Source organism: Accipiter gentilis, chromosome 15, assembly GCF_929443795.1.
Source record: "Accipiter gentilis chromosome 15, bAccGen1.1, whole genome shotgun sequence".
Taxonomy (NCBI): Eukaryota; Metazoa; Chordata; class Aves; order Accipitriformes; family Accipitridae; genus Astur; species Astur gentilis.
Genome location: NC_064894.1, coordinates 11,596,410 through 11,884,767, shown reverse-complemented (window position 1 = coordinate 11,884,767; position 288,358 = coordinate 11,596,410). Strand labels below are relative to the sequence as shown.

The 288,358-nt window shown below is 43.0% G+C and overlaps 6 protein-coding genes and 1 long non-coding RNA gene across 18 annotated transcripts in view; 3 read left to right on the top strand and 4 right to left on the bottom strand.

Annotated features, from left to right (window-relative positions):
• Positions 1-13,703: 13,703 nt before the first annotated feature.
• SPACA1 (sperm acrosome associated 1) lies at positions 13,704-30,732 on the bottom strand. The gene is made up of 7 exons (XM_049817676.1): positions 30,618-30,732; positions 26,784-26,840; positions 22,733-22,834; positions 22,246-22,352; positions 21,604-21,739; positions 14,071-14,212; positions 13,704-13,797 (listed from the first exon to the last, which is right to left on the bottom strand). Exons 1-7 carry the CDS (start codon positions 30,730-30,732, stop codon positions 13,704-13,706), a joined length of 753 nt encoding a protein of 250 aa, XP_049673633.1.
• A 129,716-nt stretch (positions 30,733-160,448) lies between these two features.
• Positions 160,449-177,688, top strand: AKIRIN2 (akirin 2). Of its 4 annotated transcripts, none has more exons than XR_007508243.1 (6): positions 160,449-161,131; positions 172,283-172,426; positions 173,024-173,158; positions 175,885-176,078; positions 176,941-177,012; positions 177,327-177,417. XR_007508243.1 is itself a non-coding variant. In XM_049818211.1 (5 exons), the coding sequence occupies exons 1-5, from the start codon at positions 160,924-160,926 to the stop codon at positions 177,335-177,337; spliced, it is 570 nt and encodes a 189-aa protein (XP_049674168.1). In that variant the 5' UTR covers positions 160,449-160,923; the 3' UTR covers positions 177,338-177,688. The 4 variants fall into 4 exon arrangements, 2 of the variants coding, with proteins under 2 accessions (XP_049674168.1, XP_049674167.1); XR_007508242.1 differs by having other exon boundaries at positions 173,009-173,158; XM_049818211.1 differs by lacking the exon at positions 175,885-176,078 and having other exon boundaries at positions 177,327-177,688.
• Positions 177,689-182,652: 4,964 nt separating this feature from the next.
• Positions 182,653-223,381, bottom strand: ORC3 (origin recognition complex subunit 3). Of its 5 annotated transcripts, none has more exons than XM_049818197.1 (20): positions 223,137-223,381; positions 220,499-220,553; positions 216,540-216,637; positions 212,325-212,469; positions 210,906-211,010; positions 209,971-210,125; positions 208,893-209,029; positions 206,640-206,799; positions 205,245-205,358; positions 203,265-203,398; positions 202,719-202,782; positions 199,513-199,629; positions 198,543-198,622; positions 194,302-194,435; positions 191,781-191,863; positions 191,212-191,309; positions 190,172-190,313; positions 186,606-186,722; positions 185,361-185,440; positions 182,653-184,123 (listed from the first exon to the last, which is right to left on the bottom strand). In XM_049818197.1, exons 1-20 carry the CDS (start codon positions 223,158-223,160, stop codon positions 184,018-184,020), a joined length of 2,148 nt encoding a protein of 715 aa, XP_049674154.1. In that variant the 5' UTR covers positions 223,161-223,381; the 3' UTR covers positions 182,653-184,017. The 5 variants fall into 5 exon arrangements, with proteins under 5 accessions (XP_049674154.1, XP_049674156.1, XP_049674157.1 ...); XM_049818198.1 differs by having other exon boundaries at positions 182,654-184,123; positions 191,781-191,860; positions 223,137-223,380; XM_049818199.1 differs by lacking the exons at positions 191,212-191,309; positions 191,781-191,863 and having other exon boundaries at positions 190,172-190,293; positions 223,137-223,380.
• Positions 190,218-212,329, top strand: LOC126046172 (uncharacterized). Its single transcript, XR_007508244.1, has 5 exons — positions 190,218-190,306; positions 204,616-204,764; positions 205,847-205,914; positions 211,279-211,456; positions 211,913-212,329. It is a non-coding gene; the product is annotated as an uncharacterized LOC126046172 (long non-coding RNA).
• Positions 223,382-223,465: 84 nt separating the features above from the next.
• RARS2 (arginyl-tRNA synthetase 2, mitochondrial) lies at positions 223,466-264,205 on the top strand. 3 transcript variants are annotated; one of them, XM_049818205.1, is made up of 21 exons: positions 223,466-223,544; positions 224,350-224,423; positions 225,041-225,146; positions 228,982-229,065; positions 232,428-232,525; positions 233,636-233,691; positions 235,235-235,318; positions 239,024-239,100; positions 242,403-242,558; positions 244,413-244,519; positions 245,139-245,234; positions 247,610-247,670; positions 251,838-251,914; positions 253,211-253,335; positions 257,518-257,585; positions 257,685-257,794; positions 257,921-258,004; positions 258,828-258,923; positions 261,680-261,754; positions 262,639-262,702; positions 264,069-264,205. In XM_049818205.1, exons 1-21 carry the CDS (start codon positions 223,506-223,508, stop codon positions 264,153-264,155), a joined length of 1,824 nt encoding a protein of 607 aa, XP_049674162.1. In that variant the 5' UTR covers positions 223,466-223,505; the 3' UTR covers positions 264,156-264,205. The 3 variants fall into 3 exon arrangements, with proteins under 3 accessions (XP_049674162.1, XP_049674164.1, XP_049674163.1); XM_049818207.1 differs by lacking the exon at positions 242,403-242,558; XM_049818206.1 differs by lacking the exon at positions 257,921-258,004.
• A 1,484-nt stretch (positions 264,206-265,689) lies between these two features.
• SLC35A1 (solute carrier family 35 member A1) lies at positions 265,690-280,845 on the bottom strand. Of its 2 annotated transcripts, XM_049818208.1 has the most exons (9): positions 280,732-280,811; positions 278,498-278,712; positions 277,584-277,761; positions 272,007-272,166; positions 271,471-271,623; positions 270,598-270,664; positions 267,237-267,413; positions 266,698-266,832; positions 265,690-266,243 (listed from the first exon to the last, which is right to left on the bottom strand). In XM_049818208.1, the coding sequence occupies exons 3-9, from the start codon at positions 277,718-277,720 to the stop codon at positions 266,113-266,115; spliced, it is 960 nt and encodes a 319-aa protein (XP_049674165.1). In that variant the 5' UTR covers positions 277,721-277,761; positions 278,498-278,712; positions 280,732-280,811; the 3' UTR covers positions 265,690-266,112. The 2 variants fall into 2 exon arrangements, with proteins under 2 accessions (XP_049674165.1, XP_049674166.1); XM_049818209.1 differs by lacking the exon at positions 278,498-278,712 and having other exon boundaries at positions 280,732-280,845.
• A 1,536-nt stretch (positions 280,846-282,381) lies between these two features.
• The window catches only part of CFAP206 (cilia and flagella associated protein 206), a 15,823-nt gene continuing 9,846 nt past the window's right edge, over positions 282,382-288,358 (bottom strand). For both annotated transcript variants that reach the window (XM_049818203.1, XM_049818204.1), the window contains 3 exons: positions 287,101-287,294; positions 285,911-286,048; positions 282,382-282,887 (listed from right to left, as the gene is read on the bottom strand). In XM_049818203.1, the coding sequence (XP_049674160.1) occupies positions 282,657-282,887; positions 285,911-286,048; positions 287,101-287,294 (563 nt within the window). In that variant the 3' untranslated portion in view covers positions 282,382-282,656. The remainder of the gene's footprint in view (positions 282,888-285,910; positions 286,049-287,100; positions 287,295-288,358) is intronic.

Genomic DNA, 288,358 nt, shown 5'->3' with positions numbered 1-288,358 from the left:
CATATGTACATAAGTGCTAAAGATTATTGGGTGGTTCTGTCATCGCTAGAACACTAAGCATGCATTTCTGGGCTTAATTAGGTGTGTAAAAACCGCTGTACACAGCCACACTGGAAAATGTGAGTCCTGATGTATAAATAATTGTGAGGCCATGGCAAAATGGATCTCAGCAAGAGAAAGCCCATCGGATTTAACCTTGGCCAAAGCCTGCTAAAGTGCCTGTAATGGCCTCTAAACTCTTAAGACGTCCAGAGACGATTCTCAACTCACTCCTTTCCTGGTCTGCTCAATGTGAATTTGAGCAGAACAGGATGATTATTTCATTGAAAAAAAATCAAAGAAAAACCTGGACAGAAGTCATGAAAGCTTTGCTATAAGCTCAGATCTTGGGCACAGGCTTATCAGAAGTTTTGCAGAGGCTTCTGTGTAATCTGGGAGGGAAGGTAGTGGACCATGAGTTGCCTGGCCTGTGTGTGCATCAAGCCACCCCAAAGCATGTTTCATGGCTTGCCTGTCCTCTCCACTGCTCTGCTTTAGGTGGGATATGTTGCATCCAAATACATGTTAGCCACTAGCCTTTAGTTGCCCTGGAGAAATGCTCCACTGGCAGAGCCAAAATATTGACACTGGCAAAGCCCTTTATGCAAGTCACAGATTCCCAGAATGGTTTGCTTTGGAAGGGACCTTAAAGATCATCTAGTCCAACCCCCCCTGCCATGGGCAGGGGCATAAGTCAGCAAGGCACAGCAAGCTGTGATTTGCATTTATGCAATTTATTCCTGTTTGGGGGCCGGCTAATCTCCACCAGTGCAAATAGCGTCTTTGCCTGTGTGCACTTGGGGACAACACTGACAAAGCCCCATCAGCGGCTGTCACCAGTGGATATAATATGGCAAAATCCCCAAACCAAACAAGACCTTAATTTCTCATTGAGTTTTGAGTTTCCTGAAGTCTAAACTGGAAAGAGGTTTCATCTCTTGCTCCAGGGGTAAAATCCTCTGGCAAGAAAAGGAAAATAAAGGTTCACAGTGCACAGGCTTTCTGCAAATAAATGTCTGAGTATCTCACCAAAGGGATCAGCATGATGATGCAACTGCAACAGCATCTCAGCCTCATCTGTGCTGCAGGACCTTGTGAAAAGTAAGTTCAGCTTCTTCTGATGATCCTGTGTCATCACAGGAATGTTTTCAGAGTTCATTCTTCATATGTTAATAGTTTTGCACGTTATTAAACTGGATCTAATTATGCTTGGTTTGCTAGGAGCAGCAAATCATATTCACAATTGTGTTTTCCTTAAAAAAATTATTCTATACAAAGATTTCATTAAGATGTTAATTGCTACCGGAATTATATGCACATAAATAATAAACAAGAATACCTACTCATTATTAGAAAATAATTTCCACATATACGAAGCCATTTACCTTAATTTGGTTTAGATTTTAAGTGGGAAGTAAAGTGCCTGGTTAGAGTTAGCAAAAGATCCTCTTTTATGAAAATGTAGCTTGCTTTCCTTCTCTGCAGAGGGCTGCTTGCCAGGCCACATTAAAGAATAGGTGATGCCCTTTTAGTATCGATAAAAAGAATGGCTCATGTGAAAAATCTAATGATGAGAAACATTGTGCAGGTTTAAGTCACTAAAGGAGTCAGCACAAAAAAGCACAGACTGTGAGACAAATGTGTGAGGACAGCAGACACTTTTCTATATGTGGACCCTGTATTTTAACCAAGCAAGGGTAAACACCGAACCTTCAAAGAGCCCTGGATGGGGTGACCACTTCCCTTGCCAGAATCCCTCTGAATTTACTGGTCCTTCTTTGCGGAGAAACCACTGCAAGATGGGAAGTGAGCTCCCTGGCCCATGGGAGCCCCCAGATAGCAAGGGCAGCAAGGACACAACTGTGGCCAAAATCCTGACAGAGGTCTCTCCTCCACTGAGGTGGCAGCAGCTGGAAATGACACCAGTGAGTTCAGTCACATCACAGGAAACATCTGTGCTTGTGCCTATTGGTGTCAAGGTGCAATGACAAGATGGGGTTTATTTTTGGCCTCTAGAAAGAGGATTTCTTGCTCTTGAAGAGCATATTGGACATTGAGATCAAACACACCCTACGTAAGGTCCACTGACATGCCCTGTTGGACAACAGTCATATTTGGTGACATGAAGAGAAGAATGAAAAGGAAAATACAAAAGGTCTGGCAGTATCAACAAATTTTCCTTTCTGTGCCTTCCCTCTAGCACCACAGGCTGACTCCACGTGCAGGAATGGAGAGCTTTTGCTCGGGAGAAAAATGGAAAGGAACAAGAGGAATGTAAATGCAGTGTGAAACGGAAAACACACTCAGAATTATAAGAAGTCTCTACTTCAGGAGGAGCCACAATAGAAGCCTGAAAGCCTGAGCAATAGGAACTAGGAAATAGAGAAAGGAAATTGAATTTTTAAGACCCTGTATGTTTAGATGGTGTTATCTTCAAGACAACAAACAGCAAGGGGCCAGGAAATTCAAAATTAAATCCAACACTCTCCTTATTTCCTGATTTTCTCTTGTTAAGCATAAAAAGTACATCCAGGATCAAGTTAACATTATATTTCCTCCCATGTGACTCTACTGGCATCATTTTCGTTGCTATGTATATGTGGGCTGGCCCCCTCTGAAATAAAAAAAAAAAAACAAACCAACATTAATTGCCTTGACATGCAGAGAGAGGTAACCAAGAATTTCAGAGCTGTAGTTCACAAGAAATGTACCAAACCCAACTGCTGGTCCCACGAGGTTTTTTTGTAAATCCAAGGTGAATGTCTCATGGATGGAGTTCATGTCTGATAGCAGATTGTGTTGTTATTAGATGACATTTATTGATTAGTGTGAGCTATCTGACAAGTGTTTACCCTACCAGAATTTAAATCATGTAGCTCTTTGGTGCCGCTCCGACACAGCTGCCATCTTCTGTAGTGCATTAATTCCTGTGAGTTGACTATGAAAGGCAGGAGGAAAACTTCATGAACTGACCCTGCAGTCCTTTGTACCCACCAGCTCACCAGGGCTGCTGGCTACCTGAAAGCTCTCAGCATGCCCTGCTGCATGGAGAGATCATCTGAGGCACAAGACGATGATCTGAGCAACAGGACGTTTCCAACCCCGTGGGTAGTTCCTGTGCAGGGAGGTTCATCTGGGGAAACACACCCAGTGGGGCAGTGGGACATGTGGGGTGGTGAAATGAGGCCCAGCCAGCTCCCCTCCAGCCAGAAGGCATTAGTCCCCCATGGTTGCCCATGTCCAAAGCCCTAGGAGCACACCCACCCATCAGAAATAGAAAGCCAAAGCAGAAGGCGTACCTTGGACAACCGCACAAAACAAGAGTTCATCCCACATAGGTGATACCTGTCCCCAGCCCTTATTAGCAGGGTATGCAGGACAGCATGGTATCTTGCTGCAATCTCAAGAAAGGTGCTGTTTCTCTGGCAGAGACAGGTAAGTCCACGGACACTGCCAGTGATGTCCCTGGACTGGCAGCAGGAACTCCTGGGGTGAGGAGGTGACACCCATGACCCTAAATTGTGGTGCAAGGAAACTTGTGCCTTTTTCAGGCTCATCCTCAGCATGGGGTGAAGAGCCTGAGGAGGGACTATGCCTGGTCTGTCACTGTTGCCTGCAAAGCTCGGCCGTAAGAGCAGCATGTGGGGGACAACTGGGCGTGAGTTAGTGCAGATGCAGCTTATTCCCCAGGTAAAGGGGATTTTAAAGCCACCTGTGTGGATTACAGCCCTCCAGCTGGCCAGACTCTGGTTGGCACAGGCTTGGCACAGGCACCAAAATGTGTCCAGCTGGCACTGGTCCTACCCTACTCTGCTCTCTGCAGCCGGAGTCCTCCCAGCTGCTGAGGCTCAGCACAACCTTCCAGTAGCTTCCTCGTTATCAGGAAACAGTTTGGATGCAAACCTTATTAACAACAAGGTTTTGCCCCCATGAGCTCGGGCGGCTCAGCAGCCTCAAGCTTGATGGCTTGCTTTCCTCAAGTGCTTCCCCCCACATTAATGCTGACTCTGATACAAGCCCCTTTTTTTTGGTTTTTTTGAGTGAAGTCTATCGCTGGCCTGAAGGCAAACAGAAGTGAGGAGGTGTTGCAGAGCCCACGGGAGTAGCAGATGCTGCCTGGTTCCCGCTGGCTGTGTCCTGCGCCCTCCGCCAGCGCCCGCGCTCTGCCAGCAGCCAGCGGCACACAGGTCCCAAAACACAACCCAGGAGCTCAGCCACGGGTTTCAAAGCAGAGTTCGACTTTGATTATTACTTTGAGATTATTGTTAGGGAGCAGTTTTAGTCATCGTGACCTGACTTTTAACTGATACCTATGAGAGTTGACCCAAACTTCTGAGCTATTTTTTTACAATCCTGGAATCCTCAGAACTGAGGCTGAGAGGTGGCAGGACATTGTACTTTTCCCTATGGCATTTTAAATTTTTAAAACTGCTTCTTTTTACCCAAAGTCAATAGGTTTTGAAAGGAACAAGGGAGGGAGGGAAGGAGGGAGAGAGAGGAGTGCAGGAAGGGAGGAAAAGGGGAAGCAGGGAAGAAAGGAAAAGAAAGGAGGAGGGGGGAAGGGAAGGGAAGGGAAGGGAAGGGAAGGGAAGGGAAGGGAAGGGAAGGGAAGGGAAGGGAAGGGAAGGGAAGGGAAGGGAAGGGAAGGGAAGGGAAGGGAAGGGAAGGGAAGGGAAGGGAAGGGAAGGGAAGGGAAGGGAAGGGAAGGGAAGGGAAGGGAAGGGAAGGGGAGAGAGAAAGAAAGAGACAAAGAAAGGAAGATAAAAAAGTAAGGACAAGAGAAGGGGAAGGAAGGAAGGAAGGAAGGAAGGAAGGAAGGAAGGAAGGAAGGAAATAAGTTCTGTAGCCAGCAGCAAGGTTAGGTGAATTATTCTTGCATTTACAAGTGACACCTGAAAAGAAGAGTTCTACACTGTGTTCTGATTCACCCATTTTGCTTCCTATTTAATGTGTTTTCATTCCCATTGGAAAAAGTCTAGCAATACAATTCGCATTTCAAGCTACACTGTGAATCAGTCTGCCAGAGACAGATAGATATAGTTCTTTCTCTGCTAAGGTCTGACGTGTCACTGCTTGATGAACCAATCTTGCCAAACACAAGTTGAAATTGTAAGACAACATTGAAGGGTATGGTAAGTCCTTTCCAGGATTTGCAAGGAAGTTTTCTCACAAGGGTTAAAAGTTAGGGAAAAAATACAACAAGAAGAGGCAATGACAAAGCATCCAAAAGCACTTTTGAGTGCAATTTAATGGACTGTCCTCTTTATAAACTAACCTCCTGTTCTGCTCAGTTGTGCAGCGACTGAAGACCCCATCCCAGATCCATTTTCTCAGCTGAAGGAAAGGCAGACTTACGTCTCCCAGGAAAGCACTTCAGCTGCCAGGCTAGGGGTTAACATGCAGGATTTCTCCCGGCATCCCACACTCCACCCTCTCTACTCAAGTTGTACCAGTGTGTAGAAACATAAGAGATTTCTGGGGTGTGGCATGAAGGGAATCAGGGACTTGCCCTTATGCAGCCTCACTGCTAAGAGGCTATGAGTGGCGAAAAAGCAGTCTGTGCTTCTTATCATACAACTGTTTAATGTAAAGTGCAGACACAGGCATCCCCTTCAAACTGAACAGGATTCAGGGTTGTGTTCCTACCAGCACCTTTGTACATTCAGGCCAACAAATCTTGAATCCTTCTCTGAATAGTGGCTGTGCTCCAACAGCCGCTCCTGGTGAAGATGAAATGGGTGAAGGACAGGAAGATGGATGAAGCAGTAAATGAAGTTGGGAGAAGCATATGGAACAATCAGGAACATATAGGAACAAATCTTATCCCCATGTGATTTACCAGGGCCAAATGACAAGTTGGTTCAAGAACAAGGAATGTAGTTTGTAGCTACTGAATGAGGAACTGTGTTTTGTAAAGATGTGACTCTACAAAGGATTTAGAATGTAGGCATAGCAAGCAGCTGAACACAGGCATTGGTGTCATAGGGCATATATGGTTCTTCGTTGAGCAGATAATGCTGAAAAATTAGAAGCTGTCAAAAAGAGTCAGAAGAATTACCCTAACATGAGAGAGAAAAGCTTTTGAGAAGACCCTTAAGAAGCTTAGTCATAAAAGAAGACTGAAAAATGATTGATTAATGTGTGTTGGTGAAGAAAAATTTTTCCATGAAGGAAAAATATAAAGCACTAAAAGACTGCTGATTTTAGCAGAACCAAAAACCAGTGGCTGGAAGATGAAGCCAGATGTGTTCATATTTTGAATGAGGAGCAATTCTTATTTAGCGCCAAAGGCAATGAACCTCTGGAACAAATTACTAAGTGCAGTCCTGGACTTCCAGTCTCTCAGTGTCCCCAGAGTAAGGCTGGGTGCTTTTCTGGCAGGTGTTGTTTAAACACAGACTTCATTTGAGTTACCAGCCTCAGCACAAGAGTAATAGACAGACAGGGAAGAGCCTCTTACAGACACAAGATCAGACCAGATGATCCAGTGGGTCCTTCTGGATGTGTGCTCTGTGAACATATGAACTTAAAGGCCTTTAAAGCTTTCTTAGAAAATCACAAATATCTTTCCTTGAGATTAGCAAGTGCAGCACGTGGACAACCTGGATAAAATCAGTGCTTCAACAATGAAAATAAGAGATTCAATTATACATGACTTGCTGGCATTTTGACTTCCACTGGCCGAGAACCTGCTGTGAATACCACTTGGACCAGGAAGACTGATGACATTTTGAAAGAACTACACCATTCATCTGATGAACTTTTTATGAGACAAGGAATTTACCTTTATCCATTTATCTACAAAGATAAAAGTCTGCAGGCTTTAAAAGTGAAAAACAGGTAAAAAAACTGACTGCCTTTTCAGGACCATTTACAATGAAGTAAATACACACACTAATCTAACAGTTTATAAGGTTTGTCTCTCAGCATCCTGCCCCATTAAATTCCTCACTGGCCTTCTCTTTCTCCTTTCCAGTTTTTTTGGGTGAAGTCCTAGCCCCACATCAGTCTATAGCCAAACTTAACAGGGGAGAAGGGAGGAAGTCTTTCAGCCTCTCTTTTGCCTTTAAAATGCCTTCCTGCTAATCTGCTTGGGTGCCCCAGGTTTGCTTAACCAGCCCTGCCAATCCTGACAGCTTTGGTGGGTCCTTTGCTCCCCAGCTCTTCTGCTCCTTCTGTATGAGTGTATTGCAGGAACAAGCCTGCACCCCACTCTGTCTTCAAGGGCACACCAGAGACAGGGGCTGGACCAGTGCTGTACAGCCCACATACACACTGACACCTCTTAACACTCAAACTTGCAGTTCATTTAAAGTTTTCTGTGATTTCTTAAACTGTACTAACAATTCAGGTGTTCTGCCAGGTGGCACCATCCTCTTAACAACATACACCATTGACAGGGTTGGGACTTCCAGCTCCAGGACGGGGCTCTGGATACTTGAGCTAATGCAGTAACATTCACTCTTCAAATTAACTGCAAATGCAGGAGGCAAGAGACGTAGTTTGCTAATGGGTTTTATAGATGTTTGCTAGCAGCAGAGGTACAAAGAAGCTCAGAAAAACTGCTCCTAATCCAGGCTCGTGATGGAAGAATATTCAAGTGGACACAGGTACCTCCAACCAAATCCTCTGTTTTGACCTTTTCTGTCTTGTCCCTTCAAAAACTGTGCCTGCTGTAGTCCCATGTCTCCCTTCCTCATTCTTCCAGTCTCTTGCCAGTGACTTCCAGTCTCTACTCTTCAGGTTTCTCACCCCGGTTTCTGTTTTCTTATCCATTCAGTCCTAGTCTTCCCCTCTTCCCTTCTTCTTCATCAGTCCAGTCCCCCAGCCCTCCCATCCCAGCATTTAGACCCAGGTTGCTTCCCCGTTTTCAGTGTTTTCATCCTGCCTTTCTTCTCTCCATATTCATGTTCAGCATGCTTGGCTCCCTGTTTGATCTCTCTCTCTGCCTCCCAGGGTCTCACAATCCCAGTCTCCTTCCCCGTGTTCCTCATAATTCCTGTCTGGCTTTCTATCCAGCCAGTTCTTCCCCTCAGTGATGGTCCTGCTCACAGGCATCTCTCTTTTCACAGTATCTGCTCCTTCTCCCTGCTCCCGTAAGGTTTCTAAGCACAGCCTCTTTGTCCCACTAATTGCAGGATGCTGCTTAATTGCTTTTTTCTTCTCAGCTTTCCTTCCATGACCACTTCTCTAGCACTCCCAGTCTCTGCTCCCTTCCCAGTTTCCCCCCCTCCCAGCCTGCTCTCACCAGCCCCTCTCAAAATACTCACCCAGCCTGTCTTAATCTTGCTCTTTCCTACTTCTCCTCCACCATCTCCAAGTCACAGTGTCATTCCTTTCCTGTTCAGTCTTAGTCTTTCCAAACTAAGGAAGAGCTGCTGATGGGAGAGCTGGCTGGGAGGGGGGAAACTGGGATGGGAGCAGAAACTAGGAATGTGAAAGAAATGGACAGGATAGGATTAGCAGCCTATTTTTCCATTGAGTGGGTCCCCAGAAAAAATAAAACATTTGACTGCACTTTCTGCATACCCAGAAAGAAAGATAGTAGCCTGAGGATCACATATTCATTGCGGAATATTTCTGCCTTAAAGACTAAAATTTGGCAGTTATAAGTAGCAGAAAATTGGATCATTGCAAATATCAAGGGATCTTAATTAACAATTTGCCATTATTCTAGGTGTAATACAACATAATCTTATCCCAAAATAGTAACTGCTTCATCTGCATGACAACTTCATACTATTATTTAGTTCTTATGTTGTGATAACATGTGATACCCTCAATAAGGATCAGGACATCGTGTTATAAGACTTTGTAGGCACATATACAACAAAACCATCCCTTTGGGAAAGGTCTTACAGTCCAAAATGAAGATTTAATCAGCTCAGGTCTTTCCATTTTGCCTAGTAACTTTCTGATTATAAGAACATGAGGATAGAGTCCAAAGCACATGTAGGTTAAGTAATTTTAAATAATCAATTATTCATATCCAGCCATGCTGGATTTGGGGTTTAATTGCTTCAGACATGCAAGCTTCTTCTCCAGTTATCTTTTCACAGCCCACAAACACAATTTCCTATTAAAGTAGCATTGTCCTGAAAATTCACCATAATGAATTTTCCAGTCTGAGCACTCTGACCCAGTCCTAAGTCAAAAGTTTTTCTATGCAGCTAAGTACAAAACTTACTAAATCATAGGTGAACAATATTGGCCTAATATAATGAGATTCTCATAATGAAGTAGAAGCTGAATGCTCAGCTCCTGAAAAATCCATCTCTACACTTTACAAATAAACAACTGGAAACTGCACAGCTCTATTTCCAAAACCCATATAAAATGCTGTACATTTGACTTAACATTTAGCTGTAGCTTTATGATTCATAGAATCATAAATCAAATTATTTGCTTATTTGCTCCCTGTAATAGCCGCACAATTTTGCCACCAATCATGGAACACTGAATCGGTTTTCAACTAGCATTTCTTTATTTTATTTTATAGAGCATCAGGTTAAAAAACGACCCATATTACTGTAGCAATCTCTTTCCTGTATGCATAGCAGCAAAGAAAGAAAAAACAGGAGTACTTATTATTTTGTTAAGTGTGTTTGACTAAATGAAGTTATAAAAAAATAATGAAAATCTCTGCAATTCACCATAAAAAATTCATTTCCAAAAAGAGCCAGTAAAGCTGTCAAAGAAAAAAAATTCATTTCCATGGTATATACTATTAGACCATACATAAATGAAACTGCACATACATCAAGACTTAAATAACTATATAAATGCATCCTAAATTTCCTGAGACAGATGGTGGATCATATACAGACAAGATATGCATTCCGAAAAGATTTTTCTTTAAGAAGAATAAGAAAGGGAGGATGAAAGAATAGTGGGGAAATGTTTAAAATGCTATTAAATTAAAACAAAACCCACAAGATTATGCTGCAATATTAGACAATGCAAAGCAAATGAAAGCAAGGGATGACACAGTCATTTTGGCCCCGATTCAGGAAATTGCTTAAACACATGTTTGAGGACATCTTAGTTCAGGAAAGAATGTAAGTACAAGTTTAAATTTAAGCATGATGAGATTTTCACCTTCACTCTGCCTCTGTATCCTGGATTCAGCAGCTGGAGTAGTGGGAGGAGACACTAGAAATCCTCTGTACAGCAAAGGCAGGTGAAAAGGTCTCCTGGCAGATGAACTGAGCTTGATGGCCCTCCAAGATGTGGTGTAGGAGGATGTCTGAATGAGAGCAAACCTACGAGCTCCCAGAGCGCTGGGAGTTCTGTACAGATCACACTTTATAGAGCAGACTAGGGAGGCTGCCTAATCTGCATTGGCCAAAAGCTCTTGTAGGCTCCCAAGATCATGAAGATATTTTTAGGTGACCTTTGTCCCTTCTTCTAGTTCTTCTGTGCTTCTCCCCTTAAAAATGCAGCAGATTCTTACTTCAAGAGCTTAAATATCACTGGCTTAAACAGGAGTCGGGCACATGCCTAAGGTCTGAGAATAAGAATACTTTTGTACCTTGGGGTGATCAGTAATGACGTTTCCACTGCCGTCAGCAAGCAGAAGATAGAAATACTATACTTAAATCTGTGGAAAAGGAGAAACTCTTGTTGGTTCTCGTCGTTAACTCCCCACCAGAAAGTAACTGTGGAAATATTCTTTACATTTCTCAGGCACTGCAGATAAAAGTACAAGTACAGCTGTATATCCTAGAAGGTGAATACTTCTTGCCAGAACTGTTCAAGCAGATTGTAACATGTTCTTTATCTCTGTAAAAATACTTAAGTTAAAACACTTATTTCTGGATGTCCTTTATCTGTCATGGCTGTCCACCCTGTTACCAAATTAATAAGTATATTATTCAGATTATGGGATCAAAAGTCAGGGAAGGTTGTTATGGGTTGTGCTAAGATAATAATTTTGCTCTTCCTATGTGTTTTATACTGCATCCAGTACAAAGAGCAATTCATTCAAGTTTATATTTGGGGTGAGAGCATTATCATATAGTGGTTGTGTGATGGATGCTTGGTCAGAGAAATCTTAACTTCAGGAATTTCCTCACTTCTTGGGAGTTTGTGATTGCGGCTTCAACAACGGAACAGCCTGATTACCCTATCTATTGAGCAGCAAGGCACTCTTCTGTATTTTATGCTACAGGTTTTGCATCAAATTTTCTAGCAGTCTTTTCTCCTATTTTGTAGGTGGCTTTAAGGAGTTATAAGAGAACAAAAAAAAGCAGAAGATAATCATATTTCACAAAATATAAGCCAAAAAAGAACAAAACCTCCTTGATCTACCCTAAGGACCCCCACACACACCAGTAAGGATTAGTTCAGCTGTTTCTGAGTTTCATTTTCTGCACTAGTCTGCTTATGTATCTATTACTTTTTGGTGGATTTGCCAGCAGACCATGGAAATTTAAAACCCTCAAAATATCAACCCAAGTAAGACTGGAGGTTCTTTGCAAATGTTATTAAAATACAAAAAAGCTGTATAACAGTACACCTTTCCATCATTATGGAAAAGAATATTCTAGTTCCCTCTCTCTTTCAGTTCTGCTACACCCTAATCACAACATGAAAGCAAGAGTTCAAAAGTCAATCGCAGACCTGATGGCAGGGATTCATATTTACCATACTTTCAGTGGAAACATTTTCCTGAGTAATAACAACTGGTTTGGGTATATTTTTAAGACCAGCATTCCAGACCTAATCCCAGACTTACCACAATATGCTATCTTTGATTGCATAGGATCAAAACCTCACCTCAAACATGTAAGCTAGTTTTGTGAACTGCAGAATTGTTATTGTCTGCTTTTTCCTTCTCGATGCACTTTCTTCCTAATGTTGCAAGACTTTTAAGTTTGTCCACCCAATGATATAAAATGACTTAGCTAATGACAGTGTTACCAAAAATATCATTTCCTTTTAAAAAAAAAGATATTTTTATAGAATTAAGTGCACGTCATTTTTGAATATCATGTTTTATTTGCAAAAATGTAAATGATCTTTTCACTAAACAGCAAACAAAATGATGTATCTCTGAAAAATATGATAATGCTTTTTTAAGGATGTGCAGATGGTGCAGTTAGAACATCTGCAGCAACAGAGGATCTGAAGAGAACAGGAATTCTTTGAGAGGATGAGTTACTACCTCCAATCTATTTTTTTGCAATTTTTTCGCAATGTTCTTTACTGAGAAGCACTTTCTACCCTGTAGTGCTCAATATTTGGCCTCTTTTCAGAGCTTCTACTATACTCAAGAGAAAATCTTAATCATAAAATCTATTAAACATTTTAATCAGTCCACAGTCCATTTTTCAACATGTCATCAGCTCAGGTTTTTTATTTGCATCAAACACTGTTCATTTATAGAAACAGAAAGCACCTTCATAAACAAGATAGTCATGTAATGGAGGAGGGTTAGAGAAAGTCAGCAAGGATGGTCAGTGGTATGGTACGGTTTCAGGATGAAGAATCACTAAGTAATATTGCACTTTTCACTCCAGAAAGAAAATAACCAGGGAATATGTTAGAGGTCTAAAAGACAGTCCCTTTCAGGGAGAGGATAGTGTGGATTGACAGCTCACTGACTTTTCAAGAAGTGAGGTGTGACAAACAAAGCTAGTGGGAAGTGGGTTCAAGCTGGACAAAAGATGCAGTTGCGCTGTGGATCTTGCCATAGGATGTTTTATGTGACAGAAGCTTACACAGGAACAAGGGGACGCTGAACAAAGCCATAGAAAAGAAATCCATTGAAGATTGCTAACTGCTTAAAAATTGCATCTGGTTTATAAAACCTGCAAATGCCTGGAAGCTGGAGGAATACATGTGGAAAACATCATACAGCCTTGTCTTGTTTTTGTACTCTTCCCTAGACATCCTTTTTTGCCTATTGATTTGGTTACGGAGGTAAATGAATCCTTGGCCTCACCCTACGGAGCTGCTCTTCTGTTCACATATTTTGGTCCCCTTGATAGCAGAAATGGTTACGTGTGCAAATGGGCAGGTAAAAATTTAATGAATCTTATGAAGCAACTTTTAATGATCTGCCCTACCATTATGCATCCTTCCATGTGTCAAGCAGAAACTGGATTATAGTGATTACATAGTAGGTGCTGTGCTTGAGGATCATCAAGGAGATAAGGAGCACTTTACAAAAAATGGTCTCTGCCTAGACTATATGCCTAGTTTCATCTAGTCTAGATTAATATCTTCACAAAATTAAGACATATTAAGTATATAATTTTCAACATCCTCACAAAAACCTAGCTTTGGCTCTCCAGTTCAGAACAGCTCAGACTATTAAACTACTGGGTATTGATGTCCACCTTAAAATAGTATTCTTACCCATTTCACTTAAAGTCCAGTAATCCAAGACAGTGAATGAACTCTAAAAAGTACTTCTTTATTTCAAACATATTTTAATCTTCCTTATATCATATTTCTAGGTAATCCAATATGATTATTTTTTTCTAATTCTGTTCATTATGCAAGTCCTGGAAGGACTTACATACTTCATCTTCTGTGAGTGAGGGCTCTGCCACTTCTTGTATTATGGCTAACGCAGATGGTGAGAACACTGCAGCTGCAGGTGGAGACTCCCAATTCCTTGAAAGGCCAGTGTGGACCCTGAGGGGTGGGGGCACTATTTATTCCATGTTACACAGTGATCTTTTGTTCGCCAGCTTCTTGTCTAGGTTGTCTTGCCCGGATTTTGATTTCCAAATAGCTTTTACAGCAGCCCTGAAATGGACAAAAGAATTAAACAAAAACATACCTTTAAGTAGGTTTACATAAATTGCTCTGAATCATTCTCTTCCCATCCACAATCACTGCAACTGCTTTGTAACATACTTCTTTCCAATCTCCAGAAGGTTGTTCCTGTTTTCTCTGCTGTCAACGCAAATATTAAACTACAGAGAGACTTAAATAGTTCACCCCGGGTCTTGTTTGTCATCAGTAATACCATATTTTCATCAAATAAAATGTAAATCACATTGTATGCTGTCCACCTACCAGTGAAGAATCATAAAGATCATGGCAAAGATCACACTAACAGTCACAATGATTCCAGTTGCCAGGCAAAAGACCAGAATGGCATCTGTCGTTCTCCTTGATTGCCCTGTTTCTGTTCTCCTTGACTTTTTTGTTTGCATTTCTGAAGAAAAGAAATACATGGTCATTATTATGTTCAAATTTTCAAATGAATCGGGCATTTAATCTGATGGACAGGACTGAAAAGGAGCAGGGCTTGATTATTTACTATCTGACATCTTTCACAACCTTCAGGCCTTTACAGTATCAGCAGAAGTTAGAATAGTAACATTTTATATCTTCTTTGCAAAGGCATATCTAACCAAGGAAGATGCAAAGAAGTGGAGATCAAGGCATGTGGAGTGGGATACATGTCACTTAACAGCTGTGAAACACAAAGAACTGCAATTCCTAAAGACAAGGAAAAAATTAAAGAGAGGGAAAAGTATCTATTTGGTACATGTTGTTAAGAATTACTAACACAACAATATTTTTGCTTTAAGAAATGCTTTAATGTAAGTTTTCAAGACACATCCATGTAAGATACATGAGTGATAAAGACAGAAGAATTACCACAGGCTGTCTGCCACTCAAGGCAGGCTGACTTCTTTGTTCTGTGCCTGGTACCAGGTGCTCCATCACCCAGGGCTGAGGCACCAAGATACCACCATGCTACAGAAGAATTCTAACAATGGTAATTGCTGCAATAATAATGATAATAATGAAGCCAAAAGAGAGTATGCTAGCAAAAGACCAGATTCAAGGACTTAAGTGCTGCTTTTCAGTTCCCTGTCTCTATCTAGGTCTGCAAAGCCTTTATTTAAAGCAAATAACGACTGAGCATGGAAAGGAGTTGTTCTGCACAGCCCAGAAATGCATAGCAAGGAGCAGCTGCATGAAGCTGAGAAGTGAAAAATGTGGCAAGGATATCAAGTAAAAATGCATTTTGTAATCCTGCAGCCTGTTCAACCATTCACCTAAGGAAACTGAAGGCCCTGCCATTACTTAGGCTGTTTCTCTAAGACCAGATGTACCAGTTAGGAGACGACTCTAACAAACAACCCAGGAAGAGTGGAAAATACTGAAAATGGTCAACCAATTTCCTCTATCTGTTTTTTGACACTGGATAAAGAAACGCCTGGAAACTAAACCCAGTCACGTTGTTCTGAAATTTAATTGACCTTATTTGTTCAGCCACATTCAACCAAATCAGTGAACCGTCAGGCATTGTCCCAGATCCCTCCAGCTTTGACAATTTTACACAAGCCAACCCTAATTTCTCTTTCATTTTCCCTCATATAGTTTCTAAAACTATAAGGTGCTATCTCATTGCTGGCTGGTATGCAAAATTCATGTTCACGCTGGTAGGAATTCTGTATAGCAGAATGCCTGCAGGAAAACCATTTCTATTTCTATTTCATTTCTACTTCTATATAAGGTCCTGTGCCACTGTCATCACTGTAGTATCTAAGCAACTCTTTCATCGCATCATTTGAGTTTCATTCTCCTGCATCACAGAATTTTCATTCTGATATTCTTAAACCACAGCTCCTCTATAGGATTCTCCTGATCTTTCTGCAAGATACAGGACAGGTAAGAATAGTGAACTGGCTGAGAATATCATACAGAGTAAGTCTGAATATTGGGGTTTTATACAATGTAGAGCTAACTCCTTTTAGACTAATTCACTGACTGGACTGTGTCTTTTTAGAATTACATGCAGTTGTGGGGAATGGAGATTAATGAAAATTATCTTTGATTTTGCAATTTCATTAATATAATATATTTTCCCCTTGGCAAGATGTGAATTTAGAACTCTAAGAATACCTCTGTTTACAGGCTGTAACAGGAGCCTGCTGAAGAGAAAAGCAAGTTTAATGTTACCCACAGCTAACCTACTCAAGTTTTCTTCCTAGGCAAGAAATTCTTCCACTAGTCAAGAACCAGAACTGCCTAAGAGGCAACCTGATAATACAGAGGGGATGCCTTCCAGGTAAACACACATGTTTAAAATGCAAGCAGGAAGCAGACAGAAAAGCAGCTTCCCAATAAGCTGGTTCACAATGAGCAAAGACTGATTCACATCAGGTGCACTTTTAAGCCCCTGACTGCACTCGTAAAGTCCACACAACACTCTCAATTAGTGAGAATTTTGCCACAGCCAGAACAAGCCTTAAAAACATGTTCAGCTTACAGTTAAGGTTACAAAGATGTATTTACACCAACTTTTAAAAAAAAAGTCCACTTAGCTTAGTAAAAGTAGGAAGAACGACTCTTTTTTTGAAACATGCAAAGTCTAGCTCAGTCACTTTCAGCCTGAAGTCTACAGCCCACTGTGGGTCTGTGGACTACTTCACTATAAAGAATGATGAAGAAAATCACTATCAATCATATATATTCCACAATTACATTGTAAAAAAAATTCCCAGAATTGCGTGCACCTCCACTGGAAATTTTCAAGGGTTCTACAAACAAAAAAGAGATTAGTAACATACCTGATTGATAGTTTCAAGCAGATTGTCTCCAACCCTATGGAAAGCTTGGCATTCTCACTTTACCTGTTGACTATTTATATTCATCTTAACTAAAAAAGGAATGCACTTAAATGAATGCAAGGGTAGGATGCTGTAGTTAGATTGTAGGCACTGTTGGAACTAAACTATAAAGATCCATTTATTTGTGCAAATCCGAACGAGGCAGGCAGGAAGGAAAAGACGGAATGCTCAGATTTAGTATTTAGCTTCCACCAGAGCTTGCTGATTTGAGGCCAGCCCTGTGGCAGAAACCCCAGAGTGTGCTGGTCATGGCTCACCAAAGCCTTTCCAACAGCTCAAATGGTCCAAGCACTACACACTCCCTCCACCCCAGTCCCCATCTATCTGCTGTGCCAATGGGGGGCACAACAGGCTGGATTAAAGGAAACAAAAGTGTCATCTGTATGGCCACTACCAGCTGCTAAGAAGCTTGACGGCTTTTTTACCTTCTTTGTGCCATCAGAACAATAGGACCTTAGAAAGTTATGGCTTTCTTATTTGGGTCAAAAAAGATACATCACATACCTCCCTCACACCAAGCACCAAAGCAGGACAGCAGCACATGCTCTGCTGTGATGTGGCCCAGCAACTATATTTGCACTGTATACTACAGTTTAACAAAGCTGCTTTGATTTCTATGCAGTGCAGTGTATCTCTGGAGTGTCCTCTGCCTTCATGGAACCCTCTCCCCTTTAATTTGCTTAAATCCAAATACATTCAGAAGCATCTGTTGCCACTGCTAGCATTTCCCTCCAGAAAATATCAGCAATACAAAATCTGTCTCTATATTCTACTCTGTCATTTCTTCAATAAGAAACAGATTTGTAATAATGTAAATCATGTACACCAAGAGAGTGGAACACCTGCTTTTTCAGCACCTTTCTGTCCAAAGAAAACCCACTACTTCTGCCAGCAGCACTGTTCCTCTTCGCCTCGGTTTTTCACTGAGCTGGAGTTCCTCGTAGACCATAATGTTGACTGTACAGCAGTGCTCCATCTACAAGCAGATACTCGACCAATTGTTTATACGGTCCAGTAGCCAACAGGAGTTCTTTCCACCAGTTTTCAGATCCAGAAAGTATGTATCAGTTTGGCAGAGAGGAATGAGATTTTGCCTCTGCAGACCGTTTTTTTTTTTTTAACTTACTATTATGGTGATGCATAGCTTTTTTGTTTGCCTTCTAGATTATCTATAAGCTTTTTTTTTATGTATTAAAAATGGATGGATATATGCTAATGGGAGAGCAGGATTACATACACACAGAGGAGATCCAGGCTGTTAATCTCAGGTACTGGGATTCCCCATTTCATTTCTGTGCAAGCGCAAGGACAACACAGCCATGCGGTTACACATTTGTACAGTAGCCAGTTACAGAGATGTGACTTTTCTTTCTCAAGGAAGCTCTGGCACTGAAGCCATCAGCAGGAAATGAACTGAAGAGAGATAGAGGCTAGAATGGCCTCTGAGACACAGAAACGCTATTGCCTCCATCTTCTCCACAGCAGTGCCTCTAGACACTCCCCAACTCGCTCTCTCACTCATGAGAAGCATGGAGCTTGGAGCACAGCTGGGATCTCCGTAGGCTGACCCTTCACATAGCATCCTAATGAGGATCGTTCTCTGTTCTTGCATTCCTCCCTTGCAGAGTCCTCCCTCCTCACAGGACTATTGTTAGTAAATATGAATAAACCGCCTTCCAGCTCCAAAGTCTGCACAAAACACTGAACAACACAACAGGCGGGAGTGTGAAACAACACCCTTCAGTGTTTCAGGGTAGTGATTTAGTAAGAAGGACATATAGAAATGTCAATTATTATAAGAAGGAATTTTCCTTGCAGAGATCCCAATAATTTTTGATGAAGATAAAATACTCTTTTTTTTTCCCTGTTATGTTGTCCTTGCTATAAAAGACAAAGAGAATCCATAGGTCTGAACCGTTCTGAAAACAAAAGGAAGAGCCAAATTACTAAAGACGACTCACTTATACAAAAAGGTCATTAGGGCTGTTCATCAAAAGGTCACTGAGAAGTGCAGTGATCACTGGTAACGGACACATGGACGTTCTTCATGCACAGATTTAAAATTAACTCTTACGAAGTTTTGCCACATGGGAAACATACACAAATTCCTGTGAGGTTTTACGTCCCCTTTTGCAACATGTCTTCCCTTCCTCCTACCTCACACACCTCAAAATCTGAAGCAGAAAGTGTCACGCTATGTATTTTCAGGTAATGGCTTTGGGGCCAGGCGTGCAGACGGTGTTGCTGAATCTGGCCACTGCTGTTCATGTGGGTAAAACATCAGAACACTGGAAAGAGGAGGAAGGATGAGATAAAAACAAACACATTTGCCCCTTATCGGCCGCACTGATAATTTTTAGCTCTGTTGATGACTTCAAGGCTTTCTCTCTAGGTACGTGCCAAGAAGAAAGGCCAGCCATGGAGCAAAGACATTTCCACATCCCCTGCCCTGTCCTGTAGCTCTGGCGTAAAGAAATGTATCTCTGTGGAATAGTGAAAGGAGTGGTCTAGGTGACGAGAAAGACAAAATTTACAAACTTAAGCTTATTGACTTGAGTGAGGCAGAGAGATGGTCAGAATCACCTCAGCTGCATTTAAAAAAAGAGTCATTTAGGAGGCAGTAGAGAGGACCCGCTCTTTTCCTGACTAAAATGGATTTGTCCGCTCAGCTGGTTCAAATACACCTCCCAAAATCTATACGAGACGCTCTCCCCACAGGCAGTTTGGCCGGTTGAACCAGCTGCGGACGCCTGTGCCCAGGTAGTGAGGGGCTGCGGGGCGGCCTCTGTGAGGAGAGGCCGGGGCCGCCCCGTGCCGGACACGGCCGGTTCCAGCCGGATCCAACCCGCCCGCTGCGGTGGGCGCCGGCCGGCAGCCAGGGTCAGCCCACCACACCTGCCCAGCCTGCGCTGACTAGAAATCTCTGTGGCCAGCTTTGGATGCTGGGGAAAAATCCAGTTCAGTCCTGTAGATTACCTGAAAAGGGAGACTTTTGTCCTACCACTGACACTGATTTTTGTGATTCTGGCCTTCTTTACATCTCAGCTTGGAGACCCGAGAGATGAATGGCAAAGAAAAAGATGTTTGCTCAACAGAAAGACTTGGATTTTCCAGAGTAGATAGAGAAACCATCTTGCTTGACACGGGTGATAACTTGTCTCAAATTCGCCAACCCTCATTTCAAAAAGTCTTTCAATGAGGAACTGGGAAAGGCAGCATTGTACCATGAGCAGAAACATTACCCCTTGCCAGAGTCTGAACAACACAGCAAGCCACGCTCCCAGAGAACAGAGCAGCTCTGCAAAATACAAGGCAGCAGCTAAGACAACCTACATCCAAACACAGGGAGTCTTGCCGCATCCACTGATGCCGTCAGAAGGATCTTTCTCATTTCCTCCTGATCCTGTTGGAAAAGTAAATGCAGTCTTCTGATCTGGCTAGAATTCTGACCATCCACAGAGAGCAAAACTAGATCTGTATGATCAAAGTCCTGGTACGTTCTCAACCAAAACTTCAGCTGATAACTTCTTCTGTTTACCTAATTAAGAGTTAATAATTTCTAGTCCAGACAATGTCACTCCTGGGGAAGCAAAGCCCACAGACTCCTTTGGGCATCTACACACCTCTGTACAAAGCCAAAGGATGCTGATCTGGCACTAAGCACAACAACCCATTCCTTTTAAGCTATTTAATAAACACTAGAGCTTGTCTTCCTCAGATTCTAGTCATAAATATTTTCTGAATCAATAAATCTCAGTCCTTGTAAGAAGTTCTCAGTGGGTATATCTGTTGGGCAGGTTTCATCTGACCACTTTTCACCAAGACTACTCAGTCACAGTTTAAACACAAGTGTGTGAGTCGTCCTATTGATGACTCACTGACTCAAGTCAATGGGACCATTTGCATGCTTAAACCTAAAACAGATTATGTGATCTGCTAATTTAGGTCTCAGAAAGGAAGCTTCCTCTGTACAAAAAGGAATGTAGAGACTGAATAGTGGGAGAAGGGGGGGGGGGGGGGGAATAAAAGCTTTGGGTGTTTTGTGACTGCCAGATGGATTTAGAAAATGAATAAACAAATTCCATGTTACTGTACAATGGCGGAAAGGACCTCAATAGAGACACAGGAAATAGCCTATCTTACTGAAGAGAGAGGGGGAAAACCAGGATTCCCAGGCCAGACAGTTTTACCTAGGTAAACAACATGGAGGGGAGAAACACAGGGAGGGGTATCTCCAAGGATAGTTTGCCATAATTTTGCATAAGACCTGAATCTACCTTATTTCAGGAAAAACTTTAAATTTTGATGAGCAAGGCACTTTCACCCTTTCTGTGATTAGGAAAGATCGAGTTTCCATGCGGCTGTTTTCATGGTTTGAAAAAATCAGCACACTGCTACTTTTCCTGATGAAGTCAGCAAAAATCCCCTTAGCAGAGGAGGTGAGAAAAATAGTACTGGGGAACTCTTTTATGATGTATTCTTTTTAATGATAAACTTTGCTAAATCCATTGTGTATAAGTAAATTCCACATAGCCACTAAAAAAAAAAAACACAAAAGGTTGTTCTCCTGCTTCAGTTTTGGAGTGGAAAGGAGACTTAACTGCAGAACCCATGCTGCTGGTGCTGCATGGCTTAGTGAGGCAAAAAGAAGTCTATGTTACCCAACCTGGGTGCAGTAAAAAATAAGCAGGTAATAGGAAAACCTCCTTATTTTAGCTTGAATTTTTACAAAGGATAAAGAAAATATTCATTCCTACCACAAGGAACCTCTTCATTCCCATTGTGTCATTTCTTTTTATATGTCTCTTTTATTGGCCTGCATTTCATGACAGTCATTACCACAGCACACAAACTCCTGCCTATATACTAGTGGTGACATGCAATCTTACAAAGATTGAGTACTACATAAAAAACACAAGGCCATATCACTAGAAGACCGTAAGCGTCTCTATGAGCTTACCAGTTTTTGCGTAGACTGTGTATTTTACAGAGGCAATTATATTTCCATTTTCTTGAGTTTCACACTGGAAAGTAACCGAGTGGGTATCTCTGCAAACTTCCATAATAGCTGAATCATTAGGAAGAATGTGTGCCGTCTAGCCATATATAAAAGAAAAGAAAAAAAAATGGGGGGTTGTATTTTTTCAAATAGATCTGCAAAGATGAGCTGCATTGTGTCAGATGCACAGAAAAGTGCTTATTCTGCTCCCAACAGCTTTCAACCTGTCAGGGCCTCTTGGCCCCTGGGAAAAATTCTCCCATCTCTTCAGCACCTCCTACTTGAACTGGGAAGGGCAACGTGGTTGCGACTTGCTGACACGTAGGCACTCACCAGCCACTATGCCCCATTTTTCTGAAATAACAGTAAACATTACACTCTAAAATTATTGTTTCCCTCATATAAACAGCAAATTGAAGCTGCATAAAGGAGAAAAGTCATGCGAGTCCTTGTATCACCAACTCGCCAGTGAGAAATCAGGGCTTATTTGCATTATGACAGCAAAGGAAATAATCTGCCCAGAAGTCTGTACAATTCAGATGGAGCATGCGGTAAATACATGCAGTATACAATTTTTCTGCAAAGTGGGGTTCAATTACTCACCTTGTTTAGAATTAACATCTTCCAAACATATTTAAATCGGTTTTCAGGACGTATATAAATACAAGGCATCTTCACACAGGCAAGGCCCTCAGAAATTGGTGTTCCCCCTATAGGAGGAATTTTTAATAGGTACACCATCAGCTATATGAAACATCTCTGTATAAATCATAAAGTTTGTAACTCTTCAAACCGCAGAATGTTACTTGGAAATTATCCCTTCCCTTAAAATTACTTAAAATACTTTTTGCTTGGTCTAATGTCTGGAATGAAGCATATAGCAGAAAAACAGTATTTTACAGGGACTTGAAATCAAGCGCGTATCAGTACAGAAATGAGATCTGAAACATTACTGGATTGCTTAACATGGTAATTGGAGGGTGAAATGCAATCACTTAATTCCACTTCCACGACACTAACAGAGAATAAGGATGTTTCCTTTGAATCAACTTATTTGTTCTAGGTTACTGTATCGCAGTGTTCCACTTACATCCACAGTCTACCGGCCCCCGGCATTCCTCCACACGGACAATACATTTTGCTTCAGTCCCAGGGCATCCACTGGTTAACAGAACTTCTCGAATGCCAATCCCTTTGGGGGGAGAAAAATATCTTTCACTCCGCATTTCTTCATTTCCTTCATACTTTGTTTTTGCTTTCTCTTTCTTTAGCCTGGATGTTAATATGATGGATCTACCAAATACCAGGCAAAAGAGATCTTCTCAGAGTCCCTGCTAAAGCTATCCCATGTTGGTATCTAAGATTTCAAGACATCTACTTCTGTCAGACTCTGCACCCTAGGGAGCCAGATTCCTAGAATCATCATGTGTCAGAAAAAGAATTGAAAATTAATTCAAAACTTTTCTTACAGAAAAAGAATTTGAAAAGAAACTAATACATGTTCTGCAAAACAGTTAATTCACTTTAAATATCAAAGCATTCAGGCTCCTGGTCTTTAAACATGCAAATCAGAAGGCACAGAGAATACTGTACAGACTGCCAACTCAATCTGCCTCCAGCCTTGTGACTGTTGGAGTGTCTTCAACTCCCACCAAGGTCAACAGAAACTGAAGGCACTAAAAACCTCCTGGCACTGGGACTGAGGAGTCTGAAGTGACCCAACAGTGGCCTGCAGTGAGTGACACAGGAATACCACCAACAGCCTCCAAAATGAAGCCTCTCATAGCACAGAGCCTAGTGGTCAGTAACATAGGGCTTCTCATGAGAAACAGCTGAAATCAAGTGTTGACCATCAGCACTCCACCTGCAACATGGAGGGTCCTACTGAAGACAAAGAGCAGGAGATAACCTATCATAACTGTGTAAAGTTAAGGAAAATTCCTACACAATGTTCAAGGAAGAAAAAAATTGTTCACTCTCACTATCAGGATTTCAATGGGAACATCTTCATTTTAACAATTACAAATAAATTCAAAACAAGTGCTATAATTGTTTTTGCCAAACAGTGTGTACACAGTTCATTGGAATGACATAGCTTGTGGGGGAGGCAGGAATAATATGTTTAGGCCCAGTAAACACTGAAGGTTTTGCCATTTTTCCAGAACCACTTTGTTTACCAATAGGCATGGAAAAAGGAGAGTTAAACCCCCCTTGCAGTAGAATAATAAATAGGAAATTGCTTTGAATATTGTATTTATGATGTATCTGCCTTCCTTAAATGTGTATTATATAAACAATAGATTTCAGAATGTTTCAGAGATGTCATGTAGCTCATGAACAGAACTTCAAGTGACAGAGGAGACACCACCACTTACTGAAAATGACACAAAACTAGGATTGTTCTCTGCTCCAGAGAATGTCTCAATCCCATGGATGCAGAGACAGAGGTGTAAATGGCAGTGAACTGACACTTTTATTAAAGGCATTCCTCTTTCTTCAGTGCCATGTAGGTTTTTTAGCTAACAAAAAAGACACTGAAACCTATGAAAAGCCAAAAGGCTGTCTTGATAAAACCTGGGTGCTGGGCTAATTGTAGTCACATTCATCAGGAAAAATCTCACCATGTCTTATCTATGGGAATATTAAAATTTGGGAAGGACCTCATACTCAAAGGTTGATGAAAAAAAGCTCTTTTAATTAGATCTGTAAGTTCTTTTGGTACTCCTCTCCCTCTTTCTTCCTTTTGGACAGCTTTTCTTTCATTCCCATGTTTCCTTTCCCTACCTCCTCTTAGTAGCTGCCAATACTGATGAAATTAATCTACTGAGATGTTCTAACAAATTAAGTCGTAACTTCAACAAGTCATACAAGTTAACCTAACAGAAAACTGGCCACAATGCAGTAAAATAGATTACCTAAATGAAATTCACCCTAGAGAAATGTAAATTAATAGACTGGGGGAGGGGTGGTGAAGAGGGATGACCCACAAAGAACTGAATACTTAGCAGTACAAAGGGAGCCATTATGAGAGAAATCTAGAGGTAAGAGTGGCCAAAACAATTAGACTGCAAAGAGACTAAGGCAAAATTGAGGCAGGTATGACAAGAAATCATTAATATATGCTTTAACTATGCTTTAATGCCTCTGTAAACCTGGACTATGACTAGAGGAGCAATGGATCTGAGCCACAGCATTACTGGGGAAAAAATTAAGAAAATTGAGTCCGTTCAGAAAGCAAGAAATATAAAGGGCTAGATAGAATCTAGGGAATAAGAAGGACTATGAAGGAGACAAAGAGCTTAGAGCTCTACTGGAAGAACCAAGAAGCTACCTTTCAGCCTTCCAACAGACAAACATGCCACTCATTGAACAGCCCCGGCTAGAGTGAAGGCTACAAAGACAATCCCGACTCCAGACATGAGATGATGCCTTTTTCTTTTTTTGTTAGAGCTTGCCCTTCCTGATTCTTCAGTAAGATTATATGATTTTCAGAATTAAAGGTGTTAAACATTTTGTTTTGGGTCTGGCTGAGATGAAGTTAATTTTCCCCACAGCAGCCCTCACAGTGCTGTGCTTTGTATCGGTAGCTGGAATGGTGCTGATAACACACCAGTGTTTGGGCTACTGCTGAGCAGTGCTCCCGCAGCATCAAGGCTGTCTCTCTACACCCCCTCAAAGACCAGTAGGCTGGGGGTGGGCAAGAGGCTGGAAGGGGACACAAGCCAGGACAGCTGACCCAAACTGGCCAGAGGGATATTCCATACTATGTGGCATCCTGCTCAGCAATAAAAGCTGGGAGAAAGGAGGTGGGACAGGCATTTTTATTACGGTGTTTTTCTTCCGAAGCAACTGCAACCGCTATGCATACTGAGGCCCTACTCCCCAGAAAGTGGCTGGACATCATCCGCTGATGGGAAGTAGAGAATAATTTTGTTTATTTCCTTTGTTCCTGTGCACAGCCTTTGCTTTTTTTCATTAAACTGCCTTTATCTCAACCCACGACTTTTTCATCTTATTTTCTCCCCCTGTTCTGCTGAGGAGGGGAGTGATAGAGCAGCTTGGTGGGCACCTGGCATGCAGCAAAGGTTAACCCACCACAATGTTAATGCTGAGGGACCAAAGATAAAACTGACACAAAATTTAGTGAAATTCCCTGGAAATACAGAACATTTGAGACATCTGCTACAGGGATGGGATGTAAGGAGCAGTTTCTCAGTATCCAAAAGATGTGTGCATCAGAGCAAGTGAGGTTATTAAGAGTCCAGGGATACATATACAGCATTGGTATACAGAACATATAAGCAGATTTGAAATTATGAAGTAAAGAAATATTGAAGCATGTAGAAGCAAAAACAATCTCCTAAACCCATAACGTCCTAAGATGTGAAATAGGAGGGAATCAAGGCAGTTCTGTCATTGGAAATATGAAAAAGTGACTGAAAAAAAAAAGGCATACTGTAGAAAACATGAGATTGATGGGGGAAAAAACTCGCCTCTCTTTCTTTTTCTTGTGGTCTCAGAGAAGCTGAATTTGTTCAGAAAAAAATTAAGAGCATTTCTGATTCAAGACTGCTTCCTAAGCAATGTAATTACCACCTCACAGCAGTTTCCATCATCACCACAAACGCAGAGATGTCTTCTTAAGGCTCATCTCATTTTTCCTCTCTCTCTTCCTACTCCAGAATGATACCTCTCCTCTCCATTGCACAATTTATAAATTGTATAAATGTGGAATACAGAACAGGCTACTGCAGGCAAGCAATTTTTTGGCAATATTGTATGTGGGAAGACATCTGTGAGAAGCATCAGAAGATCTTTCATCTTCTGAACATCTCACAGATGTTCACAAATAGCGAAAATTGTTACTTTGGGGAAGGCAGCTCATGTGCCAATAAACGTAGGGAACTGGTTTAAAATAGGAGCTTGCAGGCTGTGAAATTAATAAAACAACAGATCTGACCTAAACTCCTAATGACAATCAGCCTGATTGTTTTTGTTAATTATAGTTATTGGCAATTGAAATCAATGAGAGGTGAACGAGGGCAAGCCAATTACAACTGCTAAATTGCTACACTTAGCACTTTTTTTTTTTTTTCCAAACCAAATGACAATATGTTTTATTCATCTGCTTTGATACTTACCACATGTAACTGTGCATACTCCAAATTCTACTTCCGTGGACACAGTGGCATTCAGACCTGAACACAAAGTCTAAAGTTACATCTCTAATACAATGACAGGGGTGGAAATGCCAAATTAACAGGAAACTCACTCCTTGATGTTTTTACTACTTGCTAGTTGAAATGTGAAATTCGCCAACATTTTGCTTTCACTAACTAGACCAGAAAAACAAGACATTTATGAAAAAATTATCATAAAATCCAGTGTAAATAGCATTCATGCTTAAACCTTAAGATGATTCTTTAAAAGCAAAAAATGCATTTTTCTTCTAAACCAACCTATGATATTTAATTAGCCTACTGAATGCTCTGGGAAGTGCAGTGTCCAGGTTCTATGCAAATTAGAGGTCTTCCCTGAAAAGAGTTAAGAAAAATTTTCATTAAACAATAATCAGTTAACTCATTTCCTTGTTTTTTTCTGGCTAATGCATGTGTTCCCACATGATTTTTACCTCATCACACTTCAAGGTCAGGTTTAGACAGCCAGCACAAAGATGAGTCAACCAGGTACATTATTTTAATTAGGTACTAGGGTTTTAATCACTGTGATTGGGTTCCTTCCATTTTTTAATTTTTTTGAGGTTACAGAATGGGTTTCACAGAATGTACAAAAGGTTCTCATCTCCATCTGGGATTCAAATCTGGATTATATATTTTATTCCTAATAGCATGCAATCTGAATGTTTGTTTATAAGGATACTGAGACACAGTAACTGTTCCATAGAGAAACTAACTTAGTGAAGCTCCTTTGCAAATTATTCATTAAATAAGCAATAGGTCTTTTCAATTCTTCCAAATGCAAAGAGAAAGTCACTATGACTGTTTTTACAAGTCTACACTGCCAGTCCCGCCTACTCAGATTATTTTTTTCTGATAACAAATACTTACCAATTTAAAGTTTGCTTTCACTGTCTCTCAGTTTTTTATAGTCAAGATTTATGTTTACAAAATGTTATTTCTGTGCAGTAATGCAAGTTTATATATCACTTCTTGCTACTAAATCTCTGAGTAACATTTACATTTTTCACACACTATCCAAAACTTTAAATTTCTCAGGTTGAAAGGAACAGATCCATTTCTCTTGCAGTCAGTGATATACAAATATAAAACCTTTATTCCTCCATTGTACAGGATTTACACTATAGCAGCACAGTGCATTCTCCACAATGATACACTGATACTGAACTCTTTCACCCAACATTAAAAATGAGCCATCAAAATCTTATACTTCTGTTATCTCTAACTGTCTCTATGGTTTTGACATTTACTTTAGCATATAAGCTGTGCTCATCAGAACAGTCTTCTAGTGTTATGCACAACAATCATTAAACAATAACTTAACTATCCAGTTGAATGATAAAAAATCCAACCTTACCCAAAACATAAGGAAAAAAATGGTAAGATTAAAAATCCTATGAAAACAGAGACAACCTTTAAAATAGCTAGTGTATCCTCAAACTCTGTCTCTAATGCGCCTTAAAAACTTCTTTAGAAGATGGTCCCCACCATGGACATACTCTCAATTTCCCTTAGCTTCTTTTAAATTAACAATGGTCTTGTCTAATGACAACTACAACAGCACAGCAGAGAGGAGGAGGAGAACTTAAGGATCCTGCCTACAGTCTAAATAGTCCTGTTTAAAAATACCTGTTTTCAACTTGGTACAATGTGAGTTGCGCTTGTTCACTTGCACAGAATAAATGTAAACATGCAAAAATGAATGGGAGGGAGGGATACGACAGCTTCAGATTATGTGAATTCTCAACTCCATAGATTTCTGACAAATCATATCAGCTTACGGTAAGCCCCAAACCTCCACCCTGAAAGTAGGCATTACAGTAATTCAATTTTGAGGTGACAAGCAGAGTGTAGTCACAGCAGGGTGTCATCATAGAATCATTTAGGTTGGAAAAGACCTTTAAGATCATTGAGTCCAGCCGTAAACCTAACACTGCCAAGTCCACTGCTAAACCACGTTCCTAAGTGCCGTGCCTACTGCCATTTCCCATCCAGATACAAATTTTTAAAAAAGGAAGAAAAAGCTTTAGAAACAAGAAAAGACACAATACTTCAGATATTAGTAATAGACGATTGAGGGACTTTGCTAACCAGTGAAAGCAAACTTCTCCTAATTACAGATGAAGATATCAACCGTGATACCCTTTCAGGGTGCTTCAGGAGCACCACAATGTGCAACATGGCTCTTTTGTCAGAAATTCATAATGATGAACTGACTATAGCTCTAAATAAAAAGATACTGTTATTTTCTACGCAGTAATACTCTATATAAACCTCTAAACACATCTAAACATTAAAAGCTGATTGGTTCTAAATTAACAAGTTAATCAGGAATCATCAATCCTGATTTCTGATTGAATGAAATTTTTTAAAAAGCCAACAAAAAGAAACTTTAAGGGAAACAGGATCAGATTCATTGATAATCCTCTGGATAACATAACACTTTTTATATGAATGTTATGAACCGTCATGCCAATATCACAGCACAAAGTTTTGTATCGCTTCCTTCACTTGCATTTCCTCCATACATTTTAAACGAACTAAAATGTTAAGAAAGCTTCTGGTAAGAAACTACGGATCTTTCTACTTATATAAGAAGGCTGGTTCCAGTGGCATCAGGTTCAGATAAAAATATAGTGTCAGCTCTATGCAAAAAGAACTATGTATATAGCTTCCATTAGCATTAATAGGAGTTATATATGTAAATCCCACACATGCTGAGATAAGAATGTGCTAAGGAACTGCATTTACATTCCTGTCAGGGGGCCGCAATTAGTACCAGCACAGCAAAGGCAGCCTGTATTCCTCTCTACATTTGGAAGCCTTGTAAAACCTATGTAGAGCAGAAATCTTTGCCATTAGACACCATTTTAATTACAAGCCACAACAGAGCATACACGCAGAATATTTTGATAAGCACTTAAAAAGCCCACAGAAGTCCTACTACAAAAGTCGACAGAGAGCACTCAAAGTCATGGTTGTGAACCCTCGGGGAACTCGCTCACTCCCGAGTTGGGCATCTCGTTCTTGCCAAGTGTCGCGGCTTTAGTACTTGTGGGGTCCTGAAGGTCAAAGTGCAGCGGGGAGGGGGAGCAGCACTGCTCCGTCCCCAAACCGACAGCACCAGGGGCAGCTGCGGGGACACAGGTTTCCCAGTACGGAAATCTTTCCACGGGCAACTGGCTTCGCACGTGACAACGCGTCAGCTGTGAACCTGTGCGGTTCCTCGCTCGACGACAGACGGAGGGGGTTTGCACGTATCCGACTCTCCGTAGCCCACACTTTCGGCTACGAGAGTGACGAGCAGATCTGGAGCTTTCCCCGTCTCCCCAGCCTCCCCCTTCAGGAGGGCCCCTGTGATGCTGCACGGCTTAATAAAGCACTGAATTCACTCTGACACCTTCCCACTGCCTGCATATGACACCCAGGAGAGCGCGTTACATCCTGGCAGTGATTAAGCCTCGCTCACAAAGCACGACTCCGGGCGGCCCCGCAAATATCTGCTCTTCCACTCGAAACCTGCTCTCCCCTCACCCCCCGCCTCCAGAGGGGGAAGCCGGCCGGGGAGCGGGGAGACTCCCCTCGGCGGGACCGGCAGTCGCCGGATCTGCGGGAGAAGCCAGAAGGGGAGACCGGCGGGCAGCCGGCCGGCCTCGGGGAACGGGGGGGGGGGGGGGAGACCAGCGCCCGCACCTCTCGGCGAGGAGCCCCGGCGCCGGAGGGCGCGGTTCGGGCCGGAGCTGGCGGGGACGCCCACACCGCCCGCGGCCTCCTCACCCGGCTCGGCCCGCCAGCCCAGGGCCTCCGCCGCCTCCGCGCTGCCGCCGTTCGCGGCTCCCGCCGCCAGCGAGGCCAGGAGCGGGAGCAGGAGCAGGGCCGGCCGCAGCGCCATGCCGCTGCCCTCCGAGCCCGCCGCCGCCCGGCAACCCCGGGCGCGTCACAACGGGCCCGGCCCCGGCGGAGCTCCCGGCCCCGGCCCCACCGCCGGGCTGCCGCGGCCCTGCGGCCTGGCTGGTCCGAGGACCGCCGAGGTCGTAGGTGGAAGCTGGCAACCGGAGCGAGAGCAGTGCGCGGCCGCTTCATTTGCTGTCAGTCGTGCTGGAGCGCGGCTTTCTAAGAACATGGGTGGCAGACCTCGTGGCACCCCCTGGATCTGACTGCCTGTTGAAGGTGGTCCTGAAGAATGACATTTGCGGTTGCATGGAAGTATCTCGCTCTTCTCCAGAGTCCAGAAAAGGCAGATTCGGATTCAAATCTTTGTGGCCGACTCCGTTTTTTTAAAATACTACCCTAGGTTTTCCACACTACCTTTCAACTCCCAATATGCCGGAGCCCTGTACGAAGGGGGTCCGTGCAAACCAAAGAAGCGCACCCGTGTTCAGGAAACTGGCAATCGCGCGTACGATGGGCACGTTGGACAACCGTTCCGATTGTGAGTGGGACGCCGGGCCAGCAGGTAGAGAATGTAAAAGCCTGCTTGCAATAAGCATCCCTGCTACACAAAACCAGTGTTTGTAAGTGATGCTCCCACATTTTACACAGAATCCGTGTTGTAGTCTCTGCTTTGATGTTCAGAAAGCCTCTGCAGATGTCCCAAGCTATCTGGGCGAGAACTTCCTCCTCAGTGAGCATGACTTCCATCAGCAACTGCATTTCCCCAGAACAAAGAAACGCAGGCAACCAGAGGGTTGCTTGTGAGTGCAGAGCTCGACCTGGGCTGTGTGAAATTTGCTTTCATGGGAGTTGAAAATGAACAGAGCTTTCCCTGCATTCGAGACCCGTATACCTTATCTGTTTGGCTTAGCCTTTCCTTAGTTTCTTCCCAGAACACCTGCTCTCACATGGGCAACAGCAAACAGGGCAGAAAATCTGTGGAACTGATCAAGCTACTTCCCTAAAGCTAGAAGAGAGGCTATTAGTTCTATAAAATACTTGGGAGTCTCTCAGATGTTGAAGGCAGAGAAAGATGGAGAAGTGGGAAAATACTATTTGTTGGGTAATAAGCCATCATTTATTTAATAAAGTTCATGAAGCTGTCAAAGTTGATGTTGTCAAAATAATAATTATCTCCTTAATAATAGCTCCTATTTCTATATCTTCAGGACCCAAAGTCATGTAGAACTAGGAAAAAAGTCAATATTGAATAAAACCAGCTGTCTCCAGGGAAGGGAAAAAGATTGACCAAATAGGTTAAGTCCAAGTGTATATTCTAGTTTTTCTTTCATTGAGACATTTTCAACACACTTTCCTATCCGTGTGTATGCACGTGTAAAATATGCCTGTACATACACACAGATGCACATACATTCTGTGCCTGCTTGTGATGGGATACAGGAGACACCCTGAAGGAAAGATGAATAATTTCCAGGAAGAGCACGGCTACATACTTCTCTAGAAGAAATAAATCTTTACCATTTCTACAGAATAAGCAGGAACTCAGCTTTTTAGGCTGGGACCTAGTAAATGGCTGGATGGCATTTTGTGTATTTTCTCAACGTTATTAGTTAGAAGCAATGTCTTTTCCATTCCTTCCTTGTACTTCACATACTTGGTGTTAGGCTTGGCCTTCTTTTTATGGTCTATCTTCTGCCCAGGCTTTCTCTCATTTTTTCTGACCTTTTTTTTTTTTTTTTTAATTAAAAAAGGGGTAACAGTACTAATGGCAAGGGGCAATATCCACTTGGCTCATGCTGTTAAGTGGCCCTGTGGAGCAGTAGTGAGCTCCCAAGTGGGCAGAGCTGTTCCACCTACTTGCATTGCTCTCACAGCTGGCTGTACTGCAGGCTGCCCAGAGAGAAGACTGGCAAACAAAACAGCTTGGAAAGAGCTCGTAGCTGCTTGTTCTTCTCCCCAGCCTCAGGACAGCCATAAAGTGTTTCTGCAGTGGGAGTGTGTATTTGGAAGCTTTCTTCCAGGCTGCTCCTTTTCTCTCCTCGCTTGGCACCATCTCCCACACAATCATTTTCCTCAGCCATTTACAGGAAGAACAGTCTGCCTGGACTTGTAGCCAGTATCACTCCCCTCCCCAGGGTTAGGAGCAGTGGGCAGAGTCACAGTGCTCCTTAAAATTACCCATATGTGAAGCCGGGGATGAGAGATGCAGCTAGGAGCAGCAGACAGAGCTTCTTCAGTGTTACAAACACCTGGAATATGATTAGCTCTCAATTCTGTCTTCAGGCTATATGGGATGTGGACTTTCAGTTTAGCCATACAATGCAAAATGATTTCTTGCTGACTTGATTAGTCTAGTTGCTAATTAATAGACCAAATAACACCATTACCACAATGCCAACAGATTTGTACTTTAGCCTGAACTCATTCTCGGTAAATTCATGGCCAGATTAGATGCTCAGTAGTTTTCTGAGTTAATAACTGTACTTGCAAAAGGTTCGAGTGGTGTGCAGCCAAATGACATAGACAACATTTAGAGTGAGCCAGCGCAGCCTTGTCTCTTTTATGCACAATGATAACCCTGGTTGTTAACAAGGTAAGGAAAATGTTTGATATTCTTAGAAAACAGGACTTCCATGCAGTGCTGTTTTCTGCAACAGGTCTCTGTTGGTCAATAGAATTTCTTTATTCTCTGTGCATGGGCCAATAAATAATTCTGTATGTTGTATCTCATTGAAAGTTCCTGCAGCAGGAGCTCATGCCAGAAGCTTAGCACATCTGTAGTGGTCAAGGGGAGGTGGGCAACAGTTCTGAAAAACGCCTCCTCTTGTTTTGTTCCTATGCACAGATAATGGCATGCTTCTTCCACTGGGTAAGAATTGTTGCCATAGTAATGTTTCCAGCACTCCTTTGGATCAATATCAGAACAGAGGGTTTTTCAGGTATTTCTGTTGTTTGTAAGCCTGCAGTCATACCCCATATATATTTCTATTCCCTTCTATAAAACAAGTTTGTTCAAAGATCTTTCAGCACTGTACAATTATGCAAAGAAAGAAACATAAACACGGTATACAAAGGTCTTGAGTCAGAATCAGACCTCTGATGGGCAAGTGCAGTTCTGTCAAGAGAGTGGAGTTGCCTTTGCTTAATCAAAGCCCTGAACTTGGCCCTTCTAGCCCTATCAACACCTCACCAAATGCAGGAATGAACTGAAGCTGCAGAACTGGTTGCATTTTTTGCTGAGGGTCCAGATGTAGTTCCATTCACGAATCAGTGGGATTTTTCAGTTGTTTTAAAGTTCATTCGCTGGTTCATGGAGACCCTGTAGGTACCTGACATACTGCCACAGCATAGGTTTAAGCTGATTAGATGCTACTAATTCTAGGATGGGAGTGAAATGGGAGCTTTCCAGAAATTGTTAAGGGCTGAATCTACAAAAGCGTGGATTTAGTCACAGCACCGACTCTTTCAGCAACCACCTTCAACATGTAGATCATCAGAATCCGCCCGTCTGCTCTACATGTGTCAAAAGACTGTGTACATGTAGAATAGAGGCCCCTACATTTCCCCTACATAACCTAGCAGTTAGGGCACATCTCAGCATTTGCAATGAGCTAATTTACATGTTTACTGGGTACAGTCCCGGTAAACAATTTGCAACAGCCATGCTGTGTAGGAGTTTTAAGAGTCAATATGAGCCGTTCATGCTAGTTGACCTCTGTGTTGGAGAATGGCTGCAAGAACAGTGAATGTATGAAGGCAGGCTTTGGTTGAAGATGAAGCATTGCCAGGTTTTTGTGAATTTCACACGAACAGCTGAGGACAAACTTTTCTGAGTTAGAAAGTGTTCTGCTTGCCATATTGATATACAAGCAATAAAGGAGAGCACGATTTGCTAGGAGTATATTTTGCATCTTTTTAGGAAAAACATCTCAAACTCTACTTAGATTTCTCCATGGTATAGTGATTCTTATACTTCAGTAGTTCATATCTAAAACTTGCTATTCACAAGCCTGTTACGCATTTTTCTACGTGTAGATTCCTTTACAAAGAGCAGTATTTACCTACAGATGTTGCACAAGGCTCCTTCAGGTATTACAGTTATTCACTTCTAATTGGAACGGAAACGTGCTATCTTCTGCAATTATGTGGTACATTTTTTAAATAGCAACTAATATTTCATTGCCTGCTGAAAACCTCTCCAAATCACAAATACAAGTGGCTTCTGCGGGAACAGCGGTAATCAGCACCATAGACACAACTTGGAGAGATTCATTAGAGTTCCCCCACAATTCCTAGGCTGGTGTCTGCATACATATATCACCACTGAGCAGAAAAAATTAGGCACTCCTTCCTCTTTTCCTCTTGTCTGACATTTCTCAGGAGATCTGGTATTTCATATCTCCTTATTCTCCCCCTTCCTTGCTTCCACCAAAACTGGAGGAGCTTTCCTTTGTCTTCTACAACTCCTTCTTCCTTGCTGGCAATGAGGCCCTCTTGCCTACATCTACACATGTGGCCTTCCAGAAAGGAGAAAGGAGTAGGGGAGGAGGAAAAGATACATGCCTGGGTTTTGTCATGAGATAGAGTCAGTATGCATCTAGGCTGCTGGACACTGGAAACGCTCTTGAGTCCTGTGGCTTGTATGTAATTCTTTGTCTTTGTGGCCTTGTGAAGAGAAAGATGGGCGAATTCAGCTGAGATTTCTGTCCATGGACAACTGCATGCTGTGATGGTATGATTTTGCCCATGTTATTTAGGAGGTACGCACGCCTTCCTGACAGCCAGCCTTTTCAAGAACAATGCTTGATAAATATTTTATGCAAGAAATATCAGAGAATTCAGATATATTCTTGAACTTTCTGAGATAGTCCCATCCATTTTCCTGTTACTCTGAACAGACTTTAGTGAGAAAGGTTAGAGGTATGGTAACTCCATGTGAGGAGAGAGAGATTGAGAACTGGGAGAATCGCTGCTGAAACAGTTCAAGCCAGAGGTCACATTTGGTCCCACTGTTACAGCCCCTTTTGGTCAGAGTCGTTCAGATGTAAATAGGGACTGAATACAAGTCAAATTAGTTAAAAGCCTGCTCGTGTGAAGGACAATGGAAGTTTTCTTAATAACATCCATCACGGGGATCAAGACCCAAGCCCTGAACATCAACAGTGCTGAGAAGGTGCAGTTTTATCTGTTTCTGGCTTGCACTCAGCACCAGTGAAAATAAAGTCTGCGCCATGAAAGAGATTCCAGGGAGATTCCAGGCTTTACAAGTAAATGGGTAAATTCATGGCCTGGCGTTTCAGGAGCAAAAATGTGGCCTTAAAATACAGCAGCTGCAGGCATGCTCATCACCTGGTCAGCCACGTCTTTCTGTTAAAAATCTAGCTGATACCTTAGATCAGTTGGAGAAGCTAATTGCTGTAGTGAGGCCTTACTTTTGAGTTCAGTTGCTGTTTGTTCCCTAAGGGAATGCCCCCGAGGCTACCCCTGGCACTTCAGCCTTTCTGTTTACCCACTCTCTCATCCAGAATCCACCCGCCTCCACATGGTGTTCCTTGGCATCCTCACTAGCACAGAGCTTGCAGTGACTCTAGCTTTGCTCGTCTCTGTACACAAGCGAGAAAAACGCCTGCGTATAAGGCAACACACGAATGCCCTGCCACCTGGCCAGAGGCAGACTGCAAGGCACTGCTAAATAGATGCCAGAGCTTCCACACTGTCCTACTAGCTTTCCCCCTCAGGCAGCTCATCGCATTCAGGAATCATGCTGTTCTCGTCTGCTGTCCCCTGCAGTTTGGCAGAAGCATCCTCTGAAGAGACCTAGCAAGAGCTAATGCTTATTAACTCCTCCTCAGATATCCATGGGTCTGGATGCACTGAGATACCATGGTAATGAGAGCAGTAAGAAAGAGCGTCTAGACAGACAGACAGACAGTAGTCCCACAGCTAGGGGAGAAATTTTGCCAGCAGATACTTTATCAGATTAACTGTTATGTATTCTGAGCAGAGGAACATGTGAATATGCAACCCATGTGTACGGTGAACCTAGTGATTGCCTGCTATGACACTTTTTATAGGCTATCACAGAGCCTCCAGAAAATACACAATTAACAAAATACTTAAAAAATTAAAATGACATCTAACATCTGACAAGCTGTGTTATTAAAAGGGCTTCTTCAATAGTACAGGGTTTTCCTGGTAGTGATGGGGAGCCAAACCAATCTTCCAGATTACAGTTCTTAAAAGGAGGGAATTAAATCACTTTAAAAGACTGTCTCTTACATAGCCTACACTTAAAAGTCACCACAACCATTTCTGATAAGGATTTCAAAGTGCAAGATCCATTTCTGTCTTAGATGTTGATCAGCTGTGCACCATTCCCTTATGTGCATTTGCCTTGATAAAAATAAATCTTGATTGACTCAGGTGCGGAAATTAGGCGTTGCCTTGAATATGTTTGTTTGTTTGTTTGTTCTCAAGCATAAATTACGTTTGAACAATAAGGGCATGGCTCTCTGAAGGGCTGAGCACCTGCAGCTCACATTCCACTCAGCTGGAGCTATAAATACCAAGCAGCTCTGAAAAGCAAGAGTTGTAACTGTTCCGTTGGATGGGATTTATCCAAATGGTATTGATCGACAACTAAATCTCAGTAAAGGGCTGCCTTTCCCTTTCCAATTTACCGTGTTTACTTAGAGGCCTAGATTCTGTGTAAAACATTCAGGATAATTTTGTTTAATTAAAAGACTGCAGTGAAAGGAAAGAAAGGCAAAGATGTGCCTTGTTCTGCAGTACAATAAAAAATAAGTAAATACAATTCCAGTTAATTATCCATCCCTCAATACAGAGACTTCTACTTAATCTAATCACTGGTTAATTAGATTGTCTCTTTTATTTGATCAAATCTACTGTAACCAAATCATCTGCATTTGCATTGTGCTTTGGTTTTTCTGATGATTTTCTATTATTAAAAAGGTCACCGTCAGGTCGGCTTAGGCCTTTATTTGTTGTTTGATACAACAGGATTTCATATTACATAAATATCTTTCTGCAGAACCCAATTTGAGGCTCAAACTTTTAGAGCTATGCAATTATTGAAGGATCTAAACACTAAGATTTTCAAAGGAATTAGGTGCCACGCTCTGATTAAAAAGCAGTATCTTTGACTATCTGGACTCCATTCAGTGAGGAATTTCCCAGAATCAACAAGGTATTTCAATAAGGAGTGAGGATCCTAAATGGAAAATACATGCAAGGGAATTTAGTCTCACCATTTCCAATTTAGAGTCCCCTCCATTTCCCCATGGTGATCCCAAGTCAGGCCAGGGTAGTGCAGTGCAGCTGTGTCTGAGTGAGTTGCTCAGCTGATGGATGGTAACATGTTAAGCGGCGGTGATTTGGTTGCATGTCTGAGTCTCTAAAGTAAGTCCTCTTTTGGCTTTCAGTGAGACTTAGAGAATTTTTAGAGATGTTTTACCTTCCTGTAAGCTAACAGGTATGCTTACCTGATGTAGCTCTCTGTCCCAGCTGCCAAAAGTGAAGTGGTGCACAGACTAAAGCTGGCCTACGAAACTGGCTGTTCCTGGGTGTTTTAGAAGAATCAGGAGGAAGATACTTTTTCTTTTAACAAATGGAAAAGATTATGGGCTACAGTTGAGGGGATTATGATGCCGTGGTCCCATATTGACATTAGCCTACTGCAGAGAGGACACCCTCAAGCTACTCAAGCTGGGATAACTGATAAGCAACCAGACCAGAACTGGGACAGTGAAGGGTTCAGAGGACCTGAAAACAAGAATAGCAACGACTCCCTAAATTTTCCCATGTAAATGTGAATACAGTGGCATTCACCGCTGCTCTCTAAAGTGCTGTTCAAGACCATGCTAAGTACATGAGGGAAATTTCCTTATCTTGAATTTGTGAGAGCTGGGGTTGGTGATAAGAGCAGGAATAGTATAATAAAGAGTGCTAATCTCATCATAGCAATCCTGCTGTGTATATTGCTCAGGGCCTGCTCTAGGTATAGGCAAAATAGGCAGTTGCCTATGGCAACAGACTGCTGGTGAAACCAGAGTGAGTTCAGGCTCCTGCAGCCGCCTTTGTCAGCGCCAGTGCCCTGGAGAGCCAGCCTGGTGGCTGTTGCTGGAAGAATCAGGACATGTGAGGCCCTGGCTTTTGATGGCAGCAGTGAAGACCTAAGGGCTTCCCTGCAACTGCTGTCATCCACCCTTTGCTCCCCTGACACCTCTGTCATAGCAGAGGTGGAAAGCGTGACTCTCCAGGACCCTCCCCTGGCTCTGCTGCTCTTCTTTTGCAGCAAAATTCAATCTTGCCGGCACTTCTGAGATGCCTGGAGCTGACTTGCATCGTGAGAGTCCTGCGGGCTTACAGTTGCTCGAGGCAGCTTGAGGTGACCTAGACACATATCTTTATTGGCTCCTCAGAGCAATGGCAACACCAGCACTGACAGAAAGAAGTCAGAAAGGTGTCATGCTGCGGCAGGAGAAACAAGCCAGGCCTTGCAGAAATGTGCGGGCGAAGATCAAACAATTTTTCACAAAATCATGCCAGAGAACTAGGGATATTTCTGTGCCAACATAACACAGACATGGTAAATGAAGAAGAATTGTTGCAGGGTCGTCCTGGGACCTGAGTCAAAGCAAAGAGCCACCAGCTAGCCGCCTCGCCTTTCTAGCCTTCCCTGTTGCATCTTCAACCCAAGCAGAGCCAGAACATCATTTGTGTTGGAAAGTCATAAGTATGTTTTCCAGTGCTTTTGCATTATAAAGCAATTTCTGAAAAGTCATGATTTCTCGCTGGCAGGTACTCCATCGCTGGGAAGCATCTGAAGAAGTGCTTTTTTGAAGAATTTTATTCCAAGGCTTATGTATTGGTCTGTGTGCATTCGTGTTTACAGAGCACTGAACTGTATTTGCTTTGTTCATTACTAGAAATATTATCTGCTTGCAAAACAATACATGTTTGGGAAGGGATTTGGTGGGAGGGTGAGGTTGCTCAAAGTTTATTTTTGCTCTTGTTGCCAATTACTGCTGGTGCCTGCTGCTTAAGTAAGTAGGCTGGTTGAAAAAGGCAGCTCCTTTTTTCCATGTCCATAAATGATCCACTATCTTTTGGCAGTGGTCTGTGAAGTCATAGCAAGGGCATAAAGTTAACAGCTGGGCACGTACTGACTCCCACCTCTTCTCCACAGGTAATCTCCTTCTGGGCTCAAACAAGGTGAGGTTCAGCTCTGCCTCAAAGACCTGCTGCTGGGTATCTGGGGATATTGCATATTCTCTGCCTCCCTTAGCAAGCTTTCCATAGCTGTGCAGTCTGAAATTCCTAGTCCTTGTCTTGCCTGGATCACACCTGCAAATAATGTCCTGATTTTTTTTCTTTTTTTTTTTCTTTTTTTCTTTTAGCTGCAGCTTTTTTTGACTTACAGAGCCATCAGAAATAAGCAACTCCAAAACTGCTGGGAATTTAAAGGAGGGTCAACAGCCAGTCAGTGAACGATTCAAAATTCATCCATGCCGCTCACCGTTCCTGGTTGCTCACTCCTAAAAATTACACATGAAGAATTTGATTCATTTATTTGTGGCACCACTTTGGAATCAGCAACAGAGTTGTCATACCTCCAGCTTAGTTAAGATGACATTATTCTAGAGACATCTCTTTCTGCCGCCCCAGGCACATGTTTTCTCCCCCCTGAGGTGGTGCCTGTTCATTGAAAGCAGAGTTGCTCCACGGCCTCACTCCTGAAGAAGTCTTCCAGCAAAACTCTCACAGTGTCCCTGCAGCAGTGGCTGTGGAGACCTTTTGACAGAGCTGCTTTTTAATTGCTGTTATCTGTATTCATAGATTCGTGGATCGAAGGCTGGGAGGGACCACTGGATCATCTCTTTTGACCTCCGTGAGCCCTTAAATGTCATCGCTTACCCCTGCATTGAACTCGTGTTTAGCTGTAGCATGTGTTCCAGCGGGGATGCAAAGTTACCGAGGGACAGAGAATTTGGCACTTCTTCTGGTGGTTCATCTCCTCTGCTGTTAGAAATATATGCTGCATTGTGGCAGTGCCTGAGGGAGCCATCTCAAGGCCTGAGGCCCCATTATGCTGGCCCCACTATACATAATTTAAAAAGACAGTTATTGCCCCAGAGAACTTGGAGACTGTAAAGTATATGTGAGGCTTAATGTCAAATAGAATGTTATGCAGTTGGTTTCAGGCTGCTTGGCCAAGTGAGGAAAAAATTAAACAATACAGTGGCCTAAAGTAGTTTGGGACCGAGGACTGAAACGCAGAAGGCAGACATGAGGTTTGCACAAATGTCACAGGTACAAGAGGAATGATTCAGAGAGGACAGTTGCGCTTAGCTTGGTGATATAATTTATAAATCGGAATAAATAAATGGGATGTGGAGAATAAATATAAAATAATAATAAACAGAGAAAAATTCAATCAGGTCCCTGAGGATTAAAGAGAAAAAATAGCCTTGAGGAAAGCTGGACTCTCTGATCTTTTTCTGAGCTCTTGGTGCCTGTGTTCTCTTTGGAAAAATGATAAATAATCGAAATAAACAGCAGGCTTAAGGATTTTCAAAATGCTGCATAAAAATCAGCTTCCACATATACAAAATATTAATGTTTCCTGGTGTATGTATTCATTAATCTGATTAGAAAGAAAGAACGGACTGAGCAAAATAACATAATTATGTCACTGAATGCATGGCTGAAGGTAATTTAGGGGTTTATTTCATTCTTTTGTCCTCTGGAATACCATCTCAGTTTTCTGAGCAATACTTTTTCCTTCTGGAGAGCTTTCAATACTGCTTGGGATTTTTACGTATCTTTCTCTTATCTCCTTTGGAATATCTATTGGTATGTTCAAGGCAGTCTTTCTCCTTCAAACTAAGAGAAAAGTTAAAACCTTAAAATTGTGGGGGCCTCATTCTTCATTTGCATTACATTTGTGCCTCTTAAGTGAACCGAGTTTGGTGGACTATCTCCTGCCTGATTCCAGTCTGAGATGAGAATGAGGCCTGTTATTTTCCTGACTAGCTCACCTGTACAAGCTGATAATTGCTGGCTCTTGGGAAGAGTCAAACATTACTGCTTAGGGTGAAGAGCATTCAGCCTCTTGTGTTTTCCCTGTGAAGCAGCATGTTTTGCTGAATTTTAAGTTGCTGTTGGCTTAGCTAATCAGGGTCCTAGAGCTATTGCAGTAAGGCTTGAGCCATTTATAATGCACTCAGATCTTCCCAGGGGCTGAGTTAAGGTAAAGTGCTGGTAAAGACAGCAGCTATCTACACCCACCCACTTGCACCCTTCATGACTACAAGTCATAACACAAAGATCCATACTGAGGAAATGCTGGATTAGCTCCTGAAAAGCATCACTGGAAAGCTAAATTTGGTGAAAGTAGCTGCAGATCAATTCACATGGTAGTAACATGGGCATATACAAAGGATTTCAGCTTCTTGGGCCGTTCCTGCTTGGATTCAGCCTTCCAGACTGAGATGTCCATTGCTTGATGCAGCTCCGCTTGCTCGGATTGCTTCCTCTAAGTTTCCAATAGCTCGGCAAAGGTTCTACGTGGTCCTGTAGCAGCCCCAGTCAGGCTGGCCCATACCCTTACTGCCTTTGAGGCAGGCAACAGCAGTACTATTGGAGGAGGATCGTGCCACGAGAGCAGGCAGGTGCAGGGAAATGGAACGTCAATGCTAAGGGTAGTGTAGGCTGAGGCAGGAGCTTCAGTAGAAAACCTCTGGCCAACTGCTGTGCAGGGGGAGAAGCTGTTCTGTAATATTTCTTGCTCAGATGTGATGGATGTTCAAATGCTTTTAAATACATCCACTTATCTTTGAAGTCAGAAACAATATTTAAGATAATCTATAAACTGGCAGACACAAAAGGCTCTGGGAGCAACTGACAGACCTTGCATTATCCAGCACAACACAGTTCAGGAGACTTACTGCTGTGGAGGGTATACATAAATGGTGCCTCCGATTAAATGCTGCCAGCTGTCTGTTAACCTAAGATCAAGATTAGCAGGTTGGCAGAGACATCCCAGCTAGGTCTGGACGGGGTCCATCTGGGCCTGTCGGTCCAGGCTCAGCTCTGCCCAGCCCTATGCACCCTCCCCAGCCCTATGCACCCTACTCAGCTCTATGCGCGCTACCCAACCCCATGCATCCTTTCCAAGGCTGTGAGCGTGGAAGAGCACGATATACTAGCTTTGTAGAAAAGCAGCTTGGCTCTGGAAGCAATAGCTGTTTGCAGTCGTGGTCTCTTCACTTCTTCCTGCTTAGCATGTCTCGGGCTCATTGCCCCGAGCAGTGGGTGGGGAAGATCTCTGCTGAGACATCTCTTTCTGTGCATGGGACAGAAGAGCGGAGCGAGGGGTTGAGGGAGGGGAATGTGGTCTCTGGAGGGTCTGCCAGACTGCCTGTGTCTGCCAAGGAGCTGCAGGGAGAATTCAGCTGATGGGAAACCAATTTCCTCCCCAAGTTTACCACTGTGTGAGAAGACACGAGGGTGTTTCGGAAGCCAGACCGAGATCATTCTGGTTGCTTTACATGCCATAAAAGCAACCGAACAAGACACTTGGAGCCCCCCTCCTCCTTCCAGATGCCTTTACCCTGGTGTAACTCTAAAGAGCTCGGTGGAGCTACAGCTTTATCAACCAGAAGAGGCAATGCGGACCCCTCGAGCAACATAATGCGGGAGGCATTAAAGAGGCAGAATTATTGGTGCCGAAGAGGAAGACAGGTCAGCGGTGGCCTCTGACAGTAATGAGAGAGTAAGAGGCTCTGATGGGAGTTTCTCTCAGCCCTTCCTCATCAGAAGGGCAGGAGCTGTATTGTGGAGCCTTCGAATACACAGAGGAATTAGAGTGAAATTGCAGGCTCTCTGTAACCTGCCACATTTTAAGAGGAACTCTTGGGCACAAAAGTAGGGAAAAAAATCCTTTTTTTTCTCCCTATAAAATTGAAATAAAGCAAGTAATGGTATATGTCAGTCCCTCCAGAAGTCTTCACATTTCCCTTCACTCTCAGAATTCAACTTAATAGGCTCCAAACATAGACTGCTTTAACAGCCAGTATTCTGACATCTCTTGGTGTTATCTAGAAAATGTCAGCAGCTCAAATGCAGAAGAGAAATGTGGCTTCAGTTTTCTTTCAAGCAATTTATTTTTTTTTTTTTGTCCTTTGACATCCAGTAGCTGCAGGGGTGATGCCTCAATTCAAGAAGTAGCTGCATTAAACAAAATGTGATAAAAAGAGACATCCAAATCCAAACAGGTTTCAGATTAAGTTTTTGAATATGTAAATTTAGAAACATAAATTTAAATTTAAACTACAGGGGAAAAAAAATGAAGAGCATTTTGGCTGCTTAGGAAATTTAATACAAGATGTTTTCTTCTTTTTAAGGGCTCACAAGTCTAAAGTTCCAGGCAGATGGAAACATTATGAATTTATATAGGCACATCTTGGTCAATTTAATTTAAAATAAAGTAAAAATTATTGAGGTGCAGAGTTTCTATACATATGATGCAAGAACAAGCTTCATGACTGGCTAGATGCAGACCAATACAATGCCTCAGCACGTTACTACATCTTCTGCCCCCTTGCTTTTCAAACTTCACTGCCATTTTGCTCTTGAAGCCCTGTCTACTTTGAGGGTTTTGTGACATAGTTCTTTACTGATTCTGAGCTTTCCTTCACCTTGCTGTGGTCCCCTTGTACTTCTGGTGGTTTACAAGAGTCCAACAAGGACCTGAGCTTCTGGCCCATCTCCTACAGTCTGAAGTCTTGCACCCCTTTAGCTACTTTGGGCTGAGAAATTTCAGGTGTGCTTTGCAAATCCAGACCTCTGATGAAAACCACAGCTTTAATTTTCTTTCTGACATTATTTATTGCATAGCTGTAATCTTAAACTTGGGATGGATAAATTGATGCTTGTTTTTCCTCTACGTGAAACTCTGCCTTCTCCCCATCTTTCTCCAGTATCACAGATGAGTTACCTTTGACTCAGTCCTCCCACATTGCCTCTAGATTTTGGCCTTTTCATCCTTATAATACTTGTCCAGGAACTCAATTTCTTTTGCCATCCACGCTTCCTTTCTCGTTGCCTTTCATTTCAGCAATTTCAGCTCCCTGGAGTTAATTTAAAATATTAACTGTTCAGGTCATCTTTCAGACTTATCTCTGGCCACAACCCACTGCTCTTCAAGTGAATTCCATGGTCTAGTAAAAATTTCTCACCTCTGCATTTAGGGCCTTTCATTTCTTAGCTTCACCATTTCTATTTAGATGAATAAATTATGACACTGGCCATGCCATTTTTTTGCAGAATGATTCCAGCCCATTCTGCCCATCAGTCTACCTTTCTATCTAAAAGAAACATCTTCTTCCCATGATGCATTTTCAATTTGGGGAAAAATCTCCATATTCACAGAGGTACTTATATTCCCCTCTGCATAATATCTTAAAAGAAACAAATCACTGCTGCTCTTAGTTGGTTCAGTGATCATTTTTCTTTCCTATGCTTTCCATTCCAGCTTACTTTCACATTCATGCCATTTCTACTCATTACCTCTTTGCCACAAGTCAATAACAGTAATATCAGCAGTAAAACCTGCCACCAAAGAAACCTCCAAATCCTGCACCAGCTACAGCGTCATCAAACAGCAGGTTGTCCTCTAAATCATATCACAGATGCCTCTGCATCTGTGTTTCTACCATACAGCCCCAAATCATATGACTGCCTCTGCATCTGTGTTTCTACCATACAGCCCCAAATCTGAAAGAAACTGCCATCACAGAGTGGTATCACCGGCTGCTACCATCATGTAGATTCATTAGTGACAAATATCAGTATTATGCTTAAACCTGACTTTAAACAAAGAGAGAACGTGTTTGAATTTTAATTTCATTTAGACCCATTAGAGAAAAAGAAACCTGAAAATCCAGAAAATTTAGCTCCAGTTTTGTACATCCACAAAATCTGAGTGTTAGGCATAATGTTAAAAAGCCTCGCTACCAAAAAATATGTAAGACTTCTCTAAAAATCCTTCCAGTGAATGCTTAAGTCTGGTTTTTTTTCTTATCCTAACAAGGTTTAAGGTCATTCAGTCTTCCTCTCCCTGTTAAAATATTGTGTGGATTACCAAAATGTAATTGGCACTTAAATACCATGCTGCTATTGCCTTGAGTCAAACAGATATGCAAAAGGGGCAGCAGGAATGTGTGATAAACCACATTTTGGAATGGAAACGAATGCTTTCTTCAGCACTAGTCTAACTCAGAGGGCATCTTGGATTCAAATTAATGGGCTGTCGGCAGCTGCTTATAAAATTAGGTTCCAAAAGGGTAGTGCAAATCTAAAACTTTAATTCCTTGCAAACAGCTGCAAGGAATCTCTTACAACTCCAGTGCTGCATGGAAGTGGAAGAAGGTCTGATTTTTGCTCTATAAATGTTTACTTGTTCTACTAGTTTTGTCAGTATATTCTATTTTGGATTAAAAGACTTTGATAGTGGAAAGTAATTGCCAAAGAGTAATAACCTGGCATTCTTCTATATCCATCGGAGATGTGGATTTGCTCAGTAATATAGAAAATTGGCTGGAGGACAGAGACTTAGCTACTAGCATCCTAATTGGAGAGATCCAGAATAGGTTTCATTATTTGTCTTCCTTTTCAGAATGATTGTCTTTGTGCACGTGTGCGTGTGCGTAGAAGTCTTGGCAATGATACAATCTTGGAAGGCTTTTAATCAGCTCAAGGAGCTTAACTTAATACAAGAAAATGTATCAGAGCAAATGTTAAAGAAGTTGGCCTGTCAGTCAGCGAGCAGCTGAGGAGCTGAAGGACAGCATGCGACACCCATTAGGCAGCAAGTGCCGGGACTAACAAATGCCAAGGTAGGGGCTGCAAAAGCCCACGGGCTAATAACTCGCGAAAGGTAACAAACAGCTGAGGATCTCTCTGTGTTATGTGTCCTGCCTACCACGTTTATGTGCTCAGAGAGCGACTAAGTTAGCTCGCAAGCCAGGATCTGACAATTAAACTGCATTCACACATGACTAAAGGGAACCTTAGCAGTAAGGATGTGACATGTGTAGCTTAAATTTATGACGGCTCATCTGCTATGTGAGTGGTATCTTGAATGGAGTCCAACAGCTCTTCCGTCAGCTGCATCCATATGCTATGCATGTGTTCCCTGCTAAGCACATCTTTTAAATTTAGTCTTTGTGGGTGCGTGTTCTACACTTTCTCCATGTTTGTGGCTCTTTCGTGTGCATTCTTTAGAAAAATACTCCTGTTCATTTCAAAGGCTGTCGCGAGCTCCCCAGCTGCCCTCCAGCCGTTCAGCCGTGACCTCGGCAAGACGCCCCAGCGCTCTCCCTCCCCGCTGCACCCCAGCCCCGTGGCGGCCGCCGCCGCCGCTCTTTGGGCAGCACGGCCAGCCCTGAGCTCCTCGGGGAACCGTTAGTGCTTCCCCGCTCCTTCGCTCGGAGGGGGTGAACGGCCTGCTGGTGCTTGCGATGATGTTTGCCCCCGTTTAAAATTTATAGACTCTTAGGCAGAGTGATGTGAATGTGGTGACAAGCCTCCCCGCACAGCATCTTTTCTGGTGGATTTTAAGCCTCACCCGTCGATTTTTTTAATCAACGTTAACCGCTGGCAAGGACTCCCTTGTCACATTTTTGCCACATGGGGTAAGGGGCGAGTGTTTGTATCTTTGAAAGTGATAGTTGCCCTCCATGGTTCTCTCCCAAGTCCAAGTGAAGTCCGCTTCTTTTCCCGAAGTGAAAGAACCTTTCCTAGAAGAAACTGTGAGCCAAGCAGGAATAGGTGTCAAACTACCCAGCAGCACAGTGGCACACACACACTAGATTATAAAAGCCTTTTCTCTGGCAGGCATTTGTTCCCAAGTCTTCTTCTGGAACAGAACATACTGCCCTACACATCAGCAAAGAACTGAAGAGTCAAGGAAAATAAGAAAATTAGAAGGGAGAGAAAATATGAAATACTCTTCGCACAACTAGCAAATGTGGAGGAGTGCTGCTCTGATATTAAAGACTAGTGCCGTTCTTCAGGCTTGAGAGTTCATATTTGTGAAAGAAATGCATAGCGGTTCCCAGAGGAGAGGGTGTGAAGCCAAAACACTGAAAACATAATGAATCTGGACACAAAATTATATGTTCACATAAAAATGTTATGAGGAAAAAACAGAACAGTGAAGTGCTAAAAAGTATTGTCTGCAAGTTCAGGAATTAAATTGTAAGCTAACATTTGAAAATTGAATAGTTGTAAAGCTTAAAAAGCAGAGGGATTAAGGAATCTGCTGTAGCTCGCATGGTAATCTGTGCCAGAAAAAAGTACAGAATTTGGATGTCTTCTGGTTTTAATGACACACACTGTTTCCTCTTCCCACAGATAACCCTACTGATGTGGTCGTCTTGCAAGGAGAGGGTGAATTAAAAAATAGCATCTATTCAAATATTTAGCACATGCCCACAGTAGAATTCATGTTACCTAACTTCAGCAGTCTGAAAGTTGGAAATGGGATTCATCTGCCCAAATTTAGATTCCTACAGTGCACACGTCAACAGCTGAGCTAGTCATCCTGACTCCTTTATAGGCAATGAAGAGAAACAGGCACTTCTGATGCGTAAGCACATCTCATCCTAAAAAATATGTCTAAAAGAGATCCAGCAAATCACATGTAGAAGTGGGTTTTTTTCTCCATCAACTATAAAGAGAGTCCAGACTGCTATCGTTATGATACAGGCTTTTAAAGTTCGGCAAGATGAATCTCTCTCTGGGTGTCTAATCTAAACTGGTCATTCTCGGTCCCTCATTGTGTTGACAGAGAGAAACAGTCACTTCCAGAGGTCTTGGTCATCTTGGTCATCTCCCTCAGCTGCAGATGCCTAAGACAGCTGGTATGAGCTTCCCTCCAGAGGTATTTGCTGCTTGGGGGGGTGGAAGCCTCTGGGATTGCTGAGGAGTGTGAGCTGAGTGGAACTGAAATTATTTGAGCCATTCCTCATTCCCACACATCTATTTTTGTGGCTTTAAAATGTTGCCTCAGGAGATTCGGAAGGCTCAGGAGGACAGTGCCAAGAGAGGAGGAGGGGGCTTCAAGGGCAAGTGAAATCTCCATGTGTCATTTTTATTTACGTATCATTTAAGCCACTGCCTTCTCTGAAGTTTTTCCCTTCCTCTGTCAGTGGCTACCGCTGTTGGTGTCAGCAAGTAAGGGCAATTTTTTCTTCAGAGATGCCATGCTGTGCACACAGAGCTTGGAGGCCTGTCCCAAAGCCAGCTTGCCTTCCTCCCCCGAAGTCAGAGCACTGCTTGCCTGCTAGCACATCCTATAGTGGGGAGAAAAATGCTTAAAAAAAAAAAGACAAGGAGGCATAGGAAGGCACAACCATGAATGGGATGTTAAGGATAATGAAACTGGAAATGGCTTCTCTTTTTTCCTCCATTTGTCCTGTATAGTGAGATAATCCCTCAATTCACAGTTATTTCATCCCTCTTTGATTCGTGCAGCGGTCCCTGGAGTATGCAAATGGTGGGCTGCAGGTTCTTCTGGTCACTGTGCTGCCTTTCACCGCTCCAGGCCAAGTGAGGCGTGAGGTCTCCTGCAGAGCTCTGGCATGGCTCTCTGATGTGGCTGCACACATGTACGCGTGTGTGCACACACACATGGAGATCACCATCTCGGGGAAGGTGCAGTGGTGTGGGTTGTGGAAGGACTCATTTTTCATCCTTCCAGGTACTGACAGAAACACTCAGCAATATGTACGCCTTTATCTTTGTTTTGCACTGTCCCTCCAGAAAGCAGTTTTCAGAATCTCACACCTCTTTTTCCTGTTTAAAAGTCCTTTAATTACCTGCTCCATGCAAAATGGATCCTCATTAAATAGAATTTATCCTAAGCCAGTCCTGATTAAGCAGTAGTAATTATTGCTCTCTGCCATTAGGCTTAGTCGGTCCCCGGGGAAGCTTCCTGAGAGCAGGAAGAAGATGGGGATCTCTGCTTTCCAGCGCGGGGACTCTGGTTTGGCTCTGTGTGTGTACAGCCCCGAGCCTGGGGACCCGGGACCATTGCACTTTGGGATCACAGATGCGCAGGGTGGTTTTGTTGTTTGTTTTTTTCTCCAGGCTCCCTGCCGTTGACACCAGCCAGGCAGCCGGCAGCACTTTCAGGCCGTCCGTCGAGCTCGTAAGCCACGGGAGAACCTCGCACCTCTGGCTCCCTGTCCTGTTACCGCACGCAAGCCGTGGCAGCGCTGCGGGGCCATGCTAGCGGTCCTCGGAGCTGGGGACAGCGAGAGCATCCGCTCCGTCTCCCAGCTCCCGCAGGCATCGCTCCTGCTGTCCGGGCAGCAGCTGAGCGGGCAGCAGCAGCTGTAAGGCTCGCTGCGGGGAGGGGATCCTTTCTTTAATTTCTCCAGGTCCTTTTGGGCGATCCCCGTCGGCAGCACACCTGCCAGGCCGTGCTCTTCCAGGGCCAAATTGTACTGCTGGATTAACCCGTGGCTTCTGCGGGAGCTGTGTTGTCTGCCAGTCGGCTCGGGAGACAAGGGTGAGGGTCTAGAGGACACCTAGGGACCACTCAGGACCAAACTTAAGTCCAAAGTCAGGACCAAGCTTGGGAGAATTGAGCTTGCTACTGCGGGGGAGGGCAGACATCAGGCAAAGGATGTCTGGAACCTTCAATTGGTCTTATTTTTCCCCGAGATCTCTTCTCGGCAGGGAAGTAACTTTTGCTCAGTCCCACCCCAAATTGTCCTGCCAGAGGCCAGTTTCTCAGCAGTGACACATGCAGACTGAGGACGGACGGGCAGCGTGGGAGGAGCTGGCCCTGGGTTAGGTCCAGCTCTGCCAACCTCTGACGTGAGCGCTGAGCATCAGAGGAGCCACTTCGAAGCACGCGGGAGCGGCAGTCCCCAAAGACCCAGCAGAATCGCTCGCCCCGCCTCGCCGTCCTCACCCGTTCTCACGCTGATGCACTCCGGGGGTGAACATCCGGGCTCATCCTGCAAAAAGTCTGTTACGAATACAGAACAGGGCACACACAGAGGGCTTCCTCCATGGGCAAAGGTTTCCAGGCTCCAGGGACCTGTGCTTCATCTGCTTCTACAGCAGGTTCATCACGTATTAAATGTGATGGCTATTAAAGACTATTCAGTGAGTTAGCGATATGCTGGGTGAAAAAACACACAGGCAAAGTGAGCATTAGATCCACTGCCTGCCTGTTTCAGGGGAAATGCCAGGTGTGACTCTTGCCCCAGGTGGAAAAGAGCCAGCTCTATGGCATCCCAAGGCATTCGTCTTTCTGCAAGGCTGCTCTCTGCAGATCCAAAAGTCAGACCACTTAAGCTGAAGCTCAAACCTTGCTGTTACCCTGCGTCTCTGCCCACTCTATATGCACGTCTTCGTCAGGGCAGCTCCTGTGTCTGCAGAAAAAGCATCTTCTTTTCCCAGTCCCTCTAATTTCTGTCCTTCCTGACTTTTCAAATTCCGTATCCATAGGTTACAAAGCTGGCTGCTTGCTTGTTCTGCTCCTCTGCTTGCAGGACACCTAATAATAGCACTTACCTGGAACATTTAGTTCTCCAGGAACTGCACAAACCCTGATCACCACACTGGGCTTGTGAAGGAGTTGAATATTCGGCGCCAGTTTATCAGAAGGACTGGGAAGGCTGACAGCTCCCCCTTCTGCTCTGCCCCCCAGCCCCTGCCTTACATTCCCACGCGGGGAGTCACACTTGTCCCCGGTTCCTTCACCCCATGCTCTTGGGACTGCACGTGTTACCCAGGAGCAGGGACTTCTCTGGCTAAAAGTCTGACGTTGTGGTCCTGCATCCAACCCTCACTGTGGTACACAGACCCATGGCACACCCAGGAGTTGTTTTTGTCATACGATCGCAGCGTGTATTCCCAATATCATCGAGCTTAGCCCCACAGCACAGCTGTGATGCTCAAAATGTTATTAAGAATAATTTTACGGAAAAGTAAAAGGGAAGCTAGGTGACTGGGTAATGGCTACGCAGGGTCAGAGGCAGGGGTAAAGCTGACCTCAGGACCTCCAGGGGATTTCCAAATGATGCATATCCTTCTGGGACAGGAGGCAGACATATCAAACAAAGCAGCAGGTGCTAGTCCTGCCTGGGACGAGGACTCACTCAGGACATCACAGTGAGGCACATCTTACGCAGAATTTCTGCACACAGGCAGATTCCTCCCCCTTCGCTCCCTAGATCATCCTGCCTCTCATGTCAGCCTTAGCAAGTGGGATTCATGCAATTTGGAAACAGATTGAGTAGTGAAAAATAAATAAAACTGTACTGCGTGTCAGCAATGTTTCCTATTATTCCCAGAAGATAGGTACCAAGCACTACATCTAGCATTAATAATTCCCACATTCTCCTCTATTCCGTCAGTGCCATGAGTCTTGCTAAGTCTCACATGAAAAGATCTGAATGTGATGGACTGTGCTGAGTTTGCCCAGAATTCTCAATATTCATCTGAAAATAAACTAGAGCCCTGATGCCAAATCTTCAGTGCTGGTGACTTTGCTTCCATCTCAAACAGAAAAAAAGACAGATTTCTCTTTTTCTGCTGGAAGTTAGTCATATAATCCTGTAATCAGTAGAGTGCTGGCCTATCATTTGCAAATCAGAATAGATGTCAGGAGAGAAAATATAAAAACTGAACATTCATTGCTCATCCACCGTAATCACCATAAATATATCCTTGCATCTGAGAGCAGAAGTGCCAGGTTAGTTTTATTTGCAGAAGTCTCTTCACATTATTTATTTTAAACCTGCTTAATGTCTCCCAGCCACTTCATCTGCTACCAGACTACTAGCCTGTGGTTAGAGCTGACTCTTCCCTCCCTCATCACGCATCCAACATTTATCCTTCTGCACTTGGTCAGATTTTGAATCTTCCTGTCCAAAGTCAGCTGAGGGACGCCTACAGCCACCTCTGGCTCTATAGCATCTCAGGCTTGCCATCCCAGGCTCCACGCCGCTCATATTCTCCAACCCCTCTGCCATATAACCTGCCATCCAAAATCCTTCTAACAAAATGCATTTCCTAGACCTTCACCTTGATCTGTGCTCTTCTCTTACCCTCCTTCTGCTGGTTTCTCTCACTCTGTTTAAGTCTTCCTGCCATTGTGCAAGCACAAAATCTTTCCAAACCCAGCACACATCACATCCCTTTTTCCAACTTTCCTCCAATTCGTACAGACTCCTCAAAGGGCCTCTTGCCCTTTTCATTTCCTTTCCTTGTACCTCTCTTGCGGCAGCATGTGGTACAGGGAAGGACTTCCCACACACACACACACTTCATCCGTCACTGGTGAGATCTTCCCCCAGACTTCATCTCCTTCCTTGCTACCTGCCACAGGTGAAGGATGAATAAATGAGAGAAATGGCAGGATAGAAGCCTTCTCTGGGTTTCCCTGTCTGCTCTGTCTTTTCTTCTTTTATCTCCTACATTATCTAAAAAGGACTATGACTATCTCCAGATCTTAGTCCGTACCCAGCATATTGGTCCTGAGTAACAAAGAATGGGGAAGACGCTGAGTCTGAGCCACCAGGTGCGCTTCGGATCCTGCCTGCGAGGTATTCCATAAATCTCAGTCTTTGCCCTGACCTTGGAGGTGTACCCGTGTCCTGCTGGTGCCAGAGGAATGGGGGAGCAGGGCCGGGCAGAGTAACAGTGCAACCACACGATAAGTGATGGTTAGCACTAGGTCCCCTCCAGTGACTACTTGTAACCAGGCAGGAGAGCCCCTCCAGACGGACAGCCCCCGAGGCAGCCGGGAAGAGAAGAGGTGGTAATGCCGATCCCTCAGACACCTACCCCCGCTGTCTTTCTTCCCTTTGCCTTCCCTTCCCCGCGAGGACTCCCTATCCGCCGTAGGCCTCTGGCTCCTCTTCGACTCACACCCCTCCCGATAATGTGAAATTAGAATGCTGGCAGGCTTGGGGTTATCGCCGAGTATTCACGCTAGCGCTGCTGTTGCATTAACAAGGGCAGCAGATTTTGCACATCTCCGAGCCATTGTTTCAGGCTGCCAGGAGCGGCAGGAAGCCTGCACAGCATCAGTTACGCTCTGTTCACATTTGGGGGTTAATTTGTAATCAAAAAGGCTGGAAACACTTTTATCTTTTTTTTTTTGTTTTTTTTTTTGTTTTTAATGACAGTTCAGATTCTGCAGAAGCAGAGGATTTGCAAGGGAGAGAAAGGTGTGCTGTTTGCTTACATCAGCCACTATGTCTCATACTGCTGAGGTAAAACCCCAGTGAAGCTGAGACAATCTGTAGCTTTCATGCCTGTTTACGTGTCAAAATTAACAGAAGGGGGAAGAAGAAAATTATATCTTGCCCTAGTGGCTTGTTTTAATTCTACAAACTCTATTGATAGCCTCAGCCATAGCTGTTACGTAGCAGGACTACAGGCTTTTTCCTTGATGAAGATAAGGCCAATTTATAAAGGCGCATAAACCATCCTGACGCAGTGAGCCAACAGGGCAGGTGTTTGGCACCTCTGTCCTGGAGAGACGGAGATTTCAGGGAACGAGCCTCTCTCGACTTCGTTTATTCAGGGGCCCTTTGGCTGTCCCAGCTCCTGGCATGTTGGACCGAGTTTCTCAGAAGCCCTACACAGAAGCCTCCAGCTGAAATGGCTGCTGGGGTTCCCCCATTCCCACAGCCAAGTCAGGAGTGGGAGCAGGAAAAAATGAGATACAGCTGTCCCATGCAGGAAAGGCACTTCTCTGCAGAGACAGATGGAGGAACAGGGTTGCATGGACCCTAGCAAGCCTATGGGAGTAGGACATGGTTGAAGAACAGCTTTGGTTTAAGACTCTAGGAGCAAAAGACAATGCCAGTTGGAGAGGTCCTGATGGATTCCCACCACTGTGGGGCGGCCGTGGCTCCTTCCAGGATGGCTGCAGGCTCCTGCGCATCCAGCATTACAGTCACTGGCACTAGACAGACACAACTGAGACCAGCAAATGAGATCCAATTCCAGACCAGAGGCCCCAAATGGATTTTAAAAAGGGCTTTGCCTAAGGGTGAAGAAATAAGCAAGGTGACATTTTTAACTTGGGCACGGGCCCATACTTGCAAGCTGTATCTCAGACAAGCAGCCTCTGGAAGGACTTAGGCAGGGGTTGGGATGGAAAGTGTGTGCAGATGTGGCATGGGCTGATTTCTGTCAAACCTGACTCAACGGTGATTGTAACCACCTAGTGCTGTTGCAAAAAAACAGTCAAAGCAATTCAGAAGCTAGGTACTTTGCACAAGAGAAAGGGAAAGATCCATGCTGGTGTAGAAGGCACCGATAAGACCTCAATCTGTCCATGCTAACCTGGTATCCCACATCCACAAAAGATAAAATCAGCTGGAACAGACCCAGGGACATGCTACAGGGAATAGGCAGCCTCACTTAGAAGAAGGAGGAGGAGCTTGCCTTGTTAAAGCTGGCAAAACAAAGGATCTGATTGCTGCCTATAAACATATTGGGGGTAGACACCAGGGAAGGAAAACAGCTGTTATGCTGAAGGACAGCACTTGCACAAGAACAAAAGGGTATGAACAGGCCGTGAATACATTTATGAATACGATTATGGGACATGGTGCCTACAATAGCAAAGGACTTGCCTCGGTGACCAGGACGCCCCATTGGTTTTAAGTTGTGTAGCGAATCCCCTGGCTGTTGTTTCTGATTAATTTTTCTGCTATTAGCTTTATGCTCCTTGCCAGCTAGTCAGTTTTAATTCCTCAGGGTGTAACATCCCGGTGTATTTGTCATAGGAAAGACATATTTAGAGCAAGAGCACGTAACCCACCCCCCCGCCCACATCCCAAGTCATGCAGGAGATGGGAAAAGCTGTTCCCGATGTTGGTGAGAGAAAGCCAGGGAGAGAAAAGAGAAGGGACTGCCTAAATCACACCTCACAGTAAAGGCTACACGAACATTAAAAACTGGGGCAGTTGGTGAAACTTGCTTACCTGCAGGGGCAGATGTACAGATGAATGAGAAACTTGAAGATGAAAACCAGAAACTCTCAGGTGAGGACACACGTGGAAAGTTTTTGCACTTAGGATAGCTGTGACCAAGGTTTCTGGTTTTTAATATTGCACTAGGCAGGCTGGGGACCGTTTCTGGCCCTGCTGGGTTAGGAGGCATCTTCCTGACTTGCTGCATCCTGGAGGCAGGGGCGGTGGAGGCAGGGAGAGTCTGTTGGCTAATACATTGGAGATGATTCTGTGATTCCCCCCCCAGCCCCGTGGATGAGGGAGGGCTGATTTTTATGCTCAGGGCTCTGGGGAGGCAATGTGCTACTTACTGTGGTTCTGGACTCATATTCTGGGCAGAGAATCCTCCGCCAGTGACAGATCATTTTTAGTTATTTTGAGAAGAAAAGAATGTGCTTTTTTATGTGGGTTTCTTTGGGCTCCAGAAACTATAAACGTCTTCATTTTTAAGTGTCAGCCTTGACACACACAGCTGATTTAGACCTCAGTGATAAATATATCTGCTCTGCTATGTATCATTTTTGGGGAGTTATAATTGAATTAAAATTGTGTACTATGTGGGCAGGCTGTGATAGGTAATTAAGTTTATTGATTATGCCACAGCTCAGTTTGTCAGATGTACCGCGCACCCTGCACTATAATTGCTATTATATATACTGGACAGAGCTCGTCTCAGATGGTACAAACTGGCATAAGGCCATTCCATCAGCAACAGCTTTCACCAGTTCGGGACTTGGTGTTACTGCTGAAACTGTGTAAGAGGTTCGTAGGCAAAACAGACGAACCTCATCTTGCTTGGAAATGTTGTAAAATTATACATTTATCTATCTGAGCAGCCAAGTGGATTGAACGGTCCATAAAGCCCCTCTCTAAGCCTGTGGTGGTTTACAGGTTCACAGAGAGGCTATACCGAATTTTCACTTTCCAGTCAGGAGCAGAAATTGCCTTTGACTGAGGACCGCACTGAGCACTGTCAGATTTTTATTGCAAGCCCTAAACTCAACACAGAATTGGTTGGGTTGCAAATCAAGAAAAGCAAAACATTTGCAGAGCATTTCTTCTTAGGCAGCACAAATAACGGATTTTACCCAAACCAGCCTCAGCTCTTCACAGAGTAAGAAAAGATGCTAAAATGAAACAGGGAAGACTGGAAATAGTGGGAAGGGGAGTGGGAGACCTGGGGGAGAGTCAATGGGCTCTGGGTGGTGATGCCTGGGGCAAAGAGGGGTCAGAGAGATTGCGGGAAAGGGAAAGGCGTGCGTTTGCAAGGCCTCGCGAGGTGTTTCAGGGGGACCGTTGTGGTGAAGAGATGCTGAAGGGAATTTGAGACACTCAGTGAGCTGGGACTGGAGGAAGGCACCGCTTTTCCCATCTCCCACAACCTTTGATGGCATCAACGCCATCTCCTCCTAGGGACTAGCAGGCCAGGCCTCTTGGCAGAGGGAGGAGGAAGGGTCAGGCTGGGGCAGGGGCTGGAGGGGAACCGGTAGAGCAGGGCTCCCTGCTCCTGCTCCAAGGGACGTGGCTGGCAGCGGGCATGGCTGCACGGGCTGCTGCGTCTTCTGCTTGACCTGCCCAGCTCTGCCTGTGGTAGCAGGAGAAGCCCGTGGGGCAGGCAGCAAGTCCGGTGCCCAGCCTGGGGCAGCCCCTTCCCGTATTTCCCAGCAGAGATGGATTAGGTTGCCCGTACTCCCCGTGCTGCACTCTCCCTCCGGCGCCAAGCCGGTCACACCACCCGGGGAACATGCGGCAGAGGCCTGGGGTGTGCCCACCGTGGTCCTGTACCCCACCAGCCCTGCAGGCTTAGACAAACTCCCCAAACCCCTGAGATCTCTTTTCATGAGAACACTATTTTTGGAGCTCCAAAGTTAATTCATTGGCGCGCATGCGCAGAGCAACCCACGGTTGGAAAAGTCTGATGAGTCTGTGTAGCACCACTGACTTTGAGAACATCTTGTTCCTCATAACAGGTCTGGCCAGATACTGATTCCCCATGTCTCCACTTGAAAAGAGAGCAATTCCTAATTTTCAGGAGCACACAGTAGCATTGAAGCCTGTAGCACATTAAGCACATGAAGGCCTTAATCCAACAAATTACACAACTCAGTGATGAAGCCTGTGGGAGTTCTGCTGAAGTCAATGGGACCACTCATATTTTTAAAGCCAGGCTTTGTTGGAGGAAGTCTTTTAAGCTGAGCCTTTGAGGGACTGAGGAGCTTTTCAGATACTGGGCATCCAGTTTTAGTTGGGAATACTGCTTTCTCTCCCATTTAACACACCTGAGCTTCAGGAACCAGAGAATGAGACAAATTAACTTGTATCTTCTGTAGCATGAGATATATGTTGCCTCCAAGACTTTACCTTGAAGTTGAGGCATATTTCCTAGCCAGAAGACTAAAAAATACTGCAAGAAATGGGTCTGAAAATATTATTTCTGAAATGTGATAATTCAGTTTCAAGGAGAAGAAAGCAGTAAACCTATTTTCAATTATACTAAAAGATTATTTTTTTCTTTTTTGGTGTCTTTCTCTCTGTCCAAATCCTTGAGGCTCTTTATTGCTTTCTCCTTATGTCTGAAATGCTCCATTGCTGAATGGCTGCTTGTGCTTGTCTCTGACTGCTGTTAAGCACTTCAGTTTTAAAATGTGAACAAAGAGAATGTGCCATTAGGGAGGGAGGTGCTGCTGGAAGGAAAGTCAAGGTTGAGGCTATGTCCTCTGAATATGAGACAAGATGCTAAAGATGTGTCTTTATTTTTACATATAATAAAATGCTAACCTCTGCTAAACTCCAAAGCTGTTTTCGTGGACTATGTTCAGAACACGTTGGGAACTTAAATGGCAATTCACAATTTCATGCTACCCCACATATTTCTGGACAAAGTCGCTGAAGTATATCACTTCTTTAAAACAGAAACTGCATGCCTAACCTCTTGCCCCTGTGTATGCAGCTGCTGCTACTATGCAACAACCTGAGCCAGCCAGTGCTTTATATGCTCTGAAGGGCTGAAGTGTCCTGAGCTGATTGTGCTTTCAGACTATCAGGGTTGACACGATATTCCCTGCCAGCTGTGCCCTTAATGGGACCTAAGTGATGCTCCTTGTAGTCCTCTATTCCTGAGCAGCTGAGACAAGAAGACTGGGAGCTGCATTTACTGGATGTTTGATTGGCAGGTTTTTGGCTGCTTTGCCCCCATAGCAAGCTCTTGATGATTTTCCAAATCTCAGAGGTAGGTATGGGAAATCCCTCCCCAGTCCCTATAGGAAAGTCCATTGGTGGTGACCGTGGAGGTAGCACCTTCCTGCGACAGTCCCATTGGGTTGCTTCTCCCGTGGTCTTCCCTCCAGAGGTGGAACTTGCTCCTGACATCCCATGTAGAGACACAGAGAAGATGTGACCAGCTCTCTTGTGCCTGGGAACAATTTTCCCCACCATGTCCAAGAGCCATAACTGGAAAGCTGAGGAGGGGCAGGTGTTCAGGGAAGACCACTGCCAGGGGACAAAAATAGAGTCCCTGCTCTCTTCATTCCCCCCAGGGCACTGGAGGTACCAGGCAACCCTTTCCACAGCCAGTGAGGATGGAGAACCGCCTCTTCACTTTGGCTCCAACCCCAGGACCTCCTCAGCCACTGTCCCTCACTCCTCACCGGCTCTGCTAAAGCCACGCTGCTGAAGTTCCTCCACCACTAGCAGGTTAAGTATGAGGTCTCAGGAGTGTGGCAGGTAGGTCCTGGTGGGGCCGCGTTGGGCCAAGGCAGCACGGGTGGATGCAGGGAATGGCAACGGACATCCTTAGCTCTGCACCAGGCTGCATGGACATGGTCCCTCCTCCCCTGAAGGCCATATGCACCTTTCAGCAGCCTCCAAATAGGGGATCCTCTCAGTCCTGTCGAACACATGCCTATGCCTGGCATCCACAGAAGCACTATGGCCTGATCTACTGAAAAAAATGTAATCGTCCTTATAAGCTTTTATGGAGTCATTTATAGTGCTAAAGTAAGTCTACCTTTATAAATAGTAAGAGGTGTACATTTAAAAAAAAAAAAAAAAAAAAGAAGGGCCAAGTCTGAGAAGCTTCACTGAGGTCAACAGAGCTCTGTTGAACTGCCATTGAGGATCTCTCCCGCTGCATATGCTTTTCATTGCAGGGTATAGGTTACTAAGGTCTTTTTTGTTGTCTTTTGGAAATGCTGGGATTTGGAAGGCTTTGGTACATCCTACCTCTGTGAGCCTGAGTTCTTCACCACCATTTTCTGCCCACAGGGAGGGCAGTTGCTGTGGGCGAACTCCTTCTTATCATGCTGAGAGTCTTCTGAGGGACCTCGCTGGGTTACCGGAGGAGTTTCTCCTGTGGTAAGCACGAGGAAATCTGCAGTTTCTATTTCCCTGACAAGTGCGGATGTTAAGAAGAAACCACTAAGCTGACACAGCTGAGCTTACGGACTGGATCTGCCTGTAATGATAAGAGGGTGGGAAAGTGATCTTTGGCAAGAAGGGGTGAATTTCTCATCAGTCTGTTTTAGCAGTGACAGAGAGGATATTCCTGGAGTGTACTCTGCTTCTGCTTAGGGTGATGAGATTTTTGAAGGAATAAGTGGAGACGTGCCAGGCAGCGAGAGCCGAGGCACAGACTAGAAGCAGTCCACTAGCAGGGAACAGGATGATGGGATCTCTTCTCTGGTGCTGTATAGATGGGTTGTCAGGTCTCTTGAGAACAGAGAGAACTCCTCCTCCATCTTCTTTTCCTCAATGACACAACCCTCCTGCCTTTTTCCTCCCTGTCAGGTTGAACATCAGGTTAAATTATAGGAGTGATGGTGGAAAGGAAAAAAAAATAACTTATATCTTCATTGCTTTGACTTGTTGCCCTTTCTCCCCTCTTTTTTAACCTGCAGACCTGATCTTTCTTTTCTTTGTTTCTTGTTGCACTAATTGGTCTTGGAGGTGCAGTCATATTTGAGATGTTTGGCAGCCATGGGATGGGAGAGGGAAGAGCTGGCTGTACAAAGAGCCGCCACTCTTCCAGGTTGCACACAGCATTGTGAAAACCCATTTCAGACATAAAAAGCAATCGTTGCTGTTTGGGACCGGACAGGCATAGGAAAATTGGAGCCTGATGAATATTCACCTAAGCAGAGGTGACGTCTTGGCAAAGCCACCGCAGGATCTATCTGTGCGGATGGCATTGAAAGATATATTAGTTGTTCAGGGAGAAAGAAATTCTGCAATGGAAATGCAGTCTTCAACCTGCTGATAAAGCTATGGCTGAGTGCTCAGGGCAGTCATACTTTTCCCTTGCAATGTCAAGGATAGATTTAAAAATTCTTGAAAGTCATCTGGCAGCAAATGGCCTCTGAGATCAGGGCAGGACTCTCTGCAGGTTGGGAAAATGACTTTGCTTTCAACTGTTCTTCAGTCTGTTAGGTACATCCCAGGCAAATCAATTGTATTTAAAAATGGGCCCCTTACTACAGAAACTGGAGTTTTCAATTATTTTATAATAGACCATGTTTCCAGAACACAGCTGCCACAAACTGATTTTTCTAGAAGAAGCATAGGCTCAGTTCCCCAATTCTTTCTGCAGGTTTTTATGCAATTCATTTAAATGAATTTCTTGGAGAAAAATAACATCTGCTACCATTTCATGCAATTCAATCTATTTCTCTCTCTTAAAGGGAGACTTCGTGCCCTTTGTATTTACAGATAATAGTGTTAATATGGAAATTAAATTAAGCTTGCATATAAAACATACATCAATTTCAGGAAGGTAAACGGGTCAGTAAATGTATTTTAAAGGTTCAGTGAGTTGGTAATCCCATTCAGCACACTTACAATAAAGAGATACAAGTTCTTTTATGCAACTTCCTAGTTTTTAATAGCACTTTAATACAGGATTGAAAGAGAAAAACGTAAACAGAGCACTGAGAGCTGACTGCTTTTTTTAAATTTTTCATAAAGTACAGTGAGCCTCATGCTGAACTATAGAAAATGTAAGCCTTAAACTAGAACAAACACCACAGCTTGTTAACATAACAAACATAACAGCTTTAATATCTTGTTACTGGAATACCCAAGCAAGTTGGAGTCAAACATCCAGGTATACCACTTTCTGCAAATAAAAAGAAAATATTGTTCCCACACATTGGCTCGCTGGCTGCACAGCAAATGCAAATAAAAGCACCCGTCGGAGGGAAATAATAACTCCCAGGGCAAGATGCTTCGCAACAGGTTTGAAACAGCCGGCCTCCATGCAGCCTTGCTCCTGGCAAGGAGCAGAGATGCTCCTCTCCCCTGACCTGCTGCCTGAAAGCGGGGTAAGCCCCCGGTGCCGTGCCCCTGAGAGCCAGCATGCATGACATGGGGCCCCCATGCTGACCCCCGGACCTGGCCATTACCCCCTGTTAACACTTATCCTACGCCCCCTCACTGTGCCGACCGACCAGCCTTTTGATGCCGATGCTGCGGGCTACCCTGCTAACTGCTGGCGTAACTCAGAAGCCTGCAGGCTTTTTTCTTGCCTAATCAATAAATTCTTCCTGGCACGGGTGGTTTTAAGCACCTCTCCGGCCACCGCTGCGCCGCCCCGTCTTTCCCACAGACTTCCTGGGGCAGGATCCGGATGATTTACTCAGGTTATTAACCGGAGAGAAATCTATTCGTATGTTCCAGCCCTTCAGAGCGTCCTCATCACCCGTTAATCCTCCATCCCACTCTTCTAGTGAGCCATGGGCTGGTCTCTCTCAACGTGCCACCAGGGATGTCCTTCAGGACGGATGGTCTTCTCCTCAGACCTGATGAATCCCTGACTGCTGCTAAAAGCCGTCACTCCTAACCTCTGCAGGCAATCCTGTACTAGGTTGTTTTTTAAAGTCTTTTCTACCTAGAGTCTCCTGAAGGATAAAAACAAAAAAAAAGCAGCATTTGCGTTTGCAAGCTACCAGTTTCCAGAAGTGGAAAGGCATCCTTGGGGCACCTTCTTCCTTTCCCTCCTCCAGGCGGGAAGGAGGAAACAAGTAATTGCCTATTCATGAGCCAGCATCGGTTTTCCAGGGAATGCAATGCTCTGAAGGAGGGTACACAGAGAATAGTGGTGATTAGGAAAATACTAGCTCTGATAATTCAGGCTCCTGAAATGCACATATGCATAAAAAGTTAAATCTCCATTTTTACAATCTACCGGTGAAATGCATCTCATTTTCTCTCTCATCGTGCTCATATCTGGCTTACAGATAAATCCAATCAGCTGAAATATATCTGGAAAATAAGACCGTCCTAGCCTTCATCTACTGAGGAGGGCATGTTTTCCTCCTAATGTGCAGTAGTGACTCCTGAGACCCTACAATAGAGCAGGAGTAAAAGTGCTCTCTGCAGTTAAGCTGTTAAAGAGTCCCACAACCGAATCTAACCGTGATGGTTCATTAACACAATTTTCCCTGAGTACTCCAGGACTGCATTTGGCCCTCTGTTTGCAGGCCAGACACAGCTCTGCACTTTACACGCTACAGCCGTGCTGCCAGCCCTCACGGGACAGAGAAGATGGAAAGTAATTACACTTTGCAGAAAAGGCTGTTGAGCATCGGGGCTACTTCGGGCCGATATGAAGCAACGTACCGTGCACAGCACCTGGGGATGCAGCGCTGCCGGAAGACTTTGGGAAATGCGGGATTTTGGTTGAGCATCTGGGCTGCAGGTCCAGAGCCCACCTGCTACCATTGCCTTTGAATATCACAGCCTGCTTTGTGCAGAACTTGCATGTGGAGTTGCTGTTGCTGCTGCTGCTGCTGACCAGAGGAAGATGGAGCCAGCCCCACTCCCAGCCCTGCTCTCTGCCCCACAGAACCCCCCCCCGGTGCAGCCTGGAGCCACAGGCTTGGCCGTGCTTGGAGGCTTTTGCTGCTCCTCACGTCTCCTCCTCCGTGTGCTCCTTTGGAGCACAAAATGTCGGAGCGCCCCTTTATCCGCTCACGGAGGTTTCCTGTCCCCATTACCGCCCCGGAGGATGAAAAACAGCTCTCCCAAGCCTGGATGTAATTTTTAGTCATTACTTCGGTAATCTTTGCCCAGAATACATTTGTCTTGGGGCAGAAACATGTGAGATGTTCTAGGCTCCCTTCCCAGTTATACTTTCTCCAGCAATATGCATAGATTTTAATGTGTTCCTGCCAGTTTACAATGCCTGAAAATGAACTGTTTGTGGATGGTCTTAAATCCTGCCTGTGCATTGCTGTTTATGTTTGTTTATCCATTAAGAGCCTAAACGGCCTTTATGGCATATATTAGGCCACGGGGATATTTTAAGAACCAGACAATAAAGGCTATTGCACAGGTAGTAAAGAAGTTTATTTCTTTCTCATTCATTCCCCAGTCAGTGTCTGCTCTACTGTGTCCACCAAATGGAAGGGGAGGGCACTTGGAGACTAGTCTGGCCACGGCGCTGCTAGCAGCTGGCTTTTAGAGGTAACTGGAAGGGGCTGCGAAAGGCAGGAATTGTGCCTTCTGGTGCTTTTTTTTATGTTTCCTGAGGACCTAAAATCTTTATTTTATTTTACTAGTTACTGTTCAATTTTAGTGTAGAAATATCAGGAATTCTGAGCCTCATCTTCTTTGTTGTGCTGGAGGCTTTTCTTCCACAGGGCGAAAGCCACACCAGGGGCTAGAGCCCCTTTAACAGCAGAGACTGCCTAGCAGCTGCATCTTCAGGCGTTAACAAAACCACAAAGTACTCTTAGACACACACACACACACACACACACCTCGAATCCAAAGAATTTGGTCAAAATTACTTCCCACTGAATCTAATGCCTCGTGTTTGGGCGTGTGTAACACCATGAGGCTCGCAGGTCTCCATGTGGCTGGGAGCTAGGGGCTGGAGGCAGTACCCTCAGGTATGGGGATGTTGCACAGATCTTTTTCTGGAGCAACATTTCATGTGTGTGGTCCTCACCTGGCCTGAGGGAAGTCCCAGCATGAGAAATCTGGTGCCCATGAAGACCAGTACCATGCAGCACAGGCTGTAGCTGGGCAGCAGCCCTCTTAATGGTTCACATCAACACAAGTGGCCCTTACACCTGGAAGGGAGACAAGCCCTGCCGGGTTTGGGCTCAGTCCCCCAGCTAGCACCGTGGGGAAATAAAGCATCTGAGGGACTTGACAGATTTCATGTTCCCAGAGAAGCACCATGTTGTCCGGATGGTGTTCTGACCTTGCACTGCGTCAGTTTTGGGGGGCGGGGGGGGAATGTGGTGAAATGAGGGTGTTGAGATGTAGCAAGGGCCAAAATAAATCTTTCTCTCTGCTAGCGACTGTAACGTGAAACCAGAAGGAAATATGTGTCCTTACGTCCCAGGCAATCTGTGATGGAAAACTTAAACTAGAAATTAGGTCATAAAATAAGTTCCACTGCACTGTTACGCCTCCGGTTCGGTGGAGGACATTGGTGCTAATAATCTGCTATGTTGTTTCCACCCATTTAGTTTTATGGGTCTCTCAAAAAAGCAGTTGCAGATCAGATCTACTATTATGCTCAGACACCAAAACAAACCCTTTCTTACCTCCTCGTTTTAAATCCCACGGCAAGGATAACCTGCTCAGCAGCCTCTGACACGAGGAAGCCAACACTTGCAAATGTAGCAGAACAGCTCTTCCAGAATAACGACACTGTTATCAAACGCTGTGTGGGCATTTTAATTCCAGAAGAGCCGCTACCCCAAGACTTCTTCCAGAATAACTATTCTGGTAAATTTCCAACTGTAGGCAAGCCCTAAGCTTTTCAGTCACGACAGGAATGAATCATTCATTGCTTTAGGAAAATGCAACAATCCTGCATATAGAGCGTCTAAATCTTTTTGGCTCAAAAAGCTACAGAGTCCAGAGTTGAAATGTGAGCAATTGCTGCAAATTATAGGTAAACTCTTCTTCACTTGAATGGCTCTCACTTTTGCAAATGGTTTCACTGAAGTTAAGGCAACTGCTCAAAGGCTTAAGTGCATCTGAAGCCTGTGAAATGGAGACCAGTGGATTAATTGCGTCAGGGAGTGGAATATCTGTGACGGAGGAGGCAGGCAGGGAGGTGAGTTATCTGCTCCTCAAGAGAGAGGCAGATAGCAAAGCTGCGGTTAGAAAACTGCACACTGGTGGATCTGCTAAGCAGCAGGCGGCAGAGATTTTGTCCTCCCCCTTCCTCCCACAGCATCACCTTGACCCGGCATGGTGCATGCTTTGGGACACGTGTCCGGGGTGACACCTGGCCCCTGCACGCTGCCCACCAGTGCAGCCCCTCTCTCTGGCCTTGGGCCTCACACAGGAGCTGTGTTTCAGCACCCCGCATCTCACCGCGTTTCTCCCCGGAGCGCCCTACGCAGTGACACAGCTCTGGCAGCTCCAGCATCACCTCCATGTGGCAGGTGGAACCCCCAGCGCGGCGTCGGTGGCCTCAGCGCCTGTGGCTGCGGTGGCAGGGTACGCAGTACACACCGCATTACCCAGCCAGTGTGGTCCACGCTGGTTGGGTCACATCGTCGGGGTCTCAGGTGCTTTGAGGAAAGAGGACGCAACCACAGCGTGCACCCTCGGGCATGTGCCACATTGCAAGAGCTGTCCCATCGTTTCTCAAACTTCAACAGAACAGACCGTGCTCCAGGTCTGCTGGGGCGTTCCTGGGGGACAAGGGTGGCTCCCATCTCTACTGTATTTGCGGAGGGAGAGCGGATCCCCACACAGATTATCCTTGCCGGGGTTTTCCTCCCTGTGGGCACTGCTTTGCTCCAGTGCAAAGCTGCTGTGCAGACTGATGATGTGCTGACTGGGAGACCAGGGACCCAGTGCAAAGTAGAAGACCCAGCTTGGTGGTATGGACATACCCAAAGGGACTCAGGATCACACCTTAAAACACAGTTTGTGGTCCACAAGCAAATCCCAGTACGAACTCGCATGTGTCTTAGAGATTGCTGGAAGTTTATAGCAGAGCAGGGAACACAACCTCCTTCTTCTAAGCCCTGTGCTGACACTAAAGCATCCCCTCACTCCATTCCTTTTTTTATACAGTGGGGTCCAGGACACAGACCTTTTTTTTTTTTTTTTTTAACTTTTTAAGAAGTAAAAATCCCTTTGCTAATATGGGTGCACAATTTGAAATGTAGGCTGAGGAAAAGAGGCACCAAACTTATTTGGGTGCTGGGAAGAAACACCCAGTGCTGGCGCTTCTCCAAAAACCAGAGAACGGGGTGTCTCCACCTTATCGCACTCCTGCAACCACTCCGATCTCAGGAGGTCACAGCCTGGCTTGTCCCTGCTGGCAGATCGTGCCCTGGGCTTATGTAGCTCATCAAAAAACGAGCTAAAAATCTACTATCCCTGTGATAATGCTGGCAGTTGCTGGTGAGGTAATCAGCTTGCGGCATTCATTCAGCGAGAAGACTTGCTGGCTGCCACGTCAGCGCTGTCCCCTGCACCTGAGCCACCTCAGAGGCGCTGGGAGAGCCAGAGCCCAGATGGGGGCTGTGCCCCGAAACACCCCATTGAAAGACAACTCAGAGCGCTCACAGCCTGACCTTCCTTCAGGCTCTAAAAGCTTTGCAATGCCTCACCCAAAGGGTTTGTGCCACAGCGTGCTTGCCCATCCAGGTTCTAACCTGCAGTGGGGCTGAGCTCTTGCAGGCAAAGGCTGCCCCGGGTACGGCTCCTCCAGGAAAGGTCCAGCGCTGTGCCCCGACCTGCAAGGGGACAAATGCTGCACCCTGGGCTGCAGCGATGCAGGACTGGGATGGATGTCATCGCATAGGTGAGGGGGCAGCTGAAAACCCCTGCACAAGGGGCTTCCTCACTGAGCTTAGCGTGTGGACCGCACGGCCCCCCAGCAAGAAAACTCTGGGATATCCACAAGGGCAATGAATTCCCAAGGTGAGCTGTGTGATGGGTGAAAGGTGTTTTTCAGCTTGGTTTTAACTTCTGCGAGTGCTCCCTCTTCCTGTATTTAGGCTTGAGGATGGCTAAGTAAGAGCTCTCCTGTGTCTCGTCTCTCTTTTCTTTTCTCTTCTCTCGTTGTTATCTCCACTCTGCACCAGGTGGTTTTGATGTTTTCTGTCTCTTTGGAAATCTGTCCACGCCCCTTCCTTTCCGCCAGCCTTCTTGAACTATCTTCTGTTTGCTGCTACGTCATTTCCAAAGTATGATGACCACATATATATGCAGCATCTAAAGGCTGATCGCACCATTTATTTACATCATCTTATCAGCATTACCCAATAACAGTTTCCATCTATGGTTTAGCATCTCTAAAGTAGTTTAGCAACTACTTTTTGGACCACCACTGACCAGCCACTTTCATTTCGCTTCCCTTGATGGTACCTATATATTCTTTCCTTGAAGTGAATACAGTCAATTATTTCTTCTATTCTGCATTGCCTCCTGGAGTTTTTACACTCCGTTTCGTTTGCTGTAATGTTGCCCAGTTATCTTGTTGTGTCAAGACCCTTCTGATGTTCCTTGCAATTCTCTCTAGTTTTGACATGCTGCGGTAATTGTATTTTAAAATACGGCATTTTCCACTATTCCCTTACACTTCATCTACACTATATCAGAACATGATCAGGCCTGGATGCAAGGGAGGACCTAAAAAGGGGAAGAAACACCTGCCTCAGAGCTGTAAGCCCCTTTGATATGAGCTCCCGGGCTTTTTATTTTTAGAAAAAACTAGGAAAAGATATTCCGAGGTCTGTGCAGTAATGCCTCATGTTATCGGTGCCGAGTTCCTTCTTCCTCAGTGGGTGTCCTTTCACATCACTTCTGATCTAATCGACAGAGGTTTTGTCTGAGAGACATTTCTGCTTTTATCTCATTGCTATAATTAAATTGCTTATCTTTAACAGAGGCCGCTGGTTTAGAGCATCCTGTTTTAGGAAAAAAACATATACTACACTAAAGGATCCTAAACAGGAGCTCACTCAGAGTAGCTTGTAGGCATCTTTTCATCTGTACAGCTTTGGTCTGTCCCAGTAATGCAGGGCAAACACAGAGGAAACCACAAGACTTGTGCAACTCATTTTCACACTTCTCTCAGTCATCCTCTAGAAAGAAGCAGACTGGTCTTAGAGGATTAAAAAAAAATGAGAGAGGGATGGAAGAAATTTGGAGGACAGACTGGGTAAAGGAAAAAGCAAAATTACAACCAAAACAGCAGAAAGGATGGGGAAACGGTGTTCTGCAATAAATTGGTGAAAACAATTACAATCCCAACGTAATGTTATTAGGATGTGGGATATCTTTTGACACAATTTTCACTGAAAAGAGCCAAAACATGTTTAGATGGATACCTAAATACGTAAAATCTTCCCATTCTTCCTTAATCTCAGATTGTCCTATTAAGAGCTCAAATTCACAAAAAAGAAAATCCTATTAAGCTACATGTACACCCAAGCAGTAATGTTTGCTTTTAAAGATATCTCTCTCTGTCTCCCCTACGCACTCCCAAATCACTTAAGAGGCTTTTATTAAATTTCAGAGTTAGATAGCTTTCGTTTGCAGACAGCCCAGGAGTAGGAAATGCTGGCTAGTTAAGAGCAAGGGAAGGGAGGCAGTATTGAATCAGGAGATAAAACAAAAAGAAAAAAAAAAAAGCAACCAAGAAAAACATGGTAGAGTTCTCCCTCCTGAACCAGCTGACAATATATTTCAAAATGATACAAGGTCCCTGTTTCATACAACCCTGTTACAGGACAGCAGCACATGAAAGAGCAGAAGACAACACCACAAAACCAAACAGCACTGTAGGAAATTAGCTGGTTTTAATCAGCCGGTGATTTATGGTGACACAGCCAAGAGGACCCAGCCGTGAGAACAGTCGTGCCACTCTGATGGTATGTATTTACTGAGAGGAGATGGGCAGGTTTTGCTGCTCTTACACTGAGGCTATAAGGACTAATACATGATCATCAGATGTTTGGTTTTGGGTTTTTTTCCTGGGCGACAAATAGATAAAGATTCTTCTTTGTTACATTGGGGTAAATCCCCAGTAACTCCACTGACATTTTTAATTCATGGGTGGGCTCAATTAATTTGTTACATTATTTTCCTCATTACCGACTTATTAAGACAGGCTACAAGAGCAAATGGCAGCATATGGATTTCTCGCGGGTGGGCATTGCCTCCCAGGCAGCGAGGTTGGAGCGGTGGCCGCTGCGCTGCCCGGGCTGCGCTCCGGGCGCACCCGGGGGCTTTGCATAGCATCCTCCTTTCCTTACTGATTCAGACGGAGTGGGGCTGGAAAACAAGTCCCGGAGGAACCCGCTCCAACGTATCTGGTGGCGTATGAGGCATTGCAGCGAGGCACATGATGTAATATCGATTGTTTCTTAGTGAGAGAGGAGGGGAATGTCAGCCAAAGAAATTATGCCTGTGAATAGCAGATGAGGAGGAAATAATGAGAGAATTGGTGGAGTAAATGAAGACATAAAAGCATGTAATACAAAGAAAGAAGCATTTGCTCTGACCCTCGTGACCTGCTGTGGTATTAGTGTACAGTTTTAGTAGTGTAATGATCATTAAGGCTCTGATGTCCATTACTAGGAGCATGGAGATTTCTCTCCCTCGTACAAGACTGCGCGTTTCAGTCTGGTATTAATAAAAATTGGTTTCACATGTCATTACAATTCCCCGGCTTAATCATCTTTGAGCGTATTGTGTGTTCAAATGTTGCCATTTCGGGCAGAGCAGTGAGACAGTCATATTAACAGGTTGTTTTTTCCAGCATCTCAGTACGATCCCTTTCAGCATACGCGAGTGCCGTTACTGTGGCCCGTTGCAGTGGACGAGAAGTGAGACACAGGGCTGGGACACAACCGTGTGACAGTTTGCATTGATGGGATTTTTTTTCCTCCCTTCTGAAAAATAATACTTTTTTTTTTTAAGTAGCAACCCTCGGAGTGACTGTGTAACACGCAAAGGTATCAAGAAAGGCTAGTGAGGAATTTTCCAGCAAAACAAACTTTTTGCCCCAAAACCAAGAGGGAGATGAAACCGAAATTGGGCTGCAGAAGCAGGTCGGTTGCGGCAGGGTTGGTTCCCCGCCGGCTCGAGGTGATGCTGCTGTGAGGAGAGTCTCTCCCAGCCCCAGCTGGGCTCAGCTCTGCCGCAGGAGGCCCAAAGCCGCGGGAGCTCCGGTGCAGGCAGCGGCTCGCTGGGATTTGAGGCTGCTCAGCTCGTGGCTGGGGGGATCCTCAGGAGACGGAGGCAGCTGTTCCTCTGTTCTGCATTGGGGGGAAAAAAAAGAATAGGAATGGCTTGATTTTTCCAAGCGACTTTTTTTCCCTTTTCTTCCCTCCCCACAGATTTTCCTTTTCAGGGGGAAAATGACTCATTTTTCTGCCGAAACAAACTTTTGCAAATGTCAGGATTTCTTGCGGAATAGAAGTCCTGTGTTTCAACCAGCTCTCGGCAGAGACATTTCAAACCAAGGCATCTGCAGCGTGTTTAGTTTCCTTAGTTACGTGCCATATGCATCCAGGTAGAAAGGGCAAGGGTCTGACACAGCTAATACAGCTTTTTAAAGTATCTGAGTCCTTCCTTGGCTTTTAGAGAAGTGAGGAGTGTATGCCTACAGCCAGGAAGACAGCAACAAGACTACATCTGACCTTGCCTGTCCTCCACCCCCCTTATCATATCAGCACGTTTCCAGTTTCTGCTTTCCATTGTTTGGAGAAAAACAGTGCTGCGAGGAAGGGGATGATTTACAGTGTACTTACTTCACTAATTCAGGCTGTACACACAAGGCTAACAGCATATATCCTTTTTCCTAGATATGAATAGGGGCTGCCTAACTTCAATTTCCTCACTCTGAACAGTCAGTCTGACCTTCAGCTTAAGCTAGAAAGTCCCCTTCCCCTTCCAGGTCAGCAAAGCCCTGGACAATAGTCCAAATGCAATGAGGAGCCTCCTTCCTGGGATATCGCCTTTTCTTGAGGTGGTTCTCTGCCTTGCAACGTTCAGGACTAGGTCACTGAAGACTGAGTTGCCTTCTCTGGAAAGTGGCTGCACATTCCCCTCAAAACTTGTGGTAGGAGTAATTTATAAACCCATGGGACAAAACCACATCAGTTCTAGCTGGGCTTGGTCAAGCCAGTCATCCTGAACATCTCTGAAGATGCTACCTTGCTCCTAGAGGCTAATTTTTCTAGATGCCTCCCATCTATCTGAGAGCAGGTAAAGCCACGAAGCATGGACCTAATGATACAAGGATGCTTGCCTCGATCTGCAGAGTCTGAAGGTTTTCAGCAACCTCCTCCTTTTCGGTGGCACGTGGAAAAAGTTTCATTTCGGTGCTGTAAGCAGGTGATGTAGCTTTTGCAATGCATTTGTCTGCAGTTGACTGTGCATGTTATGCTCTATGCTGAAAGGGGCAGCCGGGTGGCAGTGCAGAAGGCTGCCTGTTTTGTTCTGGTGGTTGTAGTTGGGATTGGGAGGGGAAAAAAATGGGCTTTTCTGAGAGCAGCTCAGCTGGGGAAGTGCCCGGATTGAAAGGTGAGGCAAAGCCTATGGCAGAGATCTGGTAGTAGTGGCTGGCAGTGACACCAGGGACCGAGTCCTGTGGAGGGTGGAGAGCATGAGTGGGCTCCAGAGGCGGTGGAGGTAGGTAGACAGAGACTTCACCTGTAGATGAGAGACACAGGAGGCTCATGGAAGTTGCTGGCCCCACGGCAGGCCTGCAGGGAAGGACCGGTTGGCCAGGAAGAGGGGGATTGATTTCCACCGCTTTTCTGCTTATTTTGTCCTCCCCAGGACTCTGAGCTTCCCTAGGTTGGGATTTGCCATATTCTTGTTCGGACTCCCACAGACCCCCGCTTCGGAGATGCGGCCCCTGCTGCTGGGGTGCTCGGTAATTGCTTCAGGGAAAGGGGAAGGAGGTGGCCCCAAATCTCCCATGCCTGTCACCCCAGCGAGATTTCTCTCCCTGCTGCCAGGTGGGATGCTGGGTGTCAGTGGGCAGGACCAGGCTGGCTGCCCAGCAGCATGTCCCAGAGCTCAGCCCACCCAGCCACGCTTTCCCCAGATCCTGGGAAAAAGATATCTATCCTCTCTCTGAGCAGAAAGCAGCCCCTCTCCCTGGAGAGGGAATCCCTGCACAAATACCTGTTTGCAAAGGCATCCTAGCCCTTTCTTGCCCTGACAGGCTGCAGCGCCTTGGCCACCTCTCTCCTTCTGCACAGGAGAGGAAGGGGCTCACAGACCCCCCTTCCCTTCCTCCACTGCCACAGCCATGTACCCCAAGGCTTCAGAAGCCATCCACTGAAATGCCACTACTTAGGAAAAAGAAACAGCAACAGGAGTGCTGAAGCTGGGACATGGAGGGTGTACTTAAAGGACTAACAGGCTTTATTTATGTCTGCAGGTACAGATGATCCGTCACTAGAAAGAGGGAGACACTGGATGGAACAAACAGTGGAGAAAAACAAAGAGAAATAATTATGTACACAGTATGCCTGTGGAGTGCATCTTAAAAAGAGTTATTTGGGACAGGCTGTACTGATGCTGGATTATAAAAAGGACTGGATAATTTTATAAGCAATATAATGCTTCTCTATCGTGTGAATGTATCTCGGGCTTCAGAAAACAAGGTACTTGGCTTATAAAAATAAAATCTCCCACTTGTATCATATGATTATACAACTTGCTGGATCAATTACAGTCCAAAATTTTTTAATTTTGCATTTCCTCAGGCCTTGGGTACCACCCCGCACTGGCGGCTGATTGTGAACTATTAATGGAGGAGTGGTAAGCACCCTAATGGAAAAGATCACATTACCAAAAAAAACCCAACCCAACAGCATTGATTTGTTGTGTGTTCATCGATTTAGCTCCTTCCCTGACAAAAGTGAGGCATGCTGTGATCCCGCTGCTTGTCCTTCCCCTGTCCATCAGTCCTTCCCCTGTCCATCAGTCCTTCCCCCGTCCATCAGTCCTTCCCCCAGCCTCCTGGCCGCCGCACACGCCTCAGACCGCAGCAGCCACGAGAGCTGCAAGGGGCCACCTCCTCCATGAGGGCTAGTGTTTGGGCTGAGGGGAAAAGCCATTAGCCGGCCACACCGGCCTCTGCTTCTCTCCTGCCAGTGACCAAGGACCTCGGGGTTGCCGGTGGCATTTGGGGCGCTGGAAAGGAGTCAGGGGTCCTGTGGCAGAAGCAAAGAAAAGACGGGGAAGGGCTGTGTGTACTGTCACAGGTTTAGGAGACATGAGCAGAAAGGGACATTTGGCTGGGGGAGGCTTGGAGGAAGCTAAAATTGGGGTATAGAAGCACAAGAGAGAAACCGCAGGAAAGAAAGGATGAACCTCTCAGGTATCCAACCACCCAAAAAACAAACAGATGTATTCTTTCATGAATTTGCCTCTTTTTGCTTGGCTGCAATGATTTCTGAGGTGTTCAGGCGACCGGATCCCATTTCTTCCCATAACCCTGTGGAAGGAGCATATTGCTGCTGCCCTGCTGAAGCTGGCAGCCCCTCTTTTAGGGGGGGCAGAACTGCAACTACCTTCCCTTCAAACCCTAAAAAGGGAAAGATGGGGAAAAATCCCAGTGAGAGAGAGAAACCTGGGGACGACATGACCAACAGGAGAGAGCCAGCGTGACAACTTGTTCAAGTCCCCTGCAAATGGGATTGCGTTGGGGGCATGGCCAAGAAGAAGCAAATGGGGCCACAACATCGCTAGCCCTGAGCACCGCTACCCTCCCAGCTCTCTCCAGATCCCTGGATCGCGATGGGGAGCTGTAAAGTCACCCAAAGTCGTCTTCTTCTTCCCCTCAGCCAAAGCCACCGTGGAGTGCTGGGAGCACGCCTGCAGAGGAGGGAAAGCTGTCCTCTGGGTCTTCAGGACTAATTTGATATAGATTTTGGTGTTTGACGCAGAGCCGCTATTGACTGAAGCTGGCATTACCGCTGGAGCGCTGGCAGCCAGGCACGTTTGTTATCAGTCGTAATCGCTGCACGAGTGTTGTCATTCGGGTGACTGCAAAGGGCTTTGGCGTGAGTGGCACCTTTTGGGTATTTCTGCAAATAAACGGTGAGGATGCTTGCAAAGCTGCTGGGGAGGGATGGGAAGGCAATGGGGGGTGAGAGAAATGCAGGGGTTTTCATCTGTGAAGTGTGACTTGTCCAGCCTGTCTCCTTCACACACCTAAAACTACTTTTTGACTAGCTCTGATTGGACTTGCAAATGTGGTCTTCCTTGGTTGTATTAAATTTCGGGATATCTTACTGTGATATCAGGCAGGACCCGGCCCCCCATGGCTACTTATTTCCCAAGGCAGGTGGTATTGAGGGCTCCCCATGAACAGTGGGTCTGCATATCACAATAGAAAAAGAAACACTGCTTGCACAAGCAGTTTTTAATCAAGGAAAGCAAAAAGCACAGCAAAGAAAAGTGTTCAGATTACAGTCAATCTTAAACACACATCAGGAGTATGGTCCGAAGCCCTGTGAAGTCAAAGAGATTTTCTGTCAAGTACAGTGAGTTTTTTGGATCAGGTTCCAAGTGCAATTTGTCTCCTTTTTTATTCCTTGGTTCTTGTTGGGTTTTTTTCTTTTTTCTTTTTTTTTTTTTTTTTTTTTAAATAATAAGTAGAGCCACATCAGCTGTAATGGATTGCTTCTCCTCTCTCTGCTTTCAGGAGCCAGGAAGAGAATCATTGAGCCGTATTCTCCTGCTCCTCTGCAGAAAGCAAATGGCTATCCTTGGATATCAATCACTGGGGTAAAAGCTAAGAAATGTTACCAAGGAAACGTTCTCAGGCCCATTGGCAATCTCCTTTGTTTAGTAAGTTTACCCATGAGCAGCATTTTATTGTTTTGAAATCAAGAAATGTTAAAATGAAATAAATACAACATCTTCGATGGACTGACCTGCTAGGCACCCTTCCTGGTGTAACCAACATCCAAAGTATATTGCTCTACTTTGATCCATCGAGCAGTTAATTCATTCATCAGCTTTGGATTCATAATCTAAGCTGGCCTTCTGAATAAATATAAAGTACATTTATCACTAGATAAAATGGATTATTTCTCCAAGCAGGTAAACATTAAAAATACTTGTAACCCAAAGCAAGAAAAATGGACTGCAATGTGTCACACGTTGATCCAGCTGTGAAGCATGAATAATAGCAAAGTGGATGCAAAAGAGACGGAGCTGACTTTGATTGGCGAGATGCTGCTTTTACATTGTGTGGGTGCATTTAGTACTCATGAAAGCAGGGGACTAATAGCATCAATTTCAGCCAGACCTCACAAAACAGGTGCTATACCACACTTCCATCATCCAGCACTTACAACGCCCTCCAGCATGGAGCAGCTCCACTTCTGCTGCCCCAGCCTGGTTTTCCCGATGCCGTGCTACCCACTGCTCAGCACCTCCCAGGAGGTGGCAAGTGCCCTCGGCTGCGAGTCACTTCAGTGCAAGCTGAGGGCACCCCGAGCCTCGTAGGAGGCATTCGTGCTTTGGCAAAAATTTGCTATTTAAATAGGAGGCTGTGCTGAGTGTTTCGTGATACACGCAAATAGAAACTCTGGTGCCACCGTCATCTCCTTCTACAGTCCTAGAGCTGTGGATCTCAGTCTTCAAAGGTGGAGGGCTAGTGCTATGTGGCCGTGTAGAAATACAGGTAAACGGCGACGCTGCCCAGCTCAGATGAGCCGTTAAGAGTGCATGCGAAGCCCCTTAGATTTTCCACCAGTTCACCTAAAATGATACCCATTCCTGGGCTCCAGGAGCTTTGGAGAGCACCTTTTCCTGAGGCCACGTTCAGCATCCCTGCATTCCTCCCAAAATGGGAGTGGGGAGGCATTCAAACATGTGGGAAAAGCAAGGCCATGTGCTCAAGGCGCAAGTGAAGAGAGGACTCCATTTTATGTGAGCACCGCAGCCAGGCCACAAACCCAGCTGCGAGCTGCTGGGAGCCAGGGGCTGGCACTGGGTGGGAATGCATCCTCTGGGGTCACTGGGGCCCTAAGCAATGTTGTGCCAAAGCATCATCTGAAAAGACATCAATAAAACCCGTTTTTCTTACCCAAGTGCTTCCAAGCATTCTAAACTTTCCCTCAGACAGAAAGGGCGCAGTCGATGCCATAATTATTGCAAAATAAAAAGATTAAAATTTACTAATGTATTCAGGCACCAGCATCAAGCCACATATCTATCTAGTTTCAGCGGCACTTTCTTGGGCAGTGCAGAGGGAGGTGAAGCAGGCGGTCCTGCTCATTAACTGTAATATTCTCTGACTTATATCATTATTTGCCTTTTCTTTTTCATTTTGTCTTTAAGGACAGAGTGTCCTGGACTGCATGATCTCGTGTGAATAACAAAACTGGGGAGGGGAGGACTCCATTATCCTGGAAGGAATAAAGAAACAAAAAAGCAAGAAGTAATGATCTTTTCTTCTGCTGACTCAAGTTCATACAGCATGATCGACCCCGCAACCACGGGCAGGCTGCGGGGAAGGAGTCAATTGGAGGCGATGCTCAGCTAAACGGTGACACCCCAACGCTGGAGCAACCCTCTGAAATCAGGCTGCCACCTGCTAGCCCAGGAGGAGTGAGCAGCTCACGATCCTACTTGAGGCTGGAGCGACTGTCACTTTTGGGATGCTGTGCCTGGGCTTTCATTAGACTTCACTCGTGTGCCTCCCGCAGTCTGCCGGAGCCAGCTGGCGTTTTGGGTGTCCTTCAGAGGAGAGAGTTTACATCCATGCTAAGTGCTGAGGAAACCTTTACAGATAAGGATGTGCATAAATGTCTGTCAGCTCAGGGGCCAGGCTTTGCTTTCTCCTTTCTTATTTTGCTGCCGTTTGCTAGTTGAAAACCATCATGATGCTTCCTGATCTCGATCCAGATGAAGAGACTTTCCCCAAAAACACAGGAGTCTTCATGAGAGCCTGCAGTGAAGAGGAGATACTGAGGACATTAACTTAAGATGCAGGCCCCTGCCTCCTTTCCGCCAAGGACTTCCTCTGCAATGGATGAAAATCACTTCAGTTTTGTTCTTTGCCTCAGCTTCCCATCTGGAGGACGGGGATGGGGAAGACAGCACCTTTGTGCCTCTGAAGGAAGGCAACTACAGTGCAGATGCCCTCCCGGCCCTTTTCCCGGGGATGAGAGATCTTCACCTCACAGCAAGAGTGTTTTTCTTCCATCAGGGCTGGCATGTTAGGTCATTGCTCTGGAAGGGCAGCCATCTCCCAGTAACCTGGCCCCTTCCCAGGCATCCCTTTGAAAAGCAGCCACAGCATTAACTTATTGCTCCATCGAGACTCCCAAAAGCCACAGAGCACCGTCCCTTCACGGAGCTTAAACCGCTCACAGGCAGTGAGGACTTCAGCTCCTTGGGGGAACGATCTCCCTCTCACAGAGGGACGCTGAGTGGCAAAGGCAAGGAAGGGAACCTTCCGCGGCCGGGCAGGACACCCTAGCCATCGTTTGGGGGGGACAAGCTGCAGAGGACTGTTCACTTCCACTTTCCTTCTTTCCTCCAGGCTGGATGAAAAGCAATTCCTTTAGCTGGCAGAGGAGAGCCAGTATGCCTCCAGGCTATCATTGCTCTGCTCCACTTACCCACTTCTTTTTTCCCCCTGCACACCCAAGTCCCCTTCTTGCCCCTGCAATGGCTGCAGGCAAGGGACAGACACTGCCTGCCAATGACTTGGTGGTGTGTGGCGAGTGATGAACGACTGGTAGCTGAGAGCAGACATACCTAATGATCATAGCTCACGCAAAGGCGGGAAGGTGGACGACTGAGCGTGGCTAATACACAAGCAAACACAGCCCCAGCTTGGCTGATAAATCCACTTTCCTGCCTTTTGCCACTTGTGAGGTGCTTGTGCTGATGCCTGGACACCGTGAAAGCCTGTTGGTGGCTCCCCTATTATAAATATGGGGGCTCTCAGAGATGCTAAAGAGCCTTCATAGAGATGCTGCTACATTCAGAACAAATGCTTATTTGAATTAGCCGAAAACAGCACCATTTATCTTAGCGCTGTCCCCTCTCTCCTGTCCCAACCCCAGCATCATTTAAATGAAACATCCTCAAAGCGAGCTTCTTGTTCATTTGTATTGACAGTTGGTAAGAGGACACAAAACATGTCTCGAGACACCCATCACAGCTACGTAGTCTCTCCTATTCTCTGTTGCTCTGGGGCCTTACCCTGCCGGGAACAAGTAACGCCTCCAAGCAGCTCTCCGTTGCAATATTCTCATGCCCAGCTGCACAATGTTGTGAGAGCTTGCTTTCCTGCAGGGGGAATTGCAGGCAATGAGCAAAACTGAGATAGAAACATTACAAATATTTTCTTAATCACACTAAACAATCAGAGGGAAAGGAGCCCATGAAATGCAGCAAGGGTTATAGATCAGGCAGGGACAAACCAGGTGGGGGAGGAAAACGTGAGGAGTCTGGAGGGTGCTGAGATAAAGTATTTCTGGCTCCCGACTCCTGCTGAAATCCCCCTCCTGGCTTTAGCCGGCTTGCGGGGCCAACTGCTGGCAAGCCAGCTGTCTTCAGCCCCCGTGGGTGAAGGCGATGGCCCGGGAGAGGCTGTTCCTGTAGGAAAGGAAAGCGCTGAGCAGTGGAGCTGAGCAGGGCTGCGCCCAGGGATCCACAGCCCTCCTGCCACATCAGCACCTGGGGGGGACCGCACAACCGAAATAACCACAGCCGTGGCACAACCAGTGCCCAGCTGAGTAAGGCGCAAACAAGAGAAACTCCTGACTGTTGCCAGCGCGGTATTGAAGCACCAGGAATGATTTCAGGCAGGTGTCTGCCGAGGGGCTTTGCAGCCGCCATCGCCCCTGTGGTCCCCTCTTTGTGCCTTGCACGGCGAAGGCGAGGCTGTGCTGTGATTTTTCATTAGTTGATTGCTTTTACAGCCTCTGAACTTTACTCCTCTACACTTGATCATCTGGACTTTTATTTGTTAAAGGAGGCATGACATATAACCACTTTCCTAATGTACGCCGGGTTGGTTTCACCTGCTCTCGCCACAGTCCAAAGAGAGCCCACGGAATTATCTACATATATTTCTGCCTTGTTTTTTTCCACGGATCCTGCTCTTTTATGTATGTAAGTGTTCATACGCCACCCAGTGGCTCCTGAGGCGTTGGGTACTGGTCTCACCAGTGACAGTCCCTCCAGGTGCCCAAATTTGCTTTCCCCTGGAGCATCTCCCCAGTAGCAAGGACACACCAGTCCGGAGCCATACTCCCTGGGGGTCACAGGCAGCAACGTCCTGTGAAGCTCTTTCCAGACCTTGATGCACATAAACCACATCGCTCGCTTGCTCACGTAACCACATGGCTCGCTCACCGTGTTCCGCAGTCTCGGGGTCCGGCATTGCGCTGTCAAGTTAGCACAAGCCGGTGGGGTGCTGCTATGGGTACACCGTTTCCAGTCGTGCGCGCCCGTCATGCACACGCGAATGCGTTCTGCCAGCTCACCTGGGCGCATGGTCACGTCCTTAGTTTTCAACCAGCCTTCAATCAAATTAAAATAATGAAAGAAATCCCCTTTGGCCAAACTCGGGAACATCCTTTCCCAACCATGTCTAGCCATGAGTCTTTTGGTCAAGCATAAAAACACTCTGTGCTATGGCCCCCGGCCCCTTATCGGCTCTCCCTGTCCACGCCGCCTCACGCTGCTGGTCCTGGGCTGAGCAGGCAGCTACAGGGGAAAGCTGAGGGGAGAAAAAGAAATACCAACAGACAGCTGTAGTCAGCTCCATCCCTTCTCCGTGTCCACCTCCCCCTTGTTCTCTATCAGGACTCCCCCTTTCCTTGTCTCCAGCCCTTGGAGCAGAGGCCTAGACCACAAAGAGATTTGGGTGGGACCTCAGCTTCGCCTGAGCTGCCATTCCTGCCTTTATGTTGTTTTTTCCTCCTTCATTATTTTCCTATAAAACAAAGTCTTACACTCATTACCGACCCCTTCAAAAGCCAACGGCAACCGCAAAGAGCTCTCTGGCAAGATTTACATACCATGCCATCCCATGCAACAATAAATTTCCTGGCTGACTCTCTGCTTCTTACATTCATCAGACCCTGCTAACTTCATGCTTTAAGAGTATGCTCTTTGATTCGACATGTAGTTATTGGACATTACACATTCATCTCATTCATTTCCTTGTTCCCCAAGGGCATGTTCTTCACCATTTGTTGCCATAAAGCTCAAGGGCAAGAAGTCATTTTTCTTATTTAGCCTCTGCTCTATTATTTTGCCCTGCCGTTTGCTGTCGAATGCCAGAGATGAGATGCCCCTTTGGGCAGAGCAGGCACACCCAACCATATTTGCAAAGCAAACTGTTTTCTTAATCACCCTGAGCGAGGCAACAGCAGTGGCTGAATAGGAAGGGGAAAACCTGACCCTTGTAAAGCAATACCCTAATGATAGGCCAGGGACTGATCCTTACATGCACAGATCCCCTCCTCCAGAGGGAAGGACCCTGGAGGTCTCAGAAAGCCCCAAACACGGAGTTTCAGTGGAGTTGGTTGCTTAAACAGTGCCCCAGCTGTATCCCACCCTATATGCAGTGCCAGGCAAGAGAGACCCTTACCTTTACAAGCGCAGCAGGATCAGGTTTTTTTCCCCAGACAGCTTTTTGCTGGTTAGCACAGCTGAGCGGGGACTCGAACGAGTGCGGGGAGGTGGGCAGCAGCTCCTCCCTCCCACTGCTCGGGATGCCTTGGCCCCATTGGGATCCTTCAGGGGAGAGGGGGAGATAACGAGATAACAGAAGAATAACTTTCTGGCCACTGGAAGAGAGCACACGAGGGCAAGCAGCTCCCATCTAGGATGTTCTCTGACAGAGACCGGACTAGCCAAGCATACTGCTTCACTTTTATTACCAAAAACCAGGCGACATCGCTGCTCCATAACACTTGACCAATGTTGACCCCAAGCAGATTAGGCACAGATGAGCAACTCGTGCTCTGGTGGGACTTGTGCCCGCTGCAACCACTTCATGCTTCCTGGGGCTGGCCTCGTCGTGGGACTTAAAACACCGATTCATGGATTTTAGCCTCGCAGCTAAGCTTCTGTAACCCCGTGCACCACACCTGAAGCGCAAGGTGGGCGAAAGGACGGCTCCCATCTAGAGAAAAGCACGTGGCAGGGCTTCATGTGAAACCTAGACCAATTTCAGCCAAAGTCCACCCTTTTGCATAGGTACCGCGTTCCCTTCCCAAGCATTTCTGAATCACCACATCCGTCTGCAAACACTAAGCATAATAAAAGGCCATTGCAGGCTCCATCCAAGCCTGACTATAATTAAATATATTGACTGATAAATTGAGTACAGTTATACCTCTCCATCTGGTCTTAGCAGAGGACCACTGACATTTTGTTCGTATACCCTCATTTTTTCATCTCTTTCAGAACGAGATTTGCATCATAGCTTTTTAATGAGCTAATAGTTAAAATAGCCCCCTATAATTACGCTAGAATAATCCAGCATTATTTCAGCTTAATTATAGGGGGCTATCTTAACTATACATCATTTGCAGTTCTCAGTCACTCTAATGCACAGATGTCTGAAGAAATGGCATGAAACACTAGCAAGTTATAAAATATCTAGAGTGGTGCTCATTGCGTCTGTGGAAAATGATCACATCTATTTTCCGTACCTCTGCTATGCAGTCTCCCTGCTCAGATTATTTCCTGCCAACCAAGAGATAATATTGAAAGCAATGGAAATAAAATATTTCACTATCTCATGTCATGCTCTGATATTGTTGACTCTTTCATTTTCATATCTCTTTGATCGTCTCATAAATCTTCACATCAACGTACTATAGTTAATTTCTCCAAACCTTTAGCAGCTCTGGAAGCAAACAATTCCTAAACCTACTGCCTTCATAGCTGTGGCCAGACTACGGGGCTGCCTTTAACTTTGCTGCGTGTTTGTTTATTTGCATTAAATGACCTGGAAGAATTGTCCCGCGAGCACACGGCTTGCTCTTCATGCTTAATCTCCATCCCCCACACCCCCCCTCAGAGACAGCCACTTCCCGACAAGGCAGCATTGTTGGAAACGTCAGCTCGCTGCTCTGGGTAGACACGTCTCTGCCGCACCACGTTGTTCTTCCCTCTGGGGTACCTCCGGCTGTGGGATGCGGGATGCCTGTGAGAAGACGGGCGAGGACCCGCTGGGAAGTGGCTGTTGTTCAGGGAGGTGTAGCCGTCACCTCTGTCCCCCCACACTCAGCAACCCACCGTGTATTGCCTCTCTCGGGCTCACCTGATGCTGTTATCAGTAGCTTGGCTGCATCCCCTCTGAACAAACCTGCGTGCAGGGATCTCGGTCCCCAGGACTCCTTACAGCCATCACTCCTCTCGCCTAACTCGGTCATCCCTTCTCATCTTACAAGTCAATTCAATGTGCTAAAAACTCTTAGGTGGCACAAGGAAAACACAGGCAGCTGCCCCCATCTTCACGGTTAGTGCTACTAATAGGCAGAGTAAATATTCCCATTCGCAGCTTGAGAGGATGGTTGGAGAGGGCGAATGTGGCAGAGCGGTCTGAAAGCAGGCAGCGATGTGGGCAGGAGCTTGCCCCGCAGTTCTTTCGCAGTCTCCGTAGTGCTTGGCCAGCCAGCACTGACCACAGGGACAGAAAAATGCAGGAGCTCCTGGGTGCCCAGCAGAGGAGAAGGGCAGCTGCCCGAGAGGTCTGTGCAGCACCGGACCCGGGCTGCGGGGCTGTCGGGGTGTGGAGGTACATCCCTGTCCCCCCCGTCAGCTCACTGCAGCCTGGCAAGCTCTGGTGGAGGTGAGCGTGTGCCCCAGGTCGGAAAGCGGGGGCATGATGAGGTGACCCTTGAGGAACTTTCGCGGTTGGATGACAACCCCAGACGCTGGTCCAGAAAGACCAATGAGGAAGAATCCACTGAAAGGTCAGGCTGGCTTTCTGCAATGAGAAGGGAAACTTTTGGCCGAAGACCACTATGGGCACTGGTAGCCCTTCCTCCGCTCCTTCTGAGTAACCACCTTACCCTCTGCTTCTCCCACTCCCAGGCCTTGGTCCAGATGCTTACAAAGAAGACAACACCTTTTCCACCCTTCCCTGAGTAGGAGTAGAATAAAGTCAGGGTGTTGAGATGCAGATAGGGGGTTTATGTGCTGCACAAATATCTTAGGGCATTTCCCAACAACATGGCATATTTGATGCACTTTCAATTAAAAAAAACCCCAAACAAAACAAAACACCTCCCCCCAAAACCCCAAATAATGGAATAAGTTAAGATTTTGGAATACTAAATATTTTTCTAGGAGGAAACATAGCATGCTCTACAATTAGCACCCTATGCAAGGAATGCAGGGAGAAACAATGTGTGTCCCCAAGTATATACTTTCACATTCACAGGTGTGCGTACTCCAGAAAAGGAAGGATTCACAGGAATATTCCCCTAGGTCCAAGGATTTCCATAAATGGAAAAAGTCAGAGATTTGCTCGGTCAACACCATTCTTCATGTTGCCTTGTAGAGCAGAATTAGAAGGAAAAGCCTTGTTCCTTGGAATAGGTGAAGTAAAAGGGACGGTGGGAAAGCTGGTGGCAGTAGCCCAGGCGGTCAGTAACAGCTGCACGCACACATACGCAGGCAAAGCTCAGCAGTAAGGAGAGGATGGACGGAGGGCTAGCAAGGATGGGCTGTAGGCTACTTGTGTGTCTCCGGCAGGGCCTGGTGAGGGCCGTCGGAGACAGGCTGCTGCCACATGGGAACCTCTGCAAGGCTGCTCTGACTTTGGAGGATGTTACTGTGAAATGGGCCCCCGTCAGGCAGTGCGGGATTGTTCGCATTATTGAGCAGACTGGCCAGATGGGCAGAACTGCTGCTTCCAGGAAGGCACTGAGCACCAGGGGAGAGCACTGCTAGCTCCAAGGGAGCTGTGGGCAGAGCTGCATTTCTGTGCAGTCTGTGAACTGAGTACTATTTTTTGCATCACTTCTCTCTTTCAACACCTGGGGATCAGCCTAACGGGCAGAGAGATAGCGTATAGTAAATGTCATAACCTCCTTGGAAAATACCTCATGGCTTTTAAACTAATCCCTTGATACTTTGAGAGGACTGCTGCGTGACACTGATTAAACCTCGGGGGCTGGTCATGCTGAGGTAACGCTTAGTGCTTGTAGGATGATGCTCCCTTGCCAGGCTGGTCTCTGCCTCTGCTCCTCCACGCAGTAGGGGCTCCAGAGCCCCTCGAGACCATGATCCTGATGTTGATCCTCTGAGCTCACACCAGAGATGTCCCTCCTCAGGGCACTAACTCATTTTCCCTTCAAAGTGGTAATGGATGTTATCCCACCAGTCTTACAACCCCATCAGCATCCCTCTTCCTCTGCAGCGGTCCTGATCTCTGGGAGGTGCCACGTCTCCTTAATTTGTTCTCCTTGTTAAATTGCTGGTATATCTGCTCACTATTGTGACTCCTTTTCAAATGCACTTGGACACTTTCTTCTGCTTGGTGGCTGACACAGTCAAGGACCTTCAGATGGGACCGTGCAGAATTATGAGGGAAGTTTGCTTTACATTTGATTTGGGGCTTTTTGATGATCTGTTTGGTATTTTTACTTTTAGATAAAAAAGGTTCTAAAAATTTACTTATTGATCTCACCAGGTAGAGAGCTGCACTTGAGTTCCGGCAACTGCTTACGAGGTAGATGACGTCTGGCCAAGATGAACCCAAAACAATAGAGGTTGTACAGGCAAACGAAAAGGTTGACCTACATTACAAGCAAAATACTGTGAGGCACCACAAAGAGGACCAACCATGAACGAGTAGTTTTAGGATAGGGAACATATCTACTCATCCCATATCTTAGCAGATCCTTTTCCAGTGTATGGCAACAGACTGAAATAAAACACCAGAGGATTCACAGCTGTCAGCAGAGGTATCCCCATTGTAGACAGTCTCCTTTAGATGTACATACTGAAGAAATGTATACTCTGGACACTTCTAGCCTTCCTATGCTTCTCTTTTGATATTGTGTAGCTATAATGCTCTATACCCCTACTTTTGTATACTAGAGAAAAGAAGTAGAGGGAATTGGAGTGCATGTTCATTATCATCGTGTAAAAATGATAGAGAGCAGTCTCATTAAAGTCCTGAGTATTAGGAATCACTTCAGTATGCATTTTTTACTTATCCAGGGTTCGGGAAACATTGCCAGGGAGCACAGCATGAAGACCTAAAGGAAATCACCTTTTATGATCTAACAAACCCATTGAAATCAATTATATTGAGCTATATCAAGCTGAAAGCTGACCCCATCAGCAACTTTCTATGACCTACTTGTGAAAATGGTAAGGATGAAATTCTCAAGAGTTACACAAGCCTCTACTACCTGGAGGTCTGTTTGCTCCGCTCACTTATTTACATATGCATGCCTTCCTGCTACAGTTCCTCATCAACCTCCTTCATCTTGTGTATGAATCAAAAGTATCTTTCTGATCTTCCTTGCTGAGGCTGAAAAGGCCTTCATTCAGGTGAACTGGAAATGTCTGTCTTTCTTACACTCCAAAAGCTCTCACGTCCTGGAGATGTCTGTAAAACCAGTTAATGCATCTTATCAGGGCAACTGTCTCCTGTTCCCAGCACCCGTCACTTGCTTAGAGCTCAGTCCCCTCCAAACTCCTCCAAGGACTGTCCTGCACAACTTCTATAGACTTCTACATCATAGAATCATAGAATCATTTAGGTTGGAAAAGGCCTTTAAGGTCATCAAGTCCAACCATCAGCCATGTCCACTAAACCATGTCCTGAAGTGCCTAGGCGCTGTTTGAATACCTCTATCCACAGTAGCCATCCTTGGCTGTGGGCAACCAGGATTTTCATTCCTTCACCCCGCCTTTAAAGTGCACTTCAAATAGTGACTATGCGGCTGATAACACTTGTTTTGGCCCAGAAACTTCTCAGCTAACTGCAGGCACAGGATGGGGGCTCCTGAGTGGGAAGGCTGGTTATCAGGGTCCTCTCCAGCAACACAGGAGAGAAGAAAAGAGCTTTCCAGCAGCAGGGAAAGGTAGGTGTCTTCTCTGCCAAGGAGGCTAGCCAGACCATGCTCCCCTAAAAGAAATATGATGAGTCTTCATGTCTGTGTTACATTGCCAAAGCTCATCTAGCTGTTAAATAGTGATAAAACAAATCGTCAGTACCCGCCTAACCCCCTGTCTAATGGCTGCGCTGGAAGAATTAACGAGTTTGAGAGCTAGATGAGCTCCGCCAGAATGTTCCCAGACACAGTCACTCACAGATTTTAATGAATTTGGCCAGCAACCTCTCTTGGTGCTTGCTTTCTTAAAGATTCATATGACAGGCTTTTATCAGCACAAAGCCTTGAAAAGGCAGCGTTTTCAGGCTGCACACGTGAGCATTCCCGGGAAGCAGAGTTTGAAAATGGGCCGTGCAGGTGTTGGAGCTCAAAGTCTGTGTGTGCCCATTCATGTCGCGAGCTCCCGCTGTCTGGTCCCCCCAGCTGGGCAGTGATGCTGGGCTGAGGAGCAGCAGGTCCTTCTCCAGAGCTCTTTGAGAGAAAGGCACCAGCTTGGGAAAAAAAACAAAACAGACCTGGAAATGGGCACGCCGAACCATTTTGGGTAGCTGGGAGTTGCTGTTGACAGCACTGGCTGAGGATGCAGGAGTTAGTTTGTTGCTATATAGTACAGCCTATCTCAGTGTGTGAAGTCAGAGTGTTTCGGGGTTATCTCTGGCACATAGGCTCACATGATGGTGAGCACAAGGTTGTAAAAGTTTGAATTATTTAATCCTTTAGAGATCTGTAAGGAAAGAGCTAAAGGCCAGGTTGTGGTACGTGGTGTGTCACACCGAGCAATGAGAGGGAGATATGGATTGTCTAATGAAGGCTCTCGGACGGACTTTCGCTGGATCTTGTGTTTGTTCATTAATGTCACTTTACTCCATGTAACTGGTCCAAATACTAACCCAACAAAGCAAATTACCTCAGCCCTGTGACTTGCCTGGTAATGCATAATTGTGCTAATTAGATCTTCACTTAATTTAAATCCTTAAGTAAATCCTTAATTTAGGGTGAGCCTTTGAAGCTGCACTGAACAAATAAAAGTACCGAGTCTATTGAAGAAGAGTCAGGCTTCCCATGTTCAATCGACCTTAGAAGCTCATAATGTCCAAAGGCCATGAGTGAGCTCCAGGGCTCCTGCAGAGTTTATGAAGCACCGTGCACTCTCTGCAGAGCAAGGTGCCGCCTGGGACTGACTGCTGTGACCCCCAGGCCCAGGTGGGACACACAAATCTGGTAGGGAAGAAGGACCAGCCAGCCTTGCGCAGGAGGGAAGGAAAGGATATTGGGTCTATTAGTTTTCTCGATGCCGACTGAGAAGTCAGATGTTGTTAAAAATGTGCGTTCAGTTTAAAACCCCGGCAAGGCCAGATGCTCACTAAGTGGATACACTTCAGCAAGTGCCTGCGCATTAAAATACAAACTAAAAGGGAAGAAGCTAGCGCAACTGAAGCATTAAGCAAACGCTGGCAGGACATGCATGAGCACACACAAATCGCCGTGTGTACAGGGCAGGACGCGCAGAGCTCCCATTTGCATCCGGAGACATCTAATTGTTCAGCCGCTGCAAACACACGGTCCCTTTCACCTGCCGTCACGGTCTGATCCTGCCTTCCCTCCCTGGGCAAAGAGCTACATAAATAGGGGCGCACAGCTACATAAATGACCAGTTCACCTGGTGGCACGTGCCCACACCTGGGAGTGCAGCAGCTCCCTGTCTGCCATAGCCGTGGGAGGTCGGGAGAATCCCAGGAGTATCCCGCTGGTTGTCTGAGCCCTCTGCCCATGCCGCGTCCTGTCTGCAGCCCCTGGACATCCCCAAGAGCTACAGCATCCCCTGAACATTGCCTACAAAATACCAGCACTGTAGCTGCCCCAGTGCCTGTGGATGCATTTCTCTGGCTGACACCTCCTGCCCTCCTGCAAACGGGGAGGATAAACCACCAGCAGTTCTTTTAAACCAAATAATTCAGCATTCCTGCTGCAGCTGTCAGACTACAAAACTGCAGCAGATGTTATAGTAGGACTCCAAGTCTGCTGATCCAAAAAGTAATGCAGTATCAGGTCAGCTTTCACTCCGACCACACGCAAAAGCAGATGCCAATGTCTGTGTCTCCCACTAGCTTATGAGGCAGAAACGCCATCGTGATTCTGAGCAAGTCAGCAAGATGGTCCGTGAGGTCCCATAATGGTTAACGCTTCCTTACTGTGGAGAATATTTTAGTAGGCTCAGTCCATACAATGTGTCATTACCCCCTCGGTTTTGATCATCGATCTGAAGAGCATATTGCCTTGGAGATTAACAAAGAAATTCTGGCTGCAAAGCTGCTGAAAAGGCCACTTTGGTTGATATTTTTTTCATGTTGCTTTGTGTTTCTGCTTCACAGAACAGAAGGGCAATAAAAATTAATTTCATGATGTAATAAAATGTTTGCCTCAGAGGTTTCTGGAAGCTGAAGCACTGGTATTTTATTTGCATGCAAAAATTCATTATGGATATAAAAGTGTGAAGATATGGTGTGGTTGTTAAACCTTAGGATATCGCAGGCTTAGAACAACGTAATCAACCAAATTAAATAGCATTTTGAACCAAACAAGGTTATGGACATTATCATTAAAAATGGTAGTAAATAAATGCACTATTTCCAATCCGTAATTGTTTTAATCTTCATGGAGTGGGAGTACAAAAGCATCATTAACTGGCCCCAAATGCCTCAGGATTTGATTCCTAATTTGGAAGGTCTGCCTTTTCTGAGGTTACCAGATGTTCAGAAATAGTGTCATGTCATTATAGGTTGTCTTTGTTTCCCAAGGTTTTGTTTCCTTTTCTCCCATATTACTTATGCCCAGTCAAAATCCTCAGCTTGTTCCCTCTCTTGCTGCCTGGCTTTATAACAAGATGGAACAGGAACTCCAGAAATAAGTAGCACAGCCAGATGACCCTCCTCTGAGGGTCAGAGCACTTAGCTGAAGGATGGAAAGGGAAAATAGAGAAAGTGATTATTTAGTGTTATTAGGTTTTTTCCTTCATTTCCCCAGATGCCACATTCCTGTGTTTAGGTCAGGTTTGGGCTGCGCAGGGCGAGGCCATGACACAAGTCACTTTGTGTTCTTAGTAAGTTAGAAAGATGCTAACAAAGTGATTTTTTCTGAAAGGTTGCTTTCACTGGCAATGGGGGATGCTAGAGTACAAAGCATTAAATTGCTGGCTGACACTATGTGCTGTTTACTAAAGAAACTGCAGAAGATAAACAGCCCACTGCAAGTGCTCTGAAGTGTGGGGAGCCATTGCCTCATAGCCTCCCTTGGAGTTTAATCAAATACACACAACTAAAGTTTACATTTGTTATCAGGAGGGCAGTAAAAATGAACTGCAAAGCAAAGATATTGTTTTGCCAGCGGCTGGGTACAGCCCCATTAAGCTGGTGGATGCAAGAGCCGCACTTTGGGTGTTTTTGCAGAGGCTGAACTGTTCCTGCATGAGCCGAAGTAGGTGAAACTGTGGGAGTCACTGCTTGAAACACCCGGCACAGCAAAACTGGGACCCAGTGGTGTGGGCAGGAGGGTCTCCGTATGGCCAAATGCAAACAACCAGCCAGGGTCTTTGCTAGAGCAAAGGGGGAAGGTCCAGGAGCCTGTTTCTGCACCAGGGCAGGGAAAGTGGATGGAGGAGGCAGGGGAAAGCTGAGCAGATGCAGAGGATGGTTTCCAGCATGGTCCCTGAGCACCGTATGTAGGCAAAGGCCATTCTGCCCATCTTCTCCAAGCAAACTCAGTCCCACTGGCCCAGAAGAGGACAGAGATACATGAGAAGGGTGGGAAATGTCACCGAAGCAGTCAGAGGAAGGCAAGGACCCAACAGAGAAGGATTTACAGAGTCACCATGACCAAGAAGATTTTGGGATGAGGAGGGGATAAAGGCTGTGAGCTGTCAGCAAAGAAACACTCTTCCCACCTTCACCCCTACCAGCAGCATTCAGAGTAACGGGGTTTTGTGCACGTTTTGTAAACAATCATCCCAGGACCAAAGCAGCGACAAAATTTTGTGTTTGACCTTCCCACCAGCCAAGCTAAAAACTTCGGGGAGCTCTCAACCCTAAGTTGAGGTCTAATTTTACCTATATTAATCTGTTGCTGCATCCTAGACCCATCTGCACAGGGAAGGCTCATCAAGTCTGAAATGCATTAGTATTTTGTAATAAAACATGCTTTTTATACCACGGCTAGTCAAGAGCATTTTTTAAGCATGACTGTAAGTAGCGATTTTATAGCAATACCACTTATTTTCCCAATGTTAGATGTCCTTATTTGCTGAAGACAGCGGCAAGGCCACAGCATGAGTACCAGAAAAGCTGTTTGCCAGCCACAGCGAGCCTGCGGTATGTTGATACCACAGGACCTCACGACCTGAAGGACCTCCAGTGACCCATTGGCATTGCTGCATGTTTTGTGAAGGATTAATCATGTTGGGCTTTTATTTCCTTTTCTAAATGCTCCCCCCCCACCACCACCAGTCAGGATGGATGCACAGACTGGTATGACCAGCAATCACCAAAAAACATCCCCGCTCTCCTGTTTCACCATGAGCACCCTGTGCAGCCCTCTGTTTTGAGCATTCAGTCCATGAACTCCCATGAACTTTTAAGCACAGTGTTTTGGAGGGCAGTGTAGTAGTCCAGCACTGCTTTTGCCATAGCATCCAACATGGCATTTTTTACAGCCAGGCCTCGGTCACACTAACAATCGTGGGTCTTTGGGGTTAAACATTCCTTTTCCAGGGAGCTGGAGGGTGTTTGGGAGACATGTATGGGAAGGCACAATTGCCTATTCTGGGACCATTTGGCACTCTACAGCACAATTGCCTGAAACTGCTAAGGAGGGATTGCACTCAGTGATCCACACAGTCCTTTCCAGTCCACGTTCTTCACTAATCAAGAGGAAGAGAGTCACAGGCAGAATGCAATTATGCAGGGAGGTTCAGTTATGCATAATAAAAACATCCCACTAGAAGGAGCAGTCTGTGAAGCAGCAGCAATACCAAGAGACCGAGCAGTGACAATCCTCAGGGGATATTAACCTACAATGAAGTTTAGAGACAAATAAAGATTAATACCATGTTGGGCTTCTTCAGCAGGGACGTTATGTTGGAAGACAGGATATTTTCTCTCTTTCACAGTAATGGACTTACTCTCTTTCATATGACCTCTCCACACAGAAAATTACCATGCGTAATTGCTCCAGCAGAGTGATGCTCTTAATGCAACCACTCTTTAGCTAAGATCATTCTTTCTCTGAAAAAAAAAGATTTTGATAAGTAGTCAGGAGTTCAAAGAAGAGCTATAAAACCAGTGAGAAATCCAATAAAACCAGGCCAATTTTATTAGTTCCCAAGATTAGGTATGGTTATGACAGCCTATGCATAGCACGTACTGACTCCTGTGGGAAGGTTAGTGAAGTTATATGGGCAGTTGCTAGATGACAAAGACTAAAGAGGAATAAAGTATGCAACAGATACTATCTAGTAAGGAAACATCATAACCGTCAACTATCCTATGCAGAGGAAGAGCAGACCACCACAGCCTATGGAGTAATTTCCCCCCCAGAGGAATGTGTTGCAAACATCATCATGAAAAACTATTGAATTAACCCTGGAGAAAATACTAATAAATAGATAGTCCTGTACCAGTAGAAAGATGGACAAAATTACATAAAAAGGTCTTTCGTTTTCATAAACCTGAGAAGCAGGAGGGATGCTATGTATTTTTGCTTTCATTTGAAAGGCTTGCCTAAGTAAGATTTTTCAAAGGAATTTCTCCTGACAGCGTGCTGAAAATGAAGACTTTTCTTTGATAGCAGCAAAGTGCATAAATGATTCACTGGAGAGAGGAAAAAAAAAAATCAGAGCCAGGGTGACAAAGACACTAAGCGAATATCAATGTGAAGAGGCATTTCAGAGAGCTGGTAAACAAGCTTCCACCTCTGGTACACGCCAGCTTGCAGATTAGGACCTCAGGGTCTGACTTTCAAGTGAGGTTTAATCAGGTCTCCATTTCTACAAGTGCTGATGGGAAACCATGCCTGCATTATTGCACCACATGTAAGTTTTGAGTGGAAATGTCGGTAGCAAAATACCTGAACTTCCAGTCTGTGGAGAGAATTGGAAAGATGATTAAGTAAAGGTACAAAATGATCATTGAGTAGCTAGAGACTTTCTCTTCTAATTAAACTGGTTCTGGATTCTGGAACAGATGGCAAAGAAACCGGTCTGATTTCAGGGTGGAGTCTGACATCACTTAAGGGATGTAGTTGCTTGTGATTGCAGATGACGGGGTTTGATGTGACTGTGAAGTCACTTGCTGTCCTGTGATTGCATGTTCCTAATTCTACTCCCTCTGAAGACAGTTATAAATGGTTATTTGACTTCCACGGGGGCATGATGGCATAAGGATGTGAAGTCTCTAGGGAAGATACGGCACCCGCCTCTGTGGTCTGTACCTCTTAGGGCACAATGGCAGCACTTGGGAAACACTAGTATTGACAGAATGGGTAAAATTCAGTGTCCACCACTGAGCAGCAGCGAGATCTGGGTGTACGATGGTGGCTCAGCTCAGTGCAGCTACACCACCACCACTCGCTGGAGCGGGTGCTCCTTCTGCCTTTCCCTGGAGTGACAGCAGCGAGAGGCTTCCCATTGCACAACTGGGAGATATATCAAGTACCTGAGTGTGAATCCTATTTTCTGGGCTTAGCAAGTGTCTTGGTTTTGGCTGGGATAGAGTTAATTTTTTTTCTAGTAGCTGGTATAGTGTTATGTTTGGGGTTCAGTATGAGAAGAATGTTGATAACACACTGATGTTTTCAGTTGTTGCTAAGTGATGTTTAGTCTAAATTCAAGGACTTTTCAGCTTCTGATGCCCAGCCAACAAGACGGCTGGAGGGGCACAAGAAGTTGGCACAGGACACAGCCAGGACAGTTGACCCAAACTGGCCAAAGGGGTATTCCATACCATGGGACGTCAGGCCTAGTATATAAACTGGGGGGAGTTGGCCAAGGGGGGCGGAACTAGCTAGGTATCGGTCAGCAAGTGGTGAGCAATTGCATTGTGCATCACATGTTTTGTATATTCCAATTATATTATTATTATTTTGTTGTTGTTGTAATTTTATTATTGTTATTATTATCATTAATATTTTCTTCCTTTCTGTCCTGTTAAACTGTTCTTGTCTCAACCCATGAGTTTTACTTTTTTTTTTTTTTTTTGCCAATTCTCTCTCCCATCCCAGTGGGGAGGGAGGAAGTGAGTGAGCAGCTGCGTGGTGCTTAGCTGCTGGCTGGGGTTAAACCACAACAGCAAGGTACTCCAGCAAAGTTTTGTCTGGGCTCTTTTCAAGATGTATGGATGTTTCAGGGCTGCAGCTGAAGAAAGATCCCAGAGGCATGCAAAAGATGAATGGCTGGCCTGGACCCAATGGATAGGAGATATCAGTCATGTCTGCACTTGGGCTTGAAAATGCTTTGATGTTCCATTATTGCCTTCAGGCTTGTGCCCATTGCTGTCTGGTCCCACTCATGTCTGGGCCCCCCCACTGATTCTAACTTGGTTGCCATCCCTGAATTAAACAAGCCCTAACTGTGCACTATGGTTGAAAGTGAAGGCCTGGCCCCCATCACTGTACACTCCCCTTAGCCCCCTACCGCTGTGCAAAATGAGTTAAAGCTGCTGACACATCAGGATGGCTGGGGGTTCTGCACAACCAGGGAATCAAGGAACCATGGCTGCAACAACCTGTAAGCATTTCAAGTTCAACCCAACCGCTCCATCCCAACTCTGTTGCATGCCCACATTTTTTCTGGAGCAGTTATTTGCAAGCCTACAGAGAAGGAGAATAGTCTTCTGCTCTTTTGTTTTGGCTTTTTTTTAGCCAGATCCATCTCTGTGCCTGTTCCAGACACAGTCCCGCAGGCAGACGAAGCAGCAGACCTCAGGAGGCAATGAGCTCTCCTGAACCTCTGGCTAGGAGTAAAGTAGGCAGGAGCTGCTAACACCAGCCTAGCCATTGGAAAACATCTATCAGCTTGTAGCTGTCCCATTTCCCATTACATTCATGCCGAAAGGCATTTCCTTTATCTTTTGAACTTTCAGAGAAGGGAAGAGGAGCTAAGCTCACAGCAATTCTCCTTTCATGGGCAGGATACAACTGGCTGGTTTTGGAGGCAGTGAATGAAGATGATTAATTATCGCTCACTGTTTCACTCCATCAGATTAACAAGGGACATGTCTGTCATGCTGACAGTCTCCCTGCTCAACCCCGTGTATACACAGCTCGAGTGGTGTGATTCAGTCTCACATGCCACCTTCTGAAGGGAAGAGACAGAGCCGTGAGTCAGTAGGACATGGCTCCAAGTGTCCTTAATGCAGTAGTGTCAGCCTTATCAAGTAGCGCTGAAACATTTATTAAACACAAACACAGAAGTGATTGTGCCTTCCTAATTTGGCAATGCTATCTGAAGAGTTAGAAGGCACAGTGCAGATGAGCTTAATTAAAATGTTTCATTTCAGAAGCTAATGATCCTCATCTGGCTACAAGGAACTCAGTGAAGAAAACAGAAAAAAATGAATGAACTATGGCATTATAATGAACTGTGGGACATACTAATAAGTGTGAATTTCCCTTTGTGATGCCCAGTTCCCCTTTGTGTACATACCAGCCAGGAACCACATATCAGCTAAAACAGATGATAGCTACGCCAAGGAAATCTGGGACCCTTAGCTAGCCTAATGGCCCAGCAGGTGTTAAAGCTCCATTAGGAGCTACCATGGAAATGAATAATGACTGCAATAAATTATGAACATTAGGCTCTTAGATAAGATGTATTATATTTCCCATATTATATGCCAGTAGTTAAGAGTATTTATAAGCTGCAGTCACAAATGACTGGCTTGTGCTAAATGTAGCTTGGAGTAGGCTGACAAAATTTTCTTGGAAGTCTCTGGGCCGAATTCAGCAGCGACGTCAGTGATACTTTCAGCAGTACCATTTGTCTCCCATCTGCAGGAGCAATATGCAATCCAGTGCTTAGAGTATTTGAAGGAATGGCTACAAATGTGGTTGTGAAGTTTTGCTCTGTGTCCCTGCTTTTTGAACACCAGGGTGCCTTGGGGCAGTCTGTAGGAAACCAGGAGGGGAATCAGGAGAGGTCTTGGGGAGGAAGACTTTCCCAAAATCTGAACGGCCACAGCTTCCGTGGGCGAGGAAGGGTCAGGCAACCGGGGCAGGAATCGGAGGGATGATGCTCTTTTCCCTTGAACAGCCTAAATGTGAAGAAGTCTTCCCACCTCCCACGCAGTGCTCCTCCTGCCTGCCCTCCCCAGGGAACGTGTGACCACCAGTGGTGTGTGGGAGAAGCCACCCTATGGAGGACTGCTGTGGGCAATGTTGGCCAGGAGTCACGGGCGTTTACTCCCCCAGGTGCTCAAGGGTTTGAGCAGACCAGCTCTGGAGTTGCACTTAAATCACTGGTCATTCGGTGGCACTTCAAGACACGTAAATTCAGAATAAACCAGAGCAACTCGTTCCTTAAACCAGCCAGTGAGTGACATTCCATCCTGCAAAGAGAGTGAGTCAGGCAGCACTGCCAGGCCTTGGAAAGCGTCTAGCTCTTCTGTTTCTACTTGTCAGAGTCCAAAATGACTTGGTGGATTTTGTTTTCCCTGCTCCCAGGGAAGGGGAGAAATATGTTACTAATACACCAGAAAGCTGGAAACATCAAAAAAAAGGGGGGCTGTGGAATTTCTGCCAGCTAGCTGCAGGGGAGTGGATTTCAACCTGGGGTTTTATTAATCACAGCCCCCTATATGATTTCCAGGAAGGTGCATAAGCCCAGAAGATAGATGTAAGCCATCTGCTAATGGTAGTTCTCTTGGTGAGTTTTAATATACCCCTAGAAGACCTCCACAGCCCCCCAGGGGTCTCTGACCATGGGCTAAAAATTACTGCTCTAGCACCGTAGCTGTAAGAAGAGAGACGACTTCAACTGAGCGTCCACTTTCACAGCCACTGAAGCCATGGGGAGCTGCCTCAGAGGCACGGTGGCGGACACAGCAATGATCTGGTTTTCATTAGTAAGGGACAACAAGGCTGTCTGGTACCCTTATGCTACGCTGCTGCAGAGCTGGATGCTCAGCTAGTACAAATCGGTGCATATTGTCAAGAGAATTTGGACCTTACAGTGGATTTATTTAGCCGTTAAAGGCTCTGCTGGTGCTTTCAGTAAGCAGAACGTTTTCACAAAAAATTGGAGGCTTTCAGCAGACAGGACTGCAGTTCCTGCAAGGACTACACCTATGAAGAAAGCCTCTTGGTAAATAAGAAGAAGGAGAAGGCCTTAGTGGCTGCAACAACATCCATTTCTAGCAAAGCCTAGATGAGGGGCTACTCCATCTCAGGCAACATTTGCTCTGTTGGCACAACCTGTTGTAAACCTGGTACAGGGAACAAAACATGAACAGAGACCTATTAAAATGTCAAGCTGCAAAACCCACAAGCAACAGGGGGTTTAATTACCTGGAGAAGAAGTGCAAGGCTTTGTTGAAAGCCAGCTTCTGTTCTTTCTACCCCTTTTTTCCTTATAGTTATGTGCACTCTATCTACCAAAACTACATGGCCGTGACGCTCAGCAGGGGAGACAAAGAAGTGGATAAATTATAGGGAAAGCTGGACAAAATATGAAGATAAACAGAAGCAAGAGCTTCTTAAATCTCAATAATTTTTTTAAATGCCAACAAAGAGGATGAAGGCAGGCAGGCATATTTCTTATGAGCAAGAAGGAGAAGAGGCAGCTGAGATGGGATATGAAAGAGTCTGAAGATGACAACGCCTAAAGGAAAAAGCATCATGACATTTCTTCAGGCTCCCAAAGTCATTCAAAAGGTTAAACTGAATTTCTTTCATCAGACATTATACTAAGTGGAATCTCTACAAGTAAAATCACATCACTGTATGACTGACCTTTCTCCTGATTGAGGATTTTAAAATATGTATTTTTAATCAGTTAGAAGGCATTATGTTTATGAAAAAAGTATCAGCTTTTGAGACAAAATTATTTACATGAGCAATATGGTTTATGGCAGGCCAGAGTTACCAGAAAGTGTATTTTCCACAACTTAAATTCAGCAAAATACACAAGCACAGCTCTTGTTTTCCAGAACAATTCTCATTTCTACAGGAAAAGACAAGCAATTAAATATAATCTATTTATCTTTGTATTCTCATTAATGTCTTTGGTTCTTTCCCTAATAAAAGAAGATATATATCAGTGGTCCATTTCTTCAAAAGAACTAATTTTCCAAGATAAAAGAGTTGTGAGTGTTTAAAAGCATCCCCCAAGAAATCCGAACCTGCCAAGCTCTAGTTTATTTTGTATTTCTCTAACTCAAAAACATCTGCAGTGAATATTATCAAATTCAGACTCTATGAGAGAACCTCTGAGCCAGGTTTCAGCTCAGAAGAAATTGTTTTTCCTGTGAGGAGAGTGAGGGAGTCAGTGAAAACAGAGCATGATAATGGCCCGTTCTTCTAAAGTTTAGGTATAATATTTCCAGTAGGCACCACCGTAATGCACTTTATTGAGGGATTCAGTGGACACGTTGGTAACCATGAGAACAAAGCTCAGGGGTTTTGTGTGGAAACTTGAGGTGTAACAACCATAACATGAAATATACATTAGTCATGAAATCAGGTCATTATACAGCATATCTCTGAAGGCTTTTCATGAAAATTCATGGCTGTTTCGGAGCAAGCCTGGATTTCAGAAGGGCAGAGCTGCCGTATGTGAGCAATCCCAGCTGGAAATTCAATGACAGAGAGACAGAACACTGGGTACCACATTTCCTCACGGACTGGCCGGGCCTCGGGGAGGACAGGGATGGAGAGTGGTCCTTCCCACTGGGGCTGCAGATGTTGGGGAGAAGCCCCGAGCAGGGCAGGTAGGTGGGCAACGCTTCTCCAGCCTCCAGCCACTGCTCGCCTGCCCTTGTCCCACAGGGCCATGGGTTGGGCATAGGACAGGAGATGATAGCGGAGAAATGTTGCTGCAACGAACCTAATCACAAGGGGCAGCCTGGGGGCTGACTGGACCTTCTGGCATGCCAATAAGCATTTTATAACCGTATGAGATGCACAGGGCCTTACCTTTGAAAATTAAACTGCAATAGAGGTCATGCACCCTCTTGTTCTCCATCTCTTGACTGCAGGATTTCTCCCCCCAGATTAATTTTTCTCAAAGTAAAGCATGGGTGAAAATCAGTTTCAAGCAAGCAGCTACTTTTTCTGGGAGTGCTCTGTACAAATTACTCTGTCAAGAAAATGTTCCAATCCAAGATTGAAACTTTCAGTATCTGGCAATGCCAAAATTGTGGCTAATGCACCAGCACCCACTGAAGATGATGCAACTTTTTAAGGGGGTGAGGAAAGCAAAGTTATTGCCGCGAATAATGTGTTTGCATTTCCCGGACCCCTTTCCTCTGTCTGCAAAAATGCAATCCCCCCAGGGTAGTATGATCAGCCTTTGGGTCTAATAAGCTGGTGAGGCACCAAAGGGTGAATAAAACACAGGCTTGAAATTCAGTCGAGTTTGGGTCCGATTTATCTCACCTGACGTCACCCATCTACAAGTCAGTCTCTCCCTCTTGGCAATGAAGAGAGGCACTTCCAGTCATCCCCTCCTAAAAGAGATGAGTGAACCAGCTCTCCGAGAGGTGCCCATCTCTGCTTGGTTGGAGAGGAGGCTTTGACATTTACTTCAGATGAAGTGCCCGGTGTTTCGGTAACTGTGCTTACACGGGAGGAAACCAGGAGATGGTGGCCTTGGAGAGCTATCAAGGCTGTGATTTTTAACCATCTCGTTCAAAACACTCAAGTAAACAGTATGGGACTTACAGGTCTTGGAAAAAATAGACTATAAACAGTCTCAGCTGGGCTCAGCCCTGTGTCATGAAGTAGCTGGGGTGGCCAAAAGCTGCAAAGACATTATGCAAGAAATCTCTGCCCTCCGAAAGCACACAGCTAAATGAGGGACTGGAGAGATGCAAGCAGCCAGCAAGTATTCTCTCTGCCTCATTTAATCAAGACAGCAAGATTTGCTCTGGGCTGAAATGAAAACAATTTTCTGATAAAAAACCATTAGAATTAAATTTCTATTAAATATTTCACCAGTGTCTGATTTCCACAGGGATTTTAATTTAGTGTTGCAAAAACTTATGAACAAGTACACTATTTTTTTCAGATGACGACTAAGGTATTTTGATTCAGAAATGCTATTACGGTGTTGTACACAGCCCTTTTTCCTCACGTACCTGTGCTTCGGTATCAGCGAAGCCACCAGCCGGAAAACCTCTCTCCTGACGTGCCACAGACAGTTGAGCCCCAGGACCCCTCCACTGAGACACGAGGATCCATCCCAGCAGACATGGTCACACCACAGAGCCGAAGTGGGAGTGCGACACATCTAAACTACCTTGCTCACTAGCTAGCACCTCAGATCTGAAGTATTTCAAGTTTTTTCTCAAAAACACAAGTGTTTTCTACTGAACAGTTTTGCTCACTTTCCCTTCACTTTCTTTGTAAAATACCATAGGAGAATACCCGTTTGCTAGTAAGATCTAATTTGTACCGAGGGCAGGTCTCAGTCTCATGACAAATGTGAAGATGGGAACCTGGCTCAGTCGTTCACTGGGCCCAATCTCCAACTTTGCACCTCCAGTTTCAATTAACATCAGTGAGAACTGGGAATGCAGCACAGCACTAACAGGGCTCAAGTCCCTCTAGGCCGACAAAGGTCTAGTTAATTGCAGTTAACTAAGGATGGAGTACTGGCAGAGACGAGGAGAGCTGGAAGCTTGTCCATCACAATGCCGGCACTCTGGAAGATCTCAATTCCAAGCAAATTCACCCACAACCACCCAAAAGCAGAGCTCTGTGCTGGGCATTTATAGGCCTATATCAGTTTCATCCTCGCTTTGCTATAGCTAAAATGCAGTTTCTGTTATGCAGTTGTTAGGGGATTATGGGGAAATCACATGGCCAGATTGTAGGTAAGGTGCTAAAAATACCATCCTGAAACGTCTTCATAGCAGCTTTAACACTGTGGCTAGCAAAAGTCTATAAATAAACTCCTGTGAGGAACTAACGTAGAAATTTTCTTTTTGACCACAGCCGGGAGAGTGAAGCACTCATGAATTTTATGTCCTTTTTAGTTTCTTCCGAGAACTTACAGTTTTTGCCCAGATAGTGAGAGCTGTTCAACATCAAAACCAGAAATAATTTTTTGAAGAAAAACAGTTTCTTCAAAAAAACTCTTGGACTAACAGTACTGTTGAGGTCTAAAACCAATTTGAAGACAGAGATAAAGACACCAAAAAAAAAAAAAAAATCTGATGTTCTCCAAAATGCATCTGTTCCTGGTTCTGGAGTGGCATCATAGAATCACAAATTCATAGAGTACCAGGTTGGAAGGGACCTCAAGGATCATGTCGTCCAACCTTTCTTGAGAAAAGTACAGTTAAGACAAGGTGGCCCAGCACCCTGTCCAGCTGAACCTTAAAAATATCTAGTGTTGGGGAATCCACCACTTCCCTGGGGAGATTATGCATCATTTACTTGCAAGCTAAATAAAAGTCGGCATGAAATTTTGAAAAGTGAAAGGAAGAAAAAAGAACAAAGAGTGCTTATGTAGTGGGAATATTATCTGTAGCCTCAGGGTAAAACTTGGAAAAATCCCCATGTCTCCATTGCAAGATCTGCGACAAGAGATGTCATCTTCTGGCCTGCATGTATCACTTTTTTTGGCATGGGGACAAGCCCTGAGAACCCTGTAGGGTAGATCAGGGCAGATGGGATGGACCTTTTCTGGTCAATGGGTGGCCTGGCAGGTCATGCAGCTCCCCAGTCCCACAGGTTTCCTGTGCCAGGGGATGACCCAGGTCATTTCATCACAGTGCTGAAAAAGCAATTCAATTCCTAAATCCTCCCAACAGCTACTGCTCACATAATTTTTTGAATCCAGAAACACTCCCAAAGCCCAAACGGAGACTTGGATACCTTGCCATGTATCAAGATACCTATCTCAAGGAGCTGGTGGTTTTCAAAGGCTCACGGTTGTTTACTGCTATTGACAATCAAATGGATTTAAGCACGTAGCTGCCATTTGCAATGATTTGCCCAACATATGAAAAGTTCAGCCCTGATCTTCTGAGCTGAACGTCCCCAGCAGTGAAAGGATCTAACTGTACATCCATCCCAGGGGTGCTGGTAAATCTACCCATAATCAAAGAGTATATGGCGGGAGGGGGGTAGGGGGGGTTGAAGAGCAGTTGCTCTCCAGGGGAAGGCACAGCTAAAATCTACAATCATGGGGTAACCAAACCATGCCTTACTTGCCAGCTCTCACGGCTGTCTCTGAACGATGCAGGTCCCAGGAGAGAGAGGTTCGGGTGAAAAGATAAGCTTTGCCAGGGCTGCTGTGTTGGAGGCGCAGTGGTGAGCCCAGTCAGGGCTGTGAGGTGGGGCTGGTTAGGGTCAAGATGCTTGGCCATGCACAGCAGGCTTGCAAACAGCAGAATGAGCACATGCATGAGTCTGCATGTATGTCCCATGTGCACAGACATAGCGCTGTTGTCACTCAGCCCACGGCATGACTAGCAGAGCCTTTAAAAAGAAACCACACACGCACAAATATTTTATGTGCATGCCTTATACATAAAGCATGGGCCAAAAGACTTGCCCACACAGTTCTGAAATGTACCCTTTTAATCCCTTTGGTGCCAAGGAAATGTTATTGACTACAAATGGTGACAAGGAGAATTGCACAATCCAGTCCATACGTATAAAAACCAGCAGGCTGAGCATAAATGTCTATTTGAAGGAATACAGATGAATCAGTAATGATATTAGAGTGATTAGCCAACTGCCTTAATTGATATGTACAAAACCATATGTGCTTATAAGCTTACAAATGCTAACTCACGCTTATCACCATCTGCACAGAAAAGCCGCAGTAAATTTCCTTTTCCTAAATGCAGGTTTGTCATTTTAAAAGAGGTGGGCTTGGGAGGGTAGTGAAAGGCTGTGCCGTGAAATGTCCATCACCATTGGCACATGGGTCTCTCTCAGACCAGATTTGTTTAGTGACTCTGGTAGAGGTTGGTTGTTGTCCAGGTCAGTGCAAAGACATGAGAGAAATTTAATAACCAGCTTTTCAAGCAGAAAAATAAAAGCAATTTTTTGTGACAAATTATGAGGAAGGCCAGTTGTACATTGGACCCCCTTTCTCTGCAGCTTTCTCCTGGCTCTTTCACAGAGTTGTATATAAACCCACAGGAGAAGGCTAAAGAAGAGCAAATCCAGAAGTACCTAATACAAGTCCACAGGCAGGTCACTGGTCACCAAAACTTCTGCTGGAAAAGCAATGGTGGCAGGAAATGGTCAAGTGTATTTTTTTCCCCAAAGTTACTGTGAGAGCTCTTGACTGTAGGTACAAGTCCGTACCACCACAGTCAGGCAGAGTGTAGGGTCCTGCTGTATTGCTGCAGCACAGTTCATGCCCATGGTCCCTCCTCAACTCCAGGCAAAATCAGCTGGCTCTGTTTAAAATCAGGTGTGACGGTAAAGTGAACTGAAAGAAGTAGCCTAGACTAACAGTCCCATTGCCAGGGCAATGATTTAGCCTGACCGGAGTGCTCTTGTGTCCATAAGCCAGCACTGCTGGCTCTGCTGTGGGACCGTCATGCCAGGAGAAGAGCAGCAAATAAGTTTAAGAAATTACCTCTTCAATCATCAGCAGTATTTGCTAGATGAGTCCAGGGCTAAGGAGAAGCAAAGGGTCATCTCACAGCGGTATAACCATCTGAGCTTGGTTCCTTCCTAGCTGCTGGAGAGCAGGCTCTTCTAAACCCTAAATCCTGTGCTTTGTTTTAGTTTTTACTTTAGGGTGAGGTGAGTCACGGTGGAGACTCCATCAGCTACATCAACCAGCTCTCATCCAACTACAGAGGGACCCCAGGGGAACTGGCTCTTGTGCATTTAGTGTGTCCCACATGGGATGCTTTCCCTACTAGAAGTGATCATGCTCTCTGAATCAGTTTAAGTGACACTAGCAAAAGAAAATAATTTCTCTGGCTTATCTTCACTGGCCATAGGAGAAATTTGCACCTATGTTTATAACTGTAAAGGGTTTATGTGTTAGCAAGGTCTATGGCCTATTTAAAAAATAGTGGGAGCTTAAAGTTGAGGTTCTATATTCATTCAGGCCAAATGTGTGTGTTTTCCCATCCTTTGGCAGTACAAATATGCTCCAGATCACTCACGGTCAAGGGCAATCAGTCATATTTCTGCTCATGTAGCCAGAGCACACAACCGCAGTGTTGCTGCCAGCTCCACGACTGGCCCTGGGGAGACAGCTGACATCCAACCCGGCATAAAGCTCTCAACATCATTTGGTCCCTCTGATTCAGCAGAGTGAGTTTTGCATCACGTATTGTTTTTGTCAAGTATCAGGTGCCCTGTAAGGTTACGGGACAAATCCATAAAGATATTTAGGAGCTTAAATTCTGCTTAAAATCAGGAGATAAAGGAAAAAAAAGGGCTTATACAGCCCCATGGCCTGAAGGCTAAGTCACTTGCTTAAGCAGCACAGCTGAAAGTCTTATCCTGGCTGTCTCCACAGAAAGATCCGTCAGGCTTTCCTGTGCTGGAACCTGCCATTTTTGACTTGGGCTTCATGGCAGAAGACTATTAAGAGAGAAAAATTGATAAGGATTCTCCTGACACTTCTGAAACACAGAGGACATGCATGTGTGACAGGGACAGGTGAGTTACTCTCGTTTTAAAAATCCTGACAGTGCTGTGCATTAATAGTGCCATAAATATTGTATCTGTGCTGCAAAGAAAGCTGAGAAGTTGTTATAATTCAGTTGTCACCATTGTGCTGGCACTGTGTTGTCTCTGGGTGACCTGCAGGCTCAGAATAATAATGAGGGCGATTCATCAGACCCCACCAGTGACAAAGTGGAGAGGGAGTATGTGATGGGTAAAGGCTTTGATCACATTAGACAATACCAGCTGAAGGAAGGATTGGATGGGAAGGTGCATGTGAAAAGTAGGATTTTTAGACGGGTCCCTGTAGTTCTTGAATGACAGGGAATCCCTGGGTGCTGGCAATAAGTGTCAGTCACTGCCAATTTAACAGGCACACCTGAAACAACTCACTCCTGAGGAGCTGGCAAACACGGCAGGGGAGCAAATAAGTAAGAAACTGATCCAGGGGCCCACAAAACGCTCCCATCCCACCTGATGCTTTGTGTTATTGCACCTCGGCTGGTCAAGCACAGCCGGTACGGGAGCAAACTCCACGCCACGGTCCAGCCTGGGTGTGAGCAAAGTATGTCATAGGAACAGAGACACCAGGTCATGTTGGTGGGCATCAGCACCTTGTGCATGGGGCCAAAGCAAAACAGCCTCGGTGCTTCCTGAGCCAGGCATTTGCAGAGCAGATGAATCCCTTGGGAACCAGCTGCTCTAGAAAGTCCAAGAAGCCATCTCAGGTCTGAAACTGTCTGGGTGTTTTCTTCAGATGGGGTATCCCACTTTCCCCATCTCCCTGTGCCCGGCTGCCTCCAGTTATGGAAATCTGTACTCAGGATTTCATAAGCCCCAGAATAACATAGCAGGAGCAAGTCAGATGCAATTGCTACTTTGAGAAAGAAGCACACTCACAGGTGCCAAAGAGACGCGTATTTGGCCTCTATCCCATGAAATCCACATATCAGGGAGTTTGCTCTGAAAATATACCAAATTAAGTCAAGTAAAAAAAAAAGACCTAATACAAAGTCATTCAGGAAGTCCTGGTTTTACTCAAGGTGTTTAGAGGTGCAGGCATACATACCTTGCTTCAGTAGAAGCTTCGGGTCAATGCTAGAGCATGACTAAAATGAAGTGTATAAATCTAAAGCGTGCTGGCAGTGCTCCAAAGCAGTGGTATCAAAACCAAAGGAACTTAATGGATTTTCACCCAACCGTGGCATTCAGTGTAGAGTCAACACATATGTAAGTCAGTGTAGGACACATTAAATGTACTGATGGATTTGAAAATCAATAGTAAATATAAAGCCAGAATCCAATGGCAATCTCTAAAGGCATTTAGCAAAGCTTGTCTGTGATTCCAAAACCGAGTTTTATAGCAAGTATAGCATAATAGATCAACAATAGAACTGTATGTCGATACTGCACTATAGCAAAAGGGGACCAGAAGGAACTCGAGAGGTCATCCAAATCACCCTCATCCCAAGGAATAGACAATGATACATTTACCAGCCCCACAAGTGCTTGTTTAACCTGTATTTAAAAACCTCCAGTAGCTGCAACTTAAGCTGTGTACTTCTTGTCCTACAGACATGGCAAAGAGGTTGTTCTCTTTCTCTTTAGAGACACTTTTAACAAATTTGAAGGCTGGTATCAGTCCTTCATTCTTCACGCTCTGCTGACTCAGTTGGTTTAGTCCTTCTGTGGAGCCTATGTTTTTGAGATCTGTCAGTGGTGCTGTTCTCCTCTGCCTTCCCTCCAGCTGATACACATCTTTGAAGTGCTGCATCTGAAACCAAGCTTAGAGCTGCAGCAGAGGCCCTTCCAGTGCTGACCAGAGCAGGATGAATATTTTATTTACATTGCAGGCTAAACAACTGTCTATCTTCCCCGCTGTAACATACACCTCTTTTGTTTTTCATCATAGAGAGTTGACTCATGTTGAACCTGCAATCCATTGAAGGATCTACTCTTTTCTGAAGATTTGCTGAAAAGCAAGTATCAGATTTTTCTGTAGATGGGTATTTCTACCCAAATGTGCTACCTTGTACTTTTCCTTCTTGAGACTGACCCTCTTTATTCTCAGACCATGCCTCCCATTTGGGAAGACTGTTTTGAATTTCCAGTCCTTTCCTCCAGCATGTCAGCAGTCCCTCACAGTTTCATATCAGCTACACAAGCATACATATTCTAGTCCATTATCCAAGTCATCAGTGGGAACACAGAACAGAGTTATAGCATCATTATAGCATCTCTTTATAGGATAGAATAGTAGTTGGTACTTTAATCTAGAAGAAAATCTGAAGCCATGACCAGTAACATTTACAGGTGGGACAAACAGTGACACACTAAATAATGACAAGCCAACTACACAAAGAGATCTAGATCATTTTGCAAACTGGATTAATCTGAGAAGCATGAATTTTAATATGCCAAAATGCAAATCACACAAGCATCTTTGGAAATGAAGAATGCAGGTCACACCTGTGGGATGAGGAAGTGTGTTTTGGAAATTGTGACACTCAGATTTAACCCACTGACAAGGGGTCTTGAAGCAAAACAGCAGCAGGGCATAACAACAACCCTTGTATAAGTAAGCAGTGAATCACGAAGCAGAAAAAAGATCCAAGGAAGGGATCTTTTAAAGAGTCAGAATGTCTCCTACATAAATATTTCCCAAGTTAAAATTGAATTGGCAATTCATTTTTTTAAGAGGCCAGCAATGCACTTCTTTCAGATACGTTTCCACCTGTAAGATATCATACGATGTCATATGTGTAGCAGTGCCTAAGACCTGCAGTGTCAGCATGATTGCTTACTCAATGAAAGGAGTGGAGATGTTTGTGCTGCTGTCAAACACGAGGGCAGAATTCAGATTTGTGTATTTGAGGCACCAGATGGATGTGTGGGACAAGGAACAAAATGCTGCAGTCCCCAGAGGAGTGTGCAATAATCCATTTTGAACTTTCAAAGTCTTAGCCTTTAGTGCAGAAACTGCACAAACCAGTGGTTTCCATTTCCAAAAGTTTTAAACAAGGAAGTCTTCTTATGTAGTCTAGCTTGCCAGTATATCTGATGACAAATAATGCTTATGAATTAAGGACTAGTATGGCTTTACAGCTGCAGAGCTGAGGTTGAGACCTCTGTTCCGCGATCATTAATATTGCACAGTTGAGTAGAGACCACTGAGATGGGGTCACTTGTTCAGAGGCAGGTGAAAACTGAAGAACTGAATTAAGTTCTTCAATGCCTGAACCAAGAAGATTCAGGGCAATCCTATTGCTGAAGCTTCAACACAGGCTTTATTTGTTCTGGTGCTGGAGCAGCAGGAAAAACCACTAATAAAACATACCTTCTAAGGGTTTGTCAAAGGGCAGAACTCTTTTTAATTCCATGCTAACAACTCTCCACAAACAAGAAGAAAGATTGCAGGGAAGAGGTGCAATGTCAGACCCCGTATGGCAGCATTCTCGACCAAAAAATGAAAGTGCAGCAGGAATCTAGTTTCTACCATAGCCTCACAGATAGGCGACATCAGACCCTCATGGGACATAAAGTGCCACCCATCTCATCCAGCCCATTAGCTCCAAGGATGGCTGTCTCAGACACTTCAGAGACTGGTGTGAGACCCTTCCTACACTGATGGCCACAATTATGCAGGGTTATGCAAGGTTGCGCTTGAAAAAAACTCTATTTTGAAGATAGCTTCACAGAGAAGGCCATCTGTCTAAAGCCTGCAAGCAGTTTCATCCAAGCAGTCTTCAGGATCCAGTGCCCTGGAGCACATTGGAGAATTTTAAAGAGCTGAGAGAAGACTTCTTTTTGCTCTTCAGTGATACTGGGAAAGAACTGCTGAGCCAGTTTTCCCTAGCTGCAGTGCAGCTCTGAAATCTCCTTTATTTCCACATTTTTAATGTCTAACTGCCTGAACTGGTCCCATACAGTACAGTACAACTCTAACTACTTTCTAATGTATTTAAATGTATGCAATAAAAGTATGGCTACAGTGCAATTAAAGTGCCATTTCTGTTCACTTTGAATGTCAGTGTAATTAAAGTTCACAGATAATCATATTCACAAATCTGTAGAATTTCCTATGGATTTTTTCAGGCTCCCCATTTAATATTTCCAGAGATTTCCGTATGTGGAAACTTCAGCTTCTATTGCCACTAGTGCTTGATTAGTTGTGGTGCTTCTCACTATCTTTGACCTCAGGCTTGCCTACGCTGAATATCTGTTGCAGGCTGATATGTGGTCTAGCATGTTAGACTTGTACTTGTTCATCATTTTTTATCAAAAATCACCTGCCATTTTACAGTTCTTTAATCTGCAAACAACTTTATTGAGACGCAGGGATACTGCATCCCCATGCACGCTGGAAACAGATTAATATCCTTGAGAAAGAGCTGCTGCACCTGCAACCGTCTCCTTCTGCTTTCACGCCGGCGTATGCCAGTGACAGGCATCATACAGCCTGATTTTCAGTGTGCCGTGCTGTTCTGGGTTTTTTTCTGGCTGCCTTGTATGCTTCCTCTTCCATGGCTAGAGCAGAGCAAGCCCTTCACCATGGCTTCTGTCTGAGAAGCTCTGGGAACTCTTGTCTTCTTGCTTGCTTCCCTGGTGAAAACCAAGAGACTCTTCCCCTCTGGAGACACCAAAATTTTTTACCTGTAGGAATTTTCAGGATTCCCCTGAATACTAGCCAGGTCTTTTGGAAAGGGAAAGCCAAAATTCACATTTGCAGGGCCAAGCCACTGAAGCAGTAAGATGTTCTGGATGAGTTGTAAGGAGATTATCACAGCTTTCTCATGGCCATCCTATGGCCTACAAGTGAACATCCCTGCCTCTGGTACTGCTGCAGCTTTGGACATACTCTTCACAAAGAAAATCAAAAGCAAGGGTTCTTATAGACTGTGCATACCATTGGAGAATAAACACCCCCCAAAAAAAGAGAAACCCACATTAACTCAGCCAACAGCATACATCAGGCAAGTATAGAGCCACTCCCTTCCCCAGCGTTGAGAGAGGTCTTGAAGAAGACAAGCAGAGCAGGCTTTCTGTGCAAGCACAAAGTTCCCTACGCCACTTTAAACAGCTTTTTTAGCTTTGCCCAGCTCTAGGTTTTTCCAATATTTTTATTTCTCACATATTTTAACTTTGTGTATTTAGTTCTACATACCAAAAAATAACTGACATTGTCCTCATAGTTCTGTTCATCAGACAGTTAAGGATGATTAATTAGACCTGCCATAATCCCCCACAAAGTATGAAGTGAGCTTCACGCTATTGCAGTTATACACTAGTTTATGGGAAGTTATGATGATTCATGCCTAACATAAAACCAGCCGAGCACCTAGCTGACATATGGCTTCTGACTAGGGACACGGTGCTCTTAGACCTGGAACTGTTTCCTAGAGACATTTTTTCCACCATATGCCTTCACCATGCTTTGGCAAAGGACCCTCACTCCTTGATTTTAGACTGTAAAACATGCAGGAAGCTGCTGTGTTAGGCTGACAACCCTCATCAGCCTCCACCCACCTTTCCTTCTTTTGGTCATTCTCCAGGTACTCAGACTATGGTGAAAGAAAGAGATCTGTATTCCCTCTCCAAATGGCCACTAAAAAGTTTCAATTAACTAGAACAGTAATAGGGTTCCTCAAAATGAACAGAGCAATGGGAAAGCGCTGAAGTCCATGAATACAGAAGTTGCATCGCCCATTTCAGAAAGTAGCTGATATCCTACTGCCTGTGATTTTTCAGTAATATTCACATTAGTTAATTCACCCCAACAATCATGCAGATCACCTTGCAGCACCATTGTGAAATACTTTTTTTTTTTTTTTTTGAGACAGTCCAAATCCTCCCAAGGGGCACAAACAGGGGGCACCCAGGTCCCCCTTAGTGAGACAGTTCAACCCAACTGCACAAACCAAAGCTTTTCACAACAGTGCATTCTGCTTTTTTTGTTGTTTTTGTTTGGTTGTTTTTGTTGGGTTTTTTTTTTGTTTAGCTTGTCCCAGCAGTGCTGGGATACTGCCGACACACATGTCAGTAAAGCAGCCGTACTGGGTCTCACATGTCAGAATCCAAAACTGGTCCCTAGATGGGCTGCTGCAGAAACAAGTCTGGGAGAAGTGTCTGCTTGTTTTAGTCTCACCCTCCTCAGGAGCGTGGCTGTGCAGTCGCTAGGTGAATATCAATGTCCTTGCAGCAGGCTGGAGAGGTTCAGCCTCAGTGTACTTCCCCACTGAAAGCACCTGGGAAACAGCTGGCGCTGACTTGCAAAAAAACAGAGGGAAATGGGATAAAATAAAGAGGATGATGCAGATTATTTAACTGGATTGCAAACCCCTTAATCCTGTTGCTTCCTAGTGCATAAAAGTCCCAGAAATCTGAAGGTTTTATTCCAAATTAGCAGCGTGGTTGACATGAAAATAGTTTCATCACCATGGCAGGATTCATTTCCACTAAGTCTGGCTGTCTAAAATTCGGGTGTCCCACAGTCTCCGGCCCCTCTGCAAAGAGCAGACAGGGAGGTACTTCAGCACGGTTGTGACGGGGTGAGAGGCTTGAGCCTGGTGGTTTGGATCCTCCTCTATAGACACCTGCCTCCCTCCACTGACGACCAGACAGCCCATTTTTGGGTGGCAAAAGTGAGCGATGTGGGGTAAACCCCACCCAGCTTGAATGCACTGCCACAGGTTTTCCATGTCACCCTGACATCTCTTCTCAGGCAGGAACACGCCAGAGCCAGAAAACCTTGAGTGGGACCTTCTCCTGTCCACGCGCCAACACTCCCAGCGCGATGCTGGCGGGTTATTGCTGTGCGAGGGTTATGCTGGGCAGGCAGGTGGCTCCGCTGCCTGCTCTGGGACGATGCCCTGCTCCATCACCTGCCATCCCCCCAGGACCCCGGTACCTGCTGCAGACCGATCACGTTGCAATAGCATCTCTCTGAGCCGCAGTGTCTGGAAAACACGGCAGAGAACGGAAAATGAATGTAGGTAGCTGGGCCAACACCACAAGGAAGGAAATGCTAGGTTTTATGGACTAAAGAGAAGTCCTTCAGGGAGACAGCCCTTTGCATCATAAATAATGAATACGCATCCTGCTACCAAAGCAGGCACCTATGGAACAGCTTATACAGCCTTATAAAACAAAATATTTTTGTTAGCCTGCTTTGCTTTATAGTAATGCCAAAGGGAAAGAAAACTTGTATACAGGCAAAATGACTTGAACACATTTTCCCTGAAGACTGTTGGATCCCAAGAGAATTTTTCTTTCTAATTTAATAAAGTCTAAATTCATAAACAGCTCCTTGAACTGAAATTTCTGCTTTGCTGAACTTGCATTCAGCCTCTCTACCTATGTCTCTGATCTTGGCTTAGGATGACAGTTAATTCAGATCTGTCCAAAAAGAGATAGCTCCATAATTGCTTATGCAAAGAAAACCTTATCTGTTTCAAGCATAAAGTCTGATGGAAGAGAAAACTTACAGTTACAGAGGGCAAAATATATTTTGTCCTTGTTTGGGCTGGTTTAAGCTTTGGGGATTGAAACACAGGGGGGCTGTTTGTTTGTTTGTTTGTCTGTTTGTTTGTTTTGCTCTGGGAATGCAGCTCAAAACAATTAGTCATCTCAGAGAAATTAAACAGAAGAAGCAAATATGACTGTGAAAAAGGTATTATTCATGCCCACATTAACCAAAACACTCTTTTTCTTCTGAAAAAAAAAAATTAAAAGGAGCTGTTATTTGATTTGAAACCTTACTTGGGCTACGATTATGTGAAAAACTCAGGGATTTTCAGTGCTAATGTGCCCTTCATGGGCAGGAAGGACAGTGCACGTGCCCAGTCGGGAAAGCTGCCCATTCCATGTGGAAGTAATGCGGTCAGAAAATGGAATATGTGCAGTAGAAAATGGCCCTGCCATAGTACTGAAACGGTGCTGCATTTCAGTATATTCATCATGAATTACAAGCAGCACACTTGCACAGCTGACAATATTAATATTCTGACCTTAACACTCACATTAATATTCTAAAGCGACCCAGCCAAAGTGAGTTTATAGCTTGGGTTAACCTTCCCTCTTAAACCCCCAGCTCTCTTACAACACAAAATCAGAGGGCTGCTAACGCTGACCAAGGCAGGGATCCCCCAGCGACCACCAGGCAGGCTGGAAGAAGGAAAGCCACTCTGGGATCTCCCCCGGGAAGAGCTGTGGCCCTTTCAGGCACACTTCTTGCCTTCTTCGGGATGGAGCCATGAGGGCACAGGCTGGCTCCACGGCAGGACCAGGAGACGCCAGAGCATGCAACGTGTGTGCAACATGGAGAGCTTCGCTGGCTCAGAGCTCCAAGAGCACCCTAAAATGTACCTGTGTCTCGTACACGGCATTTGGTGTGGATTAGTACCAGCTTAGGCTACCAGGAGGTTGGTTGGTCTACCAGGGTCGTGAGGTTGCAGAATCCATCTCTGACACCCCACTCACCCAAGCGCAAGCCTGAGGTCACCCCCCTGGGCACCTCGCGAGTCTGTTCCTCAGAAGATGAAGTTTTTCCTCAGAAAAACCCATCTGGAGATGAGGGAGAGGGAGATGCCTTTGCTGTTTCTGACACATCAGGAGCATGAAGAAGGCGCAAGAGCGGGGGTGACCAAGCACCCTCTCCCCTCCCAGTGTACGTACGGGGCCAGTGGCAGAGCCAGGGCCTGGTAGAGTCTGCCAGGGAGGACAGGTCCTCCCGTTTGTCAAGTGGGCACCCTTCAGTGCCTGTCCAACCTGGAAAGGACAGACTTTGGGGCTGTCCGAACAGCCTTTGCCTCCTGTGAAGCCAGGAGGGAAATTCCCATCAAACTCCCCACAAGGAGCACACCAGGCACTGCTGAAAGTCTCCGTGCACAGATGGAGACCACAAGAAAGGTCGCTTTTTTCTTAGATATTTGCATTTTCAGGGGTTATTTAGGGGTAGTATTGAAAAAAGCACCAGTCAGGAACAAGGAAAAGTGTGACAGAAAGGAACAAGACCCCATTGTGTTAAGGGCTGTACAAATTCAAAGAAGACACAGCCACTATGCTAACAGCGGTGATTATAAAATATTAATGGCCTATCTTTGGATTCCTCGTCAGTGATCTTTTGGTCCGTGGTGGCCCATGAATCCTCATTAAATGCTCTGTGTGTCACGCAGAGCTCATATTCAAAAGGATACCGCTAAATCACACACAGGCGCTAACCACTGCTGCAGAAAACACTGGCTGTTCCCCCTCCACATCATCTGATGCTTCAGGCATGCTTAGGGAAGCCCTGGCCTGCCTGGCAGACAGCAGCTTCTCTCCTTTCATAAGTTCAATATTACAGAACTTTCCTCTGAAAACAAATGCTTGTCTACTTTTGGTCATTTTTAACTTCAGCAATTCAGCTCTACGTTTTCCTTAAACTCACGTTAAAACCTTTACAGTTCTTGCTTTGGATGGTAAAGAGAAAATGTGTGTCTTTGAGAAAAAGGCAACAAGCTCAACCTTTTCCTGCTGCATTTGAAGAAAGGAAAATTATTGCCCCATAACAAGGGGCTCTTCAGGAGACGGCAACTCGCCTCATCTGTGGTTTTGCTTCTCCTAGCAATCCTTTGACAATACTGTTTGTCTGACATGCTCAGTACAGAAATATCCAAGATCCTGTTAAAGAAAGCAGCTGGGGACAGGTAATGCAATCCAGCTTGTTTTTATAAAAGCACTCTTCACATGCAGAGGTCCCTGGTGTCCCAACAGCAGAGCATCACATGCCAATATGAGGCTATTGGAGCACCAAACTTGAAGATGTGGAGTTGCATTTCCCTACAAGCACACTATGGAGAACGCTGCCTCCTTCCTCAACCATATGGCTGCTGGGGGTATGCAGTGAGCACGAGCTCATGCCTTGGATCACAAGGGCAGATTCCCACCAGTCGTGATCTGCCATTACTTAGACACACGTTCAACAATGGCAGTGGATAGTCTGAATGAGTAATGGTCAGTAAAAAATAACAGCTTGAAAATCCGTCCCTTGCTAATGAATGGAAATAAATGTTGTAAGATGTGTGTGTCCTGGTTTCAGCTGGGATAGAGTTAACTGTCTTCCTAGCACCTGGTACAGTGCTTTGTTTTGAGCTCAGTATGAGAAGAATGTTGATAACACACTGATGTTTTCAGTTGTTGCTCAGTAGTGTTTAGACTATAGTCAAGGATTTTTTAGCTTCTCATGCCCAGCCAGGGCACAAGAAGTTGGCACAGGACACAACCAGGGCAGCTGACCCAAACTGGCCAACAGTGTATTCCATACCATGGGACGTCCCATCTAGTTTAGGAACTGGGAAGTGGGGGGGCAGGGAATCACCGCTCGGGGACTAGCTGGGTGTCGGTCAGCAGGTGGTGAGCAATTGCCCTGCGCATCATTGGTACATTCCAATCCTTTTATTACTACTGTTGTCATTTTATTAGTGTTATCATTATCATTACTAGTTTCTTCTTTTCTGTTCTATTAAACCGTTCTTATCTCAACCCATGAGTTTTACTTCTTTTCCCAATTTTCTCCCCCATCCCACTGGATGGGGGGGAGTGAGTGAGCGGCTGCGTGGTGCTTAGTTGCTGGCTGGGGTTAAACCATGACAGTGTGTCAGAGAGCTTAACTGGTCCTGTGGCTTCTGAAAAAGTGGTGTCGTGGTCAAAAGAGTTAAAAACTGAGATGCTGTATGGGACTGGGCAGAGCTGGAGACCGGAGCCGAGCAGAGGTTGGGTCAATGTCTGGAGATCCAAGGGAACAGCAGCGACTGGAGGCACAGCAAGAAGGTGGCAGGGCTATTGATGAAAAAGAATTAATTTCTCCAGAAACTAAATATATGGCATGTCCTCTGCTACCCACTGATGTTTATGATCAAGTGCCAAGTTGAAAAGAAGAGGACCAAGATGCTGAAAAGCATGAGGCAGCTCTGAGGTGCTGCCAACAGCATGCAGGGCACTCAAGGGGAGCCCAGCCCATGGCAGACCCCAAGGACAAGCTTGGGAGGCTCTGAAGATCCGGCTCTGTCCTGCAAAAGAAGCGAACCTGCCTGGAAGTCTGCTACATGCAAAGCTCAACCTAGCAACTCCCCTGCATAACATCTGTCCCTGCTAGCAGCCCTTGTTTCACATACGGACAAACACTACCGTGGCTGGTCCTGGAGGGAAGAGTTTTTCCTGGCCCCCTGAAGATGGAAGAGTTTTTCCATCATCCCCCATCATGTGGTGATGATTTTAGAAGCAAACCCCCAAGATTTGAATGCTTTATTTTAGCAAGTGAGATGAGGAGTACGTCATGGCCTGCTCCAGCAGCCCCCTTTTCCAATCCAGCCTGATTTGGTGTCATTTCACTGGTTTGATGTCAATCTGTGCCTCCGCTGCCTTGAGGAGGGCTGTCGTTTGCGTTAGCGAGAGATTAGAGTCAGGTCTTCAGTAGTCACTGGCAAACGTCGGGACTGGAGGGATAATTTTTGTCCTTAATGAAGGCTACAGAATAGCAGGCAAGCAGTTACAAGACAGTCTCATCTGGGGTCTAAATGCACTTGAATTGCAGATGGTGTTTGTTCTGCTCTCCTTCGGCAGCCATTCGGTGTGCACGCACATCTGTGCCTGGGAACAGAAGAAGGAACCACATGCTTTATCAAAGATGACTGAATTCAGTATTCATTTTAAAACATTAAAACTTCAGATAGCTTCCCGGTGTGGCCTTTATGTGACACGATTACACTGTTACTGAATCTTCCTTTTTTATTTTTGCATTACTTTCAGTAGGGAAAATCACACTGAAAGCAACACCTATTTCACAAACATTATAGTCCTGGCTCTGACTGTTTGCCAAGACTTTCCATTAAGAGCAGGCTATGTTGAGTAAAAATACTGTGTCAAGGCCAATATACACGAGATAGAGTTTCATTAAACATCTTGGCTTTTATTGCCCTGTTTGGCCAAAACTAAATAACATCACCTCTCCTTATCAGAAGATTTATCTTGCATGCAAGCCTGATTTGATTTTTGTTGCTGGTCCTTTTAGGAATCTCTGAGTAAATTTTCAAGCTATTTGTAGGCGTAAACACCAGCAGAAGGACCAGTGAGGTGTGTGGGCTGCCTCGTACGCTGACGGCCTGAGGGAAGAAGCAGCAGAGAGAAAGCAGCTCAACTGCAGTTGAACCCAGGACATCCACATGCATGGATGGAAAGGTGTTAAGGCTTTGGGATGGTTACAGCAGTTATTTTTTTTTCTTGCTACCTTTCCTCCTAGCTGTCTTTCTTTCGAGTCTAACCTTTGTTTTTTGTTAAAACCCTTTGACGATGATCCCCTCACCTTGTGCACATCACGTCCTACAGGGACAGAAGCACTGCCCCTATGTGCCTTATCCTTAAGGCATGGGGTCCAGGTCGGACAGTAAGGAAAGGGCGTCCTGCCAGGGCTACCAGGGCATTTTTAGAGGTCACATGTGGATGTGAGAGCCCTGAGGCACTCTGCTAAACCATTTTTCCCGTTCCCATGCGGCTGAAAAATAGGCTCAAGGCAACCGTGAGGGTGAGGGAGGAGGAGAGGAGGAAGGCTTGGCTTGAGACATCCTTGTGCCTGGTCTCCTGCTATCACAGCAATGGTGCCCCCGCATCCCTTTCAGAAACGCCACCGTCTCCTGACTGGTGCTCTGCCTTACCTTGCGCACCTGCACCTGGAGGACCAGCCCTGTGTTTTGAAGTGGTAGGAAAGTTACGGGCAGGTACCACACCTGCAAATGTCAGCCAGGGAGTGCCGTAGCCTCTTTCGGGCAGCCACAAGAGGGCAATAGGACCAAACCTAGCTTCTCCTGGCCGAGATGACCCTTTCAGCAGAAAGCAGGGATGCGCAGAGCTCATCCCTGCGAGATGCTGGGTGCTGGGTGAAGGACACAGCGCCCAGAGCTGCCTGCAGGCAGGGGGGTGCAGCCCCGGACCAAGGAGCATCGGTCCGGTCCTGCAGCCCCCAGCCAGATCAGCCTCGCCCAGGAGCCCCGAGCAGGTCACAGGCAGAGAGCCTGTGCCGATCTGCTCTCCTGGCCCCGTACGGGGCCCAGCGAGGAGGGGACACCACCAGTTCTGGCACACAAGGCTCGGTGGGAACTGCTCACCCACCTTGCTCCCTAGGAAGCTATCAGCTTCACCATGGCTTTCTGGAGACGACACCTTCCAGCTCTGCAACCTACAGCCAGCAGGCGTGTGGAATGATATATGATGTCAACATATTAAAATAATTGTGTCCTTTGCCCATATTCAAAGCTGAAGTGGTATATTCTCACCATAACAAAAGCCAGCAGGAACCTGATAAATGTTCCCGTTGTGAAAGTACACGCTGTAGCGGGGTTCAGCAATTAGCTGCATCAGAATAAGGAAGAAACCTGCGATTTGCATAGAACATCACTGTATTTTACTTCTGTGCTTGCCATTTAGCAACCTTCAAACAATTTTTAAAGAGGCAAGTAGAGGCAAGGACAAGAGGGAAAGCTGTGCATTTACATGCTCAACACAGAGAGCCTTGAAAATAGCAAAAAACCCATATGACTGCTGAATCCAGGTCAGCTCTGTGTGAACAATCCTTCTAATAGGCCTCATTACCAAAGGGAAAATTAGTTCTTGCTGTTGGAATTGTTATAAACGAGGATTGTTAAAAGCTGAGTTTATTCCTGTGAAGCTGGACTGTATTTAAAAATGTTATTGAAGATTTTCCAGTTGCCTAGTAATTTTATTAGGAACCACTTAAAAGATCAGCTGCAAACTTGGTAATTTCTGCATAATACAAACAAGACTTAATTCTTCAGCATGCAAAGCTACTGTGGTTTTATATTTATTTAAGGTTTATGTAAAGCAGCCATGGAGGTTAGAGATGCTGCACGTGAGAACTGACTTACTAACAGAGCTCAGCCCCAATAAGCCAACAAGTTTTGAAAAGTCCCCCCCAAAAAGCCTGTGGAGTGAACGTTAACATCCAACAGGGTAAAGGGGACTAACAGAACACTGGGGATTGGCAATTCGGCTCCAGACAACTGGCTCAAATCCAGACCTAGTCACCAGTAAATAAAAGTCGTTAGCGGCAAGTGGCCTATCTGCCAGGGCGTGATGGTCCGAGTTTCTCACAGACACGAGCCCTTACCAGCAGTCTCAGCAGAAGCCGGAGGTTAAGAGCTCACCTTGGCTGACCTGGCTTGAGCTCCCCGTGGAGCAGATGCTGCTGATGGTCCCAGATGTCGTGTCAACAGAGGAGAGTAGCCGGCTTCCCAGCGCAGAAGTCGATGCCTGCTGGGCATATTTAATGCAGGTTTTAAAGTCAAATCGCAGGGCAAAAGGCATATTGTCACTGCAAGGTTAACTGGACTTGCCCCGGCTGAGAAACCTACCTCCTTGCAAAACCCTTTCCTCTGAGGTGGTCTGTGAAGAAGCACAGACCGGAGCTCTCACAAGAAGCGCAGACCGGAGCTCTCACTAGCACAGTATTTTGATTGTGGTGACTTGGGCGATGGGATGGAGATGATCATCACACCTTGGTTGCTCACTCCCCCAGAAAGCCCCTCCGGAGCCAGGAGGGGTGCAACACAAGTTTTCCCACTCTCCGTGATGGGGGAATTCGGGACAACCTTCTCATTGCAAAAACTGGGAGCCTCGGGATGTGCCTCGTACCATCGAGAGCCACACTGGCATGGGCACAACAGCACCAGCGTCCCTGTGTGGGGTGGACACCGGTCCCACGGACACCAGTCCGGCAGCCGGGGAGGTGCGCAGCACCGGCGGCTCGGGTAAAGCCACAGCAGCGACGTAGCCTGCTGTGAGGGATATAGTAGGGACAGCTGAGGAGGATTTTGGTCCTTCAGCTGGGTGAAGGGAGGTCAAGACAGGCCACCGACCTCGTCAGCTGATCTCAGGGGGGAGAGCCCCACGGCACAGCCCGGCAGACACCGAGCTCCCCCTTCCATCTGCCTCTGCAATTTCCTGGAGCCCGGAGTTATGCAAAAGGTTTTGCTCCATTTCCCTCCATGGCTATCATGTCAGCTTGTGGGTAAATTGCCGTGACAATTAGGGAGAATAATGGGAAGACGTGACACGTGTTTCTTTTACTTCAGCACTGTCTGCTGAAAACTGGAACTAAAAGGTACCAGGCAGCTTCTTCCCTGCCTCTGGAATTTCATAGAGGGTGACTCCGAAGCATTAAACAGGCAGAAATAATTACACTTGCACAGACTAAATTAAAAACAATGAGAGAAAGTGCATGATTTTCTTTGTAGCAACCCTTGCTTGCAGCGGTTCTGTATGTTTCAGATAAATAGAGTAGATGCTGTGAAACCTTTTGGAGGCTAATCAAAACCTCTAACACAACAATAAAATCTTCTCACAGCTGGAGCCAGAGAGCAGCATTAATATTTACTAGCCAATGAGTATATTTACATGAAAGACAGGATTCTAAGAGTATCTTCGATATGCAATTAAGGTATACACATGGGCTGGCAGGAAAATAAAATAAATCTTTTTATTATATCTGTGCTAACGTCTCCAGTAATGGGCTAATAATTACAAATGTACATGCAAGGTTCTTGCAGTAGGGAACGTTTTGCTGCAAACTTTATTCTCGTTTAAGCACATCTCGAAGTCAATTGCGGCTTCTAAATTATAAGACACAGAGGAACAAAAAACAAAGGTTTAATGCGGGATCAACTACTTCAACACACAGCTTATCAGCTAAGATTTAGTGTGAGAACTATGGATATATTTCACAAATGCCTGGGTAACAATAGCACTTGGTTGGGGTTCGAGGCTACAGAAAAATGGTTTGGAGAGCAAAACACATCCCTTTAAACTAGAAAATATGAAGTTATATTCCTTTAGGTCTACCGTTGTCTTTGGTGGGGTAGCCTTGCCCAGGCTGGGGTCTGCAGTGATGAGGACCAAGAGCTGAGAGCGTGTACATCTCACAGCCCATAAAAACAACGGGGCTTGTGAGGACCACACAGGGCACTGGGGCACACCAGTTACACCCTTGCCCTTCCCAGTGGCTTGTTTCCACTGTACTGTCTTTTACTGGCACATAATGTCAACTCTGTGTCAAACCAGAAGAATCAGAAGTCTTTAATACATTAATCAGGTGGTTTAACAAGCAGTGGACAAAAGCATTTATGAAGGAGGAGGGAGGCCCTGTACATCTCTCCATCACAGCACTGTCGTAAGGGTTTTCCCAAGGAATGCTACATGGCATCACGGTCACCTTAGGAAGCCAGGTGCATTTGTATTGCATTTTTATCATCTGGTCTAACATATGTTAATGGGCTTGTTTGTACTCACAGACCCTTCTGATTTACCTGAAGGTCCGAGGTTGCACCAAACTGGGGATATTTTGCACAAGGACACTTCTCCATAAATGTGAAAACCTAGCTTACAGATCTTGTCATTCAACCAATGACAGATCATTCCGTAAACATGTTTCCATACCAAACGGCTTAATTATAACACTGCAGTACTGCTTGTGGCTTAGGTACAGTATCTTACAGTGAAACGGTCTGGACATTCATTCCCATTTGTGCCAAGAAGCACCTAACTCTAGGGCTGTTCTGCTGAGAGTTGAGTAAGGCTTTGCTGCATTAGAACCTCAGTTTAATCCTGTCATTCTAGGCATGTTGTTTTTCATCACTATGTATTTGTTGTTCATTTGAATTTCTGCTAGAGGAATATCAATAGAAAATCCTGTATATCGCAGACCAAAACAGCTGAAAGATGGGAAAAGGAAATATTGTTGGTGTTCAAAGAATGAATGATTGCCTACATCATCTTGCCTTGAAATGTTTGAACTATAAAAAAAATTGAGCATCAATCTTAACAAAAATTATTGGTCTGGGTCTATCAGTCATTAGTGGTTCCTTCTGCATCTTTCAAGGCTCTGTTATCAAAATGTTTTCAAAAACATATTGCTAGTGATGGTCTTGGGCACTATCCCTTGGAAAGAGGTTATTAAAACGGAAATGGGAAAAAAATTTAACCATCCAATTTATTTACCTTTTTTTGATTGTTTCTCTCAGCTTGGCTAATAGAAAGTCACAAGCATCAGTTTCATGTTACTGGAATGAATTTCACTTTCAGGTTGTCAGAGCTGCCATATTATGGCTGCCAACACTGCAGGAAGATATTTATTGCCTGGAAAACAACGGTTCCCACTGGATTTAGAAAACAATATAATTGCAGTATTTTATAGGGCATAAGTTTAGTAAATGCCGGAGGTGACTGGCCTCTCTCCCCCACCCTCAGCGTCTGTTTCCTTCTCCCTCCTCCGCTCCCCCCAGGCTAGGTCTGGGACCACTCCAAGCCAGCAATGTTCTCTGCATGACAAGCGTGCTGACGCTCTGAAAGGAGAACAGCATTAATTGCTAGCTTAAACCTAAAACCGCACAGGGGAATTGCTAAGGCTCAGGGTCGGGTACAACCAGCCTTAGCCCTCCGAAGCCGAGAATGACACGAAATGTCATCAGACTACCCACAGGCAGAGCACCCTGCTGCAGGCCCCAGACTGACCTGAGCACATCAGAAGGCAGTGTCGTGTCCGTTTTCATCTCCCCAAACCAGAGATGCTGATTTTCATCCGGGGGTAAGAAACAAAAGTAAGGCCTTGGAAGAGATTCACAGGTTTGGCTGAAGGACAAATAACTGAGCATTCCCATAATGTGAAGAGTAAAGAAAGCAAGAACGAGTCCAGTTTTTATTTTGTCCTATCTTCCTTTCCAGCATTAGTAAATATTCACTGCAAGCCACATTTTCCAGAAAGAAATCACAGAGAAAAAAAAAGGTAAGAAATGGAAAAGGATAGCACCATAGAGCTAGTTAGAGATAAGGAAAGCGGCTGTCTAATTTTAGGCAGAGAGACAGAGAGAAAAGTTAAGAAAATTGACACATTTCTTGGGTGAAAAGAAGGAAGGTAAAAAGAGTTCTTTAGAGTGAACAGAAGCCAAGAATGAAATCCTGGTCCCTGGGCACAACCCAGCGCTTGGCAGAATATTTTCCATTGGATTTAGGAAGAAATTTCCTTAATTTTTCCATATAAAATTTTCCGTACAAAGAATATCCAAGCCAAAAAAGACAAGAGAAATACATAGAAGAAGTGCTTTAGCTCTGGGCCTGGTGTAGGGAAGCCATAGTTTAAAGTCACACAGAGAGTCCATAGGAAAATGCACCCCCGACACAGCTTAGCAGAGTGGTCCTTCACCCCTGCTGCCAGTCAAGCATCTCCTTCCCAGTCCTGCACCCACGTTCTTGCACATGGGAGGCACAAAATGCAGGTGCCAGGGTGGTTCAGCACCAACACATGCTGCAGATGGGGACCTCAGCAACTGCAGCATGGTAATAGCAATGAAGTCTCTTCCAAAGGGGTTGCAGAAAATACAAGCAGATACTCAAAAGCAGAGAGCATTTTTTAAAACAATGACTTATGAGGGGCATTTAGAAAAGTTGCCAGGGCAAAGTGTGCAAGCCATCCCATTCAGAGTTCATGGGATCTAATTTCAGAGGCATGAATGTTTGCAGAAAATAGATTTTCAGTCACACGAAAAAAAAATCGAGACTGTATTTTTTTAAAAGAGTGAGAGAGATTCTTAGCCCTATATGGATGCTGCACAAAGCACTCTTAAATGTACCTTAATAAACCTAGTAATGTACCTGCTAATGAAGTAGGTGCTGATTGCCTAAACAGTCCCTATCCAGAAGTCTCTCCTAGAGAAAGTTCAAGGTGCTGGTTTTGCTCCTGCTTGCGGCCAATGTTTACAGCCAAAATGGAGAGACAGTACTACTTAAGCTGATAATCAGCTTCTGCCTCTGACACGGTTTTAAAAGCTAGCTGGGCAGGTAAGAGTGTACGTGATGTTTGAACGTGCCCAGGGCTGAATTTACGCTGACGCTAGACTGGGCTGTCATGCACAGAGCAAAGGCACGAGCTTTGCAGCTGCTGCCAATGAGCCCTAGGAGCTGTTTATTTTGTCCAGTGGCTGTTTTTTATCTAAGCACGCACCAGCTAGGAGCTACTCCGGTGAAGTGAGCTTGCCCAAAGCCACACTTCACGAAGGGTTATCAGTTATTTTCAGAGGAGACCAAAGCAGGCATTAGTAGAGGGTCAGAGGAGATGTCACACCCGCTCTGACCACTGTTCAGCCAGGTCAATACCCAACCCTCTGTGGTGGTCTGGATGCCTGGTGCTGTGGGACGCTCCAACCCTGGTTTTGTCCTCACTTCTCAGGGTTTGTACCTCTGCGATCTCTGTCACCTTGCAGTGAAGTCATTCATATCCAAGCCCCTCAAGGCATGGCTCTTTGAGGTCACATCTGTAGCTAAGTTGTATCAAAAAGGGGGATGGTGGGATCCCATTCTCCAAACCGACTCATCAACACCCCAACACCTTGATGTTCCCAAGAGAGAAGAGAAAGGATTTTATTACCTGCTGCCCGCATTTGTACAACATTTGCCCAAGCTGTATTTGGTCTCAAGATCAGTCGCCTCGCAGCAAAATACAAAAACTTGCATTGCAACAGATTGACCTGGTGAGATTTGCCAACCATGACTTTCATAGCTGCTCTGAACGAGTCCAAAATCCTAAGGTCCCTCTTTGCTGGCAAAACATCTGGCTTGCAGAGTCTGTCACCGCATGCTGTAGGGGTACAACTAATTCATTTCATAGCCACTTCATCGTGCCTAATGCAGCACAAAGATAATAAAGCAGCTTCACTCTAAAACACTAGCTCCCAGGTTGGTACAATGGATTAAACTGATTAAATCTGGGCCACATCACCCCATGGGGCAATTCATAATGTCAATAGGGCATTAAACGGTAGGACTTGTCCTCTTAGCAGTCAAATCACATACCACCCACAGCCCGTTGGAGTGCCCTTCTGTAAAGGTCCGTGTCAGGCCATAGGCCCTAATATCATGCCTGTGAGTCACCATAAAGTACCACTTCATTGAACATTAGGCAACACGCACTTATCTACAGCTGCTCCCTTGGCCAGTTCACAAAGAAAGGCAGGGACATAACCCACCGGGTACACAATGCTGACAACACTAAGTATTTCACAAAATCCCCTTTCATTTTCCCAGGAAGAGCTGCTTTTGATCAGGTGCTGGTGGGCGTTTCCAGATCTTGACTGAATCAGCATTTGCTTCACTTGTGCTCCGGGCCATGTAGAGGTGGTTTCCAGGGAGGTCAGTTCCCTGCCGCTGCTGCTACCCGGGCTGGCAAGCCCAGGACATGCAGCACAGTCCCAGCCCGTACCTGGGACTCGTCTCCTGTTAAACCACAGATCTCCCTGCCTGTCCCCATCGTCTCTGAGCTGTCTCTGCCACCACTGTCATGTTAGGAAGCCTTTTTGTGCACCTCAGCACCTCTGCAGGGTTTATTGTTATTAAAATTGGCTTAAAGGAAGGTTGCGGGCAGCCTTGACATGAGCCACTACCTTGTCAAGGACATCTAGTTGTAGCACAGCAATTATAGGACTCGGCAGAGCCCGGGCCCACAGTCCCTGTATCCCAGAAGCACCTTGTATGGGCTTTTTCCTGAAGCAATTAAGTAAATTAGTAAAATGCCATTGCCCTTTTATTACGGCTTTTAAATTCTTCAGTTATTCCGATCCACACAAACAACCTTTGCTCACCAAAAAAGAAGCGAGAAGAGCTCTTCTTCCCAACTTACGGCACTGAAAGGGTCTCCTTCTCCCCCAGCCCTGACCCCACTCCCCCAGCACAGCTGCACGGGAACCATCAACGTGGGTCACCTCCGAGCTGGGAAAGACCGAGGGGCAAAGGAAAAACCATGGCTGATGGCTCCTCTCTGGAAAGATTTGACTTCTCCAACCTGTCTGCGTTAAAATCTCAAGAGCATTTAAACCACGTGGTCTAAGGAGCCCAGCTGCTGCAGTGCTTCTCCAGAAAGAAGCAGTCTCCAATATTAATGGGTATAATCCTGCTGGTTTGCAGATCTCCTCCTCTCTAACTCTTGCACAATAGGACGCGCAGCACTGTAGTGACTATTGCTGTCCCAAGGCCTCCTTTTGAGATGCTCCTCACTCAGCCTGCCAAATGTCAGGATGGACAATTACCTCTGGTGATTGACAACGGAGGAAGAGAGCTTCGGCAGTCATTAGCAGAGGCCTTCACTACAACAAAACACACTCATCTATTCTTCTCCCTTCCTGATAAGCAGCTTGTGAAGAAAGAAAGAAAGAGAAAGAAAAAGAAAAAGAAAAAGGGGGGGGGGGGGGGGGGGGGGGGGAGAGAGAGGAAAAGGAAGGAAGGAAGGGAGGAAGGAAGAAAGGAAGGAAGGAAGGAAAAGACAGCAAGCAAGCAAGCTTTTTTCCCCTTCTGTAAAGTAAAAGCTCTGGTTTTGATTTTTATGGTTTTTAGCCTGAAGAACTGTACAATTCTTTTTTAAAGAAATATATAAACTGCCATTTGATAAAAAGAAGAAGTTTGCTCTCTAGTGGCTGAATTTAAATAGCTCAAAAAAACACAGGCTGCTGAAGAAAGGGAGAGTTTCATCCAAAAATGTGCTCAGTTCCTAATCTTTGTGCCACTAAATATTTGTTCTTTGCCAATATTTACTATTGAACAACTACCTATGACCAGTGGGATTGTGCTAAGGAAAACCAAAGTACATGGTATTAAGATCTAATCCTGTGGAGTTTCTACTTGGAAAAGGAATATACTTCTGTCTTTACATGCTTCCTGATGTGGGAAGGGGCTACGAAGGGGCCTGAAGGGTCAACTGGTGTGGGAGAGCATGCTGAACGACCCAGATGTCACCGGCCATAGAAAGCGTACGGGGAGACCGCTGCGGTAGTGGGTGACTCCTGATGGTGGCATGTGGCCTTTGACCACCTCGGGCCAACCCTGCACCACGGCACTTCCACCCGTCACGGTATTTTTGGGCTGGGACTGGTTTGTGCCACCAGCCAGGATGTCACGGGACGGGAGAGCAGCTACCGGGGGTAGCCGGGGTCGGGAGGGGGAAGCGGCTTTCCCCAGGCCAGGAGGAGGACCGCAGACAGTGCCCGGGCTCCAGCACCCCACTCCCACCCCAGGGCACCTTGCAAAGCTGCGCAGTCCATGTCAGCATACAGAACAGACTTCCACATTTCTGCACGTTTGCATTTCTGTCCCTAGTCTTTAGCCTCAGGGACTTCAGAGCAAGAAGACCCAGTCTGCTCCCTGCCCCCCTGCTTCCCATTGCGGAGACCACCATCACAACCCCTCAGACCAGATGTTGGCCCCAGTGTCTGGGACTGGGAATGTGCTTCTGAGAAGTGCTTTTCCCAGGGTAGTCCCACTGCCTTTTGGAGAAGAAGGTCAGCGGCAGGTTGTCTGTGTGCCACCACTATCTCAGTTCTCTGGCACGAGGAGCCGGGTGCCACTGTGCGATGGGGTTAGCCCAGCGACGGTAATGAATCAGACGTTTCCTATTAACAACTAAGAGGGAAAGGGAACAAACAAAGAAACAAACCAACCCCACCCACTATCTTAATTTTTTTAGTGCTATTATTTTATGGAAAAGCCTGTGAGACCTTATGCTTCAGCAGTCCGATGGAGAAGGGGACGAGGCAGATGAAAGAGACAGCCAGGTCTCCAAGGCCCATCTGCTTGCGAGGCCCATTCCCAGGCAGAGTAATTGCCAATCAGAAGCAAACTACTTTATAATTAAAGCATTGTATGAGCAAGGGGATGTCTGGGGCTTTTGCTTAATTGCTAGACATGGCAGGGAAGCACGGAAGCATGGAGAGAGGGGCTCAGGCAACACTTGCTGAAATCAGGGAGGGTTTTGCCATGGAGCTAATCCAGAGAAGAGCAGAGCTAGGACAGGCGTGGAGGCACTAGCAATCCTCCAGCCAAACCCTGCTCTATCTTAGCCCAGGAGAGCATCTACACCACCTCCTCCTTCTACACACCCAGGGCAGGCAGGGGCACGGCCAGGCCCTTAGGGATCTCATTCCCAAAAGAGGAGCCCCATGCGTTTTTTTCACCACCACGGATCATGCAAATTTGGGCCATGCCCCATCGCTTCTGCCTCTCTTGCTCCTGGCCTGCTGCCCAGCTCGCACACTGCATTGAGAGCCCTTTGCAGAGCATGGGCCCTGCAAAGTCCTCCACTGGGGAGTCCTTCTCTTTTCTTCCCATCGTTCCTTCCCAGAAGATGGGTCTAGGTGTTTAGCCATGATGCTGGACTACCTCTTTTAGCTGCCCTGCTCTTTGTGCTCAGGAAATCCTCTTTTGCAGCTTAAACCCAGAAGGAGAGTGCTGGGGTTATCCAGTCTGGTCTCCATAACCTGGTTCATTGGGCCTCCCAGGACTGAGCCCTTCTTGAACAAAGGTATATCTCTGAGAAATGGCTTTTGTGTGAGAAGAATTGCGGGGTGATGAGGAAAGCCCATCCCTGAGACTGAGTGCTGTGCGTGGGAGAATGTCACCCCACAGAGCAGAAATTCTATTATTGGATACAATTGTTGGAATTTTGATCTTGAAACAAATAATGCATACTCATTTACAGAACAAAACCATCCATACCTCAGTCATATTTCATCATTACAGCATTGCAGCATTTTGGAAAAATTTTTTTAAGTTTGAGGTTAGTAATACTGTAGATGGAAAATGCAGAACCAGCTTTAGAAACCATTTCTGAGTCTAATCAGGCCCCTGGAGATGAGGAAGTGACCACATTAGTTTCTAGGGCTGTCTTTGGCTACAGCATCATTTCCTATTATGAGCTAGTCCAGAGTGGCACAACATCAGTGGGAATCAGACAGGGGGTTTGGGGGTCTTTGCAAATCCCTAACCTTCCCAGTAACCACCATCCTCTTCCAAGTTCCTCCAGCACCAGCTGCCATGCTGTGCTCTCTGCGCACTATCAGCTGGACCATACAGAGCTACATCAGAGAAAGATGCTATTAATCATCCCAGAAAGGACCATCAACCCATTCCTCTGACAGAAGGCAACAATAATATTACTGAGTTAGGTCGATGTCAATACCAAGCAAACCAGAGCTATGCCAGTGGGACTGGTAAAACAAACAGTTTTACCTTCTTCAAACAGGCCTGAGGAAAAAGCAAATGTGTATCAGCTCTCTCCTGCAAATATCAGAGGCCTTCCAGGATGTGGAAGCACTATATATTCCCCTTTCTTCCCATCAGTACTTCCAAGAGGCTAAACGTACTAGCTTGGCCATGATATTGGACTGCCTTCTTCAGCTGCTCTGCTCCTCACGTGATAGAGTCTAACACCAGAAGGGCACCACTGTGACTGTCTTTTCTGATCTCCGACATAACCTGGTTCAGTGGACCTCCTGGAATTGATCAAAGGTCCACCTTTAAGAAAAACACCATGAACGTTAAGTTTCCTGTGAGGGAGAAACCACTTCAACCTTGGTTGAAGTCATTGAAGTCCAATGACTATTACGCTCACAATAAGAAAATGCACCTTATTTTTGTCTGAGTTTGCTTACTTTCGGCTTCCATCCACTGCTTTTTCTGTTCATCTGCTAGAACAAAGAGCGTTCTGCCACCGAATACGTGTCCTTATCCAGGCAATGCTAAGCAGTGACCAGCCCTCTTCTCAGCCTTCTTTCCAATGGGACAGACAGAGGGAGGCCCTGCAGACTTTCTAATGTGCTGCCACTTCTGTTCCCAGATCTGTGACTTCACGTTAGACACGTGCTGAAGCACATGTTGTTCGTTTGCACCCAGCTGAACAACTGATCCTCCTATGACCTGACCTTAAACATTCTCTGTTATCATCTTCAGATGTCACCAGCAATGGGTCTTCCTTCCTCAGCATCAATAACGTGTTCAGTAGAAACACCATTTTGGATAACGATTTGTACCTGTGCTTATGGATTGATCCCCAGCAGTCACTGAAGACAAATCTAACGCTGTTTAGGCAGATCAGAACCAAGAAAGTAGGTCTTACATACAGGACAGAGGATCTAGTCTGGGAAGCAGTGGTCCCAGAAAAGACAGGAGACAAGGAAGCAGGTTGAACACCAGGTCCTTGGGATGCTGTGACCTTTGCTGGCAAATCTGATCCCTCTTTAATGAGGAGCTCTTGCCTGCCCTGTAGGTAGAAATCTGGCAGGGGTAAGCCTGAAACCCCGCTTCCCAACTGGCTTCCCCTCAGGATCAGTCCCTCCTGCCTACAGACTGTAGACCAACCTGGGTGAGGAGGACATGCCCAGTGAGGTCTCCCCTGGCTTCTGAGGCGGGACATGTTGTTTCAGATGGAAGGTAAAGTCATCCAAGTTGCTGAAATGTCTCTCCTGCACCTTACAGCGTGTGGGGAAGCTGGCAGGAACAGCAAGCAGATTGGGAGGGAGTGGGGGATATGTTAGTGCAACGTGATGCGAGTAGAAATTACATCGCACCAAGCTTTGATGTCTCCCCTAATAACCTCTCAGAGACGGTTTTTCTGATTTCCTTTCTGGTACTGTCACACAAATAGATTAGATTTTGCTTACAGATAATCTGACCCAGGCTTCACCAAAACCTAAGGCCCTCTGAACAGGGCACACTGGAAGTTTGTTAGTATAAGTTACACTTCAGCAAAGCTGAATGTTGCATAAAGCGGCTTTTTTTTGACCAGCGTTGAATCTGAATGAACTCCTCTTTTGACTCAGCTTTCATTCCCTGGAATCTAAGACCTTACGTCCCTGGTTTTTAAAGGGACTTAGTTCCCGTCTCACTGAAAGTGAAATCAGGGCTGATTAATTCTGTTGACTTGGGTGCTGTGCTGTGAACAGGAGATGTCTTTTAATGTAGCTCAAACTTCTTTTAAAAGTGTATCTAAGGAATAAAAGTGAATGATGAGGTTGTTCTTATGTATTCTTAGTGTTGCCAGGGAAACCATTTCCTGCCTGTATTTATCCCAATTCATCGCTGTTTTTTCAGGGAGGGGAGGTAAACCTTCCAAAATAAACAGACAATACTCTGAAATGAAGGTACTTATTAATGAGACGGGGTACCCCCAAGATACACAGCATGGGCTCTGGTACTTTTCCAGTTGAGGTTACTAGTTGAAATACATCCCAAATTAATAGCTTCTGAAAAAAAAAAAATTTGATATAATGAATGGCTGGCTGTATTGCTGGTGGTCTGTGTCTAGTCCATCTTGGACAGGGCTGTATCTGGGGGGAAAAAAAAGGCATTAATCAGTATTGTTGTGTGCAGCTGGCCCTTGAAGTCTATTCCTACCTAGAGCTGGTTCTTCCAGACCAGACTTAACACACATCTGGAAAGCATTGCAGGGACTTGACAATCCTGTAAGAGGCACTTGTGGTGAACCCACAGAAGCACTTGTGGTGCTCACCAAGCACCTTGTAGAGGATCTGAACCCCATACAGGACTCACAACACAACTGCCTGCCACGGACTGACATAATGTGGCCAGGATCCTTGTTCCTCAGGAGTGAACTGAATATATCCTCAGAAGAACAACAGAGATGGAAAGAAACATGTGCAGCTGCCATTGGCTTGGTGGGATTGGCTGCACTTGAGAAAGGGTGCCCATCTCCTTCCCTCTTCCCAAGAAGGAGTCCAATACTGAAGGGGAATGGTTAGACCCATGTTTATGCCATTAACCTAGAGCTCAGTTTCTCACTTTTCACATGCTCTATGACCTCACCCCACGAGAAGTGGGTAATAGCGCTTCTCTATCTCACAGAGGAGTAAATACATAAAAGACTGAGACATGGAAATATCATCTTCTTGAGGACTAAAAACTTACTTTCAGTGGCATATTGGCCTGTGTTATCAAAAATGACAGCACTGTAATTATCCTCCTGCATTCTGTCCCCAACAGACAACACATCACTCCCCTTGCAGCTCGTAAGTCCCTGGCAGCAAGCAGCTCTCTCAGATGGGATCCCCCTTTCTGAAGATCTGGAGACCCACCTTGTCCTGGAGAAACAAAAAAGCCCTGGGACCCTCAGCCAGCGATTTGCAGGCAAGCTCTGTGGAGACCCGATGGGCTGGTGTCCGACGTGCGGCACACCACGATGTACGAGAAAGCACAAGCGTGAGGACCAGGATGCTGCCACGCACTTGCCACAGGTGTTCCCTTTGGGGCCACCGGGGAGTAACTCTGGAGGCCAAAACCCATGGTGATGGGGCCAGCAGGAGGGAAAGCAGGGTGGAGAAAAAGGTAACCACGCTTGCTCTCATCACCTCTGTTCAGGTGTTCATATCTCCCTACCGTGTTTTCCATTTTGCTGTCTCAAACATTCCTCGTCATGTCAGAGCAAGAGTTTAGTGGGAAAACCCTCATCGAGAAGATTATATGCAAATACATTAAAATCTGAGCATATTGCTAGAGACGTATGTTGTGGATCCCGTGGGTGTGTTTGGCCCGTAGCTTTTCAACTGGAGAGCACTGATTGGGCTGAAACCCTAACCCCGTGAAAGTCAAGGGCGTTCTTCCAGTGACTCCAGTGGGTTGGGGATGTGGCTCCTCACGTTCGGTGCCTGAGCGTTTCCGCTGACATGTGAAGGAGGTGGCTGGCCTGGCAGGCACTGTGCCTGTCCGTCAGGCTTTGCAGGACCGTGGGACGGGAAACGACGAGGGGGGTGATGAAAGTTTAGGGAGGAACTGGGCCCTCACGAGTACCCAGAACATCCTGCCATTTCTTCTCCTTTCCTGAAAGCATGACCCAGTGCGCAACCAGCTCCCTCCTGGGGAGACAACTGAAGTGGTGTTTTGAAACACAGGCTCCCAAAACAGTGCAAACTTCTGCAGGGGCCTTTTCTGTTTCTGAGAGGGTTTAATTTGTTTGTCTCAATTGCCAGCAAACTTAGACTGTCTCATTAAGCCAAAAGAAGAGTGGTAACAAAGGATTTAAATGATCAGCTTTTAAACCAACCTAAATGAAAAAGATAAAACAGCTTTATGGAGATAGGCCATCCGTCTGCAGATGTCACAGGATGGGTTAAATTAGGCAGTCTCACCACACCCCTGCATATGAGATAGCTCTGAGAGATAGCTAAGCACATATTTAAACCCAAAACAAAAGCAAACACACGAAACTGCTCTAAATTCTGGGCAGAGAAGAGGGTGGAGTTGCCTATGCATTTTCTGGGAGGGTGAGACTCCCTTCCCATGCCCTGGGCTGGTGATGGTCTCCCCTGGGGCATCAGCCCCGGGGGCTCGGCACAGGGAACGAGCTGCCAGGGGCACGGCTGGTGGGGGAATTTCTGGTCCTGGCTTCCAGGGAACACGCAAGGCACGGCACCCTGCGCATCACCTTGAGCGCAGGGCGTGCGTAAGGGGAAGGAGCAGGGGGGCAACACATGGAAGCAGACCTGTTGGATTCAGGTCAGAAAATGTAACTGCCTGTATAGCTGCGCTGCTCAGGGTGAGAAAAAACATCTTGCTTCCCAGCCCACGGAGCCGTCCCAGGCAAACTGGGGTGTGCACACAGCAACTCCACCAGCAGAGACCTTTTGTCAGCTTACTTTCAGGGAGATCATAGTCAATAGCTGCAACACAGACATGGCTTTTGGAGCCCTCGGCTGCACTGCCATCACGCCAGCCTTGCTCAATGCCGGTACTCGAGGGCAGACCTTGAGTACTCAGCGCCTGGGATGTGGGTTATATCTCGGTCTTACATCCCGAGATGTAAGAGCTCTGCCAGACCTGTGCTGGCCCTGCACAGAGCCAGCCTGGGCTGCCTCAGCACCGCCTCGCTGGAGCCCAGGGGAGCACCTCCACGGACGCCCACGGGCTTAGGGACAGGCTGGGGTCCTGAGCCTGGCCCGGCATCAAGCCAGTGTCAGGACACACACAGGGAGAGAGCAGCAGGGCTCCTGGGGTTGAGCGAAGGGCAGCAAAAAGGAGGCGGGAGGATGGCTGGGGACAGGGCAAGGAGCTGCACCCAGGCACGTACAGAGCATTGCCAGGCAGAAAAAAAGCTGAGAATTGCCATGTGGGCAATCTCTGGAGAGGAAGCCCGACACATCCTGAACCCTCACTGTGTCTTAGGTAAACCCAAGTATGTTCTTGTAAGTAAACACGACTGACCTAACTTTATCATACTTTGCACCTCCTACCTACAACAACCTGCATGATGCTCAAGGCTCGTAGCTATCTGGATCCACAAAAATGTTTGGAAAGCTACGTTTGACCTAGATATAGCACTGATTTTGGTCCCAACTGTTTACACTAAGGAATTATTAAACATACAGCATAAGTATTTTGAGTATATAATATTGAACTATTAAAAAGGCTTTTGTTTAATGGTATTTAGAGTAGTTCTTAAATCAAGACCTAGTCTGTTTTTTGACAGTATTATCCCTGCAATTTCTGCTGTTCAGTCGATGGAAGGATGAAGTATCATTACGGCTTCTTGCCAACATGCACTATGATGCAGTTAATTAAAGAAACATAAAGTTCATGTGCGATGCTAAAGATCACCTCCGCGCCTCTGAATGCACGTTGGCATTAAATCAACTGGGTAATGATGGGATAATTTTGTTCGCCATTTTAAGCTGAGGTTTATACAGTCCATTATAGGAAGGAAATGTCATCTTATGATTTAGCTGAAGGTGATGTCAGACTGCATGGTCTATAATTTAGGCCAGATTTCCAATAATATTTTGATTTGATGACTCCGAAGTATGAACTTGAATGGTCAGATTTCTGAGCACCCTTAAGCATAGGGTGCTTAAATAGCCGGAGATGCCAGCAGAGAGGCTCACAGCCTTGCTGCCCCTTTGCTGCACCATGCACCTCCTCTAGCTGGCAAAACAGCTCTGCGGGGCGGCATTTGCTGTATTTGCACGGGTAATGGCTGAGTGCACAGGACGGCACCCTTGGCAGACACATGCCTGAAGAGAGACAGGCAAGTATATCCAGAGCATCAGAGGTTTAGTGCAAAATGTTGTAAGAAACAAACAAAAAAATGCTTGCATTGCTTCAGCACCACAAATTTAAAGCTTTCTTTGAATAAAAAAAGCCAACAAAACTCTTTAGGTTTCACATTTTACGGGTTGTCCATACTATTAGCACACAGCAGAGGCAGTAATTATTTTTTAAAGAATAAAGATACATAAACTATGTGCCAGCCGCAAAATCTCAGGGGATGATATATCACTTGCCCTCAGTCTCCACAGCGTCTGCTTGGAAGCCCATTTTACCAGTGTCTAGAACGTAACTGGCCTCTGCTGCGAGTCAGGAAGAGGGTTTCTAGGCGCATACTCCAGCCCCACCATCCTTGGGGAAAACACGCCCTGGGACTCTGCTGGGTCAAAAGCTCAGCTCTCATCAGGGTTAACCATTTCAGGCTTCAGTTCCCATTTGCTGTTCCCATTTACCTGCCCCGCCAGCCTTGTACATCCCAACTCTCCAGTCTCTCGGGCTGTGAAGTCCAAAGTGTGAGCAAAACTCTGCAGCGATGAGGAGCTTGCACAAGGTCGAGGGAACAGGAAAGATGAAAGCCCAGGCAAGCTGGGCCATGACTGGCTGCCGGATGCTGCGTCGGAGCAAGAATCGCTGAACGGTTGGACTCGGTGATCTTAAAGGTCCTTTCCAGCTTAAATAATGATTCTATGATTCTAAAATGGGAGTGTTTCCAGAAAGGGCACCGGCTGCATCATTCATTCCTGACAGAGTTATGCAGCTGTTACTTAAGCCAGTCCTTGTCATGCCACAGTTCCCTGATAGTATCAGGAACCACACGGACATTTGTCAAAACAGGATGACATCTAAAGATAGCATTGAACCTAAGGGAAAGGAATTTAAAAGAAAACAAATCACCATGGTTACAGTTTAGGGTCAGGAAAGTGTTCCCTTTGTGGGGAAACCTGACTTGGGTGACCTTTGCTGATAGGACTCCCGAGGCAGCACTAAGCTGCACAGAGCCAGCAAAAGGAAAACAAGGGAGGCTGAGCAACAAGCGAAGGTATTTTAATGTTCAAGGTTGCACAGCACAGCTGCTGCAAGTCAGACACCCCTGCGGAGCCCAAGGGCTCAGCCTGAGGGGCTCGGTGATTTGTAGCCGCGGCAGCTGGAGCCCACACGCTGCTGCAGCACTGGCAGTGAAGGCGAAAACGCCAAAACCTCCACCGCACAGCCAAGCACCTCTACCAACCCACCCAAACACCCCGGCCAAGCCACAGCTCAGAGCTGTGATCCGGCAATGCGCTGAAGCCAGCGTTAGGGTGCCTAGTGCCAAGCCAAATGCCACACAATGCAAAGCTTTTACAAATTAGCTCTGGCTACTCACGCTTGTTTAAAATCGTTGGGGGGTTAACCTTGCACGAGCGTGTCGGGTGCTGGATGAGGTGCCGCTCTGCCTCTCTGCTGCATCGCGTCCTCCCACGAGCGGCGTGAAGGCAGCATAAGGTCAGCGGCTAATCTGATAGCGGTCGTGTGCCCGCTCTTGCCCAGCGCCTGCGGAATTGCAGCATGGGTTTATAAAAGCGCGCAGGGCTTCCCGTGGCTTGGTGTGAGAAGCCGGCAAAGGTCAGGGCTTGCTTACCTGTGCACCTGGCACTCGGGGTAAATGGCCATCCCTGCGTGCCCCTTGAAGCAGCGGCTGGGCAACCATCTCAACTCTTGTCAAACCCTACGCGTTGGCTGGTCTCTATGCACAAGTGCCAAGCCTTTTGCTACAGCTCCGCGGCACCTTCTCACTCAGCCCCTGCCCCTGGCCGGGAGAGGGGGCAACAGCAGGAGCGGATCGCACCTTTCGCAGTCGCTCCGTTTCCTCCTGCTGCCCCCAGCGCCGCAGCATTCCTCTGGTTTGTGGCTTCCCTGGCTTTTCAGTGATCTCAGGTCTGACCTGGAGGAGGGTTCCCGCTGTATTGCTCAGCCTGAGAAGAGACGTTGCATCTCACTACGACCCTTTAACCACCATCACAGCTACCACTAGGCAAACAGCCCACGCGTAAGGCTTCCGGCACAGATGCAAGCTGGCTATGCTATCAGAGTAGTAAAAACATAACAGAAACATTTGTCTACCCAGGCAAATCCAAAGGGAGCTCTTGGTCTTCTCTTCCCTCCCTCCTGCATGCCCCTATTTCAAATCTCGCAAGCACTCAGGTACCTGGGTATCCATCTTTCACCACCATGTGAAATGATGGGACGCAAAACAGAAGGATGCTGGTGTGGGAACTACTGGTACCATATGTCCCTGAAACTCGCCTGAGCAACATGGCTGAGAAAGTCCTGCTTTGATGATTTCAAAGAGAATGTCCACACAAATCCTCTAGCTCTTGAATTTGTCATTTGATATTTTTGGGTGGCGTGTCCTTCTCTCCCAAGGTACCTTGTGGCAAACTATGGCTGGATGGAGCTTCTGACACTCTTTGCAATACTCCGGAGGAGATAAATATACATAAAAGCATCACTTCCTCGCTGAGCACAAAATAGTGTCATATAACCAAACTGTGATGAACTGATGAAAGTTTGTTCTGATGATGTAATCCCAACCACGTTAGGTAACACTGAAGGGTGGCATTGCCATGGACACACAGATTTTGCAATCCTCCCTTTTCTAGCTTACTCACGCACTTTAGGTTAAATGCAGCTGAACTTGTCCTTCTATTTTCAGTAAAGTCCATCCTTGTGTTTCTGACTGGTCTCTGTCCTCTTACTACGAAGCAACAGTATAGTCTTAAAGTTTTGCTTTTACTGTACACAGGTAACAGACACAAGCAACAGGCTCAACATACAGAAGCAGTGATAAAATTACTACACAGAATAGTAAGTTTAGAATTGCACCTTACACTCCAGCCAGTGGTGGGTTTCTCTGTAGTGTGAAGGAAGATAGTAAAGGTGCTTTAGGTCTCTAAAATGTACCTCTGTTAACACCATCCAGTGCTGTGACTGCTCTGGTGTCCCATATCCTTTTTCCCAAATGCTAAATCAGCATTTCAGCTATGTAAACATTAACTAATTTTTTTTTTTTTTTTAGATCAACAGTTCAAAGCATCTGACTAAAATTCCCTTCAGCTTTCACTTCCCACTCTTCTGACATCATCCTTTCAGTATCTCTCCAGCCATCACAGAGTCAAGCCAGAGGGGAAGACTGAACAAATGCAGAAACAGACAATGAACTTTCCCAGAATTTCTTCATCTGTTGCAAGTAAGTCAGCCAGTAAAATGCAACGGAAAAGGACAAACTCTTTGCTATGGTTTTAATTTGCTACACACCTTCAAAACATGAGTTAACACTACAAATGGTTATACTGTGTATAGCAGAACCAAATGCATGACTGAGGTTACAAACAGATTTTATTGTTTACATGTGGCCACTGTGTAACATAAAGCACCCGACCATTTCTTTCCCCAAACCAGTTATATCAATACATCAGAAGGTACTGGGTATTTTGCAGTTGGTTTTCATTTTTTTTTCAGAACTATGTTGCAATACAGTTTTTAGCATGGAAATTTATCAAAAGTGTTTACAGTTGGTTGAAAGTTCAAAGGGGCAAGATAGGAATTCAGATGAACAGGAAATCTAAACAAATGTAAAGGAAAATGAGGATCAGATTCCAAAAACTTTCTAGTCTACATCGCAAGCCTAACAAATGTTCTTGATTTGTGTTGGTTGTTAAAGAAGTGTAAATTCCATGATAAATTGATGTAGCTCCTGGGATGAATAAAATCAATAATGTAATAACATTGAGTTAATACCAAGCTGACGTTGATTGAGAATGAGTGCATAGAATTTGAGGTCTCCTTCCATGCACAAGGAGATATTAGTAAATCAGAGCCAGATTGCCAATTAAACCTTGTTATTTCAGGGCAGACTAGAATAAAATAATGTGCGATGAAGAGAGTAGGCTGAGAGTAAAGCTATTCAGGTGGAAACTGAGTGTTCAGGGAGTCTATGATTCCTGAATGGGAGCATGTGAAGAAGTCAGTAATGCCCTCAGAAGGCTTGCAGAACCTGATTCGTTTGTGATGTCTTTTCCCATAGTTATTTCTACACAGGCAAAGCCAGTGGAGATAGATTAGAAGCAAAAGACCTTTACTCCAAGGAATGGGGCCCCAGTTCACAAATTAGTCTTTGCAATTTGTCTCTGATTTAGATGTATATTATTGCATTCCCTTAGCATATGGTGAAACTGGTTGATGAATGGTCTTGCTCCAGCTCATAGCCGACATTTTCCCTAGGCATGTTCAGTGTCCTTGCTGCTTAGATTTTACCCCTGTCAGGGGTGGAGCGTCAACACTGAGTGATCTCTAGTCCTCTCTTGATACTTTGCTCAGAGCAACTCAGAGCTAATGGAAGGAATTTTTCATTACACTAACTTAGACTTCAAATCCTCAGTAAGGTTTAGATAGCTAGGAGTTACAAGGAAATTAAAAGAAAACGCAAAATAAAATGAGTGTGGGCAACAGAATGAGCAAATGAAGCCTGGTTTCTTCTGTCTTTCTCTCTCTGTCCCTCCTTCCCCTCCCCTATTGGGGACCCTCTGATATCTGGTAAGACTTCTGTCTCAGCAGAGGTGACATTTGAATCATTTGCTCCCCCAATTTTCTGGAAATTTAATGTAACTTTGATATCACTGAGGCCTCTACATTTCTGCCATACTTAGCTGGAGTTGGGCATTAGGGTCAGAAGTCACTGGGAGGGATGAAGAGGCAGACACACATACACAGGACATGAACTGTGAGCTGGGTTTAAAAAAAAAATAATGTTCCCTTTATCATGATAAATGAAGTGGATTTGTTTTGAAGCAGGGAAGGGAGAATGACTGCACAAGCTCAGGGTGCTGCTGGGTCTCAGCAGTTGCCTTTTGGAGCAGATGTGGGGAGACTGCAGGAGCAGCCTGAGGACGGGAGTGACTTGCCCGCAGGTATGCAGAAGGCCATCACAGAGCCAGACCTTGGGTTTGTCACTTCCAGCCCTCCGCCTTGAGAAAACACAAACAAAAGTCTCTCGTTTCCTACGGCTGTGACACACATCAGCTGGATGACTCCTCTGATAAAATATTTAGATATCTGTTCAGACAGATCCCCATCTAAAGAAAATCTCTCCCCGGGGAAAGACCCCATCACTGCCTCAAGGAGTGATTCCTTCATGCCCGGAGTTCGCGGCAGCCTCAGACTCTCTGTGATGGCTGTGTTGGGATCTGTGCTGCACGCACCACTGGTGCTGAATAATTCCTTGGCCAGTCACCAAACTCTTCAGACTGACCCCTACGCATATACGCTCCGAGATGCATTGGACCAGAGGATTTCGCAGGATGACCACCTGACCTTGCTTCCACTTGATCCCTGGCAATTTTGGTCACTGGCCTCAGCAGAAGGGGGAGATGAACCCTCCGTGCTCCCCAGCGTTTTCTGTCTGATACGGTGTCTTCTAATTGCAATTCACTGCTGTGTATAACTATAGAGGCTGATAAGTAATGAGGGAGGGAAGATGTCAGACACAAATGCCCTTGAAATAAACTATTCTAATGATACCACATCGGGATCAAGAGAAACACATTATCCTCAAGTTTGTGTGAATGAACTGGGGTTATTTGGCAGCTCTGTAACTCATTCAGCTTTTTTTCCTCTGAGTAGAACACCAAACTCATTCATTATAGTTGGCTTCAGGGCTCTTGGGAGCCACCCTGAAAGCTCTCCATCTTCAGCATGGACAGCTAATCTGGACAAATAATTTCAAACAGTTTAAAGAACAGTTTGACCCCCTAGGTAAAATAACCGAAGGTTAAAGGGACATCTTGGTGTGTATCTGCAGAGAATATAAATTAAGCTGTTTATTCCTTCTCTCTGGAGCCTGTGCAAAGTTCAAATTCAGTTTATAAGCTTATCACCAAAATTCACTTTATAGAGTACCTTAAACATAAACTCCCACTCAGTCCGATCAAAGCTTTTCCATCATGAAGCAGCTGAGCTACAATCAGTTCCCTTGTTCAGTCAGCCAAGTCAATGTTCTTAATCAGTATAAAAACATTAGAAGTCAAATGGTGGTTTTTAATAAAACTAGTTTGATCAGCTTCCAAGGACGTGGCAGAGGTCTATGGAAAGAAACACTCCTGCCTGCTTCTAGAAAATGTATGTGAGCCCTGTAAAGTGCCAGGCTCCGAGAGGACCCTGTGGCTCGCTGATGACGGACCTCGTTATCCTGGGACGAGGGCGCACCCCCTCACCCTTCACTCAATTCACCTCCAGCCTGAACTCTTTGAGTTCCCTACTCCTGAAAACTCATTTATCTCAGCTCCTTCCACTGGATAATAATCAAGCCCCTGGGCTTTGCCAGAGATCAAAGTATGACTGCTCCAGTTGTCTCCGTTTCAAAATCTATTGCTTCTTTAGATGCTGTTGTTGCTTATTCAGACAAAGCCACCTTATCCGGAAAGGAAAGTCCACAGCAGCTGCGGATTAGACAGGGCAATGTTTAGGAAGTCATGTATGCGGCGCAGCACCCATCTGTCTTTCTGGGCACTCGCTCAGTTGCTTAAGAGAGAGCAGACATACACCCAAGAGCATTGCATGGACACAAGCGGCTGTCCCCGACCGCTGCTTGTTGGTAGCGCTGCTACAACTCTCTTCCAAACACAGGCCCACGGGTGACAGCCTCTGCTCAGTGGTCATGCCACATACACCCAGACGTGCCCCACAGACCAGCACATCTGGCTGAAAGCTAATGTCTTCCTTTGAACTTATTGAGCATACAGTCGATACTTCCAGCGGGACAGGAGCTCCCTGAAACCCCCACCCCCACAAAGCACAGACAGGGAGAAGAGCCACGTCCTGGGCTGTCTGGTCCAGGACATTGATCGGCCTGAGCACACCAGGGAATCACTTATATTGCCCAAGGCTTCAGTGTGATTTGGGCTTGTCACACAGGTGGATCTCCCTGCATTACAAAATGGAAGAATCAGGACAACACTGCCTTGTAATCAGGTCCCTGATGGGCTCCCAACCTTCCTCATTCTTCTGCGCTAAAAATTATCTTATTCCAGCTCTTCAAGCACTGACTTCCAGAAACCATTTTACTACCCAAAGAATAGCTCAGATATGTGCCTCTACATGGCTGAAATAGAGATGATCAAGAAACATTTATGGCACAAAGTACCAGTGGGGAAAATGAGACTGTTAGGAAATAAAATTACTCTCTGGATTAGCTCTGGACTGCAAATGTTTAGAGCCAGAAAATTAAGTGAATTAAATTCTGATCCATACAATTAAGTTACAGTAAGAAGGCAGCAGGGCCATTTTAGATTCATGTGCTGGGAAAAAGAAAAAGAAGTAACTACTGAAGATGCACTTCTGCATTCATGACATCCTCTCCTCCCTCCAAAAGGCTGTTAACAGAAGAGGGTAATAAGACCAATGTAACTGAGACTGAGGAATATTGACAAGACCTATTCACACATGCAAACCATCAACAAACATTTCAACCAGGAAAACTAGCCAAATTTGGCAGGAGGAGCCTTTTTTGCCCTTGGAACTATGCTTGAAATGAAGCATTACTTGCAGTCATCAGCTTTGTTGGACACATCACTATCCCAATGAGTTTCACCACTGAAGCCATAATCTCTCTTCAGGATAATTTGGGCAGATTCTTCTCTCCCCAAGGAGCCATTAGGAGGCAGGAGGGATGTGTCCACGCACCAGTTGGTGCCGGGAGCTGACTGATAGGAAAGAACCTCCAACCACAAGGTTGGAGTGGGGAAGAAGGAGGCATTTAACAGAAAATTTTCTTTTCCATTTATTTGTATTTTGATGGTTTATGCATTTGCAGATGTTTGATCATTTTAAAGAACTTCAAATAAAAGACAGGAAAAGGAGCTGCCCCATCCTACCGGTTCGTTATGCATAGTACCAATTCAGGCAAGTAGAACTACTCCCACAAAGCCTGAACAACTGAGCCCTAATCCATTCACAAAATAAAATCAGGAGGAAGAAAGCTGCTGAAGTTGTCAGTGATTCCACACTTTTGAAAATAGGAGCAGTTCCTTGGGTTCCTAAAGACAGACTTGTGATGAAATTTCTACACCCACTTGTTAAAATCTTTATCTGATGCCCTAGCAATATCCTGTGAGTAATCTCTAGCTTCAGGAACTATGTGGCTCATGTATTTTTGTCCTGATGTCACTATCACTTTCATAAATAGAGCACAGTCCTGGTTTTTTCCAAATCTCCAGCTGAGCAGGTGGAGTTGAGAAGATGCACATGGAAGCACACAAACCTCAAGAACCTCTCCCCAGGCTGCTGGCTACCTGTTGATAATCCACCCTCTCTCCAACCATGTCACACAATGTCTGTAAATCTACAGAAGTCTATAGACTATATGTCTAAGCGCTGCAGCCAGTGCTTTCTTATACAGAGTATTCAATGCAAAGGAAAAGGTAAGAGAATTACTAGTTAAAGAAACAGAAATGAAGCACTGTTGTATCTCATTTTTGCCTTGTTAAGTGCCCATCAGGCTTATCAGCTTTGCCTTGTTAAATGCCCTTCAAGCTTATCATCCTCCTTGTGCATCCTCCTTTCTTATCACCACACAGTGACAGGCAACTCGGCAACTCGGATTTTCCCTCTGCAAGCCTGATCACCTTACCCATATCACTGATCTCAGGGCCCTGACCAGGTGTGACCACCCACCTTGGCACCCACACGGCCCATTGCCGTCTTGGTGCTCCTGCCCAGCTTCTTCCTGTCTGCTAACAGAAGAATGTTTGTGCTCAATTATAACTGCCATGCTATTGAATCGCTGACAGATACAGGACAGGAGTTGAGTCAGGAGATTTCTAGGAATAGTACATCTTTCTTATGCTGCTGAACTATCTCGCTCTGAAATGCTTGTGAATTAGGGATTTGAAGAATCCATTTGTTATTGTATCCTCTGAGCAAGATGCATCCTGATTCTGAGTAATGAGATCTCCTCATTCAAATTCCTAAAAATGAAAAATAAATGCCCTGTTGTTGCAGTTCTTTGTAACATAAGCAGTTGTCATTGAAGAAGGCAGTTGACAACCCGGTTCGGTTCATGTAAAGCCTGCCAACAAGACTTAGAGATGATAATTTTTGATGCACTGTTAACTCTTAGTCATGATATTTATTGCACTCTGGGTGAGATAATGACAGGCTTGATCCTGCACCTTTGAGAACAATACAGGGTTTGTCATATATTTCAGAAGAAACAGAATGGGGGGGTATCATTCTTTCTTCATTTTTGTTTCAGCCAAGTAAGAGGAATCGTGTAGGACATCAACTGGAATAGTTCAGCGTAAAGCTTTCATCCTTCCCATCTCATGCTGGTCGCTAGTTGTTGACACAGTTAACTAGTGACCTATATCCATAGGACAGTGACACATGTCCATGTTGAGTGATTTTATCTTTGTTTTCCTACAGCATTTCTTGCACCTCCTGAAGCAGGATACCAGACTTAATATCAGTTTGGCCTAGCATAGCAACCTCCATCTTCCTATAAATAACGAGGGTGCGTTTCTTCTTCTGCCTACCAGACTGGATGCAGTGTCTGTGCGAACACTCACCAGACTGCTCCCTCCTTGCAGCCTCCACAAAACTAAGTCCGTGCTTCCCAGCCTTGCAGCACAGTGCCACAGTCTGTCTCCTGCTCCGTGACCCCGGGCTTCTGGCAGAGCTGACCGGGCAGTCTTCAGCTGGCAAAGCGAGTGGATCTGGGAAGGCAGAGTGGCAGAAAGGCACTAAGGAGTCAAGGAGGTGTAGGGGTTGTCTCACCCGCCACAGGCACAGTTGCAGGATTGCCGCCTACCCATGCTCTGTCATCCCCGGGGCTGAGTGCAGTGTCCCTCCCATCCTGCACGAAGAATGAGTTCTCCAATGCATCGCAGCCAAAGAAACTTTGGGTGCCTGCATTTAACAGGAACAAAGAGTGACAGTGTCACTTCTGATTGCAGGCTGAGGAATTTGAACACAGCAGCTTTCACGAAAGCCCGAATAATTATGAGAGGACTGAGAGTCACAAGACCTCTGATGAAAAAAGGAAAAGGAGGCATAGTCTGAGAATATAAGGCTCAGATCCTAAGAGGAGGATCAGGTTGTGTTTATGTAGCTAGGTAGGTAGTGTGAAACATGATTCAGATGTTTTTATGAGCCAGATCCATATAACTACAAACTGAATAAAGCTGCCAGATTTCCGTGCGGTTCTGTTGTGCTTTAGGGAATCGTCACACCCCTGATGCTGTGCTGGAGAGGAAGAAGGTGACTGCCCCCCCCCTTCTCCCCAGGGAAGCCTAAATTGTCATGCAACAGCACCCATATTTTCCCAACTAAAGGCTGCAGCAGCCACTTTGCCAGGAATGGGACAGCCACACCCCATCTGCAGAAAATAGAGGGGATTGCAACAAACATCGCTTAAAAAAAATGCCCAGCTCATAATGGCTGCAGGCCACAGCAGGCCATTTTCTATCCTTCAATTAGCGATCTTCCAAATGACTCACCAGTGAGCATTGCATCAAGGGGTGCAATCTGCAAGGGCCATATCTAAGTATTCATTGACAGGACTGGTAGCACCACTTTTTTGAAGATTGCCCAACTTCTCTTTATAAGGTCCCATTTTCAGTTTGCTTACAGCTCTGCCAACCCTTTATCAGTTCCAGCTCACATGTTTCAAGCTTAGTGCCTGTGTACAGCTCACTGCCTGTTTGTTGGGTTTGGCGGTTTGGTTTGGTTGAGTTTGGGGAAGATATCTTACTTTCTGTTTAACCAGTTCAGCTGTTTCCAAGAGAGATTTGTCAAAAAAAACCCCAACCAAACCCCACCCCACCCCCCCAAAAGCTGTGACTTTCTTCCTATAATTGCTCCCTGTGGCAGAGAACTGAAATTTGTCAGACTGATAGTCCTAAGGTCATGAATCTGCCATGAAAGTCCATGCCAAATGGACTCTTGGTGGTAATCAGATTGCAAAGGAGCAACTCTTCGTGTTTCAGCCCACACAGTAGTTGAAGCTGGTCCTTCCTTAGAGCAGTTACCCCCAGCTGCAGTGATAGCACTCTCATCTGCCTACAACTCAGAAAGCCCAGCAACTAGGCTGGCCACAAAGAGCCTAATGAGAGAAAGCTGAGGAATCTGAGCCAACCACTGGAGCAGAAGAGAAGGGCTCAGTCGCTTGGGGTTTCACACAGTGACAGAGCAGGCTGGGGACCAACAGGGACTGGTCAGTCTCAGGGCCTCTAAATTGATCCCTGTTACCACATGGCACCTACTGCCTATTTGTGCAGCACTACGACATCATCATCGTGAACAGTGTTTGACCATCTCAGGAAGGGAGCGCTAAACTGAACAAGGCACGGGCATCAGGCGTGGGGAAGCAGGCTTGCAGGCAAGAACCTACCATCAGGGTGCAGTTTGTGGTCACCAAGGCATCCACTCATTCCCTGTGAGGGTGAAATCTACTTGGACCAAACCCAAGAAAACGACCTGCCAGCCTGTCATTGCTATTTGCCTCTGTCATCAGTTTTCTTTTAGTCCGGAGAAATGAGCCCTGCCAATTCGTACAAACTAATTTAGAAGAGGCTCTAACTAATTTCTGGAGGTTAATACGTTCCGTATGCTCTGGATAGATATGTGAGAATGATAGGCATGTGGCTGCTTCTCGGACTTGGGAGATTGTTACGGACTTGGGAGATCGTTACGCCAGAAAGCCACCATCAATCAATCAATTAGCATTGATTAATCAGAGGGGAGATGAAGGACAGCGAAGATACTGTAATCCTGTTTTCTGAACAATGGATCTGAGCATGTGTAAGCTCCAAGCATTCCTGAGCCATGGGCCCCGCAATATAAGGTGTCTGGAGTGGGATCAGAGACCGTGGAGGGATCCTAGGGGAAGAGGAGCTGTATCTTGGAAGAGGAAGAAAGGCTTTCTGCAGTGAGACCGGGCAACTATGTGAAGGTAACAGTAAAAAAAGAGTATGGATGATAGAAGTTAGGGGGCTAAAGCTGGAGAAGGGGAGGGAGTAAAGCAAGGGAGATATGCTTGGAGGGGGGACCAGCGAGAGCCTGTCCGCTTCCCACTCTCCCCCTTTAAGGACTGAAACAGGACTAGAGAAGCTAGGACTAGCTCTTCCTACCTCCCAGGCCAGTCCCACCTGCTCCACGGCATATCAGAGGGCCCTTGCCACAGCCAGGGTGCAACAGGGAAAAAGCAGATACCAGTTCGTGAGTTCCCTGTTGGGGTACAGGCTGGTTCCCACAACTGCATAGGGGTATGATGGGATGTAGCCCGGGCAGGTATTTGCAGCACCAGAGGGCACCAGACAGCAGGGAGCAGGCGTTAACTGGATCCTTGGGGCTACAGAGCAAAGGGGGTAGGAACAGGGGGCTGAGCTGGAAAAGTAGACAGGAAAGGCTGTATGTCCTCTGCTACTTCTACCGCCTCTGAACTGGGGATGCCCATTCCACGCACACCCCAAACGTGGCTTTGCAGAAAACATAAAACACTTTGAAGAAAAGGGAACCACCGGAGCTCCTTCACTCTGCAAGTGTGATGAAACTTGTGCTGTTGGGCTGTATGGTCAGCACTCGTTGACAACACTAGAAGCAATGAGACACTGGGTAAACCTTTCACCCCTTGCACTGCCTCTTGCAGCCCCCCCCCCAGCCTAATGCCAAAGATACCATCTCTACTCCCCCGGTGTCTGTCACTGAAGCCATTGGCCTCAGTTGTTTTCCTGCCCTCTGTTAACAACCGCAGTGGAAAGAAAGCCCAGAGGTGCTCCCCATGACACAAATCTCTGCGCTGATACGATCATTTGAACGCTGGAAAAATCAGGCTTCCTTTTTTCCTCTGTGTCCTTGTGCTCTGAAATTAGATTTCCTTAGATGTAGGGTAATTAATATGAGTCCTCTCCTCAAAAAAGGCACATCAGTCAGGCTACAGACCTAACTCTTCAGCTGCGTAACAGAAAAGTATTACATCCTTCCTACACAGCCTGCTGAAAACCCAGTCTCGGGGCTCTAATGGCCTGTTGAAGAGAAGCAGCTGTGGCCAAAGCAGACTCCCAGTCTGGGAAATACTTGGGGGAAGAGAAAATACCCCACCTGGCATGATGATTTATGGATGCGTTCAGAGCAAGACTTTCAACTGCTCCCCAGCTACAGAGCCATCTTCCTCTTCCTACCCTACAAATTAGATCCTCTAAGTCTCCCATTTAGCTTCTTTCCCACTAAACTTTTTAGTGAGGTTGCTTCATTTTTAGCCTTGGGTTTTGTCACAGTAACTGCTCAGAGCAACAGAGGCCTCCTTTGCAGGGCCTTTCAGCTAAATTAGCTGCTTTAGCTCTGACAGCCTCTCATTTAAACTCACCTTCTTACTGCTCTGCTTGGGTTTCACAGCAAGCTGTGCCACCAAGAGTGAAAGGATGTGGTCTACCAATCACACCGGAGATTAGAAACACCTTGTTTTGGAATGAAAACTAAGAAAAATATGAGGTTGCGGCTGAATAGGAATAAGTATTCAGAAAACCTTGATGTGTCATCTTAATCATCTTCCTATTCATGAACACACTTGAAACCTCTTACAAGGTTATGATAAGGAGTCACTCATCAGTGTTACAAGAAAACAAAGCGTTCTGGTTTTTTCCGAGCAGCAAGTTACAACATGCAAGTGAACGCTGTGTGCAGAACACTTTTCACCTCCATGTTCCCATCCAGAACTGTATTTACCCTTGATAAATGATGAACTATGTCCTACAGCTGTGCTACATATTTCAGACTAACAAGGGCAGGAGTAAGGTCATACCGATTCTAGAGCGCTGTCTATCGAGAGAAAGGGACTCATGCTGTGTTATGTGCTCTGTATTTCATGCAGACCAGCCCTAGACCATTTCCCAAAGTCCTTGTTTTCCTGGGGACATGGCAACAGTTTATGTACACTGCTCTGAAGTTAAGACCTGACCAGCTTATGTGTTTTTCCCTTCTTCTACCAAACATTATCTTGTTCCTTTAAACCCTGCTTAACCTTACTTTGGTTCCTGTTTCTCTGCAGGGCCCATACACCAACAAGAGAAGTGAAAGCAGCTATTTCTGTTTCTTTCCACTGCTCTGAACTGTGTCTGAATGCCTGAAAGTGCGTAAGGGCCAGAGACATGTCCAAGAGGCTGACTGAACCTCCAGTTCCAGCTCAAAACAAAAGGGATCCTTGAACTAACCCTCTGGTGCAAAATTTCTAGTCCTCAAATAGTAATTGCAGTTTTCTCTGCTGCCAGCAATGCATGGTCAGGCTGCACAGGAGCTGAACACTAAGGTTGGGATTCATCTCACAGAATGTTAGCGGTCTAAAAAATTCAGATGGTCACCTAGGCCTCCTCAGCACACAACGCAGACACACAGAAAAAGAAGGGTTCATCGCACCCATTTCATACCTATTTTGGGCTGGAACAAAGCATTCCTGGAAGGTGCTTCTTTGTCTCCATAGGGAGTAAAGACTGGTGTGGGCTAGATGCTGAGCTATCAGATGGCTAGGGTTGGGTGAGAGGCATTGAAACCATCTTGAACAACTGTGTTTATCTGGGTCTTTTGCCAGTCTGTGCATTTGTATCCAGGCTATCCCAATGCTGTTACTTCCAAGGCGTCCGGAGGGCTGTTAGGTGGTTCCTCCAGCGGCCCCATGTCTCTGTTGCTTTCTGGCTGGTTTTGTTCTCAGGAAGTTACTTCCCTTCAACCAGGAACGTGATTCTAGAAGTCCAAAGATGATGGGCTACATGGAGGAAAAAAAAGGAGGGGTTACATCTCCCCCGCTTTTAATGGTGTCCGAAAAATGCCCAAAAGCTGCCCTTAAATGAGTAGTTCTGTGAGCAGGGTAACTGGTGACTCCTGATTTCCTATGGATTTCTGTTTACAGTCAAATTCTCTATGCTTAATAACATACAAATGCCAATTACGGCTTCTCCTGTGCTTGGGGACGTCATAATGATCCACTCCCACGTAAAGTGTCTGATGTCAGCCATGAGTTCTGCCTGGGCCTTTCCTCCAGTAAAGGCATATATAGGGTATATCTCTTCTAGAGACCTGGCTACTTTCCTGATTGGAATTGGCCTACAAGTTCAAAGATCTGGGTGGGATGGCAGAAATACACAGTTAGTCTTCCAGCAAATACAGCACGCCTCTTAAAAACACAAAAAGAACCCATTGGTACGGTGAAGAAGTAAACTAAGAATGGCAATACTTCTTCCTCTGCAAAACTTTCAGTGAAACGTTTTCTTCACCTCTGCCTTTCTTTCCCCGTTACATCACACCTTTGAAGGCACAGGCCTGGCAGATGGTAGGAAGAAAGCAGTTGGTTTTGTTATTATTTAGATATAGAGCACCTTAAAGTATGCTAGTAACTGCTGAGTCGTGTGGAGAAGGCTTCCTGATGGAAAATTGTGCCTCCCTTTCCAAAGGAAAAAAAAAAAAAAGGAGGTACTTGGAAAGATAAAGGGCAATTCAGTCCTTTGGATGCTCATATCATAAAACTGAATATGAAATAATTACCATAAATGAGGCAACTAGTTCCTACACCCTCTGCAACCTGGATGATATCCTTCTGTGTCATCAAAATAAAAATTACTTGCAGAAAACACATTACTTACTACCTTATCACAGTCACCTGAGCTCACACATACAAAAGGAGAAGACCAAAGTCTTCTAAATCATCTCTCTCCGCAAAGAAATGAACTACAAAGATTTTAACTCTATTTCCTTCTCCAAAACTCCTGGCACTAGGACAGGCATGTGATTTTATCCCTAAACAGGGTGTTCCTTAGGCTCTTTGCCAATTTAATTGGCTTATTCATATCCTTCCCTTCCAGATTACCTCAGGGTGATTTACATGTTGGAGGCCTATAAACACTGATGATTCAGTGCATGAAAACCAAAAACATTGTTCAATGTCTGACAGGGTCCTCACTGGCTTTTGCCCCCAAATTAATTGTTCTTATTGGAACAACCTAACATGTAATCAACCTCTGACATCATCCTAATGTTATACAGACAAAAGAGCTTCTAAAATACAATGGACTAATGTAACTTGGTTTTCACCAGTGTTGCCAGGTACTCTGCAGGAGCAAGAAACAGGCAAAGTTTTCAAATGGGAAGATACAAATGCTCCCAGCCCAGCTTCTTCAGTCTACTGGCCATTTTGAAGACTGTCTTCTGATTTTCCATGAATAAACCACTCAGACTGAGCTCTAAAGAAATGCAAAGACAATTTCATTTTCTCTCTCTGCAAAACATAACTTTTATTATGCACCTTTCAACAGCTACTTAATATGGTGTTACATAGAACGAGCAGGTGGACTTGCGGTAAATTCAGAACAAATTTCCTTCACATGTTAAACCTGAACTCTCTAGCAAGGAAATATTTTGCAGGCCAAATAAGGACAACTTTACCTCCACCAAATACAGGAACGAGCAACGATTTGTATTCATGAATAAAGAAAAGGCTGTAAGAGGTTCATTTTGCCTTTTTATTGATAAAAGTCTTGGACTTGCATGTATCTCTGTGACATGAACAATTTTCATAAAATGCAGCAGAAAACTTGACAGAATATACTTCTCTGTACCTTTGGTAACAATTTAATATATTCTTGTCTCAGTACTCTCACAAAAAGCAGTCACTCAGTCTTCCTTCAGGGGAAGATTACTACACCCCATATTCAAACAGATTTCATTTTCTCCTTGTATTATATGCCACTGCAGCGCCTTTCCTAAGCAAGCTTCTTGCTTCTAGACCAAACCTATTACTGGCTACACAGCCACTCATGCAAATCCAGCACCCTTCTGGTAAGTTCCCATTTTGCTTTCCAAAAAAATTCTCCATGTTTAACACCCACCTCCCTAAGACCATCAACCAGCACTTTCTAATCCATTTCACAGTAAGATTTCCATATTGCCTTTAAGAGCCACAGGTTGCTTTGTAAGGCAGTCCTTGCCATTCTGGTACTTGTTTTCACAAGGACTTTGGCGTATCAGCTGCTAATAAACTCTGTATTCTTTAATAACAGAGTTTATGCACTTAAATACCTGCCGGAGGATGAACACATCTCCACCATTACAGCTGAAGTATTTCAAAGTCCAGCACTTTTAAATCAGCACAAATGCCTTAAAACTAGTTTCCCTGTTTGCCCTGACAATTGTGGTTACAGGTGTTACGCGCTTATAAGCTCTGCTTAGATATTAAAACTTGCACAGAAATTCACTCATATTTGCATTCACTGACTGTGTTTATCTACGAAAAATCTGCAATACATTTGTCATGCCCACATTGACTCTATATAACATGTTCATACAGAAGTTCCAAGCAACATCACAGAATTATTACAGTCCACATATGCAAATGCAAGTGAGCCACTGCATGAAGTTTTTAATATATAATACAGGAGAGCAAACATGTAATGAAATGGTGGGAAGAATGAGGGGTGAACACCCTAGAATTAAAGCATATATGTACATAATTTTTATAAATGGCAAGAATGTTTCACTCCTACTGAATACTTTAAAAACCTTTATACCACACACAAACCAGTAAATAAGACTCAGATCTCACAAGAAGTCCATTATTGGACCTGATCATCTAGAGTATTAGAGAGGCATTGCTTAACCAAGAAAAATAAACCCAGCCCACACTCCAGACTCACTGCAGGAAAGTAGAGAGCTGGCAGCCCCGAGAATTCCTCCTCTTTGATCCACAATGAAAAAGGATAATAAGGGTGTACATACTCACTCTTGTCTAGTTTTCACTTTCTTCAGGGAAAAGAGTTATGCTGATTCAGAGCTCCGGTCGGGGCCCGGGAGCATATTGTTCTTATACTCCCCACACATCAAATCTCTACTCAAAAAGTTCTCAAGATTTTCTCTCCCTTTCCTTAATTCAATCAATTCTAGTAACAGACGCTTCTTTGTTGCTTGTCACCAAAGTATTTTAAGCACTTCGAATCCTGTCTTGTTTTATACTTGTTTCTAAAGGAGTCAGTTCTGGCCTTCAGCTCTTTGTTTTCTTTCAAAACCTTATTGAACGAGTTGTGCTCCTCTGCGTTCGCTTCAAGGACACCACGTTTTCTTTTGTCACGATAACTCTCACTCTGAAATGTCTCAAGCATACAATCAAGTGCAAAAATAAAACTATCTTTCCATTTATGCTTAATAGCATCCTGCACATTTCGGACAACCACCCGAAAGGACATGCTGGGGGTAACAATGCAGAAAATGATGCTGAATCCTTGCTTAGGCAAGGATTAGTAGCTTAGGCAAGACAAGACGTTCGTGTATTTTACTCCGGGATGTCCAGGTTACGGCTCTATATTTACAGCTTATGTTGCAACAGGGATTGACAGCTGCAGTAGGTCTGGCCCTCTCATCCGCACCGGGCCCACGTTAGCAGTGCCTTTTCTAAAACATTCAAGGTAAGCATGCGTCGAGCGAGCGCGGGTATTGTTTAGAAAACCTGCTCCGGCTTCCACCCAAGTCAACAGGAAAACAAAACAGTCTAGGAGTCAGGGCTTTCCTTTCTTTACTCTTATTTAAATGTCAACCAGTGTTTTATGTGGTTGTTTATTAAATAATGATAATACAATAATGCCCAGAGGCTCCAATTAGGACTGGGAAGTCACTGCAGTGGGATTGTGCAAAGGCGGAGGAAGGGACGGCGGGCTGGGAATTGGACGGCTCCCCAGCAGCGAGGAGCATGGGCTGGAAGCCGGCTCCTCTCGGCAGGCGGGAAGGGCTGCTCCCAGCACTCCCCGCCACCGGCAGCAGCTAAGCCTTTTGTTTGCGTGGGAGTTTGATGTTACTTTAGTTTGGGGGTTTTATGCGTTTGGGGTTTTTTAATGTCGAGATATAGAATAACCAGGAAGACATACAAAGAGGTTTTCTTCAAAGTAGCCGAGCCCGCAAAGGGGAAAAAAAAAAAAAAAAGAGTGTATGTAGATGTATATGCTAATTCTTATTAATTAAAACCAGAGCGCTGTGCTGGAGCTGTGCACAGGCTTTATAAGCTAATATTAAAACAAAGGGCTCATTCGTCTTCCACAGAAATTTCACCTTGGCAAAGCTCTGTTTGCTGCAGCGGAGTTACTCCTCGCTTCACCCCAATGTGAGCACAGGATCAGGCCAGGAGCCCTCAGGAAGGACTTGAAAGCCAGTAATAAAACAAAAGGACAAACAGGAGGCACATGGGGAGGACAATCCTAAGGAGCGGGATAAGAACAAGCATGTTGCTCTTGGCAGAAAGCGACTGGCAAAAATTAATTGCGTAGTCAGTCTCTCGCTCAGTTCTTTTTGTTTTGTTATGAAACTGGATTTGTTTTTATTATGGAGCAATGGGATATATTTCAGCAGAGGAATCTGAGCTGGGTAGGCTTTATGGCAGAAGTATGTTTTATGGAGAGATCTGAATGAAGGCAGCGTGGATTTGGTTCACAAGATGGGCGCAGTTGTTCCTGAAACAAAAAAGGGCAGCATGAATGAAAGCCCTCGGAGGAAAGCAGGAGGAGGGAAGGAAGGAAGCGATTAGAGGAAAGCTGGGCTGGACCAGAACGTGTGGGAGCAACGACACAAATCCTGAATTAATGCAGCAGCAGAACAATGCCAGGCCCTGAACGTGAGGCCTGAAACCGAAGGGATGAAAAACCCAAGAAGGGGCGAGATGCTGCTGCTCGGTGAGGAAAAGGGGGGAGGGCAGTGAAAACTATCCCCTGGAAGGGGGAACAGTGAGACCCTGAACTGAGCGGAAAGGAGAAGCCAAAGGTTCCCCGGGAGAAACTTCTAGAAAGCTGGCAATTTATAAGCATCTTCAGGCTAGAGGTGACCCAAGTCTGGGGAAGAATTTTGGAAACAAGGTCTGAGGTGGGGAAACAGGTCGCTGGAAATACTTCACAGAAGAATGAGCACGGCCTAAAACCGGCTTTCATATGGGAGACAAAAGGGAGCAAATGAGCTCAGAGGGTGACAGAATTACCCGTGGTGGCAGAGAAAGGACGAGGAAGGGATCTGCCAGCAGAAGATGGCCATCTTCTTCTGTTTTATGAACGGAAAGGGTATGCTAAGCGAAAGGTACTGCACGGGATTGGCAGAGGGGGACAGAGATGGGGAATCGGAGGGGTGGATCGATCAGAGGTGGAGCAGCGGGTTAAGCAGTAGGTGTGTATAGACGGTACAGTGCGGATACGTATCGCCCGCCCGCGAAACCGGGGAGCATCCCAGAGGTCAGCTGCAGAGGGAGGGAGGAGGTTTTTGAGAACAAAATGTAGCCAGATGCTACCTGAAAAAAAGAGAGGGATGGAAAAAGACAGGTAAGATAGTGACAGAAAAGTTGAACCCTTAGTAAACGATCTGGGAAAATAAGAGTTTTAATTCAAGTCCTCAGTTCTCCATTGTTCTTTGTAGAAAACTGAGTTTAATAAAAGAAAAAAAATCAGCTGGCTTCCACTGAGTTTCCATGCAAAACTTCTAAAGCAGCAACAGGTCTGCAATGACAAGTACATGCCCATTTCTTCAATGTGCACACCAAACTACAGAGCTACGTGTTGCGAGTGAACAGAATGGATGGTGTCTCAAACTTCCTCCTAGACCTGAGGAAATTAGCAGGAAATAGTTTGTTCGCCAACATACTGGCACAGAAGAAAAGCCTGATCTTCACCACATCTCAGCCTGACACAGTCATGTAAGCTCACAGGGGATCTGGGCTCCAGCCCACCGCAACAGCGGAGAGTCATTCACAGCTTTAAGCGTGTTTGACTTAAATGGCTCTTCATTCACATGTTCTGTATTACTCACATGATTAATATTTGGCCTGTAATTTTTTTCACCATTCCAGTTCAATATATTTTTAGTTGACTCGATTCTACTCTCCATTTAATATGTAATACAATGCTACTCCTTTACCCTTATAATCACTTATGAAAAATTAATCGTTCTACAAAGATATAAGGGAACATTTTGGAAAAATAATCTTTGTATAAGAAGTGTACTTCTCCATTCTGCTCCAGCACTGTGGCAGTTTTTTAAGATCGAGAGCAAAGCAGAGTTTAGTTTGGTGCAAATTTTCTCCAAAATTCAGGCAGGGAATGTTATACGTGAAGTTTAAAAATGTGAATTCATTACAATAGAAAAAGGAAGGAAGATAACAGACAGGCATAATATAATTGTGTATTAAAATGTTTGACAGTGGAGGGCAAGGGTGTGCAGGACATGGGGATGTAAGGCATTCTTTCTTTAGGCTGCAGTAACATTTCCAGTACCTCACGACACTGCCCTCCCTATACCCCATTACTTTTTTTGGTGAACCTACACAAGGTTGTGATTGACAACCGATGGAAAAGTGCACTGATCCACACTTTGCGAGTGCCGACACTTTCCCAAAATTGTCGAGGTAATTGCAGTAGTCAGAGCTGCAAAATTTTACTCGCTGCTTCCAAATTATTCTATACCCAGGTCTGTTAGCACAATTCATGCGTATACACCAGTGAGTTTAGTAATTTTCCTTTTATAGCCTCAATGTATTATTCTGAATATAGGTGAACTGACTCAAATGGGTTATTACTGCTTCACCTCCTTGTAAGTAAAAAGTTTAGTTCCACTGTGACTTCACTGTTGCTGCCTTTTATCACAGAATGACTGCAAGGACATCCTGGGTCATTCACATTAGTCTCATGCCACTGAAAGCAACCATACTATACAATCCCTTTTCTTAAAATACTAAGCCTTATCTAAAGGCCACCTAAGCCTCACCTAAAGATCTGGGCTTGATTTTGTTTATTTTCACCCATACTACTGCTACGGGAAGAGTGCTCTGGAAACTCATTCCTCTGGCAGTTATAAATCTTCCTCTTATTTCCAGTTTGGGTGAGGTAACTGACAGTTCCTGTATCAACACAGTCTGCATCACTAAAATAGATCTGAAAAATCTCCTGAACTTATCTCCTTCTTGTGCTTTTATAGAAAAATTCATAGACTTCAACAGTTATTTGGGTGGGCCAATAACCTTGAACTAACAATCCTTTAACTTCTTGCAATAAGTAAATTTTCCATTTCTATTTTCCTAATCGGCTCAGTCACCTTTTTCTGGACAAGTTCTGGTTTTAATTAACCTTTTCTGAATATGTATGAGTGGAAGTATATACAGTATTTTAGAGGAAATAGGTGTTTTGGATGTCTCTCATATTGGCAAATACACCTCCGTATTTCTGCTGGTAATACCTTAGTACCAAAAAATGTATTTGTCCTATTGAAGGTCACTGCATGTTGCAGGTTCAGATCATAATTTTTGGTACAGTTTACCAGCATAAGTCAGCACCTAAAGAAGCAGAGCTGACCTTCACTGACCTCTAGCTTTCATTCCTGTTCCTGTGTCTCCTTTCCTTTTTGCCAGCACTATCTGTCTGACTGCATAGCAAAGCAGATTAAGAAATTTATTCCATTTTTCTTTTGGCTGTTTTTCCCACTTGGCATACAATTCCTGCAGTAATCCCCATTTTTTCAACGTAACTAGTTCTTTTTCACTCGGCACCACACAAACATTTCACTGAAGTCCTGACAGATAACCTCGACTGCATTTTGTCTACAAAATCTGCAACCACAATGTGCGCCTGACACATCAGTAAGAAACCTTCAGTATGCTTGGCCAAATTCAAGTGGAACAACTCTGCTTAAAGTGACTTCTGCTCACTCAGGGTGAGATGGAACAAGCCCTAGAAAACAGCTCAGCTAACCAGTGGTCCCGTGTTTGCGAGCATGACGGGTTAATGAGAAATGAGCCACTGTGTGAAGTGGGAGGAATATGGTTAGACGGCATAAAAGAAAATACAAGGACTGTGATGTGGACCCTGCATCAAATGAATAGGATGTCTCAAGGAAAAGGAAGAGGAAGCAGAGTCAAGATGGTATATAAAGAGAATGAGAGGAAGACAGCAAAAAAAAAAAAAAAGAAAATGAAAAAACAATGTGGGAATGGAACAACAGCAGAGGAAGAAAAGAGAATGCATAAAGACTAACATTTGGTCAACTACGACACCTCCGATCCGGTCCCAAAGCACTACACTGAAAGGGTTACCTTCCCACCCCATTCAGAGCTGTACAAAGGTCAAAACGTTGTCCTGTGTCTGGACTTGTCTTTTTAACAGGTGTCATGCTTGAAGTGCAGATCCAATAAAATCTAGCACAACACCAGTTATAAGCAAGCTCTCCCATTCCCAGTATTAATAAGATTTGTGGGTACTATTTATTTTAAAAATATGCTTATAATATACAATTTTAAAGGCACCCCATGTAGCACATAATAGGACACTGCAAATCGGTTATATAATAAGTAAGTAGAAGAAAGAACAATATAAACAAGTGGTTTGCAGCCTTGACCCTATGGTGTTTCCTGCCACAATGAAAGTAAAAACACATGTTCCCTGACAACCATCAAGCACTTTGTCACTGCTGTTGGACATTTTGCTGCCTTAGGGCTTATCTACACGCAAAGCTACATTGGTTTAGCTGGGTTTAATTTGCTGCAAAGGGCTGTGTGAATTCTTACTTTGACTTAAATCAGACTGACTTCAGTTTAGCGTAACAAATTAAGGGTCAGATAAAGCCTGAGTAACTCTGTTGATTAGGACAATCATGGTTCTAATCAATTGTTTACAATTATAGTGCTGCCTGCACTGGCAAAAGCTTGCTTTCTAGCAGCTTATCTTGATGAAGTTTTGCCTGATTCCTCAGACTGTTTTAATTGACTTCAATTCTGCCTGAATGGCCCTTAGGATCTGGTGTTACATGAGTTAAAGTAACCAACTCTTTTCTGCAGCTGAAGGCAGAATATATATATATATTATGTAAATATTAAGTTCAGTGGGCAAGTGCTGGTTATTCTAAATCTTTTTTTTTTCAATACTGCACTCAAACACAGGCACTTCTCAGCATACAGATTAACGCAGAAGCGGCTGTCTGAGTTCTGTGCGGGCACAGGGCATTCCAAACTAAACAAGTGCATCATACACATGCTGAGAGACACCCAGAGTTTCCTTCATTCAAAGCCTGCAAGAACAACTTTGCCTCAGTCTCCTGGGTGAAGTGCTCGGTAAAAATACTTAAGACTGTTGCACAAACACAGGGGAAACTTATCTGCTTAGGGAAATGGAATGGAAATGAAGAATTAAATGAATGGAAAACCACCCATCATTATTCCAAAGAAGAGTGTCCACAGAAGGAGTTATACCGGTATAGTAATAGCAGGACAATTATAACACTGTAATAACATCAGTACTTTTCCCGAGCCTTGTTATGGAGAACCAGAACCGGTCTCAGCTTTAGAAAGGCTTGTCAGCATCCTCCTTACCAAGGAAATACTCCAAGTACTTCCTCTACAGAGGAAAAGGTAACAGCAGAGGAATCATTTTGCTATTTTCCATAATTAGTTTTAGGCCAAGGCAAGTCAGGCAAACATAGGGTGAATTCCACCTAATTGTTCCAACATCATCATGAGCTATCTGTCACAGAAAGAAGATTATTAATTACTATTTCTATTTTTGTTGGGCAGAAGGGCTCTGCTAGGTCACCCCGCCACCCAAAAACCTCAGTTACGCTAAGAGCAGCACAACCATATTGCCAGCACAGGCATCAGATTTGTGTTTAGGCTGACTGGATGCTGTTATGGCTTAATTAACAATATACACCACACAGGGAACATGCAAAGCAAAAAACTTGCTTCCAAATGACAGTAAGGTTTGGTTTGGGTTTTGGGGCTTTTTTAAAGGCTAGTTTATATTTTGCAAGACAATCACAAAAGCACCAAAGTGTTGAAGTTTTTGAGGGCATATTCCTCGTTTTACCTTCCAAAGACGACCTGTCTTTACGTTCACGGTTAAATTAACAGGATTAGGCACAGAAAAGCCCAAGGTTACATATATTTTGGGGCCCATCAACCCCTGTCGGCTTTTCCCCTGGGCTGAACTGCGACACCGTTTCTTTCAATCAAGAAGCCGACCAGGGAAGAGCTCCGCGCTTCCCACCGGCGGCTCTAGCTTGTTGAACCTCCTCCCTCACCGCCCCCCTTAAGCGAGAAAGCCCTTCACACAACGGCAAGGAAATCGGCCGGTTACCCCGAGACGCAGCTCCCGGCGCCGTGAGGCCTTTCCTGCCCTGCCCTCAGCCGTCACCTCCACCCGCTTCCTACCCCCCGACTCCCGCACGCCCCCTGCTCTGCCCTCGCTCATCAGGGAGGGCCGCTAAAGCTGCTTTGCCCTTATTTCACACACAGCCGCCGTCGGACCCTCTCAGCGCCTGTGGTAAAGGCAGGCGGCCCTCTCCCTCCCTCCCCTCCCCGGCCGCAGCCGGCCAGCCCGCGGGGGCCTAGGGCGGGCGGCAGGGCTCTCTTCCCCCTTTGTGCCTCCGAGACCTTGACGGGAGACCCGTCCCCCTTTCCCCGGGGCCGCGTCGCTCCCTCAGGGCACCCGGCAAGCCGCCCCCGCGGCCGAGCCCTGAGGACCGCCACCCCGCCGCAGCCTCGTCCTTTAACCCGCACCGCAGCCTCCGAGGGGGGATTTAAATCAGAACCCGGAAGCCGGGGCGGGCGGCGCGGGGCACGGCGGGATTTGTAGTCCGGCCGCCCCGGAGGGCTTCCCGCCGCCGAGCCGCGGGGCCGGGGCGGGGAAACCACCAGTCCCCTGAGCCTCTGCGGCCGCCACCGCCCCAGGAACGCAGGCGCAGTGCGGGGGGCTGGTTTTTGAATCCGCGGCGTTGTTATTGACGCCATATTGCTGGTGTGGGAGTCACAGAGGGAAGCGCCGCCGCCGCCACCGCCCGGGCCCCGCCGCCATCGCTCGTCATCGGCGGCCCCGGACCGGGTAGCCGGGCCCGGCCCCGCGCCCCTCGGCCCAGCTGCCGCCCCGCCACCGGCCGCGGGCGGAATTTGGCCCGGCCAGGGCAGGGCGGCCGGTGGAGAGCGGGGGGGGGGGGGGGGATCCAGCCGGCCGAGCCGGAGAGCCCGCCGGGGGGGGGGGCCGGGGCCGCTCCCCAGAGAGAGGCCGACAGGGTAGGCGGCGGAGGCCCTGACGCAGCTGCCCCCTCCTTTCCCTGCCGCCCTCCCTTCCCTCCCCCCCAGCCCGCCCCAGACAGCGGGGAAGGCGCCTCTGGGCAGGGCCGGCTGCCGCCGCCGTCTCCCCTGCCCCTCGCTCCGAGCCCCCTTCCTCCGCCCCGCCGCCGCCGCCGCCCCGCGCCATGGCTTGCGGCGCCACTTTGAAAAGGACTCTGGATTTCGACCCGCTGCTGAGCCCGGCGTCCCCGAAGCGGAGGCGATGTGCGCCATTGTCAGCCCCGGCCTCGGCCGCCGCCTCCTCCTCCTCCTCCTTCGCCGCCGCCTCCCCGCAGAAATACCTGCGCATGGAGCCCTCGCCCTTCGGAGAGGTGTCGTCCCGGCTCACCACAGGTGAGGGGAGGCGGCAGCGCCGTGCCCGGCAGTCCCCCGGGGCCGGGGAATGGGGGGGGGGGGGGGGTGTCGGGGCGGCGGCGGGGGGGAACCTCGGCGGGGAGGGGGGGGGTGGTGGGTGCGGAGGGCAGGGGGCCGGGAAGGCGACCGGGGCGGGGGGGGAGGAGGAGGAGGAGGAGGAAGAAGAAGAAGAAGAAGAGACGAGGGTTGGGTGGGTCTCGCGTCCCCCTTCCAGCCATTTTCTGTCGGGCTGTGCGGCTGGCAGCGGCGGGGGCCGGGGCGATCCCTGCTCGGCTTGGCACCGCCGCGGCGGAGACACAATAGAAATGGCCGTTTGCAGCAGGAGAGGGGGAGGAGGGACGGGGAGGAAGGGGGGGGGGGGGGGCGGTTGAGCCGATGCGGGCGGGTGGCCATAGGAAAGGGGGTCGGGGGCGGAGGGGGGGGGACACACGACACGACGACTGGAGAAAGGGACCCGAGCGGGGGAAGGCGGGGGGGGGAGGCTTGATCCGGTGCCGAGGAAAGGGGGAGGCCGGCTTTGCTCGCGTCGGGGACGGGCACGGAGGATTTTTTTTTTAAAATTTTTTTTTTTTCCTCCTCTTTTCCACGGGTGCCTAGATGTGGCAAGGAGAGCCGCAGGGGCGAGTCAAGCTGCGGAAACGCCTGGGGGAGGGTGGTGGTGGGGGTGTCCGTCGCGTCTGCGGGGGCGGGGATGGGGCTGGGGCTCGCTGCCGGCCGGCGGCCGCAGCCCCTCTCGGTGGGGCCCCCATCGATCCCTCGCAGCCATTATCGGTGGGTCGAGCTTTGCCCGAGCCGAGGCGGCGGCACCTCCTCCCGCTGCTCAGACATCGGGGAAGGGGGGGGCCGGGGAGGGAGGGCGGGGAGCGCGGCCTGTCATCAATCACCCGCAAAACGCCAGTGGGAAAAGGCAAAAGCAGATAAAACAAAGGGGGTAATTCCGCTTCCAGTCCCTTCATGCGTGCCACCGTCCCGGGTGACCCGTTCTGTGGCATCCTTAAAGTTTCGTAGGAAAACCGAGCGATGAAAGCGATTGTGTGCGAGGGTGAGAGTTGCCTTTAGGGCAGATAAAATGGAACCGGGCCGTCTCCTCCTCTCGGAGGCGTCGGGCGAGAACGAAACCCTTTTATATCCTCGCCGTGTGAGAGATGGGTCAACCGGTGGCCCTAAAAGCTTCAGGTCTGCTTGTGTACTTGTTGTCAATTAAAAATCAACCGGGATCCTTCCACCGGCGAGTAGGGAGAGAAGAAAGGAATGAATCTTGGCTGGGGACGCAGGGTTGATTGGCCCTCGCTACGGTTAGTCTAGTGGGTAGCTTCCAGTAATGCACTTAAGAACGGTTAAGCTCGCAGCCATGAGCGGCTGTAGCGCTGAGGTATGGATCTGTGTCCTTTGTGTGCAGGGAAAAAGCCCTCTGCAGTTGTTGCAGCCGAATTCCTTCTGCTCTTGCGTTTGGTACTCCCTTTTATACAAAAGTGGGCCCCGGGTTACTTGCTGGTATTGCCGAGCAGTAAGTTTGAATGTGTTTTCAAATTGCCATCTCCTCCATGTAGGACAGTGCCTTGTTTTGGTATTCTTGGTTCCAAAAACTGTACAGCGGAATACGTTTTTTTTTTACAGGTTTTAGTCAAATAATAAAAAACTGCTATGGAGAAAATATATAGAGGGCATACAAAGTACTTAAACTTGGCATCAGTGCCTTGGTATTTTTTTTTTGAACCTCTAGGAAAGATCTTGAATGAGTCAGCGGTCTGGGATGAGAGAGTAGTGATGGATGGCACTCCCTGGTACAGTGAGGCATTACATATGCTTTGAGAGAGATGTTTAAAATCGGAATTCATTTGATTCTTTTTAGGAGATAAGTGTTGCTTCATTGCAAGGGTTTCTTTTGGCTTGTTTCTTTGGGATTTGGAGAGCTTAGGTTATGAATATTTAATATAAATATTGTCTGGCCAGTAAATGTGTATTGCTGAAAGGAGAGAAATCAACAACATTTTCAGCAGAGATAACCTACAGCAGTATTTGAGGTAATACCTAAACTATCTTAATGATTCTGAAGGTCTTAAAAACTGAAATGTTACTGGAACTGAGGAAATACAGGCATCATCTTCCCTTGAGAAAATCAGAGGTGCAGGTGGTAACCCATGTGAAAAGGTGATTCTGTATTGACAAAGGTGTGTTTTACGTAAGCTGTTTGTATAGCACAAAAAGTGAAAAGTGCAGGACACTACATCTGAATGTCTCTTACAGCACTTGAATGCTCCTGAGCAAAACTTGAAGCATTTATAAATTGTGCACGTTTACACGAGTTTTGCTTAAAAGCTCCCTCTGTGGTTTCTTTTACAAGGAAAAAATCTTTATACAGTGCTAGTGCAAACGCGACTGTTAAGCAGCTTGCTTAGTTTTTACTTTCAGTTGAATTTAGGGGTATTAGGACATTGTGTATATTTCATTTTGACCATCAGCAAGCAAAATAGAGCTTATCATTTTAAAGGGGCCACTTGAAAGATTGTATGGGATTCATCTCATCTAATTTTGTAGATGTACATCTGACCTAATAATTTGTGGGTTTCTTGATAGTCAGTTGGAAGAAACAGATGGTTTATTCTAGAGCTCTGACTTAGGATGAGGCAAAGTGTGCTGTAGAAATATGGATTGCTTTCCATTGACTGTAAAATGAATTTACATGACTATTTCTGATGTAGATGTTTGCATTTGGGTCAGATAAATCTTGCTCTGTGTGCGAAAAGAATTCCAGTCTGATTTTAAAAGTGTTCCCAACTGAGTCACTATTTTGTTCCGTTTTTATATTGAGAAACTTAGTAACAATAGCCAGAATTTCAGTTGACTTCACTTATGGTTTTCTCAGCATGTTTCTGTAATGCTTAGGTTTCTGGTACTTAAAAACTTTCTGTCTGAATTTTGTTTAATGAAAATTAATGGTCATATGAAATCAGAGCTCTGGATATAAAACCTGATGCTGATACTTTATTTTTCTTCTGATACTCCATCCTGGTAGTGCTTAACTTCACCCAGTGGAGACTATATCAGCACCAGAACTTCTTAGTGGTTAATCATTTCAAAAATTAATTATCTGGAAGCAGAATACGGATTGATTGAGGCGGGTGCTGAGAACTAAGAATACAGTGTGGTAATCAGATGAGAAAACAGCTGTCTTTGTAGAGTGGTCATATACAAATAAATGATATGTCTGTCTGAGAGAGGGTAGGCTTATTCAAGTTGAAATTTATCTCTCACAAGAGTGTTTTAATATTTTGTGGTTATTTGAACAGCTGTTCGGTCACTTCCAGTTTCTCAGTGAATTTGGCAGCCAAACTGTAGTTGTGGCTTTACCATCTATATTTTCTGTGGAATTGTGCTTACTGGCTTGAGCATGCTCTGAGTATGTTTGCTAATTTTTGTACAACACTGTTTGCATCTAGAATTATGTTTTCAAAACTGTGTCCACAATAAACCTTGCAGAACATATCTGCCTGGCATAAGACGGGTTCAATTTTGAGAGAGTGGCTCCTCTCAGATTAGTTTTCTACTGCTTGAATACTATAGATGAGTTTTACTTTCATGTAAGTTATAGCTATAAATGAGACTGTTCTGTATGATAAGAATAACTGCACTTGGGTCTGGATGCCTGTGCATAATGCGTTGTACGTGTTCAGTTTCCTCTGAAGCCCTAAGGGTGCTGTCCTGTTCCGAAGCTGTTAAGTGAATTCTGGAGGGTGAAAGGAGGAAGCAGCGGAAATATTTTTTCTGTTCTCTGCTGGATGTCTTAGAACTGTTATTTGCAGTTTTACCCTGATGAAATATTATATTCTGGGCAAAACTATGAATAAACTAGTTGTTTGTTAAATTCAAAGGCAGATCAGTGTTAGAAAGCCTGCATGTCTGGATATTTCTACAGTGGGAAATACAGTCCAAAGAAATGGAGGAGGGGTGGAGGAGGAGGGAGAGAAAGCATTGACCCTAGGGATTGAAATCTCCTAATTCATGGTACATAGTAACTGAGAAGACAAACTTCCATACTCCTCATCCAAAATCAGAAGTTAACTTGCACCTAGAACTTTGTAGAATCAAAAAGAATGTTGTATTTTAGAAGTTTGTGAAAGTGCTTAAAAATCCACAAACTTTTGCATCTGCACATGCCGTTTTTCCTCCATCTGAAACATCCATCTGCCTCAACACTACCCCAGCAACTAACAAATGTTTGCAAACCAAAAGTTGTAGTGGGTGGGGTTACTGAGAAAGTCCTTCAACTCAGGTCACTGGTTGCCACCCAAGCAGAGATAATGTCAAAAGTTTGATGGAATATGGAAACTCTTGAATTTATGCAGTATTTAATGATGAGTATGCATAACTGGTATTTGCTGCTCTAATGGCAAGTGTATGGCAAACATCTCTAGTTAAAGATGGCAACTAGAGTTGGTTGTGAGAGTCCCTCTCTCATGAAGGACTATTTACAAACAAAAGGTAGACAAATTTGTCTTTAATGTATACCTTTTTCTGTCACAGAATAATCTAGGAATAAAAATTGGTTCTAATTAACACAGATTTTCAAAATTAATGCAAGAAAATGACTTTGACCTTGTTGAATAGGAAGAACTGTTAGTCTTCCCTATAGGCTGTCCTCCTGTGACCTTTCAGTTGCCCTCTTGAGCAAGCTTAACTACTTCTGTCTGATAACGTGGTCAGACAGTGGCCAGTACAGGTTTGGCTTTTAAATGAACAGATCTACTGGCTTTGGAATGTGACATATTAGTAGTGCTGCATCTCTTTCTGCTTAATTTCTGTTTTGTTAACATTTATCCGCATGTGTATTTATGGCTAAATTATCTTGGCAAGATGCCAAGTTTCTCATTGTGCTCCAGTATTGCAGAAATCATTAGGATTTTAAAAAACAAAACATTCCCACCCCTTTAAAAAAAAAAAAAAAAACCAAAAAAACCCACAAAAAACCCCAGCACATAATGGCTGCATCTGGACTTGATAATTTAATTTATATGAGAAATTTCTATATAGATGCCTGTGGTGACTGTAAATGTTAAATACCCTTGGTTGTAGATGTCATAAAATGTTGAAGCAGTTTTTTGTTTCAGTGGCAAGTCTGATAAATGCAATGTGACATTTTTTTATGTGTAGAGAAAAATCTAATTGCTGTGTCTAATACATTTTGCACTGCTTGATTTATTTTTCATTCCTCAACCCCTTGATCAGGAGAACTGGGATTTCCTGAAATAACACATTTGCAGAATGAGCTAATGCATATGTGAGCATCCAGCTTGTTGTGGGAGAACCAGAACCTTCATCAGCCTGAGACCTTGACTAATTGGATCTCGTGAGGTGGCCAGTTCTGTGCCACAGAGTCCATTATGAGCTGCTTCTGTCCGTTCTGTAGCTATAGACACTGGTTGTGATGTGTGAGCATGTACCCGTTACCGGTGTTCTCTCTGGCTTAGAGCATGCTCCTTTGAGGTGAGCGTGATTTCCAGAAGTGTACGTTCTATTGCTGAAGTCTAACAGACCATGCCTAATTAAGAAACGTAACTACTGACTGATGTCTGTGACCAAAGCGAGAGAGTAAGAGGAATATCTGGATTATTTTAATTTCTGACTGTGCCTGTGGATTCCCTGGTTGAATAGATACAGAAAGCAAAGAATACTGTTACCCATTGCTCTGCTGCAGCGCTGCCCTTAGGGGAAGCGAGCTTCTTAAAATTAGTCTGGTGGGGACATCAAAACTAGGAATGTGGTAGCATCAACTAGATGTTGAATAAGGGTGATGGCCTAATGGAAATGTTATAAATTTGAACTAGGACAATGAAGCAGTTTTGCTTTAACAGGAGCTGAAATCCCTGAAGATGCATGCAGTTGACATCAGGATAGCATTTGATTGATTCACTTAGAATAAATCTCAGGCATGGTTCAGGTTTGAATACATATGATTAATGGTGACATTGCAAACTGAAACCTGAGCTTTAGGTTCCATTTCGGGCCAGGAAAACTGCTACTCTGATTTCAGTCTATTGAGTCACCTTCCTACATGTTTTGCCAAAGTTCCCTTCAGCTAAATGAGAGAAGCTAGGAACTGAGATGAGAGATTGCTAGTTAAAAAATCAGGCAAAAAAAAAAAAGGGGGGGGGGAAATCCTTCTGGGGAAGCAATCGGCACCTTCATAGTTGATAAGCAGTTATTAAAATGGAGAAAATAATTGTTTGCCTTGTTACCTTTTCAAGTTGAAGTGCTGTTTCCCTTGTACATAATTTCTAGGTAATTACAGGTCAGGATGAAGTAATTAGATGACAGAACTTTGAAAAAGAATAACTTGCCTTTTTATCATGACTTAAAGGAAGTAAGAAGAAGACATCACTCCTTGGAAATGAGTATTTGGCTTTGTAATCCATTAGTGTGACAGATCATGTTTCAGATGTCAAACTTGAATTCTGATTTGTCCCCTTGGCATTTCATCCTCTTTTCATTGGGTGTGAAAGCAGCTGAACCGTGAAATCTTGGTTCCCTGAATCATATCTCAGGTTCTGAAATAAGACTGGTGTGAATGCTGTCCTTCATCTTAATGCAGTATTTCATGAACCTATGTACTCAACTTCATGCTCTAAGTACACAGAGCTCCAGATAAAAAGAGAGTATCTGTGCATTTCATTATATTCAGGTGTATTTGACTGAATCCCTTATGCCTTCAGTGGTCATGGTGAGACCGTAGCAGTCTCTGTGATTCTTCATCTTGGCCTTGAAACTGCAGGAGAGGGGGGCATTTAATACAGTCTTGTGTAACTGGCTGGCATTCAGAGTCATCTTTTGAAGTGTCATTTATGAAGTACTAATTCATTTCATTGTGTTAGGAGTGTGGCTTTTTCTTGCTACCACCCTAGAGGCAGCAAGCCTAATTCTCATGTTCAGTGCCTCTGCCTGGTGTTTCCTGTTAGCTAGCTCTGTGCCTTCAGAGGTACCAATAACCAGTAGGAAACACTGAGCGCAGGGGATAAAGTGAAATTAAAAAGAAACTGAGGATAGGCCACAGTGGTGTATGTTTGATCATATTAAATATATTCCTATTGTCATCTCATAAATGAAATTGCTGCCTGACGTGCAATGTCTGATTTGAACTTACGCATCTATAAGGTGGATGGAGGTCTTTATTTAAAATATCTAATGAGTTCTAATACATATGAAGCAAGTTCTCACTTTAGTTTTATAGACAAGCTCACTTAGATTAGATTTTCTTTAAGAAGTGTACTTTCAGATTGTAGATTTTTATATATATAAAATAATTTGTTAATTAAATGCATGTCATTGCTGAAAAAGTCAATTTGGGCCTCCACATTGCGGAACACAAAAAACCCTGTCCTGTGTTTGACACTAGTTAAATGCACATTTTAATTCAGTTGTCAACTGCAGAGAGAATAGTCAGAGCTAATTGGAAGTAAGGGAGGTTAAGAAACTGAACTTGAAAAGGCAGGAAGGTTTTCTGGAAGCAAAACTAGGTTGGAGAATGAGATCTGCTAACTCTAAGCTTTGTTTAACTAGGCCAGAGTTTTAAAGGGCTTTACAGTTAGATGTCTGCCATATAGGTGTTGTGCAAAAGTTGTCTGGTTTGCAGTGCTTTAATATTTCATGGCTTCTTTCAAGTGCTGAGATGCTATAAAAACTATTCTGAACAGGATCTGTTTGTTCATCAAACATACTTTTGTGGATTTATTAAGCAAAACTGTAAATGCCAGAAGTAACTCAGTGTTTTTAAACAACTTTTCTTACTCTCCTAGGTTGCTTAAAAAAACCCAAACCAAAACAAAATAATTCAATTTGCTATTCAGATTTTCATTTAAAATCAGTCATAATTATTTGTAAGCTTACATTTCACTTCACGGTGAAGTAGTTTTGTTTAAAGGCAAGGTTTTTATGCCACTGTATGTTAATAAAAATGTCTACTCAGTCTTTGCTGCTGCAAAAACGTGCCTGCTTAATTTGAAGCATTACTAGTCTGATCATTCATGTGAGAAGTCATTGAACAGTTCAGTGCTACATTAAACTTGTGTTTCTTGACTATTAATCTCCATTTTAGAAATGGTGGAAATGGGGATGTATGAAACTTTCTCACAGTCATCTTTCTTGCCTACTAGCAGCACACTACTGAGTAGAGCTTGTAGTCCAGTTCTCTGTGCTGAGCAATAATGCCTTAAATCTCGTAAGTTAGACTAAATAGAGGAATACCATTTATCAAACCAGTTTAGGTACACGCTCAACAAGTGTTCAGTAAGGACTTCAGATTTCAGGCTTTTTTCTCCTGGTAGCTGTTTGCAATGTAGACAGTGTATTGTCATGTTTAAATAGTCCCCTCCTCCACCGGCTTTGCTTAGTTTTATACCTTTACCTGAAGTTATAGTAATGCAAATGGTCAGAAGTGGTTTTGTCAGGCCAGGGATCTCCCAATGTATCTGTTCGTGGTATTTCTTGAGATTTTTGATTTTCAGAGCAAGATTTGAAGACGGAAAGTTAAAAAGTATTGCCAGATTAGAAGTAGATGAAATAACTGTAATACCATTGAGACTTCTGTGTCTGCAATTCAATATAATTTGGAATAGACTTATTTATCCTTGGTGCACAGATCTTAATTTTCTATCCCAGTTGTTACTGTTTTCCCAAAGTCAGTACCTGATTTCTCCGCATCCCCTCCCTGTTCCCCCCTGTTGCTTTTCCTCCTTCTGTTCTGGCTGGTATTTTAACATTTTCTCTGAATCATTCCTATGTAATTTGCAGGGGTTGGTAGGGAGGAAACCTCGTCGATAATTGTTGTTTCAACTCTTGGAGTTTTATCCATTGACCAGAGTCTGTTGAGGTCTTTTTTTTTTTTTTCTTCTTAATGATTTTGGTGGTTAATGTGGTTTGAGAATGTTTCTGCAAAAACATAATATAAAGAAGAGCTGTAGAGAAGATTTTTATCAAAGTTGTTACTCCTGAAATTTGGCTGATGTTTTTGCAGTTCATATGGAATTTGGAAAGTATGCCCAAGACCAAGCAGTCATAGTGAAGGATGCACATGGTCTATTACATTCTTCAGTTAATGTAAATGCAGTGTGAATGTTTGCAGTCATGTTTCTCACAGCATAGACATGCTTTAGGACAGATGTTATCTTAAGGGCTAATTTGGTTCCCACTCAGGATTATGCAGTATTGCTTTAGCTAGAACAGCACTTGATTCTGAGGGAAAGTATTATTTTACTACCATAATGCTGTTGAGTAAAAATGTTGCAGGGCCATTCTCTGACTGATGCAGTGTGTGTGTATGCACGTGACAAATTCTACATGGGATTCTGTTTAATTTTGGAAGCCTGACTGCATCTTGGTTTAACCTGGTTTATGTAATTCTGTACCACGCTGGAGTGTAGTATGTATCTTGCCCTATAAAAAGTATGAATCTTCTAGCCGCCCTTGAGTACTTCTTTCCCCACTTTCTCATAGTTTCCTTCTATTCATTTCCCTGCTGTGCTTCTTTATTACGTCCTCTGCATTTGCTGCTTCTTTGAACCAAGTTATTGATCTCCCTTTATGGAGTTGAAAATTGTACAAGCACTGTAGGCATGGGACTGAAAAGATATAAACTGCAAGGCCTTCATCAGTGGTCAAAATCGAAACAAGATGCTTCTTTGCGGAAAATACTGGTATTCCTGTTGACTGGAAACGGTTTCCTCTCTTTTTATAAATTGGAAGCCCCCAGACTGACTTATGGAATTGAAGAACTGCCATAATAGTTAAACCTCTGAACTAGGAATTGGCAAATGCTTGCTTCTGCTTGGTCTAGCATAGGCTTCAGCCACTGAGTGAATAAGCTGGTAGTGAAGTTACTTGATTTGCATGGTTGTTCAAATATGGAACCTCAATAGCATACTGTTCACAAACCTGAAAATTAGTCAAGAAGTTTTCATGGTATTGTATTGGCAAAATGCCAAACAGAATCGGGAAGGTACTGAGTGGAGTCCTTTGCAACTCTGACATGATCACATGGATTTGTATGTCTCTGAGTTTTGGAAAGCTGTCTTTGCCAAAAGTCTAGAAGTCTCAGTGGAAGCTGATCCTGTAGGGAAACTTTAAAAAATGCATTCGAGCATTTCAAGAATTCTCATAAAGAGAGAGTCTTCAGAAGTATCTTTCTGTGAAGGTCTCCTGTGAAAAATAGAAAATGGCTTTTTGTTTGTTGTTTTTTTCTTTAATATTTTACATTGCCAGAGGCTATGCAGTTAGGGCACTGATGCACCTGAGAGCCTTTTGGTACATGGAATTTCAGAGAGAAGGCACGCAGGATTGGTTGATAGTTTTATTGCAAGGATTACTTTTTTACCTGTAATTCTACAACAGAGATTAAATGATTAAAAGCACTTGCTGCATTTTATTCAGTGCAATCAAATGATGAACTATGTATTGCCATACTCATTTAAAAGAGAATCCATCCATTGTGTTTATTTGGATAGATCTGAGGCTGTCAAAAATGTTGTGGAAGGCTTTTGTATTTTGCCCGTCAGTTTCCAATTCTTTGAGATTTTAAGCAGTAGCTGCTTTATGCATGTTCTGTCAAAATTGTGTTTTCTGTTCACTTTGCTGACTGTATGCCAGTAACTGTACAGAGAGGAATGATGTTTCATGTACCTGTTTTATACTGGAGTCTTTTGTTACCCTTAACTGTATGAATGATAAAACACTGTCTGGGGGAGAAAGATGACTGCAAATTCAATGTATGAGGGGAAGATGATGAATACCAGTAGAAGTTCAATAGCCTGATTTTCATCTGGGTATATTGTATAATTGATAGTTCCTAAATTTTAACCTTATGCTGTTTATTTTTGTTAACAAGTACTCTGGCACCAATACCTGACCTTAACTAACAACATTTTTGCTAGTGTTTTCCTGGTGAGAACAGTCTGGAGTTACCTTTCTTTTAGTTAGTTTCATTGTTTGTGTCTTCGGTAAAATGTGGGGTTTGCAGGCCATGTTTTAGGAGTCTAGCTTTTATTATCTGTTAATTATCTACAGTGTTTGATGTTTGAGTGGAAAAAGTTAAGTGAAATTCTGAAATGTAATTATTTTAGGCTTAATTTTTTTTTCTTTTAGAACAAATTCTGTACAACATAAAACAGGAGTACAAACGCATGCAGAAGAGGAGACACTTAGAAAATAGCTTCCAGCAGACAGATCCTTGTTGTTCTACTGATGCACAGCCACATGCATTTCTTCTTACTGGACCAGCTTTGCCAGGTACCCAGAAAATTCTGTGTAATTCTGCTATGTATTTTTAGACTCTTGTTTGTGTAAATAATTCTCCCTAGTTATCTGGTGGTTTATGGCACCTTCTCATGAGTTACTCTTGGGTTTTTTTGGCAATACTAGCATTAATCTGGAAGATAGCTTCTCATTTTAAAAATCAGTAGGACACAAAGCTTGCGTTGTTCTCAAGAGACCATCCTGCATACTCTGCCACTGATATTGTAATAGGCTTTTGCAAAGCAGCTGTCTTTGCACAAATAACACTATACTGTAATTTTTTTACATAAAATAGAAGCTTAAATTTGTGAATGACAACTGCCATCTAAGTGGCGTTCACAGTGTTTGTGTAACACTCTTGGTGTTTTGATACCCGTGCGTATTATTCATTGTTACCTGTCTTCCTTTTGAGTGTCCAATTTTACTTTAGTAATTAGAAGTGTTCAAATGGCAGAGAAAGACTTCTCCAAATGTTTTGTAAAGTTCTTTAATGTAAAAGATGTGAAGAAAACTGATAAAAAATGGTTCCGAACTACTTGTAAATATAAATTGGTATGCCCAAATATTTAATCTTAGGTACTTCATCTGCAGCATCATCACCATTGAAAAAAGAACAGCCTCTGTTTACTCTCAGACAAGTTGGAATGATCTGTGAACGTTTGCTGAAAGAACGCGAAGAGAAAATCCGTGAAGAGTATGAAGAAATTTTGACCACAAAACTTGCAGGTATATTATAGTTCAAAATAATGCATTGAATTGGAAAGCTTAAAACTTTTCCTGATTTTTGTTACGCTGTATTTTTTTCTGACCTAATCTGATTAAGGAATGACTTTGCATACAGGACAGAAAAAAAAAATGATGTGTAGTCTCTTTGATAGGTTTTTTCTTCTATGCTGCCTTGGACAGAAACTATGACTCCTGGGTATTACTAATCAATGGAAACAGTGGTTTTATTTCAGATAGAACTTTCTCTTGCTATAATGTCTGAATTGATCATTTCCTCATTTTTTTTTGCCAGAAAGACTTTCTATTCTACTGGCTTAAGAGCTCTTTGTGAAGGACTTTTTTTTCTTCCTGCTTGGGAACTGACTTCCTTTTTTCTGGAATTTGGCAAGATGACAGTACCTAAGGTTTCCTTTTTTCTTCCCAGTACTGACCATTACACTGCTGCCAGCGGTGTTTGGTATCTGCCTGAGCGTCAGTAGTTCAGCTGCATTTCTGATGCTCTGTGTGTAATTGTTGTATTTTGCACCATTCAGCTGATATTTTTGGTGCCTGATGCCAACTTACCTTTCCACAAGTATCATGTTAATGTCAGCATTGTAAATATGACCTTTCTTTAGTTGTGGAAGTCCTCTACTTCATCTTGCTAGCATTTGAGCATCTAAATTCTGGTGCATTTAGAGGTAGGTGCCTTCACAGTATGATTTGGCATCTAATTTAATATTTAGTGTGATGATAATGAACATCTGACTGCATTCTTTGGTGGCAAACCTGCTTTTGAATACCCATGGCTGTTCTGCTTCCCACCTGAAAACACATCAGAATTAAAGTTTGCAGATCTCTTCAGGTGTGGGAATAAGACCTTCTGCAGGCATGCCCATGCAGAAAGTTGCCACACTTGTGTCAGGCTTGTGGGTGGCCTGTGACAGCACTGTCTCTGCACCTGAGCCTCTGTTCATGTTCTATGCTTGCTGATCTGCCATTGCTATGTAAGAAGTTGCTATAGTTCTAAGTCCTTCTTAAATCTACATCTGTTTACAACTGTAACTAGAGCTCTAAACACTTCTATTGCTTTGGGCCTAGTGTTCTATTTCTATGTTTTTCTTTTTAACCTGTTTCAGACTGATGAATTAGGACTCCATAGAGCTTTTTTCTTCTAATTTATTTATGTTAGGAATTGGGTCATTTCTTGCATTCTCTTAAATGCATTTCAGTTAGCAGTGATCATAATAACCGTTTGAAGACCAGATATATTCACATTTGTTCCAGACGCTTTCTGAGTGCAAACTTGTAGTTCTTTACAAGCAGGAGCCCCTCTGGCAAGTTCCTTACATGAGCTCCATCTGTCAGTCCCAAAGGGAACATTTTCTTTTTTGATTTTTGGGAAAGGAAGGGGGATGGTTTCTGTTTGGGGGGTTGTGGTTTATAGTGAGATAAGTTAGGTTTACTTGTTCTTGTGATGGTCATCACCAAAAGAGCTATTAGAAAGATTGCGTTACTGCATCCCATATATCAAGCCAATAAATCTTTTTCAGCATTATGGGAATTTAGAAAGAGAGATTGCCAAAAGAATTTAGAAATGCCTTACATAGAAGGCCAGTTATATTTTTCTGCTGACAGAATGATTATATCCCTTTCTAAACTTTGTACAATAAGGTGGTACTCATTCTTACAAACTAGTGAAGTCAATGGAAATGTAACTGGAAATTCTGTCATAAATCTCAATTGAATAGCTGCTTTCAAGTGACTTAACTGAATGTTTCGATCTCAGATATTTTCCTTGTTCATTTCTGAATCATGATTTTCTTATAGGTAGTTAGCCAGATACTGCCTTTTTTTTTTTTTTTCTTCTCCCATGTTCTTTGTGAGCAGAGTTGCATTTCATGCAGAGTGAGTGTTTGATAAGTGGAGAACTCAGACCACCGTAATGCCCCGATTTTCCCTCCTTTGTCTGTTACCTGAAACTGCTGTGTTAGCATAAACTTGGGTTTGCAAGACCCTTTGCAGATTTTAAAACCAGAGGAGTATAAGGGTTAAGTTAGACTTCAGTTTGAAAGGTTTTCTAGAACCTGTTTGTAAAAAACAGCTTTTTATACTAAAGGTCAGATTGTAGAGTATGGTAATCATATTTGTATTTGTGTCATTTAGCCTCCTTTCGACTTAAAATAGTTACAACATGATAAGAGATGCCAGTGATGTAAATATCTTTACAAGCGTTCACTTAAATTTTCAAGCAATTCACTGTAGGTTGCTATTACCTTTTGGATTGCTTAACTTTCTGAATCCGAACGCCACAAGAGGGGATTTTTAGTAACCATGGATTCTTTAAATTTCCAAAGCCCTAGTTTTCACAAGGATGATGCAGTGGTGTATGTTGGCTTAAACCTTTAAAGAAGAAAGCTTGCATGTTGGTTTCTGGCCTTTAATACATACGTATAGGAAAAGTTCTAGTTGCTGTTATTTTTGGAAATGGTTTCTGGGGAAGAGATCCTTCAATCTGGTCTTTGTGATATTCTGTTGTTTGGCTAAGATCCTCACGTGGCTGCTGAAAAGCCATCAGTCAGAACTACAGTGAACAGAGGTCCTGCTTGTGGGCAGAGGGGAACTGGCCGCTGTGACCCTGGGCCCCTTCCGTCAGGGATAAATGTCCTTAGATCCTTGGGTCAGGTCCGTACTTTGGGCTGCTGCTGCTCTACTTGCTGATTACTGATACCCTGTTTACTTCAAAGGTGAAGCTCATCCCTGCAAGAGGATGGGGACTTTAATGGGGCAAACCTGTGGGACTAGGAACCACTACAAATCTAACTGCATTTTTGGTTGAAGATTGCCTTCTTTGACCTTGCCCTTTTCTCAGAACACCCCACATTGCTGCACATGTATTTTTCCACAAGGGAGGAAGGGGAATGGAGAGGAGCGGCATCTGGTAGATATTACTCTCCTTGTTCAATTTCCTAATTCTGAAAGGTGATATCCTGCTGATGAGTGCAATATTAAAACTGAATAAAATACTGCGAATGTATTTGTATGTATGCGTGTATAGAAAGAATAATCTTTCTGGGAAATAACTGCTTAGTTCAAAGCCAAATTAGTATGTTTGATATCTAAATTTCAGATTACACAGTAACTGTTTTCATGAAGTCCACAGTCAACTATATGTCTCCTAGTGTGGCTACTTTTATGATTGGAGTTAGTCAAGTGTTAGTCACTTAGAATTTCATCCTTTTAGTTTGTTGTTTGCTTTTGATTTTCTGGTGGTCACCAAAAAGAATTTCTAACTCCGTAGCAAGTCCCTTTCCTGTACATCTGTGTTTCCATTTCATCAAATTAATATTCTTATATCTGGTAGTGATAGGAGCAGAGATGAGTTACATTTCCAACCCTAGCACTGACCTTAATGCTGTGTTTGCTTAACTACTCTGCCCCCATTATGGAACTCTGAAATGGGCACACCTGATTACTTCAAAGTACAGTGTCTGATGCTTAGCGGGTGTTAGGTATATTGAGGTCTTTGTGTATGTGCAGCATAATTCTTTTTGAACGTATTACTGTCTTTCCCATTACAGAAGTTTGTAAGGGAAAGTCTTTTAATTAAGGGGACGTGTGCTGCATTGTTCTTGGGGTTGAAAAGGAAATAGCAGCTATGAACTGTGTAAAGTCACTTAAAACTATTGTTAGTGGATGTGTGTTTAACTTACATGATTTCTATGTACAAAAAAGTAGCCTTGAATGTTTTCAGCTTGAGTTAAACTTGGTATACTCACACTTCTAATGCTTCATGTTTGCAGAACAATATGACGCATTTGTGAAGTTCACGCATGATCAAATCATGCGACGATATGGAGAACAGCCTGCCAGTTGTGAGTATCTATTTCTTCTGGTTCCTATAGCAGTGTTAAATTACCAAATGTTCAATAATTTAAACGGCCATTGTTTGTTGTTAAGCTTCAGCTAGGCCCCAGGTTACTATACTTTAAATTGGTAATATGGAAGACCAAGGTTGAAAGGAATACGTGAGATAAAATGCAGCTTTTGTGTAAAACATCTAGAACTGTCTCCCATAACATGCTGGTTTTGTTTTTGAAAGCAGGTTTTGATATTGCCATAGCAGGTTTGTGATAGAGCTGGCATTTGTTAACTCCATCATTAACTGTTGTTTTTTGTCTCTTTCCAGACGTTTCATGAATCACACTTTCTGCATATGTGGGCTGCCCTATACACCCTGTTTTATTGTTGCAAGCTGTCCCAGTAAAGACTTGCAGCAATGCCATATTTTTTCCCCCTGTGAACACAGGTTATTTCAAGCTTTTGTCAGTGGCAACCACTCTTATGCAGCAACTGGTTTTGGAGTGCTCCCTGATGTCAGTACCACCTGGATGTGGACCTTTGCTACCTGTAATAATACCAGTGGCCTCATTTGCTGTATCATTACAATTTGGCTTCTTATGTTAATAAGTTTGAAAAAGTAAAGGATTAAAGCTGGTGTTCTAGAAGTTGCCCTTCACTGGTTGTGTAAATAAAAAATGTAGAATGACACTTCTGACTGAAGTTAGTGTGGTTTTCATAACTGTGCACTACAACAAAGCTGTAATCACAGTTAAGTTAGAATGTAATCCCAGGACAATTTTAAGCAAATAGCCCACAGTACTGCCTGTGAAATAGTGAAGGAGGGCATTTCTGTATTCCATGACTTTTTTGGGGGTTAAGAATGGGTTTATATGATTTCTCATTTTTGTAGTTTTTATTTATTCTATCAGTCTTTAACAAATGTTTATTGCTGCAATTTTTCAGTGTATCATTGTTTTACTGCCCTTGTAGTACTGGAATTTAGTTGGAAGAATAAAACATTTACTTCTAATCTGTTTGTTTTTAATATGCAGGTGGAACTTTTGCTGTGTATGAATAAACTTAAATCTGAGTGTTTAAATGAAAACTTTATTTACTAGCAATAGTGGGTGGGTCAGAATTTTCAATCAGGAGAACGAGGTGGATGAAAATCTCAGGTTATTCTTCAGAGGCAAAGAAATTTTCCTTAAATTGGCTATATTGTTTCCTGTTGTGGAAGCAGTTTGGTACAGAACTGGCAAGGAACTGTTGATTTAACTTGCTGCAGCTGACTCAAACAGCTGTGCTTGTCTTGTCTTCCTTCAGATTTAAGTGACACATCAGAGGAAATCTGTTCATAAGATAGAGCAGGCGCTTGCACCACAAGCTGGAACTACGTAGGTATTGGAAGAGCTAAAGGTGTGTGATCTTTGTGTTCAGGGTCGAGGAGTTTGTTGTTGGATGCATTCAGCTGTTGCCAGACTGCTGTATCAGTGCTGGCTGCTGCTGTCTGTGTGATTCTGAGTCTCGGTGTGAATTACTGAAAAGTTACTACATGGCAAGTCCAGATCTGTGTGCTGTGGGGTAGAAGTATTGCTTACCAAATTACTTGGGTTATCTGCTTCGGGGACCTCAAAGCAGTTTCAAAGTACTCCTTTGATTATAAACTGTTGTCTTCTCTAACTTACTATCAACTTCTGGTTAAGTGGAAGTCTGTTGTGTAATAGATCTTTGTACCATTTCAAATTAACGGATGAGTTTTGGTTGAAATGTAATTGAAACTTCAGCTGGTAGATACACACATTAATTGGCTTGTGCTGATGCTTATGATACCAGAGAAGCTGTGTGATGAGCTCTAGTTGTTAGTGAACTTTTATTCATTTAGTATTGAGATTAGAGGTTCAGAATTAGGCACATTGCCACAGTATCAGAGTGTTTGCTGCCCACTTTCCTGAAACCTATCTTACCTTAATGCTTGGATTGTCTTTACTATATTTTCAGTCTCACAAATGGGAAGTCTTTTGCTAGACTCCCCTCTTGGGTCTTCTGTTAGTGAAGATAAAACTATCAAGGGCTGTAACTTCTGTTGTCTGCCTCGGGGTTCTCGGTCCCTCTCCTTCCTGCTCCTCATTTTTTGACTTCCTTTTATTGTTAACTTGCCCGGTGTAGGAAAACCACTGCTTTTAGACAGACCACTACCCAAATTCCAGCATCCTGATACGTCTCCTGTATCTGCTGTGTTCTAGAAGATCCTTGTTCTGACTTGATAGAAATGTATGTATACATACCTAACTGATAATTTGAGATAGGAGAGTAGAATTAAGATAGCAGCTATTGTGATCGACTCTGCATCTCAGCTTATCTTTTCCTTTGGGATATTAAGAGTTATTATAAATAGGAAGTGATGTCATGTTAGCACCCAGCCACTCCTGTGTTGCTCCAAATTAATGCATAATAAGCAGTCTTCTGGCAGATTAAATATAATGCCACCACGGGTGCTTAGGCATCACAGCTGTGGTATGCTTAATTTGTGCTCATTTTGAAAAGGAGGTTGCATTCTTTGAAATTCTTCATTTTTTAACCTGCTGCTTGTTCTGTCTTGGGCTTTAAACTGGCTCCCTTTTCTAATCTCAGTGCCAGTATCTGATGTGATGAATTTCACTTGAAAGGCTTGTTCTAACTTATTCTTTAGTAGGGAAATGGCTGGCTGCTTGATTGCTGATGAAGAAATTGGGAAGATTGGGGTGCTGTGAAGAGCAGGCTGGTGCTTAAAACCAAACCTGCTTTGGAGAGCCTTTTGAAAGGCTTTTGAGTCAAGTAGAAATGGGCAAGATTCAATAACTACTCAGTTCTTGGCACATTTTGTGGTGGCCACATTTAGAGTATTTTTGCAGTTTTTGTGTAACTGCAGTCTGTCCAAAAGCAAAGTAAGCTTAACAGAGCGAAACCAAGTATCTTGGATAACCTGTTTTTAAGGTAGTGATGTGTCAGTTCTTTTCAAGCAGACTGTCTACTTAAAAAGCAGTAGGTATGTCCTGACTGTGTGTTGATTTTTGTGTCTAGATGTGAAAGCATATAACCATAAGGTTATTAAGCATTTTTCAAGGCTGAAAAGGAAGGAGATTCAAGCAATCTTGTGTGCTGATGCTTGACATCTGCCTGTGTACTCTTGAACAGCAAGACCATTAGCAGATTCTGGTTAGAAACTGTTTTGTGAAAGCTCTCTCCATTCCTGAGTTGGGAATTGGGAAGGATTTGGTTCTATGATTCCACAGTGGGGAGGAAAAACCCAAAGCTGTAAAGTATTGAGAGTTTATGCTCTTGTTGTGAACCAGTGTTCATGACCTTTGTATGGGAAGCCATTCTCTGAGATGGAACATGTGAGGTGAATGTTTGGCTTTTACAGGTACCTGGCTTATTCTTGTATTTTACTGGTGTTGCAGGCTCCAAGATAAAAGAAAAATTACTAAGTTTGTGTTTGAAACCAGTAGTGCAGTAGTGTAAAGAGGCATCAAAGAACAGCATCTGTAACAGTAGGGGAAAATGGTAAACTATTCGAATGAGTTAATTTACTTTCAGGTCTGATTTTTGGCAGTAGTTTTCTTGAAAGATGTGGCTACTGAAGAATACAATACAGTTATTAGTTCAGAGATGAGAGTTTACATTGTTCCAGTTTCAGAGCTAGCACCACAATACAAACATAGGGGTTTTTTTGGGGGGGGGAAGGGGGGGAGTCATGTTTGCTTTTGATGAACATTGCAGACAGAGAAGGCTTCCTGGAGTATCTGCAGAACATGGTATTACTGTGCAGACAGTTGTAGAAACTAAGATTTTAAAATATATATATATGTATAGGCAGTTGAAATCTCCTGTACGTGTATTTCAGCTAAGGTATATGAATATGAGGGTGAGTTTGGTATATTTACAACAAAAAGTAGTAAAATAAGTTAGAGGAACCAAATGTAAAATTCATACTATATAGCCAGATTATCTGCAAACAGAAAGCCTGGTGTTACTAGACTCCTAGCACCAGAATTCCATTGAAGGAGGAAAAGCACAAGCTGCTTTTTCATAGCTGTAGTGTCTCTGCTGTTACTGATGTTGGTTCAGACTTTAGTGATGTTAGGCTCTTTCCAGGCAGCTAGGACTCTGACTACACAGTCCAGCCTCTGAAGAAAGGGAAACTAAATGAAATTTATGACTAGTTCTGTTTAGGTTTTTAACTGTCCAACCTTCCTACCCTCCTTGCTGAAGAAAATTACACAGTACTTCCTGCATAATTTTAATCAATTATTTCCCCTTTATACATTTTACAGTCTGAAGTGCCAAGTACCGAATTAAAAATCTGATCCTGAGAAACTGTATATAGCATAGCAGTCATGTGACTTTAGGCTTCAAAATTTGTTACTAGTTGAAGAATGGCCATTACCTGTTGATTTTGCAGTTCCAAGGTTATGTTGCCTGCATATTTGGGGATTAAAAGCCACATGCTGTTGAGGCTTGCTTCCCTTTATTTCCAAGTGTTCTACCCTCCGAAGGTGTGAAAGTCAGATGGTGTGTGTTTATCTTGCATTGGGCAGTTAGGGTTGGGGAGGCTGCAGGCAGGTGGCAGAGGACAGCTGCGCGGTGCACTTGGCTCTGTGTTCTCCTGCAGATCAGTGAGACATTCGGCTGTTTTGCTGCTCCCTTTCATTTGTCAAGTGTAGTGGCAAGATAAATAGGTGAGGTTCAGGGCAGAGGAGGGCTATTCAACATTCTGCTCCTACTGAAATTTCTCCCTTCCCTTGCTGCTGCTTGGAAGCCTTACATACAACGACCACTACGATGCAAGTCCCCTAGCCTGGTCTCTGGAGTGAAAGACAGTGGAACTTGTTTGCCCTGTGTCTTGATGGAAAAGAGGAATTTTGCAACTGCTCCACTGAGATCCTAAAAATTCTTGCTCTGAGTTTTCATCATTATGTTTCCTAAGTTGTATGTTTAGCCAGTGTAAAGGCTGATAAACTACTCGTCCTCCTCAGCCTCTTAATTTTGTCTGGCAACATTTAGAACTGGGCCCTCCCTTTAATACAGCAGGAAGTGTTGGTGTGTCTGTGCAATTAGAGCAGTGGGGAAATCCATGACTCCTACCTTCTCTGAGGGTACTTAAAACAAGCCTAACCTATCTTCCATACATTCCTGGCTAAGCAGCCTGGTAAGTCACAGGTTCTTGTCATAGGACCTCTCCCCACCTCCCCCAGTACAGATCTGGTTTGTGCAAGTGATTCAGTCTTTCATGCTCCAGGCTATCATTTTCAGCTGTTTTGAGTAGGCTGAAGTGCCAGTGCAACCAAGTGGGAGCACCTGGATTCTAGTGACAGCTGAACACATGCACTAAGAGCAGCACTTAAATGCGTCAAGTAGAAGGAAAGTGAAGTCTGTCATCCTTTCTCAGTCAGCTGAGGAAGTCTGGGTGTTTTTTGGAGGTAAACACAGTCTTTTACAATAAACTCAGTAATCACCATTCAGCTTTTAAGTAGGTGGGGAGAGACTAAGTCCAAACACTTTTCTCTTAACTGCAGCCCTTTCCTAGGTGATAGCACTGACCCGAAGTCTCCACCCATACCACTGAGGTGCATGTGTCACAGCCCTCAGGACAGCTCATCAGTGTATGGCAGGCATACATGCTGTTCTGGAGGGAAACACAGCTTTTACCCTTTGGTTTCTAAGGCTTTTTTCCATGTTTGGAAAATGCTGGATGCTGACATCAGCATAAACACACTTGCTCCCCAACCCTGGTCTGAGGGAAGTTGAAGCTTAATGCAGTAAGATCTGCAGTGTAGCTTTTGAGTGAGTGTGAAAAAAAAAAAATGGGGCTGGTTAGGACATACCCATGTTACTCTGGTATCTGGAATCAGGTATGGGTTTTTCTTAACAACTTCAGCTTTCTTGGGGACCAGAACACTGGCAATGACCATGATTTTCCAACACTTCGGCACAGCACTTTATTTGTGGCTGTTGTTACAATATAAAGCAGCAGCTGTGAGCCATTCCAGTCCAGTTCGTACAAAGGGGACAGCACTGGTAACCCTTACTGAGGTGTAGGCACTGCTCCATCCTGGCAGAAGCTCGCAGTGCATCCTGGGCTTGCTTAGTGCAGAGGGCCAAGTGTTCACTGAGAAGGTTCTTTGACTGAAGAGCTGTCAGCTGAGAAGTGCTTTTAACATTCTTGGCCAGCAGTTGTTATTTTCACACAGCTGTTTCCTTTGTTTGCTTCCTTTCCTCAGCAAAGAGAAAAATCACAGTGTGTACTTCAGGTGTGGATTTTACTACCTTTGTCCAATGTGCGCGAGTTCCATGTTCTCATTTAGTCTATGCTGACACAAGTTCCCCTGCCAGCAAACATCAGCTAGTATTAGTCAACTTTGCTAGAAAAAGGGAATTAGTTGAACAGTTTGCTTTTGCTTTTCTCAAAGAGCAAAAAATCTGTATCTTCAAAATTATTCTGTCCCTTTCTCTTCCTCATGAAGGAGTTTTCAGGGAGTTATGACCAGTTTTGGTTTGAAAAACATGCAGCAGAGGCTGAACATGGAAGCTTATTGTCTTTTTTAGCATGCTGGCTTTATTTATTTTTAAATCTGTAGTTAAAGGATCTGGAAGGCATTTCATAATGATGACTCAAATCCTGTCAGCTTATAAGCAAGTTAATAATACTGCTTCATCACTTCTGTAGCTTACACAGCCAGTGTTGTCCTTTTGGCTTGCTAGCCTGAATTGTATCAGTATCGTGTTAAATATCACACATGAAAGAAGATTAAAACTGGCACAACAATACCATATTTGGAACATGAGCATTAATAGAGCAGTACATTACACAGGGAGGCTGAGTATTAAAACAACAACATTGCTATTCAGGCCTATCCAGGCACTTGGAATGTATCTCACAACATTCAGTCATCGTTGACTTTGACTCAGTATGCAAAGTTAGCGAGGACTAGTTTAGTGGGAATACAGCCATTGCACAATGTTAGAAAGAACAGGTTTATTAAGATCTCGGTGGCACATTAACAGCCTCCCCACGTCAACCTTGCCACGTGGTCAGTTTTCTGCTTGCTAGGCTTTATGAAGCCTAAGAGTTCTAGCTCGGAAACGGCTCGAATAAAACGAGCACTGGACATTTCAGTAAAGGAAAGGGAGTACACTTTTTTATGACATATATTGATAGAGACACTGTTCTCTCTAGGAGGTGAAGATTTCTAAGTCATGGTAAGCACAGATTACACAAAATGTTTTGCACACTAAAATTGCTGGAAATAAGGGCAGAGCATCATCTGCCTACAGAAGCACAAATCTTCAATCTAATCAGTATTTCTTTTGCTACATGCATACAATTTGGCAACAAAGGAAGACTTCCTTTCCCCACTGCTAAGAGAAGCTTAAAGCCTAAAAGATATTATTTTTGTAGTGTCTAAGAAGAAAGAATTTATACTTCCACGGCCCTTGACAAAAAAAGGGAAGATAAATAATTGTAGAGGATTTTTTTGAGGTTTCATAAAACAGCACCACCTTTTCGTTACTTGATATTCACTATACCTTTCTTGCTGCCTTCCTGACACACAGCTATATATCCTTGAGTTAAATAGAGAATTTAGTTTTGTATTAATTACCAGTGGAGCTTGTAAAAACAGAAGGGCGTTATAATAAAGGAAAGCTAGGTGTAGTATTAGACCACATAAATATTCTTCCTGTAGTTAAGCCTCCTTTTATACAACTATTCATCTTTTTTCTGTGGCAGCACTACTGTTGTAGCCATGAGTTGGTTCCAATGCTCATCCTTTAAATATTTTGCAGACCTCAGTTAAGAATCAGGACAAAGTGAGAAGCAGAATGGGTGTTTTGTGGGAACTAAAATTCTCAACTCTAAGGTACTAGAACTCATGACTTCTACAGAGACACTACTTTTGTAATCATTTCCTCTGCTAATGCTTCTATCTTCCTCATAATAACCTGTCTCTATTTCTCCATCTGCTCTCTAGGTCACGGCTATCCTATCATCTGTTCCCCAATAATGCTCTCCCCCTATACAGCAGCTGTACCCAACTCTCAGATGATTTAACCAGATGATTAACTAGAATAGTTCAACTGGTTTTAAGGACTGTTGGTTCTGTTTCAGATCCAAACACCTCCTATGGACAAAAGCTGCTCTCTTACCTCACTGCCCCCAGCCCAACTATTTCAGCTGATCTATTTCTGTGACATTTTCAGTACATTAAGGCTTTTAAGACAACTAGTTTTAATTTTTCTGGAATTAGTTATCTGTGCACATTAAGCTGTATTTTAAAAATCCTGGTTCATTAATCCTGTAAGCATTTGAATGTCAAACTTGAGAGAAATGAAGAAAGGATACTGGATAATGTCATCCACCTGGTCTGAGGAAGGTGCATCTGCATTTGGTCCCTCAGCTGCCATCACCACAGTTGAGAAAGCCTAGAAGGGGAAAAGCAGCACAGATTTAACACATTTCATAGAGAGAGCTGCATATATTTAAAAAAAAAAAAAAAAAAAAAAAAAGAGCTGATGACTATCACTCCGGAGGAATGAGATCTTGGAACGGTAACTCCATGAGAATGTCAGTTCAGCAGCAATCAAGAGCAAGCAAAGCTACATATTACCATGGCAGGAATATAGAATGAAAAGACATCACTCCATGAACTTGTGTGCCTGCATTTTAAATCCCAATATAGTTCTGGTCCCTGACTCATAAAAAATACAGAACTGAAAAGTGTTCTCAAAGCACAACTGCTTAAACATTCTGGAAAAATGAAGGAGCTAAGTTGGCTGTGAAGAAATTATGAAGTTGAGGGACAGCAAGAGGCTGGTTAGGAATCTTCTGTCCACTTTTATTTCCAATACACAAACAAGGCAGCAGCAAATAGAACAAGTAAAAGGCATGTCCTCTGCACTGCATGTAGTTATGCTATGGAATATCTTACCAGAGGATGCTGTGGCTGCTAAAAAGTTATATTGGTAATGTAATCCAGGTAGGCTTACAAAATACAGAGAAACCATTCCAGTTAAAGAAACTCTAGAGCTAAAACATGATTGTTAGCTAGGGAGTATTTGGAGAATGTATCATATTAATGTAGGTTCTCTTGTTATACTCTCTCTGCTTTTGGTCACAGTATGAGATAGGATATCAGGCTAGAAGGACCTTTGTTCTGCCCTAGCACAAGCATTCTCTCGAAGAGCCCCACACTTGGCAAGCAGCAGCACTTTCCCATTTCCATAAAAGTGTCACAGAAAACTTAAAGGTAGCTTTGTGAAGAATAAAATCTGATCTGTGCCGAGCATAAAATAGAAGCAGAAGCAAAAGATTTTAATCATGGAGTAATAATGCTGAAAATAAATGATTCACAGTAGTCAGAGGAAGACTCTGTGGGCTGGTCATTAGAGTTACTGTGTGTTCTTGCACAGGAGCAACTAAGGAATGCCATGATTTAAGCTGTGAAAAGGGGCACTAAAGAAAAGCAGACATGCAGCATAAAAATAAATCAGAATACTGAGAGCAGGTAAAGGCACTGCAGACATGCAGCATAAAGATAAATCAGAATACTGAAAGCAGGTAAAGGCACTGGTTGCATTGTCAACATACCTCTAACCAATCAACGAGATTAATCAATCTGCCACACTCCAAATGAAGTTTATACACTATGCATATGTCAGGAGCTTTATTAGAAATGCTTCCTCCACCACTTTTCAAAGCTTGATTCTGATGAAAAAAAATGAAAGCAGTAACTTCGATCAGTGTTTAATCTTGAACAATCTCTAGGGCTACATATAACATTATTTCACATAGCAGGTATTTTAACCAAATGTTTACTGGATGTGTGTTTAATAGCAAGTAGTGGTACAAAGGAAAAAACCCCAGGAAATAAGAAAACATACCATTAAAAAAAACACAACACAAAACACACATAACGAAAAAACACCTAGGTAATTCACTCCTGGTGTTCCTTCTACAATTCTGTATGCTTAGGCAGTGTCTAATGAGTGATTATGTGATTAGGCTTTTCCCCAATTCTTTTGCTAGTTCTATTTACATATCAGAGAGAGAGACTGTGTTTTGTGGATTCAGGAAAAGAAACTAGTCATGATTTGCCTCACACTGTAGTGTGTAGAAAACAGAAAAGTATCCCTCCCCCCCCACACACCCGCAAAAGGAAAGAGGAAGTCTTAGTATAGATCTAACAGATGTAGTAAAAAGCAGAATTGCTTCTCTAATCTCAGAGTTTTATCTTTGAAATGTAACAATTGTTTCTCTCTGGCTTGAAACTCAGCACCTATAAAGGCAAAAGTCTGATTTCTCACAAACTATTCTATATCAGGTCATCAGCACTGAACCATTTACTTGAGAAGTAAAAAAGCCACTTGAGCCAGAAGCAAAAGTCTCTGTAGAGCTACAGAAATTTACAACATTTCATAACAGTTCATAATTTTTTTTTCAGTTCCATGCACTCAAAGAAGCCAGCTCTCTTAACATGAAAACAACCACTGATTGTTCGTTTCAGTGCATAGAAATTTTTGCTAAAATAACTTTACATGCTACTAAAATGTGCCAGTTACTTTTGGGAAGTCTGTAAAGCCCTAGAAAGAATACCTTCATAAATAAATGCTTTTCAAGATAGGAAAGAAGGTTGGGCAAAGAATGTAACTTTGCTCGAGAATCTCTAGCTTACCTTTCATAGATCTCAATCCCTGCAATTTCTGAGGCTCAGATTCAGTTTGGACTCTAGCACTTATGAGACATTTCACAATTTCCAGAAAGCCTAACAATTTTCAAGTTTATTTATTCTGTACATGGAACACAAAAGCTGTAGCCCTTATGTTAATGTCTGTCAGTTCAGTTCAGATGGTCTCCAGATAAATTCAGAGTAACATGGCTAAACCCTCAAAATGTTACACTCTAGACTATAATTCAGGAACATACCGTAATAGTTTCAAATGCTACTGTGTTACTAACTGGCACAGGTGAAGTTACACCTTCTGGCTGATGTAGTGGCTCTAATGCCCACAGGGATAAGCCTACACATTTTTCTTTTCCCCTCTGCTACTTCTCCTAACTCTGTGGCTTCCTACACTTCGCTTTGATTTTCTAATCTTAAGGTCAGAACAGTTAGCACAGCCAAGAGGATGCAACTTCTAGAGCAAAAGCACTCTCCTGGAACAGGTTCATCTGTAGAAATTAATATCTAGCTGGATCACAGGCAAATGCCAAGAATGATCCAGGGAAGGTGTTACTGATTGGCAGTGCAGAGTTTCTGCCAGTACCTAAAGAATTCAGCCTCGCTTGTGATAACTAGGCCACGTCTTTACAGCATAGCGGGAGGGAGCTGCAGCTGCGTGCAGGGAAACCTCAGCTTCCTGAGGCAGCAGCGCACACGTTGTCCCCGAGAGGAAATAACCAGACTGACAAGCAGGAAGCTGCCCTAGAACGAGCAGCCAGTTGTGAAACCAGCTGCACAACACAGAGGTGCTCTTTCAGAAAGAGTATGGGAGTGGGAACAACCCAGAACGCTGATGATGTTTCTCTTGCTTGACCTGCCCCCAGAGGCTAGACTGAGGACAGACTTGTACCTTGCCCTGGAATCAATGTTACTGCCTTTCCCAAGGACCAAATACTAGTATCCCCTTCCCCCAATATGGGAGCTTAATTGAAACTCAAGGATTTTCATTCATAGCAATCAAAGTATCCTCATGGGTAATAGGGCTCATTTCTTGAGATCAATGGGGAAAAAAAAAAAAAAATCGCCCTTCTTACCCAAGGTCAAGAACAAAACTTGCATGACCATCTAAACCCCAGGAAGACTGAAGATCAGATTTCCTTGTGCTGACACAATACTAAGCAGTGCCTTGCTAGTATTCCAAGTTAAAACTTGTTCAATTTTCAAGGGATCAGTGAAAACAGAATTACACCTTTTTTGGTGGGTATTTTTTTCAGGGTAAATATGATTCTTGGTTCGCATTTTGCTAAATAAATAACTGGACTGGATTCCTGTAAGAAATGCATCACACATTAATAATTTGCTGGTACTCCACTGAAGCAGATCCTTTTCTGTCCTAGCCTTCTGGAAGGAACAGCTCTAGAGAACTTTGCTCTGGTCATGGCCCAGGAAAGTACAAGCCATGCAGAAGTCATGGATACAATTAAGAAAAAAATACTTATTTGACTCACATGGATTAAAATTCTAAGCAAGGTACTCAGCCAATACTGCTGCTCTTAGAAACCATGCCAAACCTTCACAATCTACTCAGAAAAGATCAGAAATATGTTAAAGTATGTCAAAGAACAAAGTGCAGGATGACAGAGAGCTTTAAATCCTGTCAACTCATCAAATTAAACACATCAGTGGGTAGATTTTGCTAGCTCTCCTAATCTATATTTTTACAGGTTCTCTAAAAATATAAATTAATGGGGTTCGTATTAGGTCTCTTTAATGGTAGCCCACTTGCTAACTACTGTTTTCAAAAATAAGCTCTTCAAGCGGTTTTAGAAGTAACTTCTGCACACAGCAAAACTGACAACCCTCATTCAAATAGAGGCACAGTGCCAACAAACCCAATATGAATCAGGTTGTAGGTTAACTAAAAGAATCAATGACAATCCTTTTCTTGGACTCGGAAAAGATAGGATGTCAATACACAACACACATTAAAATAAATGTAAAAAGAAAAACAAAGGACTCCTTTAAATATCCTGTATTTAAGCTGTTGTTAATGTCATCACTCTGCCTGAACACAGCCTTCACCTTACAGCAAGTCTACACACTGAGGACTAAGCACAAGCCCTGTAAAGAAAGTCTCTGGAAAGAGCCACACTGTATTTTTCCCCATAGACAGTTATCCCTTTTGTAATGTAGGACAAAATGACTTTTCTTAGCGTACATCTACAGGAGAAAGAAAAGAGCATGACTAGGCTCTGGAAATGGATTCCCCATATAGAACTCTTTCCATAATTAGCTGCTTTATTTCAGCCAGACAGATTCCCTAGCTCTTTGCAAAGTCCCCAGTTGCTTATCAACGCAAACTTGCTGGTTCTCTGCAAAACAGCTGAATGTGTGCCAAGCTTCATGAAACAGCAAAACTAAGCCTTACACATCATCCTCATGTGTAGCCTTCAGAACCTACTCCAGCACCACAAACAACTTACTTGTTTCTTACCTTCAGGTAGCAGTATGGGTTATTTAAAGCTGTATGAAGTGCAATCCTCGGGGCAGCATTCAAGTGCTCACGGAGAACACTGGCTGTGTTGAAATACACTATCTCATGCAGAGTCTTGTGGTCTGCAGGAACAAGGTAATTTCTGAAAAAGCAACACGAGGTATGGGGGAAGGAAGGGAGATACAAGCTTTATCTTAAGGGAAACAACAGAAGTCTACTGCAGTCTCCAGTAGACAAGAATGTATGTTTCCCAACCAATACTGACAAATCTTTGAAAAAACAAGAGGAACAGTGCTGAAATCAACTTTTAAGCAGGGAAGTCAGTTACTATCAACTCTACATCTAATGGATTTAGCGTAGAACTCTAGCTGGGCCACTGACAATTTCAAAAATAAGGGCAGCAGGTGAAATGCTAACACGAGTGATGTAGTCCACAGATCTTGCTTATCCATCTTGAGGCCTCCTGATGAGTCTCTGCTCATCTTTGTCTTCATATTTGAAGCTTTTTTCTTGGCACAGTCATACCTCTGTGGTATGACTCTCTGCCTCCCCCTGCCAAGGCTCTATAATTAACAAGTGCCTTCATCTCTTCCCCCACCCCAAGCCTTTCACATTTTCTGCTACAGAGCTGCCTCCAAAACCCTAATCTTCTATGCTTTGCTCACCAAAACAGTTCCCAAAATGGATAGGATATCACACTTGACATCTATACAGTTTGCTAAGTAGAACAGATCAGCAAAGATTAGGGTAAAAACTCTTGACTTTATTTTGTCACATATACCCAGTCCTCCCTTCACTTTTTTCTGTAGCCAAAGTTGGTCAATTCATGTGCCAATTACTTCTACTAATCTATGGAAAAGAGGGTTTTTTTCTAATTATTATTTTTAGATCCCCCATCAAAGAAAGAATAGGAAGGGAAAAAAAAGTATGCTTCATACTGCAGGGACCAAGACACAATTTTGACAAGATTAACATTAGCAAAATTTCTCTTGCAACTTATGGTGCAAACTAATGCAGGAATATAAAACAGGAAAGCTCACCTTACAAGACTGTCTATATAGTCAACAACTTCAAAACGAAGCATTTCAAACTTCGTCAGTTTCTTAGACCGCCTTGATTCCTTCAACTCCAACAAAGTCTTTAAAAAAAAGTGGTGCATAAAACTACATGGGAGGTAGTTATTCTCTGGAGAACACAATCTATATGTTCAACATGTATAATTAATTTTTGCTGGCATGTCTTCACTGATGATGTTTGAAAGTGTGATCGTGCAGTTATTTTTATTTAGGCCACTGTATTCAGTTCTCAAACTGGTAGAAGTTTGGGAATTTCAAAGAAATACGTGTTAGGCAGAATGTGTAATTTACAAGTTAAGTAAGAAGAAACCCCCTAATTTGCATTTTAAAATCCTAGTTTATGACAGATATTTTCTATGCATCAGCTGGGCCTGATATAAATAGTTGATACTTATTCATTCATTTTTAAGAAGAGTTACTTATACACAACCTTTACTCAGAGCTCCAGCAAGCTGCGAAGAACTAACCATGGACAATTACATCTTAAAAGATTCAGTTAAGGAACTAGTCAGTAAAGCCTACGTAGGCCTAACCTTCTGAAGATGATAAAGGTCTGTCTTCTTCTGGAGCTCCTTTTGTGACGATACGGACACATCTTGTTCTTGGAAAGCTTCTGCTTTAGAACAAAACTAATGTTTGATATGTGGGGTAAACTTTTCCTGACTACCTATATAAACCCCCTAACCCAAGCAATCCAAGAAGTGTTCAGTTACTTGTTCACATAGACCCAAACACAGGTAGCTTTTGAGTCTTGCACCTTGTAAAAGATTGTTAAAAAAGGAGTCTGCAGTGCAGCTTAACCAACAGTAATTAAGTAACCAAAGCAATTCAGCCCTGAGCAAAGATCCAGCACAAGCCTTGCACATCACTTGAATTCCACTTACATCATACTCTAAACATTTCTAAGCTGGACAGATTAGCACTAGATACTCCTGATGCTTTTAAGAGTGTTCAAAAAGCCATACACTGCATTTTTTTTTCCTTCTCCTGCAAAACAATAACTACAAAAGAAATGAGTTCTCTGTACTTAACCAAGAAACTGCAACCAGAGCAGTAAACCAAAAGTGTGCTAAGGTATTTCATTGCCCGGTTTTATTCTCATCTTAATTTATAACAGAAGTTTGTTTTCATAGCCATGTAGCTTGATGATCAATTGCACCAATAATTAGTAATTTTTAGGTAAAAACAAAGAAGCAAAAACTCCCAAAGCACAATCAATGCCAGTATGAGTGATAATCAAATCAAAACAAAAGGTAACTAGATTTCTTGCCTTACTTATGAAGATGGTAAAAAGATGGAGATTCCACCTATGGATCACATGTAAATATCCAATCAGCAGTGACAATCATGATATATAAAAGCTTTTTGGTGACCTACATAGAATGAGTTGGTATTTTCCAGTGCCCTGTGGACATTTGTATTTGTGTTGAACAAAACAGAGAACTTCCTCTCTCTACTACTACACTGATAATATTTTGAGATATTTTTTTATGAAATCCTTCAGCTCAAAATACACTGAACATAAGGATATTTTGTTTCTTTAAGCTTCATGTTTTTATTTTTTCCAGTTCATAAGGCAGTTGGGAAGACAGAATTTGTTGTTTTAAAAAAAAGAAATAAATTTTGGACTATCCTTTCACTGGAGGGGCTCTGTGGGAGATTTGGGTACATAACATTTTTGGCAGACTTCTGAAAACTCCCGCTAACAATGCAATCACAGAAACATACAGGAAGAAGTCACCTAACTCAGCTACCTATTTGTGTAAAGTTTATCTTAACTTCCCCTTCTCACTTTTTCATTATAGCTCAAATCCGCTTTGAAAACACACTAAGATTATTCATGGATTCATTAGACGTTCTCTGCTTTAAAAACATCTTCAAATACTAAATGAAAATAAATACTGCCTTTTTTGTTTTATAGTTCTGTATGTCCCTCAATTCCCAAAGTTCTTTTTTTATTTATTCCCTCAAGGTAAAAATCCAACTACTTAAAAGCCTTTTGCTTCAATTCTTTTTTTCCAAGCTAGATGAACCTTTAGGTTTTCCATCGTAGTTCAGATTCTTCAGTGCTGGTATCTTCACTGACATATACAGCTTTTTCAAGGTGATCACCTATTTCCTGTACCACAGCCCTGCTATTACTACATCTATTAAAAAATGCATGGTACAGGCAAGACCCAATTCTTCTAAACAAGCCTCAGTTAACACTAGAGCATTACATGACTACTTCAATTAATATTAGATTGCATTTGGTGGCTTATTGCCTACTTGTCCAAATGCTGGGTGGCAAGCACACTGATAATGAACTTAATTTAATATGCATAAAACAGACCAGATGATAACCACTTCATCTTCAAAAGGGAATCATCGGGGAGCACTTCTCCGTAGTTCAGGGGAAGCAACAGAATTCCTATTCCAGAAGAATACTGGAGTATGCCATATTCCTATTACAGAAGGAATACAGCAGTTTCTGTTAACCTGCCTCTGAAAGACGGAAGGCTGCTACTCATTTACCTTACTAAACTTTCAGATATGTCCTCTACCATGAACAATCAAATATACGGGCCTGACAAGTTACAGCATGTCAGCAGAGCCCTGACAACTGGCACTTGGTATCCTAGCTCTTACATGAATTTAACTGAAGGTACAGGTGAACGAACTTTATATACATTGGGATTAAATACCATGCCATAAGGAAGTCTGCTCCTATTTATCATTCAATATCTGTTTTTATTTGTTAAAGGTTTTCAATGATTGCAACATCTGGTAAAAGGCTCAAAATATACGTATGACAGATTTAGTGAGTAATGTTTGCTGATCTGTCCAATTTCTTATCTTACATCACTCTTCCGTATTATTAAAACCACGAACCACGTACCAACAAAGAATATAAACATCTCCTGATTTTATGCATGTATTTAAAAAAACAATCCGGAAAAATCTGACGGTTTGATACACTGACAGGATATTACCAGGGAAAATTATCCCCATTGGTCAGATTATAAAACAGCTTTTGTATAATCTGCAATGGAATGTATGATGGTACACACCCACCTTCTAGTTTCTGAAACTGGGTCAAGAAATCCTTCAACTTCTCTACTGTCTTATCAAACTCCTTTCCAGAAGATGACACAAAAATTTCCACACATTGTTGAAGCATGGTTACCAAATCAGACTTATTCAACGTCCTAAAAGACACAATTGTTGGCTGAAGTTGAACCGCAGAATGATGAAACAGCTTTCAACGTTCTTAGTTGAAAAGAAGTTAAAAAAAATTTTGAAAAACTCCTTTTAAAAGAGCAAACCTCCAAGATTTCAAGCATTCAGTCTTGCAGTAAACTAAGTTTTTTTCCTTGCTGTCATTAACAGAAATGAATAAATCAACTTGAATAGATGTCCTTCACATTTTCCTGCAGGAGTGACAATGATAGCTTTTCTGATACTCTACCTAAAAACACTTGCTGGATACAGAGTTATAATTTTTGAAACTGAGAGTCAGATTTAAAAAAAAAAAAAAAAAAAGTATGTTAGGGTTCATAACTCATTCCCAAGAACGATAAATGAAATGGTAAAAAAAAAAATATATCAGATTAGTATGTATTCACACATCCACAAAATCCATTACTCTTTGTGATTCAGAATGATTCTCAAACAAAATCCAAATTGCTGTTTTCTGTATAAAAACCTATAAACCTATAACCTATGCTATAAACCTAACCACCACTAGAATCCCAGAATCATTTAGGTTGGAAAGGACCTCTTGAGATCATCTAGCCCAACCGCCAGCCTAGCATTTACTTACTTTTAATTATGTATTAGCGCATTTTATAAATGTCACCAAGCACTGCTCAGTCTCAGAACCTTCATTTAAAAGATATCAAAGCAAGTCCTTGCAAATATCCACAAATGAAATACAGAATTACAGTCATTGCATCAAGCCAGTACCATTACACATGCATGTAACTTCCTTCATGCAGTGGGAGAAGTTCCCATTGCTAAACACTCTGGTTCTGAACAATCATAGCCACTGCTACCAGGAGCCCTTCCCAGCCTATTCTTGTGCTTTTGCTTTGTCTTATACAAAACAAAGGTGCTAATACCAGAATACAAAACAAAGGTGCTAATAGTTTAAGGATTTTAGAAGACATAAGAAACACAGCTATGCAAAAAAGGGAGCATGACAAAAGAATGAAATGATTGTAACCAATCAATCAGTATGTCAGGCAGTGAGTCTCTATATTAGCTACCTAAAAATTGACTCGGAGTTTTAAAAAAGAATTTAGAAGAGGCTGGGGAAGCTTTATGGATGTCTGGAGGGGCAACTGAAATTTGAGCTCTAGATTCTAACTAGCAGTTGATGCTAAATGCTTGTAAAGGCTAGAATTTGAAACTTCGGTTTATCCGATTCAGGGTTGTGGATTTTTGCAAGTCAGGTGTTGCCTTCAGATACACTTGTTTTTTAAAGAAAAGCATCAGGAGTTAACAACAGGAAGGGTGACCCTTGACCACACAAAACACTAGAAAACATTTTGAACTGTCATATAAAATATAATGGGTAAACAAGATAGCCTTCTTCCAGGCCAGACAAAACACTGCAATAATTAAACACCTAAGATAGAGAGAAGATAACCAGATTTGGAGATCTGTGAATGGGAAAGAACAAATTTATTTTAGTAATGTTATTCAAAAAGAAGCTGCAAGTTCTAGAAAAAGTTATTTATGACAACAATGGGATTACAGGGCCCAAAGAACAGGCAAGAGGATGGTATCACACACCAGGAAACAGTAAAGGATCCTTTTCAACCTTTTGGGTTTGAGATTACTACAAGGTATGCCAGGTATCAGAGAGCGGGATTAAGATTTTAATTCAGTTAAGAGACAGTCTTAAAGCAGAAAGGAAGATCTCAGTTCATCTGAAGACAGTAAGTAAATCTGTGTCTCATTATTCAGAGACAAGTTATGAAAGAGAAAAAAGGAAGCTAGGATGAGGTCCATAGAAACTCCTTCTGAATGCTGAAGTGGGGAATCGTCTGAAGAAGTGATAACAGAGATTGGTCAACAACAAAATTACAACAGTCACAGAAGGGCAGGACTGTAATAAACAGCATGTGACGAATGGCATCAGTGATTAGCAGACAAAACCAGAGTCCAGTATCTAGACAGAAGACAATAGGTCAGACAGTCCTCAAAGTTTTGCCACCTAAAATCTTGAGCAAATGTCCCAGCCAGTTAGCTCCCAATAACCAATCAAGTGAGACACTCTCCAACATCTCTTAATCTTATCTCTCTTCTGATTGGGTTAATGCAACACGAACTAGATATTTCTAGATAACTACATTAAAGTTGAATAACTATTGGCTAGATTGCTAAAGTTAGATCACCTGAAACACCATCTTCGGGGAGAGCACTTTTTAGCAGAAGGGATAAAAGCCAGTCCAAGGAAAGGCTGCAATAGGGAAACAACCAACCAACCACAAAAGAAACTCAATGCAACAACTGAAACCCCCACATTCAAACATAATTCATGAAGGGCAAAAGAGAGACTTTGTTAGAAGTCGAGAAATAAGCTCATCAAAAGCTTCTCTATTTTTTACTTTCTAAATACAAGGAAAAAATTTGGATTCCAGAAAAACATTGAAAAGAAGAATAAGGAATGGGAAAGGGTGAACATAATAAGCATATCAACAGGTGATGTGGCCCCTGGGAAATCAGAGATATTAAGGAACACTGAATAACTTCCTTACCTGAGCAAAGGGGAAAAAAAGAAGATTGTGAGTAGAAGGGGAAAGACAACGTTTTATAATTTTCTTTTAAAAGATAGCAGCAAGAGTCTATGCAGAAAAAGCAGAGACAAGAGGAAGTATGTGTAAAATGGAAAACAGAGTTAAAATTAAAAGCTGAAAAAAATAATCAGCACAGCTAGAATCCCAACTATTTGAAGGAATTGTGTTGAAGGAGTTTTGTTAGAAAAATGACATAATTCCTGAATAAATAAGAAAAAAAAAGAATAATTATCTAATGAAAGGAATGACTGTGATCACTGTATCAGAAGCTCCCACAGTGGGAGCCAGGACCAGAAGAAAAACAGGAGGGAGATAAACAGATACGAAATACAGGGGGAGCAAGCCAGATTCTCATGGCAGCATCGACTTTCATACAGGAAAAGAGGCAGATGAATTCAGCATGGAAGAAAGCAAATTAAACATAGGAGGAGAAAAAGGAGAGGAAAAAAGGGCCAAGAGTTATTAGAGATTATCGAACAGACAGTACAGGAAAGCAAAATGACACATTTGTGGGCAAGAGTGGGTAAGTGTTGTCAGGATTCAGGAGAGTCAGAGAAGGATTAAGAAGAAAAGACTATAGAAATGACAAATCAAGCATGTAATCCTTTCAAAGTGATGAGGGTGAAGAACATAGCACAGTGGTAATGCACAAGAACCACTCAGTATGGCAAAGGTACAGTTTGAAGAGTCTGTTTCCGTGTGTATATGAACCCAGAAACTTATCCTCCACCCACCACTGACATGGTTTTTCTATGCAATTTTACTGTCAGACATATCAAACCTCACAAGCTCAGAGGCTCTTGAAGAGGCAGTAACAGTGTTGCACCAGCTCCTTGTGCGACAGAACCAATGTATTATTTGAATGAATGCAGCTATCATCAGGAAACAGCCAGCTGCCATGATAAAGCACGTTTAAAAGTTTGTAGCTGCAACATCGCAATTGAAGGGTTTTCTATTAAGAAAATTGGCTTAGATGACTTTTCCATTTTAAATGCTGACAGACAACACAAGTGTAGGCTCTCCTACAGTCCTAAGCTCACAATAACACAAAAAATTAACTCAGTCCCTGTACAAACTATTAGACAAAGGAGGCAGGGGGAAAGCAATTAAAAACAACAACAAAAAAAAGGCCTCAGCTACTAATTTGGAACAGATTCCAATTTTCACAACAGATTAAAATTTAGGCCAACTAAAACTAATTTTGTTGATAATATCTAACACAATCATATGTTAAAAGACAAAACCCAACTGATGTTCTCATTCACACATAGTAATCTCAGTGGTTTTAGCATAATTACTCAGGGCATAAGAGATATTAGAACCTGGTTGAGTTTCATGAAAAATGGTAGAAAAACAAGGTGAAAACAGCAGTCAATTATACTTGCAAATAATCTTACAACTAGTTGCAAACAGGTAATATCCTCAGCTTTAAGTTCCAGGATAACTGATGACTGATATCCTCCATGTGTACAGTGGTATTAAAACAAAATGGAAAAAGAAAAAAAAAATCACCTTGCTAGCTGAAGAGATGACTCATACTCCTCTGTCTCCCACACTCGGTTTTCCAAACATGCACAGTGCAGCTCCCTGATCTGTTATGCAGAAGGTGAAGAAAGGATAAAGTGTTTTACAAACAAAGTAACGTGGAATTCTTGCAACAAGGTTTTCAAAGCAATATATAATTTCTTTGGAACTTGTTTTCCAGAGATGCAGAATGATTGCAAAAGAAATGAGAGCATTTAGTATCTTACAGAACGAAGCTCCTATTGTTGCTGGAGTTTGTGTTGCTTTTCACCAGGTTTCACACAACTAACATTCAGATTAAAATAACTGCAGAGAACAGAGAGGAACTCCAATCAAATGCCCCAGCTCAAACATCTTTTTATTCTCAAATACTGGGACAACGATGCTGATTTTGTAGTTAGAGACAGATTCTAGTAACAGTGTGGAATACATTGAGAACCAACATACAAGTGTGCATGCACAGAATATGCATGCTCTTCTAGTGGAAGAAGAAATCACTTAGTATGAGAAGGTGGATTTAATGACATTAGAGCAATATGGCTATTAAGAGCAATTATCACTGTTCCCTTACTATCATTTTATTCTGTACAGAAGTTGCTAAAACTCAGTCTCTTAATCTGAAATTGACTACCAAGCTAATAGGTGGTAGAAGAGTTTACATTTGTCTGCAATGCATACAGATAATCCCAGATGTGGGAAAGTCAATGTGTGGATTCTTTTGCTGATCTGTGCATCTGTCTCCTCCTGGAAACTCCTTCCTGTTGACTGACACGGCATCATCCACACCACTAAAGAAACCAACCTCTGCCCATAGCAAGAAAGCATCTGTCGCCATTTTAAGAAGCAGGGGGCAAAGCAGCAGAATAGTAAACAAAGAGAAAGGACAAATACTTTTTCAGATGTCATACTTTGAAACAAAAAACCCATGTTTCACTAAAATGGAATAACAGTACATCACCTGCTTGCCCAAAGGGTACTTTGGAAGAGAAGATGTGAAAACATGAAGACATCTCAGAACTGAAACATAATTTTCATGGTAAACATTCAAGTCCTCCAGCAACTTCAGTGTTACTTCCTACAGTGACAGAATAATTGTTTTACAAGTCATTCTGACATCCATTTATTTAAAACTCTCAGATAGTACTTAAAATGACTCTGAAGTTTTGCCATTGTGGTATGCTATGATTTAAATCACCATTGTGATTGGAAATCACCGCTACGAAAAAAAGCTATATTTCACAGTGTACTGCAATCACATTGCATATCATTAACTTTACTTCCTTCCTCCATGTCTCTGGAGATTTGATCCTTATTATCTGCATTTTTATATTACAAATGCATTTAAAAATTTATTTCTTATATTGTGGGTGGCTGCTGTTTTTATTAATTAGGTAGACATAAAAAGACCAGTTCCCAGAAAATAAAGAAATATGCAGTTCCTGCTCCTATGTGCTCTTGACTTCTGTTTATTCATAGATTGAGAACTGCAGAGGAAAAAAAAAGAAGTCACATATTAGGAAAAATAAATTATTAACTGTGGCTACTGAATTTACTGGATGGCATCGCATTATCGCCAGCCTCCCATGGAAGTGTATGTAACACTTCTGGAAAACTGCACTCAAAGTTTCTGGTAGCTGTATTAAAGTACTTTGGGCTCCTTGTATTTAAGTTTGTGAATCAGAAGATCTCTCACCCGTCTTCAGTCAAAGAGAAAGAGGAAAAAAAACCCACAAGATTTTCTACATATTTTACTGCCATTTTGCTCAAGCCTGAGCACACTATTCCAAATGGAAAGAGAAAAATAAAACAAGCCACTTAAGTTCTCTGAAGTTAAATTGAAACAAAGGGTAACAACGATTAAACAAAAAAAAAAAAAAAGCAAAACCTTATCTGCAGGCAATATAAGGAAGTACTGACATGTGGAAAGATTAAGTATCATACTGCAAAGACTGAAAGTAAAAGTGCTGCAAAGAGCTTTCTGATGTTAAAGAAGTTTGAGGTGATTAAAAACATTAAAGTAATTTCTCCCCATAGACTTTTTATCTATTAAAATTTAAGGGTCATTGATATAACAATTGTTTAAGTGACTTACAAGACTTTAGGGTAGACACTCGCAAGTTTGTATTTTAATTCTAAGCAGGATCATTAAAAAAAAAATTATCCCCACCACAAAAAAAGCTGAGATAAGAAAACAAGTTCTCTTTAATGCTTCTACATTAATTTTATTCCCCCAAACTCAGAGCATTATAGCATCTATATTTCCCTCATCTTGTTTCCCAGCTCAAGACTGGTGTAGTTAATATCCACAAATAGCAATGCAGTAGGACTATGCATTTTGCCAAATAACGGAGTGAAAAGGCATATTCTGTTTCAGAAGAGTTTGAAAACATTATTAGAAGACTATGCAATGTTATTTCCATAAATATAGATCACCACATTTACATAATTTCAAATGAAATTTGCTATGAAAACTTTCAGAGAGTTCTAAGTAATTAGGATGTAAAATTGCTTTTAAAACTTATTATTCTAAATAGGTGGAACTCTTCCCATAGTTATTAAAAAAAAGTAGTGACAACATGGAATATAAATTGCAGCTGACAAAGGGTATTGCAGGTTTAGGTGCTAAGCTTGAACAGCAAGTTTACCTGGTTCTGAACATGAACAGTAAATTTATATGAAGTAGTACCACAGTGACTTTGAAAGTGCTTCCAAAGTTCAGAATGATATTGTAGATTAGCACAACATAGAGAATAAACAGCACCTCATTAATGCAGCAGTAGGGCCTTTTCTTCTCAAGTAGACTACATGGCCAGTTTGCCAATGCAATAAGAGTCCTACCCCATTGTAGAGATTAGAACAAGTATCTTCAGTTAAAGTTTGTCAGAAGCATCATATGCACATAAGCACAAGAATTCCAGCTTCTTTCCCAAACTTACAGGGTTAAGTTGATGAGTATTCAACTTTCAAAGTAGCAGCTCATTACATGGTCTTTAAACAAAGAAATAAAGAGTCTCAGCTGCTCATTCCCACTCCTTCCCTCCTGTTGTTTCAACAGAAGCATTTATGCACCTGCAGAGTGAACTGCATTGGGGAAATTCTGCAGAAACAACACAGCAAAAAAATTCCCACATCTTATCTTTTTTTTGGTCAGGTTACTTTAATTGGAACTGCTTCTCTGATTATATTCATTGCACAGCCACAAAAGCACTTGTGCTGGCATATCTGCCGAGGTGTGTATAAACAGCAAGAGAACAGCAGTAGCTTAAGCTATTTTTGCCACTGAAGACTATGGATCATAAAATCACATATAAATCATGTCTCGCCTTGATTACTATAATTGCACTGCACTTGCAAACTTGCCTGCTACCAACCTCTCTTCCAGCCATTACCATTGCTCTTCAGGCTTGAAAGGTCCTTACGGACCAGGAAGGTCTGCTAGGATAAATTAATTGCTTTATCTCTAGTGGTACCATTTGCCTGACAGGTTACCTATACTTGAGATGAAGAATTAGGAGAAACCCTTTGCCCTGAGCAATGCTTCTACTGGGAGTAGTTCAGCTGGTGAAAAGAACCAACAGATCTTTTTTGGTGAATTCCTAAGGGGCTCACAATAGTAGTAGCCTGATTTTAATCACTTGACAAACCTTCAGATAAACATGCAATGTAAATTAAAGTTTTAATCCTGTATGACATCTGGTGTGAATGTGTGCCTTGGGACCCAGACTGCTGTACTGAGTTCAATCAGAAACTACACAGAGGGTATGGAGGATTAAGAGCTTATGAAATAACCCCCAAGATTACTTACTCATTCTTCAAACACTTTACTGACTTTCCAAGAAAGTCAGTCTGAGTAAGCATTAAAAGACCAGGTCATAAATAAACCTTCTAACCTTCTTTTTAAGCAGTTATATTTCTAGACATAACTAAAAGTTGATGTACGAAAAGTTGTGCAGCTTTGTGTAAAGGTATACCTGGCAACCCTAGAGATTTGGAATTTTGACCTGTTGATCCTAATTATCCATTACTGGACATGAAACACAGCATGTACTGTATGAAAGATGTTATACAGAACTATACATCTTAGTCTTGTATTTTATTATGCTCCACAAACTAATATATTGGGAAAGTTATTTTTGCTCTCCAAAGACATTCTTAAAACTTTACCTTTATGCAACTGTCTTCTGTCAGCAGTGCAATCTGTTTTTCTGATACCTGACCTTCTACATACCTGATGGCAAAAAAAACAAGAACAGAAAAATTATAATGTAAAGTATGATTAAAGATTACAGGGTTAAAAAATTAAAAGTTTATGCTGCTATAAGGATTTATTTGGAAAGATTCAAAAAGGGACAGTCAAATCCAGCAAGCTGAAAGGCCACTCCAAACTCCTAGAGATTATGCTCCAAGTCAGCTTAACAAGTTCAAGAGTGATTTATGGTTATTTGTCATAATAGCTTGTTTCTGGATTAAGAACAAGAGGAAAAAAAAGTTCAAGTGATTACACATCACAGAAGCTGTACTCTCTAGACCAGAAGATTAAGGCTTCCTGAAATAATTTAGAACTGTCCTCCTTTTGATTGATTTACCTTTGCTATAGAAACATATGCACAAGTGAACTACAGTTTTCATGGAACTATATTTACAGATTCCTTTTATCTTTTTTAAAGCTGACTAAATACTAGACTGCCCAAAAATTTATTCCCCTTTTACCTTCTAAAAGAGGGCAGTCTTCGAATGTTTTCACACTGATCATGTGATAAATAATTTATTCTCTTCTTGGCATCTACCAGTTGGCAACACAGTACACTAAGAGGCTGGGAATAGAAGTGCTCAATGATACAGAGCTGAAAACAAAGCAAGAACCAGTGATGTTAATAAAATTCATCCTGTGATATCTACCTTTTAATGCTTTCTTATTACTACAGTACATATACTATAATGGTAGTAATAGTATTCCTTAAAAAAAATTCATTACCATTCATAAATATTCCATAAGTCACTGCAGGACACTGATTATTCAGTTTTAAATACAGTTACATAGTTACCTTTTTTGCTGTATGCGCTATTCATTTTCAGTACCTCATCCTTCCCCTCATCTTACATAACTGTAACTGTAGCTTGTCAAGTATTTTCTATTCACTTTCATGAATTACTGCATTTTTTAGGTTACATATTCAGCTCCAATGCTCACAAATAACAAATAGTATATATTTAAAGATGTGAAGAGCAACTACTGTACACAAGCAAACTTATCACATGTTGTAATTTCAATTTGTTTCATGTACACAAAAACACACTGCTAAGCTCTTACTATGTATACATACAAACATGCTTTATCACTCATTTTAGCTGCACTAAATGTTTATAGCACCAGGGCCTTGCAGAATAGTAGCATATACTCATCACATCTATTCTTAAAAAAAACAAAACAAACACCACAGACAGACTATCTCACTAAAAATTTTCAAAACATAAAAACTGTGAAAGAGGAAAGACGCTTCCTGTCAGAAAAGTTAACACTGCTCTAGACATAATGAGATGATGGTGATCCCCTGTATCTATCACTTAGGAAATCTGACCTGAAATTGCTTCATCCTTGAATACTTTTAACACACAAGGACACAGCCTTATGCTGTCAGAGCTAGGACTTGTATTTTCATATCAGGCCAATGGGGAACCATTAAATCCTGGTGACTCTTTCAAATAAGAGGAGTTGAAACCTATGAAAGCCCACACAGGTCTGTCTGCAGAAGAGGTACTACAGCCAGGATATTTCTCCTAGCCTGTGTAATCATTGAATCTTAGATATGAAAGAATCTGAGACACCCTAAAGGTATATGATACTAAAAGTGCAAGTTTTACTAAGAAGTACACACATGGAACCAGGCAAGAAAGAAACTATTTCACAATCCCGCATTAGAACAGATTACAGGGACTACAGATTCTTTGGAGAACTCGTCTGCAACCCACAAAAGCTACAAGGAGACTCGGACAAGGAAATACATCTAGATATAAAGTTCTATATAAACCAATAAAAATACAATTATCATGCTTTGCATAGACTATTTTTGGAAACCTTGAAGTCTTCCACTTTGTCTCCTGAGAGGCTAAATATAACACCCGCATTGCTGCACAGCTGCTTGGAGCACAAGCACCACCTACTCTGAGCCGCGAAGTAAGTGACACTACAGCTCCTGTTTCCCTGAAAAGGTAAGAAGTGTGCATCCAGAAACTGTGCCAGAGGAGTTCAAGCAGGGAAGAGACACTGCTGCAGCCTACTCACACCATGACAATCCAGAGTACAAGGACCCAGTACAGAGTATCACAGCTGGAGAGTTCTGCCAGGGGTGTTAGGAGCTACAAGTTAATCTATAGCAAAATACAATCTTTCTACCCACTAAGGCAGGTTACCCTTTTAAATGTAAGCTTTAAATACTTTTTTTTTCTTGTGGCAGAATAAGCTTTTACATGCTTCATCATACCTGTCCTACAAGTTTTCCCTTAAAACCTTAGCAGTTAAAGTTCTAACTTTAAAACACCTGCCTGTTCACAGATCCAAACTGTTTCAAAAGGACATTTTTTTCATCCAATTCAGTGACAGCAAGATTAGGGCCTAAGAAGTCTTTCAGTGCCTAGTAATTACGTTTTATTTTCACAACCATAATTTCAGTTCTTGTTACCATTGCCTACCTGAAATCCTTTGATAAAATTCTGGACAGAAAAATCGTGGTACAAGAATATGTTGATGAGAACCTGCAGAACTTTCTCACCCAGTTTAAAGGGAAACTGGGTTGTCAGAAGCAGCTAAGGGAGACAAAAAGGAAAAGCAAACATAGCAGAAATTCTTTCCTGTATTCAGCTCAGCAAAATTTATATATACAATTTGATACAACTGTCACTATGTGTTAGCGTTCAACTAAATTGAGTAGTAAATACAGATGATAATTTTCTGGAGATTGTTTTCATAATGATGAGTAATAATGAACCATTAATTACTTTTTAAATAAGTTAGGGGTTTTTTTATTATGTTTTGCTTTATAGTCACGCAACATTTAGGGTATGTAAAACTGTACCTTTAAAAACATAGGGGCAGCAGCAGTTTTTGATAGAGATGGCTATCTCATTTCTGTGTACTTCAAGGTGTTTCTGTGAGAATGGAGTAAGAGTTTTCTAGTAAAATTGCTTATGAATCGATGAGTTCGCTTGGCTGATAATGACCAGCCTTTGGACAAAGCAGACTTTTTTTTTTTATGTTAATGCTTTTTTTTTTTTTTCTTCTTCTTTATTTTTAGTGGGCCTGTTCCAGTTTTGGTCATGAGTCTTCTTTTTATTGCTTTTGTGTTTATGCTACACATCTGGGGTAAATACACTCGTTCATAGACTCAGCTTGAGATACTAAATGCACTGCCAACTTCTAAACACAATACTTCTACTAAAATGTCCAAAAATATCCATGCAAAGATTGTTTTTCAGTTTATTATTTTACCATATTTTTTTAAGTACCTTTAACTAATATGCATTTGAAGTCAGTTTGACTTAACACTATTTTTGTATTTATTTTTAAAACTACAACAGAACAGAAATTGCTGTAACAACCAGGGATACCACTACTTTCAGCATATGTAAGAGCGACTTTGGAAATCCTGCACAAAGAATCGCACAGGCACAGCGTCTATATGGCTTGATAATTTGGATAACTCTGCTAATTTTTGACAGGTGGCAAAATTCAGACTGAACTGTATTTTTCTATGCTTAAAGCTATCTTTTTCTGGAACAAAATAAAACTCGAATCGAAGCACTACTTTAATGAAGAGGTGGGAATGTCAAAATGTAATTGCCCAAGTATGTATGCACAGATGTCAATGCCAATGTAAGATGAAAGCAGGTGCATGAGCGTGTCTCAATGTGAGAAGGAAGCTCTCAGTATTAAGCTATGCTGCAGCTATGAGTAGAAATATCCAAAATCCACAGCTCTCAGGAACAGATTCCATTCCCAAAGCTTCAGACAAACCTGCTTTTAAAAGGCCACACATGTACAACTGTGCTTGAGTACACACACATACTCCTATTTAGAAAGGGAATTACCTTGTCAATTACAGTAGACAGGTGCTCCTTACAGGAAAGGGACTGGAAAAGCTCTATGCACAGCAGAGAGGAAACAGAGTGAGGAAGTAAGTTGTGGATAATCATTGGAGATGTAGCGATTCCAAAAATCAGTACTAGAGGTAATTCACGGATATGCTGACTAGATCATAGGGGAGGGGAAAAAAAACATAATAGTTACGTTACAGATAATCATGAAAAAAATGCATGATGTTCCTACTACAGCACTGAGCTTAGATGAAGAAAGGGGTAAATTAAAAGATTTATTGCCAGTAAACCAAAAGAGTTTTGATGTGGAGTAAAATGTAAAAGAAAGGAAGCTATTTAAAGCCCTAAATTAGACAAGCAAATTAAATTATATTTTAGGATTAAAATTTCAGGAAGTGGCATAAAAAGCATCTTTTCAATTAGAGTATTGTACTGGTCTTATCTTCCCCAAAAGTTATATTCAGAGAACTGGATCTTATAATATGAACTTTTTTTTTTTTCCAAAGAAATAGAGAAAAAAATAAGAAGAGACATTAAACAGCTAACAGTCTCAAGAAAATTTACAAATTTTACACCATTTAATAAATTTAAAATAAATATGAAACCCCTCTAACATTCTATGTTCCCATTATACTTTAAAAAAAAAAGAATTCCAACTTCTCCAGATTCAATCATCTTCTTCAGATAATTTTTTAGTATATGCTTTGAGAACTGATAACCAGGACAATGCTCTATTGCTCGTGAACAGCATACAAATTACATAAAATATAGTGTTTTCAGTATTATTTCATCATTATTTTCCATTTTTTTATTAGTTTCAAGGAGATACAAGTTCTGCTATCTTAAATATCTTCTAGGTTAAAATTTACAATCTATTCCTTTCCTCTGTTTTCACTATGGCAACTTTTTGACCTTGGTGTTTTAACTGTTATCCATAATTATTTCATTTTTCTAACTCCTCAAAAGTCATTGCTAGAGACTTGAACATAAACCCAATAAACTTCATATATTACTGTCCACCACTGATAACCTAAAAGAATATCGGAGAGAAAATGAATGTTGTGATTAAGAAATCATAACAACCTCTCACATTTATCCACTTCACCCTTATTATTAAACGTGTTTAAGACTGGAGAGAATAAACCAACTCTCTACAATCATCCCAAAGATCTTTTTCAAAGTATTATGCAACTCTGCTAAGCTTCTCTTTTACCCATCTTCTACTTTAGTCAAGACAATATTTAGTTATAAGATAATTTGAATCCTCTAAACCTTTTTTCTGAAGAGATGCAGTCTATTAAAAAAGTGTATTTGCAAATAGTAGACTGAGAGACCTGAACTACACTTCATCTACATTCCATATGCTCATAATTAGGTGTTTATCCTTGCCACAAAGAGCAAAATAAAACACAACACTTAAAAACCAATTAAAACCTCATTTTCCCCTGCCTTACACCCTAATTATTTCCACATAATTGTGCATTTCTGATTTTACTTCTTGAAATGTTCCCTGGAGAACCCATCTGCCAGATCTGAAGTAGAAAAATATTTTTATTGTTGGTGTCTCAGCAAGTGAAATTGCCTAGCCTTATTTAGAGGTAGTGTCAGGTGTGAACGCTGCAGCTCAATGACTTGTACAACTACAGCCCCCAATTCTGCTCCAACTGTAGTTTCAACCTGGGGACGAAGTATAAGATGCTCTTTTTGGAGAACAGAAGGGCGTTTTGATTAGAATGCATGAGATGACATTAAGGAAGACAGGTTAAGGAAGGACAGAAGCACAGGAGCACCCGAAGTAGTCTACTCACTACAGATCCTGGCCAACACTTAGAAATTCTCTGGGTAAGTTTTATATACTCCTATTAGTAAGCTAGTGACCTTTAAGCAGCATTACATCAGTAGTCATACACTCTGAAAACAATTTTAAAAGTCTACAGAAGAAAGATAGATCTAGGCATCTTAACAATCAGTTTCACAATCATGAATTCTGTAACAACTAGTACCAATAAATCCTCTTATGTGAAGAATTAAATCAGCCCGTAGGCACTCTGGTTCAGAGTCCCAAGTTAGGTTTAGGGTAATTTATCCTCAAAACCTAGCAAATAGGTTTTTGCTCAATCACTGCTATAAAGAAGCAGCATCAATATTTGATTCCAACTCTCCACTGGCCTCATTGTTACACTTCAAAACAGCTGCAAATAGAAAATAGGTAAAGGAGTGAAAGAACTAAACTTCAGGTCATGTTACCTGCTGATGACTATGAAGTCTTGAAGTACTTTTGTGGTGAAACTTTCCATGTCTTTGAATATAACTACAACTGGAGGAGATTGCCAGTGTCTCGAAGAGGAAGTTCTTTTTTTGCTCAGAGTTTCAGAATCTGTTTTCTTTCAAGCCATTAGTTACACATTAATAAACAGAAGACAGTAAAATAAAAAGATTGAATCACATCTAATCTACTATAATGCTCCAGAGTGACTTGACTGACTTTTTGCTACAGTTGTATTTATTATTAGCATCCAGAATTGCAATTTTTCTTCCTTCTGATTGGCACAGCATGAAGTACAATGGATAAATGAATGTTAAAAACCCATAGTACAACAAAGAAATTAATAGCTCTGTGAGACAGAACTGGTGAAGTTCTGTTGGGATTAAGGGAGAAGATCTGAGTTGTGTAAACGGACGTTGCCCATTTCCTATATCTTTACCCAGTATTAAAAAGAGCAAGTACCCATTAAACTTTCATTTAACACAGTGCTCTGATGAAGTTGTCAAACTCAGTTCTAACTTTTATTCATGACAGAAACAAATCTTAAAACTTCATTAGCTTTATTAAATACAAAGATAGAAAAACATTTTGAAAGTTATTTTCTCACTGCTTGTCAATGTAGTGTAGGCTGCAGATGACATAATGGCACATTAGCACCAATATGGTGCCTTTTGCTTGGATGGCTGTTCTTTCTTAAAGATTTGTTTTAATAAACAAGCCTTCTCATCACTCCTGGGAAAAAAGCATCTGGCATGAAGTTGATACTGCATTTTAAGCTTCTAGTTCCCAATTAAACAGATGACAAAATTATACTTTTTGCTTGTTTTTCAGAATTTTGACATTCATATCTCATCAGAAACTAACTCCACATTTATATATGTTACAGATTTATATTCAAATGACCTCAATCTCAGTTATTTCTTAGTATTAAATTAAAAGCTAACCTTTGACATTTCTTTCACTACAGCACAGAAATTTGAGTTATTCTGTTTCTTTTTTAAAAGCATCTAAAGGTCAGGCATTTTTATAAACTGGTGATACAAAAAAAGAAAATCATACCTTTGTTACACTCTCATACCAGTTGATAAGAGAAGTCATTGAACAACGTATTCTATTCTGGGAAACCTGCACATAGTCCTCATCTTCCAATGAGTCCACATCTATGTAGCAGTTCATCAGCTGCTCCATCAGCTTCTGCATCAGATTTTTTATGCCTTCACAAAACATTTTTAGACACACAGTAAAGACATTTGGTTATTCAGTAACACTTCTCCAACTCATACTCTAAAAAATTACCCCAAGTTATCACTTACTATTTTTCACTTTTCTAATTATTCTCCTTTTCTCTCCAGAATGCACATCTCATGCTCCAGAAAGCTTGAAAGTGTTCATGATATGCATGTTGTTAATGCAATAAAAATTATCCTAATAATTTGCCTAGATAGCAACAATTCAGGTTAAGATGTTGGCCCTGCACCTTTCCTGAACTCCAGCCACATGCTATTAAGAGTGACCTAAAAATAAATAAAGCAGCCAATCCACAGATCTGGAGATGCTGCCATAAGTGATTTTAATCTTTTTACTTAAAGAAATAAGAAAGGAGCAAGGAGAGTGGGACAAAACTTTATTCTTCCCATTCCCTCATTGTAATTACATGACTGTAAGCATTTAAAAAGTAGAATACATGCACACACTGTCCTATTAAACAAGGGGAAAGCCAACCTACAATATCAATATGCAATACGCTAAGCAGCATGCTCTTGACATTTACCCTACAACTAAGTAGTATTTCAATCTTCATTGTTTTAAACAGAACTGGATAGCTCTTAAAATACAGTAGACATTACTGCTACATTAACATGGGATTGAGCAAATCTTCAGAAATTTTCAAGATCCCTCCATCCCATTATTTTTACATTTGGCAGAAAAAGTTAGAATTTCTAATTAATTGATAGATTACTTGAAAGAAGCATCAAAGCTATTGCAGTATTTACCTGGGCAATCTTTGGCTTCCAGCAAGGCTATATAAGGAGTAATGTTATTCTGAAGGACTTCTGAGAGACTTCTAAAAGTTAAGTCATGATCTGTAACATTTACACCTAGAAAAAAGACAGGTTTTTAAGGGCATTTTTCATGCAATTTGTGATCACAATGACTGAATAATAAACTGAACAGCAGACAAAAAACAGAAGATACCTCGAATATTCAAGGAAGGCATGAAAAGCATCACATCATCTATGAGGAAAGATGAAAAACTAGCACAAGATTAGACATACATGTTAATACTAGCTGATTAAAAGGAACAGGGAATCACTGCAAAGACCTCTAATATAGTTTGTGTTTTGGTTTTTGCTTTTTTTTTTAAAGAAAGATTTGTCAAGGGTGCAAACCTGCAAGGAGTGTGATTGGTTTTCTAACTTCCCTGCTACTTAAGACCCTCAGAAGCCAAACCCAGTCATCTAAGGCCTGCAGACAAGAAGATGAAATTCACCTTCTCTAGAAGAGCAGCGCCTGTAACTGAGACCTGGATCCTCACATGGCTTATGTAAGCAGGAAAATTACTACAGGTTAGTATGACCTATAGTCTGAATTGACTGTGAACTACCCAATATTAACAGCCTTTGTTAACATCCTTTAGTTTAAAAAAGAAAGAAAAAATAAAAAGAAAAAAAAAAAAGAACAAGACCCTCCAGAAGGAAATTCACAGCTTCTTCCACAGAAAAATATTCAGAGCAGGAACTTCTCACTTTCTACTACCTACAAAAGTAGACTACCTTCCAGGCTTAGCACTCACACGGTAAATTTGAAGCACAGGCCTGATTCTAGGTTCCCTAAAATGATCCACTGAAAATGCAATCAGGTTGCCTTGAACCAGGTTTAGGATTACAGTTACAACCCTTTGAAAGAAAGGAGTGGGGACAAAAAAAAGAAAGACTTCAGAACTTCACTATCTTCAGTAAAAAGATCTTCAGCTATTTTCTTCACCCTCTCCTTTTCCAAGGTAATGACACTGCTTTCCTGCACGTAAAGATGGACTGCAAGAACATATATCTGAAATACAGAAGCTGTGTAATTCCATGGTTAGTCATAGAAACCACGAAGCATGTTGGTGGCAGAAACAGGGACAGAATCATAATATCTCCAGTGCCTCAGGAAAAAAACCACAACAACAAATCACTACCAGCTGCCTGAGACAGACCTTTAGGGAAGGTGTTAACTTGCTGGACTATTATGCATACAAAGGGGAAGAAGGTGTTATCCTGCTTCCTTCTCCCAGACCAATCTCTTCTGTTAACTTTTCTGAAGCTGATACTGCTCACAGTAAATTGCTGGAAGTCAGCAATATATTTTTCTTTGATCTCTGTGTCAGTTTTAAGCAGATGTACGTAACAAAATATATCTTAAAAAATTACCTAAGACAAGAGCTGCAGTAGGGATTTCTCTGGACTTCATCCGACAAGTCCATTCTGATGTCTTCTCTTGGAACTCAGAATGAGAATGCCTCAAAAAACTTACTAGATTATCAAATAACTGCTTATTCAAGTCTTCCTGTATTTGCTGTAAACAAACACAGAGAGATTTTATTTATAAAAATGCGGTAACATCAGAATATCTTCCTTTTCCTACTCTTTCCTGCATAAATTTTAATCCTTAAAACTCCAGGGTAAAATTTTAAGTAACACTAAGTTTTCCTGTGAACTATAAATACGCTCAGTTATTCACTGTATGGCAAACACAGACATTTCCCATCTTGGAACTTCTGGTGAAACGCCTCAACAATAACTTGGAAAGCAAATGAGCTTAACTGTGCTGTCACACCACAGGCATTAAAGACGGAGAAAAAACCCACATACTGACAAAGTGTAAGTGACATAGGAGGAATAAAACAATATAATTATTTTCTGGAAGAATGTTCATGAAAATTCCTATTATTCCCTCTTGGCTTACGAAACACCTGCAAACATTTTTGAGAGATCTAAATGACATCAAACATTCAGCTCCTCCAAATCTAATTCAGGATGAAAGAAAAAAAAAATTAAAAGAAAAGCACTAAGTATGTTTTATAGGAAAAAATACTAAGCCACATGACTGCCACATTTGCTACACTGTCTTTTGCCCTTCAGGACGATTTTCATACAAGAATATGTATATGCAAGAATATATGGAAAGGTGAGAGAAAACAGGGGAAGATAAAACTTTTAAAGGCAGATATATAGTGGTAGCATTTTATATTTCTTTTTTGATGTATGTGCCTTTGAAAAATATGTCTCTACTCCAAGATATGCCTTCTGCTAGAACAGACAAAAAACCCCTGTACTCTGAAGTTCAGGATATCAATATATACTCTATAACATAGATGGTAGAAATAAGATTAAACCTCTGCCCCCAATAAAATCATCATCAAGATTTATTAGCAACAAGAAGTGACATATACAGCAGTGAACTTGATTTTATAGAAAGTTGCAAAGGCTGTCCCTAGCAGCATTGATGAGGCAGCTATCAAAGGAGTTAAGGTCACATCTCCAGGAGATTGTATGAGATGCCTGCTCAAACACCTGAGCTCCATTTCCATGACACAGAAGAGTTCCTGTTGCTCTCCTGAACAACTGATAAAACTGTACACAAAATAATCTTACTCTTTTCACCCTCTACTTACTAAAAAATATTCTTCTGGCCTTTCTGATGTTGACTGTGCACCTCTGAGCTCCTATCTCATAAACGCTATGGCAATTCAGAAGAAACTGTAACATGGCATTTAAAAAAAAAGAATTTACGCCATCAGCTGTGTAACAGCGTTGTAACAACTCCTGTATTACCATATGTCCCATAACAATTCTCTGAGCTTCTGCTTCAGAATCCATCAGACCTTAAGTTTCTTCTGATTGTTATTGTACATGTTTTCACTAAGCTGTCCTAACAAGAACCTGAATCCTTACTTTGCATAGTTACAGTATATATTATTTCTTCCAAAGAGCACTTGTGAAGTGCTACACATTTACTTAGCCTTCTTAAAATCCATCAGTCTTTTCTGGTCAAAACAACTTTGTTACTGGTACTGTTTTGGTAGTGTTCCAGAAAGTACACTAAGCTGCTCTGCATTTCAAGTGACCAACTCATTTAATTGCATGACACTGCTTACTCTGGAAAAGTCATATGAACTCGAAGTTCAGTCCCTGCTATGACACTAGGTTTGGTCATGACTATCTGTTGTGTGGTCTGAAAACCATTATCTGCACATTAGAACTAAAGTTACCATACTACAGCCCTGCACTTAGGCTTTTTGTTTCTAATCTGGATCCTGATAGTGCAACTGGAATTTCTCACCTTACAGGAAGTGAATGTTTCTGAAAGCCCTTGATGACATGTATCGTAATAAGAACATTTGCAAGGTCACTGCTGACAGCAGGGGTCAAAACTGGGGCACCTTGCAATATTGAAACAAATAAGGACCAAAATTCACCTTCCAAAAATGAAGGACAGTTCCTGCAGTACTTTTGCCAGCTTTTCATATTGTGAGAAGGCTGAAAGGATGTCATCACCACACGACAGATGGTGCTGCCACAATTGCAGCACAGTTTATAATGGACATACAAGGACCAAGAATGCTCCGCAACAAAGCACCTGGAAGCTAAATCCTCTTCACTCTCCAACACCTCAAGGGGATACCAGAGAACTGGGAAAACACCAGCACATGCACATGGCCTGCCAATGAATCATCAGGTAACAGTACCCTGGAAAAAACTTTGGAGAATATCCTGCTAGGTTCCCTTAGCACAGTACTAGAACTTCAAGAATAAAAGTCCAAACCAGCAAGCCATGCAATTCCCAGGTATTCTGTCACGGATCAGGTTTACTACACCAGGGTTTGAAAGTATATAAGAAATAAAATCCTGACTGGATAAAGCCCTCACGTACGTGGTCTGACCTCACAGATGATGCCGCTTTGACCAGGAGTTCAGACTAGAGACTTTCTAACGTCCCTTCCAACCTGAATTATCACACAATTTTATATGTAAGAACAATGATCACCTCCAAGTTTGCCAACAGTGGGATAAAAGGATGGTAATTTGAAACTCAGTAGAAAAAGACATCAGATACCCCAGAAGATGGATAAAGAAAATTCTATGTATAGCAGCAAAAGTAACTGCAGGTAATCTGCCCTTGGGCAAATCAAACTCTAAGGCAAAGTCCGTATCAATTTGTCAATATAGGATGAACTGTCTTCCATCAAGAAGAACAGAAGAAAGAATTTGGCAAACTCCTAGCAGCCTCAAAAAAAACAAGGGTAGGAGATTTAGAACAGGAAAGAATGATGGTTTTCCAGATTGCAACAGTTCTGTGCTTCTGAGTGGTTAAGGCTTTTGCTATGATGGGCTGTGCCTGCTGCTCTGGGAGAAATCCCACAGAGCACTAGGAAAAACACCACCGCTTCTTCAACCTGAAAACCCTGTAGCTACCGTTGGCAATGTAACCATTGTCTCAAAAGCCTTGACAACACTATGCCAAAGAAAAAAGATCCAAGAAAAGGTCTTGAAGTAGCTACAGAATGTCATCTTCCCTATAGTCCACTGTGTAGCTGACAAGACAGCTTCTGGTGCAGCTGCCAACATTACAGCCGATGCTGGTAGCTAACCCGCCAAGCTGAAGCAGTTGGCAGGAAGATACCAAATATACATCCACAAACTTCTGTGTGTTCTCTATAACCAGCACCACGATGCAGTGCACTGCTTTGCACGGCCTGGCTACCTATGGTTTGAAAAGGGTGCTGACTAGTCAAAGTGAGCTGGATCATAGAATAGTAGGAACAGAATTAGAGGAATTTATGAGTTTAGCCCAAGGGTCCAGATTGTAAGCTACATCCAGCTGGCTTCTACTGTACATCCCAAAACAAACTTTGGAAAAAAATTCTCATAATGTCTAGAGCCCAATAGCAGGCAGAGGAATATGGAATACTTGCCCAGAATTCTTGACACTGAATAGAGGAGGAAATCCCTGCTGTACGGAAGCAATTATTCACACCATTATGCAAGCCACCTGGCTATAGGGACACAACAACAGCATGCCATCTAACACACAACAATTAGGAGGCCACAGTTCAGTATGAAATTAACTCTGATCCCCACCAGAAAACCCCATTGACACTGTCCATGCTAATTCAATAGACTATGCTTGCAGCTGTGTCATTCAGTATTTGACATCCATGCAGTTGTATTCACATAAATCCACTGCGAATCCTGGGCTGCTATGAATTCTGTAATACTGAGGTAAAGAGCAGCCTAAAATCCTCAGAGGGCTGGCAAGCATGTAACCGAATTGAAGGTAGAAAACAACAGTATGCCAGGAATTAATAAAAAAGACAATTAGTAAGAAGAGAAGCTTAGAAGCAGCAGCTTGAAGCACCAAAAGCATGTAGTTCTGTGGTTAGAAGTAATGGGTAATTGATGGATTTATTATTACTATTTTATATTCTGGACAGGGATTTCAGTCTCACTCAATATTTCTGGCCCTTTTATTGCTTTAACTAATTGCCCTTTTAAGCGTGTGGAAAAAAGGTCTCCAGAAACAAAGAAGCAAGCAGCGTTGTTATATATGCAAAGCACCGCTTTAGTGTGAGGTGCAAGACTCACCTCTGTTTCCGATTTGATCTGATTCCATAAAGACTGACAAGTAATAAACCGCAACTCAGAATCCTCTGAATCATCGTTTTTTATTCTGAAATCATTAGCTAGAAGACAGAAAGCAAAGGCAAGCACAAATAAGATTATTAAAAAAACACATTTTTTGTTGAGAAGAAAACAAAGCACCCGACTGAAACAAGAACATCTTAATATATACATACCTAAGGAGATGACTTTTCTCTTAACCAGTTAATTAACTGCTGGTATCTGGTAGAATAAGCAAGGAAAAAGCAGAATCTATTACCCAGGTAAGCAGGCAAAAGGTAAAGAACTGGCTTCCATCTCAAGTCCCAGATGAGCTAAAGGCTAAATCAGAGCAAACAGCCTTTATTATTAAAATAAAATATTTTTTTTAAAAAAATCTTTCCTTTGTTTCAGAAAGTTTTGTGGGTCTCTTTCACCTAATAAATATTCAATCCTCCTTCACCATTACAGTCAGATATGAACCATAAAGGCCTGCAAGAATAGATACATGAAAATCCTTTCTGTTCCCCAGGGAAGACGCAGCTAACACCAATTTCCTGAAAATATTATGGTATAGTGAGAAAGGACTATCACGTTACATGAAATACAGATTTATTTATTCTTTTAAAATACATTTAACCGACACAACTATGCCAGCAAAACTTTTTAAGCGCAAACCAGGCCTACATTTCTGGCTCACCTCTAAACTACCTCTCACTTCTATACATGCTCTTTATGAAAAAGAAAAGGAGAATCAGATCCTTTTTGGTAAGACAGTGTCTTGGCACATTTTCCAAATACATCTGGCTTCCCAGGTGCTGCTCTGCCTCACAGATATGAGTACAGAAACTCTTCACCAGCTTCCAACTAAGAAGGTAAGACAAAGCTAGGAGTAAAATCGGAGACTGAATAAAAACTAGTATAACTGAGTGAGATTTTTCTCAATTGTTTTTCCTCCCACATTCACACAATCTACATTTCCCTTAAAAGAAAAAAAAAAAAAAAAAAAGGCATAGGCTTGGAACCATCCTACTGCCAGCATATATTAAGGAGGCCTGGTATAGCTTTAAGGCTTCACTAACAACACCTGGAAGAACACAAAGACTGAAAGTTAAGTAAACAGCCTGTTAACTGTTGCTACAAGGCAACACTAAACACAGCAATTTTTTTTTTCTAAACGTATGCAAATTAAAAGCTTAATTTGCTAGCCATTAACATCCATTTGGTGGCCATTCAATGGAGCATTAGCAGTGGTCCACCTCTAGAAAAGAGCCAGTTGATGAGCACATTCAGTCTCCCAAAGCATTAAGAACACCCAAAACAGCTCTGTAAATGACAGAGGCCTCATCCTCCATTTCATGGTCTCCCCTAAACTAACACCTCATTTGTATCCCTATAAAAAATCACTTAAAATACATAACCCACTCTGATTACACAGGTCTTAGGCTTTTAGTTAAAGCAAATCCAGCCACCACATTATTGGTAATATACCAAAGAATAATACTCTTTTTATACTACCAAAACTCAAACTATAGGTGCAAATGCACACAGAAGGCCTTTTGTGGCATGCAACAGTATTATCAAGTATTGATGCTGTGAAGTTTCACACACTTGACAGGTTTGGGCTTCCAAACTGGATGGATGCATATCAAAGTACTCTTTAATTAGAACACCATCCTAACCAACTGCTGTGAAAAACCAAACTAGCTCACCTCTGCCTCTCTTTTTTCAGTCAAATTAATTTTTATTTCTCAAAGCACGTGCTAACTAACAACATGTTTAGTAGGATTTATCCAAGCTTAGATTACTAATCTAGCAAAAACAAAAACATAATATCCAGTAAAGGTAAAATTTCAATGTTGTTTAAGTGCGTAGGTCTTGGTTGTTCATTTATTTATCTTGCAATGACTTGAATGACAGACTGGATTCTATTTCCCTGCCTCTCATTCCCTAAACTACAGATGTGCCAACTCTCATGGAAAAAATAACTTGGGATTCATTTTAAAGTGGGTGTTACAGTAAGTCCCTCCGGTAAAGAGGGACCACCTGCTTTAAATGAATGAGCCTGTGGTCATTTCCACAAGAATCTGGCCTTATTACTTTCCCCTCCACTTCTGTTATACAAATTGTCACTCCTTTTGACGGCTCTGGTGATGCCAAAAAAAAAAGTTTAACCTGGTGTGGCAGGTTGATCCTGGCTGAACACCAGGTGCCCACCAGAGCCATTCTATCACTCCCCCCTCCTCAGCAGGACAGGGGAGAGAAAATATAACAAAGGGCCTGTAGGTCGAGATAAGGACAGGAGAGATCACTCACCGATTACTGGCATGGGCAAAACAGACTCAGCTTGGGAAAAATTAACTCAATTTATTAATAATAAATCAGAGTAGGGTAATGAGAAATAAAAAAATATCTCAGAACACCTTCCCTCCACCCCTCCCTTCTTCCCAGGCACAACTTCACTCCCGGATTCTCTAGCAACATCCCCCCCCCAGTGGCACAGGGGGACAGGGAATGGGGTTTACGGTCAGTTCATCACATGTTATTTCTGCCACTCCATCCTCCTCAGGAGCAGGACTCATCACCTTCTTCCCCTGCTCCAGCATGGGGTCCCTCCCACGGGAGACAGTCGTCCACAAACTTCTCCAACATGGGTCCTTCCCACAGGCTGCAGTTCTTCACAAACTGCTCCAGCATGAGTCCCCCTTCCACGTCACGCAGTCCTTCAGGAGCACACTGCTCCAGCGTGGGTCCCCCACGGGGTCACAAGTCCTGCCAGAAAACCTGCTCTGTGGGCTCCTCTCTCCAAGATCTGCAGGTCCTGCCAGGAACCTGCTCCAGCGTGGGCTTCCCACAGGGTCACAGCCTCCTTCAGGCACCCACCTGCTCCGGCGTGGGGTCCTCCACAGGCTGCAGGTGGAGATCTGCTCCACCGTGGATCTCCATGGACAGCAGGCGGACAACCTGCCTCGCCATGGTCTTCCCCATGGGCTGCAGGGGAATCTCTGCTCTGGCACCTGAGCACCTCCTCCCTCTCCTTCTTCACTGACCTTGGTGTCTGCAGGGTTGTTTCTCTCACATGTTCTCACTCCTCTCTCTGGCTGCCATTTTCTGTCTGTCCCAGCAACTTTTTTTCCTTCTTAAATATGTTATCACAGAGGCACTACCACTATCACTGACTGGCTCAGCCTTGGCCAGCAGTGGGTCTGTCTTAGAGCTGGCTGGTATTGGCTCTGTTGGACACAGGGGAAGATTCTAGCAGCTTCTCACAGAAGCCACCCCTGTAACCGCCCCCCACTACCAAAACCTTGCCACACAAAACCAATACACCTGGGAATAAGAACAGTAAGTTTCCTGAGTCTCAAACAACAACTATTTAAGCAGCATTATTTGTGGCTCCAGTTAAGAGTCAGTCCTGTTCAGTCTTTCTCAAATGACAAGAGACCTGTATACAGAGCACAAAGGCTGGAGAAAATAGATAGATAGATATAACAAATACTAGTGGACAAAAGCCATGGGATCTTCACAAATGGCTTTTCTTTCTTCTTTTCCGCAAGAAACTTAGGCAAACTACCCAGAATATGATGAGACTTAGGAATGGGATATCATTTCTGACTCCCATAGCTTAAAAGTGGCTCACTCGGACTCTTCAGGTAGTTTGTCAGTCAGTAAACAATTTATGGTAGCATGGAAAGGAGTTCTCTTGTAAAAAAATATGCAGAGACAAAGATAGCTATACAGTCTTGATTGCTGGAGATGAAAAAAACCATTTATACTAGTCAACAATTTGCTGGGGTTCCTGCAAAGAAATGAGTTTTCAGCAATATCGACATCAAGGAGCAACAAAAATACTCATGCAGCTATGACAAAACTCAATTAGATGTGGTAAACCTTCCAGGATTAACCCTTTTCAAGCATAGAAATATATATCAAAATGCACTAACCTGTTTCCTGAGACACCCTTCTCTTCTTGGGACTTGGTTTAAAAACAAAGCAGCCCTAAAGAATAGCAAAAAAATAGAAACTTCAATATAGACATCAATCTGACTGGCTCCTGAGGCCACTTTATTCTCCTTCAGTTTCAGTGCTCCATTAAACCAATAATTTGAACTGAATTACCAGCATCTTAAGGATATCAATTTGCATGTTGTCCCTTTATATCCCTGTTTCAAGCTGGAAAAACTAGTGGAAGCAGTATCCCAGCATATTTGGGAGGAACTTTTCCATCTTTCCACTATGTTCTTCAACTCAACCATCAACTAGAACAGCAGCAGATTCTTTAGATGTCTCATAACCTCCAACAGGTTTAGAATTAAGAGGAAAAGATTCCCTGGGAACACATCATTAAAGTTTTCTCAGTACAGTTTCAGTTAAAAACAAAACAAAACAAAAAGGAAGAGGCTGGGATGCATAGAAAAGGTGATCCAGAATAATGCAGTGAGTATTATTAAGTCACTTACAAAAGCCAATGACATGCCCCAGCTACAGAAGACAAGTACATCCCAACTTGAAAAAGTAAAGGTGGTTAGAAGCAGAATGGTTTGGAAAAGATTCAGATAAATAAAAACCCTGGCTCCAAGGAAGTCCTCCAGGTAGAAGTCATCTCCCACTTAGATCTGATCCTTCACAAAGGAGAATGAAATAAAACACAAGTATTAAGCTTTGAATTCTGGAAGACTTTTTTCATTTTCATCTAGAAAATCTGAAATTTCTTCCCCCATCCTCTCAAATAAAAAATAATTTCTTTTGAAGAGTTATAATGATTTCCTATATATAAGAAATCATATGAATTCCCCAACTCTCACTGTGAGGTTCTTGTGCCACAGCAAGGGGGAAGGAAACACACAAGTGTTCAAAATAGATAAACAAGACTGATTCAATCCTATATTTCTCATACAAGCAAAGAATTCAACCTAGGACAGTTCAGCCACTAGCATAAGAATGATCTAGTGAAAATAAAACTCCAGAGGTATGTTCAATTTCGATTACAGGCACTAGTCTGTTAGGTGACTTCGACATGTTATTTCCTTTCTTATACAAATAAGAAATTGCAGTAAACCACTGATAACAATATTGGCCTCCTCTGAAAAACAGCCTTATGAATTCCAGATGCCTTAGATACCTTCCATTTTACGATGCATATTAACAACCATCTAAAAACGGCTGGACAAAAGTTGTAGTTATTCTACAGACCCTAAACACCCTGGAACAATTCCACTACAAAAAGCTATGCTACAGTCTTATTTATGCCGCAGTATGCACAACGTGTCAGAACAGTAATTCATGAGAGCACAGCTGGAATCGGCCAAAATAACTATAAATCATATATATAAGAGAAGAAACAATGCATACCTAATCAAATCAAACACAAGTATTATTTAGTGCTTTATAAGCATTGGATTTCCCTACATCGCTATATGTAGCAGAGACCAGAACATAAAATGGCAAAAGTATTACATACATGACACGGCAGGCAAGGTGGGTAGTGAAACATGCCCCCATAACTACTTAAAGGCAACAGCCATTTCTGAAAAGGAGATCCACTTGTTTTGGATTAAATTTTAACTTTGTTTCAAAGTACTTCCCTTTATTCCTGAAAGTAGTAACCTGCACAGTGACTTCCACACCAAAGGATCACAATTCAGTGAAAAACTATGTAAGGGATGAAAGTCTTCCAATGGCAAAACACATCCCTTCCTGCTGTGGACCACTGCTATTTTTGAGTACGCGATCAAGCAAGACAGGAAATAAGTTTAAGCTTAAAATGCAGCATTTTAAGTCTCGCTACATACTAACACTCTGATAAATGCGCTGTCCCTGCCGCCAACCCTGACTAAAGGCCAGATTAAAGCTTTTGGCTCAGAAATATCAAGGCGATAATAGCTATTAACATTACGCGTGAGTGACACCACTTTTATTTTTATTTCTCCACTAAATTAGTTTTGGGGGAAGACGCAGCGAGTGTTTTAAAGTGGCAGCAAGCGATGCCAACAGACTTTAGCTGGAAGTGACAAAACCAACAGCCACACCACTACTGCTCAGTTCTAGGCGAGGTTTACGTCAAGTACGAGCGCTTTTTGCGTGCTAACAGGACAGGGGAGTAAGACGGGAGGGCTGACGGTTGAGAAAAGTCCCTTGGGTAAAGCGGGACGGAGTGGGCGTCGGGGCAGGGATGAAGAGCCACCAAGGCTTGACGCGGGAAGGGAAGGACGAGACGGGAGAATAGGGCGACTGGGAACCTGGGCGCAGGGCATGAGGGAGACAGCAGCGGATGAAGCGAGGAAGAGGAGCAGAGGCGGGACGCGACAGGGAGGCGGGGCCGTTCTGCGGCTCAGTTCCTTCAGCAACCGCGCTGTTCTCCTCAGGGGGGGGCCCGGTAGCGACCGCTCAGTTCGAAGCCCCCTCCCCCGTCCCGCCGAGGCTTGCAAGGGGAGCAGCCAGCGCTTTGGGCACGCCGGCCACGGTACGAGGCCTCGGGCCACCCCCGCCGCCTCGGCAAGGCGGGAGGGAAACCCGGCGGCCCACCCGACCCGACCCGTCCCGTCCGGAGCGGCGGTTGGAGAGCGCCCCCTCCCCCCTCACCTTGGAGACGGAGCACGTGCTCATGTCGCCTCTCTCGCGCCCCAGGCCCCAGCGGTACCGGACGAACCGCCCCCGCCGCCCGAGCCGGCTCTCGCGCACCCCGGGAACACCGCTCCGGCCCCCTGCTTGTCGGTGAAACGCTCCAGCACGACGCGCTCGCTTCGCCGCTCTTCCCCCCCCCCCCTCCCCTGCACGGTGGGACAGCCGTCTGCCTCTGCGCACCTCCTCTGCGCAGACGGGAGGGTGAATAGGCTCTCCCACCCCCGTCCTGAGAATGGTACTACCCCTCCCGCCCAGGGGGCGGGCAGAAAGGAAAAGGGGGGGGGGCGGGGAAGGGGCGGACGTGACCTTCCGCCTGGCGGCGCAGCCATGGCAGCCTGTTCCTTTCGGAGGAGCATCGCTTCCCAGGTACAGCGCTCCCTCCCACAGCTTGCGTGGAGGAGGGGCGCGCCATAACCGAGACGTCCCCTTCGCTCCCTCACCCAGACACAGCCCCCCCCCCCCCCCCCCGCGGGTATCTTACAGTGGGCCCGACCCGTTGCCACGGGGCTCGGCGCGGGCTTCCCTGCCCCGCCCCTCTCTGGCGGCAGGACGGGAGCGCGCTCGAGCGTCTCCCGCTGCCCCCCACCCCGCGCGCGGGGGCGGCCGGTGAGGGAGGGGTGCCCCTCCCCCGCCGGCCCTTGGCGGGAGGTCTGACAGGACGGCGGGCCCCGCACCGTCCCTCACACCGCCGGCCCCGCAGCAGGCGTGCAGGTCTCCCCCTCCCCCCCCCCCCCCCCCCGCAGGCTTTAAGCCCATGAGCGGTTACATCGGGAGACTCTTCATGTTGGCAAGAAGCCAGCCCTTCGCAGCTTATTAGAGAGGCCCTCGCGTGGTGTGGGACTTCTCGGGATAAGCTAAAAGGGAGGTGTAGCGACTAGGTCAGTCGATAGAGGCATGCCAGGGTTTGACGGCATCCTTCCGGGGAGGGGAAAGACGCTATACGTGGTGTTTTGTCTTGCTAAGGCTCCTTTAACATTTCTAGGGTTTGTATTGCATATTTTTTTATTGCTTTTAATAGTTAATAAGTATTTGCTTTTTTACTTGGGTTGAAATTTGCTTTCAGACATAAATGATGTATATTCCCCCCCCCCCCCCGAGTATTTAAACAAGGAGCAGTATTTTTCCTGGCTCTTTTTTGCTTAAGACAATTTGTTCTTTATTTCAAATATAGCTTTCAAAGGTTTTGGATCTGCCACCAGAAAATTTAATAAAGTCCATATCTGCAGTTCCTGTCTCCAAAAAACGGTAGTGTTTACCTTTTATCTTACAATGTTATGTCATTTTATTATTTTTTGTTGTGCTTATTATTGCAAGAGCTTAACGGGACTTTAGGGGAAAAGAAATGCAGGAAAACCAAACCTAAGCTAATATACCAATCCGATTATAATAAGATACCTAAATCTAATTAAATCGCTGTATTTTTTCAAGCAAGCTCAAAATAAATATAATTGCTTAAGAAGCTGTACAAATTATAGGCAGTGCTTGAGTGGCAAGTGTTTCTGCATTAATGATCTGAATGTGAAACTGCTTAGAACCAATATTAAGTTATCATGGATTTTTTTTCAGTGTCCTGCTCGAGAGTAGTAATGATGTTAACAAGTAAATTGCATTTATTCATGAGCACAATTTTTGTTTATTCTGAAATGGTGTTCTCGTCATATCTACTTTATGATTGTATTAGAGCAATGGTAATATTTGGCCTTCTGTTGCAGCTTTCTAAACTTAGTGAACTTTCAGGTATCTGTGACTGGGTTACGCTTGGCAATTAGACTTGTCATGTGCAGAATCAGCTTGGATCTGCCAAATCCACCCGTCGTTTCAACACGGGTTTTTTCCTGATTTTTGTGTGTTCTTTTTTTCAGGCATGTTGCTGATTTCCAGCTCTCCATTGCTTCTGTAACAGAAGACAGTTCTACTGATTGCTTAGCACAAGACCTTCATCTTCAAGCTCAGAAGCTAGCTGAAAGGGTATGCTAATGCATTAATTGTATGTTTATGCAATAACAAACTTACAGATTAGAGGTGTAACAGGCATCATAAGGTAAATAGTATCCCTTCTCCAAGCATCTGCTTGGGTCAGAGCAGTAGTGACTATACACAGAATCTTCACAGGGGATTGGAGAAGCGGTTTTAGTTAAGGTTCTTGTGAAATTATTGTTTTCAAATAGTTTGAGAGTAAATAATATTTGTGAAGTTAGGAGGGTATCTGAAGGTTATGCCATGGTCTGTACTGTTGCCCAACACTTGAGGAAGAAATTGAGTATGCGGTGGCTTGGAAAACCAAAGACTGCAAAATCCAGCACTAGAATGGCAATGGATAAACTTACCCTGCGGGACTAACAGGCCAGACTTTAAAATTCCTAACTACTCGAAATTGAAGTTTCTTAGAACAGCAATTTTTTCAGGTGTGCTAGTCTGGGAAATGGCAGTAGCTGAGGTGTTAAGACTAACTACAGTATAAAAACGAAGCAGCATGCAAAACAATGTCTACAGAAGTGACACAAATCTTGAAGGAAGGGAAGGAAAGGAAATAAAAATTTGGAGAAGTTGGCATGCATAGAGTTGAACAAAAGTGGGATCAGAAAGGTGACGCTGAGGTTTGAGGGATCATTTGAGCTGAAAAAAATAATTTACAATCTAAAAATGTGTTGCTGATGCCAATGCAGAGGAGTATAAACTAGGAAATTGTGGCAAAGTTAGTTGCAAAGAGGAGATCGAATAATGAAAGCGGAAACAATTCTTGATCTGCATCAGAAGGAGCAAGCTTGAGAAGGAATCAGTTGGGTTGCTATTATGATCAGGCATTAAAAAGGACAAATAAAAAGTTGTAATACTATTGAGAAGCTAAACTATTTCTCCATGTCATTCTTCATGGCTGAGATCTTGAAGAGATCCATATCTTGGACCCATTCTTGTAACAGATGAATATTCTGACTTAGGTAAAAGAATAACTGATAGTGCACAGATGTACAACCAAAAGTTCTGAAACAACTTAAAGATGATCTAGAACCATAAAATAATTAAGGTTGGAAAGGACCTCAGGAAATCATCTGTTCCCATCTCCTCCTCAGTGCAGGTTGTTGAGGGCTTTTGGATGAGGTTGCTGAGGTCATTTGAAATCCTATCAGGTGTTGAAAGCCTCCAAGGAGGTTTTCAGACTGCCCTCCCTGGGCAGTCTGTTTCAATGACTGTAAAGTCACGGTAACAGTTCTTTTCCTTGTGTCTAGTCTGTCACTTTAAAAACAGCTGCTGTTCCTAGGGTTTAGAAAGCTGCAAATTGTCTCTCTCCTTTATTGTTTGTGGCTCATTAAATACACCTGGGACACTTAGCCCTACATCTTTATGTAGAAGAGCAATTGTAACAGTAAAGAAGAACAGACCATCAACATAAGCCCCAAAACTGAATGGACCATGCTAGTTAGACAAAGGAAAAAAAAATCCATTAATCTCTTAGGAATGGGTTTTGTTGGCTAGTGAATAAAGGAGATGCATTTAGTATAATTTGTTTAGACTGGTCATGTCATCCACAAAGAAGGTAAGCAGTGTAGAAATTAGCAAAATATGACCACATATCAAAAACTAGCAGAGACACAGAAAAATGTAGGCAGTTATCAGTTTTTGTCATGGTACACTGTTGATGGAGTGCTTCAAGGTTCAACAGCATGTTCTTAGTCACTTCTGAGGAAATAGGTCACAGTAGTTGAAATACAGATATTTAGGTTAGGCAGAAGAGATGGAAATTTTTCTCATTGACTAAAATAGCCTAAATAATAAGGCAATGTGATACTAAATGAAACATAATGTGCTCTGATGTGCTGAGAATTGTCTGTCAGAAAGGTCAGAACTGTCTTGTTTCCACGGGCTTTTGATTTCATGTGGCTGGCTGATGCTTGTTTCATCTTTGGACTGTTAGTTCTTTGCAGAGGGGGCATTGTGTTATGGGGGTTTTATGCCTCTGTACAGCATAATGGCATTCTGGCCCAAGCCTTAGGCATGGGGAGATCTGGTTACTAAAGAGGTTGTTAAAGCTATGGAGAGGCCAGATGAGCACTCATATTAAAGAGAGATAAAAACCCCTGAGATGGCAAATGACAGATTATGTAGAACATCTTTAGCAGAACAAATGGTATGGAGAAAGTCTGGTGGGAATTTCTGTTTTGTCTCTGCCCCATAAGTAAAAGGAACCTTTCATAAAATGGTAAGGTGGGAAATTCAGAGTCAATACAAGAAATATTTTTTCATGTAGCTTGTGAATAAACGTTGGAATTTGTTGTCACCAGAGCTTGTGAAGTTTAAAGAACTTCAAGGTTAACCATGATTTCATCTCCTGGTTAAGTTAGTGTCTAAGCTGGAGGCCTAGTATGCGGATAGAATTTCTTCTTCATGCTGATGATCTTCAGTAGAAATGTGTAGCTTGCCTCTCTCAAAGATATTAACCAAGTGATAAAGTGATTGTGTCATCTTTTATACGCTTCCCATCCATCTTTTTTTTTTTTTTTTTAAAGACAATTTCTTGGCTATGAAAGACAGCTAGTTTAATAAGAAACTCTCAAACCTGACAGGTCGAGATCCAAAACTCTAAGCCTGTGAAGAGACCAAATTTGTGTAAAGAGGACGTTGACATTAGGGGTTGGGTGCCTAAATATTCTTTGTGGGTTCAGAATTTTCAAAACATATGCCTTATGGAAGTTGTAAATGAAATTTTTAAATAAATTGGCCTTTAACGTCTTTATTTTGTATCACTGGTTACTGCAGAACATTGTCATTCAAGTAAGAAACTTTAAGAAATGGCAGTCCAAAACTTCTGTCTCAGGTTTTCTTTAAGATATTGATCTTGATTTTTTTTTTATTTTATTTTTTTTTATTTAAGTGCCAGGTACTGTGTAAGTTGTCAAATGTGTCTCAGCTTTTGTGTATACAAAGAGATCAACTACTGCTCCCAGTCAAAATAAAACACAGACATGCAGGGGCTGAAATAAAGCATATGTGTGACATTTCAGGCTGAGTTACATTCAGAGCTATTAAGCATGGATTGGAAATAATAAAATCATCCATTTTCCAACAGGATTGATTAAATGATTGTCCTGGTTTCAGCTGGGGTAGAGTTAACTGTCTTCCTAGTAGCTGGTACAGTGCTATGTTTTGAGTTCAGTATGAGAAGAATGTTGATAACACACTGATGTTTTCAGTTGTTGCCAAGTAATGTTTAGTCTAAAGTCAAGGGTTTTTCAGCTTCTCATGCCCAGCCAGTGAGAGAGCTGGAGGGGCACAAGAAGTTGGCACAGGACAGAGCCAGGGCACCTGACCGAAACTGGCTAACGGGGTATTCCATACCATGTGATGCCACATCCCGTATATAAACTGGGGGGGAGTGGGGGCGGGTGATTGCTCCTCAGGGACTAGCTGGGTGTCAATTGACAGGCGGTGAGCAATTGCACTGCGCATTATTTGTACATTCCAATCCTTTCATTATTGGTGTTGTCATTTTATTAGTGTTATCGTTATCATTATTAGTTTCTTCTTTTCTGTTCTATTAAACCGTTCTTATCTCAACCCACGAGTTTTACTTCTTTTCCCAATTTTCTCCCCCATTCCATTGGGTGGGGGGAGTGAGTGAGCAGCTGCGTGGTGCTTAGTTGCTGGCTGGGGTTAAACCACGACAATGATCCATTTGTGATTGCTTCAAACCCATAAATAGTATTTAATGTTTATAGTGGATTAAATTAATATTTAAAGTGGATTGAATTAGAGTTTTCCAGTTTACCTGTTTTCATGTAGTTTCTCTTCTGTTTTGTTTTTTTAGCTGAAGTGTGATGCTGTAGTGAGAGAAATCAGCGCTGGTCCAGGAACAGTGAACTTTACGATAAACAGGGAATTATTAGCAAAGGTGAGCATTATGTTTCAGGTGCATTAAGGTAAAAAAAAAATTCCTCAATAAAGCCATAGAATACTTACTGTTGGCTTAGAAAGGTGTTTTCTACGTAAAACTGTCTTTTATTCTCCTTGAGGATCCCTGTTGCTGATTTGTTACGTAGGCCTAGATTTTGGGATGAGGCTCACAAATTTTTATCCTTATGAGGAAACAATGTATCTACCATTCACTGATAATCATAACTCCTCTTTTTCCTTTCTGCTTTAAAAGGCAGCTTTGGCATCTGCTTTGAGCTTCTACAGTATAAAACTCAAAAGTTTTGATCTTGCGTTTTAAGACCCTTGTTTAAAATGGAAAACGATGGTGCAAAGATACCTGAAATAAGAGTATTTGATAGCAGATATATCATTACATACTTTGCTAAAAAAAAAAAAGAAAAAAAAAAAGGAAAATGTATTCTTCAAAGTCCAATGCCTGACTGAAATTGAAAGCTTCATTTGTTAAACCAGTAACTTAATGAGAGGGAGATACTGCTCAGTCTATAAGAGTCGTGTCTCAGTTGTACTCTGGATTATTTGCAAGAGCTTCATAAAGATAAGTGGATGGCTGGTACTGTTAGACTGGGGACCGAATGAAAGCTTTGCTAAGCAAGTTCAACTAACTTGTAGAGCGAGCTACATTGTGTTGTTGTTCGTGGCCTTAATCTATAGGCTTAGCAGCTCTTGTGGAAAATGATATTGTGGTCTTAGAAAATAAACTACATGTGAATAGGGGCAAGAAATCAGGTCTTACCTAATACTGGTGAAGCCCTCTTCCCATCAGGACTTCCACTGAGTCACTTAGGCTTGTAATCCTCTTTTGCTGAATGGTTAGACCCTTTCTTCTTGTGAACTGCTAATGCTTAGGCATGCCTATCAATCAGTTGTTTTATCCCTTTCATTTTTCATTAGCTATTTATAATCAATCTATGTTGATAAGAACATAGCAGCTGACTATTCACTGAAAGAGTAGTTTCAGTGGTAAGTTTTATTTATGGACAGGATTTCACAAGATGCTTTATTTGTAGGGATTCTAGTGAGTTTAATGATTCAAGCAAAACTATGTGTTTGGCCTAGTAGAGTTTTGCTGGAAAAATGTGGAATTAGGACATGTAATTTTGCATTATGTCACTGAGGAGAGCGGAGGAGAGAAAACCTAGCTGTAACTTTCACTGATAAGGAGACTAGGTTTATGGGTAAATTTGACAATTTGTGTGTATGTCTAGCTTCCCTTCTTAGGTGCCGTAATAAGAACAGAATTAATGTTTTTTCTACAGGTGCCATACCTTTTTTTTTTTTTTTTTTTTTTAATTTATTGAATATCTATTGCAGAAGAATTTTAAAGTGATTTTTGGAGGGGAAAAAAAGAAAAGTTTCCATTGAATTAAGCGAGATGTCCACTTTCATTCACATTGTTAAAGGCCTCTTATCTTCAGGAAGCTTGTTCAATACATACAGCTTAATATATGAAGTTTTGTAGTGTATTGGCATCTGAGTGACAAATGGAAGTATGTAGGGTATGTACAGGGACTTAGCTTGCCATATGAATGCATTACTGATAATATAGTCAGCATAGGATTCTTCTTCCCACAAACTGTGTTCAAGCTGTTGAGTAAATATTTTAAAGTGTTTCACACAGTCTCCATATGTTCAAACTAGACACACTTTTGTAGGGACCATTCACAGTGTCCTTACAGAGTTGCAGGTGGGGAAAAGAAGAAGAGAAGGGGTGTTTGGACACACGAGGATTGAATAGTTGGGTTTCTTTGGCACTAAAGGAGTACAAAGCAGGCTGACTTTTGGTGCCTAGAAAAACCTAGCAGTTTTAGTAGAACATGAATGTATTAGTTGTTCCTCTTTCTGTTACAGACTTAAGTTGAAGTGACTCGGTAGTTCTGAGGAGGCTTACATTCTTGCAAAAATCTCCTGTTTTTCTGCTTCCCCATTGTATATACATGCTGTCTTCCAACAGCAAAGGAAAAGAACATTAGGCAGATACTATTCCTAAAAAGGATTAATGAAGAAATACAGCAGACAGTGATGTAAAGTAACTGGAAGAAGGTGGAAACATTAATCTGCCTCATGTTCTAGGGTTAACAATGGAAGCAGTTTAAATTTATACAACCAAAATTAGAAATAGCTAAGCCTCTTTTCTCTCTGTCACTTAAACCAGTGGCTGATGTTTAAATATGCTGTTAGAGTTATGAGTGACCAAACCTTCCATGAGCTGTTGTTGCAGTCTACCTGCAGAGGATTCTGTAGTAATAGTTTTGTCTCTTAAATTGGCTTTAGTTATAATCATGAAGACTAGAACTCCTGTACTTTTGTTTGAGATTTCCTGAAGCGAACGAAATGGGTTCATGTGCTATTCAGGTAACCTGCATATATGTGGTAATGCTCATGCAGTTGGAGCTCATTGGATTTTTTGTAGGCTCTCACTCACAAGCAGTGTGTGGGAGGGAGGTCTGCTGTGTCCCAAAGGGTTGGACCTACGTGATCTGGCTGTGCCGTGCACAGTGGGTGTCCCCTGTGTCTTATACCTTTGCAAAACTCTTGGATATAGGACAGGACTCCTAGGAATTTCAGAGAAATGGCCAAGCACCTCAAAGTGTGCCTAGATAAGATGTATTCATGGGAAGAGGATGCTTTTGAGGAAGCTCAGAGGTATGCTGTGTAGCTTTTTTTTTATTAATTATAAATAATAAAAAACCTGCTGAGAACATTTAACTGCACAATGAGGTAAATTCTCTAGTGAAGTCTACTGCTCATAAGCTCTCCCACTTTTTCATCCCAATCTATGGTCTAGTTCTACAAGGTACTTTTTATTTTAAAATGTTACCTGAATTAGGATGGATGAGGGTCCTGGTTAGCGTAAGGTAACACCCCTATTTACTTAAGAACTCCCTCATTTTACATGAGGTCACTGTTCTACCCATGTGCTTAGACTGAGTTTCCTTTCCTGTCTACCAGTTACCTCCAGCTTACTCTCTTGCTCTTTCATTTTATGTAACTAAACAATGATTTTAGTGAAAAACTAGGCTTTCCACTTCCTTTTAAGTTGTCACCAAATTCAGCCTTGATTTTCACAAAAAAATCTGCCTATAATTTCTCTAACTTTTTAAATTGATCAGATACAGCTTTCAAAAGTTAACGGCATTTTTGTCTGTATGTGAAATCTTGTTTGCTTGGCAGACCAGCCATCTAATTGCTGATGTGAATAAAGGCTATGGGATCAGTCTCTTGTGTGATTGGTAAACAGTTTTGCTGATCATGCTTTCTGTTTTTGAAACATATTTTCCTTTTTTTTAAATTTTATTTTTTGTCTTCCTTGTGGTTTAGACTGTGTTGCAGCAGGTGTTGAAAGATGGCTCACAATATGGAGTAAAAAGTGAACTTTTCTCTGCAGTGCCTAGACAAAAGGCAGTGATTGAGTTCAGGTAAGCACATGTGATGAGTCCTTTGAGAAAATAGCCTTGTCTGCTGATTGATATTTTGCTGATTGATATTCATTGCTGCAATGTATGATGCCTGTGAAGTTAAACCTATATTTATGGTATTATATTCAGCTGTATTTGATACTTCGATATATTTGCCGAGTAGAATATAAGTTCTATTTAGGGAATTGAGGCTTTTTCCCAGAATATATTCTTGGTATTTAAAGAGTTCATGCCTCATACTGCCCTCCACTAAGAATATTCTTGTTTAGTGCATAATAGCATTCAGTTTTGAAGTAAGCTTCTTTTATTTTGTTATCAAGAAACATGATCTGAATTTCAGCCACTAACCCATTTCTTTTTTCACCTTAATACCTTCCTCCCTGACTTGCTAAAGCAGCCAGGCATTTGTGTTGCTAAATCTTCTCAATTGCTGGCCCTAAAATTTCTGTCCAGTGCAATTTGTGGTTGTGGTCACCTGCTCATGGAATGAAAGGTGGCTGACTGAGATCTCTTCGTGTATAAATATTTTTGTTCACTTATACTCCCTCTGCAGGCTTCCATAGTCATGGAAAGTAAGCATTTGGCTTTAATTTGGAGGATGAATTTTCATAGCTGAACTTCCATTTTATTATCAGAGGCAAAAAATTGTGGGTATGGGGGGGTTTTGGGGGCGGGGGGAGCATGGTTGGTAGAATAAGATGTGATTTTAGTTACTGATTCTTGTACACAAGGTCCCCTGTCCTGGTATCAGATTTATCTCTATTAAAGGTATGAGGAGAATGATCCATATGTCCAAAACATGTAAAAAGTGAGAAGGTAGTTTAAGTCCTTTGTCACTCATGTAGTTGGGTTTTGGGGGATTCTTTGTTGTGGCGTTGTTTGTGGCTTCTTTTTCTCTGTAACACTGGCTGTTAACTGATACTGGAAGAAAAGCTGGTTGGATAGAAAAATTTGCTGACTAGAACAGAAGCTAATCAGGGAATTTTAAGGAAAAATTGAAAGTGGTGGTTTTATTTCAGTTCTGCTATATGCATGAGTTGAATTCTTTTGACTTGGTGATCTGGCAGTTTTGTACGTTGAACAAACATTATTTGTGAAATTTTGTTACAGCTCCCCTAATATTGCCAAAAAGTTTCACGTAGGACATTTGCGTTCTACAATAGTAGGTAAGTATGCATTTAACTGCTTCCTAAAAGGACTTCTTTGTTTTCCTGTTTCTCTTGACAGGGGAACACTGCTAACCTTTCACTCTTCTAGTGGAGTGGCCGTGTCAGGCTCGACTTGCTAATTAAAAACCTTTTGCTCATTATGCAGTGAAGAAAAGAGCATGGTGTGTTGCTGGCAGATTTATTAAGTCACACGTAATATAGTTTTATGACTGTGAACATTAAATGAAGTAGTTTAAAATTGTTCTACAGAGACACCCAGGGCCGTTTCATTGAGGTGTTATGAGAGTCCTTTGAATTTTAAATTTCCAATTTGCACTGGACTGCACAGCACTCAGATAATTATGTCTTGGTGGCTGTCTTGCAAAAAGCTTGCTTTTATATGTTAATTACTTTATGCCAGTATTACTAACACAGTTGCTGTAATTTGTAATGGAATAATTAATAAGTTTATTGTGCAGTACTCTAATGGCATATGGAAAACATTATTTCTCCCTCCTTTCCCTCTCTCACAATAAAAACTAGTAGGTTAATACCAGAAGATCCTACAGCATCTGTGCAGCTAATAATGTATTAGGTTTTAATTATATTTAATATGTCATCTATAATTATTAATTACATAAAGTTAAAAATTCTGCCTCTTCATGGACTGATGGATGAATGAAATTATGTATTTTGGGGTCTTTATGTTCCATTTCTGGACCGTTTGCTATAGAAAAAAAAACACTTTTAAAAATAGTTCTGTAGATCAATGTTTTCCAATAGCAAGAGAATGACTTGACTGCGGAGAATGGAATTGGAAGTAATTGCAAGCTATAATATGGTGTTGTAGTAACAGAAGAAGAGGACGCTTTCTGCATCCTTTTACATCAGTTTTGTAGTCAAAAGGTACCCTTGAAGCACAGGAAAATAGAGAAAGGGATGCAGGTATTCCTTCTTTGTAATTCTCTGGTTGTAGCTAAGCTCAGGAGAAAGATGAAAGGTTCTTTCTGTAATAACAGTTAGAACCAAGACATGCTTATATGATATGGTAAATTTGGAGCATATGAGACACAGTGTGTTAAGTGCAGAGCTCAGTACTGCTCCAGCAGTATATAGAGATTCAGGACTTGATGTTCGCAATTTAACATCACAGTAACAGCCATGAATTTTGAGTACTTGCATAACCTCCTGATGTGAGGTTGCCTGACTGTGACAAGAATTATGTATACCGCCACATATTTGTGAGAATACAAGAAGACTTTAAAAAGTGTTTTTCATGTTCCAATACTTTACAGTATGTGCATGCACATACACGTGTGTGTTTTTATCACTGTTGTATGAGACACTTTAGGGCACCTGTCAAATGCATGGCCTTTCTTTTCCTGCTCAGAATACTACTGCTTTTAGTTGTGAAGTATTTTAGCAAATTCTATGGAGTAGTTAATCTGATTGCTTTTCCTCTTCATTATGAATACAGATCATACAAAAACAGAAAACTGTTTTGTTGGGATGAGAGACTACCTACAACTGAAAAATAATACCAATTTTGTTTCCTTTCCAGGGAATTTTATAGCAAATCTCAAAGTTGCACTGGGACATGAAGTAATAAGAATAAACTACCTTGGTGACTGGGGCATGCAGTTTGGTATGTTTTAATATGTGTTTCTCTTGTTCCCTTTTCTACTGTATAATATGGTCTAGGTTTCTAGCTTCAGTTTTTGCAGGTCCATTGGATTCACTCTGGGCTCATAAAGAGTAATATTGTGTTTCCATGCATGTAATGTGTAGTTAATCTCCTTAAAATATGAAGAAAACAATCCAGACTGATTCATCAGGAGTTTGACATATACTGCTGTAAAAGAAACAACAGTCCCTCTGTCCCTCAGTAGCTCCTCTCTCAGATTACATATGTGTAATCTGGGGTTTATTTTTAAAGGGCAGTATCAATATTTTCTGAGTGTGCTGGTTACACATTTGGAGCTCTCATAGCTCAACAAACTTCTGTTGCTGTCTGCAGACAAAATGCGTACATATTTCCATAGCTGTTGCATTTCTGCTGTGGTACTGTCTTCCTTATTCCGATTTTGCTCGTGTAACAGTTGTGGGAGAGTAAGCTTGCTAACTTACCTATGCCACACCTGTATGCACAACAATAGAATAATTGTAACAAAATGTATATTTTATATTTGGTTGTCTTTGTGTGTGTTTGTATGTTTTCTTTATCTGTGTGTTTGTTCCCTGTGGAAGCTAGTTCATTATTCATAGAGCATAAATAACTTCCACAGCAACTGTGTTTTGGCAGGGTGAAGCCCAGAGAGTTTGTATCTTCAAAGATATCCCAATGCTTCCCCAAAAATACTCAGTTTCCCTTTAAAATGTAGCAAAAGAAAGTTGTATAGGTGGAGAATGTGCAAATGAATAGGCCCTAGGAGACTTACCAATATTGCATGCATGTGTGTTTGCATGCACACACATACACACTCCTACCTCTTCTGAAATGTCCATCAGATAAGTCAGGACTGACAAATCCTCTCGTGTGCAGCCTAGCATTGCTTGGTATTTATTCCTTGATCCCAGAGATCATTTATGTCCAATTGCTGGATCTGTAAATATCCCTCTTATATGTCAGTTGACCCATCCATCGGATTCACAACTTCGTTAATTTCTGTTGTTAAACTTGCATTTGAAATTGATCCATATTCTCCTCTCCTTTTTTAATTTCCCCCAAAAAGCTGTTTTTCACATATTTTTAGGCATTTAAAAAAATGCAATCAGGCCCACTTCCTCGTTCTTGAAAGCTGGTACACCTGTAAAAACTATAAAACTCCCCCACATCTTTTGCAGTAGGTTCTAAAAACAGTGTCTGTATATTTATTTGTAAATGGCAAACACAAAGTGCAATGTCTATTAAGCAGTCACTTTTGCTCATTCCAGCCCTTATGCTGCCCCCTTCTTTATGCTGCCCCCCCCTTTATTCCCATAAACAGCACTGGTACTGCTGTTTATGGGAATATCAATGAATCAATTTTACGAACAGAGCTGGATTAAAAACTTAGCATAAATACCCTACTTCTACTCCATTTATGTATTCAGATACAGCAGTGTAGATAACACAACTAAAATATATTCAGTTCTACCCCTTCTCCTTATAGAGTAAATTCCTGGGGCTTAGGCAGTTGAATAAACTATTCTTATGACTGTGAGAGCAGTAATAGAATATTTTTTTCCTTTCTTAAATTATTTCCTTTGCAGCTTATCTTTCCTGACCCTGTTTCTGATGAAACAGTTTATAGCAGAGCTTTGCTTCACTTAGGATTTGTTTCATAGGAATTGAATATCGATTGAGTTCACCTAAAATTCAGTAAATTTCATCATTGCATATTTAATTCATTTTTGCCGCTTAGACGTAATTTTGCTGCTATGCTATTGTATAATGAATGTGGCAATGACAATTAAGCAACGAAATGCAATGTGGTTAAAGGGCTTCTCAGCTGACCTCATTCACTCTGTCTTTGAAGATACTAAATTGTACTCCTAAGTCTGAATATCAGGAATTTTATGTGTTTTAATACAAAGTTTCCTGAAAGTATGAGGATCACCATGCCTGTTACTTACATGTGTACCTGTTGTCCAACACACAACTGTTAGAATCATGCTTTTGACCTAGCAATTCTAACTGTTTCTTTCAAAATGGGTGCTCACCTCTTTATTTGGGCTGGCTCAGCTCAAGTATATGGCAGGTTTTATAACAAATAATACAATCAAGCTTCATAAAATTATAGCATAGGGATATTACTATAATGGTCCTTTTCCAGAACCAGTGCTATAATTGACAATCTGTCAGCATTTCTGTTATAACTGCTATTGTCAGAGGCTTTAAAATGTAATAATTGAAAACATACTTTGCTGAAACATGGCAGAGAAGTCCTCAACCTCTAGGCAGTTTTGGGGCAGGTTTCTTAAGGTAACAAAGCTTATGCAGTCACACTGTCCATCTGTCTTCCTGTCACTCTGCTCCTAATAAATTTTGAACCTATTGGCCAACTTCAGCCAGATCTGACAAAGAAAAATGCCTCCAAGAGAACAAATTTCTTTTGGTATTGTGACAGTTGGCAGCCGAGAGTAGGGATAGAAATACAATGTAGTGCCCTCAGGGAGAGAAAGTTTACTTCTGTGTTTAGCCTGCTGGCTAACCAGTCAGCGCATCTAAGTTGGAATCAGTCCCAACACATGCTCCATCTTGCCAGTAATTGGTAAGTGTAACAAGGGCTGGGGATAGCTTGGGGAAGACGGAAACATGTGAAAGGATATGTTCAGGTTGAATAAAAACTGGCAGTCTTGCTGGGGGTGCCAGCATTGAAAAGTGGAATGTGTAGGTACACTAATATCTAAGAGAGATCATTAGGAAATCAAGCTCTGATTGCTCATAGAACAAGCTTCCTTAAAGCATCTCACTTTCAATAGACTTCGACTCATTTTACTTCCTAAGCTCTAACTTGTTTTTCTTACCAAAATCTGCCATGGCTTCTACCGCAGTCAGTGTTTCCAAGAGGGAAGTTATTGAGACAGTGCTATTTGTTTAGTTGCAGAGGGCTTTTCAAAGGGATACCTGCATACGTATTCTTCAGATGCTGTCTTCACATCAGTCCTGGTCCTCGTCAGCTCAGAAGAATGAGATGGCTTTAAAAGCAGCCTCAGGAAATCTAAGAGGCTGCAGGGTTAATACTGCTAGATTGCTGAATGAGTTAATGGGCTCTTTTGATTTAGACAAAAGTATTGGGATTTGGATCTTGCCCTTTCAGATGGCCTTTGGAAAGTGCTGAAGCCACTGAATATGTGAAAAAAGCTGCACATTCTCAGCATGCAACAAAAAATTCCCTTGAAAATATTACATGAGTGCTATGTGGAATACTGTATTGTGTCCCAGATTCTATTGTCCTTGAAATAATAATACTGTTAAAGGAAGAAGCAAAACAAGGAGTTTTGAGCATGTTCTTTTACTGGGCAGTTTCCACTCTGTGGCTTCTCATTTACAGCTGGTTGCTGTGTAAAAGGTAATTTTCTCTACAAGTCCAGAAACACGAATTCCGTTTATGAGGAATTGAAAAATCAACATACTATTTCTTACTAGTTTCTAGCTATTATAGTTTTGGTAATTTTCATGCAGTGAAATAACAGGTTATACTTTTGATTTGTTTTTGTATCATACACCATTATATTGTTTAAAAATGTAAGGCATTTCTTTTATTACATACATTGTTAAGACTAGACTCACTTATGAAAACAACTTAATCAACAAAACAATATACTCTGGGCTGTTGTCTAACTCTGTATTTAATTGTTATTCAAGGCTTGTTGGGTGTTGGTTTCCAACATTTTGGCAACAAAGAAAAGCTAAAATCCAGTCCTTTACAACACCTTTTTGAGGTAAGTTCATAGAAGACCAACTGCAGACTTCAGAGGACAGTCCATTTAACTTAGCTGTCAGTTTTGTACAGAATGGTATGTCTGTAGGGTCATGATGAGACTCATTTTGGATTTAAATGACCTTGCCTGAAGGACCAGTGCTAGCCTGGGCCATGGCAGTGGAGACAGTTCTCATGAAGCAACGGCAGCAGAAACAGGTTTCATTAGGCTGAAAAATACATCCCATAAGGGAGGTAATCATATGGATTCTTAGGTTGCATTGATTGCTGCTACCACCACAGCCAATAGCAACTGTCTTAACTGGGCATAGGTGACCACTGAGCTCACTGTGGTAACTGCAGTGGAAATGGTGTCTTGCATCTAATGCTGTAGCGCATTGGTTACCAAAGTTGTGAAAAAGAAGTGGCATGTATAGTGTAAAAATCCTTTTGTTGCTAGTATTTTTACAGTAAGTGATATTTAATTTACATTGCTCAACACACAGATCACTGTGGTTGGTGAAAAGGATCTTTAAAGTGTTTTGTATCTAATATGGAGGCTTAGCATATATAGGTAAGGAGGAGTGACCGTCACTTTCCAGAAGACTGTTCTGACTGCAGAATGCTCTTCTTTCTTCCAAGAGTGTGAAAGAGCCAGGAGCATTAGAAGGTGCAGTTTCTGCTGACGGGCATTCAGGAAATGCCTTTCAACAGTAGGGGAGGCTGTTTTGTTGCAGGAGGTTACCCTCTCGGGTGCCCACCAGCATGGTGGAAGTGCTATAGATTGCATTTCTGTGTGTCAGGGGCAAAATTGACTCAGTGGACTGTCCAGGTTAGCCATAACAATTGAGATAGTTGAACACGTCTTGTGTTTCTAGGACTGATTGATTGTTGGTTTGCTCCATCCAAATATGCCTAATATCATCCGAGTTATTATTTATTTCTTCCTCTTTAGCAATTCCTCTGTCACTTCTTGTTTCATACTGTGCAATGAGCAAAAAAGGTTTCTGTCTATCTTTTGATACTTGTAAATGATCTTTGGTTGACAACCGTGCTGTACATAATAAGAGAACGTGAGTTACGTGCTTACCTGTGCAAATCCAACAGCCTTGAGGATAAGTGGACAAAATTTTCTGAATGGCTAATGTTTAAGTCTTTATCCTTTGGAAGAAAGATCTTATGTGTTAATGGGGCTTTGTCAGGGTTCTTGTATAGCACTGTCAAGTGTTCTCTTATTACAAAGCTGAGCTGTGCTTCATCCTGAGCTGGGTATGGGAACTATTGCTAATGCTGGTGTCCGGACAATATGTCACAGGGTAACTTTTGCATAAATCTGTTTATTGGCAAAGGAACAAACTGTGTTTGAATACTTAGATACTCTACAGCTGAATACATATTAGGCAAATTGTTATGTGGCAGAGTAGCTCCTTCTGATTTTGCCAGCTTCTTTGACATAGATAAATTTTGTTCACTTGTTCCCTCATCCCCGAGGCCTGCTCAATAAAATTGACAGATTCTTATCATAAAGGTGTCTTAGAGCTGTAGGACTCATTTAAAGAGACGACAAGAAGTAGTCATATTCTTGTGGTTGTGTATTGCTGCATATTATTTAATTTTTAGTTACAATTTCAGTCCATTCTTAGGATTTAAATCTTGAATACTTTAATTTTGCACTACAGCTTTAAAATATCATCTATTACAGTAGCACGTAGACTTTATGACCTTAAAAAAAATTACCTTCAATTGTAGAGAACAGTATTCAGTCAAGCTGCAAAAAGTTCTAAACCAGTAGTTGCTGGAGACCAAATTAGTTTCTCAAATATTCCCAGTTTTTAACTGTTTGTTCAGCTGTATTCCTGGTTTATATCAAAAACAGAGATGTGTTTCAAAGTTTCACAACAGTACTTCTACTGTTGTGTTTCACAACAGTAGAAGTACTGTTGTGAAACTAGTCTTTCCTATAGTTCATTTAAAAAGAAAACTTCCATAGCAGTTTCTATATAAATAAATGTATAGACAAATGTACGTTTCTAAACATCTTTGCACCTTCCATTTTGGTCAAGAGTCAGATGCAAATATGCCTTTTGCATTACTTTTGCTTTATAACATCAAAGATTGGGGGTGGGGGTTAGAATGGGTGAAGCTACTGATAGGGGAGAGAGAGCATTGTTCTTGGAAAGGGTTGAATTTTCCCACTACTTTAAATTTCTTTTTTGTGGCAGAACTAAGCAAACAATCTTGGAGGCTTGTCAGCAGTACTGCCTGTTAAAATCTCTAAAAATTTTGGGACATAAAAGGAAGGGGAATAGTTCAAGAGTTTTGCTGTGGAAGCTTTTTTCGTTTTAATAGGAGGAACCCATTCGAGCAAGGTATTGTTGGGAAACGCATTGTCTGAACATTGCAGGAGTGAAGTTTTTATTTTTTTTATTTTTTTTTATCAAGATCACAATGATTTGGGGAAAAAGTTAAGCAGCTTTGAACTATTTGGGTCTAAATACATAATTTAACCACTAGTTAATTTAAATATTTTACATAGTACTTCAACTTTTTAAAAACCATCTTCCATGGGCTTTCAAGATACTACATGTGGAAAGCAAGGAATCATTGTCTGGGTGAATATTTGTCCTTTAGATTTAAAGGAATATGTTAATGAACAGGAGAGCCAAATTTGCTGTACATAGGTAAAGTTGGCTAATACAAGAGTTTGTAATGCTTTTAGCAAACTGACAGTGCATATGTGTGTGTCTAGTCAGATGTTGACATTCTTATGCTTGACTTCAGCCACAGAGAGACAGCATGTGTTAAGTATGGGTGCAGAGTACTATAAGTAAGGTGGTTTGGATTAGAACTGGTTTGGGGTTGGGGTTTTTTTGAGCTTGTAAAACATCGAGGCTATGTAGGGTTTTGCTGCTTCAACTGTCATCTCATTTTTAGGCAGTGCAATTGTTATAAGTATCAACTTTGTGGTCCTCTGAAGAAAAGTCTCTAGTTTAAAAGTCTGTGATGGTTTCCCTTTCGTGCATAAATTAGTTTTTCCATATTCTGCTGCTGCAGTTGTTTCAAGGTTATAAAGAGGACGATAGTGACAGCAGTAAGGAATTGCAGCATTAGTCTTGTTTCAAGATAAGCTGTACATTTTCCTATTGGAATTTGAACTACTCATTCATCCTTTAAATAGGAAATGTGTTCCTTTAACACGTCTTTAAAATTTTGATGTTACAAATGCCATCTTTAAATGTATTTGTATTGTTCTTGTAGAACTTTGCTTATTTTTATTGGACGAGAGGATTATACTTCAATATTTTCAGTGCCGTTATATTTTAGGTGTATGTGCAGATTAACAAAGCAGCAGAAGATGAAAACACAAAAAAGCTGGCTAAGGATTTCTTTAGAAAACTGGAGGAACATGATGAGCAGACATTGTCGCTTTGGAAACAATTTAGAGACTTCAGTATTGAGGAATACAGCCAAATTTATAAGGTACAACTTACGCACTGCTTTTTCTGTGTTGTTGGAAAAATGGTACAGACATTGCTGTAGCATTGTCAATTCATTGCCTTTCCACTAAACTTTACAGTGTTGTGGGGAAGATGTTTCTCAATATGCCAGGTTATGCCCCATTCTGCTTAGAAAAGGCACAGTAGTTGATTTAACATCCACGCAGACTGCCACTTAAGTTGCTGAGAACCTAGATATATTTTATTTAATGGAGTCCATGTAGCTGGCCCTTAGACTAATTCTCCCTTCTCAGAAGCCCTGAAGCTAGGAGTATGGTGCTAAGCAACAAAGCAAATCGGTGTTAGATAAATATTGTTCAGTTTTGCTCTATCTTTGAAGTCAGCAACAACCTGCTAAATTTAACAGTTTCCATGTAATAAATTTTATCAGGAGATAACTCTGTTTTCACATTTCTGATCTAATGTTATAATGCAGAGCTGTGTATGTTGCATATTAAATTGAGTGTGAGTAATTATAGCAGCAGGAGTTTACAATAGTAATCAGTACATAAATCACCTGCAGGTTGAGTTGAGCTAATATACAGCCATCTGTTGCATAGTGTAATCTCAAGAATGGAGCTGGGTGTCCGCTGTTTCATGGGAGGTGTTTGTGCCATTGACCACGAGATGAATCTTATGAATTTGGAAAACAGGAGTGAGATACACCTTCTGTCACTGAATCCAGTCTCTTGGTATCAATAGTATGTAATCTTACTCAAGAATCAACTGAGTCCATCTGAAAACAAGCTAGTGTTTTTCTTTCCCACATTCCTTGCAATGAAATTCTGGAATGGGTGCCCAGTTTTGATGGGCTTAGACATTTTTTTCTAACTCACAGCTCCAAAGAACCTGTGACTCATTTCATACTACTTCCTTCTTCTAGTATTATTCTTTACTTAAACTTGCACTCACTTTTCCACCTCCTTCCTCTTGATGTATTCGTAGAAATTGGTCATGTCGTCTTTCATTGTTGATTGCAAAGTTCAAAGGGAAGTGGCCTGCCCCTTCCTCAATAATCCAGACAGCCTGGCTGTGCTTTAATTTCTTCCCTGAAACGCATCACTGGATTCATGCCAAGTACTCTAAGTTAAGATCTCCTAAGTGAGACACAACCTAGATAATTCTCGTGGAAGGCTGGCCTGTTAGGGTAAGTGGGTATTGGGCTGTGTATGCAGCTGCATCGTGATGGTCATTCATCATTGATCACATGATGACTGGTACAGCTAGATCTTTCTCTCCCAATTCCATTCAAACTAACAAGTATCAAGCTGATGGGCTGACAGCTTTGTTGCCCTCAGTTAAAAACCTTGTCTTTTGTGCTATTACATTTTACCCAGTTCTGACAGTTAAGGTCATCCTATCTCTCCTAGGTATACCCTCAGCCTTCCTAGTAATGGTGATTTCTGTATGCTCAGCAACGTCTGTGACTAGCTCCTGCTTTTTAAAATTTCTTTTAGCATCCTTTTAAAATAGGATTGGTTTCATGTCCAAGTAACTTCTCTGCAGTCCACTGGTTTTGCCTCCAGCACAGCACGTTAGAGACCTACCTCAGAGTTTTTGTACTAATTGCTCTATCCAGTTAATGCCTAATTTCTCATGAAGGTTGTATCCAACACTGTATTCCACTCGGGGAGATTAATTCAAATGCAAAGATCAATTAAATCAAAATTCAAACATCCTTTCCTTTTAACAGTGAAGTGACATTTCCTGGAATAAAATTAATGTTTGCACTCTACCTGACCTGTGACACAGACCTATCATCTGACTTAATTTGAAGAAATGATTAGCCTCAATCTTAACAACGTTACCCTTCTTTGATATTCTTGGAACTTTTCAGCGTCTAGGAGTGCACTTTGATGAATATTCTGGAGAATCATTTTACCATGAAAAGTCCCAGGAAATTCTAAAGACGTTGGAGGATAAAGGACTCCTTCAGAAAACAATGTATGAACTCATTATTCAACCTATTGGTGTAGTTTATTTAACATTTCAGTTGCATTTCAAATGAGATATGATGAGTGAGGTTTGTATGTAATCTAAGAGGAAGAGTTTTCTTTAGATGTTTTTGGTAGCTGTTATGATAGAAGACCAAGAGGATTTGTGCAGCCGCAGCTAAAAATTAAGTTTGCCCTTTCTGTGCCTAGCACAGAAGCCTGGCCGTGACAAATTACATACAATGACAGCGTTCAACTCCTAACGGCCTTTTAGGCTGTTAATTAGTTTGGTAGCTGCATGTGCCATTTAACAAGCAGAGTTAGATGAGATCCTAGCCTTGATGAAGGAGCTGCCTGGCTGAACTGGAATGGAAGCTGTAGTCGTGGAATGCACCAGAATGTGGGCAGGTGCCTCCTGGCATCAGCAGTGGTGACAACAAGCTTAGAGGAACATTATTCAAAAAGACTTAAAGGATACAGGCATTCAAAGAAAAGAATGACATTGTCTAGAGCGAGGTGGGTTCCATGGCAAGAGGCCTTTGTTTTGGTTCTGACCTGTATGTTATCTGAACTTACCTGTATATTGGCTCTGCCTTGCAGTTACTTCAGTGTTTTCTCTCAACTTTTAGAAAAGGGACAGGAATTGTGGATCTTTCGGAAAAGAAAGACCTCTCATCATTTTCCACTGTCATGCGTAGTGATGGGACATCTCTTTATATAACAAGGCAAGTAAGCCCATCTGTGTTTATTGCTATTTATTTTGCCAGTAAACTTTCGTACATGAGTACATTTGTAACCAATAGTACAGATTTTGAAGCTTTTTCTTTCTGGGATGGAATACCTTCACTAATGAGTAATCATAACTGGAACTAGCAATGTAACTATGATGGGATGAAAATGGCTCAAGAAAAACAACTACTTTTAAATATTTTTCTTCCCCTTAAGCAGTCTGTCAGTAAATCTCCTCTTTCCATAAATCATAATACTTTCTCCAGCTACTGACTTTGACAACAAAGCTGGGATCTCTTCATCTAATAAACACTTGCCAAATAACAAAGGTTTGATAAAGACATTTGCTTAAAATGTTTCTTGACAGTGTGATGCATAAAAAAATTACTTGTTCAGCCATGTCTTCATTGACTCAGTGGACCACCAGCACTGTAACATCAATTTTATCTTTTCCTGCCTTCTCATCAGTATCCTAAAATTCTTCTTAGGGATTTTAGTATGGAAACCTTAACAGTTTCTTTGTGCCAGTAATGTAAATAAATCAGATGTCTAGCCCTCAGGGTAAACTATGTACAGCTTTTCAGGACAAGGGTACTAGAGAGATGCTGCAGTCAATCCTGCACATTAGGGAGCTGCTGAGTCCTGTAGCTAGATAGAGGCAAGCTGCCACAGCTCCATGCCCACAGGTCCAAACAGTACTAAGGCTGAGCACCTGTTCCCAGTAGGCACACCAACACACACACACACACACACACACACACACACATATATATATATACACACAGCCAACCAAACAGGGCAACCAACACAAACAAAAGCACTCAGCACAAATGGCCTCATTTTGTTCCCCCCTGGCTGATTAGGATGAAGATCTATTAGTGTGAAGAAATATACATGTATGTATGTATATACACACGAATGTATGTGATATATATTGTCTACATAAGTAATATACAGATGTATTGTATGTACAGAGTATGTATGTGCAATTTGTATCCCTCCAGTAGCTGAGCTTCAACACTCAGTCTGCCCATTAGCTGGCTCCTGGATCCCCTGGTCTCCCCAGTTGCTGGCACCTGGGCATGTGAGCCCTCACAGCTTGTAGCTTCACTCCAATTGCTGGTACACAGTGGATCCCTCCAGTAACTGAGCTTAGACATGTGGTCCATCCAGCAGCTGGCCCTGGATCTTCACTCTCCCCTGTTGCCTCCTACACAGAGACACACATATACACAGGCAGGTCTCAGTCAACCCACAGGCCCCATGGTCTCTCTGGCAGTTGGCCTGGATCCCCTGATGCCAACAGTACAGACTCCTCTGGGTGCCTCATCTTTGAAGGCACACTCTTACCTGGCTTCCAGGGCATTTAACCTACTTGCTGGCTAGTTCAGCTTGATATTTGCTGTCAGTCACATGTTGATGTGTGTTCTATCACTCCAGTTGTTGGCAGCAGAGACACCTTGGCCCTAGTGACCCATGGTCAGACTCCAGTTGCTATCACTTAATTTCACTTCACTCCAGTCCCTTCGATTGTGGGCACCACAGGTGCATGGCCTATATGAGCTGTAGTCCCCAACTCCAGTTACAGATACTTAGACCTCCAAACACATGTGCACACAGAAGAGAGACCCCCTCACCCAGGAAAAGTTTGAAATGGAGTTTAATGAGAAGACAGGACAGACTGTGCTGATCAGGTGCAGGACACAATCAGGCAAACATACTAACCAGCAATCATTTACAAGCCACCTGTCCCTTTTATCATCTTCTCCCTCTCTTCCCATCTTTGATTCCTCCCCTAAGCATCCCATAATAAGTCTTGCGCAATTGCAAAATGCTTTTCCTTTGCATCCCATGTGTCCCATATCCCGTAGGCAATAACCTCCCTCAGTCAGAAGGTGGTCTGGAGAGCTGCTCCTGGTGCCCCCTGAGGTGGGTTTCACACTGATGATGGCTCTCCTGTGACAGCCCTGGGAGGGTCTCGAGCAAGTTGTTTCTCGGTACTACTTTGTGTGTGTGGAGATGAGCTTTTTATCGTATAACCTAACACTGAGAGCACTGGGTTAGTTTTCCAGGAGAGGGGTGTTTCTCTCAAGTCCCAGTTGATTGGTTGCTCCAGTAGGCAGACAGGGACCACTTACTCTGTGCATAAGACTGGTTTCCTCAGTAATTTTCATAGCTAGTGGTTTAAAAAAAAACATTTAAAACACATTGTAAACAGAGTATACATGTCCTCTTTTTTGTGTAAGGCATACATGGATCCCTCTAATCAGGCAGTCCTCTCCCCTCCATAAGACTAGATTATTTTCCTGAGAGGCAAATAATGAGGTATGTTTGAATGAAAGTTCAAATAGTTTCTCATTGTGTCTTTCAGAGATCTTGCTGCTGCTATAGACCGAATGAATAAGCATAGCTGTGATACTATGATTTATGTGGTAAGTAATTCTAGATTCACCACTTTTGAGCCTGACTCTCCCCAATAATCCAGGGGGCCTCTTGCTCGCAATATGACTTTGATACATGGTATTTTTGTCAGTAAAATAGATGTCCTTACTGCCCAGCAGCTGTGCCTCAGTGTGGCAGTGTTTCTTGGTTCTGTTTCAGTTCATGACCCACAAAATGGTTGAAAAATCAGCTCTGGAGTTGTTCTCTGTTATAAAAATCCATTACAATTTGTTTTCAAGGAACTTTTACTCAATTGACATTGTATTTTCTATATAAATGTTGTAATTAATATTTAAACAAGTCAGAAAAAGCTGTTAGTCTTATAAGGGTTGTAAAATGTTAATTTAGAAATTAATGGCCTAAAATGAATCTAAATCTACTCTAAAGTCCTGATATCTTATCTGAAATGTAAATTTTTATGGCTTTGAACAGTGCCTTGGTTTCATTATGTAGAAATTGCACATAAAGTACTGCTTAATCAATCTGAACAAAGCAGTTGTAGACAAGGAATCTTTTTATATTTCTTGGTTTGATTATTTGGCTTTTTAACAATTCCAACACTATCAGTAATGAATAGCAGGATTATCTCCTCACTTGTGTGAAACTCTTTTTTGCTTTAATATTACCAATGACATATCAAATGATGCTTTTAGATCTTCTTTTTCCCAGATTTAGAAAAAAATAATTTTGAAAACCATTTTCTTTTATGTGAAGTCAATTAATAGCATATGGAAAAAATCTGCATTTCGTTTGTGATGCGTTTGGTAAAGCCCGTATATCTTCTCTGGTACAGCTTTTTCAAAAGTCAATATAATATTACAAATAGCATGATTCAGGGGAGGGGGAGAGATCAGTAAGCATAAAACTAAACACACAGATAGTTTAAAGTGCGACTTTTAGTTAAGTCATGTTCCTCCTTTTATTTTCAGTCTTCAGGAAATTTCCAGTAGCTTGCCATTCCGACATGTGGTCATAGAACAGGGATTTTTTTGGTTGTGTTTTTGGCGGGGGGGAACTGCTTGGTTTTGGTGGGAGTTTTTGTGCCTGTACTGTCTGGAACATAGGTTCGCTGGCATCGAAGAGCAGTGTGGCTGTGAAAGTGTAATTCATTAGGAGTTAAGGAAGTTTCTTGTCTAGTTCGCATGGGTAAGCAATTATTTGTATTTGTTATACCTTGAGGTAGTAGGGACCAAGGGAGAAGGAACAGTTAGAAAGAAAGAAAATAGTTGGGTGGGTATTTTGCACAGATTAGGATATGGGCTGAATGTTAACCTCATGGAGTGAGCAAGCGTTGAAGCAATAGTCTTGAGTTGACTGGCTGCTCATAGCCGAACTCTAGTAACTACTTCCTTGCCTGGGCCTCTTTGATCTACTCCTAGTCCAAACAGATATACAGCAAAACCGGACTGTGATGTGATCAGTGTGTCCATTATAATCAATGTCTCGTTCAAGTTGGAAATTACAGATTAACCTGTCTAGTCTGGTTCTCTCAACCTTGTTAAGGTTGCATAGTTTCTGGATGACATGGTTAGTATTTTTATCACTTCTGACTTTCTGAGAGCTGAGAAAGTGGGTCATTAAATGAGAGGGCAATAACATAAACTATTGGGAGAGTTTGTGGGACAGACGGCCTGATGAAGGAACTGCCAGCCTTGCTGAGCTTTGGTGCTGTTTTGTGGTAGTACTTTTTAGTGGGTTAGGACTTTACTCATTGTTACCAGAGGCAGGAGGACTTCATGGGTTTAAGTGAGAACACCGAAGATTTTAGTCTTTAATTATTAAATACAAATGTATTTCAGAATTCTGGTCTTGTTACAAGAGAATTATTTAGAGGCTCTTGATTCTTATTTCATATGATCATCTTATTTTCATCAGATCAACTTGTTTAAAAAAACCATTAAATTGGTTTATTAGTTGTAATGCTGTAAATCACTGTATTCACCAATTTATATTTTTAAAAAATCCTAATTATTTCATAAAAATGCAGTGATATGAGCCAAATATTAAAAAAAATTTAAAATGTGTGACATGTATTATTAAAGAGGTATTAAGATTCCGTTGAATGTTGCACTCAAAACAGGAGATGAAAACACTTTTATATATGAAGAATTAAATGTAATCCACACTGTCAGACTGCAGACTTCTCCCTTAAAGCTAACCACTTAGACTACATTTGGACATGTATAATTTTGGGGCCTGTAAGAAAAAAATTGCCATTCTTCATAATACGAATCTTCTTTTGGGGCATTTGTGTTATTTTTGCCATGCTATGAAGCTATGAAAAAAAAGTAGCTTTATGAAATGGTAGTGTCTGCAGGTTCATCTTTTTTAGCCTACTTACATATCCATGTTTTGAATACTACTTTTAGGCAGAGATTAAGTTCTGTGGTATTCCTAGTATTTATTTCCATCCTTCTTAACAAATTTGGTTTTCATGCAATTTTAATTATGTGGATTGTTCAAGCATAATAAACTCATTGTTATGCTTCTTGCAGTATCACACAGCATCCCAAAAACACAGAAGTTGATGCTTAGTTTTCAGGTGACCAGCTGAAACCTGAAATTCAGCTTGTACTGCCAGATAGGTATTCTTATTTTGGCCTCACTTTTCATGTTATTATTTCCATGGGAGTTTAAAGGATTATTAAAAAAAAAGCTATTAGATTATTATTAGATTATTTCCTATTAATGATTTTAAATATTCTTCTGTACGCTATTTCTATATACATTGGTCAAGACAAGTAGTTGGAAACTTAAGTTGGTTTTTAGTTTAGTTTTAGCTGAAAATTCTGCTCTGTGAACAGTCACAAAGAAGCAATTAAGTAAGAAGGATTGGAGTCTTTGTCAGTGAGTATTGTCATGATTTGTCACAATATCTACTCACAAAAGACTGCAGTCCTTCAAAGAGGTGATTGTAGTCCAGGTGGTGAGGGATATGCTGCTGTGCATACAAAACCAAATCAGTTTCTGTCATGGAATGTATAATCTCTTGTAAAGCAGGAGAATGGAGATAAATTTAGACTTGGAGAGAAGCAGAAGAAACAGCGAGGCAGCACTGGCCAGTACAGTGAGCTGGCCTTTATCTAAACTTTGTAAAGTTTATTGTGAGGTCTTTAAGCGAGGGAGATCTGGCTTTGTTACAGGTACAGAGAGCTTCTCCCATGTGCAAGTTGCCTAGAAAAGAGCTTGGAAGGCCTTGTTTGAAATGCCGACCACTGCTATCCATTTATCAGCCGTGGTTGTGAATCAGCACTGAGAGAGGTGGCACATAGAAGTGGAGCAGGTTATGAGGAATTGTGAAGGAGGAGGCAGGTGCTGGAGGCTTGATACAATGGTAGAGTTGAGAAAAAATGGAATAAGCACTTCACTCACGGCTCACTCCCTGTCTTGGAATACCAAACAAATAAGGAAACAGTGGTTATTTGGTTATCACTGCAGTGTTTTTTAAGGAGGGATAAAGGAGTCTTTAAGCAGTGTAGTCAAAGCAACTAGGTAGGAAAGTGAACTTCTTAGCAACAGCTGTAGCTAGAAACACAAAGATCGTTGTTAGACATAAACTGCCACTGGAAACTGCTTTAAGTCATAGGAGAGTGTAATTGGAAGAAAGCACAAGGTGCATCATTAATATGAAAATGTGATAATTTATACTTTTTTTTTTAAATTATGCATCTGACTTGTGATGTAAAACTCCACAAATCATGCTGGAGACAATATAAACTAGTGGATTTGGAGAGAGACAGCTTAAAGAGGTGTTCTGTTTCTAAGCCAAAGGAACCTTAAAGTTTGGTGATGTAAAACATGGGAATATAACAAGAGCAGCAAGGTTCTGAAGTGAAAATGGAGGCATTCTGTTTGATGGGCACCTCACAGATTATGTGAAACTAAAGAACATCAAGGTTTCATTTCACTTCATGGCTTTGCCTTCATGACCTAGGAATAATAATTTTTGAAAAGGTGGATTGCTTTTTCTAACAAGATGCAAAGTCCCATTGCCATAGATTCCAGCTGTTACATTTTTAGTGTCTGTCTTCATAGGTCTTAATTCTGCTTGCAGTGGCTTACTGGCACAGTACTGTGGTGTGGTGTGTTTGTGTGTTAAAAGCTAATCCTTATCAAACTTGGAGTGTTTTCTGATATGCACCAATTCTATTCCTTAGACAGATAAAAGTCAAAGTAATCACTTTCAACATTTGTTCCAAATACTGAAGCTCATGGGTTATGACTGGGCAGAAAGGTATGTATTTATGAATCTTAATTATATACTTTTTTTTTTTTTTTTAAGAATGGGGTAACATTGGAATTTCAGCGGAGTGCTCTTTTGAAGAAAGTCTTCTGATTGTGTCCACTTTCCACCATGCTGTAGCACACCTCGTGTAGGCATTTTGGATCAAACTAAGCTACAAGATGAGCTGCTGGCATGCAACTAATCAACTCCAGAGTGCAAGCAGACATTTGACCTGTAGGACCCAACTAATGCTAGTCCAATAAGGAGGGAAAAATAAGAAAACAAACCCTCAGAATTGTGTGCAATGTGGGCCTCAGGGCCTTGGCACCAACCTTTTCATTCTATATGTCCGCTCCTACTGGTCCGCTTTATTTGTGAAGGGCGACATCGCCATGTGTTCAGGATGTGAAAAACAGTCCTGTCTCTCATTTAACAGACTTTTGTAACTGCTTGATGTGAAAAAGGGAAATAATCTTTCAGAGACTTTATGGCATAGCTTCTGGGATATTGTGTGATCACATGTTAAATGATTACTTGTTGAAGTATGATGTTTTAGCAGAGATCTGCGTCTGAGTTTGAATCATGCTTCAGGCTTGAAGTATCTATTGTAGGGAAATGTATCCCTGCTGTTTTTCATTGTAATTACCAATCTTGTTAGCAATCTGAGCAAAGGTCAATAAGGGATCTGCAGACTAAATCATATTCCTCTCTGACAGACTGCATGGTTTTTGTGGTTAAATATAGGATTTTAGCCTTCAGGAATGTTAGTCTGTCTCCTTTCACAGTGCTTAAAGTTGCACTAAAATTACCTTAGGTTATGGATCCAGAATAATGCTTGGGATTATTGTGAGCAGAAGCAATGAATGTTTTATTATTAGCAATGATTAATTACACTTTTAGTTTAATGTGGCCACAATAGAATTATTATGACTCCCTTTCTAATCTTATTAACAGATCTGTGTTGCCACAGTAATTTGATCTGTCTACATCCTGCCTCTCCTCAATTTATTGCAATTTATTGCATTGAGTCCCCTGTACCAAAGCTAGTAGCAAGAGCGGTTCCCACGAGCACGCAAATGACCAGGTTATCATAATTCTGATCATAATTTTCCCATTATATAATAAGTATGGAGCTTTGGTTGCTGAAATGAGAGTTACTGATTATATCACCAAGCTTCCCACGTTGGAGCGCTATTTATTCAGCTGTTACTGCTGTTTCCTGGTAAGAATCCAGCTCTGAACAAACACTGCAAACATTTCTCTTGATTAAAATGTAATTTTAGGTCCTGCTGTTTTTCAACACAGGTGCCAGCATGTGTCTTTTGGTCTAGTTCAAGGGATGAAGACTCGGAGAGGAGAAGTAATTTTCCTGGAAGACGTTTTAAATGAAGTTCGGTCAAGGATGTTGCAAAACATGGCTTCTGCAAAAAGTTAGCTATTTCAGGTCTTATTAATTTCTTTTGATATTCTGTGTGGATCAAAAACGTGTCATCTTTTGTACCTTTCACTTTTCCCTGCATCAGACTTATCAATCACAGTGATATGCCCTGATCTCTGCACTTTTTATATCTCCCATAATATAAACAATGTTAAAATAATCCTTTGCAACTCTGTGAACTTCCCTAAATTACAGATTTGCAAATTTTAACATTCAGTGAAATTTCATCATGCTTTTGCACTGGGAAGGAAGTACCTGCCTTTGGGGGACAACAGTAGCTTTTTTCTGGAGGGACAAACTAGTCAATAGTGGGGTTGGGGTTGGAGTTCAAGGAACAGTCAGATTTCATCCAAAGGATTTGTAGGTCTGACAGTTTTCTCTGGCAAGATTGACTGTAGCTTTTCTGCAACAACTGCCTTGTCATCCTCCCAGCCTCATGACTGTTTCCGGAGTCCCCGGGAGGTCACTGCTCTGCAGCAGAATCTGCTGAAGGGGATGTTTGCCTGCACCTCGGACTGTGGCTCTAGAGCCTTTTCCTCTTGATGCAGAAAACATTCAAGTAGTTCCCAGTGAAATGCTGCCCCCTCTTGTGCTTTCTGGCATCAGCTGCTGAATTGAATCAATGAACTGATGAGGTTAGGTAGCGTCCATCTTCCTTGCTCTGCCTTCTCAGCTTTTTTAATCCAGATAATTTTGCTTGTAGAGTGGACAAGGAGAAGGGGGGGCAGGCAGGATGATAGAAGGGTGACCCTGGATTCAAACCAGTTTTACTGCAGAGAGGAATGGAGCTTAGAGCTTCAGTTTAAAGGTTAGTATCATAGCTGAGTGCAAAGCAAACTTATTTTTATGCTGGACTGAACTGACACGGCAGAAGTACAGACCCCATGTTCCATTGCACAACTAGCAAGCCAAAGAACAGCTAAAAGAATTAATATGTTCAGAAGGCACTGCAGCATAACCCAGAGCTTATCCATTAGATCCTAAATGCTACCTGTGCTTGTAGAAATTTTCCTCCTTACATTTGAATTTCTGCCTAACTTCCCCTTTCCTAAGTAAGAAATTGTAAATCCCTGACTCATAGCAATGTCTTCAGTGTTTGAAAAGTGTTTGGATACACAGTGAAAGATACTGCAAACTCTTGTGTGGCATCAAAATGCCTCACTGTCATGGAAAAGATTTTGAGAGCTGGGCATTTAACAGCCAACGCTAGCTTTAAAAATCATACTTGTGTGGAGTTGGTTAGTTAAATACCTTTGTATAAACTCCTTGCTATTAGCTGTACGCAGTTCTGTTCTTTAAGTTTCCATTATTGGCATCCTTTTTCTTTCTACTAATCTCAATGAATCTCCTGTCCATGTAAATCCTCTCTACAATGCCAATTTCCTTTGCCGCTTTACCTTCTCTTAGATAGCTTTGTCTGTGTCTTATCAAGCACCTAAACAAAAGCCTGAATTCTGAGACAGTTTTTCTGTTTTGAAACAAATCTCGGTTATGAAATATAATAACGTAATCTAAATGTATTTGTCTTTGTGAATGAATAGCCAGTCTGAGACTTCTTAGGGCTATGAACTATCCCCACATTTTTCAAGCTTAGTCCTTTCTGAATTTTGTATATAGCAAAGGTATGATTAATACGAACTACTCAAAGTTGTCTCAGTTGGTTTTGCTGACCTGGCACAAAGAAATAGCAAAGCAAAAGACAGAAATCTAACTATACTAAAATTGTACTGCAAAACTGTTTCAGCTTAAGTAGTGCTGTAAGAGAACAGTGCAATTCTCCATATTCTGCTGTTAGTGGGAAATCAGCTGGGACAGCAAATCGTAAGCTGAACTCTGCAAATTTAATAGGTTACATATACCACAATAAAAAAAAGGCACTTGGCCTTTGCTAAAATGGAAAAGATTTGCCTTGAAAAGACTGTGATTAGAATCCTGCTTTCTCTCCAGTAGAGACAAAACAGGAAGAGTAGACCCTGCTGTGATCTGAGTTTAAAAATAGAAAGCATTATATATGTCAAAAGCATCACCTTTTCACTAGGCAAGGTTGTGGGTCCAAACAGAAGTAACTGATTTCCCAGAAGATCCAGCTTCTAAAGCACTGTTATCTAGGCAATCTTACTGTACTTCTGATGAACTGGAGCACCAGCTTGGCCCTGTGAACTTCCCCGTGAGATGGGGAATGAGACAGGCCCTTCAGTGAATTTCTGTATGCAACAGCATGCTGCTTATCTGCTAAAGAATATCACTCGAGTTGTAAAAAGCTGGAAATAGCTTTGCAGACATGCCTCTGCAGCTGTTGCAAGGACATTCTCTCTTAGACTCTCCTAGATTAATTAGGTTTTCTAATAATAGATTGAAGTTCTTTTGTAATGACTTAAGACTTTTGTAATGATAAGAGTTAAGTTAGTCAGAAGTGCTTTGGAGAGGCTCTTTTCGTGTCTACCCAGGAAGAAGGGCAAAACATGCCTAACTTATCTAGTGGCCTTCTATGATGGAGTGACTGCAGTAGTGGACAAGGGAAGAGCTATGGATGTCATCTACCTGGACTTCTGTAAGGCTTTTGATACAGTCCCCCACAACATTCTTATCTCTAGGTTGGAGAGATACAGGTTTGGTGGATGGACTGTTAGATGGATAAGGAATTGCCTGAACGATCGTGTCCAAAGAGTTATGTGAGTCAGTGGCTCAATGTCCAAGTGGAAATCAGTAAGAAGTGGTGTCCCTCAAGGGTCTGTACTGGGACCAATACTGCTTAATATCTTCATCAATGACATAGACAGTGGGATTAAATCTACCCTCAGCAAGTTTGCAGGTGACATCACGCTGAGAGGTGCAGTTGATTTGCTTGAAGGAAGGGATGCCATCCAAAGGGATGCTTGAGGAGTGGGCCCATGCAAACCTTGTGAGGTTCAACAAGGCCAAATGCAAGGTCCTGCACCTGGGTTGAGGCAATCACCAGTATCAGTACAGACTGGGGGATGAATGGATTGAGAGCAGCCCTGCCGAGAAGGACTTGGGAGTACTGGTGGATGAAAAATTGGACATGAGTTGGCAATGTGTGCTTGCAGCCCTGAAAGCTAATTGTATCCTGGGCTGCATAAAAAGAAGCATGGCCAGCAGGTCAAGGGAGGTGATTCTCCCCCTCTACTCTGCTGTCTTGAGACCCCACATGGAGTACTGTGTCCAGCTCTGGGGTCCCTGGTACAAGAAAGACATGGGCCTGTTCAAGTGGGTCCAGAGGAGTGTAATGAAAATGGTCAGGGCTGGAACACCTCTCCTATGAAGAGTTGGGGTTGTTTAGCCTGGAGAAGAGAAGGCTCTGGGGAGATGTTATTGTAGCCTTTCATTATATAAAGGGAGCTTATAAGAAAGATGGAGAAAGACTTTTTTACCAGGGCTTGTAGTGACAGGACAAGGGACAACAGTTTTAAACTGAAAGAGAGTAGGTTTAGATTGGAAGGAAGAAATTTTTTACAATGAGAGTGGTGAGACACTGGAACAGGTTGTCTAGAGAAGTTGCGGGTGCCCCATCCCTGGAAATGTTGAAGGTCAGGTTGCATGAGGATAGTAACCTGATCTAGTGAAAGATGTCCCTGCCCATGGCCAGGGGGGTTGGACTAGTTGATCTTTAAAGGTCTATGCCAACCCAAACCATTCTATGATTCTCACATCTCGGGTTCTCTGAATACAGTCAGTTTAGATATCTACAGTGGATGGTGTGAATACTCCCTAAATGTACATCCAAGTTCTCCATTAGTCATTGGAACAATTTTTCTTTGGCTATTTATGCCTCCCTATCGCTTGGAGTTTTTAAACAAAATCTGAATTGCCCTGTCACTCTCTTCCTGATCTTTGAGATTGGCTGTCTGAATTGTGAAGAGGAATTCAGTGTAGTCTATCCAGTCTGTTGTAATGAATGCTTTTGACCTTAAAATCTGCATTACACATACTAGGGGAAGTGGGGGAAAAGCACATCTGAAACAGCTGTATCTCAACTTTTAAGAAAGATTTTTATCCTGGACTTGATTTTTATCCTGGAATTGCATCCTGACAATTTCCATATTGCTTGTTCACAGTTATGGAAGATCTGCTGTTTTATTGGCATTTCCAAGTCTGACCAAGGGTGTCATTATGCTACTAAAGAGTTACAATTTCTTTTTCTCTTTCTTGTCAGCAACCAAAGAGGTAGAAGACCCTATGGAGACAGCAGAGAAAGTTGGTCTTGCAGCACTAATAATTCAGGTGAGTCTGAGCTGCCTCCAGAGGTGTTTGCATCTTCTGTGAAAAGTTAAAAATTGAGATGGAGAGCTGTATCTAGGTGACATTAATTTATTGTTCCAGGACTTCCGGGGCCTTCTGTCATCTGATTATCAGTTTAGCTGGGATCGAGCTCTTCAAAGTCGTGGAGATACAGGTGTGTTCTTGCAGTACACCCATGCCAGACTCCATAGGTAAGAGGACCGTTTGTATGCAGAAGTACAGTTTGACATGTATTTTAACCTTATTAACTTACTGCTTTGTTAAGTAGTAGTGTTAACACCTTCCCTAAATATGACACACGTTCACTTTTTCAGCAGAGGTGTGAAGTTTATGATGGGAATCACTGAGACTTCTCGGAAGAGAAAGCCAATTAAAATGAACTTTCCGCCTCATTTCCACAGGTCTGAGCTAACTGTCCATGTACTTTCCCAGTTCTAGGAACAGCCTCTCTGTGTGCTTGGTGTCAGTGACGAAGAATGGTGGCCCTAGGATTAAAGAAACTGATGTCAAAACCAAAATGCCAGTACTTGTAAAATATACCAAATCACAGAACTTAGATGTTTTTAGCTACCACTGTAGCTAGTGGGGTTTTTTAAACATTCTATTATTTCCCACTGTTGGTAACCAAGCTTAAAAGCAGACCCCTTCCTGTTGACTCAGGTCAAAGACCTGACATGTTTGGTTATTTTCTAAAAAGAATTTCGAAAGAGTCCATTTTGAACAGTTTTAGCAATTATAGTGATATTTCAGATAATTTTTAATGCAGACATGGATATGTATTTTCATAAAAGCAAGTAAGAGACCTTCCTGCATCAGGCCAAAAGCCCATACAACCTGCTATTCTGTCTAAGGCAATGGTAATAGGAGATGGTATTCAGGGAGAGCATGCAAGCCTGATCCCTTTCTGTAGTCTATTCTTCGTGTACTCCCTTATCATCTAGGTATTGATGGTATTATGGTACCTCCCTAGTCCTATTAGCGTCAGCTTCTGGGCCTGTTTTCCATGCATATCTCTAATCCTATTCATATTCAATATCTATCACAAATTTTAATTCTTTTATCTTGGGTTGAAGTCAGCTAGTCTGTCTCAATGTTCCATTCAGCTTGAGCAGAAGATGCCTACCCTTTTTTTCTTAAAACCACAAATTACTGTTTCTCTTGTTCAGCTTTGCTAATAAGAGTTTTTCATCCAACATTTGTTTGTTTTTCCTTCTTACATTTTAGTTTAGAACAGATGCATGGGAATGAGCAGCTAACGGACGTTAATGTGGCGTGCTTGCAAGAGCCAGATGCCATCTCTGTTCTTCAGCATCTTCTCAGGTTTGTCTAGTTTTCTTTCAAAATACCAGTTCCCTTAAAATAAAATTCTGAATTTGTTGCCAGCCTGTTGAGCAGGCACAGACTTGCATGATCATAAGAGAAAAATGGCTGTTTCAGGCAATGGCTTGTCTGTTGGGTCATACTGATTGCCAACAGTAGCCCTCACTTGAAATCTTTGTGGACTTTAGAAACCACACGAGGGAAAAAGCAGTATTTGGAACATACTCTGTGTACATGAGCCTCTTAATTACTTCTTGTCTTCAGAAAAATACGCTAAGCTCTATATAAATACTAGCTGCAGATTTGCTTGGTTCCTCTTGTTCTGTTTTTGTCATGTGGGAAAGGGGAGAGGAAGTGCTCCTGGGTGATGTGAAATGGGGTATGTGCATGTACACTCAGTAGCTCAACATCCTTCAGAGCTACTGAACGTGCACAACTAATACCTTTTAATAGAAGTAATGTTCTTCATTAATCAGTCTTAAAGCTGAACAGTTTCTGTTTTCATTATTTCACAGCTGTGTAATTAAAATACAGAGACAAGGGAGTTGTCCATGTTGCACAGCCTGTGATAGAGTTGGAAGTAATTGAGGCTTTCAGAATTCCTAGTGAGAGGTCCTGTATACTGCATTGCACACTGCACGGTGCCAGAGAGTTAACGTCTTTGGCCACACTAAGGCCTTCTTGAGGGCATCTGTTTAAAATTCAGACTTCCAAAAGCCATGCCAGAGTCCCAGGTGGCACCTTTCAGCCTGCAAGCGTAGGTTGCAGAGTCCTACCGTTAACTGTAATTGCCTCAAGAGGTCCGCCTGCAGTTTATTGTATGCTGCATGTTCTCTTGAGCAACAGCAAGACCAGCCAGCACTCTAAGTAAGACCAGTAGTGTCTTATTTATCTAGTGCAATTATATTTCACAGAAAATTCGTGAAATTCTTGGTTTTATCAATTAGTGTATAGCTGCCTGTCTTATGTGTGAAAACTGATGGGGTTAATATATTTTGGTTTGATTTGCAGGGATCACTGCATCCCAGACATGTGTCCATTTCCAAACAGAGGTTGTTGCTCCACTGCAGGACTCTTGTTTTTATAGAACTTCAGGTCTCCTTATTGCAAAGGCTTTTGAGTCTGGCCAGGCACCATACGGAATCTGTATGAAACATCTCCTGGGGCCTTTACTTTCAGTAGAAAGCAGTATTTAGGTTATCCACTAGACCAGGCACTCAGTGGCTAACAAACTCGCGTTTAGATATCCCATGATTTCAGGAGTAACAATTACTGTTCAGTCCTTCTTGTGAGTCACCATGAGTAGATTCTTCTTGAAAAGTTTCTATGATAAACAATCCTGACTTGTCAGAAGCCCACTTCTCATGGCTCTGCTCTGCTGTTTGAAAAGCTACCAAACATTTGCCCTTAAGATTAGCTGACTGGTTCTGAATGCCATTAACTTTGCAGACTAATGAATAGTAGATTGAAGGTAGCGTGTATATCCCTGCAAAAATGGACTTATTTAACTGCTAAAGTATTCTAACAAGATGTTGTAGGCCAACACTGAAGAAGCAGCTTCATGAAGCAGCAAAATTGGTATCAAAAGAGGACCCTTTCATTTGATACCAACTTTGTTGCTTCATAAAGCTTTATTAATGGCTGTTTGATGGTGCTTGTTAAGTTAATAGTAATTTTTCTATACCTACATTGCTGTCTCTGAGGAGCCAACAGCTGCTGGTGTCTCTGTGGTCCCTGAGAGAATGCAGAGCTTCCCCTAATTTTGTCTCTTTCACATCTGTTGCACAGTGGTATAAAGGCAGTGACCCTCCTTGTTTGAACAGTGGCCACCTACAGCATGCTGGCTGAGATGAGCTGCTGAATGCATGTGTAAGAGATGTTTTTGTAGCTTACCCACCAAGGGAATGGGGAACACTCCCTCCCTGGTGCTATAGCTCTTACGTGACCACTGAGTCCCCATTATCAGACATCACTCCCCAGTTCTCCCGCAGCTTGCCTTTGAAGGAGGATCCCAGGGAAGTTTGGCTCAGACATGCTGGAGGGGATGGGCCTGGGAGCTGAGCAAAGACCAGGAGTAGTCCACTCCCCACTTTGAATTTGGAATCTATTCGGCCCCAGAAGTGCTGATAACTTGTTGCAGGCTGTGAAAAAGAGGACGTGCACAAGTGGACAGCAGAACACACGAAGAAAAAAACATAGATCTCCATGACTCTGCCTGTACTATTCAGTTTAATACTGTCTTACATAAGTCAATTTTATTCCAGGATTATGTAAACCCACTTTGTTTTTGTCTTTTCTAATGTTACAATATTTCCTTTAGCTACTTAAAATTCAAAGCTGCATTTACTAAAGGCAACATCCTCTAAGGGACTATTTTGACTGCCTTGGTTATTTAATACATTTTTTGCTCCTAGGAACTTACAATTAGTGTTGAAATGTAAATCCAGACATAATGTTCCAGGAGCAAATATAGCTCTTGTGTTCTATTTGCTATAGCCTGCCTCTCTGAGCTCTGCCATCTACAGTGTTTGCATGAAGAGGAGCAGAAGCAATCATCTTCAATAATAAGTGAATGAGAAAGATACAACCAATTGTGTGCCAATTACATGGCTTAGGTCTGGTTCAGAAGATTATTTTGGTTAATTCTGCAGTTGTTGTTGTGTGTTTGTTCTGACTTAAGCAAGTCTGATCAGCCTTGTATCTGAGTACACCTTCCTACCACTTCAACAACAAACAACCCTTTTCTTTCTTCACAGGTATGATGAGGTCCTATATAGATCTTCTCAGGATCTGCAACCCAAGCACATTGTCAGCTACCTCCTCACACTCAGGTAAGGTGATTGCCGATACTGGCATCCGTCTCTGGTAAGGACAGGTCTTCCTGAGCTGGCTCTGCAGCCCTCACATCTGCACTGCTTTGAAGAGTAAAAACAGGGGGAAGATATAAATTTGTGGGGCAGTTTCTCTAGAGCAGGAAAGGTATAAAGTAGGATAGCAAATAATATAGTAGAGATCAAGGTTGGAACCAGGAAACAAAGGAGCCAGGAGCCTCCTCAGAAACTAACTGCTTTCAAGAAAAAAGAATTACTTGGCTGTAACCCAGTGTCTGAACGCAGAATCATGCTGGACTAATCATATCTCAAAGAGCAGATCTGAGCTGATAATATGCTCTCAAATCTCAAAATTTCAGCTAGGAAATTTTGTCCAAACCCCTTTTAACCACTGATCTCAGCCTATGTGTTGAGATGGACAAAGCATATTATTACTGTAAGTCATACTGCATGTGTGACCTCCATAGGGACCTGTCTGATTTGACAGCACAGTGGAATACGGGAGTAGACTTGCTGGAGGAAGCTGTAGAGCCTGTGTATGGGGAATGCTTTAACAAGTTAAGGAAACTTGTCTAAGGAATCCTGCCCCTTGGGAATGACAGGGCAGGCTCTCAAGGACCTTTCCAGACCAGTTTTGGGGTTTGTTGATTGTGGGGGTGGAGAGAATGTTTTGGGCTTATTTTATGAGCCATATGTTGTTGATGGCATGCAGGCTACAGAAAACCATACCCTCCCTCAGCCAGGTGAAAGAGGCTGTTGGAAATAAGTCTCTGGCGTGTTGCAGTTGCGGCAGTTCCAGTTCTGCTGCTTTCTGTAGCCCATAGCACTGTTCTTGTCAAGAGACTTGCTTGTTCTCACCGTTCTCACCATGCTTTCCCTTTCAGCCATCTTGCAGCCGTGGCACATAAAACTCTTCCTGTGAAAGGCAGCGCCCCTGAATTAGCCCAGGTATGGCACCAGGTTGTTAGGCGGTGGCTGGAGCCTGTGTAGGGCTTCCCAAGGAATGATCCACTAAGGCTTTGCCAGCCCAGCTGTGTAACCACTGGGGTGAACATGCACCTGCAGGCTCATGAGCCAACAGTCAGGCTCTCCCATGGGTGGCACTGCTTTGGGAAGGCAAGGGTTGCTGTTCACGGCTGTGCCTGCTGGAGAGGGCTGCTCTGCCTGACCTTCCCAAAAAAGAATGCTCCATAAGGACAACTGCTCCAAACCCAGTCAAACCCCTTTCCTTATCGCCTTTCCTTCTGAACTTTTAAAAAGTAAACATTTGAGTGTTTATCTTGCTGGTTAAGTTCTGGTGGTTTCCTTTAGTGGTTATGTGGGAAGACAAGAGAATTAGGAGATAACTGAATCTGTCTTCTCCCTCTTGCCACCTACATATCCCAAGTTGTCTGTACTGCCTTTCCAGCTAAAGCACGGAGGCTGACAACTGTTAACATGCAGTTCCACATAGATGCAAATTATTTTCTACTGCTCTCCCAGGCAATGTTTGACCCGTTAGCTACTCAGTGAACGATACACTAATTACACTGCCTTTCTTATTTTCTCTTTCATCTATTTCAAAAGCAATTACCTAGCTGACTTTGGTAGGAAGTCACATCCAAGTGTTGAGCTGTGTTGTGGGGGAAGAAAATTCAGTGGAATTGATGGAGCTGCACTCTGTATTTGAGCTTAGAAGCTGTAGCTACTCCTGCCTTTGAAGATGGACTAAGACAGTCCAAGCCACAAGGAAAGTTTCAGTTCCTTATCCTGTAAAAAAAACCCCTTACAGTGTGACAGCTTTCAAGAACAATTTTTTTTGAGTAAGGCTGATGATAGAGCCCTTCCCAAACAGCCAGCTGTGTAACAGCTAAGACATTGACAAGGATGAGTGAAATTTTCAAAGCAGCCCATAGTTGCTTGACCACCTCTAACCCAGGCACAGTGAGAGGAGGGATTCCAGCAGTATCCTCAGGCTGTTACAGCTTGTGGCGCATGAAAGATTTTCACTTTTTAGTCATTGCTAGCTCTTTTGCAGGCATCGCCTCTGGTTGCTCTGCCCTGAGGGTATTGGACTGGGCTGGACACCCCTTTCCAGCTTCCCTTGGTTGACAAAAGTGTCCCTCTGTTGACACTGCAATGGGCTATCCACAGCTGGTGCGAATTCTGCCAGCACTGGTGTTGGTCAGTACTCCAATTACGTGTACGTCTGAATCCCAGCGCCCTGCATGGGCAGCGTTCTCACCTCTGACACGCTGCTCCTAACTGCTGTCCTGAGAACTATGCCCTGTTCTGCAGTGATGTCGTTAAGCTGACAGCTGTTCTTGTTTTGCAGGCAAGGCTCTGTCTCTTTCAAGCTGCACGCTTGGTTCTAGCCAGCGGAATGAAACTTCTTGGAATTACACCTGTAACTCAAATGTAATGAGGCTGTATGCAATGTGAAGTCACATCCTTTAGTAAAAGCATTTTTTTTTCAGCATAATACTTTCCTGCGTATCATTGCTAATGCAGTGTGGAAACTCTGTCTGCTCTTGGAGGTTTGTACAGTCCAACATACTGACTGCAGAAGGGTCGCATGGCACAGCCATTTGGGGGAGGCCAGGGCTTTCACAGTCGCTTTCTCCCAGGTACTTGGTAGGAATAGGGTACTTAAATACCAGGAAGACTGGTATCTTCCCATAAAAGAGAACTGCTCTGCATTTACCCTTGTAAATATAACATCCTTTTGGTAGAGGAACTGGTATTAACTGCACTGCCCTAAGTGATCAAAATTCTCCCTGGCTGCAGTTGCCATTGTGTACTTAGGCCTAGTGGTACAACAGTTACAGCTGCCCTGTAACAAACCAGGTTAGTCAGACCCTGCCAGGGAATTTTTTTCCTGTTTGTTGTACTGCACTCACCCTTCGGTAACATTAGCCAAGACCAACTGCCAACTCTGTCAGATCCTGTTCCTCACCCATTCCTCTGTCACGCTGACGTGATGACCAGGGAGAAGGGTGGTTGCTGCCCAGCTGGTGGCAGAGGAACCGCAGTGCTCCCTCAGCACCATACACGCAGTCAGACACAGCAGCTGCTGCTTGGCACCCCTGAGCCACCACACTGCTGAGGAGAGTGCAGGTGGCTGCTCTAGCCTCTGAAATGCCTGACAATGCCCACCACCACCAAAGCCTTGACTCACCAGAGCAGCACTCTGGTGGCACACTGTTCTAAATGCACAGAACAGCTGGTGAAAGGCAGAGAGGAGTATCCCCTCCCACCAGAGCAGAATTTAAGTATGTTGTGTTTAACACGTCCCACTTCCAAGGAAAACATAGCTGGTTAACTCATGTCTGAAGGAATCTAACCAGGATGTAAACTTGGTCACCTTTCTGACTTCACTTTGAATTGTAAACGAGTTGCCCAAATGCACCAAAGTCAGTTTTCCCTCAATGCAGAGTTGCAGTTTCTGGAAGGCCTCAGAAAATGAGGGAGGAGGTTGAAATTATACAGTCGGCACTCATCAATTAAATCAAAGCCTAACATGCCTTACAGGAACTCTTTTCAAGCATCACTCTGTGTGCACAAAAAGGCTTAAGAGATAAAACGTACAGATAGAAATCTAGTCTGACACTGAGTTGACTCATTCATACTTAAGCCAGAGACACAAGAACACATGTGAACCTTCCCCTGTACAGCTGGGGGTTGATAAAACGAGAAAGAGGAGAAGAGAGAGCTCTCTACCAGCTACAGCAGGTATAAAAAACATTTGAAAGGTGAAAGAAAATCTGCAATGTAAGAGAAACACCTGTCTCATTCTGACTTTTTAAACCAAATAGCAAGTGTTACTTCTAAACACTTCTAGGTAAGTGATGCTTGAAGAATGGTTATTCTGGTGGGGTTGTGTCATCTCATCTGTATCACCTAGGAGATAACTTTCCTGTCATTAAACTGCAATTGCCAACTAGTTTAAGAGAAAATGCTGGCAGGACTTGCTCTTTTTAATAGATTTTTATGAAGCTTTTGGGCATTTCTGCCCTCAAAGGGCCTCAAAGGGCAAGACAGTTTATCAAATACACAAAGAACCAATTTCCCCCCGTTATATACATTATATACAATTGAGCGTTCAGTTCCTTCATTCTGCTTTCCTTGTAAATGGGACTCTTCATTGTCCGATGTGAATGAAGAATACCTTCAATAAAACACCCATCCAGCTCCTCGGCTGTAATGTAGCCTCAGCATCAGCCACTGGCAACTTCACATGTAAAACAGAACTAACTTCTGCTTTTAGTCTATCCACTGAAACCGTTTCATGACTAGCTTAAGGCTCATTTTAAAAAAATGTAGGGGTTTTTTTTAGAGTCCATTTTTTCTCGTCTCTCTGTCCATTTTTATGGACAATGTCACACAGTAGCAAGTCTCTCTTTTGAGCTCTTAGTCTCTGATGGCTGGAGTTTCGTGGTGTCTTGTCGAGGTAATCCATAGAGGTAAATAGAAATACACACCAGGAAAGCACCCACGGAGAAGGTAAGAGCTGGAAGGAGACAAAATAGTTTAAGTAAACACCGCTGTATAAGAAGAAATCTTCAGAAGAGTAAGCTATATAAATTCTGATGATACCTGAATGACAGCATGGAAGTTACTCAAAACTAAGCAGGACAACAACCTGTTAATAATTCACAGAATCTAGACTTGTCCTCTGTCACCGAGATCTCTTGCTTATTTACAATTCCCACACCATTTCAGTTAGTCTCATATCAGCAAGAACGTGGTGATGGTCAGAAAAGCAAGTGTGATCACCAGGCACCTTACGTAACACAACAGGGATGACACGTTAGTGCATAGGAGTCCTGGAGAAGACCTGAAGTTAAAACCAGAAATAATCCAAAGGAGGCACATGTGATCGCTTTGGTATGAACTGTGTGCAGCCTCCTGGCCAGGAAGGAAACATGCACATACCATCAAATCAAAGGCAAAAAGGCACTTACTTATCTGGAGGCCAAAGAGGATGTAGGATGCCACAGTAGAAAGAACAATGGCTGCCGCTGCAGAAAAGCCTTTCATAATGTTATCTGTGTACTTAACAACGACCGAAGTGTAGAGGCCACCGACGCTGGCAAGAACTGGAAAGCAGATGACATATTTCTATTAGAAAAGGTGCAGTAGGTTACTCTTGAAATGATGCATTTTACTCCAGCGGTGTATTCCTTGTTTGGGCTACGTCGTCCTAATTGGTGATTTAACTCAACATTCGGCAAAATAGGATGTCTACGTGACATCTAGTAGATCAGATATGACTCACTTAAAGTGGATCTGCTCACTACTCAGTTATTTAGACTGCTGTTTCAGCACAATTTTAAATTGAACAAGTATATGATTTCCAAGAAAATGATACTTTTAAATAAAATCCCTCAAAACACAGTAAAAAAAGTGTGTCAGACTGAATTTGTAGCTTCCTGCCATCAGTTCTATCATAGTTTAAAAAGCAAAACAATGTAACAAGACTCTAAAACCACAAGATACTTACAGATGACAAACCAGACGTAGTATGTATAGCCATAGAAAAAACCTTTCTCATGAACTTGGGCTCCATCTGACATGTACACACCGAATAAAGTCACCACAATCCCAGACAAGTACATCTGAATGTTCCTCACCCACAAGGAAGTATCTGAACTCTTTACAACCTTCTCAAAATAAACTCCTGAAAAAAACAAAACAAAACAAAAAACCCAACAGTTTCAGTGAGATGAAGTGTCATCTTTAATGCTTCAGCATTTGTAGTGTTTTAAAGCCACACAAAACTAGTGGAATCATCTTGTCCTACAGACTAAGTTTCACAGAAGTTCCCAATGCCAAGGACCCAACAACACATCCTACAAAAGCGTGCCTTCCACAACAGGATCATTTTAATTGGTACATAACATCAAAAATAGATTCTATTTCTCTTTACAGTTGTTGTAACAATGAACCTCATCGACAACTGAAACTACTAATTTCTGCTTGATTTGCCAGGCTTCTGTCCAGCAGAGTTTCTTCTGTACAATTCTACACCAGAAAAAAGCGTTTCACCTTGGCACCTGGTATTTTATCCCCAGGACAGTATTTATGTATTTCAGTATGATGTAGAACTTTTTCTTTTTTTTTTTTTTCCCTCCATTGGGATACTTGGCAGTAAAAAATTAAAAACAGGGGTGGGACTATATTACCTCAGTACTGAAAATTCCTCAGAAGCCTTGTGCCTGCGGAGTACTTGGCAGAGTGGTGATGTTCTGAAACCACCGCTTCAGTGGATTACAAGAGCAAATCAAAACCGATGCTTTCTGCTCATTGAAACTACAGATTTGTTTTGAGGAAATGGAATTCATTTTAACCTAAAGCTCTTGTTCACAGTGCCATGCTGATGAGTGTGACTTTTATGCTCTACCTTACTTAAATTCCCCAAATACTTTCTCATTATTCTACTCAGGAGGTGTAGGTCAGACTAAAAGGCCAACATTTGACAAGGCCATCACTACCTGCCTTTTTAACCACTGCTTCCACACCAGGACTCTGCTTATCTCTGGAATTTCCTCAGCATTTGAAAACAGACAGGAGTCTGCAGGATTCAGATCTTCTCAGCCACTTCCACAAGCTTCTGTTGCGATCCCTACTGACTACAAGTTTACTGCTGATTAATGTCACCCAAGATCCTTCATACGATATGAGAAAAGTATATGGAACTGACAAAGAAGGCACAGAGAAAAGACCTGTGGGTTAGAAGCCCTAGGCACACACTCCTCTGGAAATCCCCGAGTTAGCTTCAAGGAAGGTCTTGCTACTCTTTTAGTCATGAAAAATGCAATTTATAATTTCATACAGTACAGTGAACATTTATGGTGAATAAATTAGAGAACAGATTTATATTTCAGGGGTTCAAATTATCAAAAAAAAACCCCAAAGAAATATGATACTATCTCATATGAATATACATTTTTGAGGTCTAAACAACAATATCAACAAAAAAACTAGTATTGTTAATGACTGCAGTGTTTAAAAGAACCCATAGTAATCTCTCTTGAGATTTCTGCCCGCTGAGAAGACCCATAGAGCACAACCGGATGTAATCAATGTACCAGAAATTTGGCTTGAATATGAACCATATTTGTAAATTTTATAAACTAAAAAAACAGTAAGCAAACCAATGAAACCATGCTTTCAGATTTCTGAAAATGCATAAAAATTGCTCCACTAGGCAAGATGGAGGAAAGAACGAGTGCTGTTTAAGAGAAATCACTCTTCAGTATTGTTTCAAGTCAACCACGATCTGGCATTATATATTTTACAATGCTTCTATAAGCATTGTTGGGCCCCCAGATACTTGGAAATTATCACAGGATCAGCAGTTGGAAGAATAAAGTTCCTTTCCATCTCTGAGGGACAAAAACACATAACTTTTTTGACTTTGCTGGAATAATATAAAACACTTAACATGGTCAGTCCAGAAACTGAAGGTTTAATGCCAAAATAACTTCTTATGTGGACATGGGAAGGAAGAGGAGGAAAGGAGTTTGAATAGAATTTATGTTTTCAACATGTAAAGCCCCAAGGGCACAAGGAGCTCCACTGATGAAATACTCTGTCCTCCCAGCTGCCTCCAAGCTACGGCTGTCAGTGAGGAAACGCCCAATTGCAATCCTTTTGCAGAAGAAAGCTGTATGTGTCTAAATCCTCTAGAGCCGCCTGCATCAGCCCTTTCAATGGTCTGAATTTGCAGACCTTTAGAAGCACAGCTGTCTACCCGCGTTAGCAGAGAAAGCTAGAGAGCTTTAGGAGACTCTGCAGACTTCACAGTGAATGCTGTATTTTGTCTCATGGCTTGGAAGCATCTGTTGAAAGAAGTAAATTTATAACCTTCCAGGAAAAGTTGATTGAGCTCTACAGTCTTAGTATTTCTGCTTCAAAGTGCCCATTTCACTGAAAAGACACCAAACAAGAACAACACCCTCCTCCTTTCTTCCCCTGCCAACCAGAATGTTTTCTACGAGTAACAAGCATGTATGCACAGCACAAGATTATTCTTGCAGGATTGTATGGTACTAGAGGTGGGTGATAGTACCTTGTTTTCTTACAGAGGGAGGGGGAAGAATCCAGTTTACAGCCAGGGAAATATACCCCTGTGGGCCAAATTTCAAATTAAGTAGTAATTTGATTTTCCTTATTTCTCCACACCAGCTCACTTGTCTTCAAGTTCTGGTCTCCTTCTGCAGAAGCCAAAGAAAAACTCCTCTGAGGGGAAACACTGGTTGTAGAACAAAACCAAACCAAAAACCCTTCATGCGGTTTATCTAGGCCTCCTGCTACTCATCTTTCTCTCCGCCTTACTCATGCTCCCTCTGCATCTCAGTTTGATTTACCACCTACAGGACTACAGCAATGTGTATTTCAGGGCTGAGTTAGCACAAGAATTGAGCAATTTGCTCAGCTGCCCTTATAAAAAAATGCAAGCATTCCATGTGATCACCATAAAGGACCTATTCACTGTAAAGCCAACTTTATAAAATTGATGTACATTAATTAATTGTTCGGAGTGAGTCATTATGGATGTTCCCCCACAGTATTATTCTAAGCATTTGAAAGACACTTCCACTTGCAAACCAGCATTCTAAGTTGCATCGCATAAAACCAATAGTATGTGCTCCTAGTCATTTGCTTGACAACTAGAGTAATCATGTCATGAATCTGCCACGATTACTTCAAGTAGAATGTAATTATGGGCAGAAGGGATAAAGTCCTTTTTTTATCTTCTAATCAACAAAGACTGTTAACTAATGTAGAGTGTTCTGTTTTAAACAAAATGAGTTCTCCAGTCCTTTTGTTGTGACCTGCGTACAGGAATAATACTATACCTGCAAATCCTGAACACAATACAGCAACAGCAATCGCTCCAAACCCTAGCCATGGATTCTGCTCCACCTGCAACATCAACCATTATTTTAAAAAGGATGCAACACTTCAGTAATTTACAGTAATCAATCACAGAGCTACTTCTTTAAGTACAGCAAAATTATTAGCATTTCATTACAGTATAAAATGTACTAGAGCTGTCCTTCAGATTAGCTCGGTGTAGCTGTGTGGTGTTTCATTTTCTGTGTGTGCTCTCACCAACCCTTGCAGTGCTCAGAGGCACCATCTACTTGGCTGTGGCCAGTCTTCCCAGCTGCATGACCTGCCTTTCCCACTAATGCCGCTGACCAGCGGCTAAGACCTAAGAAACAGAAGACACTTGTTTCTTCCTGGAACAGGATTAGGTCAGTGCCTCTGAAGGGTGTGTTTAAACGACCTACCCACACCCACAAGGCACTGGAGTTTCCCTCCTACTTCCTCCAAGTGCTTCCATTCCAAGTTTTCTGCTCCAACAATTACAATGATACCAGGGCCAACTGCTGGAAACAATGTATTACTCAGATACTCCTATGATGGTGCCTTAGACTGATTATGATAGAACTGTGGTAATTTATACTAATTGTAGCAATCAGTTGCCTTTCCAACAAGTGAGACTGGAGCAATACCACAAGCCTGCCTGAACTGGTACCCAATAAATGCAAAAGTGAATGATCAAACTAGTGGTTATGTTGTAGATGAAGTGGCTGGAAATAGGAAAGGGATATTGCTGTGTAGAACGTAAGGGACCTTACCTTAATCCCAGCTGCTGTGAAGTGAAATACAAAGCATAAGGCAGTTTATTCTTTGTTGTGAAGCAGCAAAATGTGAACTCTTACCTGTACTTTTGTAGCCTGAGCAGGCTTCCACTGAACAAGGGTAACACCACCGCACAGCATGAAGACAGAGAACCACTGCAACTTACTAAGGGTACGGTTTAGCATTAGGACTGTACATAAAGCTGTACAAGGGATCTTCAACTGGTATGTCACCTAAAGATGATGGGAATATAGTGTAGAGGATGTGGTTTTATAAACTCCTCCCAAACAAGAAAATAAAATAGAGAATTCAACTACAGAATGACAAATAAAATTTTATATTCATTGATTTCCTACAGATCCTTGGTGTTTTGTACCATTGCCAATTACAACAAAGTAAATTTGAAGTGACTCTAGCAGTTAGTGGGTTAGCTCAGAGAACCAGAGCACTGCAACAGAGTGTATGGTCTGAATGTAACAAAGCATCATTTGGCTTTTAAGATTGAGGCTAAAGAGGGTACTGTATGCTACACAAACAGATACCTAGCACACATGCCTCATGAAACCATAAAGACAAATGTATTTAGAGATCAGTTACTGACAAAAACGTGTATTACCTGGTACACCGCCGCATCCAAGTTGCTAAGAGCCACAAATGCCATATTGTTTTGGAGAGCATACACCAAAGATGGTACACTTAATTTTAGCAATTCTGTAGGACTTCCGAATACATTTTCTTTTAAAGATGTTATTAACCTTGTCAGACTTCCAGTTTCTCTGCAAAATAAAATAGTAATATAACTGAGGGCTCTCCTAAACTGATATTTGAAACAGAAATCAAATCAATGAATCCTTTGGGAAGGCTGAAAATTTGTTCTCAACAATCAGTTGTACCTTCTGCTCATTAAAGAAAAATTAACTGGGAAAAAACAGTGAGGTTATCAAGTAGAAAACTCTGAAGGTGAAGAAGACATTCTGGAACCAGGAGGTTAGATGCATTAATGTGTAATAAAGTAAACAACAACAGCAACCAGGAACACTGCAAACAGTGGAAATAAGGCACCAACTATGCAGGCAGTGGGACAGAAGGTTGTCGTTCCCTCCCCCTTTTTTTAGGGGAGGTATTAATATTTGTGTGTGATGTCAAATGCCTGTGATTTTCCAGATCCCCTTTAACGTGGGCCTCACAGTACAGCCAAAAAAGATGGTATCCTTGCACACTGCTGAGCTGGAAACACCTCTCATTCTTCAGCCAGCCCTGGGTTCCTTTTCTCACCTGTGCTGTGGGAGATGCTGGACTGGCACCAGCACACACATGAAGAGGTCTGCTGGGGCTTGTGGCAGCTCCCTGTCACCTTGCACCTTCACACGTCTCCTTCACGTAATTACAGTGTGTGCAAGAGCAGGCAATGGGGAAGAACCTGTTGCTTCTTGCTGCTGTCCCCTTTTGCAGCTTGCTCCTCAGCTTATTAAAGCTGACCTCTGCATTGCTAGTTCTCCCTTATCATTTGTACATCGATGTGACATTTCTTGCTTACTTGTCGCTGCTACTCAAGTCCTCCGCTTCCCTTCCCAGCTTTCCCCAAATCCCATGTTCCCCTTTCCATTCTTCTCTGGCTTGGCCACTGACAAATACCAACATCCAAAATCACTTCTGTCCCCTCCCACAGTCGTCTCAACTTGGAACCTGTATTGCTCTTGAATTTAACACTCCTTTTGCTTCCATTACACACACATATGAACAAATGGCTCGCATCCTCCTCAGCGCTCCAGGAGCCCAGTTCCCCACGTTTCACCCACATCCCAATTTCTTTCTTTTTCACAAAGGTACATCATCTACCTGCCCCAAACTCTTATTAGCCATTACCAAAATTAGCAAACTCTCTATGCCCCAGGCTCCTTCATTAACCACCTTATTCCTGCATATTTTCCATTCCTGATCAACCCCTGAGTCTGCGCTCCAGGTTCTTAAACTTTTCCTCTCCAATGATTTATAGACTCTCTCTTCTCATGATCATTCAACCCAAGTTTCTCTCCTCCCTTGCCTTCCTCCCTGCCTGGCACCAAGCATATACCTCCTTTTCTCCTTTCGTTTCTTGTAGTGAGAGCAGTCTTTATACAGGCAGCTACACGGATTCTTTCTGTCATTTTCCCATAACAGAGAGCACACACGAAAAAACAGAGTCAGGGGCAGTGCAGTTAGCAAACGGAGGTGAATATGGTTTCCCACACTCTTGCTGTACAATCAAGGTCGCATGTGAAGCTCTGTCCTCACATAAGGGGATACTTGGCTTGGGACAGACTTGATGACACCGAGCATGTCACATCGGTGTCTTCTGCAAGACATGTCAGACCACAAGGCACAATCACTGACATGAAAATCTATAGACAAGTAGTACTTAAAGCTAAGTTTGCAATACAAGGAAGGGGAAGAGTTCATGCTACAGCTCACCATGGTTAAATGCACTAGATAGAGAACTGCATAAAATATTATGAGTCACGGACATTATAGGCAAAATCATTGGTTTACTTACTTCTCAATGTATTTATTATATTGCCCAGCACTGGGAGATAAGCAGTACAAGAAAACTTAAGAGTTCCTGGTAACACCCAAGTGCTTCTATCTCAAATGTCTAACTGCAAATAAAATATAATTAGTGCAGATACAGTTCTCTTACTCTGTGAGAATAAGAAGTCAAAAAAACCCCAAACCACACAGTAATGGTGGCTTCTAGTCAATAGTAAGGTGGGCTGTCAAACAAGAAAATAATATTTAAACTATACCTGCTTCTGTTCCAGACCATGCTCTGTGAATTAGCTGGTCACAAATTTAAAGTCAAATCTCAGCAGTAATAGTAGTTTCTGAACCTCTAACTGTAAGTTGAATTCAGTACAAAGATCACGTGGAGACAGATTTAAATCTACACAAAAAAGAATTTAAAACAAGCCTCTGTGTACAGTTGCTAATGCAAAATAAGGTGCCCAAAGATGTACGCTGCAAAACCAAATAAGAAAATAAAGCATGATATGGCTTGAATTCAGTGTTCTTCATGTTGATCTAGATTTGACTTAAAAAACATACTCTGTTCTTTTAATAGATCTGAATAGGTGAGAGATACTAACAACAATCAGTTCTGCAACAGAAACCTGCATTTGCTAGAAAAGCTGAAGTTAAAACTAGAGTTTGCAAAGCCGCTCTACTTTTCTTCATCCATTGCTAAGTAATTAAGTACCACCTAAGAATGTAGACAATGTAATTACCAGATGGTGAATTGGACTTTAAATAAATATGAGAAATTGAGAGTATAATTGAGTAAACAATTAACAGAGCTTAAACGATCATAAACTTCTCTTTTGAAAGACAATCTTTTGGCATTCATCCATTCAACGTGCCTTCCAGGAGAAGCCTTAAAAGTAAACACAGCGAAACCATAGTGTAAGAAAACAAATTCTGCAGCCAGAACAATGCGAGAGTCACACTCCAGTATCCTGTATGTTGCAGTGATCAATGCTGGCTGTTTCAAAAAGAAAAAGGTACCCACCCAAATGTATCCCACTGTACAGATAAAACAGATTGTATTCTACCTTCTAACTGGTTATTAAACTACAAAGGCACCTTGCCTTAGGTGAGACAAATTGGTTAAGACTTCAAAACTGGAGGAAGCTGTAAAGGAGACACTGCAGGAAACTGTGCTGGAATTTATGCTGTTCAGTATATTCGTAAGTGATCTAAAATGGGAGATTGCTAGGAAATTAGTACATTTTGCTGATTATACTCAATTATATGTGATATCCAAAAGAAAACTTTCAATAGTTGCCAAAGGGTCTCTCACTACACCCAGCAGAATTCACCAGATCTTTTGCCATCTGGGAAACAGCTCAGTTACCCGGACAGCAAAGGAAGGCATCCGGACCCACCAGCAAGCAAGACACCCTACCAAGAAGAGGTGAGCATGGCCTGATGAATAGTGTCTGCTGGTGCCCGTCTCTCAACCATGGAGAAAAACAACCCCACTAGCTGACCAGATCAGAATAGATATTTTAACCTTCAAACAGCTCAGTGAATCAGATTCATCCCATTTTAATTGGCAAATAAAGCTCAGTGGTCAATAAATGAGAAAGAATCATAGGAAATGATAACCCCAAAATCTAGCAACCATCTCTAAACCAGTTACGGGCATTTGGGAAAAAGATGCGAGCAGCTCTCCGACAGCACCAGCTCGAGGCTCAGCTGTGTTCAGAGAAATGAGCAGAACGTTACGAATCCTTAGGAAAGGAACTGAGACCAAGGCAGAAATCATCTTCACCCTTCTGCCTAATGCCATGGCATGTTCACATCCTGAATGCTGCATGCAGCTCTGGATCCTGTTTCAAAAGGAATGTAACAATACTGGAAATGCTGTGGAGATGGGTACTAGGATGATCATGGAAAAATTAGACTAGGACTCCCAGCTTAGAAAATAAATGAGTGATGAAAACAATACAGATCTGTAGAGATATGAAAATAAAAATGAATGGAGAAAGATTATTCATGATGTCTGCCAACACAAGAAGACAGAATCCAGTGAAACTGCTAGATAAAGGGTTTATGGAAAAGTACTTTCACGTATACTGTGTAATTATATTGCAGAAGTCATTTTACAGATACAGGAACAACTAACAGTTCAAAAAGAAACTGGACAATCTCACAGAGGACAGGACCATTAGGCACTACAGCCACAGCATGCACACAGTATCCAGGCTGGGAAATCCATAAGCTTCTGCCACCAGCTAAGGAAAGCTCAGGCCGTGCTTGCCCTATGGCCTATACTTCTGTTCTAAGCATCTCTGCTGACTACAGTCAAAGGAAGGATGATGGGCTACATGGATTTTTGGCTGTGCAGGGCTGTTCTAAAAACATAATAGACTTCTGTATTAAAAGTAATTGCCTTTTTAATTATATCAAGCAAAAAGACCATTCATACGTTTAACAAACACAATATTACTGACCCTGAACAAAAGGCAGACTGTTTAGCCTGCTGAACTAGGCCCCTCTGGTACACTATAAACAGCCTGGGTGCCAGGTGCACAAGAACAGATTGAGAAATTATACACACAGGTGAGGCTACCAAATGCCACCCACAGGTCCCTCACTATTGAGAAACATGGGCTGCTGCAGTCTCCAGAAAGCAGGCTGGATCAGAATCCACACTGGCCACAACACTGAGAACCACAGCACAACCACTCATCAGCAGAGACACTTCTGTCAACATTTTGTGCTAGCAGAATGAGAAGCCCAGGCTGCATAAAACGAAAAATAGAAGTCTGCCACTGGTCACACTTGCCTTTTCTAACGCATTACATTTAACGAAAGGTTAAACAAAAGGCAGCTCACCACAGCTGCCTTACCAAATTCAAATATTGTCTCATTTCTAAAGCAAGTAAAATGCCATTTTGATGTTACGTAGAAAGATCTGATAAAAATCTGAAGTATACCATGTGACTTCATGATCCTCTAGCACAAAACAGCCAGCCTTCTGATGTACCAAAAGCTACAAAGGGATAGGCAGAGACCCTAAGAGAACAAATTCTACCACAACAGCAAGAACTGGGCTTTGGAAAAGTCCACAATATAAAGATTCTTCCAAGGATGTAGCACAGGGAAGCTGAGAGGAAAGACGGCAGACTGATGGCCTCCCTACTCCAGATGCTCACCTGTGGTCTAAAGTTCTTGTTCTTAGTGGCAGTCTGGGATTACAGAAACTCCAATATTTTCTGACCAGTCTTTCAGCATTGATTCCCCAAGCTTAAGAGAGACAGCAAAACGTCTGTCTGCAACACTGCTTGGGAAAATTTATGGGTAGGAACATTGCAATTATATATAACTCAGCAGACAATGGCTCATAGTCCAGCTTTCACCTACACCAATATTTTAAAGATCCGAAACATCACAGATAATCCATGCTGACGTTTGAACCTAATCCAAAGCATACAAAAATAGAAAATATGTAGAAAGGACACACCTGAATATTGTGCCGTTTACAAAGCAGTTTCAGTTGAGAAGGACTCACAAGCTCTAACCTGCTCTAAAATGATTCTTCCACAGCATGACTATCCAGCCATGTTCTCAAATGTATCCGTACTTCGGTATCTGAGAATCTGAGGTTGGAAGCAAGGATTCGTTTTCAAATACTGATTAGCATTCCCATACTTACTTCGCCAAGATGCCCACACTCAAGAACAACTTGATAACTTCAGTGATGCACACAGCCGTCGTTGAAAAGTAGAGTTCTGTATCCACTGTCCTTGTGTACCGCAATGCGACCGTGTACGTTGCAGCAACCAGGGTCATCACTGTGAGGCAGTACAACTTGAACAGTAAGCTGACATTTTCTGAAAGGAAACAAAGATGATGACTCAGCATGCCCTTCATTTTAATTTAAGAACTGCAACAGGGTGTTCTCCAGCTGGAGGACTTGTATCAAATACTACTGTGGCAGCATACAATAACTACAGTGTTGTGAAACACTTGCTATAAAAAGTTTAAGTCAAATTTTAAAGTCTCTTCTCAAAGAAGCTTGTATAGGAATTTCAGGTGTTTGAAAGTAAGGTGTCCTCTTGCCCTCATAATCATCCTTCATTCTAGAAAAACTAATCAGAGACTAACATTTATCTGATAGTAATCAAAAAGTCTTTCTGTGCTTTCCTGCTCTTTAGCTGACAATAAGTGCTTGCTCTTAAAGGGCAGCTGATCCTCTCCACGGAGTATACTGAAGTCTGACACAAAGAATGTTGGCAGACTAGTAAAAGCAAGGAGAGAGGAAAAGTTCAGTATCAGCAAAGAAGGGAATCAATCTAGCAAATCTTAACAAATAAGGCAGCATTTCCTTCAGCCTTATTTTCCACCTAAGTTAGTAGAAGAGTTTTGCTTAGAACAGTGATAGGACTTCACACAAAGGGCTTCCTTGAAAAATTATTCACTGTAGAAAACGCTAAGGTTATGGCTTTCCAAGTAAATTAAACCAAACAAGGACTATGTATCATCTGTGTTACCCGCTGGATCTTCCCCACTGCTATACTCCAACAGTAGCAATTCTTCTAACAGTTTTGCCCTGGACCAACTACTAACCTGCATAATCTGGGAGTCAGCCTGTCCCAGGTGTACTGGCGAAAGGCAGTTTTTCATACAGCCGCCCTCCTCTGAGGCCTGAGAGTTTCATCGAGTGGACAAGGCCAGGCCACACCAGTTCATTCCCATGTCAGAGAATGGCTAAGTCTGCATCCGTACCAATAAAGAGAACAGTGCACAACTCCAAACAGGACTTCTCTGCATGAAGGCACGAGCTACAACATGAGACATGAGCAAATGTGTGGTGTCTACAAAACCATTTTTCAAACCGGCAAATTATTCTTTGTTATGTATGGCATCTGACAGGTGGATGTTGGTCGTTCAGCAGCATCTTTCAGGCAATTATCTGTCGTGTTCTGAATATCCTAACGAAATGTACTTTAATTAGTATAAGTTTATGTTCCTCCGCTGATTAGGGAATGAGCTAACAGATAAGCTCCGGGCAGATTTGTAATAACTTTGTTGATTTAAGACGGGAATGAATTGCTGAATCCAGTGCAACCGATGTTTTGGTTCATTTTTCTTTCAAGCCAGTGATGTCTTCTGTTGCATAACATTTCTGCAAGGTACAGTTAATACCTCCTGCTGCTGCAATCATTTAAATTAGCTAGTTCCTTATAGATAAAAATCTTACCTACGTCAGTAACCACTTTTAAAAGGTAGAGCCAATTAGTTTTTTGGACTAACAATGCTTAAAAGAGACTTACAAGCTGTAATCCATTTTCAAATTAGGTTTGGATTGCGGGGAGGGTGGGGAGGGGCAGTGGGAATCCAAGGGCATAACAACCAGAAAATAAAATTAACCCAGTCCAGTTTTACAAAAATGTGTTTTCTAATGATACTTTAGTGCTGACAGAAATTATATTAACCATGTGTTTATACACATCAAATTTAAGTCTACGTACTACCAAACTAAAACTCAATTTAATCCTTGCCTATATTAACTACTCTTTAAAAGATAAGCAAGCCCCCCAATTCGGCAACAGTTTGCAAACTTGGGTAAACCAAATGCAGCAGGACATAATGAATCTAGTAACCATAGTAGGCAGTTCTAGCGTTATGTAAAAAGCTACTAGTAGTTAGTTTTCAGCCTGAACGTTTCTCCAGCCTGGCTCACATGCCTGCATCAGTACTAGTGCCGCACTGGGGGCAGAAGGAAAGCATGGCTGGGGCGGCCATATGCTTCTGCTGCTAAGTCTGAACTTCTACCAGCTTCAGAAAAAAAACCCAAAAGAGCTGAAGGAAGCTGTTGTTTCTTTCCCAGGGCTTCTCTCCCTGGTTTCAGTAAACCCCACTCGCAAGAAACGATTTCCAGCAAAAGGGACCAGACAGGCCAAAAGCCTCAGGATACAAACGCGGGCCCTCCACGCATCTCCTGTAACCACTCCGCCGGGGCTCTTTTCAGTGGCAGCCCCGAGGCCAAGCCTGGCACACGAAGCACAACCGGCCGCCCGCCAGGGGCTGCCGGGGCGGCGGGCGCCTCGCACATGCTGCGGGGAACCCTCCTGCTCCCGGGGTTCTCCCCGTCCCCGTCCCCACCAAGCCTGCGGCCGAGAGCTGGCGGAGCCCTCTGCGAGGCCCTCCGCGGGGGAAGCCGGCCGGGGGGCGGGCGTCGCCTTCCTCAAGGGTTTGCGCCCACCTGGCTGGCCCGAGGGCTCCGGCCTCGGGACGGCCGGGGCTCTGGCGCGGTTGCGCACACTCCGACGGAGCCCCCGGCTCCGGCGGCGGTTTCGGGGACGCCTGCGGCGCCCGCAGGGTGGGTACCGAGGAGCAAGGGGGGGGTGCCCGCCTGCACCGGCCACCGGGCCCTCACGGCCACGCCACTTCCCGGCGCTCCCAGAGCGGGAACCGGCGACGGGAACCGCCACCGCTCCGCAGCCGGCCGCGGCCGAGGGTGGTCCCGAAGTGCGGAGGCGCCACTGGCGACCCCCCGGCCGCCGCCGCCGGGCCGGGCCCCTCACGGGCGGCGGGAGGAGGGCGGGAAGGCGGGTCGGGAGAGCCCCTCCCCGGCGCGGCCGCGCGCGCCCCCTCACACCCCCTTCCCCTCGCCCCCACGGTGGTGGCGCCCGGCGCCGCAGCCCCCGGCGGGGAGGACTGTTCCACTCCCTCTGGGGCGGGGGAGGCAGGGGGGGTCGCGCTTCGCCGGGCCCGGGGCGGGATCGCCGTCTTCCTTTCTCCGGTCGTGCCTCCCTCCGAGAGCCCACGGTCCCCTCCGGCCAACCCGCCGCCCTCACCTTTCGGAGGCGACATCGTGCCCGCAGAAGGCGCCGAGAGCGCCGGGTCGGAGCCGTCGGCCGCGCCCCGCCGCTCCTCCCATCGCACCATAGAGCGCGGCGCGGCTGCCTAGAGCGCCCCGCCTCCCTCGTTTCACCATCGAGTCGGAGGCCCGTCTCGGGCGGGGGGCAGGGCCCCGTGAGGCGCGGCGGACCGGGCGGGCCATCATCCGGGCTGCCCCGCCACCGGGGAACCCCCGGGTGGTTTTAAACGGCGGCGCCGATGCGTGCAAGTGACCGAGCACAGCCCCAGGGCCTGCGGGCCGCCGCCGCCCGTCTCTTGGGGAGCGGCCGCCCCGGGTGTTTGCGCCCCGCGGCCCGGGCAGTAACGGCCCGGGGGTCCCAGGGGGTGGTTCCGCCGCGGCCGGACGGGGAGGGGGGTGGCAGCCGTGCGTTCTCCAGCGGAAAGAAGAGAGGACGGAGGGCGAAAGGCGTCTTCGGTCACCGGTTTTCTTCTAAATGAGTGTATTTGCGGACTCTTGAAAGAGCAGTTTGTTGGTTCGGTGCAAGAACTCCAAGAGGTTCAAAGCAAACGGCGATTAAAAAAGTGTGCGGAGGTGACATCAACGAAAAGTATCTCAGCAAGCAGCAACAGGGTGTTTTTCTCCGAAAAAAAACCCAAAGCTGCAGCTGGTAATAGCAGTCATTTTTCTATTAATAGATCTGAAAATTGGTGCCGGCTTATCATTATTTAAAAACGTGGAGGAGCAGCACATCTGGCTGCAGCTAATTATTTTCACAAAAGAGAAAACCACCTAGTGGAAAGCCATTTAGCGAAGTTCTTTGCGTGCTCCCCTCCTGCTCCTTTTTTTTTTTTTTTTTTAAAATAATGCCTTGTGGATTTGTCCCAGCTGTATAACTTTAAAAAGTGAAGCCAAATACCTTGGAGATGGTCAAACAGAAAGAGAATGCTACCCTGCACAATGCCACAGAAAAATCATCCAGCAGCTTGAATCTTCGAGCTTCATTGTCACAAGCTTGTGTAACCATGACCTGGGAAACTATGCCACACCTGGCCAAAAAAAGAGATTTAGAAACCTTAGCACACCCTATGCAATCGCAGTCACGCACCAGGACTTTTCACAGATAATAATAACTCGTGGAGCCCTTTGTTATTGTGAAAAGTATCTCTGTTTTAAAGCACCCCCTACTTCCATTTGAGAAGATGTTTCATCTTGAAGCTCCAATGATTCAGGTTTTCTCAAACAGAAGTACTAGCTGCAGCTGCGTTGATCAGACCTGGCACGTATTTCCCAGCCACAAGGAAATAAAGCTAAAAACCTTTTCCTGTTGCGCCTTAGTTTTTCAAACACAATGAAACACAGCTTTCAAAAAGGTGCCTTGAAGTCACATTCCTGTGCTTTCCAGTGCGCTTACCAGCATGCTGCTTGGCCAACGAATACAGAAATTACTAGAGACCTAAAAGGCTGTGACATTCAGGCGACCCTCTTGAGATCAGTTTTACTTCACACCAATGGGAATTATGCCTCCGTAGGAGCTGCAGCATTGGCCCCGTATCTCACAGTTGTCTTGCATTACGCTTTTCATGTACCAAAGACATGGCTCTTAACGACAGTGTTTCAGCAAGCAATCATTGTATTAAAACCTCAGGAAAGTCCCAGAACACACACTACACATTTAAATGTTAGTTTGCATTAAAGTCTTTGGGAACATCTCGATTCTAAATTGCTGTTTAAAATCTGGGTGCTTCAGGCTTACCATTTCTATCACTTAATGCCAGTCAGCAGCCCCAGTAGATAAATGAAATAAATCAAATGCTCGTGGAATCAACAGACACAGTAAAATCTTTTGTATCTTAATTCAGATATATGCAGGGATTTTTTATATATACTTTCAATACATATCTTCAGGTTTCTCGTTTTCACTCAGGTTTCATCTACTGCTCTTGTTAAGTCTACTTTGACCATATGAGTAGTAGGAGATGATCCTCCTTGGAGACCTTCCAAGAAAATCTGTGGTCTGGGTACATTGCTTGAGTTGTCACGCTTAGTCTGGGTGCTGACATCTTTTGGCAAGTACACTTGGGTGGAGTTCTCTCTTCTCATATGGCTGAGATCGGTCTGCATGGCACGGGTTAATTTGCGGCGCAAATTGGCCTAAAGACACAAAAAGAATGAGATTAAGCAAAATTTTGTTTGAACATTTTAGCACTAGGGTATACTTAGGTGTCTTTGTATATTTTACGTCTATGGGCTTCATAAACCTGGAACGTGGCCCACTTCACCCTGCTATCAATACACGGTTGCAACCGCTATTTGATAACTCCTGAACTAACAGGATGCGTGAACAGCACTGGAGGTAGCCCACACAATTCTAAGTCAGCCTCTTACTGCTTTCGTGTTTTCCTTTGGTTGCTGTGCTTCAAATTTTGTTAAATGTCGGAGCCTTTGTTTTATTAGAATAAAATGTTGTTTTCATGTTAAGCTCTTCCAGTGCTTCAAATTAACTTCAACCAGTCTGAAAGCACACTGAATGAGATGGAAACCTAAAACAAGCTTGAGGATCCCAAATATTGTGGATAATCAAACTACAGGATCAAGCCTTTGTCTGGTTTCAGACCAAATGTGATGAGGTTTAGTTGCTGATGTCACAAAGCACCAGATAGAAGGGAAAAAATGCCTTCCTTCACAACATTGCTTATTAACCCCTTGGCAAGGGGGAAAAGGTAAGGTAATTCATGATTAAAGCTCTGTTTAATCACAGAAACTGCTGTAGATACAACAACAAAACCATTTCTCTCAAAGTGTTAATATTACAAAGTCAGCACTTGAAACAACAAAATGTTCCTTATTTCACTGAGCCTCCTGTGTCAGCAATGATGTAAAACACTGTAAATCATATGACATAATGTTGTCATCGAAATATACAAAATACAGTCTCATGTGGTGGGATCCAGACCCTTACATGTAAGTGAGAAAGTCCCTGGAGTCCAGTCCAGTCCAGTCAGCAGACTGGAGTCAGTGGAAGCTGGAGCGTGATTAAGTTGGACAAATTTGGTGTTTGTATCAGGGTGAGTCAAAATATTCTCCAGACTCCACTAGCTAGGTCTCCCTCAGCTGGAATGGAAGTTGAAGCACGTATCTGTAGCCGCATTTTGGTATCTTAATCTACAACTGAATCTTAGGCACAGTGTCATCAAGGAAAATACAGAAAAGAACAGTAAGGAACTTACAGAAGAGACGGCATGGAAAGAAAGACAATATTTTAGTCTTTTTTTCTGAGGGTTTTGATGACAATTAAAACAAGAGCAGGAATGAGATACTGTTTCTCTGTTAAGTTTATCCCTCTTGAAAACTGAATGTACGCTGTTGCAAGGAACGATGCTTGCACAGAGAAACAAATGGGAGCTGAAAATTTTACTTCTAACATCAAACAGGTGTTCTAACAGACTCATATTTTAACACTTCATATCGCTACAAGTTTTCTGGCTAAGTATGAACAACAGAAAAAAACCCCAAGGCATCTGAGCTCATCCTCTAACAAAATCTGCAAATATGGCTGATGCTCCCCTAAAGTACTGAATTCACAGATGCATTGGTAAGCTATTTCTGTTATTTTAGCACTTTGATTCTAAATGTCATATCACCTCCATATAACAAATTCACCATAGTCACTGTAGACAAAACACTTTTGCATGCATCTGAGATTTTTTGTTTCAACTCAGCATCACTAATCTCCCATATGGACAGTTGAGGCTAAAACACCCTTAGTACTTTAAAGTACTTTCTCTAAAGATTTCAAACTAACGAACTACAAATTTGTTTGTGAGTGGTCTTCATGCTCAGCTGTTGGAAAACATCACCCTTGCTTACACTAAAGATAAACCACTGACCACATCTTGTATTTATTTATGTACTTTTGTCCATTACAGAAGCAAATGAGGCTTTTAGCTAGGCCTCTTGTAAACCTAATTTGCTTCTTTATATACCTCAGTAACAACTATTACTTAGAATCCTTTATAAGCCAGTTAACACTGGCAAGACTTCTCAGTCCAAAATTTTGGTTTCCTGTTATAACATTGGAGATTTCATGGCAAAAAGAACAACAGAAAGGAAACAGGCGGCACAGCAGACCACAGGCCTCCATAGTGCATCTGTTCACAGAAAAGAAATAATCAACCCTGCAGTATTCTGCATCCAGTTGATACTGATAACTGCAATACTCCCTGTACTCACAACTTCATTTGGACTGAATTGTGAAAATCAGGTGCTATACCTTGGCAACTGCATGTGCTGGCAAACCCTAGGAAGAAGCTTTTAAAATATATACTGTTACTTTAAAAACTTTTATGTATACAGCCAACCTTCTGTGGACAGAATGTGATGTACAATCCATCAGAAAATCACCATAATAGTGTAACAAACATTTCCTCTGGCTTATATATACAACGGAAAACCTACTTGCTCTATTTCTTACCTCTCCAGTCCTACATAAAAGAGGGATTTTTTTTCCCCCCCCAAAAAAGCAGAATTGGTTTTAGCAAACATGAAGAATCAGGATAAAATTAAAGAAAAAAAAAAAGAGGGGGGGGGAAAAGGTGGCATGCTCTGATACCTTTCAAGGATGAATAAATTAGCTGAAAGAAAGCTTCCGCAGGGTCAAACACATCCAAAGGTATTCCTCACCATTCTGTCTGCCAGTTACTACATTTTATCTCCTCTTACTTGACAGTGATGAATGTTAATATAAATTGCTCAACTTGCAATAATGTTTTGCCTGACCCAAACCTTTCTGCCATCTTTTTTTTTTAAACAAAGACAGTATATACCAATACCTTCAAGCTGTTAAATTTATTACAGTGTAGAGAAACAACTTTAAAATTCAATGCTAATCAACAAACTCTTATTACTTAAAGAAGGCAACTGAAAAATTTGGAATGAATAAACTTAGCAGTGGAAACACTGCTCAAAAAACTGGGGAAAAATATGGAAAAAGTGGGAGAGTAAGAAAGTCTAGGAATAAGGAGAGAAAATACCGGGGGAAAAAATATTGAGCCAGTTGTAACAAAGTGTGTGTCTTTGAATAAGGTTAGATTTATGTTGCAAGGAACAAAAGTTTACAATAATTTATTCTGAACTTTGTTATTCAACAATGAAAATCTGGTAATAACAATACAAACCAATTTTATAGCTTTTCTTCTGAGTTCCCATTCATTCCATTCGTAGGATGTCACAATAGTTGGAGGCAAGATATGAGTATCAGTTTGAGTACTACTGTCACATTTTGTGGTTGGTTTCAAACATTTGTCTGCATTGGCCTGGATGAAAAAAAACACCAAAACCAAGCAAGGCATTAATGAGAAGAATACAAATATGTAACAAAACCAGCATATGGATATGCTACTTTTTAAAAGCAAAGAGAAACCTGCAAACCACAAGTGGATAACGATTTTTACATCCAACAATATTTTTGTTTCCCCTGCCCCCACTAAAAAGAAGAAACCATTAAGTATTTGATGGATTTAATTTCTGACAGAAAACCCTTTAGGCAGAGGCCACAGCTGAATTGCAGGCTCCCACATCCTGAGTGAGAGCTTAATAATTGGATTTAGGTAAAAAGGGGTCCCACCACCACCACCAATATTTTATGGTGCAGGCACCTCAGTTTGTCTTTATGAATGGACTAAAAATCACAAATCATGATTAGGAGAAGTGCTTACAACTCTGCCAGAGCCAGGATATAAACTGTCTTTCTCACCAAGGGCCTGTTCAAAACTACATTCTTTCCATTGCTAGGGACCTAGAATTCACAGTGGATCACAGAGCATGTCTATGAATCCAAATCAAGTCTTTGGATTTCACATAGTAGCACTGTTGCATTCATTATTAATGAGTCCCCTTTGATTTTGTAATATTTCCATAATTCCTGTCCCCAGATATCATTACACTCTCATCCAGCACATACTGATGAACTGCTAAACTGAAGTTCCAGTTAATATGGTATCTGGCTTGTCTTCTGTTCCATTTATTTACTGTCCCTTTAGGCTACTTTTGCAAAAATGAGGAAAAGAACCATCAGACACAGGATCTTCCTAAGCCAAGGACAAATAGCTTTTATCACTGCCACAATCCTTTAGCTCTACATATTCTCCTATGAAGACATAAGGTGATAAGAACATAAAGGGAAAATGTTTTATTATCAACGCCTTGAAGACCTGGAAAAGAGCGACCTTCAGACATTCTGTAGGATAGGCAGATTATTATACTTCTTTCCTAAAGACAGGTATCATCTGTTCTCTTTATGTTCTAGAAAGGACAGATCAACCAGTGACCCAACAGCTGTTTAGCATGAGGCATGGGCAATGTGTACCTGTGCATAAGGAGCAAGGTATTCAAACTGATGACGAAGCTCAAGCAGTTGAATTAGCTCTGCATGTTCTTTTGCTTTTTCGATGTTCAGTTGAATGAACTTATCCGGATCTTGAGCAAAGATGTATGCAGCTTCTTTGGAACTGAAAACATAACATCTCTCTTTGTGCTTCAAAATTCCAATAGCGGGATTTCCTAAAAAAACCAAAACAAACCCCACAAAATAAAATAGCGAACAGTATCATATCCAATACAAAAGACATTTGTAATCAAGATTCTGTGTTTCCCTCAAGTCAGTTTCACTTCCTTTTTTCTGAAATCAGAATAAATCCCTGAAAGTAAGCTTTTTTAAATACTGAAAAGTCTATTTCGTTAGGTCAGTACAGCTGCTTTTGATCAGTTCACATCCAGCATGCCTTAGTGCACGTTTGTCAGAAAAACAACAGATAAAACACCTATAGCAAAGGCATAACAAAACAGCCCATACACATAAATGTTTTCCCTGTAATCTCCAGCAAATGATTGCAGATCAGCAGTTCATTTATACCAAAGGTCATAACACTGAAATTAACTGAAGAAGTAGATGAAGCAGCTGAGAAGCTGGACAATGAATTAACAGAGAAAATGAAATGTTAATAAAGGCCAAATAACTTATATAGGAAAACAAAAATTGAGCTCAAGGACAGTGACAGGCTCTGCTTCAGCTGTCATTGCCCAGGAAAGACCTAGAATCATCACAGACAGTGCCCTGAAAATACTACATGGCAATACTCAGTGGCAATCAAAAAAGCAAAAAGAATGTCAGGAATTATTAGGATGCAAACAGAGGTGGAGAAGAAAAGCAACATTATAACAACCTATATGCTACATTTGTAATACTACATTTTGTTCCAACACAACAGAATAAGAAAAATTAAAATGAAGAGAGTTGGGAGTGATCAGAGGCTTGGAATACCTTTCACAGAAGGAGGGGTTAAATCAAGAGGCCTCTTCAGCATTAAAAAGAAGCAACTGAAATGAAGTAATATGATGCGGGGTTATAAAACCATGAATTGCATGCAATATAAAATTACTATTTGCTAATTTTCCTAATAGAAAGACTATCAGGTCTTTGATGAAATTATCAAGCCAGAGCTTAAAACCATCATAAAAAGAGGTACCTTTTCATAGTACATATAATTACAATTGCAGGACTCTTGACAATAACAATAACCCTTGGCAAACTCTAAATGGATTGAAAAAGCAATTAGATAGATGAA

Bases quoted from the DNA above. Each gene is read 5' to 3' on its own strand.
- SPACA1 (XM_049817676.1), bottom strand. From the start codon at position 30,732: ATGGCGCTGCGGCCGGCCCTGCTCCTGCTCCCGCTCCTGGCCTCGCTG. The intron at 21,740-22,245 runs GTGAGTAATTGA...ATATATGGCTAG, and splicing joins AGATGTTAATTCTAAACAAG to ACGGCACACATTCTTCCTAA. The intron at 13,798-14,070 runs GTAGGTGGACAG...TGTCCATTTCAG, and splicing joins ATCTTTATGATTCTTCACTG to GGCTGCTGTAAAAGCTATTT.
- RARS2 (XM_049818205.1), top strand. From the start codon at position 223,506: ATGGCAGCCTGTTCCTTTCGGAGGAGCATCGCTTCCCAG. The intron at 233,692-235,234 runs GTAAGTATGCAT...TTTCCTTTCCAG, and splicing joins TTTGCGTTCTACAATAGTAG to GGAATTTTATAGCAAATCTC. The intron at 244,520-245,138 runs GTATGAACTCAT...CTCAACTTTTAG, and splicing joins GGACTCCTTCAGAAAACAAT to AAAAGGGACAGGAATTGTGG.
- ORC3 (XM_049818197.1), bottom strand. From the start codon at position 223,160: ATGAGCACGTGCTCCGTCTCCAAG. The intron at 206,800-208,892 runs GTAACATGACCT...CCTATGATCTAG, and splicing joins GACTTCATAGTCATCAGCAG to TCAGCATATCCGTGAATTAC. The intron at 194,436-198,542 runs GTGATTTTTTTT...TGTGTCTTTTAG, and splicing joins TCATCTCTTCAGCTAGCAAG to GACGTTGAATAAGTCTGATT.
- AKIRIN2 (XM_049818210.1), top strand. From the start codon at position 160,924: ATGGCTTGCGGCGCCACTTTGAAAAGGACTCTGGATTTCGACCCGCTG. The intron at 161,132-172,282 runs GTGAGGGGAGGC...TTTTTCTTTTAG, and splicing joins GTCGTCCCGGCTCACCACAG to AACAAATTCTGTACAACATA. The intron at 172,427-173,008 runs GTACCCAGAAAA...ATTTAATCTTAG, and splicing joins TACTGGACCAGCTTTGCCAG to GTACTTCATCTGCAGCATCA.
- SLC35A1 (XM_049818209.1), bottom strand. From the start codon at position 280,822: ATGGTGCGATGGGAGGAGCGGCGGGGCGCGGCCGACGGCTCCGACCCG. The intron at 267,414-270,597 runs GTATAGTATTAT...TGTTTTTTTCAG, and splicing joins ATTGTGTTCAGGATTTGCAG to GAGTTTATTTTGAGAAGGTT. The intron at 266,833-267,236 runs GTAAGTATCTTG...TCTGCTTTCCAG, and splicing joins CTACGTCTGGTTTGTCATCT to TTCTTGCCAGCGTCGGTGGC.